We start from the raw sequence: 288,358 nt of genomic DNA, 5'->3' as shown, positions 1-288,358 counted from the left end.
CCATTTGAAAGCCAAATGATAGGCACAATGGGCAAGTCACACCAGAATTAGCAAATAATAGTTGCACAATAAACCCAGTCTATATGTTCACAGCACAAAATGGGTCATTGATTAAAACCAATTTCTTTTGAACCATATGCTCAATTTATCATCATCCCTTATTTTTCCATATGGAGGTCAATATTCTGCAAGAAATATTGAAATTATAGAATAGATAACCTTCAGTGTTCTAGTCCTCAATCTACATGTCTTTTAATAAATGATTATTTATTAAGCACCTATTATATAGTATACATTGTTGTAGAATAGAAACAAAGAACAGATGTAAGCAATTGTTTTCTCCAAGGAACTTTACATTTAAAAGTGATACATAAATGCATATAAATAAGTGTAAGCAGCCAAGTTACACAGTGGATAGAGCACTAGGACAGCTGTCAGGAAAATGTGAGTTCAAATACAGCCATAACTATTTAATAGGTATGGGATCCTAGGTAAGTCACAACCTCTGGTGTTTCAGCTTCAAGAATTGTAAAATGAAGATAATAATAGTACCTATATCCCAGGGCTGCTATGAGAATCAAATGTGATAATTATTGCACAAGTGCATGGCAAATTGCCTTTTGTGTGGCAGATAATATGAAAAATCTAGCTATTATTAAAAATAAATAAGCATATACAAGATAAATCCAAGACATTGTAGAAGGAAATTCAAAATATAGAAGGTAGAATTTAAGCTGAACTTGGAAAAAAAAATAAGGATGCTTAGAGGAAGGGATGAGAAGGTATGTTCTAAACATGGAGAACAGGTTATTTAAAGACCTAGAGAAAGGAGATTGATAGGAGTGTGTGAGGAATAATAAGATGGTCAGTTTGACAAGACTAAAGAGTGCATTAAAGGGAATAATGTATAATTGATGTGAAAAGATAGGTTGTAACCAAGTTACGAAAGGCCTTAATTGACAAACAGAATTCTGAGGTAATAAGGACTTACTAAAAATTATTGAGCAAAGCAGAGCTACAGCTACAACTGTACTTTAAGAACATCTCTTTGGCAGCTGAAAGGAGATGGACAGGAGAGGGAAGAGATAAGTCAGGGAGCTCAATGAAGAGGCTATTGAAATAATCATTAGGTAGTGAGCCTAAACTAGAATGTTTACCTTGTGAATAGAGAAAAGGTGACAAATATGAATGACAGATATAGGGTTAATATTGACAAAATTCTTATAACTGATGAGATATTTGACATGAGGAAATGGGAATAGTGAAGGATAAGTACAAAAGAAAAAAAAAGTCTTAGAGTTTGATAATATTTAGGACAGAAAAGAAATTTCAATAATAAGGATGCTGTAAGAATGAGAATGAAGTTTTTGTATATCCAGAGGTTAAAAGGACTGTGGAACATACAATTCAGGCAGTTAGTGACCACAGGTCTAAAATGTAGGGGAGATATTGGATCTTATTAGCTATGTCTCCATGTCATCTATTCAGATTCAATAACAGAAACTATGTGAATCTGAGATAGTCTCCAAAACAGAGTGATGTCCTGTGGTAGAACTAGCATTGTTTGGGTAGAGTGACAATATAATTGATGACCTAGTGAAACTGCCTAAGGAGAGGAAAGATTAAACAGGAAAAAGGACATAAAGTAGCATCTTAAAAAAAAAAAAGAAAAGAAGATCTGATTCTAAAAGTATTAATATCTAAAAGGAGATGATCAAATCTTTTTGAGAGGTTAAGAAGGATGAAATTTGAGAAAAGGCTATCAGTTTTATTTTTTTAATATTTTATTTTATTTTATTTGATAATAACTTTATATTGACAGAATCCATGCCAGGGTAATTTTTTTACAACATTATCCCTTGCACTCGTTTCTGTTCCGATTTTTCCCCTCCTTCCCTCCAGCCTCTCCCCTAGATGGCAAACAGTCCTATATATGTTAGATATGTTGCAGTATATCCTAGATACAATATATATTTGCAGACTTGAAGAGTTCTCTTGTTGCACAGGGAGAATTGCATTCAGAAGGTAAAAATAACCCGGGAAGAAAAACAAAAATGCAGATAGTTCACATTCGTTTCCCAGTGTTCTTTCTTTGGGTGTAGCTACTTCTGTCCATCATTTATCAATTGAAACTCAGTTAGGTCTCTTTGTCAAAGAAATCCACTTCCATCAGAATACATCCTCATACAATATCATTGTCAAAGTGTATAATGATCTCCTGATTCTGCTCATTTCACTTAGCATCAGTTCATGTACGTCTCGAAAAGGCCATCAGTTTTAGCAAATAAAGTCACAGGATGTCAGAATTTGATAGTTGAAAGGGGATTCAGCATGCTGTCCTATCCATATATAAAAGGAATTTCCCCATAACATATTTACCAAGTAGTCATTAAGAAGACCCCCCCAAGGAATATGGCCTGCACACACATGCATGCACACCATACATACATACATGCACACACACATACCTGCCAAGGCAGTTAGTTACATTCTTGGCCAACTCTAATTGTTAAAAAGTTATATGTGATATCTGGTTTAAACTTGCTTCTTCTACTCACTGCTGGTTCTGTTCTCTTGAGTTCAACATAATAAGTCTAGTCCTTCTTCCACATGATAGTCTTTTAAATTTTTGAAGACAGATGCTATATTCACACTGCATCTTCTCGTCTTCATATAAAATGTGCCTACATTCTTCCATTGATTCATCTATAATCTAAACTCAAAAGTCTGGGTGCCCTTCATAATTCTAGTTACTTTTTTCTGCATATTTTACAATTTGCTAATGTCCTTTTGAAGCAATGACACCTAAAATTAGCACAACATCCCTAAATATGTTCTGTGAACTTCAGAGTGTGGAAGGACTAGGATATCTCTTATTCCTAGCAGCTTAATGCATCAGGATTTTTTTGTTTGCTTGCTTATTTTTAACCTGTCAAGAAATTTGGGGATGGGGAGCCTAAGGAAGGGTAAAGAGGACAGAAGAAGAAAAATGGAAAAAAAATATAAAGAAATTACATAACTTTATTATATGTCTTAACAAAATAGCAACTTGTACATCATAAATATGCAATTTCATATGCAATAATATTTTTATAAAATTATACTGTTATGGAAACACTTGTTTTATTACATAAATTAAAAATAAGATAAACACATTTTTAGAAATGGTACACTATTGAGTCGTCAAGGTTTATAAGAAAAAAAAAAGAGGGGTAAGCTATTTAATTAATACAAAAATAAAAGGAGAAACTTTGAAGAGACTTTTTCTAAGGCATTAATGACTGATATTTAAAGCATTTTAAATTTAAATAAAAAGTAGTTTTTTTTTTTTATTAATTGGCTTATATGATCTCCAGAACTAGTTTGTAAAGTAACTGTAGGAAACTTGTAATGGGCTGAGGCTTGAGTTGATGCACTGAGGTCCCAAGCACATGAGGCTAAATAGTAATTGGACCATACTCTATTAATATGTAAGCTTGGAGAAAGAATGGCCCCCACCCACTCTTTGTGCAAGTCCTAATGTGTTGTATAGGAAATGACGATTTTGGTGGGTGGAGGCAGGGGAGTGGAAAAGGAAGGGGAGGAGAGACCTTTGGGACGGCCATTGCCACGGTTGCCTCCATGGTTGGCTCGGCTCGCGTCGCTCTCTCTTAGCTGGCTTCCTGTCGCAACTGCCTATATTTGCTATCGCAATCTTTCTTGCTTATATTTGCTATAGGAATCTTTATTCACCTCTTCACTTCAATAAATATTGAAGATTTTTCCCTTAACCTGAATTCCTGACTCCGGCTGACTTTAAATACGTGGTCATTACATTTGGCGCCCAACGTGGGGCTCGAACCCACGACCCTGAGATTAAGAGTCTCATGCTCTACCGACATCCAATGGATGCGACCAGTGTTAGGCTTGACTACCTATCAGTTACAACCATTATATGATATTTTAAGGGGAGACAGTGCTTTAAATTCACCACGCCAGCTTACAAAAGAAGCTCAAGAGGCTTTGAGAGAAGTTGAACTGGCTTTATCCAATGTGGTTGAGAGAGTCACTCAAAAACCCTTGGAAATAACAGTTTTTGCCACACAAGAGGCACCCACAGCAGTCCTTCATCAAGGAGACAGTGTGATAGAGTGGGTGAACCTCCCGGCACAACCAGAACAAAGCCTTACTCCTTACCCCGTGCTTGTGGCTAGAATTTTGTTAAAGGCCATTAAGCGAGCAGTACAATTATCTGGGGCAAGACCTGATAAGATATACACCTTTTACACCAATACACAAATTAATGTGTGTTGTGAGACCATCCCAGAGTGGCAAATTTTATTAGCCATGGCTCCTAATTTTATACATGGGTCTCCATTAAAGATAACCAGACTTTTACATAATTGGCGATGGATTCTTGAAGAAAAAGTTTCTAAAGTTCCTCTTAAAGGACCAACTATCTTTACAGATGCATCCAAACACAATATTTGTGCTGTATACTCTCATGATTTAACCATAAAGAGAGTAGTCAGAACTCCTTTTCAGTCCACTCAGCAGAACGAATTGTATGCAATCATGTTAGCTCTCACTTATTACCCAGGAGACATAAATATAATATCTGATTCAGCCTATTCATTAGGTGTGGTACAAAGAATTGCCACAGCCCAAATAAAATTTGCAGCTTCTAATATATATCAGCTCTTTAAGGAACTTCAGGAGCAAGTGAGAAAACATCCAGGTAAGATTTATATCTTGCATGTCCACTCACATAGTGGACTCCCAGGCCCTATTTTTGATGGGAATTCAAAGGCAGATAGCCTTTTAACTATGTTAGCCAGTACACCTTTATTTCAGGAGGCCCAGGAATCCCATTCTAAGTACCATCAGGCTGCTCGAGCTTTGCATTTACAATTTGGGATTACAAAAGAGGAAGCTAGGAGCATAGTAAAAAGCTGTACAGCTTGCCTTCCTTTCCATGCTCCTACACTGCCTCCAGGGAAGAACCCTCGTGGTTTGAGACCCAATGAAATCTGGCAAATGGATGTGACCCATTATAAATCTTTCGGTCGTCTGTCTTTTATCCATGTTTATCCAAAAGACACCTTTTCAGGATTCACTTTTGCCATACCAGCAGCAAAAGAGACAGCCCGAGTGATCGCTGAATTCCTCATGCAAGCATTTGCCATTATGGGTGTGCCACAAGCAATAAAAACAAACAACGGTCCTGCATACACCTCCAAACATTTTGCACACTTTTGTGCATAGTATAAGATTTTACACACCACTGATATACCCTTTAATCCCCAAGGACAGGCAATAGTAGAGAGGAGAAACAAAGACATTAAGATGCTGCTCCAAAAACAAAAGAAAGGGGGAGCCATAGGTAACCCTAGGGAACATCTAAATCTAACCCTTTATACTATTCTTGATTTTTGACAAAGATGCACTGGCCCCAGCAGACAAGTTTTATAACCCACTGGAAGGGCAGTGTCCAGTGCCAGCAGTTCCACTATCTTTAGATAATCGCCAGGTGAAGAGGACAGACCCAGAAAGTGGTGAATGGAAGGGACCAGATAGGCTAATTGCTTGGGGGAGAGGGTTTGCTTTTATCTCTACAGGTGGAGAAGGAATCAGATGGGTGCCAACGAGCTATATTTGCCTTGTCCATTGCAGAGAGACGGAGCAGACTCTTGAAACAAAGGAGAAAACCCAAGAAATATCGGGTGGTTCTGTTGCTGATTGTGCTCACCATTGAAAGAGCGTGGCAGTTATGGCATTTGACTCATGGACATAGAAAATTGTTGGATTTCAAAACCCTCAGGAATCATTGGATTTTCTGAGACATAAGATTGTTGTAGGACTTGAAAGCCCTCAGGAATCACTGGATTTTCTGAGAAATGATAAGACTATTATAGGAATTCAAAATCTGCTAGAATCATTGGATTCCCTAACACATAAAAAAGACTTTTGCAGGACTTCAAAAACTTGGGGGTCAGGGGGGCTCTGACTGCCATGAGGAGTCAGGTATGGCATGACCACCTGTGTTTTAAAACAAAAGAAAGTGGGAGATGTAATGGGCTGAGGCTTGAGTTGATATACTGAGGTCCCAAGTACGTGAGGCTAAATAGTAATTGGACCATGATGTAATGGGCTGAGGCTTGAGTTGATGCACTGAGGTCCCAAGCACATGAGGCTAAATAGTAATTGGACCATACTCTATTAATAGATAAAGGGAGTGGAAGGGGAAGGGGGGGGGACTTTTGGGACGGCCGTTGCCACGGTTGCCTCCATGGTTGGCTCGGCTCGCGTCGCTCTCTCTTAGCTGGCTAAGGAAGGGGAGGAAAAGTCTGAACCCTTTGCTGACTTTGTGGGACGCTTGCAGACAGCTATCACAAGAACAAATGGAGAAAATCCAATAACAGACGTTTTGATAAGGCAACTTGCTAAGGAAAATGCTAATGAGGTTTGCAGAAGAATTATACTAGGACTGCGCAGGGATGCTCCTTTAGAGGAGATCATAAGACGCTGTGCCACAGTGGACACAGGTGCCTTTTATACCCAGGCTATGGTGCAGACTTCCCAAAATCCAAACATGGGAAGACAGAATCCCTCTTGGCAAGGGACTTCCAGAGAGACTAAGGGAGTGGAAGGGGAAGGGGGGGGGACTTTTGGGATGGCCGTTGCCACGGTTGCCTCCACAGTTGCCTCCATGGTTGGCTCGGCTCGCGTCGCTCTCTCTTAGCTGGCTTCCTGTCGCAACTGCCTATATTTGCTATCGCAATCTTTCTTGCCTATATTTGCTATAGCAATTTTTATTCACCTCTTCACTTCAATAAATATTGAAGATTTTCCCCTTAACCTGAATTCCTGACTCCGGCTGACTTTAAATACGCGGTCATTACACCATACTCTATTAATTAATTAAAACTTGGAATCATTGGATTCCCTGACATGTGAAGCAATGGACAATAGATTGGTTTTGGACTATCTCTTGGCTGCTGAAGAAGGCGAATGTGTGACTATTGTTTACATACTCTCCTTCTAGGACTTCTGGCAATCTTTTACAATACCATGTTGATTTATATTATTTGTTATACCATTACTTGTGTGTACAATTCATGTTTGTTACACCATATCAAGCCTGTACTGACTGTGGGGAAAGTCATCACTAATAGCCTCTGCATTATTGCTATGTGCTTGTGTAATACCTCCCACGCTGATGGGTTTGTGCATAATAAGACCCTTCAGCCCAGAAAGCAATCCCTACTTCCCTTTGGTGCTTTTCATCTCCCTTCCTGAGAAGTCAGGGAGGGTGTGATTATCTCTTTTTTAGTGCTTTCACCTCCCTTACTGAGAAGTCAGGGGAGGTCATGATCACCTCCTTTTTGGTGCTTTCACCTCCTTTCCTGAGAAGTCAGGGAGGGTGTGATCATCTCCCCTTGGGGGCTCTGACCTCCCTGAGGAGTCAGGGATGGCATGACCACCTGTGTTCTAAAACAAAAGAAAGTGGGAGATGTAATGGGCTGAGGCTTGAGTTGATACACTGAGGTCCCAAGCACGTGAGGCTAAATAGCAATTGGACCATACTCTATTAATATATATGCTTGGAGAAAGAATGACCCCCGGCCACTCTTTGTACAAGTCCTGATGTGTTGTATAGGAAATGACGTTTTTTGGTCGGTGGAGGCAAGGGACAGGAAAGGGAAGTAGAAAGAGAGACTGTGGGCTGGTGTCTTGACACAGCTGTTCGCATTGCTATCGCGATGGCCCTTCATCTCCATTCCCCCTCTGCTAGCTGGCTTCCTGTTGCAGCTGCCCATATTGTTATGGCAATCCTTTTCCACCTCTTCACTTCAATAAAGATTGAAGATTTTCCCCTTAACCTGAATTCCTGACTCCAGCTGATTTTAAATAGTCCATCATCACAACAAAGTACAATGGTTTTTATACAGTAGGTATTTAACAGATATTTGCTGAATTGAATCTAGCATTGGAAAGATTATTCCTTGGATTTGTCAAAATCACTAGGAGTTTTGTTTTAGTATTCTACAGGACTTTCAATATTACCTAACTTTTGCTTGCAAATTCTCTAAAATTTTCATATACATCAACTCATATTTTATATTTTCAGTTTTAACATACATTACATCCATATATCCATATTGGTATTTGCCTCAATTCTCTTTTCTAATATGAGCAAATGACCAATGGAAAATAATTAAGATTAGATTATTTTTTAAGCTAGTTAAACTTCTTAATGGTGAAGCTGAGATGTAGTTAGATGTGTGAGCTAAAGATTTATGAACTGAAGAAAAGACTAAAAAATGTTCCCAGAGGACAAGAAAAGGAAAAAGAAACAGTAAAAAACATAAGAAACAAAGAGGACCTTTTGTCAGTGTAGAACTCCTTCTGGACTCCCTCCCTCAAACTTCCACTTGATTCAGTCAAGAAATCTAGGCCTTCTGTGTTTATATTAATTGGGGGTGGGGGATTTGAGTCCTACCTTTATACCAATGAAAGAAGCCAGTCGTACTGGTCAATTGATATGGATGAGGACCTTTACAAAAATTCAGCTGAAATTGGGTTTTGTAAAACTGAACTAAGCAAGCTCTTCAGACATCAGTCCTGAATCAGCAACCCTGAAAGATTTATAATTGATTGTACTTGGCTTCTGTTCTCCTTTTCCTGCCATACAAATTCTATTAATGGAAATTGCTCATAAGTTTTCTTGTCTCTTATCTTACAGATTTATCTCTATAAGTCAATGTCTATAATGACAACTGTTTTTGAATCAAAGATAGCAAGAAGAAAACATAAGTATGTTCCAAAACTTCTACCAGAAATATAAGGTGATATTGAAAAAAATAAATGAATGAATAATCCACTGTTAGAAATAATGACCTGTGTCTAGAGAAAATAGACCCAAGGTTTGGGAGATTGTTGACTTTAGGAGATAGACTTCTTGGGGAAATTTAAATCATCTTGTCTCCTTCTTGTAGTTCTGCCTGTATTAACTGTAGTTGGGAGAGAGGGAATAATTTGAACAAAACAATCCAACAATTCAATGCAACTCATGTTTTTATTAAGTATCCCTACATAGCAAAATTAAAACTAGAACATATGACTGATAACTTCAAATCCAGCGATAAATGCCTTTCACTACATTGTATTATACAAGTTTCCAAAAACAGTGCCTTACAAACTGACTAAAATGTTTGGCCACCAAGAGTGGCAAAATCACTTCAATTTGGTTACTTTTCTACATTCCCCCTTCCCTAATGATCAAATAGTTAACAAAAAGGCAAGAAAAATGACTCAAAAAGTGAACATGTTCTTAAGAAAAATGAGAAACCAAGGATATAGCCACTAAGTCATTTGACATTTATTTATATTCACTTATCTGAGGCTCAATTTTGTCACCTATAAAATGGGATGGCATATTTCCTCCTATGGAAGGTTTAATTAAAAGATGAACAATCACTTGTAAAGAATGTTATGAAAGGATTCTTGTTGAAGTAAGGGTTGAATTAGAAAGCTTCTTCAGATATCTGCTAAGCCAAAAATTTTGATACTCTGAGAGTGTCATGGAGATATATAATACTATTTAAAAATTGAACATTGAAAATATAATGAATAAAAATAAACAATATATTCCATCTTAGAATTTTCAGCTTATATCTTAGAGATCATAGGGCTCAATCCTTTTATGCTATAAATGAAATTGAGGCCAAAAAACTATTCAGGAAGTAGCCCAACTCACACAGAAAGAAAGTGATAGTGCCAGACTTAGAACACAGCTCTTTTGATTCCAAATCTAGCATGTTTGCTACTATATCTCTATGATTTTATGTACTACCACAGGAAAAAAAAATATCAAAATCACTCTACACAATAAATCAGTTTAGTACCCACTCTACTAATGCTGAAGAAATAATATTACTAAAAGATACAGTGAATTAATATTTTGAATAAGTATAATATAATAATATTGCTTTGTATCATCATCATCATCATTATGAGAGCATGGTTCAATGGAAGAAACATATTTTTAAAGCTAGGACAATCTGGATTGAAATCCTATCTCTGACACACTATGTGAGCCTGTGAAAGTCATTTTACCTTTCCATGCCCTTGACAACTCTAGCATGCTAGGTTGCAGAAATAGTCCTGAGTTTCATTGGGAGAAGAAATTTCTTCACTCAAGAATACCATATATCAATGAAATCACAGGGTTTTTTTGTTTTGTTTTTTACTTGCTTTATTATGGCTAATTTTGGCATGGACAAAAGTGATGTTTTAAGGATGATGAAATAATTTAGGCTATTAGAAGTTTAAATATATGAATTTCCTGGAAGATGTTTTGTTGAATTTTGGAATAGGTTATTAACAGAAATCATAGAGTATTTTTTTCTGATGTAATTAGATGAAACATACTTTGTTCTAGTATAACTACAACCATTATATCCTTTCTCTTTTCCTGCAATTCAGAACTGAGGTCTAATATTTTAGATGCAAACTATGGAGATAGCAGATAAATTCCACATTCATAGTTCTTTCCCAGCCAGATAAGAGTTTAAGCCTAAAAAGCAGAAATGCTCACAACTATTCATTAGTATTTTTTGCAAAACATTCAAACAAATTGGGAGTTAGTTGATTCAAATTCTACTCAATTAATGAACCAATCAACAAATATTTAAATGCCTAATATGTGCCTTTTACTCTGTTCTGTATACTATGAGTCTAAACACAATGAATGAAACAATCTCCATTTGCAAGGATCTTATATTCTAATGGAGATGATAATAAAGATACAAACACACACATATGGATATGGATAGATGTGTTTTATATGCAAATATGGTTTATACAATACATATATATGTTATTAGATATATACATGGATAAAAAAATTCATTAAAATGTTAATGAATGCAAAACAGTTAAATGCAAGTTATTCTGTAGGGAAAGCACTAGTAATTGAAAAAAATCTGAAAAGATTTCCTGGAGAAGATATTACTTGAATTGCAAGTAATTCAAGTAAGAAAGAGATGGATTCTGTGAAGCGGATAGAAGAAATAAGTGCAGTCTAGGCAAGATGAGGACAAGGGAAAATGCAAAAAGATGAAGGATGGAGTGTTATGTGGGAGAAAAAAACAAGAGGACAAGTTTGTCTGGATCATAGACTGAAGTAGGGGAACACAATTTCAATGGGACAGCAAAGGTAGAATAGGGCAAATTGTATATACTTTTAAAAGATAAAAAAAAAAATATGTTTAATTCTTGATAACTTGGGAATCCAAGAGATTTATTTGGTAGGAGAATGACATGTTCTGAGATTTGCTTAAAGAAAGTCCCTTTAGGAAAGGGACCTTCATGTGCAAGAATGTTTGTGACAGCCTTCTTTGTAGTGGCCAAAAACTGGAAACTGAGTGGATGCCCATCAATTGGAGAATGGCTGAATAAATTGTGGTATATGAATATTATGGAATATTATTGTTTGGTAAGAAATGATCAGCAGGATGATTTCAGAAAGGCCTAGAGAGATTTACATGAACTGATGCTGAGTGAAATGAGCAGGACCAGGAGATCATTACATACTTCAACAACAATACTATATGATGATCAATTCTGATGGATGTTGCCCTCTTCAATGATGGGATGAACCAAATCAGTTCCAATAGAGTAGGAATGAATTGAACCAGCTACACCCAGTGAAAGAACTCTGGGTGATGACTATGAACCATTACATAAAAATCCTAATCCCTCTATTTTTGTCCGCCTGCATTTTTTATTTCCTTCACAGGCTAATAGTATACTATTTCAAAATCTGATTCTTTTTGTACAGCAAAATAACTGTTTGGACATTATACTTATATTGTATTTAATTTATATTTTAACATTTAACCTGTATTGGTCAACCTGCCATCTTGGGGAGGGGATGAGGGGAAGGAGAAGAAAAATTGGAACAAAAGGTTTGGCAATTGTCAATGATGTAAAATTACCCATGCATATAACTTGTAAATAAAAAGCTATAATAATAATAAAAAAAAGAAAGTCCCTTTAGTAGTGCTATCTATACAAGATGAGATGAAGTAGGAAGAAAGTTGAGGCAGGAAAACTAATTAGGAAGATCTTGCAATAATCGAGGTGAGGGCTGATGAAGTCTTTAGCTAATTTAATTAATTGATGTTTAAATAATATCTATTTGGGTAGAAAGAAGAAATTGGATGTGAGAGATGATGTAATGTTTGATAATAGATTGTATGTGTGGGGCAAAAGTGAATAAGGAGGTGACAATAATGCCAAAGTTTCAAACACAAAATAATAGTGACATCTTCAACCCAAATAAAGAAATTTAGAAGAGAATAGGGTTTAGGGAAAATATAACAAATTCTGTTTTTGAATATTTTGAGTTGGAGATTTTTCTGGGACATCCAGTTTGAAATTCCAAGAGGCATTTAGCAATGGCATGGAAGCTCAGGGAAAAGACTGAAATTGGATTTATAAATCTCCCATACAGACAGACAGATACTTCCAGGTCTGTCAGTACTTACTTGTATAACCTTGAGGCAGGCTGCTCTGGGCCACAACTACAAAAGATGGAGCCTGAACTACATGAATTCTTAGACCTTTTTATACTCTAAGTTTTGGATTCTCAGATTCAGAGATGTCAAAAACACATAAGAATACAAAAGAGTTGTTAATATATAGTTACATTTTCCTTCTCTAACAGTAGAGACTGACTTTGGGAAATGAGTTACACATTTCTTCAGACATAGACTATTTTAATATTATATTTCTGTTTCCTTCTTTCCCTCCTCACTTTCTCTCCCTCACTTTATGCTCCTGTGGCTGCTAAGGACTGAAACTCAATCTCAATGTAAAGTTTGCCCTCTAATCAAAGAATTGCTTTTCCTCAAAGTTCAGTTTTTCCTTTTCAAGATCAGAAAGGATTGGAGTCCTTTTTGCCTTTTAAGATAGCAACTGAGTATGCTGAAAAAGACATTCTTAAACACACATACACATGCACACACACACATTTACATTTTTAAAAATTCTAAGATACTATTTTCAAAAGCTGAAACTGCCAAAGCCCCAGGCCAATTCAGACATAGTGTGTAGGCCAGTCAGGCTGGCCAATGGGTATTCCTGTGGATGTTAAAGAAGGAATCACCTCAAGCCATGGTAGCTCTTAGAAGGGGTCTTGCCCTTCAAAATGTAAAGTCTTTGAAGGGAAATTTCCTTCAAGCAATGTGAAGTCTTTGTGGTGATGGAAAACATACATTTATAATTACAGAAGAACTTAGTGTACATCAGAAATGAGAAAAAAGAATTTAAGGCTTTGAAAGAAAGTCCTGATATGTGTGTATTTATATACACATATGTACATAGAGACACCTGTGTAGGCATATGATTGCATGGATACACATGTGCATGTATATGTATAACAACATACATGTGTATTATGTCTACACAAATATTTCTGTGTGTACACCACATTATATACATACATGTCTCTGTGTGTGTGTGTGTGTGTGTGTGTGTGTCTATCCCTCTTTCACCTAGAATCTTTACCTGCATCTTAGAAATTAAGCCTGTTCTGTCTGAAGTGGTAGAAAAGTAATACAAATCCATATTTTCTCTTTTCATGTTTCTCATCTCTTCCCAGCCTGTCCACAGTTAGCATTTCCTACAAGTTTATTGATGTTCTAGATCAGATGTTCTTAACTGAACTCCTTTGGCAGGCTGATGGAATAAGACAACTTCTCAGATTAATCTTTTCAAACACATAAAATAAGATTTCTATTATTACAAAGGGAAATCAATTATGTTGAAATTTAATCCATGGGATACTTATTAAAAGAGAATCAAGTTCATGAACCCCAAGTTAAAAGTCCCAAATCCAGTCAGCGATGAAATCTACAAAGTCTGTCATTTGAATTACCTGAGATACCCCAGAAAGCATATGTGAATAATCAAGCCATCAAAAATCAAAGTATAAACTGTGGAAGAAATAGTTTCATGCTTTTTACTTGATAGGTGTCTCACAAGAGGTCTTACAAATTCTCACTTATAGTAGAAGGAAATGGAAGAAAAGAAAAAAAGGAAGAGAAAAGAAGGCAAGATAAGGCCAAGCAAGGGAAAGGCTTCCATATTCTCTCTGTTCTTATTCCCCTATACCCAGCATTAGAATTATACTCTTTATTTGGCACAAATAGACAAGCTCTGACATGACAGCCAGCCCTCTAGCGCGTAATTTTAAATCTGATGGGTCAGTGTGGCAGGGAGGTAAGCTTAAAGAATCAAAAGATATGGCAGCAGAACACAAGTTTTTCCAATTCTGACTGAGCTGGGCTTGATGACTATTGTCTTGTCTAACCCTATGGGGAATAACTAAGTGTGATTTCATTTTCTGACATGAATAAATGATTCAGATTCCTAGCTGAAAGATAGGAAAAGACATCTAATTTCTGGTGGTCTTTAGATGTGTCAGATTAGCTGATTAAATCCTGGAAATTCATAGAAGACTTGTGGAATCTTAATAACAAGATAAAACCATTTCTGGTTTATAGAAAATAAATGAAAAAGCAAACCCCCAAACTTGAAGGATACAGGTCAATGAAAGGACACGAAGGAATGATATTTCCCTTTTAAAATATCTATTGAAACACCAAATGTATTATTTTAGTCATTTTATCTCTCTGGAATAATAATGAGCTAAGTACAGAGTTGAGTAGGAAGAAGAGATCATATTGAATGACATTGGAAAACCATTCAGTTCTTATGATAATTCCAAACTATTCACTATTAAACAAATCCATTTCTTTAAGCCAATACTTTTGGTTTTGCTATATAGAAACCAAACATAAAATACCCATGAAACTGGAAAAGCAAAACTTCAGGTAAACCAAAAGAAAATAGAAATATTCATGGTGGACATAATTAGACTTCAGTATGGGAGCAATGATGATTTGTACATCAGGAGTGTTGCAAAAGTATTTTAAGTTTATATAGGACTATCTTAGAAAGTGTGCTGGTCACATAGCAAAATAAACAAACAACATATGAATAGTCCATATGTAACATATTTGATGCCAATGAAATATTAAAAAGAGATGAAGGTCCTTAGAAAAATGGAAGATCTTTTATAGAAGAAATGTGGAAATATGTAGATAAAATTTTCACACAGAAAGAAGATAGTAAAATGTTGTTATCAGTAGAAGGAGCACCTACATGGATTGAATTATAGATCTTTATTAAGTAGAAGTGAGAAAAATGGATTACAGAGGCATTTGACTAAAAGTTATGATTGAATTTCTTTTTTTGTATATTCCATTGCTTGTGTACTTTTTTCAACTATTAGTTTCTTCATTTATAACATAGGAGTCATAATTGATCTATTATTTATACTATGCATAATCGTAGACAAATCATAGCTCTTTTCTAGATTTCAATTTGCTTATCTATAAAATGGGGCATCATACTACATCATCTCTAAGTTTCCTTGCAATTCTGCATTAGAGATCCTGTGAATATCTTGTGAGGACTTTTATTACTTATAGATTATTTATAATAATGCTTTAAATTCAGTGAAAGAAATAATGGATTTGCTATCATAAAACATCAATTCAAATCTTAATACTCTTGCAATCCGAGTGATCTTATAAAAGTTTTAAAACTTGGGTGACTCCCCCCATCCCATGTCTCAATTTCTTCCTGGATAAAATAACAAAGTTAGCACTGACCTAGATGAACTCTAAGTGTCCTTCTATTCTAGTTTCTATGAATCCTTTAAGAACACTTTCACTAATTCAAAATGGTCTTTAAAATGTCATAATAACCATCTTATTTATTGATAACATATGATTTTCTGTGTGGCCCTCATATGAATCTTAAATCCCTTTCCTGAGGGATCAATGACTGTTTCTATATTGGCACAAGAAAATGTATTCTTTTAGAAATATGCTGAATATGCCATCTCTGGAAAAAATGTAGAAATACAGCCAGAAGCCTAGGCAGTAAAGAGTGAGAAAACAGATTTTCTTTGATATATTTTGATTAAATCAGCACTGGATTGTGTTGCCAGGAGCCACTGTTAATAGCTGGTGCTGCCACATGGCATTTGGAAGAGGTGACAGCAAACCATCAATTTCAATATAATGGAAAAGGCCTGGTCATATTCTCTAGTGCAGTAAAGTCTACTTGGGGTCACAGCAGTGTTCAAATGACCCAAATTAGCTACATCTCACTATTTAGTTGTGTTCTAGCTGAGGTAATTCATATAGCAGCACTCTCAATTATCTGTGTATACTTTATCCACTTTGTAGATTCTCTTGGGCAACATTTTTTAGCCTGAAAGCCTTTTTATCCCTTTGATACTCAACAAACATTTGGACCACTTAATGCTGGCACCAGAGGATGTGCTTAATTTTTGAGCATCTGCTGCTTTAGGGGAGGAGTGGTAATGAAAAGGTTCAGAGAGGCAAGGACAGGTAGTCTATGGTCAATTGTTTTTTCTGTTTTTGATTATCTGTATTCTCTTGCTCTGGTTCAAAGAGGTAAGACTAATAATATAGGTGGTAAATATGACTTGAAAAAAAAGAACATTATCTTCATTCCATTTCCTAAGCAGCTAGTACTACCCATACCCCTATCCAAAATACATCAAATAGAATGCACCACTTTCACCAATTCATAAATTCGAAGAGATAAATGGAGAGAAGGAAAGAAGGCAGGAAGACAAGGAGTAAGGCAAGGAGATAAGTAGGAAAAAATAGAAACAGAAAGAAGGGGGAGAAAGAAGGGCAGAATGAAGGAAGGAAAGAGGGAAAAGAGAAAGGAAAGAGAAGGAATGGAAGAGTATGAAATGAAATAAATATATTTTAAAATAGTTAATTTAAACTATCTTGAAAAGAGACACTTGTGAAAAGAATTTTCATTTATATTTGTCAGTATAAACATCTTCAATTTCTATAGGTCACATTTCTTTAACATTCTTTTTTTTAATATTATATTTATATAGAATGTTCATCTTTTTAGCTCCAAGTAATCCTGTGGTAAGTTCTAAAACAGAATCTTCCAGGTCTAAGCAGTGTATTCCCTTTTTGTTCTGCCCCATCAAATAGCAAGTTTTTGCAAAAGCACAGCCAGAACCTCAGGCTGTAATAAGGAGGAGCTGTCCTCATACTCTACACTTATCCTGCTCCTTTCTGAAAGCTCAAAGCTGGCAGCATAAGCCTGGAGAATGTCCTTGTTTTCTTTAAGTCCAAACTTATCTGAACCTATCTGAACCTAAAAAAAGGCTGGGGTTGGGTTTTTGGTTTGAGGTTTGACTTAAAGCTGAGGTTATTCTTATTTTATCTGAACCAGTTTTCCATCACTAATTATACTGTTTCTCTATCTCTGTCTTTCAAAGGAGGGCATTATATGGGTTTAGACAAAATCAAGAATAAACTGCCCAAGCTTTTGGCTCATGTGTCAAAGTGAACCTGGACCAAAGACTTCTGCCTCCAGGTTTAGTTTGGGTGTGTTCATGATATTTTTCTTTATTTTTAATTCTGAGTTTCAGTAGGGCTATGTTTAGATACTAGGAATAAAGGCTGGTGTGATTCACAAACAAAGGAGAAAATATTGATTTTATCATTTTAGCAGCTTTTCAAGAATACATCATTCCAAAATCTACTGACACCTCATTGTGTGATCCAAATGACCTTGGTTCCTCCAGACAATTCTAGCAAAGCACAGACTTTAAATATATTCTACCAACATGGAAATGCTCATACCTCTTTTGAGACTCAATATAGCTAAATGGATTAATGAAATCCTTTCAGGGTATAATTAACCATGCTAAGTGTGACAATACAATTTAAAAAAAGAGGAGACATTTCCTCAAGGAATTAGCATGCTAATGGGGGAGACAATAACTATAGGGGATTTCAACCATAAGTCAAAGGAATAGGTTCCATATTCTTTAGATTGTGATAAGACATTGCTTTTCTGGATCTTCAGAAGCTATAGTTGTTGAGGTTGAGGCAATAGCACCTGCCGAAGTAGTTGTCAGATCATGTCTCCATGGAGGCTGCACTAAAAGAAATACTAGTGCTGGGGAGAGATGCAGCCTAATTTGGAGTTGTGGGACTTATTTTCTTGCCACCAGTGGCAAGTCAATTAGGGATTGGTGATGGTATTATAAGGTGAGGTGGACCACTTTTCAAAGATTTCTCCCTTTACTGGTTCTTGGCCAGGATGGATATAGGGGATATAGATAGAACATTGCTATTTCTGAAGCTGTTTTGATGAGACTCCTGGGCCACCTCCATCAGGATTTTAGAAGTGATATTTGTTATCATATTTGTTACCATGTGATTATTCTTATTTTATTTTTATTTTTCCTTCATAGCTTTTCCTGATATTTGAGGCAGCTAGGTGGTTCAGTGGATAGAGCCCTGGGCTGGAAGTTAGGAAAACCTAAATTCAAATCTGGTCTCAGATATGATTTGCTATGTAAATCTGGGAGGTCATTTAACCTCTATTTTTTTTTAAATTTTGTGTACAGTGAGATGACAAAATATTTTGGTATATTTGCCAAGAAATCCTATGGAAAGTATAGTCCATGGGGTCACAAAAGTCAAACATGTCTGAACAACCATACATGATAATTGTATTCAATTTGTGGAAGGGTTCCAATCTGCCTCAGGGAGAAGAGAACCCCAAAATATGAAATCTTTAATTTTTTGAGGAATTCAAGTCAAAATTGTGCTAAAGAGAATTAAGGTCATATCTGAGCTTGCATCAGAATAACATTCTCTGGGTTCTTCAATACATTCTCATTTCAAAAAGTTCTTTTTTTGGAGATAAGCCATAGATAATCCATCAGAAGTAAGATATATATATGTATGTATATATATGTATATATATATATATATATATATATATATATATATATATGTGTGTGTGTGTATATATATATATATTTCTACCATAGTTACCTTTTTAACTAAAAAGAAAAAGGAAAAAAAGGCAATGAAATTTGTTTTCCCCAAATTTATTTTTATTTTTTAACATTTCACTGTGTGTCTCTATTTGCTTTTACATTAGAGTATAGTAGAAATATGCAATTATTGATAATAAATCACAAATCAAAATTTTGGAAGAGGAAGAAAGATGAAAGATTATATAGTACCGCTCCTCCATTAGACAACATGATAAAAATAAGGTTTACAAAGATTAGGTTATTTGATCAAGATCGTCCAAGTAGTAAGAAGTAAAACCTGGCACTGCTAGATGTACAGTGAATAGAGCACTAGCCCTGGAGTCAAGGGGACCTGAGTCCAAATGTGGCCTTAGACTCTTAATATTTTATACTCCTGTCACCTTGGGCAGGTCACTTACCCCCAATTGCCTAGCCAAAAAAAAAAAAGAAAGAAAAGAAAAAGAAGTGAATTCTGAATTAGAATGCATTTAATGAAAATAACCAAACATAACATTTTTTCGGGGGGGGGGGTCATTAAGTAGAAGTCCAATATTTAAATTATACATTTAAATTTTCTTTCATCATAAACTATGGTTCTATAATTTATCAGACATTAAACTTAAGGACATTCAGGTCATTTATTGGAGAAAGTTACTTAAATATATCAAGATTTATGTTAATTTTATAGTTTTATTATAAACTGGATAATTATCAATGAAAATTAAACAAATATATACAGCATGAAACAAAATCTTACACAAATCCCTAGCTTTTAATGAAACAGATCAAAAGAACTAAAAAATGGTTTATTGAATAAACATTATTAAATTCTTAGTATGAGCACGATACTACTTAATGGTGAAATGGAAAACAGACCTCTCCCTCAAGAAATGTACAGTCTACTGGAAAAAAAAAGAAAACACAATTAGAGTGAATTAAGAATGGCTTCTCGGAGGAAATGACACTTCCTTGATTGCAGAGGTGTTTCAAATTTTGTTTGTTTTTAATCTCTAGTACCTAATAATGCCTGGTGCATAGTAGACACTTAATCATGGTTGTTGAATGATTGATAAGCGGGTGGAAACACTATGATAAGAAGCAGAATGACAAGTTCTTCTCCACAAATCTCCTCTGATTATGTCCAGAAAATGCATTAGACTAAATCCTGAATGGAAAATCTAGAAAAATTTTTACCGAGTCAATTATGCTACTCAACTCATCATAGAGAGAAGGATTAAAAAGGTCTAAAGATTCTGGAGACAGTGTGAGACAGGAGCTTTCTACACATCTGAGGACTTTAACATAAAAAGTTATGTACCAGGCAGCAGTATGTCCCAGACTCAAAGCAAGAACATATCAGAGCACTACAATGGAGAAAGGTGAAAACTAGCAACATTTTCACTTATCACCCAGTTTCAGGTTACACACCTAGGATGGACTGCAAATAGGGGTGATGGTGTTCCTTGGCAGGGAAGACTTGGATGGTATATGGAGAAAAGAGGAAGCTCAGATACCAGCAGAAAACATGAGTGTGCCTCAGGACTCAGAAATAGAACATCTACTCTATAATGCACAGGAATTGCTCCAGAAGAACCCCAGACCAAAAGGCAACCTACTATCCTGGCATTTTGAAATAAAAGAAATGGCTAAATCCAGTAGCATACTTTTGCTAAAATTGAAAACTAGCTAAAAAATTTGTAGAGTGCAAGGAAGAAGCAATAGATTTTGCTGCTGATCCAACTACTTGGGAAACACTGAAATCTGGCATTCCCCATCTTATCCTTGAAATATGGGAATATTTTCATATTTAATGCTCATAAAAACATGGACAAAGTAGCAGAATGTACCCTTTTTTCAAAGGAAACTGAGAACCCAGCTCTATATACTTTGAAGTCAGGCACTTCCAATAGACTTGTGATAGAAAGAACCATCTATATCCAGAGAGAGAGTATAAAGACTGAATGTAGATTACAGCATAGTATTTTCACCTTTTTGTTGTTTGTTTACTTGGTTTTTTTTTCTTTCTCATTTTCCCCCTTTTGATCTGATTTTTCTTGTGCAGCATGATAAATGTGAAAATATGTTTAGAAGAATTGCATTGGATTACTTGCTGTTCAGGGGAGAAGGGAGATGGAAAGTGAGGGGAAAAAATAGGAATACAAGGTTTTGCAAGGATATATGTTGAAAACTATCTTTGCATGTATTTTTAAAAATAAAAAGCTATTATTTTAAAAATAAATAATTGGAAGTCAGGAAGCAGACTGGAAGAATGAGCAAACAGAAGAGGAAACCCACCATAAATAACTATCATAAAGGCAGAGGAAATCAAGACACAAACTAAAAAGAATATAACTACACAACAGCAAGGTTTCAGAGAAAAATATAGCCTTAGTAAAAATTCCACTAAATTTCCTGGAAGAGATGAAGTAAGAAGATTTTTTTTGTCTTGTTTTGTTTTTCTTTTTTGAATTTAAAAAAAAATTAAATGAGAGCACTTGAAAAAATTGAAAAAGAAATGAGAATTATGGAAGAGAGAATCAGAAAGGGAATTAACAGTATAGTGGCAAAAAACTTTGTTTAAGCAACAAATTCCTTGAAAATCAGAATAAATCAAATAAAAGTCAATGGCATGGTGAGACAACAAGAAATATTAAAACACAATCAAAAGACTGAAAAAATAGAAAAAAAGGTAAAGTATCTCATAGTAAAAACAACTGACATAAAAGCAAAGAAAGAAGGGGGAAAAGAATCATTTGATAATCTGAATGCAATGATTGTAAAAATTATTTCATTCATCCTACTTCAAGAAATCTTAAGAGAAAAATGTCTGGATTCCTTAGAACCAGTTAAATTCTTTAAAATTAAGAATAAAAGAACCAGTCACAGTCACATATCATTTAGCAGCCAGGAGTAGAGAACTTGGAATACAATAATCCCAGAAGCAAAGAATATGAACTCATAGCCAAGAATGAGCAACCCAGCAAAATTTGGTATAAATCTATAGAAGAAAGAAATGATCTTTAATGAATTAAAGATCTCATGCATTCCTCATGAAAAATACTAGGGCTGTGTAAAAAGTGGAAGTTCAAACATATGAGTAAAGAGAAACATAAAAAAGATAAATATGAATGAATTGTGATAAATGACTAAACAAGGATAAACTGCTTACATTCCAGTATGGGGAGATGAGATATATATGTATGTATGGATGTGTGTGTGTGTGTGTGTGTGTGTGTGTGTGTGTGTATCCTTTCAAATCCTATCATCATCAGGGGTAATAGAAGGAGTCCAAGGCTTAGGAATGGCTTTCTTTATGTCATGATGATCTTAAAAAAATAATGGAAAGAGAAGGGAAGATAAATCCAACATGGGAGATGGGGAAAAGAAGGTTGGATAAAATCTTCTTACATAATTAAAGTGTGTGAGTAGAAATCTATACAAGCAAGAAGGTAGAAGTGGAGGGAAGTAACTAAAACTTGAAAGTAATGCTCATCTGAATTGGTCAAAAGCAGAAAGAACACAGGCATATTTGAGTACAAAAAATATATTTCACTCAATAGAAACATATAGGAGAACAAGAAAAGAGGGAGAAGGACTTTGAGGAGGAGTAGATTAAGAGAGAGATTTATCAGAAGCAAAACAAACTTTAAAAATGTTTATTGTTATTTGAATTGATAAAGAATTAGAATCTGAGGGATTGTCCATAAATTGAGACATGAATGAACAAGTTAAGGTATATAAATATGATGGAATACTATTGTGTTGATCTTTTATCATATCTTATCTCCAATTCCAGAGGACTAATGATAAAACATGCTTTTGACCCTGTGATAGAGATAGGAACTCAGAATGCAGAATAAGGAATATTTTTGGATCATGGCTAATATGGAAATGTGCTTTGATTACCTATTATTATAATGGATTTTTTCTTATGCTCTCAAAAAGCAGGGGATAGGAGGATAAAAGGATAGATTTAATTGATCAAAACAAATAAAATATGTTTTTAAAAAAAGATTAATAAGCAAATAAAATGCTTCTCTTTGGTGTTTGCCACCAAGCCATTATGAAAATCTGCTATGTTTAATTCTTCCTTGCTTGCTTGCTTGCTTTTCATATGTTTGTTATGTATGTCTATAGAAATCCATGTTGTTTTTTTATTTCTTTATTTTATTTTATTTTATTTTTTTTGCTGAGGCAATTGGGGTTAAATGACTTGCCCAGGGTCACACAGCTAGAAAATGTTAAGTATTTGAGGCCAGATTTGAACTGGTGCTGGTGCTCTATCCACTATGCCACCTACCTGCCCCATTTTCTTGTTTCTTTGCATTATACAATCAGCATCATATTCTGGACAAATAGTATTCTGTACTATGTACTCCGTATCACTTCATATATATCTTTTCACACATCATTATATATTTAATATCTTCCCATTTTTATCAACTTAACATTCTATGTTCAGAATTTTAATCTAGAAACTTGGTCTGTGTTCAAGTTATAAATTTGGGAATAGTCAAACAAGTTGTGATAATTTAGCATAAGAGACACTGATCATGGTAATGTTGATGGTGAATATTGGTATAGTAAACTAATAGTTATTTAATAGCTTGGGGTTTGTGAAAATGATTATATTGTGGATTAGAGAAAGGGCTCTGGATGCTTTTCAAAAACTGAAAGTCAGAGTGACCCTTGAATTCAGAAGTTTTATTTAGACACCCAAATTTTTAGGGCTATTTATCCAACATGAGCTAAGGGAATAATTTGAGGTCATCTCATCTCTGCTTATATTTGTGTTTATCTATTTTCCATGTGAATGCATAGTTGAGTGAGTGATAAGGCATCACTCATAAAGTAAACTTCTCAAGTCATTTTCATTAAAGAACACAAAGCTAATCTTACCACAGAATCTCACTTTGGCAGAATAGGGAAATACTGCAACTCACCACAATAAAGTAAATATTTCAAAAAGATAAATATCCATTTTAAAATGAAAACTGCTGAACTATGGCAAGTGGAAGCCACTAAACATTTTGGTACATGTTTCAGTCATTTTAGCCAAACCACTGCACTGTCCTGTCAAGTTATTGAGAGAGAAAAGCTGGGAAGAAGGAAGATAGAAAATAGGGTTGGAATCCAAAAGAGAACAGGAGCAGGTTTAGATTTCCAAAGTATTTAACCGATTAGCTTTGTGGTTCTTTGAATGATGCAATGACAACAAGGCACATTACAAAGTCACTTGGGTATGGTTGCATTCAATTATTTGGGGGAAGAGGAAATTTTCTTCTCCTCTATTTTCTTATCAATTTTGAAGCACCTCCCTTTCCACACCTATTTTTCTTCTTCCTTGTACCTCCATTTTCTTGAAGTTTCATCTCACACCCACTCTTATGATTAAGATGGATTGGAGGAAACGCCTCCTCTTGCAATAATTAGTCTTGTAAAGCTATTATTGAGGTAAAATTACATTAAGAAGAAAATGAGAGGGCAGTAAGAGTTCAGGAGTATACTAGGAAGCCCAAAAAGCCTGGACTTGAAAAAAGATACTATAACAACTGAATTTTAAGGTAAGACTTGTCTTCTTAATGCAATAGAATTTCATGAACTCAGGTGCCACTAATACTGAACTATTGATGTTAGAAGAACTTTTTGTTTCTGTTTTTATCTTTATATTCTTTTTGAAGGACACTGAAACAAAGGATATAGGCATATATATGCCAGGTTGCATCCATTTTCTTGGGAAACTGCCTTTTCCCAATAGAATGTAAGCACCTTGTTCACTTTTTGTCTCTATATCCTGAGGGATTAGCACAAGGTTGAGTTCAGGACAGATTCTGAATAAATATTTAGAGAATTAAATTGGATAAAATGGAATTGGATTTAATTGACTTGAATACCTTTCAGCTTTATTATACATTGAATTCCTTTACACTTGCTATCATCTAGCCAAATTGTTTTTTTTTTTACTCTTAGCTATGAGATACTCCTGGCTCTGTCTTTGCATTGCCTGCCCTGGTACCTGAATGCACTCCCACCTACCCTTTGATTCTTAAAATTCCTAGCTTCTAACAAAATTCAGTTTGAGCAATAACTTTAACATAAAGCACCCTGATGCTGAAATCCTTTTCTCCCAGATTATTTTCTAGTGGCTTGGGTGCAAAAAGCTAGATGGTAAGTGGATAGAGTATTGTGCCTGCAATCAGGAAGACTCATCATCATGAGGTCAAATCCAACCTTAGATACTTAATATACTTACTTAGATAACTTAGATACTTATATGACCCTGAAGAAGCTACTATCCTTATTTGCCTTAGTTGCTCGTTTATAAAATGAGCTGGAAAAGGAAATGACAAACCACTCCAGTTTCTTTACTACAAAAACTCCAAATGGCATCACAAAGAGTTGAAAATGACAGAAATAAGTGAATGACAGCAACAACATTGTTTTGGGATCTACATGAAGATTCATATCTTCTCATATACTTATTGCCTATGTGAATTTGGGGAAATGCTTTAACCTCATGGGGACTTCATTTCCTTCTCAATAAAATAAGATAATTATATTACCTTCATTCCTATTGATGTAGTGATGAAACATACTGCAGAAATCCATGAAATCTCATTACTTTGGGTCCCTTTCAAATATATTCTGTAAAATCTTAACTAGGCTCTCACACTAGCAAGGCAATATATCCCTAATTTGACTCCATTTACCATGGTAACTTTTCCAAATCATTTTTTCCCTCTTAACACATTTCATGTCATCCCTTTTTCAACCTCTCAGTTGAGGATCTTGTCTCATAGTACACTGAAAAAAACAGAAAAACAAGATTATTTGCTGAGGGCTTCCTCTGTTCCCCTCCACCTCATCATATATAATTCAGATATCTGCTTTCACTATCTCCTGCTTCATTCCTGTCTCATTAAAAAAAAAAAGTGACTCCTCTTCTCACAATAAATAAATAAAAATACAAACAAATAATAAAAACTTTTGCAAATACTCTCAATGCCTTTGCATCCTGTCTTTTTCAATTTATTGTTCCCTCTACCATCTTCACTCTCATTAAAGTTCAATTTCCTCTTGTGTGTTATTTGTTTTCCAGATTCCTACAAATACTCATGTTTCTCCTATCTTCCAAAATAACTCCCTTGACCTAGCCATCTTTACCAGCTATTGTCCCACTTTCTTTCCCAAATTCCTGAAGGAACTCTATTATCAAGACTTGTATTGTCTCATTTTTCACTCTCTTCTAAAAGTTCTACAGTTTGGTTTCTAACCTCAACATTTAATTGAAATTGTTCTTGCTAAAGTTGTCATTTATTTATTTATTTAAGTTGCCAAATATTCTTTTCTTAATCATCATTCTTTTTATCTTCTCTGTGTTCTTTGATTCTGCTGATCATCTTTTCCTGGATACTTTATTCTTCCTGGGGACTCATAGCATTCTTCTTTTGGTTATCTATTGAACTAATTTATTTATTTATTTTTATCCAGTTCATGATCAACACATATGGCTTTTGAATAATGGCTTGTCTTCAGCCCCCTTTTCTTCTTTCTCTATGCTATCTCATCAATTTCCATTAATTTAACACTGATTTTATGCAGAAAATACTCGTCTTCCCAATTAACCCTCACTTCTCTCCTGCATTCCAGTCTTGAATTATCAGCTACTATGAGCTATGTTTCCTACAGACACATTAAACATAACACATCCAAAATAGAATTCACACCCTACCTTGAAAACAAATAAACATTTTCCCTCTTCTTCTCCATTACTGTTAAGTGCACTACTACTTTCTCAGTCACCTGAGTTCATACCCTAAGTGTCATCTTTGACTCCTCTCTCTTTCATCCCTTTATCAAATAGCTCATATCCAATCAATTCATTGTGATTACATCTTAACATAATCTTTTGTATGTATTACAATCTCTCTATTTATATTTCTGCCATACCGATATATACCCTTATCTTTTCTAACTAAGATTATGACAACAACCCTCTCTTGTCTTCCTTTTCTACTTAAATCCATTTTCTTTCTTTTTTTAAAAATATTTTTGTTTATTCATTTATTTTTTTAATAGCTTTTTATTTACAAGTTATATGCATGAGTAATTTTACAGCATTGACAATTGCCAAACCTTTTGTTCCAATTTTCCCCCTCCTTCTCCCTACTGCCTTCCCCAGATGGCAGGATAACCAATAGATGTTAAATATATTAGAGCATAAATTAGATATACAATAAGTTTATATGACCAAACCGTTATTTTGCTGTACAAAGAGAATCGGACTTTGAAATAGTGTACTATTAGCCTGTGAAGGAAATAAAAAATGCAGGCAGGCAAAAATATAGGAATTGGGAATTCAATGTAATGGTTCTTAGTCATCTCCCAGAGTACTTTTACTGGGTGTAGCTGGTTCAGTTCATTACTGCTCCATTGGAACTGATTTGGTTCATCTCATTGCTGAAGATAGCCAAGTCCATCAGAATTGATAATCATATAGTATTGTTTTTGAAGTATATAATGATTTCCTGGCCCTGCTCATTTCACTCAGTTTGTGTAAGTCTCTCAGGCCTTTCTGAAATCATCTTGTTGGTCATTTCTTACTGAACAATAATATTCCATAATATTCATATACTACAATTTATTCAGCCATTCTCCAATTGATGGGCATCCACTCAGTTTCCAGTTTCTGGCTCCTACAAAGAGGGCTGCCACAAACATTCTTGCACATTCAGGTCCTTTTCCCTTCTTTATGATCTCTTTGGGATATAAGTCCAGTAGTAACACTGCTGGATCAAAGACTTTTTGAGCATAATTCCAAATTGCTCTCCAGAATGACTGGATGTATTCACAATTCCACCAACAATGTATCAGTGTCCCTGTTTTCCCACATCCCCTCCAACATTCCGCATTATCTTTCCCTGTCATTCTAGCCAGTCTGACAGGTGTGTAGTGGTATCTCAGAGTTGTCTTAATTTGCATTTCTCTGATTAAATATGACTTGGAGCATCTTTTCATATGGTTAGAAATAGTTTCAATTTCTTCATCTGAGAATTGTCTGTTCATATCCTTTGACCATTTATCAACTGGAGAATGGCTTGATTTCTTATAAATTAGAGTCAATTCTTTATATATTTTGGAAATGAGGCCTTTATCAGAACCTCTGACTCTAAAAATATTTTTCCCAGATTATTGCTTCCCTTCTAATCTTGTCTGCATTAGTTTTGTTTGTACAAAAACTTTTCAATTTGATATAATCAAAATTTTCTACTTTGTGGTCAATAGTGATCTCTAGTTCTTCTTTGGTCATAAATTACTTCTTCTTCCACAGGTCTGAGAGGTAAACTATCCTGTGTTCCTCTAATTTATTTATAATCTCATTTTTATGCCTAGGTCATGAACCCATTTTGACCTTATCTTGGTGTACGGTGTTAAGCGTGAGTCGATGCCTAGTTTCTGCCATACTAGTTTCCAATTTTCCCAGCAATTTTTTATCAAACAGTAAGTTCTTATCCCAAAAGCTGGGGTCTCTGGGTTTGTCAAACATTAGATTGCTATAATTGTTGACTGTTTTGTCCTTTGAACCTAACCTATTCCACTAATCAACTAATCTACTCCTTAGCCAATACCAAATGGTTTTGGTAACTGCTGCTCTATAATATAATTATAGATCTGGTACAGCTAGGTTACCTACATTTGATTTTTTTTTCATTAATTCCCTCGAAATTCTTGACCTTTTGTTTTTCTATATGAACTTTGTTGTTATTTTTTCTAGGACATTAAAATAGTTTTTGGGAGTCTGATTGGTAAAGCACTAAACAAAGATTAGTTTAGGTAGTATTGTCATCTTTATTATATTTGCTCACCCTGTCCAAGAGCATTTAATATTTTTCCAATTAGTTAGATCAGACTTAATTTGTGTGAAAAGTGTTTTATAGTTTTGCTCATAAAGTTTCTGATTTTCCCTTGGCAGATAGATTCCTAAGTATTTTACACTATCAGTAGTTACTTTAAATGGAATTTCTCTTTGTAACTCTGACTGTTGAATTTTGTTAGTAATATATAAGAATCCTGATGATTTATGTGGGTTCATTTTGTATCCTGCAATTTTGCTAAAGTTGTAGATTATTTCTAATAACTTTTTAGTAGAATCTCTGGAGTTCTCTAAGTATACCATCATATCATCAGCAAAGAGTGATAATTTGGTTTCCTCATTGCCTACTCTAATATTTTTAATCTCTTTCTCAACTCTTATTGCCAAAGCTAGCATTTCTAATACAATATTAAATAGTAACAGTGATAGTGGGCAACCTTGTTTCACTCCTGATCTTATTGGGAATGGTTTCAGTTTGTCCCCATTGCATATGATGCTTACTGCTGGTTTTAAATAGATGCTACTGATTATTTTAAGGAAAAGCCCATTTATTCCTATACTCTTAAGTGTTTTTAATAGGAATGGATGTTGGATTTTATCAAATGCTTTTTCTGCATCTATTGAGATGATCATATGGTTTTTGTTAATTTGATTATTAATATGGCCAATTATACTGATAGTTTTCCTAATATTGAACCAGCCCTGCATTCCTGGTATAAATCCTACTTGATCATAGTGTATTATCCTGGGGATGATTTTCTGGAGTCTTTTGGCTAATATCTTATTTAAGATTTTAGCATCAATATTCATTAGGGAGATTGGTCTATAATTTTCTTTCTCTGTTTTCAACCTACCTGGTTTAGGTATCAGTACTATGTCTGTGTCATAAAAGGAATTTGGTAGGACTCCTTCATTCCCTATTTTTTTCAAATAGTTTATAAAGAATTGGGGCTAATTGTTCTTTAAATGTTTGGTAGAATTCACATGTAAATCCATCAGGTCCTGGGGATTTTTTCTTAGGGAGTTGATTAATAGCTTGTTCTATTTCTTTTCCTGAAATGGGACTATTTAAGCAATTTACTTCCTCCTCTGTTAATCTGGGAAGCCTATATTTTTGGAGGTAGTCATCCATTTCACTTAGGCTATCAAATTTATTGGCATAAAGTTGGACAAAGTAACCCCTTATTATTTCTTTAATTTCCTCTTCATCAGTGAAAAGTTCTCCCTTTTCATTTTTAAGACTACTAATTTGATTTTCTTCCCTCCTTTTTCTAATCAGATTTACCAAAGGTTTATCTATTTTATTGGTTTTTTCATAGAACCAACTCTTAGTTTTATTTATTAGTTCAATAGTTTTTGTTTTTTTTTTTACTTTCAATATTATTCATTTCTCCTTTTAATTTTAGAATTTCAAATTTAGTATTTGATTGGGGGTTTTTAATTTGGTCTTTTTCTAGCTTTTTTAGTTGCAAGCCCAATTCATTGATCTTCCCTTTCTCTATTTTATTCAAGTAATCCCCTAAGGATATAAAATTTCCTCTTATTATCACTTTGGCTGCATCCCACAAATTTTGGTATGATGTCTCATCATTGTCATTATCTTGAGTGAAATTATTAATAGTGTCTATAATTTGCTGTTTCACCCAATCATTCTTTAAGATGAAATTATTTAGTTTCCAAATACTTTTTGGTCTATTTACCCCTAACTTTTTGTTGAATGTAGTTTTTATTGCACCATGATCTGAAAAGAATGCATTTACTGTTTCTGCCTTACTGCATTTAATTTTGAGGTCTTTATGTCCTAATATATGGTAAATTTTTGTATAGATTCCATGAACTGCTGAGAAGAAAGTATATTCCTTTCTGTCTCCATTCAGTTTTCTCCAAAGATCTATCATACCTAATTTTTCTAATGTTATATTTATCTCTTTAATTTCTTTCTTATTTGTTTTGTGGTTTGATTTGTCTAATTCTGAGAGTGCAAGGTTGAGATCTCCCACTATTACAATTTTGCTGTCTATTTCTTCTTCTTCTTCTTCTTCTTCTTCTTCTTCTTCTTCTTCTTCTTCTTCTTCTTCTTCTTCTTCTTCTTCTTCTTCTTTTTTTAATAATAACTTTTTATTGACAGAACCCATGCCAGGGTAATTTTTTTTTTACATTATCCCTTGCACTCACTTCTGTTCTGATGTTTCCCTTCCCTCCCTCCACCCCCTCCCTTTAGATGGCAAGCAGTCCTACATATGTTAAATATGTTGCAGTATATCTTAGATACAATATATGTTTGCAGAACCAAACAGTTCTCTTATTGCACAGGGAGAATTGGATACAGAAGGTAAAAATAACCCGGGAAGAAAAACAAAAATGCAAATAGTTTACATTCATTTCACAGTGTTCTTTCTTTTGGATGTAGCTGCTTCTGTCCATCATTTATCAATTGAAATGGAGTTAGGTCTCTTTGTCAAAGAAATCCACCTCCATCAGAATACATCCTCATACAATATCGTTGTTGAAGTATATAATGATCTCCTGGTTCTGCTAATTTCACTCAGCATCAGTTCATTTAAGTCTCTCCAAGCCTCTCTGTATTCATCCTGCTAGTCATTTCTTACAGAACAATAATTTCCATAACATTCATATATCACAATTTACCCAGCCATTCTCCAATTGATGGGCATCCATTCATTTTCCAGCTTCTAGTCACTACAAACAGGGCTACCACAAACATTTTGGCCCATAAAGGTCCCTTTTCCTTCTTTAGTATTTCTTTGGAGTCTAAGCCCAGTAAAAACACTGCTGGATCAAAGGGTATGCACAGTTTGATAACTTTTGGGGCATAATTCCAGATTGCTCTCCACAATGGTTGGATTCGTTCACAACTCCACCAACAATGCAATAGTGTCCCAGTTTTCCCGCATCCCCTCCAACATTCATCATTATTTTTTCCTGTCATCTTAGCCAATCTGACAGGTGGGTAGTGGTATCTTAGAGTTGTCTTAATTTTCATTTCTTTGATCAATAGTGATTTGGAACACTTTCATATGAGTGGTAATAGTTTCAATTTCATCATCTGAAAATTGTCTGTTCATATCATTTGACCATTTATCAATTGGAGAATGGCTTGATTTCTTATAAATTTGAGTCAGTTTTCTATATATTTTGGAAATGAGGCTTTTATCAGAACCTTTAACTGTGAAGATGTTTTCCCAGTTTGTTGCTTCTCTTCTAATCTTGTTTGCATTAGTTTTGTTTGTACAAAGGCTTTTTAATTTGATATAATCAAAATTTTCTATTTTGTGATCAGTAATGGTCTCTCATTCATCTTTGGTCACAAATTTCTTTCTCCTCCACAAGTCTGAGAGATAAACTATCCTATGTTCCTCTAATTTATTTATAATCTTGTTCTTTATGCGTAGATCATGGACCCATTTTGATCTTATCTTGGTATACAGTGTTAAGTGCGGGTCCATGCCTAATTTCTGCCATATTAATTTCCAGTTATCCCAGCAGTTTTTATCAAATAATGAATTCTTATCCCAAAAGTTAGGATCTTTGGGTTTGTCAAATACTAGATTGCTATAGTTGACTATTCTGTCTTGTAAACCTAACCTATTCCACTGATCAACTAATCTATTTCTTAGCCAATACCTGTCTATTTCTTCTTGCAAAAATCTTAACTTCTCCTTTAGGAAGTTAGATGCTATATACCACTTGGTGCATATATGTTTAGTATTGATATTGCTTCATTGTCTATGTTACCCTTCAGCAAGATATAGTTTCCTTCCTTATCTCTTTTGATTAGATCAATTTTTTCATTTGCTTGATCTAAGATAAGCATGGCTACCCCTGCTTTTTTTACTTCACCTGAAGCATAATAGATTCTACTCCAGCCTTTTACCTTTACTCTGTATATATCTCCCTGCTTTAAATGTGTTTCCTGTAAATAACATATTGTAGGGTTCTGACTTTTAATCCAGTCTACAATCTACCTCCACTTTATGGGAGAGTTCATTCCATTCACATTTACGGTTAAAATTACTAATTCTGTGTTTCCTGCCATCTTATTATCCCCAGAATATGCTTTTCTTTTACTTGCCCCCCCAGTCTATTTCCCAGTTTTAATCTTATGTGCCCCACTTGTATCATGCCATTCACCCTCTTTAGGATCCCTCCCTCCCCCCTTTGAACCTCTTCCCTTTTCTTGTACCCTTCCCTTCTTACTCTTTTCCTTTTCCCTTTTCCTCTCCTCCTTTTTAATGAGATGAGAGAAGATTTTCTGTAAAACAAGTACATCAGTTATTTTCTCTTTGAGCCAACTCAGATGAGAGTAAGATTCACACAATGTTTCTCCCACTCTCTAAATTGCCTCAAATATGATAAGTTTCCTTTGCCTCTTTGTGGGATGTAGTTTCCCTCTTTTATCTCCCCTTTCCCCCTTTTTTGACATTATTCCTTTTCATTTCTACTTCCCCTTTTTTATATCAGTAAAATCAGAATATATATCTAGTCTTTTTGTATATCCAAAACAGAAATACAATTCTCAAGAGTTCCTTTTACCTTTTCTGCTTCTCTTGAGTCCTGTGGTTGGAGATCAAATTTTTTGTTTACTTCTAGTTTTTTCCTTAGAAACAAATGGAATTCATCTGTTTCATTAAATATCCATCTTCTTCCCTGGAAGAAAATGCTCAGCTTGGCTGGGTAGTTTATTCTTGGCTGCATTCCAAGTTCTTTTGCCCTTTGGAAAATCAGCTTCCAGGCCCTTCGATCCTTTAATGTGGAGGAAGCCAGATCTTGGGTGATCCTTGTTGTGGCATCTCTGTATTTGAATTGTTTTTTTCTGGCTGCTTGTAATATTTTTTCCTTAACCTGATAGTTCTGAAATTTGGCCACAATATTCCTTGATGTTTTTATTTTAGGGTCTTTTTTAGAAGGTGTTCGATGAATTCTTTCAATGCCTATTTTACCTTCTGGTTCTATTACCTCTGGACAGTTCTCTTTGATGATTTCCTGTAGAATAGTATCTAGGCTCTTTTTTTTTTTCATCAGAAAGTCCAATGATCCTCAGATTATCTCTCCTAGATCTATTTTCCAGGTCTGTCATTTTTCCGAGTAGATATTTCATGTTTTTTTTTTTTTTTCCCAATTTGTCTTTTTTTTTTGTTTGTTTTGCTTGACTGATTCTTGCTGTCTCAATGAATCATTAATTGCTATTTGTTCAGTTCTAATTTTTAATTAATTATTTTCTTCATTAGCTTTTTTTAACTTCTTTTTGTATATGTCCAATTGAGTTTTTAAATGAGTTGTTTTGCTCTATGGGTTTTTTTTTCCATTTCACTAATTTTTTTTAATGAATTATTTTCTTTTTCCAATTCACAAATCCTACTTTCTTATGAATTCTTTGTCTTTTCCAATTCATAAGTCCTACTTTCTAGTGAATTCTTTATCTTTTCCAATTCACAATTCTTACTTTCCTGAACTTTTTTTACTTTTTCCAATTCACAAATTCTGTTTCCCGGCACTTCCTGGGAATTTTTTATTTTTTCCAATTCATATTTCAGCAAGTTGTTACCTTCTTGCAAAGTTTCTCTTTCCTTTCCCCATTTTTCTTCTAACTCTCTTTTGAGACTTTTAATGGTCTCTTCTAGGAAAGCGTTATATAAAAGGGGAACATTGCCCTTTAGGATATTGTCTGGAAACTGTTTGCTATTAGTCTCCTCGGGGCTGCAACCCTCCTCTTTTTCTGTGTAGAAGCTATCAATCTTCCTTTTAATTTTTTTACTCATTTTTAAAAGCCTTTAGGTTCTGCCTTTAGGGCAAGGGGATTACCAGCTTCCTCTGCAAAGCAGGGAAAGATGTAAACAGGCTTCAGGCAGCAAGATGTGGGAGTGCTCTGGGTAAAAGTCCCCTCCCCCCAACCAGAAGTGATTTAGCATGGCAGAGCTAGGGAAGTCCCCAGTGGAGAACCCTGCTGTGTGGTTTAGTGACTGCTCTAAGGCTAGAGACTAGGCAGTGAAAGTGTCACTACCCGGGGCCAAAGCTCCCTGTAGGGCTGTGGGTATTAGTGGCTGGCTAGCAAAGGGCCCCATTCAGACTGGAGGTGTCTCTAACCTGAAGCAAATTGCATTGTGAAACTTCTATTGCCCCAGGCTGAGCCCCCACTATGCAGATTAGAGGCTGCCCTCCCTGGCTGTGCCCCCCTGCCATGCAGGTTCGCAACTGCCCTAAGGAAAAGCCCCGTACTGTGGGTTGGGGCTGCAAGATTGCGCTGCAATCTGTGCTGTCTTTGCCAATTTTGGGTGTATACACACTCCTGTCCAGTCTGCACTATATGCTTGCCTCTAGTTCTCTCCTTGCTTGTGCTGATCTTCTCCCCGCCCCCTCAGGACAAACCTTTTCTGATGAAATTCCAGATTTTCTTTGGAAGGTGAGTTGTTGTATTTCTAGTCTTCCTGGGTTTTACCACTCCAGCGCTGTTTTTGAGGCTCAATTAAATGTTGGTCGTGAGGGTAAGATAGGTGCTTAGAAAGTCGTGTGTGCATTCTCTGCCATCTTCTACCCTTACTCCTTAAATCCATTTTCTACTAGACTGCCAATATAATATTTCTGTCAGTCTACCAATTAATAATCTCTGGTAATTTGGTAATCTCCTATTAATTAATATTAAAAATCTTTTGTTTAACTTTTAAAGACTATCACAAATTAGTTTATTTCTATCTTTTCAGCCCTGTAAACTTTGTTTCCTTTTCCATATTCTACTACTTCCATCTACTACTACTTAGAAATCTTACTTTTCCTCACATGTGATGTTCCATTTCCCAACTCCATGACATCTCACCAGCTATACTCTATAACTTGAATACTCCACCTCCTCCCATATGCCCCTTAACTTCCCTTGCTTCCTTGAAGACTCAGTGCTAATTCTTGCCTTCAGCTTATCTTCTTGCCCCCACTCCACTTATGTTCCTTTTCTTTGGGTTTATTTCATATTTATATTGTATTCATTTTGTGTGTATGCACATTGTCATCTGGGCCATAAAAATGTAAGTTATCTTGAGGGCAGGATACATCTTTTTTGCCTTTCTTTATGTCCCAAGTGCTCATCGTAGTGCTTCATACTTAATAATAGTAATAAATACTTGATGACTGAACTTCACTAGCAAATTTGCTTAGATATTCATTGCTCTGAAAATATTTTTTTAATTAGAAGAGATAATGCGGTACAACAGAAAGAGGTCTAGAGTTAAAGTCAAGAATATGTGAGTTCAGATCCTGCCTTAGAAAGCAATGACACATCCTAGAGAATCAACTAAAATTAGTTGAAACAATTGACAACTTTAACAAAATTGCAAGATATAAAATAAAGCCACATAAATCATCATCATTTCTTTATGTTACCAACAAAGCCCAGCAACAAGAGAAGTTCCATTTAAAATAGCCATAGACAATATAAAATATCTGGAAGTCTATCTTTCAAGAGAAATCCAGGAACAAAATCAATAAAATTACAAAGCACTGTACACAAATAAAGTTATTTCTAAACAATTGGAAAAATCTCAATTTCTAATGGGTAAGTTCAGCTGCCAAAATCATTTATAGGGTTAGAAAAAATAATGACAAAATAAATCTGGTCAAGAAAATTCAGGTAATTAATGAAAAACTGCAAAGATTGGAAGCCTAACTATACAAGATGCAAAACTATATTATAAAGTAGCAATCATCAAAAGTAGTTGGTACAAGCTCAGAAATGAAGTGGTGGATCAGTGGAATAGGTAAGGTATAGAAGATCCCATCCCATTCCATCTTTACCCATCCCATAGATATCATTCTATACCAAATCTACTATTTGGTAAATCCAAATTCTCCAACTTTTGGGATAAGAAGCTACTATTTGACAAAAGTTGCTAGGAAAAATAAAAAGTTATATGGGAGAAACTAGGTATAGATAAATACCTCATGCTGTATATCAAAATAAAGTCAAAATGGCTTCATGTTTTGCATGTAAAGGGTAATACCAGAAGCAAATTAAAAGGGCAAAGAAGAGTTTACCTATCAGATTAATGGAGATGAATTTATGACCAAAGAGAAAAAAGAAAATGTTATGAAATGTAAGATGGAAAATTCGGTTATATTAAATTTTAAAAGTTTCTGCACAAACAAAGCCCATACAACCAATACTAGAATGGAAGCAGAAAGTTGATAAACATGTTCAGAGCCAGTGTTCTGATAAAAGCCTGTTTAAAAAACTGAATCAAATTTATTACAATATAAGTAATTCCCCAACTGATAAATGGTCAAAGGATATGAATAGTCTGTTTTCAGAAGAAGAAATTAAAGCCATATATAATCATATGAAACAAAGCTCTAAACCATATTAATTAGAGAAAAGTAAATTAAAACAATTAAAACAATATATTGTTGAAGTGTTGAGTTGATCCAGTCATTTTGGAGAAGAATTTAAATATACCCAAAAGACTATAACCTTTGATCTAGCAATATCACTACTAAGTCTAGAACCCAAAAAGATCCGTAAAAATGCAAAAGGACCCACATGTGCAAAAATCTTTACAGTACTTCTCTTTGTGGTTGGAGAGAATTAGAAATGGAAGAGATATCCATCAAATGAGGAATGGCTGAATAAATTGTGCTACATGAATGTAATGGAATACTATTATTCTATAAGAAATTATTAGCAGGCAAATATCAGAAAAACATTGAAAGACTTATATGAACTGATGCTGAGGGAAATGAGCAGAATCAGGGAAACACTGTACACAGTAATAGCAATATTGTATACTTATCAACTTTGACCAACTTTCTTTGTTCTTCTCAGCAATACAGTGATCTACAATGCTGAAAGACTCATGATGGAAAATGCTATCCAGATACAGAGGAAGATACAATTTTCTCTTTTCATAAAATGACCAATATAGAAATGTTCAATATGATTGTGTGTATATGTATGTATTTCTCCCATATCTGATGAATTGCCATTTTAAGGAAGAGAGGGAGGTAGAAAAATAGAAATCATTTTATAAAAGTAAATGTCAAAAACTAATAAATTAATTTTAAAAAGAAAAAGAAAACAGTCTTGCTGAGCAAGTCAATCTCTCTCAATCAATCTCTCTCAACCTCAGTTGAAGATAATACCATCTACCTCACATTATAATTAAGGATCAATCAAATATGCCAGATTGGAAATACTCTACAAACCCTAAAGTCCTACATATGTATCAGTCAAAATGAAGATTATCTTTTTTTTTATAGTTCCATAAAAACACAAGTTGGTCATTCACTGACGGGAAAATAAAAAGAAAAAAAAACTGAAAGGATCCCATTGTTGGAATGAACATCAGAAACCATTTGTTCCTACGTTCTGTAATGAAGAATATCCTCTATGCATTCCAAAAGTGATCATTCAACCTTTGCATATAGACTTCCAACAAAAAAGGAGTGCACTACTACTCAAGGCAACATATTCTGTTTTGTAATATCTGTAATTATTGGAAAGGGTGTTTTCCTCATGTATCAAGTCTATATTTGCTTCTTTGAAATTTTTATCTATTGCTCCTGTTTCTGACTTTGACAACAAAAAATCAGAAATCTAATCTTCAATTTGACTACTATTCTAATATATGAAAAAAAATCATATAACCACTTTCATCCCCCCAGAATGTTCAAATCTTCTCATCTTTAAAATAAATAAATCCAATTATTTTATCCTATCCTAAAATGAAATCATTTTAAGTCTTTCATCACTACCACTGGGTGGGTCATACTGGCATTTTGGAGTTTTTTTTTTTTTTAACTCAATAAGAAACAGATGGGAAACTATTTTTCTCTCCAGTTTTTCTCAATAGATCATTGTTGAAAATGCAAACTTAAGATAATGAGATAGGAGGAGTGGGGGTATATTTGTGTGGATGGTAGAAAATTTATTTAAATCCCTTAGGATGTTCCTTTAAATGAACTTTTCCTATATATCCGCTAACCTGGCACAAACATTATATAAAATTTCACATGTTTAGCTTTGGAGCTAAAATAGTAAATGTGGCCTTATTCTTTGGTACAATAATTTTATATAAAATTGGATTAGCTGTTTTACTAGGACAAATATATTCTACAACTGAACATTTAGTTTTCACCTTTAGTACTTAGAATAGTATTTTCATACAATGTGAACAATGAGATTCAATGGAGCATATTAAACTTGTATTTGTATTTGTTATATTAATTACCCACTGTCATATCCTAGTAGAAAACTGCGTAGCACAGTAGATAGAGTGTTAAGCCTGGAGTCATGAAGACTCATTCCTGAGTTCAAATCTGAACCTCAGACATATTAGTTGTGTGACCCTGGGCAAATTAAACAACTTTGCCTCAGTTTTCTCATCTTGAAGATGAGCTGGAGAAAGAAATGGTAAATCACTCCCGGATCTTTGTCAAGAAAACTATAAATGAGGTCCCAAAGAGTTGGACACAACTCAAACAATCCAACAACAACTATACTAAACCCTGGAGATAATTATAAAAAGAAAAATAAAATATATCCTACCCAATAGCTCCCATATGTGTAGCACCTTAAATATTTTACCAATGCATATTGATTTGGGGAATGAAGAAAAAGTGTAGGTTCCATATAGCATCAGAATCTGCTGGGAATTCTGTAGCCTTTAATGGTACTAGGAACTGCTAGGATTGTCAGATCAGCAATAGGGATTAATGATAGACTCATGTCTTTATCCACTTCTTCTTTGAGTATAACAATTCCCAGAGTTGATGCTTCTGCTTGCATTGGTGCTGTGCAAACTACCCATTTTGCTCAACATGAATAAATATCACACACACTATCTACAAATAAAAATAATAATGTAGTATCTTATAATTGAAAGAGACCATGAGTTTTATATAGCCCAACTTCAAGATCTCAAGCATGAATTTTGTTAACTAAATGATTATCTGCACTTTCCTTGAAACACAATGCCTCTCTAGGAAATCTATTTCATTTTTATAAAGCTCTGATTATTAGGAACTTCCTTCTTTAATAGTAAAACAACTGAAGTTCAACAATCTTTTCTAGAAATTGTGTTTCATGTTAATGCCAAGTGCTGTGTTGTAAAGTTTAACTGAACCCTTAAAAGTAGCCATGTATAATGCAGGCTTCAGAGTAATTTTCCCTAGTTTAGAAAATTCCTTAAGCCCAGGTATATGCTGGTAAATGTATAAAACTGAATCACCAAAAAAAAAAAAACAAATTAATGAAGCAACAACTATAAGATAAAACAAATCATGAAACAGCTTTCATTTAATCTGCATTTTTACATTTCTTAATTTTTCTTAAGTCTAGATACTTAATCAAACAATAAATTAAATTCTGATTTGTAATATTTACTGATTTCTTAGGTATAAAGAATCTACTGAAGATTTACCAATCACTTCTTACAAAGCTTTATGAATTTTGACTTCAGCACACTCCTTCAACTCTATGGTGATAATAACTTTTATATAGTGTTTAAAGTAGGAAAAGGAGTTCACATATCTTACCTTGTGGGCACCATAACAACTTTGGCAATAATACATGGGAAGTAGTAGACTGACAAGTTAAATACTTGGCAATGGTATCATAGCAAGTAATTTCTGAATCTCAGATTGGATTCAGGTCTTTCAGACCTCAGCTTCCCTGTTCTAGGAACTACCCCATGCAGCCTCTCCATATCATTGCACTTAATCAATGTTTTATACTTAATACTTGTTTATTATTATTTCTAGGATGTTAAATAAGCTCTTTTCTTTTGAGTCTTTATAGATTTTCTTGTCTAGAATTGGTCTTCCTTCTCTGGTCTTCCCCCCCAAAATTGTAAAGTTACAAAGATAAATAGAGAAAAAAAACAATAACAGGCTTAGTAATTCTAACTTACTTTCTGTGTGCAGTATGATATAATGGCTAAAGAGCCAATTTCAAAGTCAAAAAGAATTGGGTTCATGTATTACCTCTGACATATACCGCCTATATGCCCCTGGGCAGGTAATTTAACCATCTGAAAATGTAGTTCCTAGAACTAAACACAATATGACAGGTGTATAAAGCAGAAGAGACTAGAAATATGTCCTTTTCTTAGACAATATGACTTCCTTAAAGAGATAATATATGTAAAGCATTATAAAATAGAGTCAAATGATATATTAGCTTTCCTGGCAATCATATCAAAGTGCATAAGCTGTATGTGGGAAAGTGCATTACTCACTGAGATATAATTTTCTCTTAATTTTTTTTTCAGTCAGTGAAAATCCTCTTCAGTAACACTGTGTGTTAGCTTCTTCACCCGAACTCCTACTTATAGTGTGTATGGTGTATGTGTATTTTTGTACAGAGGCTTTTGTTGACTTCAATCATATTGAGGGCCTGAATGGAGAAGACTTACTGGCTTGGTATCATACATTTGATATGATATTTTATTTTTTGCTCAGGATCTATTGATTTCTTATACTAGTATTTTATTTAATCTTATAAATATTTTTTAGTAATAAAAGTTTTATGTTCCCAATTTGTAGTTTTCTTTAGCAATATGTATTTGGTAACAAGTTGATAGAATGTTTGTGTGTATATATGTGTGTGTGATTTGTGTGTATGTGTGTGTCTGTATATATATATACACAAATATACACATATATTATTTTATAATTTGCAATATATTACATGCACAATAAGCCCCGTGTCATATACATACACAATAATTGTTAGAATGCTTCTGTAAAGTCATGCACATTTCTGCATGCATGCATGTGAATATATTTATGTATCTTTTATAAACATGTGAACATGTATTATATAAAATATTACAACGTTGTTATGGAATATAACATTGTACACATTATTACACTGTTATAACATACACACACACACACACACACATTATATATATATATATATATATATATATTACTTATGGGCAGCTAGTTAGTAGAGTGAATAAAGTGCCAGGCCTAGAGTCAGGAAAAACTGAGTTCAGATCCAGCTTCAGACATTAATTGTGCCTGAGCAACTCATTTAAACTTGTTTGTCTCAGTTTCCTCATTTATAAAAATGAACTGAAGAAGAAAATGGCAAACCATTTTAGCATCTTTGCTAAGTAAAGCATCAATGGGGCCATGAAGATTTGGATAGAACTTAAATGATTCAACAATAAATTTTATGTATATACATAACTTAGACAATAAATTATATATTGCAATATATATTTACATATGTATATTTGTATATATAAATGCATAATTTTGCCATGACAAGTAGCACATACATTTTATCATGTAGTATACATAGTAATATATGGTAACAATGTTATTAAATTAGACCATGATATCATATATAAAATATAGCAAATATATAAAGTTATAAAATGGTTACTTCTGTTGTTATAAATTATAATAATTATTCCACAATAGAATAAATCCAAAGGAGTTGTGTCTTGCTTGAGGATACAAAATGAATTCATTTAATTTTATATTTGTCATAACATTGTTTTGATCATTTTGGAGTTATTTAAAGACCTACAGATTAAATGACCTGGAAAAAAAAAAAAACGTCTACTATATATAAGGTGTTCTGTCAGGTACTGAGGGAACAGAGATGACAAAAAGAGACTTCCTGACCTAATTAAGTTTACAATCTAGTAAACAGACAGGCTTTTGAATCTTCTGTTTATCAAATTCAATTCAACAAGCATTAATTAAATGCAAAATATTAGACCAGAATTTTTAAAAATTTTACTTAGGGCTTCATCATTATCAGAAATTCTCTCTATCAATCTAGAATAGGAAGTGCAAATGAGTATTTCACTGACAACATAATGTGTTCTGTAGTTAGTAGATAGTCTTTGAGGATAAGGTAGTAAAAATGTAACACCTTACATTCAACCTAGTGATGAATGAAACTCCAAATTTCATTAGAATTTCAGCTTTGAGTCTAGAAGCAATTGCAGTATCTTAGATCAAACCGTTCAACTAATAGATAAGGAAATGGAAACTAAGAGAAGTTGCTACTCATCACAGGTTGAACATACAATAATTATCTGAGGTGGGATTGGAATACAAGTCTTCTCATGTTAATTAAGTGTTTTTCTCAAAGTATTAAGCTGCTTAGTAGGACAAATGAGAGTACATATTCCATGAGCATAGTCTTGGAGAACCCAAGAGTTGCTTCCATGATGAAATGAAAAGCTGGATTATGGCTTCAGATGATTTTGAATCAAGAATTGGATAGTAGATAGAATACAAGACCTTAAGTCAGGAAGATTAGTTTGGAAATATTCCTTAGACAACTAAATTCGGTGAATTTGAACAGCCCATGTACTTTCTTACTTCCTTCAACTGTAAAATATGAGTAAAAATCAAGGACACATGACAACTTAATCTATGATCTTATGAACTTGAGACAATTTATTGTTTGATTGGAACCATGGAATGCTTGAAAGGCATCATTAAACCCAAATTCTTCACAACTAACAATAGAATAAATCCAAAGGAGTTGTGTCTTGCTTGAGGATACAGAATGAATTCATTTAATTATATATTTGTTAATACCTTCTTTTAATCATTCTGGAGTTATTTAAAGCCCAACAAATTGAATGACCTGAAAGATTAGTCACTTCATGCAGAACTTTTACCTTTATGACCATTCACAAAGAGAAAGTATGTGCCACATGTAGAACATTTACAGCTTGATTCATAAAGGTCAAGGAAAAAAAGAATTTTGAAGAGGTAAAATCGATATGAACTAACATGTAAATGTTAACCTCAAAATATTCACTTCACATTCTTTGTAATGACCGTGTATTTAAAATCAGCTGGAGTCAGGAATTCAGGTTAAGGGAAAAATCTTCAATATTTATTGAAGTGAAGAGGTGAATAAAGATTGCGATAGCAAATATAGGCAAGAAAGGTTGGGATAGCAATATGGACAGTTGCGACAGGAAGCCAGCTAACAGAGAGAGATGTGAGCTGAGCAAACCGTGGCAAGGCAATCCCAAAAGTCTCTCCTTCCCTTCCTTTTCCACTCCCCTGCTTCCACCCACCAAAATCGTCATTTCCTATACAACACATCAGGACTTGCACAAAGAGTGGGCGGGGGCCATTCTTTCTCCAAGCTTATATATTAATAGAGTATGGTCCAATCACTATTTAGCCTCATGTGCTTGGGACCTCAGTGCATCAACTCAAGCCTCAGCCCATTACAATTCTTCTTTTATCAACCCCTACCCAATTCATAGTTTAGGGGAAGAGATTCAGTCTGACTTATGGGTTGTACCTGATGCTCCTCTTTGGATCACTCGTTTGCAGATAATTAGCTAGCACACTCAACTTCCCTCTATATACCTATCTCATAACAAGCAATAGATACTAACTGTTCAACCAACTGAGCAGAAAAACAGAGTATTTTATGTTATGTATTCAGACTGGGAATTGGTTGTAAGTTAAGGACCCACAAATCTATCTATATAAAAAATGGTAGATCCTAATTTTGGCTATTCATGGAAAGGAAAGAGGGAAATGCAAATGCAGTATTGTATGAGGCTTAGTGGCTACAGAAGCCCTGATAGAAGGATGACAAATCCAGATGGTATTATGACTATTCCCAAAAGGGTAGTCATGGCAGAGACATATGCCAATGCATTCTAAATACCCCAATGGTTAAATATTGAGATATTCTTGTGGTCCATTCTCTGTACTATACTCAACAGCAAAGATGAATGAGTCAGAAATTGAATGACAGGCAATATAAAAATAATGCAAAAACCAATTTAAGATGAAAAACTTTATTCAAAGCCCAGGAAGTAGGGGGTGGGAATACATATAAATAAATAAAGTATATCTTAAAACCAGAATTGTGAATATCAAATCTTCAAAATTGTTACAAAGCTCTCATAAAAATATTACTGGACCAAGAAAAAAGTACCAATGCATAATCAAATATATCATAAGCTTCATTTACAAGGACATGTACTTACAAGAACAACTTCAGAATGGTTTGAGAGAAATGAAGTTTAATTTAAAAATTAAGAATGGATATATGTGTGAGGATATTGATAAATGTTTAAAAACAGTTCTCTAACAAACACAAACAGGTCAAAGTTTAATCTTCATGGTTAACAATTTTTCTATCACTTGCTTAAGACTAGAAATCAACAAAACACTATTTGCCTTGATTTATACTATTTTTTTTTTAATTTTCCAAGTGCCATACTTGCACAGAAAATGTAAAAATAGGCTCTCATGAATTGGCTATAGCAGATTTCTAAATATATCTATATCTATATCTATATCTATATCTATATATCTATATATATATATATATATATCTACATGTAATTAATTAAAACATATATGAATGCACATTCATGTGTGTGTGTATATTGTCAATATATTACATTCATATACATACACATATATGCACAAAGACATCATATGTGTGTATATTTCATGATTATAAGCTCTCAGTGCAGAACTTAAAACTCAGTTAATTTGTTTTAGAAAAAAGGAAACCATTCTCATTTCCCACCTGCCTTTCCCCACCCTGGGCTTTATTATGTTTTCTGGAAACTTTTCATTCTCCATGATCATATGAACAAAACCCCTACCTCCTCAATAGCATCTGCCTTGGTCCAGTTCTGCTTTCTGATCTGGGCACCCCTCCCAGAACTCCAACTGAAGAAATAAACCCAGGCAATTATATCATCATTTCCTGACTGTAGTTCCTGGTCCAAGTACCCTTTTTTACCCTCACCCGTCCAGCTTTTCAGCTTCTTCTTCTTATGTTCTGCATTCCTCCAATAGATTATAAGTTGTTTGAGAGCAAGGACAATCCTTTGCTTTTCTTGGGATCCCCAACTTTTAGCACCATCCCAAGCACAAAGGGGACCCTTAATAAATGTTTATTAACTAGTTTATTTGGTCAAAGGATATAAACAGACAATTCTCAGAGGAACAAATTGAACCTATTTCTAGCCATATGAAAAGATGCTCCAAGTCATTATTAATCAGAGAAATGCAAATTAAGACAACTCTGAGATACCCCTCTACTTACCTGTCAGATTGGCTAAAATGAAGGGAAAGATAATGCAAAATGTTGGAGGGGATGTGGGAAAACTGGAACACTGATACATTGTAGGTGGAATTGTGAATACATCCACCCCATTCTGGAGAGCAATTTGGAACTATGCTCATAAAGTTATCAAACTGTGCATACCCTTTGATCCAGCAGTGTTACTACTGGGCTTATATCCCAAAGAGATTTTAAAGAAGAGAAAGGGACCTGTGTGTACAAGAATGTTTGTGGCAGCCCTCTTTGTAGTGGCCAGAAACTAGAAACTGAGTGGATGCCCATCAATTGGAGAAGGGCTGAATAAATTGCGGTATATGAATATTATGGAATATATTGTTCTATAAGAAAAGACCAACAGTTTGATTTCAGAAGGGCCTGGAGAGACTTACAGGAACAGATGCTGAGTGAAATGAGCAGGACCAGGAGATCATGATATACTTCAACAACAATACTATATGATGATCAATTCTAATGGACGTGGCCCTCTTCAACGATGAGATGAATCAAATCAGTTCCAATAGAGCAGTAATGAATTGAACCAGCTACACCCAGTGAAAGAACTCTGGGAGATGACTATAAACCATTACATAGAATTCCCAATCCCTCTATTTTTGTCTGCCTGCATTTTTGATTTCCTTCACAGGCTAATTATACACTATTTCAAAGTCCGATTCTTTTTGTACAGTAAAATAACTGGACATGTATTTATTTATTTATTTAATAACTTTTTATTGATAGAACTCATGCCAGGGTAATTTTTTACAGCATTATCCCTTGCATTTACTTCTGTTCCGATTTTTCCCCTCCCTCTCTCTACCCCAGACTCCCCAAGTCCTTTATGTGTTGAATAGGTTACAGTATATCCTAGACACAATATATGTGTGCAGAACCGAACAGTTTTCTTGTTGCACAGGGAGAATTGAATTCAGAAGGTATAAATAACCCGGGAAGAAAAACAAAAATGCAAGTAGTTTATATTCATTTCCCAGTGTTCTTTCTTTGGGTATAGTTGCTTCTGTCCATCTTTGATCAATTGAAATTGAATTAGCTCTCTTTATCGAAGAGATCCACTTCCATCAGAATACATCTTCAAACAGTATCATTGGTGAGGTCTATAATGATCTCCTGGTTCTGCTCATTTCACTTAACATCAGTTCATGTAAGTCTCGCCAGTCCTCTCTGTATTCATTCCGCTGGTCATTCCTTACAGAACAATAATATTCCATCATGTTCATATACCACAATTTACTCAACCATTCTCCAATTGATGGGCATCCTTTCATTTTCCAGCTTCTAGCCACTACAAACAGGGCTGCTACAAACATTTTGGCACATACAGGTCCCTGTCCCTTCTTTGAGTATCTCTTTGGGGTATAAGCCCAGTAGAAACACTGCTGGATCAAAGGGTATGCACAGTTTGATAACTTTATGAGCATAGTTCCAAATTGCTTTCCAGAATAGCTAGATGTGTTCACAATTCCAGCAACAATGTATCAGTGTCCCTGTTTTCCCACATCCCCTCCAACATTCCACATTATCTTTCCCTGTCACTCTAGCCAATCTGACAGGTGTGTAGTGGTATCTCAGAGTTGTCTTAATTTGCATTTCTCTGATTAATAATGATTTGGAGTAAATTTTCATATGGCTAGAAATAGTTTCAATTTCTTCATCTGAGAATTGTCTGTCCATATCCTTTGACCATTTATCAATGGGAGAATGGTTTGATTTCTTATAAATTAGAGTTTATTCTCTATATATTTTGGAAATGAAGCCTTTATCAGAACCTTTGATTGTAAAAATGTTTTCCCAGTTTATTGTTTCCCTTCTAATCTTGTCTGCATTTGTTTTGTTTGTACAAAAACTTTTCAATTTGATATAATCAAAATTTTCTACTTTGTGGTCAATAGTGATCTCTAGTTCTTCTTTGGTCATAAATTCCTCCCTCTTCCACAGGTCTGAGAGGTAAACTATCCTATGCTCTTCCAATTTATTTATAATCTCATTCTTTATGCTTAGGTCATGAACCCATTTTGACCTGATCTTGGTGTATGGTGCTAAGTGTGGGTCAATGCCTAGTTTCTGCCATACTAATTTCCAATTTTCCCAGCAATTTTTGTCAAATAATGCATTCTTATCCCAGAAACTGGGGTCTTTGGGTTTGTCAAACACTATATTATTAAAGTTATTGGCTGCTTTGTCCTTTGAACCTAACCTATTCCATTGATCAACTAGTCTATTTCATAGCCAATACCAGATGGTTTTAGTAACTGCTGCTTTATAATATAATTTTAGATCTGGTACAGCTAGGCCACCTTCATTTGATTTTTTTTTTCCATTAATTCCCTCGAAATTCTTGACCTTTTGTTTTTCCATATGAACTTTGTTGTTATTTTTTCTAGTTCATCAAAGTAGTTTTTTTGGGAGTCTGATTGGTATAGCGCTAAATAAATAGATTAATTTAGGTAGTATTGTCATCTTTATTATATTTGCTCGCCCAATCCAAGAGCATTTAATATTTTTCCAGTTGCTTAGATAAGACTTAATTTGTGTGGAAAGTGTTTTGTAGTTTTGCTCATAAAGGTTCCAATTTTCCCTTGGTAGATAGATTCCTAAATATTTTATACAATCAGTAGTTACTTTAAATGGAATTTCTTTTTGTAACTCTAACTGTTGGGTTTTGTTAGTGATATATAAGAGTCCTGATGATTTATGTGGGTTTATTTTGTATCCTGCAACTTTGCTAAAGTTGTGGATTGTTTCTAATAACTTTTTAGTAGAGTCTCTGGGGTTCTCTAAGTATACCATCATATCACCAGCAAAGAGTGATAATTTGGTTTCCTCATTGCCTACTCTAATACCTTTAATCTCTTTCTCAACTCTTATTGCCAAAGCTAACATTTCTAATACAATATTAAATCATAATGGTGATAGTGGGCAACCTTGTTTCACTCCTGATCTTATTGAGAATGGTTTCAGTTTGTCCCCATTACATATGATGCTTACTGCTGGTTTTAAATAGATGCTACTGATTATTTTAAGGAAAAGTCTATTTATTCCTATGCTCTCGAGAGTTTTTAATAGGAATGGATGTTGGATTTTATCAAGTGCTTTTTCTGCATCTATTGAGATGATCATATGGTTTTTGTTAATTTGATTATTAATATGGCCAATTATACTGATAGTTTTCCTAATATTGAACCAGCCCTGCATTCCTGGTATAAATCCTACTTGATAGTGGTGTATTATCCTGGGGATGATTTTCTGGAGTCTTTTTGCTAATATCTTATTTAAGATTTTAGCATCAATATTCATTAGGGAGATTGGTCTATAATTTTCTTTCTCTGTTTTCAACCTACCTGGTTTAGGTATCAGTACCATGTCTGTGTCATAAAAGGAATTTGGTAGGACTCCTTCATTCCCTATTTTTTTTTCAAATAGTTTATAAAGAATTGGGGCTAATTGTTCTTTAAATGTTTGGTAGAATTCACATGTAAATCCATCTGGTCCTGGGGATTTTTTTTTAGGGAGTTGATTAATAGCTTATTCTATTTCTTTTTCTGAAATGGGACTATTTAAGCAATTTACTTCCTCCTCTGTTAATCGGGGAAGCCTATATTTTTGGAGGTAGTCATCCATTTCGCTTAGATTATCAAATTTTTTGGCATAAAGTTGGGCAAAGTAACCCCTTATTATTTCTTTAATTTCCTCTTCATCAGTGGAAAGTTCTCCTTTTTCATTTTTAAGACTACTAATTTGATTTCCCTCTCTCCTTTTTCTAATCAGATTTACCAAAGATTTATCAATTTTATTGTTTTTTTCATAGAACCAACTCTTAGTTTTATTTATTAGTTCAATAGTTTTTTTTTTTTTCTTTCTATATTATTAATTTCTCCTTTTAATTTTAGAATTTCAAGTTTAGTAATTGATTGGGGGTTTTTAATTTGGTCTTTTTCTAACTTTTTAAGTTGCAGGCCCAATTCATTGATCTTCTCTTTTTCTATTTTATTCAAGTAAGCCTCTAAGGATATAAAATTTCCCCTTATTACTGCTTTGGCTGCATCCCATAAATTTTGATATGATGTCTCATCATTGTCATTATCTTGAGTGAAATTATTATTTTTTTTTATTTTTATTTAATAATTACTTTATATTGACACTCGTTTCTGTTCCAATTTTTTTTCCCTCCCTCCCTCCACCCCCTCCCCTAGATGGCAAGCAGTCCTTTATATGTTGGATATGTTGCAGTATATCCTAGATACAATATATGTTTGTAGAACCGAACAGTTCTCTTGTTGCATAGGGAGAATTGGATTCAGAAGGTATAAATAACCGGGAAGAAAAACAAAAATGCAGATAGTTCACATTCGTTTCCCAGTGTTCTTTCTTTGGGTGTAGCTGCTTTTGTCCGTCATTTATCAATTGAAACTCAGGTCTCTTTGTCAAAGAAATCCACTTCCATCAAAATATGTCCTCATACAATATCGTTGTCGAAGTGTATAATGATCTCCTGGTTCTGCTCATTTCACTTAGCATCAGTTCATGTAAGTCTCGCCAGTCCTCTCTGTATTCATCCTGCTGGTCATTTCTTACAGAACAATAATATTCCATAACATTCATATACCACAATTTACCCAGCCATTCTCCAATTGATGGGCATCCATTCATTTTCCAGTTTCTAGCCACTACAAACAGGGCTGCTACAAACATTTTGGCACATACAGGTCCCTTTCCCTTCTTTAGTATTTCTTTGGGATATAAGCCCAATAGAAACACTGCTGGATCAAAGGGTATGCACCATTTAATAATTTTTTGGGCATAATTCCAGATTGCTCTCCAGAATGGTTGGATTCGTTCACAACTCCACCAACAATGCATTAGTGTCCCAGTTTTCCCGCATCCCCTCCAATATTCATCATTATTTTTTCCTGTCATCTTAGCCAATCTGACAGGTGTGTAGTGGTATCTCAGAGTTGTCTTAATTTGCATTTCTCTGATCAATAATGATTTGGATCACTCTTTCATATGAGTGGTAATAGTTTCAATTTCCTCCTCTGAAATTGAGTGAAATTATTAATTGTGTCTATAATTTGTTGTTTCACCCAATCATTCTTTAAGATGAGATTATTTAGTTTCCAATTACTTTTTTGGTCTATTTACACCAAACTTTTTGTTGAATGTAGTTTTTATTGCATTGTGATCTGAAAAGGAAGCATTTACTATTTCTGCCTTCCTGCATTTAATTTTGAGGTCTTTATGTCCTAATATATGGTCAATTTTTGTGTAGGTTCCATGAACTGTTGAGAAGAAAGCATACTCCTTTCTGTCACCATTCAGTTTTCTCCAGAGATCTATCATACCTAATTTTTCCAATATTCTATTTACCTCTTTAATTTCTTTCTTATTTGTTTTGTGATTTGATTTATCTAAATCTGAGAGTGCAAGATTGAGATCTCCCACTATTATAGTTTTGCTGTCTATTTCTTCTCGCAACTCTCTTCACTTCTTTTTAAGTAAGTTAGATGCTATACCACTTGGTGCATATATGTTTAATACTGATATTGCTTCATTGTCTATAGTACCTTTAGGCAAAATATAGTTTCCTTCCTTATCTCTTTTAATTAGATCAATCTTTGCTTTTGCTTGATCTGAGATAAGGATGGCTACCCCTGCTTTTTTTTTTACTTCACCTGAAGCATAATAGATTCTGCTCCAGCCTTTTACCTTTACTCTGTATGTATCTCCCTGTTTTAAATGTGTTTCTTGTAAACAACACATTGTAGGGTTCTGACTTTTGATCCAGTCTGCTATCCGCCTCCTCTTTATGGGAGAGTTCATCCCATTCACATTTGCGGTTAAAATAACCAATTCTGTATTTCCTGCCATCCTAATATCCCCAGATTATACTTTTCTTTTTCTTGCCCTCCTTCCCTTCTTCCCTAGTATTAAACTTATTGGTCCCCCTAACATCACGCAGCTCTCCCTCTTTAGGATTCCTCCCTCCTCCCTTTGAATCCCTTCCCCTTTCTTGTACTCTTCCCTTATTACTCTTTTTCCTTCTCCCTTTTCCTCTCCCACTTTTTAATGAAGTGAGAGAAGAATCTCTATAAAACAAATATGTCAATTGTTTCCTCTTTGAGCCAACTCTGTTGAGAGTAGGATTCACACAATGTTCCTCCCCCTCTCTAAGTTCCCTCATATATGATAGGTTTCCTTTGCCTCATTGCTTCATGTAGTTTCCCTCTTTTTATCTCCCCTTTTCCCTTTTTCTGACACTATCCCCTTTCCATTTCTACTTCCCTTTTTTATGTTATATCAGTAAAATCAAATTATACATATGGTTTTTATGTATATCCACAACAGAAATACAGTTCTCAAAAGTTGCTTTTACCTTTTTCTATTTCTCTTGATTCCTGTTGTTGGAGATCAAATTTTTTGTTTAAGTCTGGTTTTTTCCTTAGAAACAGATGGAATTCCTCTATTTCATTAAATATCCATCTTCTTCCGTGGAAAAAAATACTCAGCTTAGCTGGATAGTTTATTCTTGGCTGCATTCCAAGTTCTTTTGTCTTTTGGAATATCTGATTCCAGGCCCTCCGATCTTTTAATATTGAGGCAGCCAGATCTTGCGTGACCCTTATTGTGGCATCTTGGTATTTGAACTGTTTTTTCCTGGCTGTTTGTAAATTTTTTTCTTTAGTCTAAAAATTCTGAAGTTTGGCCATAATATTCCTCGGAGTCTTTATTTTAGGGTCTTTTTCAGAAGGTGTTCCATGAATTCTTTCAACGCCTATTTTCCCTTCCGGTTCTATTACTTTTGGGCAGTTCTCTTTGATGATTTCCTGTAAAATAGTATCTAGGCTCTTTTTTTCATCATAATTTTCTGGTAATCCAATGATCCTCAGGTTATCTCTCCTAGATCTATTTTCCAGGTCTGTTGTTTTTCCAAGTAAATATTTGACATTTTTTCCAATCTTTCATTTTTTTGGTTTTGCTTGACTGATTCTTGATGTCTCAATGAATCAGTCATTTCTATTTGTTTAGTTCTAATTTTTAGTGAGTTATTTTCTTCGTTAGCTTTTTTTACCTTTTTTTTTTTTTTTGTATATGTCCAATTGAGTTGTTTTGCTCTATGGAATTTTTTTCCATTTCACTAATTTTTTTTTTTTTTTTTAGTGAGTCATTTTCTTTTTCCAATTCGCAAACTCTGTTTTTTACCTTTTCCAATTCACATTTCAGGAAGTTGTTTTCTTTTTCCATTTTATCAAATTTTTCTTTTAGTGAGTTATGTGTCTTTCCCCATTTCTCTTCTAGCTCTCTTTTAAGGTTTTTAATAGTCTCTTCTAAGAGAGCCTTTTGTATTGGAGACCAACAATCATCTGGAGACTGTCTGCTATTAGTCTCTTCAGGGTTGAAAAGCTGTTCTCTTTCTGTGTAGAAACTATCAATCGTTCTTTTGATTTTTTTACTCATTTTGTTAAAGCCTGTAAGGTCTGCCTTCAGAGCCAGGAGGTTACTAGCTTCCTCTGCAGAGCAGTGAAAGGTGTATGGCTGGGTAGCTGTCCTGCCAACAGGCTACAAAAAGCAGCGAGGTACTGGAGTGCTCTGGGAAAGAGTTCCCCACCCAGGAGTAACTCAGGCCTGTAGCTTGGAGCTGGGAAAGTACCCTTCAAAGAACCCCAGCTATGTGGGATAATGACTGCCCTGGGGCTAGATGCTGAGCAGTGAGAGTTTCACTTCCCAAGCCAAAACCTGCCCTGGGGCTGTGAGTATTAGCAACTGAGCAGTGAATGGATTTGCAGGGACCGGAAGTGTCTGCCTGGGAAGTACTGTCTGCCGGGGAAGTTCTATTGCCCCAGGCTGAGCCCCCCACTCTGCTGATTAGAGGCTGCCCAGGCTGTGCCCCCTTGCCGTGCAGATTAGTAACTGCCCCTGCAAAAGCCCCAAACTGCAGGATGTGGCCGCAGGACTGCGGTAAAATCTGCCTGAGTCACTTCCAGGTTTGAGGGGTTACAGCCAGATCTCGTTAAGTTCTGGCGTTTTTTAAAGGACCCTCTGTTTTAGGCTTTCATTTCTCTGCCAGCTTATTGCTTTGTAATCAAGGTAGAGCAGTTAGCTTATAGCAGAGTGGTCCCTATAACTTCTCTAACCACAGAGATCACTCCCGCCCCTGGTCTGCTCAGGACGCTAGCCTTTTGCTGCCTGTGCTAGTCTGTTCCTGACCCCTCAGGACAAACCTTTCCTGGCGAGCTTCCAAATTGACTTCGGCTGGTAAATTGTAGTGCTTCTAATCTTTGTGAATTTAAGCAGTGAAGAGCTATTTTTGAGGCTGGATTAAATAGTTGGTTAAGAGGGTAATGAGAGGAGCTTAGAGAGTCTATGTGTCTGCTCTGCCATCTTGGCTCCGCCCTTAAATTACTAATCATGTGACCCTACAAAATCATTTAACCAATTTCTGCCTCTGTTTCCTCATTTTATAAAATGGGGGCAATTGTAGCACTATCTTTCATAGTTATGGTGAGCATAAATTGATGTAATGCTTAGAAAATATTTTGTGAGCCTTAATGTGTTTTATAAATGCTACTATGTCCTTCCATGCTCAGTTTTAGGTGTCTACTTCCTTATTGCGATTTGTGTCAAGTTTTTTGAAATATATCCAGGAGGTTATCAGTGATAGAGTACTAGTCTGTAGTCAAAGATTTCAATCTGAATGAAATTCTCAGACTCAAAAACTAAATGACCTTGAGCCAACAAATTTTATAACTTCCCTCATCTTCAGTTTTTTAGCTATAAAATGAAAGCATTAGATTAAGTAATATCCAAAATCCTCTTGAGTTCTTCATATTTTATGAATTTAAAGCTTAAAAGGTTTTTATTTCAATCTTTCATTCTTTCTAAAATGTCATATTTTAAGAAATGTTAGGAAATTCTATAGTATATACTTTGTGGGGAGGTATTATAATAGGTAGAGTAGGAATCAATTGGTGATAAGTAAGAAAAGAAAGAATAGTTTTTGGAGTTTTACTTCAACTGTTTTATGAATATGCTAATGTTTTCATACTACTTTGCCTTCAATGTTATAGAATGTGATAGAATAAGCAATTTAAATCAAACATTTTGTTTTTGTGTGAGAGAGACAGAGGGATTCAGAAAGAAAGAGAGAAGAAAACGATATTGAGAATAAAGGCAAAGACAAAAACAGAGGGACAAAGATAGAGACAAAGAGACTAGAAAAGAGAGACAAAAAAGACAAAGGATAGGAAAAAAAAGAAAAAGAGAAAAAAGAAAATGTGCAGGAAGTACTTTTATCTTTTGGGAGGTATCTTTCCAAGTATGCATCAGAAAAATGAAAACAAGAGGAAAGAATTAGATAAAACATCTGCCCTTCGCTGAACTGCAGCTGCAGGTGTATTCCTTGACTGGGAAACATCTGTGTAATAGTTTTATACTATAGCTGTAATGATTGAGGAATGGAATACTAGACTATGAACAAGGGTGTTCTGGTATGTTTAACAACCAATTGTTATGGGAAAAGTGTATTTTGGAGATTCTTTTAAATTTAATAGGCATTAATATTTTACTATCATTGTGTCTAAACAAACAACAAAACAATAAATCAAGCCCTAATTTCTAGCCTTTGCTGATTTCTGAGGACTGTTTTTCTTTATTTTCAAATTTAACATTTTTTTAATGGAGGTACAAAATTTCTCCTTTCTTAGGACCCATATGTGCAAAAATATTTATAACAGAACTTTTGGGGGGAATAAATTTGGTGAATGCCCATCAGTTGAGGAGTGGCTGACAAATTGTGGTATATGAATATGATGGAATACTGTTTTGCAGTATTAATACAGACTGCTCTAAGAAAAACCTAAAAAGACTGATGTAAAGTGAACTGTACTATGTACAAAGAGCAATGTTATAAGATGATCAACTATGAATGACTTAGCTATTCTCAGGAATACAATGATCCAAAACAATTCTGAAGGACTTATGATGAAAAAATGCTGTCCACTCCCAGAGAAAGAACTGATGGTGACTACATACAGATTGAAGCATACTTTTAAAAAAACTTTATTTTTCTTGAGGACATTTTTTGGTCTGTGTTTTCTTTAATAACCTGACTACCACAGAAAATTTTTGCATGACTATTCCTGTAAAACCTGTATTGGAATTGCTTGCCTTCTCAAAGGTGGGGGGTGGGGGTGGGAGAGTGAGAGTAAGGAAGGAAGGGAGAAAATCTGTTAAATGTTAAAATGTTAAAAAGTGTTTTTACATGTAACTGTGGGAAAATGAGATACTAAATAAATATTTATTAGAAAAAAACAACAAAACTTTCTTTTCTTTGTATTCTTCCTCTGCCCATTGCAAAATCATGCAATAAATATAAATTACACATGTGAAGTCATATAATATGCATTTACAAAATATATGTCGTAGAAAAGGCAAAAAACATTAAAAAGTGAAAATCATACTTTAATACGTACTCAGAACTCTTGTTCTCTCTCTAGAGATGCATAGCATTTTTCATCATGGGTTTTTTTTTTTAATTGTCTTGGATCATTGTCATCATCAAAGTAATAATATTTCACAATTGTCATTGCTATAATATTTTATTGCTGAACAATGTTCTCTTGGTTCTACTCCCTTCACTTTGCATTATTTCATCTAATTCTTCCCAATTTTTTTTCTGAAACCACACTGCTTGTCATTTTCCGTAGTATATTAGTGTAATATCAAAATTATATACCATAACTTGTTCAGTTTTTCATCAATTGATGCGCAATCCCTCAATTTTCAGTTCTTTGCCACCACAAAAAGAATTGCTATAAATATTTTTGCATATGTAGTTCTATTTCTTTTTTCTTTTGTTTTTTGGGGATACAGATCTAGTAGTACTGTTGCTAGATTAAAGGGAATGCATAGTTTCATGGCTTTTTGGGCATAGTTCTAAGTTCTTCTGAGTGATTATACTAGCTCACAATCCCAACAATACATTAACGTACCTATTTTTGCATATCTCTTCCAGCATTAATTATTTTCCTTTTCTGTCATGTTAGTCTATGATAGATAAGAGATAGTATTTCAGAGTATTTTTATTTTGCATTTCTCAAATCAAACATGATTTAGAACATTTATCAATAACTTCGATTTCTTCTCCTGAAATTGCCAATTCTAATCCTCTGGTGATTTATCAACTGGGAAATGGTTTTTGATTTTAAACATTTGACTCAGTTCTTTTTATATTTGAGAGATGATATCTTTATCAAAGAAATTTTATATTAAATATTTCTTCCAGTTTCATGTTTTCTTTCTATTTTGGTGGCATTAATTTTCATTAAATTAATTTGGTTGTGTTATTATTATGTAGAAATTCTGACAATTTATATGGCTTTATTTTATATTCTATAACTTTGGTAAAGTTGTTAATTGCTTCACCTACTTTTTAGTTGATTTTATTCTCCAAGTATACCTTATATCACTTATGAAACATGTTAGTTTTTTTTTTATCATTGTCTATTTTTATTCCTTTAATTTATTTTTTTCTTTTCTTATTGTTATTGATATTCTATTAAATATTAATTTAATTAATTAAATCATTAATGAATTAATTTAATAGTAGTGATAATGGACATCTTTGCTCTACTCATGATCCTATTAGTAAGTCTTCTAATTTATCTCCTATTACAGATGATGCTTACTTTTGACCTTATAAAGACACTACTTATCATATGAAGCACCAAGGTCTATGGTCAGTACTAACATGAGCACCTCTGTAATCTCTTTCTTTCCATTTGTCAGATCCCCTCATCATCTCTATCTTGAGAATTCCTGAAACTAGTGCTGTTATTCTTGTCACTTCCAACACCCAAAAATGGTGTTGGCAGCACATGAACTCCGGACCAGTACCAATCTTAACCCTAATAACACAATACTTTCCTTATGATCTATATACTTATATTGTATTTAATTTATACTTTAACATATTTAACATGTATTGGTCAACCTGCCATTGGGGGGAGAGGATGGGAGGAAGGAGGGGAAAAATTAGAACAAAAAGTTTGGCAATTGTCAATGCTGTAAAATTACCCATGCATATAACTTGTAAATAAAAAGCTATAATAAAAATAAATAAATAAATAAATAATAGTATCAGGTTACCCTTTTATTTTCAGTAATTCAACAAACATTTATTAGACACTTACTATTAGACCTCTTCCAGAATGAGAGATAACACTACATGATAAAAAGAGAGAGAATTTTTGTGTTAGAAATATCTGTTTAAATCCTATTTCTGATAAATATTAGCATAACAATATGTAAATAACCTAGCTTTTTAATGTACCCAGACAATTGTCTAAGATTATAGATTAAGAAGAATTAATCTGCATCAATGAGAGGGGCTTCCATATCAATGAATTTTCCAGATCGAGCAAAACCAGAAATCCAGGTAAAACAAACAAATGAAAATGTTGTTGGTGCTAAGCTGAGCTAAGAGTAATACAAAAAAAAAAGATATATATTCTACAGATGTCATTGATAAAATGAAAGGTTCTCTTTGTATTAATGGCAATACAATTAATATATATTTTGCAGTAGAGTTTGAACGTACTTTTTGTACGTTCTTACAAAGTAGAAATGACTAAACAAACTGGCACATTCATATAATAGAATGTGAATGAGCTGAAGAAATAATGAATATGAAGTACAGAAAAGCATGGAAATAATTTTACTTAAATTGTTGCATAATTTAAAGTATGAAGAACCTGGAAGACAATACATACAAAAATGATGATAAGGTAAATGAAAAGAAAAAAAAAAACAGAAGAAAATAAATACTATGAAATCCAGCTTGGCTCCAAAAAGAGTCATGAGAATGCTCCTTCCTTCATTTTTTATAGAGTTGTAGAACTGATTGTTGAATATAATTGTAATAAGTTTATTTATTTTTAATACACATTGCTTTATGAATCATGTTGGGAGAGAAAAATCAGAGCAAAAAGGGAAAAACCATGGAGAGATTAAAAAAAAAAACAGAAAAAAGAAGTGAACATACATGTTTTGATTTACATTCAGTCTCCTTAGATCTTTTTCTGGATTTAAGTGGTATTTTCTGTCCAAAGACAATTGGGATTGCTTTGGATCATTGAACTGTAGAAAAGAACCAAGCTTTTCATAGTTGATCATCATGCATTCTTGCTGTTATTGTGCACAATATATTCCTGGGTTTGCTTGTTTTGTTTAGCATCAGTTCATATAAATCTTCCCAGGCCTTTGTATAATCAGCTGGTTCATAATTTTTTTTATAGAACAATAATTTTACATTATCTTCATGTACCAGAGCTTGTTGAGCCATCCCCCCATTTGATGGAATCCACTCCTTTTCCAATTCTTTGCTACCACAAAAAGAACTGCTATAAACATTTTTGCACATGTGGATCCTTTTCCCTCCTTTATGATTTCCTTGGGAAACAGACCTAGTAATGGCACTTCTGGGTCAAAGGGTATGCATGGTTTTATAACCCTTAGGGCATAGTTCCACATTGCTCTCCAGAATGGTTGGGTCATTTTACAACTGCACCAACAATGCATTAGTGCCCCAGTTTGCCCACATCTCCTCCAACATTTGTCATTTATCACTTTCCTGCCATCTTAGTCAATCTGAGAGGTGTGAATTGTTTTAATTTGCATTTCTCTAATCAATATTTAGTTCATTTTTCCATATAACTATAACTAGCTTTAATTACATCATCTGAAAATTGTCTCTTCACATCCTTTGACCATTTATGATTTGGGGAATGACTTAAATTCTTATAATTTGACACTATTTTTATATATTTTAGAAATGAGACCTTTATCAGAAATGCTGGCTGAAAAGGTTTTTCCCAGATTTATATTTCCCTTTTAATCTTGTTTCTATTGGTTTTGTTTATGCAAAAGCTTTTAAATTTAATGTAATTAAAAGTCATCTGTTTTGCCTTTTGTAATTAAATAATTCTCTAGTTCATCTTTGGTCATAAATTTCTCCCTTCTCCAAAGATATGATAGGTAAATTATTCCCTAATTTGTTTATGGTATCACCCTTTAAGCCTAAATCATATATTCATTTTGACCTTATTTTGTTATAAGGTTTGATATTGTATATATTATTAGTTTGAGTCGATAGGTTGATTAGCTTTGTTGTAGTTTTTAATTCATTGTCATAAGGCTTAATTCAGCAAGAGAAGGATAAAGGGGAGGGATGCATTGGGAGATATAGGTGATATAAAAACAAAAAAAGACTATTAATAATAATTTTCAAAGTTTTAATAATGATAGGAGACCAGACAGTCTCTTGTGCTTCAAAAATATACTTCAACATAAAAATATTAATATACATGATCCCTGCTCCCAACTTTCTTATAGTCTAGAGAAAGAAAGAATAATGTAATCATACATGTGACTGTGGTATTTCAATGCTTCAAGAATCTGTGATTTCATTGGTCAGGACACTCCTCCAGTGGATACAGATCACAAACAATGACTTGATAGGTGGCCTTTGGTAGATACTCCACCTCCAAAAATATCCCAAAATTTCACAATGGAATGATTCAACAGGGAAAGTGACTCCAAAGCTAAGCTCATCCCAAGATGACAAATGCATTACTGATGACTTAACCCATATAAAGTCTTTTCATGTTGGTAACCTCTGTCAAGGCCATGCCAAACCATGATAAATCATTGAAGAAAGATTTTTATCCTACTCTCTTTTTTAAATTTTGGAATAAGATATTATGGCACAAAAAAGGATATAAGTATTTGAGAAAAGTTATGAATGAGGGAAAAATGCATTCATATAGTCTCTACTATGTTCTAGATCCTGTGCTATGCAGTTTATTATTATTACTACAATTAAACATTATTGAATAAATGATAAATAATTGAAATATCTCATTTCATTCTCATAATAACCTTTATGAGTTAGATGCTATTGTTATCTCTAGTTTATAATTGAGGAAACTGAGGGAAACAGGGATTGAGTGACTTGCCCAAGATCATGTGTGCTGTTAGTTCACAGCAGGGAATATTGTATCTGACTTTGGGATCAGGGTGGCTACAAGTAGGAAATGGCTTTTGAGCTTGTGTTGAAAGATGAATAGGATTTCAACACCTGAATCTGCCTCTCCTTTTGACATGTTTTCTGAAAAGCTTGAAGATTTATCACATGAAAAATCTAGGTTATTCATTTGTCCTTGCTCATCAATACCCAGGACAGGTTTATGTCAGACTAGAAATGCCTTTTCTAATCTTTACTTGTAGATGGATGACTGTAATAATAATGAGTATACTGGGCAATCCCCATGAAAACAATGTTTATAGGTCTCACTTCTAAGAATCTGATAAGAATAACTAGAATTGTTTAATGATAGAATGTGCTTGTTTACATTTCAAAGCTGATTAACTTAAATTTAATCTTTGTTTTCTTTCATTAAATGCTACAGAGGCTCTCAGTCATTACTTTAATTAGCTGCATTAATAAGGCTTTGGGAAACTAAAGTACAGAATAAAATTCAGAAAGAACAAGTAGTATAAACATTAGTTAGGATAATTTATTGCCTTTTCTATAGATTTTTAAAAATATATTTCTTAATCTTTGAGATGTTTTCTCCTTTTTTACCCCCTTCCCCATCCTTTTAAAGGATAAAGTGAGAATTTCTTTTCCATTTCATCCTCCTTTTGTACCACAGTATCATACTGAAGGTCGCTTGAAAACATTCAGCATGTCTATCTAGATTTTCTATAATTAACCTACACTGAGTGGTGTTGAGTGAAAGATTGATTATATTTACACCTGGGTGCATGGGGTTAAAGGAAAACATCCATATTTATGTTTTGAACTTCACTTTAAATGGATTTTCATTCCTTAATTATTTCAAGTAGAAATTGAAAGAGAACTTTATATAAATGTTTGAGCACACTGCCCTTTCCATTTCAATAAGGATAAAAATATAAAGTCCTACACTTGGGACTAGAGAAGAGAAGAATGGAAAAAGGTTTATCTAGACACTGGTTCTTCTAATAAAAACAAAGCTCGAACAAACAACTGGGAGTTTTAGTGGAATGCAAGCTTAATGTGAATTTCCTTATTGGAAAATGGGAATAATACCTCTCAAGATTGTCATGATAATAAAATGAGATAATATTTGTAAAGCCCTTAAAGCACTATATAAATTTTATTAGTAGCATTAATGGTATTATTATTATTCAACAGTGAATTGTGGTATCCTAAAAAAATCCATGAATATTTAAATTATATTTAAAAAGGCATAACATCCATAGAAAGGGAGATGTCAATTTTGTTATATTTTTGTATCAATGAATAAACAATCAACATTTATTAAGCACTTTCTATTTGCCAGGTACTATCTTAATCATTGAGAATACAAGAAGAAACAAAAGATAGTCCCTGACCTCAAAAAGCTTATAATTTAATGGTGGAGTCAATAATAAAATAAATATGTACAAACAAGCTAATAGAATAAATAGGAAATGATTAACAGGAGGCATTAGAATCAAGAGGGGTTGAGTATTGCTTCCTGTAGAATTTTGGATTTTATTTATATTTAAAGGAAGTCAGAGAAGCCAGGAGGCAGAAAAGAAGCAGAAGATTCGAGTCATGGCAGACAGTCATATATTATGTCTGGAGCTGAGAAATGGAGTTTCTTATTTGTAGAAGAGCAAGGAGGCTAGTGTCATTGGAATGAAGAGTATGTGTTGAGAAATAAGGTATAAGAAGTCTGTAAAATTAGGCTATGAACAGCTGATTTCCAAAAAGATATTCTGAGTGATCAGAAAAGACCTTGATATAATAGTGCTCAACTTCTACCCTCTCACTGTTGACTTTAAGCCCTGTTATATCAAGACTCTTTCTGATTTCTCTGGACAGATATGAAACTTGCAGCCTCTTGGCCTAAACTCTCCCAACCTGTGCATTAAATATTGCATTGTATCCATAGATGTTTCTTGTTATTATTTTTTCTTACAAATGCTGAAAGTTTTTATTAAACCCCATAGTCCTAAGACTCATACATATGATAAGGTCTTGTAAAAAGAAAAAGAAATGGCTATGCTGGTTCAGTTTGTATGGGAAAAGGGAGAAATCTCACCATGCTGGGACAAGAAGTTGTCTTACATAATGCATGTGGCAAAGAGGCCTAAAAAGGGGCAAAACAAAGCTGGTATAAAAATCATATCGGCATTGCTCCAAGACATTGGGCACATCCCTGGAAAATTTTGATGTGCCTGAATATAACAACATGTACTTTTTACAGAGCCAGGGTCATTGCAATCTTTGGCTGACCCTACTTTTGCCTGGAACATGAGACTGACTCTTATTTGTCACTGGTATTCAGCTAGTTCTTAGTAATCACATGCCATATTGGATCCCTATGAAATTTCTTTAATTTTAAAGATGGCTTACAATAACCATATAATAAAAAACCCTTTTTGTTCTTCAGAGTTTCCAACACTAAAGTCTGTGTACAATCCTTTATGAAGCTTTTCCTGATTCCTTCTTGCTCTTCTAGCCAGCTGCCAATGCTTATTCCTTAAAAAATGCATTTATTTATTTATTTATTTGCATTTTTGGGTAGATACTTATATTGTAAACATTGCCTTCCCTGATAGCCTGATCGAATGTATGCTCCTAGAGAAATAGAATTGTTTTATTTTTGTTTTTATTTCTCTGGAATTTAACACAAAGTGGATGCTAAGGAAATGTAGATTGACTAATTGCTTATGAGTACACATCCCTAAATTCCAAATTATTTACATTGTTAAATTGCTTATGAAAAGGTAAGGGGAGGAAATACTGTATTAAAATGGTTAACAGGTGGATAGTCCAAATGTTTCTTTGGGACCTAAGAAAAGAACTGAGTGTCTCAAATGGAATGGGTAGATATTCTATGGATGATGAATCAGAAAGTATAGACATTAACCATACAGGATGCATGAGAAGGCATAGCCAGATTTCAGTCTTTACAAATGGAGGGAACATGCACTTGACTTGACTGAAATCATATATCTATTTATTACTATAAATCAGTTCTCCCTTCTCAGCTCTTGTCTTTAATGGCATTATAATCCACTTTCCTAATTCTCCTTTTATCTTCTGGTACATTTCTCTTTCTCTCTTCTTGACTTGAATTTTATCTTTACATTAGATTCAACTCTTATGGAGAGAGGGAGGCTTATGATTTTGTGAAGCTCTGCTTCACTTAAATCCAATTATCATGCAAGTCAAAACTTTATCTTAGTGATATCTTTGCTTCATAAGAACAATCTATCTTCCCTTACTTATCTCATAATTAATATGTAGGCATTCTTCTAATTTCAATCATTATTTAAACCCTTGCTCATCTCTCACTATATTATTACCCTAATGGATATTCATCTAAATGCAAGATTTCAACAAGTACTTTGCCTAGATGATGCTAATATCAAAATTTCTCCCTCTTCCAGTTCCCCCTGTATCCATCCCCATTTCTCCAAGTAGCAGGTTGGTCCATCCACTTCCATGATTTGTCAGTGACTCAAGCATAAGGAAACTAATATTATCTTCAAATCTACTTAAAATTCTTTAGATTTTTAGGGCATAAAAACCTCAAAATCAAATGTTGAAAGGCAAAAATAACAAGTGCATCTTTTTTCAGGTCATAATACAATAAAAAATGTAATAAAGGGCCAGGGAAAAAAAGACTCAAAATTAAGTAGAAATCAATCCCAAAGAAAGACTGGGTGAAACAATAAATCATAGATACAATTGATAATTTTATCCAAAAGAATGACAATGAGACAACATACTAAAATTTAAGGGATGCAGCCAAAGCAGTTCTCAGAGAAAATTTTATATCTCTAAATGCTCACTTGCATAAAAGAGAAAAAGAAGATCAATGAATTGGGCATGCAATTTAAAAAGTTAGAAAAGAACAAATTAACCCCACCAATTAAATACCAAATTTGAAATTCTGAATATAAAAGGAGAGATTAATAAAATTAAAAATAAGAAAACTATTGAACTGATAAAACTAAGTGTTGATTTTATGAAAAAAATTAGATAAACTCTTAGTCAATTTGCTTAGAAAAAGGAAAGAAGAAAAATCAAATTGCTAGTATCAAAAATAAAAAGGGTGAACTTCTACCAATGAAGAGAAAATTAGAGCAAAATTTAGGAACTATTTTGCCCATTTGTATGCCAATAAGTCTGATAATATAAATGAAATAGATGAATACTTAGAAAAATATAGGTTGTCCTGATTAACAGAGGAAATAAATTACTTAAAAAGCTTCATTTTAGAAAAAGAAATTGAACAAGCTATTAATCAACTCCCTAAGAAAATTTTCCAAGATCAGAAAGATTCATAAGTGAATTCTACCAAACATTTAAAGAACAATTAATTCCAATACTATGCAAAGTAATTGGCAAAATAAGGGAAAAAAATTCCAAATTCCTTTTATGACACAAATGTAGTGCTGACAACTAAAACAGGTAGGAATAAAACAGAGAAAGAAAATTATAGACCAATATCCCTATTGAATATTGATGCAAAAATCTTTAATAAAATATTAGCAAAGAGATTACTGAACATTATCACCACGATAATATACCATGTCCAAGTAGGATTTATATCAGAAATGCAGGGCTGGTTCAATATCAGGAAAACTATTAGCATAATTGACTATATCAATAACCAAACTAATAGAAATCATATGCTTATATCAATAGATGCAGAAAAAGCATTTGAGAAAAATACAACACCCATTCTTATTAAAAACATTAGAGAGCACTGAAATAAATGGAGCTTTCCTTAAAATGATCTGTAGCATATGTTTAAAATCATCAGCAAGCATCATATGTAACAGGAATAAACTAGACCCATTCTCAGTAAATTCAGGGATAAAACAAGGTTGCCCAATATCACCATTACTATCCAATATTGTATTGGAAATGTTAGCTTTAGCAATAAGAGAAGAAAAACGTATATAGGAATTAAGAGTAGATAATGGGAAAACAAAGTTATCACTCTTTGCAGATGATATGATGGTATGCTTAGATAATCAACTAAAAATCTACTAGAAACAATTAACAACTCTAGCAGAGTTGCAGGATACATAATAGACCTACATAAATCATAAGCATTTCAGTATGGTACCAGCAAAGTCTAACAGCAAGAGAAACAAAGAGAAATTCCATTTAAAATAACTGTAGCTAATATAAAATATTTGAGAGTCTACCTACCAAGACAAAATTAGGAACTATATTTACACAATCACAAAGCATTTCCCATGCAAATAAAGTCAAATCTAAACAATTGGAAAAATATCAAATGATTGTGGGTAGGGTAAACTAATATAATAAATATGACAATTCTATCTAAATTAATCTACTTATTCAATGACATACCAATAAAATTGTCAAGAAATTACTTGATAGAACTACAAAAATAAAACTATATTATAAAGCAGTGGCTATCAAAACTATTTGGTACTGACCGAGAAATAGAGTAGATAATTAGTGGAATAGAGTGGGTTTATAAGACACAATAGTCAATGACTATAGTAATCTAGTGTTTGATAAATCCAAAGAACCCCAGATTCTGGAATAAGAAGTCACTATTTGACAAAAATTGCAGGGAAAATTGGAAAAAAGTATGGCAGAAACTAGGCAATGTCCAACACTTAACCCTCTATACCAAGATAAGGTATAACAAAGTCTTTTAGACATAAAGATTTATGATTTAGATACAAAGAGTGATGTTATAAACAAATTAGAACAAAGAATAATAAAAATTATAATAAGTTTAAAAAGTTTTGAACCAATGCAGACAAGATTAGAAGGGAAGCATAGAACCAGGAAAAAATTTTACATCCAGAAGTTCTGATAAAGATCTCATTTCTTAAATATATGGAGAATTGACTCAAATTTTTAAGAATATACGTCATCCTCCAAGTAATAAATGGTCAAAAGTTATGAATAGATAATTTCCAGATGAAGAAATTAAAACCATTTCTACTCATATAAAAAAATGCTTTAAATTTCTATTTGTCAGAGAAATGCCAATTAAGACAACTCCGAGGTACTATTATATACTTCTCAGATTGGCTAAGATGACAGGAAAAGATAATAATGAATATTGGAGGGGACGTGGGAAAACTGGACATTAATGTATTATTGAGGTAATTGTGAACTGATCAACTATTCTGAAGAATAAAATGGATTTATGCCCAAAGGCCTATCAAACTGTGCATACCCTTTGATCCAGCAGTGTCTCAACAGGGCCGGTATTTCAAAGAGATCATAAAAAGGGAAAATGACCTACATATGCAAAAAATATTTGTGGCAGTCCTTTTTGTAGTGGCAAGGAATTGGAATCTGAGTGGATTGGAGAATCAGTTGGGGAATATTTAAATAAATTATGGTATATAAATGTTATGGAATATTATTGTATAAGAAACAATCAATAGGATAATTTCAGAAAGGCCTGGAGAGCCCTGTATGAATAGATGTCCTCTACTTACTTAAATTACTTAAATAAAGTGAGTAGAATCAAGAGAATATTGTACACAGCAATAAGATGGTTATTTGGTGATCAATTCTGATGGACATAGCTCTTTTCAACAGCAAGGTGATTCAAGCCTGTTCCAATGTCTTGTGATGAAGAGAGCCTTCTGTGCCTAGAGAGAGGACTGTGGAGACTGAATGTGAATCACCACATAGCATTTCCATTTTTTTGTTGTTGTTTGCTTGCATTTTGTTTTCTTTTTCATTTTTCCCTTTTTAATCTGATTTTTCTTGGGCAGCATAATTGTGGAAATATGTATAGAAGAATTGCACATGTTTTATGTATATTGGATTATTTGCTGTCTGTGGGAGGGAATGGGGGAAAGAAGGGAGAAAAAATTGGAACACAAGATTTTGCAAGGGTGAATCTTGAAAACTACCTATGGAGTGAAACAAGTTTGCCCACTATCACCATTATTATTCAATATTGTATTAGAAATGCTAGCCTTGGCAATAAGAGTCGAGAAAGAAATTAAAGGAATTACATAGGTAATGAGGAAACCAAACTATCACTCTTTGCTGATGATATGATAGTATACTTAGAGAACCCAGAGACTCTACTAAAAAGCTATTAGAAATAATTAATAACTTTAGTAAAGTTGCAGGATACAAAATAAATTTCCATAAATCCTCAGCATTTTTATACATCACCAACAAAATCCAACAGCAAGAGATACAAAGAGAAATTCCATTCAAAATAACTGTCAATAGCATAAAATATTTGGGGATCTATCTACCAAAGGAAGATAGGAATTACCAAAGGAAAGTCAGGAATTATATGAGCAAAATTACAAAAAACAAACAAACAAACAAAACAAAACAAAACAAAACAAAAAACAAAAAACAAAAAACAAAAAACAAAAAACAAAAAAACTTTCCACACAAATAAAGTCAGTTTTAAATAATTGGAAAAGTATTAAGTGCTCTTGGATAGGGTGAGCAAATATAATAAAGATGACAATACTCTCTAAACTAATTTATTTATTTAGTGCTATATTAAACAGACTCCCAAGAAAATATTTTAATGATCTAGAAAAAATAACAACAAAATTCATATGGAAGAACAAAAGGTCAAGAATCTCAAGGGAATTAATGAAAAAAAAAATCAAATGAAGTACCTGATCTAAAACTATATTATAAAGCAGCAGTCACCAAAACCATTTGGTATTGGCTAAGAAATAAATTAGTGGATCAGTGGAATAGGTTAGGTTCACAAGACAAAATAGTCAACTAAAGCAATCTAGTGTTGACAAACTCCTAACTTTGGGATAGGAATTCATTATTTGACAAAAACTGCTGGGAAAACTGGAAATTAGTATGGCAGAAATTAGGCATGGACCCACACTTAACACTGTATATCAAAATAAGATCAAAATGGGTCCATGATTTAGGCATAAAGAATGAGATTATAAGTAATTTAGAGGAACATAGGATAGTTTACCTCTCAGACTTGTGGAAGAGGAAGAAATTTGTAACCAAAAATGAACTAGAGAGCAATATTGATCACAAAATAGAAAATTTTGATTATATCAAATTAAAAAGCCTTTGTACAAACAAAACTAATGCAAACAAGATTAGAAGGGAAGCAACAAACTGGGAAAACATCTTCACAGTTTAAGGTTCTGATAAAGGCCTCATTTCTAAAATATATAGAGAATTGACTCTAATTTATAAGAAATCAAGCCATTCTCCAATTGATAAATGGTCAAATGATATGAACAGACAATTTTCAGATGATGGAATTGAAACTATTACCACTCATATGAAAGAGTGTTTCAAATCATTATTGATCAGAGAAATGCAAATTAAGACAACTCTGAGATACCACTACACACCTGTCAGATTGGCTGACAGGAAAAAATAATGATGAATTGTTGGAATCCTTACTAAGTGCTAACTAATTAGAGTTGATCTAATCTTACAAGAAGATTTGGGCCAGAACCTGAAACAAGGTACTAAGTAGAACTAATTAATACAAGGCTTGTGTTCACACCTTTACTCATTGGAGTTCACAAGTATGCCAGCTTCACAAAGTAAACTTTCTAACTTCAAGGGAGTCCACACCTCCCTTAAAGCTCTTTGGGCCAGAGAGCACTAGGGGAGAAAACCCATAATCCCATTCTCTCAGAAGATTCACATATAAGGCGAGACAGCTATTCCAGAATACATTTTTTCCTCTTCGCTGGCTGGTCGCAGAAGAGAGTTCAGCTGGACTCGAGAGGAGCGACTCTGGTGGCAGACGAAGGGTTTTCAGAGGATAAAGCTACAAGTGGAGAGTTCAGTGGACAACCAGATTCATCTTCATCTCACACTACTGTAGTTGGTGGCTGGGCTCCCCAGAAGGAGACAAGAGAGACATTCCATCTCTGTGTTGGTTGGAGGCTGAAGGAAGCAGAGGCAGAGGCTGAAGGACAGAACCTTTGGATTTGGAGATATTCGGAGGGCTCTAAGCCTCTAAGCCCTGTGTTTTGAGAAGAACAAGAACTCCAACATTTGAACTCTAACAATGAATGTTGGAGGGGATGCGGGAAAACTGGGACACTGATACATTGTTGGAGTTGTGAACAAATCCAATCATTTTGGAGAACAATATGGAATTATGCCCCAAAAGTTATCAAACTGTGCATACTCTTTGATCCAGCAGTGCTACTACTGGGCTTATACCCCAAAGAGATACTAAAGAAAGGAAAGGGACCCACATGTGCCCAAATGTTTGTGGCAGCCCTGTTTGTAGTGGCTAGAAACTAGAAAATGAATGGATGTCCATCAATTGGGAAATGGTTGGGTAAATTGTGGTATATAATATTCCATATATTATGGAGTAATGGAATTATGGAATAATATGGAATATTATTGTTCTGTAAGAAATGACCAGCAGGATGAATACAGAAAGGCTTGGAGAGACTTACATGAACTGATGCTAAGTGAAGTGAGCAGAACCAGGAGATCATTATACACTTCAACAATGATACTGGATGAGGATGTATTCTGATGGAAATGGATTTCTTCGACAAAGAGAAGATCTAATTCAGTTTCAATTGATCAGTGCTGGACAGAAGCAGCAACACCCAAAGAAAGAACACTGGGAAATGAAAGTAAACTGTTTGCATTTTGTTTTTCTTCCCGGGTTATTTTTACCTTCTGAATCCAACTCTTTCTGTGCAACAAGAGAACTGTTTGGTTCTGCATACATATATTGTATCTAGGGTGGAGGGAGGGAGGGGAAAAGTTGGAACAGAAGTGAGTGCAAGGGATAATGTAAAAAAAAAATTACCCAGGCATGGGTTCTGTCAATAAAAAGTTATAATTATTTTTTAAAAAAGAAAACTACTTACGCATATATTTTGAAAATAAAATCTCATTTTTAAAAGTTCTTAATATTGAATAATGCAATGTTCCTTTGATCTTGGCATGACATTTTGATCATTCTTGGTATCTCCCATTTACCATACTGTCTTCTGTGAAATTTCCTCTTTCTGTCATCCCATTGTTCACTTGATTTTGTCATTTTCCTATTTTGAATTTTTCCACACTTCTTTAAGCTCACAAGATTGAGTCCAAACTCTCCACAGTCTACTCCATTTTACCCTTCCAGACTTACCTCTGGTGACTTTCCTATAAAAAGACTAAAGTCCAACCAATTGGATCCTTGTATATAATGTGTGCATTTTTTCCCTTGAATCTTTGTTTATATTTCCTCCTAAAAAGTCTATTCTCTTCCTGTTTAGCTAATTCTTTTTCATTCTTCCAAACTCATATCAAACACAATATTTTCTATGAATCCTTACTATTCTATTCTACATTTATCTTAATTATAAAATATTGTTTATTGTACTTCCATAAGAACATACATATTTTATATAATGTGCATGAGTATGTATAAATTTCATCTATCTACATTTGTCTATGTGTATATATGTATCTATCACCTATCTATATCTAAATTCATACTATATCTTTTATCTATCTCTGTCTACACATTAAAAGTTATATCTATATACCTTTATCTTTACTAGAATTATTTGTTTTACACACACACACACACACACAGAGAGAGAGAGAGAGAGAGAGAAAGAAAGGGAGAGAGAAAACAGGCATAATTCCTGAGCTTGGTACTACTTGGTGCTACTTTTTTATATGTATATGCTAGATCTCTGTATTGAAAATATAAGTTTATGTATGTTCAGTGACAGAACTACTAGAAAAATTTTTGTCTTTCACAGTCCTTCCAACAGTACCATGCACATAATACAGATGAAGTAAATATTTTGTGGCTTGATTAAAGATATGATTAATCCTGACCAGCCAAAAATAAAAGAAAGTATTTTATAACCTATATAACAGGTATAAATCTGTTGTTTACCAACAAAGTAAGAACCAGAAGTTTCTATTCAAATATAAAACAGCTCAAGAAAAATAAGCATATAATTTTTCAGGGTTTAATTTATGTATATATTGCAGAGATGCTGGTGCCTTTTTCTCCATTCTTATGAAATCCAAAGGTCACATGTTACCATTGAAAAGAGAGGCTCTGGGTCTAGTTTTAAATTTTGAATCTGTCATACACTGTCCATGTGACTTTAAGAAATCCACCTCATCTCCCTGGACTTGAAAGATAGAACTTTCCTCATCTACAAAGTTAAGATGTTGGCATAGGTGATAGTGAAGATCCCAATAGTTCTCAATGTATTTTGGTAGCTTCTGAAAAAATAAATAAATGAAAGGTTGCTGCTATTAATCTAGTTACAAAACTCCTACTAGAAGGTAAACTTAATCTCTAAACACCTAATTTTTCCACTAAAGAATTTTTCATTTTCACTAATACCTAAGACATAATCCCAAGTCCATCATTTATTCAGTCTGATCTTTTGTGGACCATAGTATGCCCATACTGTCCATGAGAGTTCTTGGCAAAGATACTGGAGTGAGTTGTCATTTCCTAAAGCAATGGATTAAGGCAAGCTTCAATGACCTGCCCAGGATCACACAGCTAGAGTTTGTGGTCAGATTTTTATTCAAATCTTCCTTGACTACTTCACAGTATTATATGAACATTGAACTATCTACCTGTCCCTGACACATGATAAGCATTTAAAAAATACTTGTTGATGGATTGCTTCTATGATCAACTTATTTATATTTGGTGGGATTCCCCTTTAATATTAAATAAAATTTTGTGGGTTATTTTTCAGGTCAAATAATTTAGTGGGGGGATGTCAACTGATATCTATCTCCCTGCAGTTTAATAATATTTCAATAGTTACTCTGTTCTAAAGAGGCATAAATTCCATGATAGTTTCTATAGGACTGCAGATATTAATCCTAATGTGATGGTCTTACTCCAGGTTAGGTAATTGCATTTTACCTCTGTGGCTATCTTTATTTTCTATTTTATGAGGTAACCCTTATTGTCCTTAAATGCACATATGCACACATCTGGAATATATGTTCAGTTTTGTTTGGCTCTTTTTAAGAAGCTTAACAATAAGCAAGAAAGAATTTAGAAGGCCATCAAAATTGTTAAAGGCTTCAAATCCATATGATATGAGTATCAGAGAAAAGAAATGGGAATATATAGTCTGGAAAAAAAGAAGATTAAAGGGTCTAAGAGTACATGTATTCTGCTTTGAGCCAGAAGGCAGAGCAAGGGAATGATTGTTTGAAATTACAAGGTAGCAAATTTAAAATTAGTATAACAAACCAGCAATTAGAGATATATCAAAGTGGAATGGAGTGCCTCAGGAGATAACAAAGTGCTCCTCATTAGAGGTCACTCATTAGGTGTGTTACAAAGAAGTTTGTTGTGATATACTCTGGACTAGGTGAGTCCATTTCAGCTCTTTGATACTGTGGTCCTGGGAACAATCCTTACTTCACAATATCTAATAATTTCTTAATATATATTTTGTTGTTGTTGTTGTTGCTTTTGTTGTTTAATCACATCCTACTCTCCAGATCCTGAGCCATAGTGCCATAGTGGGGTTTTCTTGGCAAAGATACCTGAGGTTACCATTTTCTTCTTCAGTGGATTAAGCCAAAAAGAACTTAAGTGACTTGTCTAAAGTTGCCCAATCAGTGTCTAAGGTCAGATTTGAACTTGTACTTCCTGAGGACCAGCTCAACACTCTACCTAATGAGTCATTTAGCTTCCATGTATTATTTACTTTAAGGCTTCTGGTTAGTTCAAATTCAAAATATTTGACTTCCATTCAGAATGAATGGCATATTTCTTTATTTCATTCTAAAAATAATGTTTTTATATATCAAGGTTCAAGCCCACAAAGAGACTAGTAAAAAATATGGAAAGGGGAAAAAATTTGTCACTGGAAGTTCACAAAAATGAAATTTCAAATTCAAGAAATTGTGAAAATAATATTAATAAACATCTAAATACTTGGGATTATTGTGAAAATTAAATTAATGGCAATGAGTACTTCTGACATAGCTTTTGAACCTTATTTAATGTTACAAACTATAACTAGACTCTCTAGACATTGATTATCACAGCTTACTGTTTTTTTGTTACAATAATTTATGGGCATAGTCCCAGAGTAGTGAGTAAAACAATTCATATTTCACCTCTTTACACACTGTGTATTATAGTTCAGTAGTCCCTATACCCAGAATTTTATTTTCTCTTTCAGTGACTTGGTCTAAAGGTTCACCTATGTTTAAAAGTATTCTCTCCTTACCTATGACTTAAAGAAGCCCCAACTTCTTTTGGAGAACATTTTAGCTACTGCCTTCTTCATCAGTTTTTATTAGGTTTGGGGGGAATTTTTTTGTTTTTGTTTTTGTTTTGTTGTTGTTTTGTTTTCACCTATGTTTAAAAGTATTCTCTCCTTACCTATGACTTAAAGAAGCCCCAACTTCTTTTGGAGAACATTTTAGCTACTGCCTTCTTCATCAGTTTTTATTAGGTTTGGGGGGAATTTTTTTTGTTTTTGGTTTTGTTTTTGTAACATATTCTTACTATTCTCTTCCTCTTGAAATTCCTTTATATTTCTTTGCAAATGTCTTATATTTGTTTATCTATGAACACATTGTATTTCCTCAGTTGAGTGAGAGTTCCTCAAAGGCAGGCACTATTTCATTTTTGTCCTTGTAAGCCCAGTGCAAGCCACAATATCTAGCATTGTGCTTAATTTTTTTTTAATTGAACAAAATCATTGACATCAAATTGTTCAGATCTAAATCTGTTGCACATCCTAGACCAGAGAAAATTCTCACCTTTTGAATCTGAAATATGTTAAATGCTGTTTATAATAAAATTTTCTATAGAGATATTGATATTTCAATGATATTTAGAACCTTAGTGACCTTTTCTAGCACTTTCTTCATAAAGATGAGGAAACAGATCCAGAGTTAGTGTCTTTCCCAGTAACAAATAGGTAATAAATAACCAGATCTTTTGGTTCCTAATTCAGTTCTTTATCTTTGCTGCTATAAAATCTGTAATATCACTTTGAACATTTGCTTGATTAACATATTTAGCAACTTTTTCTAACTTCTCATCTTATGTAATTTTAGGAAGGTTTTTTTTTTTCCCTTACAAATCCTATACTAATGATGTATCTAAGGATTTGAAAGCCTTTTTCTGTTTTTGTTTGTTTTGTTTTGTTATTATAGTTTGCTGGTACTAGATAAGGATTAAAACACTCTATATGCTCTTCCTTTTCTCATTTTATGTTAGACTATTAGATCTTGTTTTCTAATTATAATTGTACTTAGCCTTTGTTCCAGCTCTCAAATGTAAATCATCATGGGCAAATGTAACATTCTCTGGTTCAGTTTTCTTGGGGTCTCTGGGTACAGCCTTCATTTCAGTTCAATAATCACCACAAGAATAGCCAGGTGTTAAAGTCTGAATCCTTTATTATCTCCTTCATGGGGCTGGGAAGCTTTCTGGAGAGCCTTTCAGGTCAGCCTTGGTCTCAATGGGGAAAATGCAGGAGGCCAGGCCAACCACCAGGAGCCTGACTGAAGGTGAAATGCTTTTCTGTGTCCTTGGCTCCAAGAGCTTCTATTGTACTTGTCTTCTCTAGCTCTCTGTGAATTGAACCTAGCTGAGGCTCCTAGTTTATATGCTCTACACTGAGTATAAACCAATCATTATATCATTAGGAAACCATTATAAGATTAATCTTAAGATTATAAGATTATATCAATCATACTGAATTTAGAGCACTATCAAGAATCATGCTAAACTAGATAACCATTGTGTCATCAATTCCACTTAGTACCTTGTAAGAATCCTTTGTTTCAAATTCAGAGTTCTAGCTCATAACAGGCAAACTGTTACTGACTACAAAGACCCACCATGAGCTTTCCATTATCCTTTAGAAAGCTTATACATGTGATTATTTTAAGACCATGGTGTTCCACCAAGAAAATATTCACATTACAGAGAATATTCACATTAACTACTCTCATAGCAGCAAGCAAACTGGATTACTGAAACACCATAATGTCCCAAATTTAAATATGTATGTTTGTATATAGATAGATACATACATACATACATATATGTACATATACACAAATATATTTCTTTGCATACAAATGTGTTTAAATCCATAAATTTGCATATATTAAAAACATACAATACTATATGTTACATGCACATATAATCTGAGTATAAATGTATAATTATGTGTGTATACATATAAATATATATGTAACTAAATACAGCTACATAGACACATCAATGGACTAATGATAGACTTCATTGATGGCCTACTCCTCCCACTATATGTCCTAATATGATAGTAAAAACATATGCTTTTTATTTACTTGGGAGTTTATTTGGAGATTTGGTTTTTAGTGTAGATTTTTAAAAATTAATTTTAGTCTAGGAAAAAGTACTTTGAATTTACTTGGAATATTTGTCCTCAAATCCAAGGTTTTACATTTGTCAAATCCATGGTTGTGAATGGATTGGGAACCCAAAGACCTGGTTACTTACTACCTATTTGCTTTTGAAAAGTCATTAAATGACTCTGGGTCTGTTTCCTCATCTTTAAGAAGAAAATGCTGGTAAAGATCACCAAAGCTCCAAATATCATTGAAATATCAAAGTTTACACAGAAAAATTTCTTATAAAGCCACAGAACTATTAATATCTACATTATATGCTTATTTGCTTACTAAAATGATTTAGACATCTCGTAGGTCTTTGTAGAAAGAGGAAAGTTAGACATAGATCAATGGTTACTTGTGTTTTCATGATCTCTTTTTTTTCATTTAAAGAATCATCTATGAGGCAGAAGGTAATTAAGTAAATAGAGTTCTAGGCCTGGAAGAGGGAGGACCTTAATTCAGTCTACAAATGCTTTCAGGATGATTTGGCTTAACTGGGTCTCATGTCAAGTTTTCTTCAAGTTTATTTTTCCCATTGCAGTTTGCTCTCTATTTAAGAAATATTACTTTAAAAAAAAAGAAATATTACTTTTGCTTTTCCATGATCATGCTCTGTGATATTTTATAAGAGCTTAAAGTAGATAACAATTTTGTCCTTGGCATTCGTAATTTCTTTATTTGGTAAAAAAAAAAAAAAAAAAAGATCATTTTTTTAGTGCCCTAGTCAGTTTCTCATCTCTTTGCCTCTTTGTTTTTATGGTTTTTAAAAATAATTATATTTCTTTAATAAGTATAATGTAGTATAAATGACACTTATCTTAAACAGTAGACAGATTTGCATCCTGGCTTCAACATTTATTACTATCATTATGACTGCAGGCAAGATGCAATTCTCTGCCTTTCAGATTCCATATATGTAAAATGTAAATTATAAAACACCTATTACTTATCACAAAAGATTGTAGTAAGGAATATGTTTAGTTAACCTTAAAGTTCAATTTAAATATACTTTGAAAAATAAGGAAAAGACTTTACATGTGTCCAACTCCCATAGTTATTAGTAAAGACTCACCGTATTGGATTGAATCTGTTATAATCACAAGCAATGTTTTCTTCTTTTCTTCTTTCATATATTTATTTTGACCTTTGTTTCATCCACTTAGTGATCTGACTGCTTATAGACAACTTACTCTGAAATGACTGATACATCTGTAATCAGACATTTCCTGTCTGATAGGCTAGAGTTGATTTCAGTTTTTGGTCATGTGTTTTTATAATCAGTTCCCTCTGAAACTCATCTTGAAGAAATTATTCACAGCTTACAGGTACAAGACTTCTGAATCATTTGCAAGCTGTTAACTGTTTTGATTTCTTAATCCCAAATTATGTTTTCCATTGTTGTTTTTGTCATCCTCTCCTATGCTCATATTCACACTGGAATCAAGTATAGTAATTTACAGCATCCTATTTTAGTTGCTTCTCTGTGTTTCCACTTATGTAAATAAACTTTGATATACTTTTATTTTTATATTTTTATATTCAAATTTCACCCTGTATTACTTCCATTCCTTATCACTGGGTGCTACCCCAGATCAAAATAAAAAAAATTTAAAGAAAAAAGAGGAAGAAAGAAATCACTGACGACAATCATTGTATATGTATAAATATATACTTTAACCTGAAAATTAATATGATGCTCTACACACATGGATCTCTTTTCTGCTTCTGGTAGGAAAACATTTTTGTCATAATTTCTTTGGGATATTTTTGTTGTTTTTATCAAGTTGTTCATTATTCTGCTGTTAAAGTGCCTAGAAACCCAGGTCTGACAATGTCACCTTGCTGTTAAATAAGGTTTTATTGTCACCAAGATAAAATAAAAATTCTATTGTTCGTTACTTAAAGGTCCTAAAAATCTGGTTCCAATCTACTTTTCTATTTGTCATATGTGACATCCTACACACCCTTCTAAACCCAGTCAAATGTCTTGCCTTCTTATCTTCTTGCTTTTCTTCACATATGACATTCTATGATATACAATATACTGAAATAATCTCATTAAAACTCATTATATAAACATAATATTATATAGCAATATTATTTATATTAATTATTTATATATAATTTATCAATATAATATCTACAATATGTATTTATTATATGTATTCTATGTTTATAAATAATTGTTATATTATTATATAGTAACTTTATTATATTTTTATAATTATAATATAATGATATTTCATTAAATATGATAATATTTGTAAGGAACTTAGCACAATGCCTGACACCTAATAGGTGCTATACAAATTCTTATTCCCTTCCCCTTTTTTATTCCCATTTCCATGACTTTGAACATGGTGTTTCTCATACCAGGAATTTACTCTATCTTCATGAATTCCTATCAATTCTTTCTGAATCTTTCCTAAATTCTCTTAGTTACAAGTGTCTCTCCACACAAATTATTTTGTATTACTTTAAAACATTTTATATTGCTCCTCTATGTACATTGTGTTTCCTTTAAGTAGAATGTAAGCTTTCTGAGAGTTTTTTGGTTGGTTGTTTTGTCTTTGAATCTATTATTATTGTCTGGTGCATAGAAGATACTTAAGAAATGTGTCATGTTTAATTGGTTGATATGATGTTTTATTGTAGGGCTCCTTTTTATCTCCTTCAAAAATTTAATTTGTCTGTAACCTTTTCATCTTCTAAAGAGACAATATATTAATGAGAAGAGCACTGAACTTGTTGTCAGAGAAGATGGGGATTTAGTTCCTGATCCTCAAATTTACTTTTTGTGGGACCTGATCACTTTCATTATCTGTATTATAGGTATGATCAAATACTTGCAGTTCTAATTTATAGTATGACTGCAAGAAAAGATCTTCAAAAAACACAAGTTATCATTTTTCTAACTTAATTAATGGAAAATTTAGAAAAATATATAGAAAAAAATTATATGAATGAAAAAGTAGATCTAGGTCATAATTTTTATCAGTGCTAGCACTAATAAAATATATATCCATTATTATATGGAAATGTCAATTCTTCCAGATACCATTTCAAGTTTTATGAAATCTTTTAAACATTTCTATGATCTAAGTATTGAAGTTACTTATGAAGTGCTACATGCATAATTATCCCTATTTTGCAGATGTAGGAGTTGAGAATCAGAGAACAGAAATGATTTGTCTATGCTCAGGATTTGTCCATGCATTGTCCATGCATTCAGAATTTGAAACTTGATCTCCTGACTATAAATTCACCACTATTCCATTATAGTATTCTGTTGCACTTGTTATTTTTCCACTTACTAACATTTCTTAAAATCAGATAATATTTACTAGTATTATTTTGAAGTCTGTTATAACCATTGATTCTTTTTCAGCTGAACTTATGAGGAAAGAGAAAGATATATTTTTAAACTCTCCATTACAAGGAACTACTTTCTTTTTATATATCTAAATTTTCACCTCATTAGGAACTTAGGGCATGGTTCTTTTATAATCTCAGAGATTAACAGGAGCTAGTGATTCTTGGGTACCCTTTCCTCTCTCTGTTACTAGTTAATTCTATTCAGAAAATCCTAAATAATATCATTCAATTTTTTTTTCTCAAATTTCACAGGATTGGCCCAAGACTGTATTTAAATACTAAGTTTCTATATAAATTTTAAGAAGGAACTTTACATTAAAATTGCTTGGGAAAGGATTCAATTGACTTTTTTTAATCTTTAAAATGCTATGTAACATTTAAAAGGAAGTTAAAAAGATCTGTGTAACCAGTAAATTCTGACAGTGATAATATGTATATACAATTTTATCAGATGTAATTTGAAGAGCACAAATTTGACCCAGACTTTATTTTGAATGAGTTAACTTAATCTGAGCCCATATTATAGCTACTGATGATGCCATAATTAAGTGCTAATCACATGGGTGTGCTGTTTTGAGAGGCAGTAAACCAGTTTCCTGAATGGATAAACAAGGGGGTTGAAGACTAAAAATCTTGGCCCATCAAGGAACTCCATTTTTGGTAGAGAAAAATAGCAGATCTCACCTGTTATTGCAATTAGGGTAAAAGCACACACATATTTCTTTAAAGCAATAAAATAGATCAGTCTCCAAGTCGGTAAAGGGGTAAACACTATATACAATATATGGAAAAGTGTTTCATACACTTTTGGTCTCTGGTGAATATCTCTTACAGGCCTTAACAATGAAACTCGGTAGAATTTAGAGGCAGCATCATTTAGTGGAAAGTGAATTAAACTTGTGGTGATCTTTTTCTTCTCAAAACACAGCCAGGTGATAAAAGTTCAGATCTTTTATTATCCCAATATAGCCCGGTTAGCTTAGAGGCCTATCTCTCTGCTTGGTTCCAAGAGCTCTCTCCGAATGTCTTTAAATCCAAAGGTCTGGTCCTTCAGCCTCTGCCTCTGCTTTCTTCAGCCTCCAGCCAGCTCCAACTCTTCATGTCATTCCGCTGAAATCTCGACTTGTAGCGTCTTCACTCTCCAGAACTCTCCGACTGGCCCATTGGCCTATTTATGCTCCTTCCAGAGAGAGGGATTATGGGTAGTTCTACTTTGTACCTTGTTTCAGGTTCTGCCCAAAACATCTTCTTGTAAGATTAGATCAACTCTAATTAGTTAGCAGTTAGTAAGGATTCCAACATCTCCCCCTTTCTTTTGTTTTAAAACATAGGGGGTTTCTGAGGGGGTACACATAAATCCATCAATATGGGCCAGAACTTTGTAACAGATATACATGGTATACATAAATCCATCAATATGGGAGGCATTATACATAATTTACATAAGTACATAGCAATATAACACAGGCTAGTAGTAATGTAACAACATGAATCAACCTAAAAATTTACACATGTCCATAAGTCCTAGAAACAGTCCAATAGGATTCCATTGTCCATTAGTTCATGTGCCAGGAATCCAATAGTTCCTGTAAGCCCTGAAGTACTGCAAAAGTCTCATCAACAATTTTTCATCTCAGGGAACCCAATGATTCTTGCTGGTTTTTCAAGAAGTAAAACAGTTTCATCTTGTGTTAGGAAATCCAATGATTCCTGAAGCTTTTAAAAGTCTTTTTAACAGTTTCATAGTCAGCCATCTGATTCTTTCTCCATCTGTGGAAATATAAGCAGATCCTCTTCCCCAAGCAGTTAATCTAATTCCTTTCTATTTACCAAATTTGGGATTTCTCCTCATCATCTGGTAATTACATTGGAGTCATTTGCATTGGATATTGTCTTGTTTTCTTAAAAGGCCTGTATTCTCCCCAACTGTAATCCTGATTGCTTTTCTGTTGGTTGATGACATCAGAGTTCTGAATTTCTGAAGTCTCTCTGGGTGTAACCTCAGCTGCTATCATGCCCCACCTGTCCTTTGATTGATACTTTAGAGCTGGGCCCTGCCTCTCTTTCCTCTGGGTCACTATACATTTAGAGGCCCAGTGAAAGCCTCCGTTACATTTTGGACATGGGGTTTTGGGTTTTCTCTCACCCTGTCTTCTCACTCTATCTCCATATCTACAATGAGCTCTCAAATGTCCAATTTTTCCGCACTGAAAACATCGACGAGTTTCTCTAGAATTCCTCTGCCAAGAAGGACCTTGTCTTTCCATGTTCATCATAGTCTGGGCATAATAAGCATTTGTGCCCACTGTGGCACAGCGTCTAATGATTTCTTCTAAAGGAGCATTTTTGTCTAGCCCCATATAATTCTCTTGCAAATCTCATTGGCATTTTCCTTAGCCAAATGTCTAGTCATTATTTCTGTTGCTGCATTGTCTCCAATGGTTCTTATTACAGCTGTTTGTAAACGTCCCACAAAATCTGCAAAAGGTTCATTGGGACCTTGCTCTATTTTTGTGAAAACATTATTTCCATCTTTCTGTCCAGGGAGAGAATTCCAAGCTTTTATTGCAGCCTTAGAAATTTGCTCATACACTGTTAGGGGATAATAAATCTGTTCTGAACTCTCTGCATACTGACCTTCACCAGCTAGTTGGTCAAAAGCAACTTGTACAATAGCTCCTGTTTGCCTATTGCGTTGGGCTTGAATCCTACATAATTCATGAAACTCCAAAAGCCACAATAAATTTTGTCCCGGTTCTAGACAAGTTTTCGTTATGGATTTCCAGTCATTCGGGGTTAGGATTTCATAAGACAAATTATCTAGTAACATCTTCACATAAGATGATGTAGCCCCATAAAGAGTGCAACCCTTTTTCAAATCTTTAATTTTTCCCAAATTAAAAGCAGTGTATTTTCTCTCTTTTTGACCTGAGAAGTTGAACTCTTCAATCACAGGATATGCATTTATAAAATCAGATATATCTTCTCCTTCATTTTTTGCCTTAATTAATGCTTTTTCTAATCTTGTTAAATTCTGCTTTATAGGAGAAGCTGACTGTGTTTCTGTCTCTCTCCCTCCCCCTTGTTCCACCCATGAAGGGTTCATTGTGGGGGGAGGGTCATGAGATGTGGAATCACCTAATTCCTCCTGCTGTGAAGTATCATACTCAGAATTGTAATTAACTCCATTCTCATCTAATTTGTCCTCCTTTTCACCTAGTAAAGTTGGCATTTCTTCCTCCTGTACTTTCCTTTTCATCATTCTATCACTTAAATAACTTCTTATAGCCAATTGTATTACATTATATGTATTAATTATTGAGTTAGGCCCATTTTTATCATAGAATTGACAAAGATGCTCTCCAACTAATTTCCATTCATTTAGATCTAATTCCTTATCAAGAGAGAAACAAGGACATATATCCTTTACAGTTTGTAAAAGTTCAGTGATTTGCTGTAAACTTATAATTAAACCTTGGCTTTCCATAACTTTGACAATGCTCTCTAAACATTTTCCTTGAACAGAAACAGACTGTTTTCTAAATATCTGTCCCATCTTAGCTGAAATTATACTTTGACTCTTCTAACAAAATTTCTTTGTTGCACTCACCCTAATTTCTGGGTTGAAGTTTTTTCCACTGGATCAGGATCAGAGGCTTTTCCACTTGAATCAGGATCGGAGCTTTTCCACTGAAATCCACTGAGGGGTCTGTTTGTCCCACGTTCAGGGCGCCAAAATGTGGTGATCTTTTTCTTCTCAAAACACAGCCAGGTGATAAAAGTTCAGATCTTTTATTGTCCCAATATAGCCCGGTTAGCTTAGAGGCCTATCTCTCTGCTTGGTTCCAAGAGCTCTCTCCAAATGTCTTTAAATCCAAAGGTCTGGTCCTTCAGCCTCTGCCTCTGCTTTCTTCAGCCTCCAGCCAGCTCCAACTCTTCATGTCATTCCGCTGAAATCTCGACTTGTAGCGTCTTCACTCTCCAGAACTCTCCGACTGGCCCATTGGCCTATTTATGCTCCTTCCAGAGAGAGGGATTATGGGTAGTTCTACTTTGTACCTTGTTTCAGGTTCTGCCCAAAACATCTTCTTGTAAGATTAGATCAACTCTAATTAGTTAGCAGTTAGTAAGGATTCCAACATAAACTAGCATTAGGTTCTAGTCTCAGTTCTGTCAAAATGAGACTGCCATTTATTAGCCAGGAGAATCAGCAACTTAGTAGCTCAAAAAGTAGTCCTGGACTGGGATTTTTTTGAGAGCAAGAATTCTACTGCCTCCCCAACACAAATCCTTTCTTTTTATTCTGACACTTTGTATTTTGACATAGTGTCTGGCACATAAAAAGCATTTAATAAATGCTTGCTGACAGTCTTAGTTCAAAACTTCACTCAGATACCAGTTGTATTATTTCAGACAATTCACTTGACCTTTCTCAGGCTCAGTTTCCTAATAGGTAATAAGAAGGTGTTGGGTTTCATGTCCATTAAAGTCCCTTCCAATTCTCAATATGTGATTTTATAAATCTGAAAAAGTTATTTTACCTATCTAAACATCACTTCCCTTATTTATAAATATAAGACATTTTATTCATTTCTTCACAAAGACTCAAATATTTCCTGTACAAAATATATATATATATATAGTACTAGACAATGGAGAAGGATCCCTAAAGATTATTGAGACAATATTATCCTTATAGATTTCTCAATAGAGTGAAGTTTCTCAACAGGGGTCACACAACAGGCCCACATGTGTAAGAATTATTAAAGACTCATTAACTAGAAAAAGAAAATTAATAGCTCTAAGTTAGGTACAAAGTGTGAGTTAGGCTTTTAAATGGATTTCTAATTGGGAAAAATGAGAGAGACTGAGGATTGAAGGAGGAATAGAATTTCAAAAAGTAAATGGAAGAAGTTGTCGTGACAGATGTAAAGAATGATTTGTTGATCACGGAAAGGACAATAATTAATCTATCCACGTATTATCCTATTCAAAATATATCTGAAGTATTGTTTTCTATTCTGGACACCAGATTTTAGAAAGGACACTGCAAAATTCAGTTTATACAGGAAAGGGTAGTTGGAATTCTAAGACAACTAGGGACCATTCCAGGCCTTTTTAAAGAAGAGTACTTAGAGGAACTGAGAATGCTTAGCCTGGACAGAAAAAGATTGAGAGGTGAAATGATAAATGGCATAAACTATTTGAAGGATTATCATGGAGAAGAATTAAATTAGTTCTACCTGGTCCCAGCAGTAAGAAGACTAGGTAAAGATTGCTGAAAGATTTAGGCTTAATGTAAGGGAAATTTCCAATAATTAGAGGTGTCCAAAAGTAGGACAACCATCTCAGGATACAATGGGATCCCCTGATTACTAGTGATCTTCAAGTAGACACTAGAAGACAACTAATCATGATGTTTTGCTAGCTATGTAACCACAGATAAATTATTTAAAATCTTCATGAGTCAGTTTCTTTTATACTATTTATATATCCATATCATTCATATACATGTAGGTTAGAGTTTGCCATTAATGCAAGTTATATACATATACTCTCTATACACAAAAACCTACATATTATATATATATATATATATATATATATATATATATATATATATATATATATATATATACACACACACATACAAATACATATGAGACAAAAAATGAGACAGAGAGAAAGACACATACACATACACAGAGAGAGAGAGAGAGAGAGAGAGACAGACAGACAGACAGACAGACAGAAATAGAGACACAGAGACAGAAACAGAGACAGAGAAAGACACAGAGAGAATCCAGAATCTAAAATTCTATATAAGTGTTGGTTGTTAATTTCTATTTAGGATGAGATCAAATTAGAAGAACACTTAAAACATCTTAAAGTCTGAGATTCAATGATTCTTTAATTTGACTGGAATCTAACATATGTAGAACATAGTGGGATGATTTAAGTTTGGAAAAATAGGGAGGTACCAGACTGTGAAGAGTCTATGGTTAAAAAGTTTGGCTTTATTCATTATGCAATAAATAGCCATTAAAAGATTTAAAGCAGAAAAGTAACATGCTTCATTTTTTACATGAAGAAGGTTAACCAGGCAACTGAGTGAAAAATGATTTCGGACTAGGGAAACATTAGAGTTAGGAGGACAATTTACATGGGTGTTATGAGGTAGTAATAATTAGAAAGGTGGGGAAAGATTCAAGAAATCACATGATCAATAAAGGGCTTGGGATCTTATTGGATATGAGGAGAAAAGGAGAGAGATAAAAAAAAAAAATTTCTGCTTTCCAGAATGGAGGATTAGGTGAAATATGTTATTAGCAAAAATATAAAAGAAAGGCAGAATACATGGTTTTGGAAAAGAGGTATATTCTGTTTAAAATTTTTTGACTATATATATCATCAAAACTTTAAAATGGAGCAGTTTAACCAGTTGTAATTAGGAGGCTAGAGTGTGAAAGTTCAAACCTGGAGATTAACACTTGGAAAACATCTTCATCCATGTTGATGTGTTAATTGATATTATGGTAGTAAGAAAGATCACTAAAAGAAAAAGGTGAAAGATGTGAAAGATGGGGGGGCAGACAGATAGACAGACAGACAGACAGACACAGAGACAGAGACAGAGAGACAGAGAGAAGAAGGAGGAAGAAAAAGAGGAGGAAGAGGAGAGAGAGGGATAGATAAAAGCAGAATAATTCTGGAGAACATGAAATGAATGAGGACAGAAAAGATAAGAATTACTGAATTGAAAAAGGTCCAAGGAGAACTATTAGAATACAATTGCATAAATTCAAAAAATATATAATATATCTTTTAAGAACATGGTCAACTATATGAAAGGCTGTTAAGACACAAAGGAGAATATTGGTTGTGATGAACCTCTTAGATTTGGTAATACAGTTATTATTTAAGTTTGAGAGAATTGATTCTTGAGAGAACAGTTTCTACTGAGCGGTATAGGAAAGGAAATATTATTGCAAAGAATTGAAGAAGAAATGGACAATAATGAAAAAAATGTTATCAGTGACAAGCTTTTTCCTAGAAGTTTAGCCAAGAAAAAAAGAGGAGATAAATTGAATATTATTTTACTGTTGTATAAGGACCAAGGTAAGGTTTATTGTTTATTTTGGAACAGAAAGAACTATATTTTGAAGACAAGTGAAAAGGAACCATTAGAAAGGAAATGAATGAAAATGAATGAAGATGAAGGAATGATTGACAAAAAGACAAAGCAATCAAAGGGAAGGGAATGAGAGGCACAGCTATGAGGGTTAACAAATACCTTGTGGATAAGTATTGTTCTGCTCTTTGTTCTTGTATTCTCAGAGTCTCAGTGCCTGGAACACAGTTAAGTGTTTAATAAAGAATCATACTAAATAATATTTAATATCTCCTCCAGCTATATATTTCTATAATCTACTTGCTTCTTCTCAAATACTTTTAACTTGTAAATATTTCTCCATTAAAATACTTCAGAAATATCTATAGTGGCCACCTTTCTTCCTTTTCTCTTAATGAAAATATGACACGTTCTTTAGACATTTTAGGGTTCATCAGTGAATTTTACAAAATCATAGATTTACCAAATTATAAACAACTTCAAAGATCTTTAAGCCCCCTTCTTTCTCAAATAAGAATTCCTTCTACATCCTGAAGAATGACCGCCCAGACCTTGTTTGGTCTGGTCACAGTTTACCTCACTATTGGTATGGAAGACCATAACAATTTAAAATTGTTCTATATATTTTTTTCAAAACAGGATTAAACCATCATACTTTTGATGAAATATCTACCTCCCTACGCCTCTTACCATACTTCATTTCTATTTTTCCTATTAAAATGTAAATTCCTTCAGGCTAAAGACTCTCTGCATGCTTGTATTTGTATTCCCAGCTCTTATCATAGAATATTCCCAATTTGAGCAATACTAAGTGCTTACTAAATGTTCTATCCATTCTTCTAGCTAGCTAGCTAACTAGCTAGTTACCTGTCAGCCTGTTGGTTTGCAAATCTGTCTCTTTTTTAAATTGATGTCCAGAACTGAACACAATATTCCATATAAATGTGGTTTCTCCAAAGCAGAGTGTATTTCACACAACTGACTCCCTCATTATGATTACCATTCCTCTTTCAATGCATCCTAAGATTGTGTTAGCTCTTTTTTTTTTTTTTTTTTTTGGCTGCCATATCACATTTCATATTGAGCTTATAGTCTAGTGAAACTGCCAGACGTTTTTCCCTATACAAGCTGTTGTCTAAGACAAGTTTCTCCTATCTTTCATTTGTGAAGTTGACTAATTGAAGCCAAGCCTAGAATTTTACACTTAAGGCTATTAAATTTGATCTTCCTAGATCTTTGTTGGATAATAATAGCTAGGATTTATATAACAATTTAAAATCTGCAAAGAACTGAATATATTTTCTCATTTGAAGCTCAGAACAACCTTGAGGTTGCTATTATTAACCCTATTTTACAAATAATTGAGGTATATAGAAATTAATCAACTCTCCCAAAACAACATAGCTAGTAAATGTCTGAGATAAATGCAGGATTCAAACTCAGATATTTCTCATTTCCCCATTGTTCCACCTTTCTATTAATAATTTCCCTTGGAAGTTACATTGCTTTTTTTAGACATCTCAGATTTTACCTTCCTAACAAGATCATTTCTCTTTACACTTCTATAATGTCAGTATGGAGAGCCATCCAACTTTGTTGGGGCAGCTTCTTTGAAAAATTTTAAATTATTGGTAACTCTCTATTTTTTTTCATTGAACCTTTTAAAATTTCTACTAACATTATCTTCTATAAATTCTATGTGGATTCAGAGTTTCCACCATCTTTAGTTCAGTAACTTGTTTCTCCTTATTGGTCCTTAGGCATCAAAATGCCTTTTCCCTTTTTGTTTCTTTTATCTTTTGAAGAATGAAATCATCATTATAAGTCAAATCATGAATTCATTAGCTATGTTTTTCCTTTGTGGCAATATATGATAGAGCTCCCACATATGTCTGGATAAAGGGAGTCCCACATAACTACTACTATATCATGCTTCTATACTTGCTTTGTGATTTGTTTCACAGACTAATTATTTTATTCTTTTCAGACCAGTTATCCTTTATTCTCTGATCTTTGCCATCGTGATGCAGCTTCTTCTACTCTGATAGTGCTTTCCTTCCATTGGTAAGTTTTTTTCCAGAATCTGCTTTTTGAGGAAGGGCCCAGGTCACTCATCCTTCATTTTCTAAACTTTGCTTTCATTTCACTATGTAGAAACCTTTTCCCTCTCTAATCTCAGTTTCTCAATCGTCTTTTATGTCTTCCCTCATTAAAAGGCAAGCTCTCTGGAGACAGGGACTATCTTTCATTTTGATAATGTTTTATCTTTAAGACTTAGTACAGTTCCTGGTACATAATAAATAATTGATGAATGCCTGTTACCTTCATGGGATCTGTCTTATGACAATGTTATTATGCCTGGTATTATCTATGATATCTAGTGCCTATTATATATACAGTTTTTATCCTTATAATTTCAGTATAAAATTATCTTGATTATATTCATAAGATTCTAGGCAAATGGCAGAATTAGAAAAACTAAGATTTGGAAAGGTTTTCAAAGATTATAAATATCTTCATATTTTTATCTAGCTTTGGCTTTTTATATTTCCACCAAGGTATAATCCTTAACCTCCTGAAGCAGTCTATTATGCTTCAGAACAGTTCTAAGTATGAATAATATTTTTCCCTCATAACATTAAGTTTATATCAATCATTCTATCTATGGTCTATCTATTCCATTTATGAGCCTACATTCTACTATCTGGTGCCGAACAGGAAAGGTTTAATCTGTCTCCCATACTTTAGTATTTCAAATACTTAGCAATAGATATTATGTTCTTCCTAAGGTTTGTCTTCTATAAACTAAATAACCCCAGTTACTTCAATCTATTCTCATATGACATATTCTCCCTTCAATTTATCTTTTCAGTTACCTTTTGTGGGAAATACTAAAGCTGGTCTATGTCTTTTTCTAAGATGTGGTTCTCAGAACAAAGCATAACACTAAAAGATATAGTCTCACCAAGACATTGAAAAAGAGGTAATAATTTGAAATTATAATTATTTCCTCAACTGTTACCTCCCACATTTTACATATTCTGCTTCTCAAAGCACCATAGAAATATATATGTATGTATGGATATATATATATGTGTGTGTGTGTGTGTGTGTGTGTGTGTGTGTGCATTTGTGTTTGTATTACCATCATGAAGCACTCTACACTGAAGGCCAAGAGCCTATAATTTCTATATTTTATCCATGTTCCATAAATCCTGTTCTCAGACAATGCTTTTTAGCCAGTTTTTTACTTCCTAAACTTGTCTTTCTCTTCTAAAGCCCACATTGTCATGTGGCAACAGTCATAGAAATATCGCTAGTGGTTCCAAGGTCTTGAGTTTCTTGTCAATAAATTAATATTCTTGGCTATTTTTTCTAGATTCCTTATAGCATTTTGTCCCCAAATGAAGCATTAAGAATGAGTAAGGGTTAAGAGTAACCTCTTTTTTGGAGGCTTTATAGCAGATCCTAGACATTTCCTGAGTTAAGAAACAGACTACTGATGAATTTTTATTGTCAGAACTCAATTTGATATTCCCCCAATAGTCAATCAATCAATAAGCATTTATTAAACATTTATTATATACAAGTAGCATACCAAATGATGGGTATACACATACACAAACATGCACATGCACAAATACACACACAACAGAAGGACAAAACATGATTCTTTCCCTCAAGTAACTCATATTCTAATCGAGAAAATAGTATACACTTTAATAAACATACAAGATAAAAAAAATATCAATGGAAAGTAATCTCAGAAGAAAGGTACTAGCTGTGAGAGGATAAGGAAGTAGGTAGATCTACATGATCCCATGTGTAAATGGTGAAATTTGAGCTCAGGCTTGGAGATAGTTGAGAAATCAAAGAGGCATAAATAAAAAGGAGTATTCCAGGTATGGAAGATAGCCAATACAAAGTCATGTAATAGAGAGATATAGTAGAGGATACAAGGAATAGTAAGTGGTCTAGGAACAGTAAGTGACTAGATTGTAGAATATGTAGAGGGCAAGAAAATATCCTCTATTACAAGTGGATATCACAGTTGACAAAATATTGGATTATACAATCACTTTAGCAAACAAGGATATCTGAAAGAGTACAACTCTTAAGTGTCTCTCATAAATTACTTTATATATATTATATCTAACAAATATCATATACATTAATTATATATATATATATATATATATATATTATACATCAGTAGCAAATATGCTCCTTAAAGGTGATTGTTACTTTTATTTGTCTTTGTCTATGGCTCTTTTCACATAGTAGGCACTTAATAAGTGTTTAGTGATTGAATTTGGTCTAGTAAATAATTATTCGGTGCTAATGTTTTTCCATTCTTTCTATGTGTCACATTCTTTCACCCTCTGAATTCCTCTCTTGATTCTTCATCTCTTGGGGGACTGACTTTTTTTTTTTTGCTTGTTTTGCTTTGGTTTTGTTTTGTATTTGTTTACATATAGACCACAAATCTGAATATCACAAAACTAGAGTGCAAGTGAGGAAGAAAAGGGTATGATGTTACATAAGCATTAAAACTCAAAGACTAGATTTAAACCTTATTCTTCTGACTCCAGAACTAGTTCTGTATTAAAACTCTCTCCACTTGCAAAGAAATCCTAATCCTTCCTAATAACTGAATAGGGATGTGTTTCTCCAATCCTACCTTTTCCCCAAGGATAGAGACCAGTCTCTGCTCTTTTTGCACAAGTCTGGTTTCCATATTCCCATTTCTCACAGCTTCCTTTTCAAATTTACAAAAAAAAAAAAAAAAAACAGACGATGGTTCACATGTACTTAAATACACAATCCTACACATAAAGAATATAGCCATTTAGATAAGGATTGAATGCAAATACTATGTACACTAGTCTACCCATTTGCAATGTGTTAAATATAGTTTTACAGTTTAAATTACCAGTCATTTCTAGACTTTTTATAGGCTGCATCTGGGTAAAGGAGAATGAGGTACATATAATAGCAATGCATATATTTATTCATTCCATTTCTTATATCTAAAATTGGTGTTCAGGTTTTTCCCACTAGATGTGTAAAAGACTCATGCAATTAAAGTTTTTTTTAAACAAATGTGAAATTATAAAATGTTATATAATTGACATATGAAAGCACTTGCATGTGTTGAGTTTAGGTTTCTTTTTTCTCTCCTTCTATCGCTAGTAAAATTCACTAGAGTGATATGCTAATGAACAGAGTAATAACTAATAATAATTCTGCAAAAACTTGGAGCAAGTAGATGGAAGATCAGTAGTGACATAAGTGTAGTGAGCAACTCAAATCAGGGGTTTGGGGAGGAAATGGCTAAGGCAGAACACAGCTACAGGATGAGAGGGAGACCTTTACTTCAGAAACTCCCATCTATCCCTTCAGTGAATGCAGGAAAGAAAGAAGAATTTATATCTGGCAGCCCTGGACTGGAAAAGGGATCAGTATTAGGAAGTATGTCACAGAAAAGAAGAGGAAGATGAGGGTAAATCACAGGAACAGGAAAATGTTGACATCCTGGGGCAAAACCCCAGTTAGGTTAATGATTCAACTAATATAGTATAATCTTGAGTTCTATCCATCAGTGAGCATTGCTTTGTACCATAATTACATTCTATATCCTGAATTCAGGACCACTATTCCTGAAATACAAATCATTACCTAAAATGGGAACCATTTGATTTTTCATCATATATCTGTTCTTATTACTATAAAAATTTCAAATCATATGCCTCATGAGAATGGTTGTGGCAAATTGAAATTCAATGTTTCCATGAAGCTTGAATCCAAGTTCTGGTTCTGACATTGACTATCCATGTGATCTTAGATAAATCTTTTCAATTCTCTGGGTCTCTATTCATTCATCTTTAAAATAGTAATAATGATGTTTACATTAATTATCTCATGGGGTTTTGTAACAAAAAAGGGGCTTTCTATACTTGAAAGTAATACATAAATTATCACTCATTTCAAATTAATCCTCTAAAAAGTCCTATTCTAATGTTTCATTGTAATATAGAGTTTATCTAGAGGTCTTGAAAGCTCCCTTCCAGCAGGGCATAAACTTTGAAAGTTTCTATCAACCTGGGAAGGCATCAAATGTGGTCCTAGTTATTCAAACTGTGTAAGTACATAGAGAAGAACTATGAGCAGTAGCTTGGCCATGAAGTAATGAATTCTTTTGTCCATGACAACTCACAAATTCCAGAAAAATAAAAACTATTCCTCAATGCAGGGAAATCCCTATAGGTTTCCATAGCAACTGTGGCAGAATTCTAGAAAAGAAAGCAGAGTGTACTGAAAGTCATCATTTTTTAAAGTATCTAAAAATAAAGGCAGAGTCAAGATGACAGATTCAGGAAGTAACTCAGCTGAACTCTCAATATTCTCCTCTAAACAACTTTAAAATAATACCTCAAACCAAATCTTGGCCCAGTAGATCCAACAAAAGATCAAGATGAGAATTTTTTCCATTCTAAAACAAGTAAGGAACTGGAAGGAAAGGTCTATGGCCATAGGATGAAAACTGGTCCAGAGTACATACAGCAGTATAACACCAGCAGCTTCTCGGAAGATCTCAGTCCACAGATTGTAAGGGGTTCAGACAATGTTAGAAAGAAATTGCAAGGGAATCTTTACTGGTTCTGTGTTTACCTGGAATTGTTGGCAAATCTATTGTCCATATGCAGTTCTGGATCCCAAGTCTAGAGTAAAGAGAACGATTTTGTAATGATCACAAGAGAGTAGGGGCTCTGGTCACAATCCCAAAGCAGAAAAGAAAATTAGAACTTATGGTGCAAGGGAGGAGGAGAACTGGTCACAATTTGAGGGCCAAGAAAAATGTTAGTGCTTTTGGCTGGAGGAGATAAGGGACTTCCTTCCTGGGTAAAGACTATAAAGATAACTCAGGGTAAAGACCTTGAGAACAGTGATCAAACCTTGATAACACTGAAAACTTGCAAAATCCCACAACTAGCTCTGAAAAGAGCAGCATAAAAAAGTGAGAGGCTTGGGGAGAGCTTTCCCACTACCAGATAAACAAATATCAACTTTAATATGTCAAGAAATAGACTAGAAAAAAATTGCAAACAACAATAACAACAAAAAATTGAGTATTAAAAGATACCACAGTGGTAGGGAAAATCAAGATACAAACTCAGAAGAAGGCGATAAGATAAGGTAGGTTCAAAGAAAAAAATGCTAATTGGATACAAGTTCAACAATAATTCTTAGAAGAGTTAAAGAAAGAGAAGATTGAAGAAAAATTAAGAGTGGGGTGGGAAATGAAAGCAATACAAAGAAATTATGAAAAGATATTTAGCAGCTTGGTAAAAGATATATAGAAAAGAATGAAGAAAATAACACCCTAAAAACTGGACTAATAATAAAAGAGACAAACATTTACTGAGGAAAAGAACTCCTTAAAAAGCAAATTAGATTAAGTGCAAAAAGAAGAACATAACTTGCTAAAGAAAATCATTCCCTTAAAATCTTAATTGGACAAGTAGAAACCTATGAGACATTAAAAAAATCAAAAGAATGAAAGAAATAGAAGGAAAGGAGAAATAATTCATAAGACAAACAACTGACTTGAAAAATATATGAAGAAAAGATAATTTTAAAATTATTGTACTACTTGAAAGCTATGATTACAAAAATTTTATAGAAATGCTATCCTATTATCTTAGATTCAGAGTATAATGGAAATTTCTACTCTCCTCTTGAAAGAAATTCCAAAATGGAAACTCTAGTGAATGCTATATAGAGCTCACAGATCAAGAAGAAAATATTGTAAGTAGCTAAAAAGAAGTCATATATTGTGAAATTATAGTTAGAATTACACAAGACTTACTGGCTCCCACATTAAAGAAGTAGAGGGCTTGGAATATGATATCCCAGAAGGCAAAGGAACTAGGATTACAATAAAAAAAATTTACCCAACAAAATTTAATTTTATCATTTTTATAGCCATTAGAAAGAGTCTACATAGATAGAGGGCATAGGTATGAGTCAATTAAATTATTTTGGGATTATTTTTTAAAATAGGTGAAAATGGGGATGCACTAGGATAAGGAGAGAAAGCATAGAGAAAGATTTTTATCAAATAAAAGGTCCATAATAAAGATCTTTCAGAGTGGAGGGAGAAATAATGTCGGTGAGGTGGACAATGCTTGAATCTCACTGTCATCAGAATTGGTTCAAAGATGAAAGAAGGGGACAAGTAGTTGGTGTAGTGGATAGAACACCAGCCCTGAAGTCAGGAGGACCTGAGTTCAAATGTGATCTCAAATACTTAACACTTTCTGGCTGTATGACCCTTGGCAAGTCACTTAGTCCCAATTGCCTCAGGGGGAAAAAAAGATGAAAAGATACATATGCACATTCATTTGGATAGAGAAATTATGTTTATCAACAGAAGAATAGGAAGGGATAGGGATAAGAGAAAGCAAAAAGGATACCAAAAGGGAGGGTCAATTAAAGAAAGCAGTGGTCACAATTAAAACAGACTTTTGAAAAGGGATAGGGGAAAAAGAGAGAAAAACATAAATAAAAGAAAATGTCACAGAAAGAAAGAAATAGTCATCATAACTTTGAATGTGAGTGGAATGAACTCACCCATAAAACTGATGGAGATAGCAAAATGGATTTGAAACCAGAATCCAACAATAGATTGTTTACAAGATACATATTTGAAATACAAACACACACAGAGTTAAAGTAAGGGGTGGAAGTAGAATTTATTATGCTTCAGCTGAAGTAAACTAAAGGGAGATTTATCAGTCAAATTCAGACAAAGCAAAAACAAAAATAGGTCTGAGTAAAGAGATAATCTGGGAAACTATATTTTGCTAAAAAGTACCATATATAATGAAATAATATCAAAAATGTTTATAAAAAGTTTTTTCTGATAAAAGTCTCATTTTCCAAATATACAGGGAACAGAGACAAAGTTTTAAAAAATAATTAACCTGCAATTAACAAATGATTGAAAGATACAAAGAAGCAATTTTTTAGGAAATGAATCAAAGCTATCTGTGCAAAAAAAAAAAAAATTCCCCGGATCATTTTTGATTAGAAATACAAAAATTAAAGCAACTTTGAGGTACTACCTAATGCCTATCAGAAATGACAAGTGTTGAAAGGTGTGGAGGGAAATAGGTACCCTAATGCATTATTGGTAATGTTGTTAACTGATCCAACCATTCGGTAGAACAATTTGGAACTATGCCCAAATGGCCATAAATGTGCATATCATTTCATTGATCAAGGCAGAGAGCTCAAAGAATAAGGAAAAAGACTTATAAGTACAAAATACTTATAGCAGCTAACTTTTTGAAGTGGCAAATAATTACAAATAGAGAGGTTGATCATTAATTGGAGAATGACTGAACAATATTTGGCCTATGATTGTGATGAAGTAGTATTATGTCAGAAGGAATGAGTAGGGGGATGATTTCAGAAAAAATCATGGATATATATATATATATATATGTACACACATATAGAGAGAGAATTTTATTTTTAGCCATTTATTATAATAATAAGGTTTTAATCCCAAGTTGTGAGTAATATTGCCCCAGATCTTGGGTCTTCTTCCTAATATTTTCTGAATTCTGTCCACAAGCTTAACTTCAAGAACTCCTTTCCATTCCAGCCACAGTGTTCCAAATATACATATTTTCAGTGTAGCACTCACTGGGGATGTATTTGTTCCTCTTTGCCCACAGACACAGTTTAGAATCACATCTGGTCAATACAGCTAATCAAGGTCTAGAAATAGTGGGTTTCCTTCCAATTTCCCTCACTACTGGGTTTAAAATATCTAATCTGAGAAAGAAAATAAGGTCAGGAAAGAGAGAAGGCAATAAGTATTTATTATGTAGCTACTAGGCACAAAAGACTGTGCTAAGTGATTTACCAATATCATCTCATTTGATCCTTATAACAACTCTATGAGGTTGATGCTATCCCTGCTTTTTAAGTGAGGTAGATAAAAGTTAACTGATTTTCCCAGAGAATAGGAGTGAACAACCTGAGTTAACCATGGATTTTAAGTCAGTTTGAAAAAGAATAGGAAGAACTGAGGTCTAAGATGTAAAGCAGTTGTATCACTAAAGGACATAAAAGAGAAGAGATTACTCAAAATTGTACTTAAAAGCTGGAAAATTTGACAAAGCTCAAGTATTAGTATAAGTTACAAAATGCTCAGAAGAAAGTCATATTCATCAGAAAATGCTTCAATCTTAAACAGTATTAGAAAATTCATTAGGGTCATATGTTTCAGAAAAATCCTTAGAAATAAATGAATAATTTCCATGATTTTAAGGATGAGGAAACAGAACTAGATAGATGAATCAATAGTAGTAAAAGTAATAGATTATATTTTTAGGTTTGCAAAATACAAATAAGTTAAGTTATTTGATCTTAATTAGTAAGCTTGAGATGAAGGCTATCATTATTTCCATTTGACATCACTAGAAATCAAAGATGTACCCCCACACAGAACTATTAAGTGTCTGAGGAGGATTCTGAATCCATTTTTTTCTGATTGAAAGTCTAATACTCTCTGCTATTCCACACTATGTTTCTGAAGTGACTAAATTATAGAGTTAGGATTTGAAATCAAGTCATTTAACTGGAACTAAATTCAAATCTAGTGCGGAATTATTAAAATTAACAAAAACAAAATAAACTGTGTCTTTTTCCCAAATTTGAAGAAAATAATTATGTTTAAATCTTGGAAAATATTTAGCTATATAAACAAAATTTTCAAAAGCAAATACATACACATAATACATAGAGATATACACATATACATATACATTATATGTATATGCAGACACACACACACACACACACACACACACACACATATATATATATATGGAATAATTTGCACTTTTATAGAACTTTAGGTTTTACAAAGTTTACCCAGAACACTAATTTGGCTAGATAAGTAATATAAGTAATATTCATCCTTTTTTTACAGATGAAGTAACTGAGTGTTATAAAAGTTAACTGACCTGCTCAGTCATGATGAAAACTAAGAGGAGTCCAAATCCTATTTCCTTAATGCTTTCATTTTCCTATCACATCACACTCTTCTTAGAAAGCCAATATCTCCTTAACTTTCCCATGTTAATCATGTAATTAGTGATCTACACTCCTATCTATAAGAGATCTAATTAGAGGATCATAGGATTTGGATTTGGAAAGGAATTTAGAGATTTATTAATTCTAACTTCTTATAGATTAAGGACCCAATAATAACCTACTCTCTATTTAAGATTGAAAAGAAAACCGATAGGCAAATAATTCATAGTGCTAGTTACAAACAACATGTGCTTGATGATAATGCCAGTGTGACCTGGAGCTGAGTCACTTATATGCTCTGAGTCCCAGTGTTCTAATCTGTATAAGGATGGGGTTAGCATAGATATTTTCTTGTATCCTAGGTTTAGATGTACAGAATCTTACAAGCTGAAAGTTGTCATTTGCTCCAAACTTCTCATTTACAGATAAGGAAAACAAAGCAGACACAAGTCAGTGACCTGACCACACTCACTTAGCAAGTTAGTTGTCAGGCCAGAACTAGAATTCAATTCACCAGAATTGAACCAGGATTATGTTTCTTCTAGTCAGCTTGTCCATTATACTTATTTTCCTTCCGCATTTCTTTTATCAACTAAACCAAATTCAGTAGAACACAGGCCATCTGTCTCTCCAGCTCTCTCTCTGTCTCTCTGTTTTTCTCTCCTTCTCTCCCTCTCTCTCTCTCTCTCTCTCTCTCTCTCTCTCTCGCTCGCTCTCTCGCGCTCTCTCTCTCTCTCTCTCTCTCTCTCTCACTCTCTCACTGTAGCACAGTTAAAAGGGAATTCAAATATTCGAATTATCATTTTTATTTTATTACCCAATTCTCCCAGCTTACCTTTAAATATGTCAGGAAGCTAAATATATCGATGGCAGCTCTGCCTGGGGGAGATTCAGTTCAGCCTAATTGGCCAAACACTTTCAATTTATTTCCACTAACCAGGTCTTTGATATGGAGAGATTTATGGTTCTTCTTTTTTCCATCTAGAAAATAAATACTGTCTTAGATCAGAAGGCATTTTTGTAAACAAAAAAGCAAAAAAAGAAAGAAAAAAATGGAAAATATTTTGCATATTGGTGGCTTCATGTTTGTCCTAACCTGTTCTAGCTTTAACTTTGACCCTTGTTGATTCTTTTAGAAACATTTTATTTTTACAACATTTATGGGATATTATATGTGTATGTGTGTGTGATTTGTTAATCTGTAAAAAAACATATTTTTTTCAAGGAATTAACTGTTAAAGTTGAATTGCTTACTAAGATTGCCAGAAATTGGACAGGACTGGTTCTCTTCTGTTCATAAAAAGCAAGAGACAAGCGTCTCAAGAGAACCTATTCCGACAATCTTAAGAAGCATTCTCCTCACCCTACCCCTAAAAAGAAAGGAATTAGTTGTCATTTTTTTCTTAATTTAAGAATGAATGATCAAAAGAGAGCCTAGAAGAATATTTCAAAGAATTTCCAAGCATGACTAGAAGCAGTTCTAGGGTAAGACTGTTTATATACATATGATAAATTTGGTAATAGTCTCATGATAATCCCTTTCTCATTATTTCTCTGGATATTTTTTATATAGATGAATTGCTACATCATTTTTAGGACTAATTATAATTTTATTTCACAATAGGGGGTAGATCCTTGGAAGGCTTTAAAGAATTATTTAATTTGAAACTGGTCCTACATAGCTCCTTAGCCCTCCATTGAAATAGTATTCGATCATAGTATATCCTATTCTAAATTAGTGTGTGTTCTGAGAACCAATTTCACATAAAACCACTAATTTTGTAAGAACCACTCTTGGAGTCTTGAACAGTAAGCAACAGGAATGGCATTGGTAGAAAGAGGAGTACTAATTCTAATTGACTTTACTTCTTTCCTCCCTCATGAAGAAGAAATTGTCAGAAATGAAGGACATGATTCTAGGATTGGGTTTGGGGAGATTAATATTTTTGGTTCAGATCTGCTATTTTCTTTCTAGGCTGTGAAACCAAATCCCTTAACCTCTCTAAATTTTGGGTCTCATATTGTAATGCCAGAGAAACTGAGGCAGGAGAGAGATTAGAGAGTTTTTAATATTTTATTGATTGGAGAGTATAATCTACTGGACAGGACTCTTGTCTCAAAATATCCAGCGATGAATGGGAGAATCCCAAATCCTTAAATACCCTTTTTACAAACAAAGAAAGGGGACAGAAGCGGGAAATTTCTTCACAGACCCATTTGGTTCTGTCAGGATGGGGGGAGGCCATAAATGCTTACTAAAAGCCAGAGTCAGGATGTCTGAATAAACAGAAGTAAAGATGTCAATGAGGTATCTGAGATAGTCTTATTTAGTGTCGTAAATTCTTGAGGGCAAGAGGAGTTAGGAGTCAGGAAGTCTGAACTCCCCCTTATTTTGAGTTTTACATTAGCAATTTATAACCTTAGAACAAATGCTCCTCAGTCTTAATGGACCAGAAGGGGGTTTTACAACTAAGGGGATGAGGCAGAACAGTTACGGAAAGAACAATTCAGGGAAACTCAGTAAGGACAATAAGGGGAACTAGTACAGGGAAACTGAGGTAGAATAGTTCGAAGAGACTGTGACATAACAATATCTCTAAAATGAAAGTGATAGAACATATGGGTTCTAAGTTCTCTTCTAATTTTAACATTTTATGATTTATGGGAATAAGAGTAGAACCTGGAAACAAATTATTAATAAAGTGAGATATTGAACCCTGTAACCTCTCACCAAGGAATTTTGTAGAACCTCCAATGAAAGAGACAATATAACATGGAGGATGGGATGTCTGACTTGAAGTCTGGAAAGTTTATGTTAAAATTCCACATTTTGAGATGTAAGGGACCTTAAAAATTTTTAAAAAAAAATCGAATTCTCTCATTTTACAGATGTGGAATAAAAAAATCTGGAAACAAGAATAAGCTTGCTATAGACTACACATTCTATAAATGACAGAGCTAAGTTTGAACTCAGCTGACTCCAAATCAGGTACTTTTTGTTGCACTCAATCCCTGAAAAAAAAGACAACTACCAAAAAAGCAAAAGCTAGAGTCTTTTGACCAAAGCAAGGGAAATGCAATTGAAGCACTAAGCAACACCAAAACACTTGAGTGCTCAAGATAGGAAAAGGAAGGGTGGAGTTAAATACATTTGAACTGGGAGCGAGACTCAGGGAGGCATAGCTTTGAGAAGCTGTTACATAAGTAGTTTTATTTAAGAGCAAAAAGTCCATAGAGAAGGCTGAAGGAGATTGGGGGGAGGCGGGACATGACATCTGGTCTCAACAGCAGACTCAGAGTCCAGGAACAGCAACAGAGAAATCAAAGTGGATCTGCTTGAGGATCATTTGGGATCAAAGTAATATAGTCCCTTCTAATGTCTGCATTCAACATTCTTTTTTTTTAATTGGTTTTCATCAGACAAGGTCAGCAGCTACATTCAACACCCTTATTTAATCTAAACAACTAAATTTCATATTACCTTCTTGATCTTCAGCCAGCTTAATGAGATAGAAAAAACCTACTGTAGTGTCTGTTGTGATTGTTAGATTTAGGGAAAGTTGGATTCAGAAAATAACTGAAATAGCTGGATGACTATGGTAAGTCACATGACTGAATTGAATCTCTGTTCCCTCATATGTGAGATGAATATAATAAAAGGTGTCGTAACTATATCACAGAACAGTTATGGATCTCAAGAGAGATAATCCATATAAAGAACTTTGCAAATCTTAAAGCACTATATAAATGTCACTTATTAATTAATTGTTACAGACCTGAAGGTTTTGACATGGCTTGGTGGTGGTGGTGGGGTGGGGGTGGGGACCCTTCCTACTGTATTCTCTGACAGAGTCATCACATACTACTCCCATATTCCTTTACCAGCATATTCCCTACGGAAACTAAAGTTTATCCTTCTGAATTGCTTTCTTCTGTAAAAATACAGGACTCCTCTTTCCAAGATAATTGTTCATGTTACAAAACCTCAGGGTATACTTTAGAGAAAGGGGCTCTTCTGGCAAAACCTCTCCTCTTTATTTTCTTCTGCACCTCTTTAAGCCCAGCTCTGGGCAACAGTATTTTAGAAGAAGGAAGACTGGCAGAAGTCTCAGAGCACCTAGTTCCAGCTTCTTCCTCTACCTTCTCTTCAATCTACCCTCTGGCATTTCTCTCCCTGAGGCATCTCCTGTTCTAGGGGCACGATGACTGCAGATTGATTTTTTACAATCCCAATCAAGACCCCAGCCAACCAAAGCCTTTAGTAAATCCTTTCAAACAATTTAAATCTTTTCAAGTGTGAAAAACAGTCTATTGTGTTTTCAAAAGGAAGTATGATAGTTGTCCTGGCACCGTTGAAGTGACAAATAAAATTGATTCTCAATCAATTCAGTTTCCTGAATTCTTTTAAAATTAAGATTCCTGTTTTCTAAATCACTCATTAGAATAAAATAGCAAAATGTTCCCTGGACTGCTCACAATTCTATAAGCACTGAAGAACATTAGTGTCATACAGTTTACATATACTAGAAACTCCACTGTGAAGATAAAGCTTAAAAATATTCAGGCCATGAACCTAAAGTCAACTGGGAGACATACTAAATGATACCGGATAAATTTCCTAAATTCTATATAGACTTGGAAACAAGACAGAGTTCATCAAAAGTATTAATCTGGATACAAAGATTATCTTTTCTAAGACTTCATTACTGTTGAACATTAAAGGAAGGTAAAGATTTCTGATTGAGTCCAGTATCTTTCCATTATTTTTTCCTGCTTCTCTTGTGAATTCCCTTCATTTCAATCCTCTTTTGAATATTCTTGGTATTGTCCAGTACTGCCTAACACTTAAAGTCCTATTTAGGGTTTTTATGGCAAAGATACTAAAGTGATTTGCCATTTCCTTTTGCAGCTCATTTAACAGATTAGGTACTCAGGCAAACAGAGTTAAGGGACTTGTCCAGGTTCACACAGCTAGTAAATGTTTGAGTTCTGGTGTGAACTCAAGAAAATAAATCTTCCTTGCTCTAGGTCAGGCCCTCTATTCATTGTACCACCTAGTTGCCCCAATTACCACTAGGCCATTTTATTTTAAATACTTTTTATTTACCCCTATCCTTTTTTAATGTCAATGGCCGAAGATTTATGAGAGAAGTTGTTGGCCTGAGGAAGAAACTTCCTTTCTTCTCTTTCTCACTTTAATGGCTTTCATTTAAAACAAACAAAAACTTGGCACTATTGACTTTGGGGTTCAGGGTTGATTGTATGATAGTCCCAGTGCTTGAGAGGCAGTTGTAATAAGCCTCAAAGGAACTTAATGTACTTATTCACCTTAGAATAGATTGTATCTCAGATGTCTTAGGCAGATTGATAAGTGTCCTAATCTTAAAGAGTTTGAGAAAACAAAATTATACCACTTTCCCTATGAAAATGTTTTAACATGCTACTGCTTCCTGGTTGCATTTTTGTTTTGTCAGAAATAGCCACCTGGTTGATGAAGACTCAAAACATGAATTTAACAAATCACCTTCTTCCAAAAACCTCCTGAGTGAAGGGTTTGCCTTTGATCCAGTAACTGGTGGGAAGAAGGGCTTTTTGACAATTTATATCTTTTATCTGAATTCTTTATCACTTCAAAGGATCCTCTATTTTTTGAAGCACTAGTACTTCTTTGGCTCTATTATTAACTTACATATTATGTGGTTTTATAACATTAAACAAAAATCTAAGTCTCAAATGAAAACTAAAAATGTGGATTTCAAAAGACAAATTTACCCAGAAATGTGTGCTATATTAAACTTGTGACTAGCCTGGTTAGGGCCGTCTGAGACTCATGTAATTGTTTTCATAAGGGAAACATTTTGCATTAATAAGAACAAGGTAAAATACGTAAAGAGCACAAACAAGAATAGGACAAAAGGTTAGTTTTAGGCACATACATGGTTAAAATCATCCCCTATTCACCTTTCTCCCCCAACAACTAGATATATATCACTTTGTTTTTTGATTTGTCTGTTTTTTAATCTTATAGTCCCTTACTAATTGTTGGATCTTGAATTTAGCATCCCCAAGACTCCCTTTTTTATGGAGAATAAAGCATCAGCTACTTTACATGAGCAAACCAATGAGTCAATACTAGATACATGTGAATTTAGATTTGTTGATTATCCAAGAGCAAGATTTCTCAACCTAGACTCTATAAGTTTTAAAAAGTGATAATTGTATTTTAATATAACATTGTTTCTCTGCAATCCTATGTATTTTACTTAATGTATTTAGAAACCTTATTTTGAGAAAGCAACTATGCACTTCATCAGTTTTCAAATAGGATCCATAACACACACAAAAAAGTTAAGAATTGTACTAGATTAAATGATTTTATCATTTCTTTTCTCATTTTTAAGTGATTGATGGGGTCAATACATAGGACCCATAGTAACTGACCAGATAGTGTGGTGCTGGGTGGGGGGGGGGAGAGAGAGTGATGAAATATACACCCAAATCTTAAGTCACTAGTATAGGGCTACTTGACAGTTTGAGGATAGAGGCTGGGGAGAAAACAGGGGACAAAGCAATTCTCTGAACAGTGACTCAGCTCTGTTCACCTACAGCAAAGTTAAGTGCTTGAAAATGATCCCTCCCAAAGGCTATGGGCAGGTATCCCTGAATGAACTCTTTTCAACTTCTGTGTGTGTGTGTGTGTGTGTGTGTGTGTGTGTGTACCTTTCTGAGCAGAGAAGTTCCTCCCAAAAAGAGACCTTGTTTTTACTTTTCTGTTTTGAGGGAATGGGACTTATTTTTTTTTTTTGTTATTTTTGATACTGTATTCCTAGCATCCCTACCCTATTGCCAAGCTCTGAACCCAGAGAAAGATTAGAAAATGTTTATGGAAGCTTCCTAGAATGAATTTTGTCTTTGACAGCCTCAAAAATTCCTAAAATTTCCTCAGTCGATACCAAAGTCACCTTCCCACAATTCAATTCTTTGGTTCCACTTTATATAAATGTATAAGTACTCTCACAATTTCCAACAGGTGACTAACCTTGGACAAACAGAGGCTGTACAATCTCCATGCCCCAGTGCTTCTAGTTTCTCTTTAACTCTTTCTGAATCTATATCCTGGCTTTGCCCTTGGATTTTCTATTTGCTCAGGTAATAAATATTCCTAATGACTATAGTTAGCAGTCTTTGGTGCTCTGGGTTTGGAAAGGATAAACTTGTGTAGGGGGAGGGGTAAGAGAGAGGGTAGGGAGCAGTGAAAAGGAAGGCACTAATACTCTATACAGCTCTTTGATCTTCCAATAGTCAAAGAATGTCTGCACTCTCCACCCTGCACATTTTAAGCACAGTGCCCAGGTGTGTGGGTTGCCTCAGGCACTATATATAATGGTAAAAGCTCAATTGAAAGTGCAGAGCTAAATTAACTAGGAATTCAGAACTATATTCTGGGAGGTTGTTAGGTGAAAGACCTTCCCAGCCCCTCTTCAAAAGATTGAAATGGTAAATGAAAAATATTTATTGGGTGTTTAATACACACACACACACACACACACACACACACACACACACACACTAAACCATTGGTACTAAATACTGAGGAAATGATACAACAACAAGTCATCCCCTGCCCTCAAAGATCTTAAATTCTTATAGGAGAAGACAAAAAAGAAAGTTTTGTTTTAGCAGTTTCAGAGTTGAGTAGTAGAAGTATAGGAGAGCTGCAGGTTTTTCTGTAGCAATTGCCAACAATTCCAGAGCTGGAAACTAGGGGAAGGAGTTATATGTATCACGGCAGATGGAGCAGTCCAGTGGTCCAATGTATAATGCAGGAAGGAAAAATGGTAAGAAGGTGCCTGGAGTAAGATATTTTTAGGACTGGCTAAGTAAAGTGGGCCATCTGATATTTACTCATCGATTAGGAATCCTAGAGCAGGCTCATAGCCCCAGTGATGAGAGGATGAATTTCCCTAGGAGGGTGAAGGGAAGACCAAAGAAGGAAGTTTGGTATTCCTTGTGAGGAGAGAGTTAACACACTGATTACACAGGTGCAAACAGGAGTTGATCTGACCTAGAACCGATTGCCAGCTTTGATTGGTATTTTAAGGCATTGTTGGGTAGTTGCCGAGATGCAATCTTTGTAAAAGCTTCTCCACATTGTGGAATTTCATACCAGGCATATTGGAAGGGATGTCAGGTAACCTAGTTCTCTTACAAATTAGAACTGATGGTATTGATAAAGTTATGTGTAATTTCACCATGGCACAAATACTGGAAATCCTTGAACACAATTTATCCTAACAACTTCAGTACTTCTAAGAATCTGTGATCTCATCAATATGAGTCTTTTTTTCCAGTGATACACAGTTCAACCATGTATGCATGCCAATCTTGGAGAATCTTGATAATGTTCTCATAAATCAAACACTGGCCCATTTATGGAAAGCTACCCCTCTTCATTGCTATTCCTGACTTCCTTGGTATCCTTCAAATCTCAGTGGAAGGCATGCCTTCCACAAGAAACTTTTCTCAGTCCTAACTAATCTTAGTTCCTCCCCTCTGAGATTATCTCCTATTTGGTTTATATTGACTTTATTTGTATACAGTTATTTGCCCATCTTCCCCATTAGACTGTGAATTCCTTTCTTTGTATTCCCAGAGCCTAGCACAAAGCAGGTAGTTAAAATATACTAGTTACCTAACTCACCAAAAACCTTGAAGTTTGTCTCCTAGAGTGTCATTCACTGGATATACTGATGGAGATCCATTCCTTCTTCTTTATAAATGAATGCACTATGTTTTATTCTGGATATGCATTTAGGCATTTCTGTTATAATCCCCTAATTTTTTAAATGTTTAAAGTTTTAGTATTTAAGGGAATGCATTTCAATTATCTGGAAAATTCACTATAGTATCACAGTGTTTAGTATCTGAAGTTCTTAAGATAATAATAAGAATAAGCATGAAAGATTGGAAATAGTCCAAGATTCAAATCCTACCCCCTGGACTTATTAGCTGTTTGTGCAAGTCAAATGCTATGTAATGTCTCAAAGTCACAATTCCCTCATTTGTAAACTGAAAATAGTAACACTGGTAACTCAAAGAATTGTCCTAAGAAGAGCATTGTTAGCTTTAAAGCACAATATAAATGTGATTTATCATCATTTAGTCCAACTACCTCATTATAGAAATTGAACAACTGAGATATAAAGAGGAGAAATGACTTGTACAAGATCACCTAATTAATAAATAAAAGAACCATGCATCTATTCCAGATACTTGCATACTTAATCACTGTTCCTTCTCATAATACTTAATATAAACTATAATCAAGATAAACTATAATCAAGATCATAATCATAACCACCTTGGATATAATTTATCTCAACTCTTTCATTTTACTGATAAGGAAGCCAAGGCCAATAGAGATTAAGCAATTAGCCTAAGGTCATACATGTAGTAAATATAAAAATTTGGAATCAAATCCAAGTCTTCCAACTCTAAATTCAGGACTTTCCCCATCAAACTACATTATCTCTCATCTTTAAAACTGAATTAATGTCAAAGTAAGTTGTTTGGTTTTTGTTTTTGTTGTTGTTTTTATTTTTGTTTTTGTTTTGATAGCACACTATCTCTTTAACAAAGTCCTCCAACAGAAGTCTGTATCAAGGAAATTCTATATCAAAACTAAAGCCTCTCTTCATATCTATTTTGTGATTTGTTTCAAGAACTCATCATCCTTTCCTTTCTATTTGCTCAGCCAGTCTGTAGTTCATCCTATAAATATTCCTTTTGTTTCTGATTTTCTTGATCCTCATACAAATGCTTTATACTAATGGTTTTCAAACTTTTGGTCTCAGAACTTCATTATACTCTTTAAAATAATTGACAGTTCCCCAATGAGTTTTTGTTTGTGGAGATTATGTGACATAATATTTACCATATCAAAAATTAAAATAACTATCTATTAGTATAATAATTAGTATTAGTAGGAAAATAGTTTTAACCTCATAGACTCACTGAACATATTTCAAGGGATTTCCATGGATAGAAAGATTACACCTTGAGAACCACTGACTACTCCATCTTTTTTTCCCCAGGTTCATTTATTTCCACTGAGGTATGTTTTCTTAACATAAAAATTCCTCAGACAACTTTCTAATCTCTTTCCTTTGAACAAATTAGACAAATTCATTGCCACATTCCAATCATGAGTCTTGTCTTAACCAAATGTAGTGATACCTATGTTGTATCTATTTTTTCCTCCTAGTAATATAAGAAACACACCATGCATATCATGTTAACTTTCTTCCCAATTATTTTCTTTCGAAAAATGTCCATGCTATTTTTCTTTTCATAGGCTACCTATTGTTCTCTACTTTTGTCTGTTTTAGCTGTTAAATTTGGGCATTTTTATCTCTCCCCTCCAATTTTGGGAAAAAATAACACTTATAAGATCAGCAAATTTTAAAGCAAATTCCTTATTCCATTTCCTTGTTAGATAAAAGTTATCCCTGGCTAAGAATCCATCTTTCCTATGTCTTAAATCATAGTACTGAAAGCCAAATTTCATATTCTGAAACCATCTTTTTAACCAGATGTTTGTATCCTGCATCTTCTTTTCTTCATCTACGTTCAGTGGAAAATAGCAGTGAAAACATACCTATACCTAGAAATTTATACTCCCTACAATTTCTTTCCGAGTTTCAAAGCAATCTAAAAAACATTTATTGTGTGTTCCTACTATGTGCATGAAACTATGCTAAACATTGGGGATAAAAAAAAATAAAGATGCATATTGCTGCTTACATAACTTCAGTAATCAGGAATTAATAAAGTAGAATTTCTCCAGTAAAATGAGAGATTTAACAGCCTTACTGAACCTATTAATATACACCAAGGATTGCTACACATTGCTACCAGGCTTGTGCTTTCTACACCATGGGGGCATTGCCAACTGCCATGATGATGAATTGTCCTATATGTGTTTTTGTCCCCTAATTAGAATTTATTCCTTGAAAGAGGGGAAAAACTCACTTTTATGCCTAGAGATTAATACAGTGATTGGCCCAGAGTAAGCACTTATTTTCCACCATTCATTCCATTCCTTCTTTCATTCAGAAAATTAATTTCTACACCAAGGATATAATGTGTAAACAAGTATAAGTAAAATATGTTGAGGAGAAAGACAGCATTAAAAAACTGTAATTTTTTTCCCTCATAGATACTGCACATAAGCAAGCCCCTAAAGAAAGGACAATGATTCTAAGAAGTAAAAGTTAATAAATAATATGTATATTGGAAGATGATTTTGTGGAAGACCAGATACTTGGTTCAAAGATCTTCAAATAGTCCTTTGCATCTGAATACAGTATATAAAAGACAATAATGTGAAATAAAACATGAAAGGTAGAGTGGAATTAGTTAACAATGGTCTTTAAATGCCAAGTAGATGGATATTTTATCATAGAGGTAACAGGGTACAATGAACCTTTCATGAACAGGGAGCAATTTATAGATGGACCTGTGTTTCACAAAGATCATTAGCATTTGTGTGGAGAATGGATCTGGAGACAGAAGAGACTAGTAGGTAGGAGCCCAGTTAGGAGGTAATTTCAGTAGCCCAACCAAGAAGTAATTGAAGCTTGAAATGTGGCAATAGTGGTATTTGCAGAGATGAGGAGGACAGGTGAAATAATGAATCAGTGAATTACTGAATGAATAATGAAATTGACTGAAAAAATCTATTCATTGTTTAAGAAATGTCAAAAATTGGAAAAAAAAAACTGAGGATACAAATGTAAAAGAGACAACCCTTTCTCTCAAGAAGTTTGCATTCTAATAGTACAAAATAACACATTGATAGCAGTGGTGGCCTAGGAGGCAGTAAGTCACAGGGAAAGTGAACATTACCATAAGGAGATCAATTAACAGACAGTCAATTTCCAGTAGCTAGAGTAGTGTTGTTCTGATCTCTGTTCCCAAAACAAAAGGTGAAGTGTAAGGGGAATATGTTTTTGCAGTATGACAAGAAGATGGCAGAGAAACCAAGGCAGATCACTGAAATCACTTAGAAATATCAGGAACTCACCAATCAGCATGATTCCATAACCAACTCTAGAGAACCACAAGCAGAATGACAGAGTGACAGAAATAAAGTAGTATTGTGGCCATTTTTATTTTCCTGCCATGAGTTTTCTCTGTTATAGAAATAGAATCTACAGTGTTCTTATCCTAATAAAGAACTGCTTTGCCCTTTTTTCTGGCTAAATCAGATTTTTTTTTAATCTATCCTGGGTCATGAACTCTATTGGAAGTATAGAGAATCCTATAGAACCATTTTCAGAATAATGCTTTTAAATTCATATATAATTTTTAAAAAGCTAAATTTCTGTTAAATGCTAGTGTAAATATACATATAAGTTTATGGGCCTCCTGCAATCTCTTCACATATCTTGAAGAACTCTCTCAAATAACATTTTGGTAACTAGAGGATGAGGGGAAGAAAACAGAAATCTTCTAGAGCTATCATTTATATATAGTAGTGTATGCCTGAAGCCGGATATCAAAAGCATCAAAACCTTAGGTGTAAAATTGTCAAAAAGTCAATTGTAACTTCTTATCTTACTTGTGAATCCCATTAAAAATGAATATGGTATAGGAATGGGCAAAATGTAATTTCCAGTGGTTCATAAAAATATAAGATATGCTCCTACTCATCTTACAAGTTACACTGCTTTCAAAAGCTGTTGAAATCCATTTTTTTCTAAAGTAATTTTTTCTGATCCTGAGGAAAAAATTGACTATACTGATTTTATTGCTGTTATTCAGTTGTTTTTACTCACCTTCAACTCTGTGATCCCATTTAAGTTTGTCTTGGAAAAAAAAGAAGAGTGTTTGCCATTTCCTTCTTCAATTCATTTTAAAGATAAGAAAATTGCTGCAAAAAGGTTAAGTGACTTGCCAAGGACCACACAGCTAGTAAGTGTCTGAGGCTATATTTGAACTCAGAAAGATGAGCCCCTTTTAACTTCTTGCCCAGTGCTCTATCTATCGTACTACATACATATACAATACATATACCTAATGTAAAAAATATTTCTCCCTAAGGAAAAAAAAATTAGCCCAAATAATTGCTTAATTTGATGAACCAGATTTGTAGGGATGGAAGCAAGATAGCAGAGTAAAGTCAGAAAGCTGCTTCAGCTTTCCTGGGTCCCTCTGAAACCACATGAATCCAAGCCTCTGCACAGACTTGAGGGGATGAAACCACTCTCCAGTTTCAGCTAGACTAAAACATTTCAAGAAAGATCAGTTTCATTGAAGTGTAAAGGATATTCAGCCCAACTCATACAGACACTTTGGAAAGCTGTTAAGAAGGTCTTAATGACAGCAAATAGTAATGAACACCCTCAGTGCTGGCTCGGTAGAGGAGCAAATCAATGGGGCAACCTGAAGTTCCAACTCAGAAGGCAAGCTCTGGGAAACCAAGCTGTTTCCTGAAAAGAGCAGATAAAACTACCCCTTGAAAACACAAGGAACCCCTGTGCTCAAAACCAAAGGTCAGAGTTTCACAGGAAGCTTAAGATAGCACCCCCTTTACCCCAGGAGCAGAGCTCAACAATGAAAATTTTAAAAAGAGTAAATAGAAAAAGGAAAGAAAATGAGCAGGAAACAGAAAAGAATCTTGACCACAGAAAGCTACGATGGTGACAGGGAAGACCAAAACACCAACTCAGATGAGGACAAAACATCCACAGAAGAAACCTCAAAGATTGATATGAATTAGCCTCAAGCACAAAGAAGCTTCTTGGAAGTGCTCATAAAAGACTTTAAAAGGCAATTAAGAGAGGGAGAAGGAAAAAAAGAAGTGATAAAAGAAGTGAAAGGTATATAGGAATAATAGCTTGGAAAAGGAAGGAAAAAATTGACTGAAGAAAACAACTTTTAAAAAATAAAATTGGCCAAATGCAAAAAAAAAAAAAAAAAAAAAAAAAAGAATCCAATGAATAACACCTTCAAAAGTCAAATTAACAAAATGGAAAAAGAGATACAAAAGATAATTGAAGAAAATAATATATTGAAAACTAGAATGGGGCAAATGGAAACTAATGACTCTATGAGACAACAAAAATAAATTAAAACACACAAAAAATAATTTTTAAAATGGAATAATTTTTGAAATGCCTCATTGAAAAACTAGCCAACCTGGAAAATAAATTCAGAAGTGACAATTTAAAAATTATTAGCCTACTTAAAGCCCATGAAAACACACACACACACACACACACACACAAAAAGGAGCCTGGGTAGCATTCTTCAAGAGATCATTAAGAAAAACTGCCCCAATAGTCTAGAAATAGAGAGGGAGATAGTCATTGAAAGAATCCACCAATCACCTTCAGAAAGAGATCCTATAAGGAAAACTGCAAGGAACATTCTTATAAAACTCCAGAACTACAATTTCAAGGAAGGAATACTGTAAGCTGCCATGCAAAAACAATCCAAATATCAAGGAGTAACTGTCAGGATTACTTAGGATCTGGAAGCTGCTACAATAAAGGCTTGGAGGGCATGGAATATTCTTGAAGGCAAAGACCTAGGATTACCACTAAAAATTAACTCCCCAGCAAGACTCAACATCAACTTTCAGGAGAGGCAATGGAACTTCAATGAAGAGACTTTCAATCATTTCTACTGAAAAAAAAAAAAAAACGGAACTAAACAGAAAATTTAATATACAAATGCAGGACTCAAGAGAAACATAGAAAGGAAAACAGGGGAAAAACACATATTATTTTTAGGTTAAACTGTTTGCATCCCTAAATGGGAAAATGATATCTGTAATTCTTGAGAACTGTATCTGTCACTGGGGCAGAGAGAGAGGGGCATCGCATGAACAGAGGATATAGTTGTGAATGGACTCTGATGTGATTACATCAAAGAAAAAGTTATTAAGGGGCAGAAAAATTCTGTACTGGAAAAAGAGGGAAGGGGAAATATAATGAATTAAATTAGATAACATGAAGAGGTACAGAAGACCTATGACAATGGAGAAACTAAAGGGAGGGTGAAGAGCATTGTCTGACACTTGATCTCATCAATTTTTCTCAAAGAGAGAATGACATAATCATTCAGTTGAGTATAGAAATTTATCTAACTCTATAAAGAAGTAGGAGGAGAAAGAAGAAAGAAAAGGGAGGGACTGGATAGAAGGGATGTCAGAAACATTAGGGGAAAAGGGAGCAGGGGAGGGGAGAGAGAAGGTGATAATAGATGATTAAGATAGTGGGTGGGATGGGTTAAAAACCACTACTAAGAGAAGGGGGAAGGGTAATAGGAGATACCTTGCTGAGTGGGTAAAACAAACACTACTAAGGACAGGGTAATAAGAGAGAACAAATGCATATACAAGGGAGAAAATAAAATGGAGGAAGATACAGAGCTGGTAATCATAACTGTGAATGTGAAGGAAAGTATGTCTTGATAAAGGGTACCATAAACAATAAAGTAGTAATGATACTAAATGTATATGTACCAAGTGGTGCAACAGCTAAATTCCTAGAGAAGATTTTAAACCAATTACAAAAAGAAACAGACAGTATAACTATACTAGTGTGGGACTTCAACTTTCCTTCTCAGAATTAGACAAATCTAACTACAAAATAACAAGAAACTAGGGAGGTTAATAGAATTGTAGAAAACTTAGATATGATACACCTCTGGAAAAAAATGAATAGAGACAGAAAGGAATATACTTTTTTTTCCTCTGGAGTACATGGTACCTACACAAAAACTGGCTTTGTATTAGGGCACAAAAACCACACGATCAAATGCAGAAAGGCAAACATAATAAATGCTTCTTTTCAGACTGCAATGCAAGAAAAATTACATTCAATGAAGAGGCAGGGAAAAATAGACTAAAAACCAACTGGAAATTAAATAATCTAATTCTAAAAAACAAAGGAGTCAAACAACAAATCATAGAAAAAAATCCATAATTTCATCCAAACAAATGACAATAATGAGACAACATGCCAAAATCTATGGGATGCAGTCAAAACAGTTCGTAGGAGAAATTTTATATCTCTAAAAAGTTACATGAATAAAATAGAGAGAGGAAATCAATGAATTGGCATGCAACTAAAAAAGCTAGAAAAATAAGATTAAAAACCCCCATTTAAATACCAAATTAGAAATTCTGAAACTCAAATGGAGAAATTAATAAAATTGAAATAATGAATAAAACGAGTTTTTTTTTATAAAAAAATAAATAAAACAGATAAACCTTTGTTTAATTTGATTAGAAAAAGGAAAGAAAAAACCCAAATCACCAGCATCAAAAATGAAAAGGGTGAACTTACCACCAAGGAAAAAGAAATTAAAGCAATAATTAAAAGCTATTTTGCCCAACTGTATGGCAGAAAAATCTAACATTCTAACCAAAATGGATGAACATTTATAAAAATATAAATTGCCTAGATTAACAGAAGAGGAAATAAACTGCTTAAATAGTCCTATTTTGGAAAAAAGAAATTTAACAAGCCATTAATGAATTCCCTAAGAAAAAAATCTCCAGGGCCAGATGGATTCACAAGTGAATTCTACCAGACATTTAAAGAACAATTAAATCCAATACTATGTAAACTATCTGGAAAAAAATAGGTAAAGAAGAACTCCTGCCAAATTTCTTCTATGATACAAATATGGTACTGATATTTAAACAAGGGCCAAAATAGAGAAAGACAATTACAGACCAATCTCCCTAATGAATAATGATGCAAAAAATTTAAATAAAATATTAGTAAAGAGATTACAGAAACTTATCAGCAGAATAATACAATATGCCTAAATGGGATTTATACCAGGAATGAAGGACTGGTAATATCAGAAAAACTATTATCATAATTGACCATATCAATAACAAAACCAACAAAAATCCTATGATAATCTCAGTTGGTGCAAAAAAAGCTTTTGGTAAAATGTAGTACCCATTACTATTAAACAAAACAAAACAAAACAAAAGGATAAAGAGAGCTTTCCTTAAAATAATAAGCAGTATCCATCTACCAACAGCAAGCATTATTTGTAATGGAAAGAAGCTGGATGCATTTGCATTCCCAATAAGATCAGGGATGAAACAAGGATGGTCATTATCACTACTATTATTCAACATTGTACTAGAAATGTTGGCTCTAGCAATGAGAAAAGAAAAAGAAATGAAAGAAATTAGAATAGGCAATGAAGAAATAAAACTATTACTCTTTGCAGATTATATGATGATATACTTAAAGAATCTTAGAAAATCATCCAAAAATCTATTGGAAACAATTCACAGCTTTAGCAAAGTTGCAGAGTATAAAATAATAAATCCATACAAATCATCAGCATTTCTATATATTACTAATAACGTCCATCAGTAAGAGATAGTAAAAGAAATTCCATTTAAAATAAAATAAAAAATATAATATTTGGGTGTTTATTTGCCAACACAAACCCAAGAACTATATGAACACAATTATAAAACACTTCTCACATAAATGAAGTCAGATCTAAACAATTGGAAAAATATCAATTGCTCATGGGTAGCCAAACTAATATAATAAAAATAACAATTCTATCTAAATTGGTCTATTTGTTCAGTGTCATAACAATCAAATTGCCCAAAAATTATTTTATAGAACTAGAAAAAGTAATACAATTCATCTGGAAGAAAAAAGGTCAAGAATATCAAGAGAATTAATGGGGAAAAATACAAAGGAATTTGATGAACCACAAAATTTCATTGAGTACCTATTCGCAAGGTTCTGCACTTAATTCCAAAGAGACTAAATTGAAATATTTCTTTTATAACCTTAAGTTACATGCCTTCTAACATAAAATCAACATGCCTTGCCACAAACATGAAAGAAACAACTTTAGGAATAGTAAGCTTCCCTATGTATTTTGCCTTCATGAAACTCCAAATGGGATTTAAATCATGATGAACCCTGATTGTAGATTTTCACTAACCTTTTCTTCTAGCTAAACTGTTTTTCCCTCCATCCTTTAAATATATGTATTTCTGGGATGCCTTAACATTTCTTCTCAGCCTATTTAAAATCCTTCAAAGTCACTTCAAGGTCTCTGCTAATAACTAGCCTTCCTAAACTACTTCAGGCAATAGTCATATCTCCCTTCTCGATAGCACTTTATTCACTTTAGTTTGTGGCCTCTTCTTTATAATTGCTTATTTGTGTTGTATTGTAACCACCCTCACTCTTCGAATGTATGTCTCCAGGCTTTGGGAAATTGCAAAGTTATATTTAGTTATTTTAATTATCCACAAGTCTTTTCCTGAAACAAAGGACCAATCTTTTGCAATACAATTATACCTCTAATGGTGTATACCTACAAGTCCTGGACTAGTATAATTTCTGAAGAATTAAATTGAGACTACCCCAAAGGACCTTGTTTACCAGTAGTCAATAAATACAGGATTTTATCCTACTTGGTCACTGCAAAGATTGTTTTGAATTAGATGGCATTTGCTAAAGAAGAAAGAAATATATTTTCAAATTATAAAATAATTTACATGAGATGTCTCATAAAATATACATTAAGGGTAAGGCCAATATCCAGGACATGGTAAGTGTTTTTTAAATTCTTGTTGAATGACTTAAAAGGTGGTGTTTCTGTTATATAGCCAGTAAGGTAAAATCAGGCTGAATTCTACAAGAATATAGACAGAATATCAATGAAGGTATTGATAATAGGTAATACCAAGTGGCAGAAACTTCTATGGCAATTTGTGGCAAATCTATTTGTCCTGGGTCAGTGTTCCAATGGACTGTCCATATTTTTCCTAGACAAGTGTAATCAGATCCAAGTCTTTGAAAATCATCAAATTGGTCAAAAACCTCCTCAAAGCAATATACTATGAATGAGTGAGAGGAACACACACATACCCATACAGACAGACACAGAGACAGAGGCATATTAAGAGAAAGAGATACAGAGACAGAGAGAGATACAGAGAGAGACCAAAAGGAGAAGGAGAAGGAAGGAAAGGAGGAAGAAAAGGAGGAAGGAAGGAAGGAAAGAAGGAAAGAAGGAAAGAAGGAAGGAAGGAAAAGTTTAAGAAAGTCATGGCTAAGTATTACAGAAGAGGGGAAGATGTAGGTAGCTTCTAATATCAATAGAGAGAATACCTATACAGATAAAATCATGGATCAATTGAAATATAACATTTTTGAAAATATATTTTTTAAATTGCTTATAGGTGTTTCTAAAATTATAGGTACTTTATGAAAAGGCCTTTGTGATGTTCAAACTCTGAAATTTAAAATCTGCTAATGTTGCACAATCAGCTTGTTCCATGAAAGCAAGTCTACATTTCTAAATTCCATTCAAACCACAAAGACTCCTCCTCAAGACTGAAATAGGACATTTAAAAATATTTAAAAAACACCCAGGGTAAGACTTTTCTATCACTCCATTCTTACGAGCTTTTCTAATCAGTTATATTCCCAGACATTATGAGACTGACAAAAAGGAACCGATCACTATCTTTTTCTTCCCTCCTCCCCCCTTACTTTATGGCAACAAATATGGGACCTTATCACATATTTTGTTTATAACAAATTAATTAAAACACCCTGAGAGAGAGGAACTTTTGGGAAACTTTTACATGGCTCTGTCAAAGTGATGACAAGTACCTCCATTATTAGTGTCTTATTTACTAATAAAATATTGACTACTTCAGAAGGAGCAACAACAAGCTGTAACTTCTAAAGAACTTTCTCAGGCTCCTGCTGGTCTTCACAGCTATTGATTTGTGGAGACATCAATGCCACCTAAAGAAATATAAGAAGCTTAGAAATTCTTAATCAAGAAATCTTTTCATGCTTCAAAACAAACAGATAGATAAATCAATGAGTAAATAGATGAAAAAATGAGTGGATGAATAAATGTCTGAACAGAGGGATGGATAAATAGTTATCTAAAGAGATGAATGAATGAATGAATGAATAAGGTCCAGGTGTTTCTAAACTCCTTAAATATTTGGATTCCATTAAGCTTGCAAAGGAATGAACAAGTCTCTTGGAACCGATCTTTTTCAGTGGTATTAATGTCATCTACCTGAAGCATCTGATTTCCTGAAAAGTGGGCTAGGTTGAACAGGTGTCTTTCTTTTTTTTCCCATTAAATGTGACTAATATTTGATCACTGTGACTGGTGCAGTCTCAACTGCAACTACACACAAAAAAAGACACATTTCATGTAATTTCAATGTGCTGAAAAAGAAATTGCATTCTGGAAAACAAACAAAAAAAAAGGTATTGAAATCTCTTTCATCCATGATAATAAATGCTTGCATTTCTTTTTCTCCAAGTATTATACTATATTTCAAATCCTTTTATACTTGTAACTAACAAACAAAATGATTTGATCATGTCAACCCATCTGATTAGAATTCCTTAATGGCTCCTAATTTTCCCTGGAATAAAATAAAATACAAACTCTCAAATCTGGGATTTTAATTTTTCCACATTTTTTCCCATTGAACTTTGAAAGCTTCATTTATACTACATCCTTCCACATTCTCTTTATTTGTTGAACTGTCCTGTCAAATTATATTTTATCTCCTGCCTCCCACACTGGCACAAATTATCCTACATATCAGGAATATATTCCTTCATTTCCTTTAAAGCAAAACTCAGGTACAACCTGAGAGGCAGCAAGGTAATGCAATACATAAAACACTGGACTCATATTCATAAACCTGAGTTCTAATCTAGCCTCAGATACAAACTAACTATGTGATCCTGGATAAGCCATTTAAACTCTGTTTTAGTTTCCTCAAATATCAAATAGTGATGATGCTAGCACGTATCTCCCAGGATTATTGTGAGAATTAAATAAAATAATAATTTTGTAAAGCTCTTAGTGCAATACCTGAAACATAGTAGGTACTTACTGAATATACATTTCTTTTCATGAAGAGTGATCATCATTAATTTATCTCTTGAAAGGATTTTGTACAAACTTTGTACCTCTTCTATGCCCTCATTAGAAAGTTGGTTCTTTGAGTATAAAGATTATTTCATGTTTACTTTTGCATTCCTAGAGCCCAATAGAGTGCCTTTACATATAGTTTTATAATAAATATTTATGAAATATAATTGAATCAAACTAAAGATATATTCTTTTTTAGAAGGATAAAACAGAGGTACTGGCCTCATCTTCTTGGAAACACTAACATTATATCAGAATATCATTTTAAACAATGTGCTTTTGAGACAATTTCTATAACATACAAATATTCTTTTGAAATAATAAGGGATTAAAAATAAGTTTATGAGTCAAAGCTACATGTTACATGTTAGGGTCATTTCAAAAATTTATATCAAAACAGCACAATGTAGATAATTGTGAAAAATGATTGGAGTAGAAACTTCAAATAAACTATTGTAAACTCTAAAAATCAAAATATGAGAATCTCGGTTGTTCAATAAAAATATAATAATCTTTAGGAATTATTTTTAAAGCCATTCCAATCCATAGTATTATTTTTAAGTAAGGAAAACATTTCTCATTCTCTCACTACAAATATATTTGATTTCACACTGACATTGCAGTGTTTGTAACTAAGTAATGATGTCTCTAAGCTGATTTTGTCCAACTCCACCTCCCCTCACATCTTACCTCACAAAATCATAATGATTTTAGTGCTATCTTTTATGAAGCAAACCATGAAGAGATTCCTAAATGAAACAGGTTTAAAAAAAAAAAAAAAGACTGGCAAAAACAAAACGATTTGCATTCCATTCCTTAATTTATCACATCCTAGAAAGGAGTACTGGTATCTGCTCACTTTGTTAATCTCATCTCTTCCACAAGGGTACATTTACAACTAGTTTGTAGTTACAGATAAAATGTACACACCAGAGTTGGAGTGAGAACAAACAAACAAATAAAAAGAATCTCTGGCTGTCATTTTTCAGCGCATCATTCTCATTGGTGTCATCAGAGATTATATCTTTGCTAATATGGAGGAAAAATAAGTTTACAAACAGAGTAGATCCATTAAAGTCCTTTAATAACTGTCATTTAGGTTGACAGAAATTGAAATAGAATTGGATGGGGTCTGTTCACTTGCGTTCTCAATGACATTGTTTTGAAATGAGCTCTTTGGCAGTGGGAGTTTTCTGTCTTTTGTTATAACCTCATCTATTTGAGACTCTTTTAAATTCATGAATCTCAAGTTCACTTTTTTTAAGACAAGGGATTGTAGTCATATGATGCTAAGTACAACTTAATAAATAAAAATAAATAGTAAATAAAAATTTAAGTATATCATTTCATGACTGGCAGATTTGCCATCCACATAATCATTTCTTATTGTTGGCTTTTTACCATTGGTATCAGGGTTTAAATGACATACACAAATCATATTTGGAAATATATTCTCAGCACTTAGCCTAATATCTAGCACATAGTAGGTGCTTAGTAAATGTTTATTGACTGACTGAATGAAAATGGATGTGACACATGTCTTCATGTTTTTGATTAATCATCTTGAAGAAGAGACCCCAAAACTCTCTAAAACTCTTTGAAGGACAGGTATTCCTTGAATCCTGGCCTCCATAAAAGATCCTGAGAAGCAGGCATCACCCCTATTGATAACACTCACTACTGTTTAAGCTTCCTATTGAATTAAAGAGATTCATTCAATTCTATTTAAATTCAGCTCAAGCTGGACCCAGCCCCATCAAGAGCAACCCCCAGCTTGTACCCAAGGTTTATAAAAGAGTCAGTCTAAAACCCTCTCTTCACAGAGGTCTTAACATGCCATGCCATGCTATGCCAAGGAAGCCTCTGCCCACTGGAATAATATTATCTTCCAGTGCTACGTTCTCTTTATCCTCACCTATTTCCCTAACAAGATTTTATGCCTCTTTGTCAGGATTGCGCTATGCCTCTGTCAGGATTTCTCTACTAGAACTTTTACTTCCCAATGCCTATAATAAACCTCTTTTTTTCAGTCTAGCTTTTTCGGATTTGTAAATTCTTTTACAAAGAATCTCTGTACCACCAGAAGGGGGTTCCCCCAAACTCCCTAACCATGCCCCAAATCCCAAGGGACTGTAAGGGAGCCAAACCTCTCCATTTGGTTCCCTGAACCCCGAACCTGCCACTAGACTTCATCATTTAACTCTATGACTGTGGTGTTCTTCTTTTTTTCTAAAATATCATTCTCTGGTGAAGGTTTCTTGGGGAGCTTCTGGAGGCAGCCTTAGTTTCAGTTCAAATCAATAATCACTTCAGATGCAGCCAGCTGTTAAAGTAGTTCTTTATTGTCTCTTCCAAAATAGCCCAGTTAGCTTTCTTTGGTTCCGAGAGCTCTCGTTGCTAGTCTTTTGCCTCTGCCAGCTTCTGCCTCTAGCTCAACTCTGACTCCTGGCTTCTCAATCCTCTCAACTGACTGACTTTCTGACTGAAGCTCTAAGAGCTTTTTATATATGATCTCTTAAAGATGTGAACCCAAAGGTTGACTCCTCCTTTGAGAGAGTGGGATTATGGGAAGTGTAACTTGTAAATCTCCCAGACTTGTGAGCTCTAATGTGTAAACTCTCTTAAAGGTGTGAGCTCTAATGTGTGAACCAATTACATAAGCATTGTTTCTATCAATACCAGTGAGTTATCACCTTGTTTCAAGTTCTGGCCCATAACATCTAATGACCAGGAACCCTAATCTAATTTTGTTTCCCTAAATCTAGATGTCATCATTTGGTTCCCTGACAGAAGGGAACCCTAAAACCTAAACCTCATCAATCTCAGTGTGAATGTGCTCTTTATGCCTCATTTATATAAATCAGGATCACTAAGATAAAAACAAAAATATAAAATGCCAGAAGAGAAGCAATACTTGAGCTGTCTTTCTTTGTATAAGAATGATAATAATGATTATCTAAAAGTTATCCTTGTGGGATTCTTTATCTTTTTATTTTATATAAATCTGCTTAGCTGTTCCAGTGCAATTCTGTGCAAGTCACTTAATCTTTTTTCACTCTCCCTTTTCTCAACTGTAAAATAAGGGGATTGGACTTGAGATACTATCTAGTTCCTTCCATTTCTAAATCTATGATCCTAGTGTTTACTTGTAGCTACTTGAAACTTTTAGGGACATTTTTAACAACACTAGCCACCATCTCATGAGAAAATGAGAGATTTGAGAAGCATCAAGCAGATTGAGGATTTGTGGGAAGAAAATTGTGTTTTGGCTTCAAGGACATATAATATATCAAGATGACTAGCTTAGCCTTAGATAATCAGGCCATATGTAGAGAAGTCAAGTGGCAAATTTGTCCTCATTTAGTGCTCTCACAGCAACTTTTCCACCAGGTGTTTGGACTAAAAATGAGTTAATGCACACAACCTGAATCCTTCATATGTGGCATTACCTAGAGAGAGCAAGTCCTAGTAGGTCGAGATGGTTGTAGGTTGATTTGTAGGAGAGAGGTTGATTTGAGCTTTGGGGTATTTAAAATTAGGGGCATTCACAGGCTTCATTGTAAGGATGTGTATGGGCAGCATTTGTCCTATGGTTCTTATTTTGCCTGTCACTGTTATAAACCAAGCTATCAATTTTTTGGAGATAACTATTTTGGGGAAACCTACCACCTTTTAGAACTGAAGAGTTTTCTAATCACTGAGTCACACATGAAATATTTTTTTCTTTTAATTGTTTTATTGATGCTTTTTATTTTTTATATTGTAGTCCTTTCCTAATAACCAGTTCCCTAACTCCCAATAAAATCCCTCCATTATAACAAAACAAAAACAGTTAATCAAAACCAGCCTATACTGTGACCATGCCCAACAAGACCATTCATTTAGAGTTGAGGGGATTTTAGAGGGCATGTAGTCCAATTGCATCAGTTTACAGGTGAGAGGACTGAGTCCCAGAAAAAAAGTTTTACCTATGTATCACACATTGGTAGTAAGTAGAAGAAGTGGGATTTTAACTCCTATCCTACAATTCCAAATCCCCTACACAATAGTGATGTTCTGTACCCATAGTGTGCCACCCCCTGTCAGGAGGAGGGAAGGATCACACAGATTATAATGTGGTTTCTTTTCTTGGAATTGAAGACCAACTCTTAATTATGATAGCTAATTATAATTACTCTGAATGAATTGTATCTGTGATAAATGAGTACTGCCAGCTAGCAAATTAACTTCTTTAACAGAAGAATTGTGTCCTTTAAAGTGATGGTATTTCCTGCAAGAATGCTTATGTTGTAAAAACGAGAGAGTCAGTCTTGCAATTTTCCAGGGGCAAATATTACTGTTCTTCTTGGCAGAGACATTTCTTACAAACAAAAGGCATGTACAGTTTTGAATTTCACTTTTTCCTTCACATATCACTCCTAAGCAATTAAATGATCATAAATTTAATGATGCTGAAAATAATAACCCAAATTTGTACTATTTTGAATATTAATCTAATGGAACTTGGTTTTATCTGGACTTGTGACCTGTCTTCTCCTTTGTTTCTGTATTTTATAGACCATAGGTTCAAATGCAAGAATCACTTTGAAGCCACTTTCTCACATTTAATTAAACTAAAGATATATATATATATATATATATATATATATATATATATATATATATATATATATATATATAGGTAGTAGGGGGAAGTAGTTATATTTCCCAGTATTCCAGGCTCTTCCTGGTTCTATTTGACCCCTGGTACCAGTTTCAAATATTTACGGGGTATTCTTTCAGTTATTGTTCTTACATGCGGTTATTGTTCTTACATGTGGTATATCATAAGTATTATATTGTATAATAATAGGAACATTAAAGGGAAGAGAATGGTTTCTTAATAGATTTCTGTCCTATATACAATGAAATTATACATATATTTTTCACTTTGGAATATTTTTGTATTGCATTATACTTGCAATCCATTTAAACATCAAGTGATCTTCCTTATGAGATTGAGTTGGATTTGATTTTCTAAATATAAAAGACCCCAAAAAATAAACACCTCTCTAGCCTCAATCAGATTCCAATTCAGGTTTGCCAAAACTTCCCCATGTTTTGAAAGATTACTTGCATTTGTTTTTTTTTTTTTTTTTTTTTTTCCTCCCCCTTCCACTTCAATGTGTATGATTAGAATAACAGAATATTCTATCTGGAAGGAGGCAACTAGTCTAAACTCTTCATTTGGGAGGAGATAAGTAAACTGAGTTCTGTAGAACTGAAATCAATTGTCCAAAATTACACTGTAACTAGAACTCAGTACCATGTTACTTCTACTATGCTGTGCTGCTTCTAAAAGAATGTCTGTGGTTTTTACCACTTCAGGTGTCCTTTGCACTCCAAAATATTTTAGCTTTGTAATAGCACTTATTGTCATCACATAATACAGGAGAAAAAAATGTTTAAGCCAGTCTGGCTCTAGTATAATCATAACATAAAATATATTTTTACATTTAATAAAGGTAAATTATGTGTCGAAAGGTAAAACAACCTATAATTAATAGTAAACTTGGCTTACGATAGCCAAAACACATCAAAGAAGTATGTTTCTTATTGACTAATAGATGTGCTCTGGGCAAGTCTTTTTCCCCCCTCACTCTGGGTTAGGATCTTTTAAGTTTAATAGTGTAAGATGCTGGTTGAAAGGTTTATTCATTTAATAAGATGGCTGCTTGTCATTAAATGCTGTAGCTGCCATGGGATTATTCCAATGGGATTTATACAAAACGTGTGTGTGTATGTGTGTGTGTGTGTGTGTGTGTGTGTGATATTTACCCACTTTGACCCTCGTTATTTGCAAAATGCATCAGGACAGAGATGCCTTCTTTTATCAGAGAAAGGGGAAAACACACCATCTCTGTTTGCAGAAGAATTTTATGTTTTTTGAAAGAAGCTTACCTACTTTAAAGTATACATAATTGACACTTTTCTAGCAAAAGAAAAAAAATCATCATTCAACAAAGTATGATAAATAGATGACATCTTCTTTCATTGGTGCTGATTATCCATTAAAATTAAGTGTTCTTTGCTACTGAGCATTTCCTTTCTATTAAAATTCTAAATTTCTAAAAATACTCTGAAGTTTTTTGCATGAAGAACAAGATATTTGAAATTTACAAATACTAGAAGACAGTTGTTCACTAGATTCTCTATGTGAAAAATAAAGAATAATTGAGAAAGATATTTTGTCTAACTTCAAAATATTTCAAAAAGTATAAAGATAGTAGAGAGTACTTGAAATTAAATTGCTAGCTATATTTTGTTTTGGTTTAAAAAGTAGAATATTTTTATAGATAGCCTCTGTTTTGGGTGCCAGGACCAACATAACCTTTATAGATTAACTGGGCTTTTTTAGTATTTTTCTACCATGAGTACTTTGTTACAAGGACAAAAATTAGACAAATTATTTTACTTTAGGGGTTCGCTTTATTTTGGAAGGAGTGATTGCTTTCCTGCATTTAGGAAATCAGACTGGTTTTTGAGTAAGATGCCCTGGAAGTTCCTATGAAGACTCACCCTCCCTTATAAATCTATTACTGTTATTTTGATCCCTTCTGGTTAATTAGCTGGTATATGTGAGTACATACATGTACATGTTACATACATAGAGATTTAGAAAGACCTTTGTGATGATCTACTGCATGTCTCCCATCTTAAAGAAAAGTAAATTGAAGCCTGCAAAAGGGACAAGTGAACAATTTCCATAACCTATGTTAAAGTCAAGATTTGAATGCAGATCTTCTAGTTCCAAATTCAAGCCTCTTTCAAATGAGTAGATTGGTGAACTATAAGTGGTAGAAAATTTATGAACAATAACTCTCTTACTAAATATTTCATTTCCCTTCTCCCCCAGCTGTTTTGCTCTTCCCCAAATGATAAACCTGCAGGACATCCATGAATAATAGTGCATTGTTTATTAAAGGGATTCAAAAAGCATTTAAGAAATGTTTCATTGTCTATGTGCTATTATGAAGCAAGGAATTATTATAATCCTCATTTTATAGGTGAGCCATTTGAGGTTTAAGTGACTTGGCCAATTCCCTGAAGTAAAGTGGTGACAAAGTTGAAGTAAAACTCCTACCTCCTGGTTTGGGGCCCAGTTGAATCTTTTCTGCCTTTCAATAAATGAACTTGTTTTCCAACTTGCTAACATCAAAGCACTTAGCTATTTGGTGTGTCTTGGACTGGAGTCCAAGGTGGAACAGGGAACAGATAATGCTTGACTCATTTTCTGACCCAATTCATCTTTATATAGTCACTGAAGTAATCAACAATCATTCAACATTAACTGGAGAGAAAATCAGGCTGGTTTGTGCATTAATTTTCCAACCATTTGTTAGTTAGAGAATTGCTTTCATCAGAAATAATGCCTTAATGCTATTTTTTTCCATGGAGTAGAAGAAAGACAAATATGCTTCAATGTTGAATTTTTAATGGAATAGAAAAGAGACCAAGAAAATGAACAGCCATTATTATTTAAGAACATACTGTGACAAGAGATAACCACTACATTTTAGCATACATATATTTATTTAATATTTCCTTTAAGGTGAAATGAATGGTTTCATCATTTTGGGCTGGTACTGGTGAAAATATTGCCAAGGTTAAACACCTCATCTCTATTTTGGTAAAATAGAGTTACTAATGTTTATTTCTGAAAATCTGCCATATTTGCTACATAATGCTATAAACATGGCATTCGAGTCCTGTTGAGCGATTAAAAAAACTGTGCCTTCGGTTTTAATTTCCTTTGATCATTATAAAATTCTACTAAATTAATTCAATTAATAAAAACATAATGTAGGAAAATAAGTTGGTGATCTCTCAGGTGAGTTACATTTCACATTCCTAAAATTATCACTCACATGTTAGATACTCATGAAGAATAAAGGCAACATGATTCTTAAAATAATAAATTTTCCTAATTTTAAACCACCATGAAAATTTAACTCAGGCTTTAAAAGGATCTGAGAGCTGAGATGCCTTGCAGCTAACTTGAAGATCCCTTCTTAGAACTATTTTTGCTTGCCTATAACCTTCTAATTAATTTTCCTTTCAGTCTAAAACTTTCCACATATAATCCCAGGCCAATGGTAAGTTTTTCATTTTAAAAATATTTAAGGAAAAATTAGTATAACTATTTGGGCTTGCATGAACAGGGGTCGATACATTTTTTTTTATCCTTAAAACATTCTTAGGATAATGCACTTTGAAAATTTCAAATTTTTCACAAAAATTCCAGAAAATCATTTTAGAATTATTGCTTTACAAAACTAAAAACACAGAATCAAACCAGATTTATTTATTAAAAATTTACTCTTGTCCATGCACTTTATAGTATTTCTACAAATATTTGAATCTATGGAGAAGTGCTTTTTACTCACATATATCTGAGCAATGAATATCCCACAGCTTCAAAGATTATAAAATAATTAAGAATTTCTTAAATCAAGAAGAAAAACAAAGTGGCTTACAGAAATTAAATTGATGAAAGTCATAAATTTATTTCTTTTCATTTTGTATTTTTAACTTCCCCCAGCACAAATAAACCAATTTTAATAGATTATTTTGTATTGATAGTCAGTTTTTCTATGAAAAAATAAAATGTTTTACAGGCTTAATATCCAATTAATCTCCATAATAATACTATGAGTAGGTATTGCATCTATTTTACAGATAGGGAGGGTAAAGCACAAAGAAGTTAAATTATTTACCCAATTAATTTACTAAAGGGCAGGATGATTCAGAATCTGTTTCCCAGCTCCCAGCCCAATATTCAATTTGAATTGTGTCAAGAAGTCTTTTACCAAAAGTGTCATTAAACAAAGTATCAAGAGTAGTGCAGTATGCAAGTGAAGTCTTTCTAGTGATACCATCAAGGTTATAAAAACAAAATGATAACCAGAGGCAAGGAGGCCCATAAACATACAGCTCCCAGGTCCCTTTCTCCCAAGCTACTGTCTCTAGTCGACTTCTAAACACAAGATTTATAAGACAGGCACCATGTGACTCAAGAATAGGAGTTTATATAGGAGGGCTACTTAAATTTTTTCTACTCCTGACCCCTTTTTGCCCGAGAAATTTTTACACAACCCTATAAAAATAAATATATAATTCAAGCATTTACTGATAATAAATCAGAAAGAAATTTATTTTAAAACAAATTTTGGTATACATACATTTTTAATGTTTATAGAAAGACAAAAAGCAAATTTGTCTACTGAGATGGATGTGCTTGTTTATTTTCATATAATCAAATCTTGATGAAATATTTGATACTCTTCAGTATTGTCAGATTTTTAGAGAGCCCCACATTCAGTTATACAAACCCAGATGGGGTAGTGACTCACAATTTTAAAGGATTTATTATGTAGGATACTCAGCCTTTAAAACTATTTCATAGAAATTTTTGCTAGAATATACAAAATGTGGGTCTGTTAACCTACTGAACATTTATATAGTTACAAAGCAAAATCAGCCACCATTTAGAACTTAAGACAATCTTTCCCATTCTTATCTTAAATACAATCAACCAAGCAACTTTATAATGCTTTCTATATTGGTAATTTTTCTTGCTTACCATATTCTTTTCTTCTCTTCCCCAACAATTTAAAAAATAAAACTATAGTTTCTGACATCAACTTCGACTTTTTACTTAGCTTCAATTGCATTAGAAGCAAAAAGTAAATTTAGAACTATCACTCCTACAACCCCTACCCCCACAAATCATTTTATGAAATATAGTGTAGATGTTGTGAAGAAACAGAAAAAAAAATTGTGTGACTATCACTAAACTCAATAAAAATTCTGCAACTTGTTAAAAGTATGAAATATAACCTTGTCTTTTAATACATTTTAAATGTAAAATGTGTTAGCAACTAACATGACATTATGCAAAGGACTTTTTTCTTTCTAACACATATTGTGGCATGACCCATGAAATAAGACAATTTGGCCTTCACCTTCTTTTTTCCCCTGTATACAGAGAGGGAGAGAGATATAGAAATACAGCTCTAAATTCCAAAATAATTTGGGATAAGCGATTTTAATAAAAATATCATTTACTTCCATTTTCATGACTTTTTCTCACATGCTTGGTTTTTCTTTCTTTTTTTAAAATTCTCTCTGCAACGTTTATAGGTTAGGCAGGCTATGTAGAATTTGTGCTAAAAATTCTAGCCAAGGTAAGACATTAGAAATTTTGCATCTTAAAAAGAAATTTGTTGAAAAATAACTCTATTTTCTTCCTGCACATTTGTTTAGATAGCCCAGTTAGGTGTTACCCTGTTAGAGATCCGTTTAGCTGAACAAATAGGTGAAGTCTTTCACTGAGCTAAAAGCAAGTGCTAATTATAGCAGCAAATAAAACATTTGGTTTTTTTTTTTTCATATTTTAAAAGTATTAATAAAAAACTTTTGAAAATTACAGTAAAGCAAAAATAAATTACTCTCTGAATGGGGTGACAAAGAACATTCAAAATCTGATTGCTATTATTTGGAATATATATTCAATTATTTTTTCTATTAAGTTGCATTTAGTCAATGTCAGACAACATAGTGATACATGGAAGAGTGTGAATTTTATTGGTTTGCATATATTTAACATTACACATTATCTTGTGCTGCCATAATTTAAATAAGTATCTAAAATTATTTTTTTTAAAATTCTAAACAGAAAATCTTATTCAAACAAAAAATTAATTTCTGAAAATTCTTTCTAGCATTATTTGCTAAATTGCAAAAATGCTGGCTTTATTTTCTTGAATTTCTAGATTGCTCAAAAAACATTTCATATTGAAAGGCTTGCTCTGAGCTAATCACCCAGAATGGATTATTTCTCAAGGAAAAAAAATGACATTCTGAAATTATCATAATATATAATGGCAGGTTTTCCAAGAACATCCACAATGTGAAGAGTTAGTACATTTAAGGATTGTAAAGAATAATATCACCATTGTACTAGTTTTTCTTTATGATCCACACTTATTTTATCATTCCAACAACTGTAAGAAAAAATTCAGAGCTTTAAAAAATCTCATCCAAGTTGAATAGAACAAATGACTTAAAAATTAAAATGAAAGGAAAAATTACTTACAGATATCAGTTGCTCCTGGGAAAGAAAATTTACCTCTCCTCATAAAATGTTTCTTAGATATCTTAATTGATTTTAAATAGAATTTAAATTTATCATTCAAAATAGAAAATTAAAAACTTAAAAGGGTGTTACTGATTAAAGCTAATAAAAGCATCCTTAAATTTATTGATAAAATCATGGACAATCCATACAATTCTTAGACAAATATGTCAAATAAATAAGAATAAACTATAATTACAGAACCAATCTGTCCCCTTGGGAAACAAAAAGCCAGTTTTGACCAATTGTTCACTGTATATACCTATACTGCATATTAGTAGAAGCTTCTTCAGAGAAGCAAAACATAGTTGCTTCCCTGACACTGAAGTTTATCATGTTAATCTGATATGTCAAGAAGGCAACTACAAGTGTTGAGCCTAAGAATATTTCAGATTTCCTCATGAAAAACCTTTAGATATGCTCTCTAAACTGAACACAGGCTAATTTATACAGTGTTTTCAATATCTTCTTTTAAAAAAATAAAATCCAGCACAAGTCCCTGTTCTTTCTAATGCAAACTCAAAGACTTTCAAATTTATGGATGCAAATGACAAAGCAAAAAATGCATGCAAATTCCTGGAAGGCTACTCTGACAAGAAGAGCTGTATCTCTGATGTCAAATTATTTCCTCATCAAAGTATAGAGATAGCATTATTCCTGAGCAAATAAATCAACCATCACAATATGAAGGACTTCTTAATCCATAGTCTACATGCTATATGCAAAGTACACTACTGCCCCCTGAGCTCCCTACAATTCAATTTTCTTGAAAAATTTTGATCCTTTCCGAAATAACCAAAGAAATGAGACAGAAAGTGTTTCTTTTTAATAGTTACCATTCAGTCCTGAAACTGATAGACTGGAATATAATCAGACTCAGAGTTCTTCAAGACATTTGATATCAACCCATAGAATTCAATAACTTATATATGTATTTTCTCTATAATGCCATCTTCAAATGATAACCAAAAGTCATGATTCCTAACTATTGCAATAAAATGGCCTCAGTTAGAACAGTTTTCACAGTAAGCCACAAGAGCAACAAAATAATACATTCTTTGAGGATTGGTGGCATCTTGGGAAGTATTAAATCAAAGTTCTAAAGAAAAATTTCCTGATAAGAAAGTTTTGTGTCTTAGTGAAGCTGCTCAATATATTAAAATCTCTTCAAGTGCACTGCCAAAATCCTGGGCAGTTTTTGTTGTTACTTTGGGGTTTTTGTTTTCATCTATGTGCTTCCTGTTTGCTATGATATTTGCATTCACAGTTTCCGTGTTGCTAAAACCCCACAAACAGTGAGGAATCTATGTGTTTAGCTCCATATCAAAAGAAAGATCTAAAAAAAAAAAAAAAATTCACAAATAAGACACATCCAGTTTCATTGGTTAACATTCCCTGAAAGATGTCATGAACCCAAATTGAGTTTAGTGTACTGTTATTATTTTCACTCTTAATATTATCATTAGGGAGACAATCATTTTGCTTTTCCTGCTTTCTCTCATGAAATATCAGTAATTTTGTCTAGTAGGCAAATCAAAAACTCATGGCATCTTTGCATGTAGTTGTCAAAAAATTCGTTTTCTTTTTGTAGCACTGTTATGAACTTCTTAGGAAGTATAATCCAACCTTTGTCTTCTGGTAACTATACTGTGAAAGACATCTGCTAAATACATAAGATTTGCTTTCTTCCTAGGTTGACTCTTGTAATCTAGAACATTTCTTCCCTGAAATGGATGGCAAAAATAAAGTGCTTGAAGAACTGAGTTCCCAAATATGGTACAGATGGAAGCAAATTGGCAATGATCATAATATTTCCATCCGCCCAATGCCATCTTCCCCCAATTACAATAGCAGTTGCTGGTGGTACTTCACTTTGAGGGCTGTTGCCCAATAGCCCATCCTGGCTGGCTGACTGAAGGACTAGTGTTTTTTTGTTGTTTGTTTGTTTTGTTTTGTTTTGTTTTGTTCTACCCTGATAAAATAATATTTAGGTTTTAATATAAAATAAATACTTTTAAAAACATCTTTTAAATTAGTAATGTGGAAGTTAAAACTTATTTTAATTATCATTTAATCCATGCACATGTATTGAAATTCCACTTAGTTTTAAAATGGCTAAGTTAAATACAGAAGTTAATAGTTACTACTCTTTTTAAAATCACATTAGTTATTCATATTGACACTTTATATGTAATCATATACATGTTATATCTAAAGTTCAATAAAGCATCTGATATATTAACTTGGAAGAAAGTAAAAATAAAATGAACAACTGAAATAAAATATTATTAAGGAAAATACTTTTTTTTTTAAAATTTTTGTTTCAGTGGAAAAGGCACTAGACTTGGAGTCAGGAATATTCAACTACCAATTATGACACCTTTTTAGCTGGGTGATCCTAGACTGTCACTTAACTTTTTTATATCTCAATTTACTCATCTCTCTAATGAAGTTGTTAGACTTAGTAGTCTCAAAGATCCCTGACAAAACTAAATCAATTATCCTATGATCCTATGAACTGATTTTTAAAAAGAACAAAAAATGCCAGGTTATTATAAGGCTCCTAATTGTCACTTGTTAGTACATTAGGGAATACAATATTCTATATCACTACCTTCCATCCAGCTTTGAGTGAAAGGCAATCATTTAATTATAACTTGAAAGAAATAAATTTTTGTCTCAATTTTAATGGCCAAAACAAAACATTAATTTTTTCTCCTCTCCTGTGCTTCATGAATTTATTCAATCCATGTCTGTTCTTGTATGTCCAAATAAAAGGCAAACATTAGAAAATATATCATGTGGATGCTTTATAATCAGGACCACAACTATACTGAGACATTTGGGGGTGTTGGACTATTTGAGGACATAGAAGCCTGGATACAAGGTCCCCCTTCACCATTAATCATATTTTTGTTTTCCATAACTTCTGAGGCCCCATTAATACAAAACTCAGTGGGTGGTCATTTAGAATAAATTGTTGGTGACTGTGACTTCACACTTAGCTGTCTATTGTTCTATGCCTTTACTCTGCTTCAAGTTTCTACCATTGATTAGCTTAGAACAGGCAATTAAAGTTAGCAGAGGTCACCTTGTTCATGCAGAAATTAAGGGATAAGCATCAAAATCTCTATTTGAATGTTTAAATAAGAAATTTCAATATACTTGCCAGGAGTTTTATAGTAACTGTTAGAGAGATTAAAAAGTACATAATCCTTATTCTTAGACTCTTGTTTCATGATTTGATTTTTCCCCCAAGATATTTTTTTTTAAATCTTTATTTTATTCTTCACATCTTCCAAAAGCTGTACATAAGAGAAGGAATTATGTTCAACATATTCTCTACATTGTCAGAAATATTCTGTTGTGTAGATTCACTCTTCACCACCAAAAAAAAAAAAAAATGGTGACTATTTTGCCTATCAGAATAAATTTCTATCAAACATTTGTTCTTGACCAATTCTAATTTTTTCATTAAATTTAAACAAACAACCAAATACAAAAAGTAATGTGCCTTCCCTATTGTCTGAGAGTTTTAGAAGTATATGCTAGAGTAATTGCAGCATATTAATTACCTTACATAAATTAATTTGTTCAAAATTTTAGTGAGTAGCTTACACATATTACGCAGTATTATACTAGATCCATTGAGTAGTCTGTCCTCTGGGAGTTATAGTTTACTTAAATAAATGAGATAGTTTATACACATAAAGCCCAAACAAGTTATTATTGCCTTAGGAATGACAAAGACAATAGGAGTCCATAATGAGGAGCTCATTTTTAGGGTAAAAGAAGTTTAAAACTTTATGGCAAGGGTACAATTTCAGCTGATTTTTTTCTCTATCAACAAAACTTTAGTGCTTGGGATACAAAGAAGGGCCAAATTGCACTCTTCTACCTCAAAAGGCTCACATTCTAATAAATAAGTAAAAAACTATGTACATACATAAGATGTACATGGCTGACAGAAGGTTATCTCAGAAGAAAGGCAGTATTTCAATAAGTGTACATTGAAATGATGGACTAGAAAGGATTTTAGACTGGTAGGGAGTAAGGTATTATTTTGTTATACTTCTTTTCCTGTTTCGGTCACTACCTGCATGACTTTGGCAAAACACATTGATCTCTCTGGATTTAACATTTTTCATCTAAAGAATCAGGGTGTTGGACTAGAGATGACTACTAAGATTCCTTCCAGATTTAATTCCATGATTGTCTGATTCCATGGCTTGTGTGGTGTGGACAATTTTGATAAAGTATTCATATTCCCTCCTTAAATGAAAGGGCGGGGACTCCACAATGAATCTGAAGTGATTGCTAATCATTTGGAGGCTAGTTTTCCATCTGTCTTCCTTTGAGTACAACTTACATTGATAGGGCCCCTTTCCCAAATGCAGGTCCCTAGTATCATGCGACCTCCCCACCCCCAATTAGTGAAGAGGATCTGGATCCACAAACTTTTGAAGTGGCTTACAGGTATTGTGAATCATTAGAAGCATATGTCATAAAAACTAAAGACATTTTTCAAATCATTTAAATTATAATAATTAATTTAATATGCTTCATATGTTTAAACTATATTTAGTTGCATGCCATATGTTTTCTGACATGAAATGGCATTCCAGATTTTTCTATTGCTTTTAAAAGACATTAGACAATCTGGAATTCAGCCAGGACACCAAGAGTTAATCTGCTCACATTAGAGAAGCATGTCATCACAATATCTTTAATAAGTATTAAGAGGTATGGTCCTTGATTTTTCTTTCTTGTGATTCAATTAAAGGACCATCAGCTTATGTGTTTAGGCCCATATCCTCTGGATCAGTGAAGACTTTCTAATGCTTGACATATTTATATTACTTAAGTTCATAAAACACTTTTACTGATGAAGAAACTGAGACTTACAAAGGGGAAGTTACTTTTCCATTGCTTCCAAATGATACAAACAGGATTTGAACCCACATCTTTCCTGATTTTAAATCTGGTATTCCCAAATCCAACACTATAAGAACTCTGCTTTGTGCTTTCTTGCTAAATTATAGTCAGACTGCTTCCAGTCTTAAATAATATATCACTACCAAATTATATTTAGTATATATCTCTGATCAATTCACTCCAGTGCTCTAGTAGCTCATTTACTGCTAACCAAATAAAATCTACATTTCTTATCTTGCCTTGACCTCCTTCAATTTGGCTATGACACATTTCTCTAGTTTTAGCTCACGCTATTCCTATTGTCTTCCATATAAATTGGATTATTTGTTCTCCCCAAACATATCTCTCACTTTCTTATTCCCATATTTATCTTTTGATTACTATATTCCCCTATATCCAGAGTGCCTTTTTCCTCCTTCTCTTGTAATCCTGCCTTTAACTATTGAAATTTTACTCATGGTGGGTAGATGGATCACTGTCCAACTCAAATTCCATCTTCTACAAGAAAATTTTTGTTTTCTTTCACTTTTACTTCCAGATACTCCATCAGTATAGATATCTCACCCTCCTACAAATTTCCATAGCAATTTGTGCTTCTCTCTTATACTTGTCATAATCTATTTTAGAATATAGCCTTTTATAGCTGGAAGGGAACTTAAATATATTATTGCTCCCTTTCATTTTTACAGAGGAAATAGAGGCCCCCTCTCAGGTATTTTTGATATGTTCATTAATCAATTATAAGTTCCTTAAAATTAAGAACTATGTGTTATTTATCTTTGTATAAATAATTACCCACGTCTCAATCGGTGCCTTTGCCCTAGAAGGTAGCACATTAGTGAAAAAAAGCTAAAATCAGGTAGTATCATTGGATTCTTTCAGCTAGCATTTACAGTTGTAAGGAACCTTAGAAAAATGAGGAATTGAAGAATTTGAGACCAACCCAAAATAAACAAGTGCTAATGATCATTTAATTCATTTCAAGTCAATTTAATAATTAAAAGAGTACCTTTATTTAGTGCAAAGTTTCAGGGGGAACCATAAGGATAATGAATAGTCAGCATCAAAGACAGGAAGATTTGGGTTTATTTTTTTCTCTAATAAATACCTGCTTCATAGTCCTGACCAAGTCATTTACCCTTTTAACTCCTTAAAATGATCATTTTCAGAGAAGGTGCCATAGTAAACTAAGTGATAGAAGGAGTTTTCTATGCTACTAGGTTCCAATGAAACTACAGCCAAATTATTTTTCTATGTCCAAGGCAGTGGTCTGGTTGCTAGTTATATAAGTAGAAGAGTTGATATTTGAACTGAAATTCTTTGGCTGTAAATCCCAAGTTCTTTCCTCTATTTTTCACAAATCGCTTCCTTCAAGGAAGGTAGATTTGGAAACATTTTGATATTAAAGCCTTAGGCTGTCCTTTTAAGTTTTGCCAGTTCCTTCATTTTTTTTTCCTAAAGAGAGGGAGCAACTTCACTTTACAATTGCCTCTTTTCTATCTTCTTTTCTATTGTTGCAGAATACAGGTAAAGAACAGTGAGTTAGGCCATTGAGGAAGTCAGTGTTTAATGAAAAGATGTTCAAAAATCTGGAGAAATGCCAGTGTGGCAACGGCAAATAAAATATTTTATGACTCAAATATCAAGTCATAAGTGGAAATATTAATCAACAATCAGTGGTATGCCTTTTAATACCCCAGAGTTAGCAACTACTTTTTTTCAAAAGACATTCAATTTTCAGCTTTATTTGTGATATATTCTGGCAAGAATTTCTTTTTAGTTCATATGACCACTTCTAGCTTGCCCATTTTCCACTTTCCTTCCCCAGTGATATTTTGCACAAAAAGGATCATACTTTGGCTTGAAATAAGTCATGATTAAGAAACTTCTGTGTGATTCCATTGACCAGGGCTGCCTTGAAGATATTGGTGATTGAGGGTGATATGAAAGGGACTTTTATCAGTAAACCTTGACCTAATTCTTGGTTGTCAATCATTTTCAACTTGTATATCATAAAGGCCTTTACAAATGTTAGTTATTTTTATCCTTACCTGAATTATTGAAATAGCTGCCTAACTGGTCTTCCTGCTTCTAGTCTTTCCCGTGTCTAAGCCATTCATTTTTACTACAGCCTGAAGAAACATACTAAAATCCTTTTATCACATCACTCCCCTACTCAAAAACCTTACATAGATTTTTATGGTCTAACTTAAGGTTCTTTATAATTTAGTTATAAACATTTCATTGTAAATATTGATGTATTCTAGGTTTAAGCCAAATAGGACTATTCTCCTTTGGCCATTCTTGATTCACCTCAAATTTCCATGTTTTTGTTTATAATGCTCCACCTTTATTAAAATAGATACTTCCTTTCTCCACAAAGTTTGTGCCTCTTCTCCCAGGGGTGAATTCTTCTTGGAGTGTCCAATTTGTGAAGAGACTCAGACTTGCCTTTATTCCTTTCCTGAACTTATCCCTTACTTTCTGGACTTCAAAACTATGCTTTTACTGCTGTCTCATTCTGGAATCTTCTTTATTGAGTAGGCTTTCTTCCCCTGGAACAGACACCCATTTATTTAGTGTGACCTTAGGTAATTTGATTACTATCTAAGATTCAGTTACCTCATATATAAAATAAAAAGCTTTACATGTTATTATTTGGCCATTTCAGATTTTTTGTGATCCCCTTTGTATTTTTCTTAGCAAAAATATTAGAAAGGTTTGCATTTCCTTCTCCCATTCATTTTATAGATGAGAAAACTGAGGCAAACAGAGTTAAGTGACTTGACCATTACCACATAGCTAATAAATGTCTGACACTAGATTTGAACTCTCTTTTTCCTGATTCTAGCCCACCACTCTATCCACTGTGCCTCCTGGCTGCCCCAGCACTACACCTTAGCAGGCAACTAATTAATTTGTATTGAATTGAATGTTCATTCCCCTGTATATGAACAAATTTCTCCTGCATCATATCTTACATAGTAACTCCTTGTCCTCTGCTTGAAAAAGTAAAATGGCATGAAAGTTCCTCTTTCATGAGGATATCCATTTTGCAATAAGAAAATCCTCACTATTAACTTGTTCTTGTTTATATTGAGACAAAACCTTGCTCCTAGTTCTGTTCTCTGGAAGCACAAAGAATACGTTTAATTTCTTTGACATATGACTTTGCGCATACCTTTCCAATGTCACTTTCTTCCAAGTTTTCTGACCTCCAAGTTAAAACATTTCTACTTTGGTATCTTTCTCACCCCTCCCCCTCCTATCCTTCTTGGCTCACTCCAATCCATATTGATCATTACTCTTAAGGTAATATGGATTTGCTCTATTATTCTAGTTCATTGAGGGTTTTTTTTGGTTTCAGCTCTATAAATAAACATAGGGAGCTCGCTCTCAGTTATGTATCAACTACTTTTCCCTTCCTCCAAATGATTTGTAAAAACATAGAAGAAATCAAAGTACAGAACTCACTAAAATTTTATTTTGAGCACTTAAATTCATCATTTCAATTAAATTTTGACCTGGAACTTTCATTATTATTTTGATGACTTCTTTCTCTAGTAAGAAAGTTGTGAAGAGGCTCAGACCTACACTGGTGGGTAGGGCAAGTCAATCTAGCCCTTTCTCTTTCCTCTTTAGCTATAATTTGTAGTACTAGAAATGTAGCAAGGCACATTCCATGATCAGTATTACATTTTTGGTGCATAATATCTCTCTTCAGTCATTGATAATCAACTGAACTGAACTGAACTGAACTGAACTGAAAAGTTCTTGTTCAGGTGGCATAGTGAACAGCATGCATAATTGCAGTCTACAAGACCTAAGTTTAAATCTGCCCTCAGATACTTACTTGTTGAGAGAATCCGAGCAAGATATTTAATTTCTATCTGCCTCAGATTCCTTATATATAAAATGGGAATAGCAATAGAACCTATCTTCCAGAGTTTTATGAATAAAATGAATTAATACTTGTAAAGTTCTTTAGAAACTTTAGAAAGTGCCATATGAATGTGGATATTATTATCATCATCCTCATCATCAGAAAACAATGAATACATTTCTTAAATTTTCAAGTAATTTTTTCCATGTGTAAATTCTCAAGAATAGTTTCTCAAGAATAATTTATCTCAAGATATTTCCTATTTAAGGTTATAACCTCAACATAGTTATAGGAATCATAATTTGGACACCAATGGATAACTAAATGTTAAAAGCTATAAGAACAGGGTACCTCTATTTATTATATCTAATAATCACTGTAACATCAGGATAAATATAAACTTTTTCTGGTTTCAAAAAACCTATTTCATTATTATAATTTAATAAGTAAACCTTAATGTCCAACAACTGTAAATATGCGACATGCATTTGACCAAAAGCAGAGAAGAATTTTAAATGTACTAAAGTTTTTGAAAACTGCAAAATTGTTTGTTGGAAGGATGCATTATTGTTTGAAATCATAGATGCTTTAGAATAGAATGTTCAAATAAATGGTTTATACAAAAAAAGTTACTTGCCATTTAAAATCTAATAATAATTTCTGATTCAATTCTATGAATTAGTCTTTAATATTTATTTACACTAGTAACTATAAGATAGCATTTTGTCTTCATTTTATATATTGACCCTACCAACTTATCTCAATATTATGAATGCATGACCAAACAAAATTGTATATTTAAGGTATAGAATTTTCAGAGATTGAAATGGTTGGTGGACCCACAGTACCCAATCTATAGCAGGACTTAAATATGAATCATACAGGATGGGCAGAAAGAAATGGGTTGCCTTCTTTTTTCATTAAGAAGGAGTGCATATTTTGTACCCTTTTATGTTGTTTCTCCCTTTAAGCTTTTTGAGGAAAGAAACTGATTTTCATTTTTCTTTGTATTCCCAAAGTTTAGGATGGTGCCTGGCACATAATAAATAATTAAAATGTGTTTGTAAATTGATTTTTACAGTGTTTTTAGTTTTACAAAATTCTAAAGATAATTTTAATAATATCTTTTTTGTTACTCTCCTAAATTTTCTTCTGTATTGTTTATTCTTAACTTTCCAGAGAATAATCATGAATAATAAAGTATAGTGTCTTTAAAAAGAGAGAAGAAAAAAGAAGAAAAATATTAATACATGGAAAAGAAATCTGAAATTAAATAAATTGCTCTATACATGTTGATCTCTTGCCTCCAAAAAGAGTGTGGGAAGTATCTTCTTGGTTTATTATTGACAGAGATCACAAATTAATTGATAGAGGGTTTAGCCATTTGGGAAAGAATAGTCATACTTTATTATCTTATAAAATATCTATTAAATATTAGTCTATATAGTTATCAAGCATAGTTTGCTTATTCACCAACTTCTGAATCAGATAAATTAAAGATTGGTTTATCTATGATTTAAAAATTCTCACTTCACTCCAAAAATCCTGATATCTTAAATGTGTTCTTCACTAAAATCCAATCTGATAGTATGTGGGTGATCTGGGATTCCCAAGAGCTAAGCCCACAGAGGACAAGCTGAGGCAGGTCCTCCAAAGCTGGAAATACCTTTGAGTTTGGGCCCAGTGACAGATTGTGTGTCTTTTGTGGAAGGACCAGCTTAGCCACATCAGGGCAGGCTTTTTAAACAGACGAGCTATAGAGTAATGATTGAGTTTTATCCATAAGAAATTGGAGAGGTGTGTGTGTGTGGGGGGGAGCATATATCAAAGTAGAAGTAGAGAGAAACCCTGGTCTGATATAATCATAGACCTACTGAAATAGTTTTAATTGGGAAAAAAATAACAAAAATCTTAAAGAAAATCTCTTTCTTTTTGGCATAAATAGATTTTAGTAAGTTTAATCTAAGATAAAACTTAATTTTGATGAAAAAAATATATGTACACACACACGTACAACTCCAAACAGGTTGTTAGAGCAGACTATATGGCTGTCTCTTTTTCCATTGATGGTGTTAATTACAGCATTCTACAAAGTGCTTAGTGCCAATAAACATCATTCTTTTACCTACTCATTTGAATTAGATTCATCTTTATAGTCCAGAATTTTTTTCAATCTTTTTTCCTAACCAATATTTATAGTGAAATAAATGAAAAGGACTTGTACTTGCTATACAATTAAGGCACTTGAAAGAAAACATCCATTGCTTTTCCCCCCTTCTGGTCCCCTATCCCTTTCTTAACTCATAAGGACAGATGTGTCTATATTATTATTAGACTTATAATATCCTCCTTGTTCTTGCTATTAAAATAGTTTACAATTCATAGTGAAAAAATAACTAAATAAAATTAGTTAAGGCCTCTGGCAAATGCATAGAGTCAATCAGCCCTGCCAGTCCAGAAGTTTTAATTTGCATGCCTGTGTCTCTGGAAACATTCTGAAGTCTTCTAAGAAAACATTCCAATGTCTGCCTTTATGTGAGTACATATGGTAAATGCTTTTTGGAGCACAGAAATCTTCTCATTTTAGACCAAACATACCCCTTGTTTATGTAGAGTGTATTTAGTGGGACCCAATCAATGATTCTGGATATTATAGAATATATAACTAAGAAAGTCTAGTGGATGAAGGAGAGAAAATTAAAAGAAGCAAGGGTAAATTTAATGATTAAGTCTCACTAGAGTAATAGTGGATTGATCAACAAGTTCACTCTTTGTGATCACATATAGAGTCATTGGCTCATATCATCCTTCATGTTGAAAAGGTAAGAGAGCCTGCTTCTGGAGAGTCATAATGATTTGTGATTGAAAAGTCTTAGGGAAACTTCAGAAAATGTATGGTCATTCTATAATTGGTTCCAATCTACTAACTACATAGTAAATAGGAATGTCTCTGATTGACCACAGCTCTGTAACCAATACTGGAGTATGTTCTAAAGGCACTAGCTGACCTCATGTATTCATTACAAACCTCAGGTCTGTAAAATAATGATTCTGTTCTACATTTGGGAAGACCTAGACATGAGCTACACCTGCATATATTTTCTATACAATATTGTGATATGAAATACCAAGTCACTAGAAAGTAATAATTAGGCCTATTTATAATATAATAATAAATGGATGTATAATAAAAGATGGAGTAGCAAGTATCACTCCTTCATTTTTTAATAACACAGAAAGGCAATATATACCAAAAGACGTCAGAAAAACTAATAAACTACCAATTGAAAATGTTTTAGTATGGTTGGGACTGACCACTAATGTGGTAGATAAAATAAATTGAATATATGAATAAAAATATTCATTGCACATGACTTTCATTCACTGAACAAGTACAATAACATAACAAAAATTGGAAGCAGATACAATTGATTATTGCAAAGAACTTTATACAGCTTTTATCAAAGGTACTCTGAGTTCCAAGTCATACAATAGCAAGTTACAAGCATGCTGTGCCATTTCATTATATATCAGTCTCCAACTTTTGGAGGAAGGATACAAAATTACATTCTAGCTATCCAAGTCTTCTGTCTGATCTCCAGCCTTCTGCTGGAAAAGAAGGAACATCATTCTTTTGAATACTTTATTCCTTCCAAAGGAAGAGAAGAGCATTCCATCAAGTCTCCAACCTAGTATCCTGCCTCTGGGTAAAGGAAGTAGATTTCCTTCCGGTCCAAGGAAGTGAATTGCCTAAGGCCTTTAGAAGACTCCACCTTAAAATCAAATCCCAATGAACAGTGAAAATGTACTAAATAATTATATTCTTTCCATTCCATATTTTGTTTTTTTCCTTGAAGTAGTAGGGGTTGAGTGACTTGCCTAAGGTCATACCAACTAAAAAGTATTAATTGTCTGAGAATGGTTTTGAATTCAGATCCTTCTGAATTCATGGCTGATGTTTCATCTATTGCACCATCTAGCTACCCCTTCCCATTCTCTTGATTTTGATCTTGAAAGTGACATCATTCAAACTCCTTTCACCTTCACCCACTGTCTGATCTCTTAGTCACATTCCTCTTAACCCAACAAATGTTCCACTTAAAGCTACTCATCCCTTGGGTGGAGGAGTATCCAATGTGCTCCCTGGAATGCCTATTCTATAATTAATAGACTTGTTTTTTTGTCTTACACCTTTTCCATTTTCACTCTTTTCATCTTCTGGCTTTTAGAGAGTTTGGTTCCTTCCTGATGACTCAGCTTTTCTTAATTTCCTTTCTATCACTGACCTCATTTTCACTCTTCCCCTTACTCTGAAATTATGAACATTGTGCTTGTGTTTTTTGGAAGATGATAAATTCAAAAATATGATCATCTTTGTGTGTGGTTGAAGTGAATTGGAGGAGTGGATTGTATGAAATGAATCAGTTAAGGAATTGCAATATTGGGGAGTATGAGAGAATATTAATATGTACATTTCTACTATGTCCAACTTCTCTTGAAGGCCTTTAGAAAATTTGCTTTGCAAAACCTTAGTCTTAAATCATTTTCATCATCTCTTCCCTCCACTCCTATATACATGCTACTGCTCAATATACCTGAAAAAATTAGGAAATTGTGATCATTAGGTCCATTACAAATTTATATTATATAACCTGAACTGATCCCTTAATGTTGAAAGTCATTCTTTGACACTTTCTAATTAACTCATTATCTTATTTTAATGGTTCTACCAAAATACGATCCCTATTCAAATATCACATGAAGCTTGTCTCATATTTTATTAAGAAAATAAATGTGATCATTTTCTCTCATGGTATTTCATTTTTGTCCTAATTTTTTTCTTCCAACATGATTCATAAAGAAATGTGTCTTAAAAATTAATATATGTCTAATTAGAAAAGACAATAATTTTAATAAATAAATAAATGAATGAATGATATCATGTGTAAAGCTCTCCCTCTTTACTTCTCATCTCATATCACATAGAAGTCCTCTGCTACTATCTCCTTTTTTTCACTCGTCTCACATAAGAAGATGGTCCTTATCCTTGCCAAGGCAAATCACTTTATGTGTTCATTCTCATTCCATCCTGGCTTCTCTAGCAAATTGCTCCTCTATTATCTCTACTCTTTCATTTATCTTCAATCTCTCTCTGTCTACTGACTTCTTTCCTGTTGCCTAAAAACATTCTCCTGTCTTCCCCATCCTCAAAAAAAAAAAAAAAACACAAAACAAAAATAAAACCGAAAAAAACTATTTGAACCATCAAACTCTGCTATCAGACAATGTTTCTCATTCCATTAAAGGCAAAACTGCTTGAGAGTGCCTTACTTCCTTTCCTTTTACTCTCATCACGACTAATAAAGTTGAATTCCAACTTTATTATTTAACTAAAGCTGCTTTCTTCAAAGTTACTAATAATACTTGCCAAATATAATGGCTTTTCTCAATTCTCTTTTTCTTAACTTATGTCACAAAATTATTGTGGGAACCAAATGAAATAGTTATTAAGTTCTTAGTACACTGCCTGGAATATTGTAGACTCACATCAACTTCTGTTCTCTCTCTTCTTCAGCCTTTGACCCTGCCAATCATCCTCTTCTTCCTGATATATTCATTTCTCTAGATTTTTGTGACATTGCTCTTCTAGTTCTCCTTCTATCTATCTGGCCTCTCTTAAGTCTCTTTTTTTTTGTGTCTCCATTCAGATCATTCTTGGTAAACATAAGTACCCTATAGGGCTCTGTTTTCAACCTCTTCTCTTCCTCTATTTCACTTGATGATCTCAACAACTCCTAAGAACATTCTATATCAATGATTTTCAAGCCTACTTAACCAGTGCTAATCTCTCTGATGACCTCTGTTCTTGTATCTTCAATGATCTATTGCAAAGCTTCTTAAAACTGTGGATCAGGGGCAGCTATATGGTGCAGTGGATAGAGCACTAGCCCTGAAGTCAGGAGGACCTGAGTTCAAATCTAGTCTCAGACACTTAACACTTCCTAGCTCTGTGACCCTGGGCAAGTCACTTAACCCCAATTCCCTCAGTAAAAACAAACAAACAAATAAATAAAGTGGATGAAATGAAAGAGAAAAATTTATTAAATTTTAAATTTAATAAAAACAAAACTTTTTTTTTAAAAAGTTACAAACAACACAAAAACTGTGGCTGAGAAATGGAATTTTGGGGGTCATGAAAATTTGGCAAAAGCAAAAGGTTTCTGAATGCAACAATCAAAAATTAATTCAAAATCAAAACATGTAATGAGTCTGAGATATTTCTGGCAGCACTTGCCCATGTGGTCTTCCACATCTTCATTGCAGCCTTGGTTTTGAACACATATCAAGCACACTTTGCACTGTGCATGCACAACCACTTTCAGAAATACCTTGGCTCAGATTCAAGATGGGGTCATATAAAAATTTCTCAGGCAAAAAGGGTTAATGTGTGAAAAAATTTTTAAGAAGTCCTGGTCTATTGGATACCTTAAATTGTATGTCGCATGGATATGTTTGGTTCTCATGGATTTAATTGACATGTGTATGTAGATGAACTATACTATCTTAAACTCTGCAGATTATTAATCTCACATATTTTACTACCTTTCAGAATTTCAAACTGGGATGTCCAGTAGACAACTTAAAAATTTACAATGTCTAAAATGAACTACTTATATTTCTTCCTAAGGCTTCTTCTTTCCTATATTTCTTATTACTTTCCTTTTCCAAGGAAATGCCCTGTCTTGTGTGAAGGGGGTGGCAGAATTGGTAAGAGGCAGAAGAGCTTCAGTTCTCATTCAGTTTCCCTTTTGATACTCTTCAAAGCCAGATCCACTTTGAGGGTTCCTTCAGAACTTTTCAGGGACAATTCTCCTTAGGATTTCAGATTCAGTGTACTTTGGGGACTAAACTCCAAATCAAGTTGCTTCTATAATTGTTGGCTTTTAGCTTTGAGAAAAATTTCTCATAACCTAAAAATCAACCTGGACTCCTCACTCTTTCACTACCAATATCCAATCTATTATCAAAGCTTTTTGATTTCACTTTTGCAACACTTCTCAATTCACCTCCTCTTCTCTGACACTGCCACCACTCTTGTGCAGATTCTCATGTCTGAATTATTGTAATAGGTTTCTGGTGGGTGTGACTGGCTCAGGTCTCTCCCTGTTCCAATCTCTGATGCATTCAGTCACCAAAGAAATTTTTTAAAGTATAATTCCCTATAAGGCTTAAGCTATTCATGTTCAACCCACTCCTACATTTCTAAGCTTGTTATACCTCATTTCCCCACATGCACTGTTCAATACAATGATTTTGGCCTCCTGGCTATTACACAAACAAGACACTCCATCACTGGACTCTGGGCATTTTCTTGGCTTGTCCCTGATGCCTGGAATGCTTTCCCTCATCTGATCTACCTACTAATCTTTCTGGATTCTTTTATATCCCAATTTCTGAAAATAAAGGTAGTGCCTTTTAAATTTTTTTTTTATTATAGCTTTTTATTTACAAGACATATGCATGGGTAATTTTTCAGCATTGACAATTGCAAAATCTTTTGTTCCAATTTTTCCCCTCCTTTCCCCACCCTAGGTACGCCTTTAGTGCTTTTCCTCTGTTATTGTTTTCCTATTTATTTTATACAAAGCTTGCTTTGTATATATTTGCTTGCATATTGTTTCTCCCATTAAATTCACAAGCTCTTTGAGAGCAAGAGCTGTCTTTAGTTTCTTTGCATTTCCAGCACTTAGTATACTACTTGGAACATGGTAAACATTGAATAAATGCTTATATCTTGATTCATCTTAAATGTCCAAAATTATTCTCCTTCCCCATGCCCTCCATTCTTTCTATTTTTTCTATTGCTAGGAGACCACCATTTTCAAATTCCCCCAGACCCATGACTATATGTCATGGTTCTGCACTCTCTTAATTCTAGTTTTTTCTCTATTTATTATTTCTAATTCATCCTATTAAGGTTTGTATTGAGTTTAGGAGTTCTAAACTTCATTGGTCTAAACAAAATGGATGTCTGCATTATACTAATATAGTGAACCTTTGGTAGCAGGGTGCCACCAGGCTGCCTAAGGAAGGACAAAATGATACAGGTCAATAGGGGAGAAGATGAAAATTTTTATGATAAGCTATAGTGGGGCCAAGAGTATGAGTTTTTGCTACACTTTCAGTTTTAGTGAAATAAGGCAGAGAAGAGGAGGAAGGAATGAAGAGGAATACGAAATAAGAGTTTGTGATGGAAATATGGTAAGGAGGATTTCCAACAATTCTTCCACAATAATCTTACTATGATTATTCATTCTGAGATGATTCTGAGTTCCTGAAAGCTATGCCAGAAATACATAAATTTTGGATAGTTTGGCTAAGTTGGAAAGGTTTCAAATTCAAGCCCACAAAATGGTGTTGTAAATTATATAAGGATCATCCTAGCTCAGTTCTGTGACCACAAAGATGGTCAACAGGTGAATTGTTCTGATCTATGAAATGAACAAATGTAGTAAATAGCCTTCATTCTTATGGCCTCCTTATGTTTCTGAATTAATAATATCTGATATGATAGAAAAAAGGGAGAAGCTAAGAATTATCATTTTAAGTCATATACCTACAAGAATCATTTGTATTCTTAATATGCAAATTTTGTTAAGCAACCAACAAGTTTGCATACTATTCAAGGAAATGAACTGTGATCATATTGACATTCTCACTATAAATAAATTCAAAGACAAAAAACTTGCAGTTACACTGAGCGATGGCTCTCCTCAAAGAAGAGGAATTGGCTAAAGTGTAATCCATCAAGTGTCCTAAAGCAATAAAAAACATCTTCTGATCACAATTTGCCTTATCAGTAGAAATAAGCAAACAGAAATCCATAAAGGTAATTACAGCTTATATACCTACATCAGTGCACAAATACCTTTTCATGTAAAAAAAATTGATGCACTGGACATAATGTGCACAAAATAACACCACAAAATTATAATAGATTATATTTTCAAATATAGGGAAAGACATAATTGATATAGAAATTATTCAGTAATTAACTTATATTTATACAATTACACCACCAATTTGTCAGGTTGTCAGAACAAAAAAATCAGAATTATTTTTCCTTATATTTGATTTTGTTTAATTTTCAGATTCTTTCTCTGCCCAGAATTCCTCCCTCACCACCAAGACAAGAAGAAATATATTCCCTTATAAATATGAAGTCATACAAATCAAATTTTTGCAATAGCGATGTTCTTAAAGAGAGTTCTTAAGGTAAAAAAAGAGAAAGAGAAAGAATATACTCGGATCTTCACTCTGCATCCATCCATTCTCAATATGGAGGCAGATAATATTTTTCATGGTAGGTTTTTAAAAACTGAGTTAAAAAGTCTTTCACAGTTGATTAGCTTTACAATATTACTATTACTGTCTAAATTGTTCTCCTGATTCTGCTCACTTTACTCTCCCCAGGTCTTTCTGAATCCATTCCTTTCATCATTTCTTATAAGACAATATAAACCTATCACATCATATACCATAACTTGTGCATCCATTTTCCAACTGATCTGAATTATTAAAAAAGCAAAAAGAAAGAATAATAATGATTATATGACATTCAATTGAAATAAAGCAATTCTGAATTATTTAACCATGTATTTAAGCAAGGAAAATGGAAAATGAATAATAGGAATTATATCAGCATCAATTATTATAATTTTATACAAAAGTTTAACTAATGAAAGTCTATTGCTAAAAGACACTCCCCTCCCCATTTCAAGAAAAAAAAAGGGGGGGGGGCCTTAGAGGAAAAAAATTGTCTTACTTTCCAGACAAAGCCAGATGATATACAAAGGCAATCACTATTTTTTTTTTTAATATCTGTAATATCCCATGAGAAAGAGAAAGGGAGGGAGGGAAAGAGAGACACACAGAGAGAGGGAAACACACAGAGAGATAGAACAGAAACATAGGGACAGAGACAGAGACAGAGACAAAATAGAGACACACAGAGAGAAAGTAGAATGGGCCCAGGTTATGAAGGTATTTATAAGACAAATAGAATGTTTTCTGTTTGAACCTGGAAGTAACAGGAACCACTGAAGTTTAAGTCAGAAGTGACATGGACAAACTTGAACTTTAGAGTGATGTCTGAGTGGTAGATAAATTAGAATGTGGAAAGAATTGAGACTAAGAGACCAACTAATAGGTTTTTACAGTAGCACAGGAATGAAGTTATGAGCGTCTACACCAGGATGGTGGTAAGTATCACAGAAGTGAATGAGACCCCTATGAAAAATGTGGCAAAGGAAGACTCACATTGGAATATCCTGTGTTGCCTTTCCTAGCTAGAAACTGTCCCCACTCTCCAGAGATCTTTCTGTCTGATTCCCTAGGATGACTGTACTTTTTCCATCATGTTTCCCAAACAAGGGTCAATCTGATATATCTTCTTTATTTTTATGGGATAAATAATAAAGGAGAGTTGAACTATTCTTCATCCTTCTATTCCACCAATTTTGTTAGAGTATAGACAATTTTTAGAAGATATTTATCTGAAAAAAGGGAGGAACAATACATGATGATAACTTCAGGAAGTGGTATACTGAAGGCTTTTTTAAGAATGGTGTAATTTTAAGAATGTTTGGAAGCAGAAAGGAAGGAGTTAGTTGATTAGTAATAACAAACTATAAAAATAGCTATTATATAGCAACATTATATATACTATTTTATATAATATAGAGTTATATATTATATTGCTATAGCATTTGCAAAATAATTTTCTCAAGTTATCTAATAGCTTGAGATTAATCATTTGAGGGAAGGTGATTGAGAATGTGATATGATGGAAAAGATGAGATGATAGGGAACAAAGGCACATGCAGAGTTCACATTTATCACATATGGGAAAAAAGAGGGAAAAACAACATGAATTTCTACTATAAAATTATTCTTACAATAACATGGAAATCATTATCAATGATTATGAGCAATATTGTCTCATTAAACAGAGTAAAGCCATGGCATATAAAAATCTAGTTTTAGAACTGTCTTCTAAGAGACTCAATTAAAATCATCCCAAGATATTTCAAATAAAAATCGAAGAACAAGTAGGAAAAAAAAAATAGGAAAGATAAGTATTTCAGATAAAAACTTTTCACCATTATGGATAAATCTGTACTAAATTTTGACTTTAACATAACAATTCCAGGTGTGCATCTAGATAGAAATTACACCAAAGAGAATAAGAATAGAAATATGTTGGACCAAGTTTATATGTACTAAAAATACAAGATTTTTAGATGAACTTTATTAAAACCAAATAAGATGACCTAGAAAACCTCAGCAACTACCTACACATATGTTTACTCTCCCATTTATATAAACTTTTAATGCAAGATTTCTCTTCATTTATATAATAATTGAGGATGTCCTTGATGAAGGGAACAATAACTATTATCATTCAATATTGAATATTATTCATTAATAAAACACATTTTGGATATTTTGCAATTCTCTGAAAGATATAGTCTGTAAGACCTCGTTGTGCTTTTTGTTTTTATTTATGAGAAAGCATTTGATTTGTATGAACAAATGTATAGGGACACAGAATATACATGGACAAGGAGTTGGCCTGGACTTTAACAGGAAAAGGAAAGGCTACTAGAATACCTTAAAGAAATTTCCCTCCAATTATTTTTTCTTTTATTGATATCAAACTACCAATATAAATAAAGGTCTAACTTCCTTTCTTCCTTCTTTTCTTTCTTCCCTCTCCCTCCCTTCTCTTCCTTTCCCTCCCTTCTCCTAACTCCTATTTCCCCTCCCCTTCCTTGTCCTTCCCTCCTCCTCCCTCTATCTTTCCCTCTCCCTCTTCTTCTATCTCCTCCTCTTCCTCTTTCTTTATCCCCTCTCCTTCTCCTCCCCCTCCCCACATAGCCCAGCAGCAGAATTCCTAGGTCAAAGAGTATAAACAGTTGAGTCATATATCTTGCATAATTACACATTGTTTCTCAGAATAGTTGGAACAAAGTACACAGCTAAACCAACAATGCATTAATGCACTTATCTTCTCATAGCCCTTTCAACATGGAATAGTAACATTTATTTTGGCATCTTTGACAGTTTTTGCTAGTTATAAGGTAAAACTTCACAATTATTTTAATTTGGACTCTTCTTGTTAGTGATTTAGAATATTCTTTCATATGTCTATGAATTGTCTCTAATTCTTTTTTTGAGAACTATTTGATTCATATTAACTTGGCAACCATTCCTAGTTGCATGCTTATAATATCATGAGTACTTTCTTTAAGGAGTGAATATGAAAGAGCTGAATTTAGTTAACACCTAACACCATAGAAAAATGAAATTGAATGTCCTAAAGGCAAGAAAACAACTGCTTATAAACATAGTGCTCAAATCAGTGTGAACACCAATTAATTATGAAAATTGTAGTGAGTTCAAAAAAGATGAGTTATGATTGTTAAATAATTTTATGAATGGAAATACTAACAAAGGAATATGTGTGGTCTTTGTGAAGTAACAGCACCCACCCATAACATGCTTAGAGCGAAGATTAGAACAAAAACTAAATTAGAAGATAAAGATGAAAATATATTTAATTACAGCAGCTGAAACAACTTCTTCAAATAAATTATTCAGATTAAAAATGATATTTTTTATAACATTTCCATTGATGCGAAACAGTCCTCCTATTTAAAAGACCAAAAAATCCCAGAAATCATTTCAGCAAGCAGAATCCTTTCTCACTAGGCAAGAGGTAGAAACAAAGGACATCACCAATCTGGAGCATAAGTTTTGTTGTAATTCTAGTCATGTGTAAAACTAATTATTGTCAAATCACTCTCTAAGCCTCAGTTTCTTCATCTTTATAATGAGAATAATAACACTTATTATTTTATTGATACTCTACAGACTTAGCTGGGAGAAAATTATGTTGTTAAATATCAAAGTATCTCATATATGTAAGCTTCTTTTCCTATCAGAAAAAAAAATGATTGAAGAAATTATACAACATAAACTCACAAAATAGGAAAAAAAAAGAGGAAGAAATTCAGAGATCTTGGCTTGAGATCTAGTTAAATTAGACAGTTAATCCTGAGATTATATATATATATATATATATATATATATATAAATCTAAATGAACAACTACAAAACAGAAAAATGAAAAATCTGCTCATGTGTTTATTGTGACTTTTTCTTACGAATAATAAGAGTAAAACCATTCATTTGGAATCTACCACCTCAGTACTGGGTTATACTATGTGAAGAAAAAGCAATACCATGTAACAAATGAAAACTGGGTAAAGGTTCCTGAACATGATCAAATAAGTGCAAAGAAATGATCTGGTATAGCTGACACAATGTTAAAGAGTCTTAGTATCTGAGTTGCAAGATACTTTAAAGAAAAGATACAAGAATTAAATAGATCATTGATGATGTTTTATTTTTAATTTAAAAAGATAATCCAGAAGGGATAAACAACTTTTATCCTAGATGCCCAATTTCTCATCTCCAGAAAATCTTTAAATGATTAGAATATGCTTATTGACAATATCCATGATAAAACAAAACAAAACAAAACAAAAATACAAAACAAACCCCCCCCCAAAAAAAAAACCCATGAGAAGAGAAAAAGTTGATTTTTGCAGATAATTTTCTACAGATTTGACTTAGAGGAATAAAGAACAGAAGTTCCCATTACATTAATTTTATAAAAGCTTTTAACTTTTATAAGAATATTTTAGAACATAATATCACCTTAAAACCTTACTTTTAACATCTGTATGGTGTCTCCCATGCATCCTTTAAAATCATTAAAATTCTCTAAGTTCTGCAACACAGGGGATAATTCTGTTTCAATGGCCTGCTTAATATTAACATCAAATGATGCATAGAGCAGGGAGACATTTCTCAAATAAAGCGTTTGCCACTGTCATAAAGGATGCATTTTTCGACATCAGAAAAGATGATTCCCCTATTGATTTCAGCTTCATATTTTCAGATGGCATGGCACTAATTGCATCAAGGCCTGGAAAAATCATACAAACTCTTCAGCAAAATTTATAATTATTCAAACCACCCACAGTGAAAAAATAAGATGGATATAAAACAGGTTTTCTCAAGATCATGACTTTCAGCTGGATGGAAGTTAAGTTAGTACATCAGAATTTTAGACAGGCCTAACAGATGGATAAAGAATTATGTCCAGAATATAGTAGGAAAAGATCTGCCTGGATTGCATTTGAGATTATAGAAGATTTTCAGTGGTCCTAAACTGGTTGCTCCTATAAAAGTCAACCTATAACAAGTATTTCTTTAGTGCCTAGTATGTGCCATGCACTATATAAGGTATTGGCTACAAAAATACAATGACTAAAATAATCCATATAACCAATGAACTTATATTCTAATGAGGAAAATGAATACACATAAAATATACCTACAACATAAAATCAATTTCTAACACTAATATTTGCCTAATGGTGTATTATGTAGCACCTATCTCCCCAGGATTGCTGGGAAGATCAATGTTTGGCACATAATGGGCTCTATGTTGTTGTCCCATCATTCAATCATTTCCAACTCGTTGTAACCTCATTTGGGCTTTTCTTAGCAAAGATAATGTAGTGGTTTACCATTCCCACCTGTAGCTCATTTTACAAATGAGAAATTGAAGCAAACAGGGTTAAGTGACTTGCCCAAGGTCATCTGTTAAGTCTCAGAGGCTAGATCTAAATTCAAGAAGATGAATCTTCCTGACTTCTGACCCACCCTCTATCTCGTGAACCACCTATTCGCCCCAGGCTCTCTATAAGTGCTAGCTATTATATTGTAGCTGCAAACTACAGAGTAGCAAATTCTTAGGTGATTCTAGGGGCTATCTAAAGAAGGAAGGCTGAAGCATAGTGTCCCCTATTTCCTGTGTTCAAGAAGAGAGATGTAAAACATCAATATGACTAGCCCTTCACTTAAAATGACAGTGCAAAATTATAACTTTAAGATATTTAAAGAAGAAAGATTCGGGACTCATCAACTCTGAGCAATTTGCTGAAATCCCTAGAACAGAATTGGACAGAATGAAAAGCTTGGAGGATGGTGATGCCTATAAAGATGAACTGAATAAAAACACTGTGCCATCAAAGTACTGAAAAACTGAAGATTAGCCATGTTATGTGGTGATCCACTGGAAGGATTTTGATACTTAACATGAGAGAAGAGCCAGGTAGGGTATGTGAGATAATTTCACAATTGTCATCTAGGAATAGAGGTGTCAAATGTGCAGTTCACAAGTGGTATGTAGTCCACAACATTCCAGAGTGTGGTCTGAACCAAATTAAAATGTAATTGGGAAATATTTTACAAAATAAATATAAATATAATAAATTATGTCATATTATATTTTTAAAATAAGTTAATATGGATCCCAGAAAGCTCTTTATGCATGATTTAGTGATCTGCATTTCTATGTGAGTTTGACACCATTGATCTAAAAATTATACTAAACACTCTACATTAAATCAAATTATAGTAAATTTTGGAATGGCCATGAGGTATCATGAGGTAATAAGTGCCCCATTACTGAAGATCATCAAACAGAGATCATTTAAGCACTTTCCAGGAATGGAAAGGTATTGGCTACAAAAATACAATGATAAAATAACCCATATAACCAATGAGAATTCATAAGGAATGTATTTGGAGCAGGTCACTTTTAAGTTTCCTTGTAACTCTGATTCTCGGTAGTAGCTTTCTTTTCATTGACTCCTTAATTATTTGAAAAAGATAAAAAAAAAAATCAGAGGGATTGTTTTTATAAAAGTTTGTGTTCTATGACAGGCATGGTTGAATAGCAATGTTACAAGTATTCCTAGATTTACTTTTGCTTAATGTTCAACCTGTTAAGCTTGCTTAATTTCTCATTGCTCATTTCCTCTCAGTTCCTACTTGAAGTGCAATCACACAATCTTTATTATCTTTGGAAATAAAGAAATTCTCTCCTAGTGTCCTTAGCATCTAAAAAAGCTCCTTTGCCCCTTGAGATTTTTGTTTTCCAAATCCAATTTTAAACCATGAGGCTGCTTTAAGTTTAGTTGCTTTTCACAAATTGAATTTAATAAAATTCTTGATGTTGAGCACAAAAGCCATTAGGTGAAAAGGTAGAGGCAATGCTTTCAGTTATAAGAGAGTGTTGGAATTGTTTTCTTTATTTCACCTGGAGAAGCAAAGGAGATAGTTACAAGATTTAACCTTGTTCTGAGAATCTTTCCAAAACTGTATTAGGGTGATTGCAAATCTTTCTGAAGAGAAATAATACTAGCTTCCTATCAAAGTTTGTTTAGATAATACTGATAATATGGTACATGGGTAAGGTGATTGAAAACTAGTGGCTCACAGAGAAAGATTTCAGCATTGTTAGCACCTAAAGGATTCCAAGACTGAAACAACTGAACAACTAAGCTCCTCCATTAGTCCAGGATTATACAAAAGACAACCAGAATTAAGGAGAAACAAAATAGGGTACTAGAACTACTGCTATAGCAGAAGATGGGATAAAGATCAGTCCCCAATGCAGATCTCAGGCAGCTCATACCCAGATTCCTCAGGAGGCAAGGACAGAAAAATGCCCACTACAGGGCCCAGGCAACCTACTGTGGGTCTTTCTTTGAGCCAGACCGGCACATACACATGCCAGACCTCACCCAGCCTCCAGGAAGAACCTATTTGACCCAGAATCTGAACAAATACAGGAAATAAGACCAGACCAGCAACTGGGCAGCCAGTTCTCAGGAAGCCTAAGCCCAAGCCACAAAGGTGTCACAACAGGAGAAAGTCCAGGAAAGACTCCTAGAAGTAAAGAATCTGATCTTTTAAGAAATCTCCTACCTGCAATCAACAACATTTGATTGTGTGTGTATGTGTGTATGTGTTTGTGTATGTGTGTGTGTGTGTGTGTGTGTGTGTGTGTGTGTGTGTGTATACACTAGGGAGAAAAGCAGATTTAAAATAGAAAATATATATCATCAAAAGTAATTGACCCAGAAAACAGGACAAGGATAGATTATCTAAACATCGTCAGTTTACCTGAATATTGTGGACTAGGATCATATCAATATCTAACCCGCCTCATTGTCTGTCTAAAAGTAAGTGGTGTAACTACAGATGTGGTTCTTGTTGCTAGTCTCAAAAAGCTGAAAATGAATCTTAATAATTTCTAGCATTCTTCAAGTCAACTAACAAGCATTTATTAAAGACTGACTATATATCAAGAATTGTGGTGGGTACCATAGACACAAAGATGAAAGCAACACGAAAGACCTTTAGAAGCTAGACACAAAGATGAAAGCAACACAAAAGACCTTTAGAAGCTTATAATTTACTGGATAGAAATCACACAGACACACAGGTATATGTGTTTATGTGTATATATTCATACATATGTAGACAATGCCATATGAATGCATATACAAATTTATATATGCACATGTATAAATACATATACATTGTAAATAAACATATGTGTAGCTAAATATGCACATGTACATATACATATGTATATAATCTAAAGTACATACAAATTAAGAAGTTGATTTTTAAAATTTTTAAATAATAGCTCTATTTCTAAAATACATGTAAATAATTTTCAACATTCACTCTGGCAAAACCTTGTATTTTAAATGTTTCTCCCTCCCTTTCCCTCTCCCTCTACCCTCAACAGCAAATAACCCAATATAGGTTTGAAATTTACAATTCAAGAAGTTAATTTTAGAGAGGGGGATTCTGGGAAGATGGTGGAATAAGTCCAAAAATTAAAAGCTCTTTCTATTTCCCCCACAAACAAAACAAAATGGAGTCTCAGGGTGAACATAGACCAATGAAAAACAAATAAGATTTGGGGCAGAACAGGGGTCTTTCTGAGAAAACCCAGAAGAACAGAAGAAAGACTCAGGTTTAACCTCTGAGAAGTATAAACAACTCCAAACTAGCTTAACAGAAATACCAGGCAAGAGTCCTGAGGCTACCTGGGTTCTGAGATTCCTCAGTCTGGACCACAGGAACTTCATCTCCTGGACGGGTGGGAAGTTGGGGGTCTGAACCCAGAAAACTGAGGTTACCTCTGCTCATTAGGAACACCAGACCCAGCTGTGCTGCAGAGAAGTAGCCCAGAGGGAGAAGAAACCAGAACACCTGATGACTGCAGAAGCAGTTAGGTAGAGATGCTGCTGGCTGTGGACCCATCAGGAGGATGGGCTTTTTGATTGGGGATTCCAGGTCAGAGGGGAGAGCTGAAATGTAGCATTCTTCCTCACCCTCATCACCTCATGCATTAGAGGTGCACGAATTTATAGTTCTCATTTTAAAAAATGAACAGGTAAAGAAGACAGAGCCCAACCACAATAATGCTTTTAAAATTAGAATTGGGCAAGGGAAAGCCAGTAAGTCTATAAAAGACCAAGAATTAGAAAACAAAATATAAAGAATGAAAAAATAGAACAGAAGTTGAAACATCCTATATGAAAAACAACAGATATGGTTAACAGATCAAAAAGAGAAAATGTAAGAATAATTGGACTACCTGAAAGCTGTGACAAAAACAACAACAAGATGAATAAAAAACCTTGATACAATAATGGAAGAAATAATCAAAGAAAACTGTCCTGGAGCAATAGAATATAAGGGGAAAATAGAAAGAGCAAAAACCCACCAATCACCACCTCAAAGAGATTCTGTATAGAAAACACATAGGAATATCATTACTAAAATTTGAAAATCCTTGATGAAAGAGAAAATTCTACAAGAAACAAAAAAAAATTAAATATGTTGCAGATACTATTTTATTTATCAGCGGCTACAATAAAAGATCTTAGGTTCAAGAATACTATATATATCGACAATCAGAAGAATTAGGCCTGCAATCAAAAATATATTCAGCAAAACTAACTATAATATTGAATGACAAAAACAAAGGACATTCAATGAAGTTCCAGATTTTCAGGACTTTGTCTCAACCAAAACTGAATTCATTGGAAAATTTAACATATAAGAGCCAACATCAAAGATCAATTTCAAGGGCCCCAATAAGGAAAGATTATTTATGTGTTTTATATGGAAATGTATACCATATGTTTAAGATTGACAATTGGGTAGCTCAAAAGAAAAATTGGGGCAGAGCCAAGTATCATCTTACTCTAAAAAGAAAACCTGTCTAGGAATAGTAATTATACTCTATGAATGAGATTCAGAAGAAGAACCAAGACAGAGGCATTAGAGGGGGGAGGAGTGTTCAGGGTTCTGAAAACATACTACATCAAGAACGGGTTAAATAAGTAACAACACATGCATACACATATATACAACATGAAGGTTGTAGCACTCTCCAAAATCTATAAAGAAATAAGGGGGGAGGGAATTGAATAAGGTAGGATATAGAAGATGTGTAGATTTATAGCAGAGGGACAAGATATATAGATCAATAAGAAAAGGATAAAGAGAGAGGGAAAGGATAGCATTGGATAAGATAGGGCAAAGAATGTTGTGTAGATTAATGGGAATGGGATAAAGAGGGAGAGAAAACGAGGGGAGAGAAGATAAGGAAAGGATTCACCAGTGTGGAGAAGTTAAGTAATAGCAAGGCAAGTTAAGGAGTAGAATTAAAACAGAAGATTCAGCAGGGATAAGAAACAGATATAAACAATATAACAAGGATCTGGAAGAAAATTCATTTTAAAAAATGTAGGAATAGAAATCATTGATCAGAAAAAATCAAAGTTGCACTCAAGAGAGAAATGTATTTTACATACCAGCTATATTAATATTGTCTTAGATGCATGTCTACATAGCCATAACTGCACATGTATGTATACATATAGATGGATATATATGCATACATTACATATACACACATACATAAATCTATCTATCTATCTCTGTATATACCTGTGCTTAACTATAGACTGCTTTGAGGGATAATGAAAGAAAAAAAAAGAATAAAATTAAAAGTGCACAGCAAAGAACAAAAGAATAACCTACAAGGAATCAAAGAAAAGATGAACAATCATGAATACATAATTGCTTCTATTATTATATATGCTTTCTTGAAATGGAAATTTATTGTTATATATTTTGAAACATTCCTCATGTGCTGATGGGCACATGGAAAAGTTTTGTTTTGTTTTTCTTTTTTAATTTTCCTTTTCTGTCTCTCTTTTTCTATTTTTTAAATTTTATATTTAATTTTAAATAAATAAAAAATTTGAGAAAAAAAAACATGAATAACAAGAGAGAGACAGAGACAGACTGAGACAGAGACAGAGAGATAGAGGGGAGGAGTAGGGAGAGGAGAAGAAGAGAGAGAGGAAGGGAGAACTAACAATTAGGAATACAAATTAAGGCTTCTAGGAGGAAGAATAAAACTTACAAGCAGGAAATTTAAGTATCAGATGATTAGCCAAAAAATCTTCTGGGAATTCAAATGGAAGGATAATATTTTGCTATAGAAGAATGAAGGAGAAAGAAAACAATTTTATGGTTATAGTAAATGATCTCATCTGAATATTTCTTTTTAAAATCTGAGTGGATTGGTGAGTACCCTATGCATCCACACTAGAATCTTCAGGCAAATACTGTTTTTCAAATTCATGGAAATTATTTTTCTTTTTGTCTTTAGAATTTTGTTGTTGGCCATCCCTCCTCGTTTAACTTCCTCTATTCCATTTTAATTGATATGATCTTATCTAGTATTCCTCTTAATGTTTTAAAATATGCTTTCCCAAAATCTTGATTATAAGAATCACATCTGCCTGGTAAGTGGAAATAACATAAGAAAATTCAAAGAAGGCTTCACTTAAGAGGTGACTTTTGATTCTTGGGGCCTGTATTGATGATGTTTTGATATTTCATCAATAAGCCATATTCAATTTTCTGACTCCATTAGGGTTTTCATAGCAAAGATATAAAGATATATGAGGATACTAAGGCAAATAGGATTAAATGATTTGCCCAGTCATACAGCTAATGTCTGAGGCAAAACTTGAACTCAGTTCCTAAAGCAGAATTCAAAGTCTTTAGAAGTTTACTATCAGTGTAACCCTAAACAAATTATTAAGTCAGAATTTATTCATTTCTAATGTAAACATAATATAGAACTTGTCTCACAGGGTTATTGTGAACCTAGTATGAGAGAAAGCTTTAAAAATACTTGGTAAATCTTAAAACTCTGATGAAATGTGACCTTTTATTAAAATATTCAATTTTCTAGGCTATAAGATTCAATCCTTTTTTTTTTTTTTTTTTTTTTTTTTTTTTTTTTTTTTTTGCTGGCCTAGGGAGAAGGAAGTGGAAAAAACATTAAATTAAGAGGCAGCACAGTGTCTAGAGAACTGGACTTGAAGTGAGGAAGATGACTCTAAATCCTGGTTCAGATTCTTACTAGCTGAGTGATACTGAGCAAGTCACAACTCTCAGCCTCCGTTTTTCCAACTATAAAATGGAAGGATTTGATTTGTTGGCCTATAAAGTCCCTTCCAAGTTCTCAGTCTATTATTCTATGACTGTAATATTTTTAAAATGCTTCTATTCTGTGAAAGCATACAGGTTAGCTGATATAATTGGTTAAATAAAATGTATGAGGATTATAATATAAATTATATATTAATATAAATTTATGGTTGTTGATAGAATAAGGATCACATAACTCTGGTGAATATTATTAAAATGACTTTTATCTATATAAAAGTTAAATACTATCCTAGAATATGTACAGTCAACTGCTGGTTTAACAACATCTTGGTTGTTTGACTTTGGACATGTTATTTAAAATCTGTAAACCTCAGTTACCGTAGGTAACAGATTGGGAGGAGCTGGTTGAGTTAGATGGCTTTTAGGTCCCTTTCAGTTCTAAATTTATGGTTCTGGTCCCTTATGTAACACTTAAATAGAACTCCTTATGTCAATATATTGAATATTTTTTTGCTCTTTCATATACCAACAAGATACTCCAGTTCAAGTAGCATACTGATGATGGTAAAGAAGTGATAATTGAGACTGTCAGAACAATCTCTCCCTTCCTATCTTCTTCCTTTTTTAAATTTTCTAATAAGGAAATAGTTCTAGTTACATATAATTAACATTCAGTTATAGCACACAAGGGAATGCCACACAGGGATCTCACAAGTCCATGAATATGGAAATCATAACAAGATGCAGATAAGGGAACAGTAACACATTCAAGGTTTCTAGGGCAAGTCATTTCTCTTTCCACCACTGGGTGTATTCCAGCATAAACCAGGGTCTCCTAATCCATAGGGAAATATGAACTTGGTTTCATCTGGTGCTTTGTTGCATAAATGTCTGCTGCTTGCTCCAATTTCGTGATTGAGATTTTGTTCAAAAGTTTGGCCCCAAGGAATCTATGCAACTTTGTAAAGGAGGGAATCCATGTGAAGACAAAACTTCTTAGCTTATTACTCACACTGATGTTCATACATTCTCATAGCAAAAATCCCATTATATTCATTCTCATTTTCTTTTTAAAAAGCATGAATCTAGCTATATCTTGACTTGTTAAAAATCTATATTTATTTCTATACAAACACTTTAGATTAGAGAAAATCCCAAATATATTTTTGCCAAAATCATTCCCCCTCCTCACCCCACCCTATAGTTTTTCTTTTTTAAACCCATGTGTATTTTGAGGGGAAATGCAAGCCATGTGTTTCCAACTCATCAAAATACTATTTTATAAGAATTATTTGATGCACAAAAAGTCTTCTGAGACTTAAAAAAAGCTCTTCTCCTTTGAAACAGGAAGTTCTATTTTGCCAAGAGTGGACAAATTTTTGAGTCGAATCAAAAAAAAAAAAAAAAAAAAAAAGAAAAGAAAAAAAAGAAAGAAAGAAAGAAAGAAAGAAACCATATTAATGGCAACACTTGAAAACCCCTTTTCCCCCCATTCCTAATTTCTGACCCAAATCATAGTCACATAGCCATTTTGCACACCAAGAACCTTTTTTTTCAGTGAAATTGTATATGTTCAAATAGCCTGGCAAGACTCCAGCCTGGGATCTCTGAAGTTTAAGATCACTTCATTTTTCTGCATTTGGGGATCAGAAGTAATTGTTCCTGAATGCATTTTAGTAGGAAACTTTCCATAATATATTTTAAAATGTATACTGTCTCATGTTGTAATGGTCCCAAAGAAGTTTTCCAGTCCAGATTTCCTTTGGCTCTTTCGGGTTTGTCATTTTTTTCCTTTTCCTTTCCCTTTCTTCTAGACCCATGTTCTCACCCCTAATTTTTCACCCCAATACACTAATGTTTTTTTTTTCTTTTTTCAAGATATTAAAGAACATTTTTGCCATTCAGTCATCTGTCATATACAACTCTTCATGACCCCATTTTGGGTTTTCTTGGCAAAGATGCTCAAATGGTTTAATATTTCTCTTTCCAGCTCATTTTAAAGATGAGGAAACTGAGGCAAACAGGATTAAGTGACTTGTCCAGGATCATGTAGCTAGGCAGTGATTTGAATTCAGGTCTTCCTGATTCTGGGACTGGCACTGTCCCACTAAGTTACTATTCTGAATTATTAAGTTTTAAAGCCTGTTCTTATTCCTAGCCTTATTCCTAATATGTAGTCTCAGGTCAGTACAGCATAAAGGATTAGAGAATCTCTGTACTAAAAAGAAGTGAAGATCTGCATAAAGTAGGGAAAGCTTTCTGGTTTACACACATAAGAAAAAAAAAAAAGACAAAATGACCTTTTTTCCCCTACAACTTCATTCCCCTCCATGGTTCCAAGCAAACCAAGAAGGGTTATTTTACTTGGCTTTTACACTAACCTGTATAATTCTAACTCTACCCTTCCACCGTTTGTAGGTAAGAGTATTTGATTTTTTTTAAGTTAGGTATCACACTTAGTGAGCCAAAGTTCAACTTTGCTAGTCATCCTGATTCATTTACTGAATCCAATATGATCCAAGAAGCTTCCGTTAAGGACCTACAAATTGCTGGATACCATAGTAGTGATATTGAGCTAGCAACACTATAGCAAACCAGTTCCTGCCCTTTAAGGCCTTACTTCTTTTTTTTATTGTGTGGATAAACATGTAAAGGATAATCCAAGAAGAAAGAATGAGCACTAAAAACCAGAAGGATCAGGAAAGGTTTCTCATAGGAGGTGGCAAATAAGTAGATAGGGGAGGGAACAGAGCAAATAACCATATATTAAAAGCCTACTATTACTATATGTCACTTCATCAGATTGGATTAGACAAACAAATCAGGCTTAGTGTATAAATAATATCTCATTTCATCTGACAGCAATCCTATAATGTAAGTGTTGTTGTGAGATAGGTGCTAGTTACAGATGAGGAAACTGAGGTAGGAAAAGGTTAATTGACTTGCCCAGGATCACACAACTAGTAAATTTCTGAGGTCAGATTTGAATTTAGTTACTACCTGACCAAAGGCTGAAGGTTCTAGCCACTGAACCACCTAGTATGCCATTATACTTAGATAACATAATTTGTTCCCCCATTTTTCATTTGATGGTCACCTCTGCCCTGATTTCCATTTTATTGTTACCACCAAAAGAGAACCTACAAATATTTTTGCAATTATAATACCTTCCTCTTTTGATCCACATAGATTTATTAATGCTATGTTGCTAGATCAAACAACTGATATAATTTTGCAATTTTTGTGCCATAATTGAAAATTATTTTCCATAATTGTACCAATTTACAAATTCTCCAACAATGTGCCTGTTTTTCCAAAGTCCCTTCAACATTTGTCATTTTCCTAAGCAACTTATGTTCTAAGGAGATACACAAAACATAAAAGGGAACTGGAAGGCAATGTGGTGGGGATTGAAAAGAAGGAGGAAGGAGAGAAAAGGAAGTGAGTCAAGCTAGAAGTTGAGCCTTGAAGAATTTTGGGAAAAAAAAAAAAACAGCATCAAGAAACCCCCAACTTCTTTTACAATATGACCTGGGAACCAGGAGTTGCTCTTGAACTATCATTTATTCTGTGGCAGTTATGCTACAATAATTAAGACCCTTACTTGCATGCCAATAATAGAGTTTCAGTGACAAGGGCTAGTAGAACCAGTGAATAAAGACTGAACTCTTTGACTATGAGGGAGTGGCTTCCCCAGAGGAAACACGGAATCCACTTAGTTATTGGTAACTTTGTGCAATTTTATGATCTACTGTACTTGGCATCTGCTCTGGCATTGGTAGTTCTATTTTAGGATCAGCTATATATTCCCAGATTACTATTTTTCCCTATATTTCTTTCTGTGAAATATTCTACAGGATATTATCACTTCATTTTACTTTCAATCATTTCCATTGACATAGGGACAGACTAGACTTTAGAATTAGAATCATTTCCTTTCTCATGCTCAAGCTGTCTGAATAGAGAGAGAGGGAGGGAGTGAGGGAGAAAAGAGAGGGAAGAATTTCTTTGCAATTAATAGGCACAAAGTCTCCTAAGTATTATTAGTCAAGGGAGTTGTGGGAAGGAGAGGAAGGAGGTGATCTGACCCCTATCCTTTATATTGCAGAACCCAGCAATGATAGTAAATGGATTGTCCAAGTGCTTAGCAAGGTACCTAATGCTGATCAGGTTTTTGTTTGGTTTTATGTTCCTCAAGACAGTGCAGTTCACAAATCTGAGCAAAGTCTGATATCAGCATAGATCTAGCACATCTGATAAGCAGAGGAAGGTGGAGAGAATATTTGGTCACAGCCTTAGTGGAAATTAATGGAGGTCAAAGGTTATCTCCTCTTTTTCTGTTCCTCACATTTTCTTCCCCCTTCACTCTCCTGCTTCCTGGTGCAGGATTTCCAAAAAGCTCTTTAGGAGATAAAAGAACAAATCTCCAAAAAGCCCTCTGCCTTGTGAGGATTAGTACTGGCACAGATTATGTTCAGGCTATTTTAGACAATCCTAATTATAGACTATCAGGGATAAAATTAAGGATGGCTTAACTGGGTCAACAAAATTGGGTGATAACCTATAATGCCATTGCAGGAGTATCTGGGATTAATGAAGTATTTTACTAAAAAAAACAAAAAAACAAACAAAAAATAAACCTTTTTATTTAGGACTATGCCAGTTTCCTCTGTGGTTGGAAACAGAGATGTAAGTAGTAATAATGCTGATTAATTCCCTACTATAAAGAAACAGGATGTGTCTGTTGCTCCCTCAATTTCATAATCTTTTTTTTTTTAATTCAGTGTACTCTTTTAATCTTTTCTTGCTGAAGTCTGAACCGAATAGCATGTGAAACTATAGTTTTGTTATGGCAGTGCATGAGAGCTTCACCAATTAGTTAAATAACAATTTCATGTCACATAGGACCTCGGGCCATTGAGTCCAGTCCATATTTGAAAAAGAATTCTCAGTGCCAAATATTGAGTAAGAGTTCATAAAGCTTTTGCATTATATACCTCTGACAAGACAACTGTGTTTCCCAAAATTGTCTGTTTAGAAAATTAATAATCAATGATGAATTTAAACATAAATTTGTCCCTTTGCAACTTAACTTCCTGATTTAGCTCCTGGACCTAAATAAAATGAATTTAATTTTTCTTCTACATTATAAATAGCTGTTCAAATATTAAAACACAGATACTTTTTCATGCCTTCCTTCCCTTCTTTAGTTTATAGATTCATATCTAGAGCAAAAAAACAAACAAAAAAAAGAGATCTCAAAGGCCCTTTCTCAGAAGCCAAGTCTCTAATGTTACCAAAGGGAGAGGTTAAGTGACTTGACTATTATCACATTGTCCCCATTTCTTAAACTATGGATCATGATACCATATGGAACCTTGTAATTTAATGTAGCAGTCACAAAATTATGACTTTTTAATTAGTAAATATTTAATTTGTATACCTAGTTTATATACCGAAATACACAGAAGTATAAAAAGAAGTATTGACATTGATAAGAATCTTAATTCTGAGAAGGGAGTAATAAGGAGAAAATATAGGCTGAGATAAAGAAGTTTAAAAGTGTAGATATAGGAGAGATGATAGCATTAACTAGAGATGCAAGCACAAAGTGAGTTGATAATGGGGTAGACATTATTTTTCTTTGAATTTGGTTCATTGAATATGTCCAGGCAATTAAGTAGTAGAGTTGATTGAGCACCAGGCCTAGAATCAGAAAGATTTGAATTCAGAATTATTAATTGTGTGACCCTAGGCAAATCACTTAACCTTTTTGCCTTAGTTACCTCATTTATAAAATGAGCTGTAGAAGGAAATGACCAACCACTCTAGTATTTTTGCCAAGAAAGCCTCAGATGGAGTAATAATGAGTCATTAGATAAGACTGAAATGACTAAACAGCCACAACAAATTGACTTTCATCTAACATGGTGCCTAATAGGCTTAGTTTTGTTAAAGATCAATGAAATTTCAAGAATATATACTTCTGTATATATTTTGTGTCTATTTGTACATGTTAAGATACTGTATATTTTCAAGTTTGGGGATAGTTCTAATTCATTTCTCACACTTTATTCTAGGTTAATTAATTAAATTAAACCAACATTTACCAATACCTCCTAAAAAGGCTGATATGAATTCTGCCTCTGAAAAATACTTTTGGTCAGCCTGGGAAAATAGATAAATTAGTTTCCCATTTCAAACATTTAGAGGATGTCATTTCTTTATTTCACCAGGAGCAAGCATATGCATACATAAGGAGATTTAGGGCTATAAGAAGTGACATTACACAGTCTAACCCTATTATTTTATGGTTAATGAAACTGGGTAGAGAAGTTACATGGAGAGGGGTGGGGAGCTGTTATTAGAAAAGCCAGAATTTAAAGCTCTATTACATTCCTGTTATACCTTAAGTCTTTGGTGACAGGATTCTGGATACATAAAGTTCATTTATTCCTCCATATTTGAAGCTACTTCTTTGCACTGTATGCCAAGTTCCATTGTGCTCCTTAACTATCTTGTCTTCTTGATGTCAGATGTCATCTCCTGTGATTTCATTCTACATCTGCCCAAATCTGGGCTTTTGGGTGAAAACCAGCACAATCAGCTCAAAATGGGGCAGCTTCCTATCCATTTTATTCAAATCGATACTGAAATCATAATGTCAGGAACATTGGACTAAGCTATCCAAGAAATAAGCAATTTCTTTTGCTTGTTTTGTTTGACTTGGACATATTTGTTTCATTTTTTTGTTTGTTTTTTTCTTCTTTTAAATAGGAAAAGAGGAGTGGGAGGGGAAATAAATATGTATTAATTCAAACATAAAATAAAAGATTAAAAAATAAAGACTAACCAAAGGAGAAAATAGAATTATGCAGAAGAAAAAAATAAATCTAATGATACCAAATAGAAGTACTGTTTTACCACCTTGTTATCTTTAATATATACTTTAAAATAATATCTAATGTAAGTTCACAGTTACTCATTCAATATTTTCTTATTCCACATATATTGAAAGATTTGTGTTGACTAATAATTATTAATATAAACTTTTAAGAAAGCAAAAGGTGAAGGTTGATGAAGAAATCTGCCCTTTTGCTTTCTCTTTGGCAGAAAGATTAATTTTGTTTCCCATCTCACTGACTTCAACCTGTGCTCCCATGAGAAGTAACTTCTAATATCTCTAACTAGCCTTTTTCAAGTTTGGAGGAATAAAAAAATTTATGAAACCAATAGAAAAAAGAAAAACCCTTAGGCTTCTACCGAAATAATTACTGGATGACAATGGTAACAATAAAACTCTCCATTATTACAATTTCTAAGTCTATACAGAGTCAAGGGTGGGGGTCAGCTGGGATTGGGGGATGGGAATAACTGCTGTCAGAAATGCTTTGCCTTGACTGAATTTTCATTCAGAAAATGTGGCAGTGGTGTGTTACCCATGATCCTGGCCTGGAAATGAGTTATATACAGTGGAATATAAAATAAAGATGATTGCATACATGTGCATTTATATATCTGTGTTTGTATACACATGCACAGAAGAGGGATTTCACAGGTATCCTATGATGGCTTTGTATCATTGGGAGTTGGAGAAGTTTGGACAGTTGGGATTTTTAGAAAGCAGGAACAAATAAAAATGAGTTTCATGTATATTAATCTCTTTTTCTAGTCCAATACAACCTACAATTCTTATTGGCACAAAATATTATAGGATTTTGCTTTTGTTATTCCTTCAAAGTAAAACTTCCACTATGGAGGCTTTCATAATTTCATCCCAGTCATTTGTGCTCTGTCTTTCTTCTGAATTAATTTTATTGCTTTTCAGGTCTCCTAGTAGAATGTAAGTTTCTCTGGGACAGGGATGGATGTGTATACATGTATGTGTGTGTGTGTAGGTGGGGGTGTGTGGATGAATGTGTATGTAGGGATGAGTATGTTTGTAGGCAGTCAATAAATTTTGGAAATCCAAAAATAAGATTTAATTGATAGAGTATGCCTGTAATTATGAAAGTCTCCATAATTCTGAATATCCAAAAGTGAGATTTAATTAGTATAGAGAAACTTTAGTTTTGAAATTCCATTAATACTGTTCAGTAATTTTTTGCAACTTTTTATTCATTGCATGTGAATCTGAAAAGTTTAGTAAATATATATCTCACAGTCAATATATGTCAGTGGTAGAACTCAAATCCAGGACATTCTTGATCCTGAAGTCAGCCCTCTATCCATCAAATTATGCTGTTTTCCTCAGGACATGGTATTAAAAATACTGTAGATTCTTTTTTTTTTTTTAGCTTTTTATTTTCAAAATATATGCATAGATAGTTTTTAATATTCACCCCTGCAAACCTTGTATTTCATATTTTTTCTCACTCTCCCCTGCTCTTTCCTTTAGACATGAAGCAATCCAATATATGTTAAATAGATGCAATTCTTTTATACATATTTCCATAATTATCACGCTGCAAAAGAAAGGTCAGATCTAAAAGGAAAAAACTGAGAAAGAAAACAAAAAGCAAAAAGCAACAGAAAAAAAAGGTTAAGATACTATGTTGTGATCCACATGTAGTCCCCAAAATCTTCTCTCTGGAGACAGATGGCTCTCTCCATCACGAATCTATTGTACCTGGCTTCAATCACCTCATTGTTGAAAAGGGCCACATCCATCAGAATTGACCATCATATAATCCCGTTGTTGTATACAATGTTCTCTTGTTTTTATTCACTTTATTTAGCATCAGTTCATTTAAGTCTCTCCCGGTTTAATGCAAATTAAGACAACTCTGAGATACCACTACACACCTGTCAGATTGGCTAAAATGATAGGAAAAGATAATGATCAATGTTGGAGGGGATGTGGGAAAACTGGGACACTGATAACATTGTTGGTGGAACTGTGAATGGATCCAACCATTCTGTAAAGCAGTGTGGAACTATGCTCAAAAAGTTATCAAACCGTGAATACCCTTTAATCCAGCAGTGTTTCTACTGGGATTATATCTCCAAGAGATCTTAAAGGATGGAAAGAGACCGCATGTGTGAAAACGTTTGTGGCAGCCCTCTTTGTAGTGGCAAGAAACTGCCCATCAGTTGGAGAATGGCTGAATAAATTATGGCATATGAATGCTATGGAATATTATTGTTCTGTAAGAAATGACCAGCAGGATGATTTCAGAAAGGCTTGGAGAGACTTATATGAACTGATCCTAAGTGAAATGAGCAGAACCAGGAGACCATTATACACTGCAATAAGAAGACTATACAACAATCAATTTTGATGAATGTGGCTCTCTTCAACATTGAGATGATTCAAACTAGTTCCTCTTGTTTAGTGATGAAGAGAGCCATCTATACCCAGACAGAGAATCATGGGAACATAGTGTGGAATGCAATATAGCCTTCTTACTTTCTCTGTTGTTATTTGCTTGCATTTTGTTTTCTTTCTCAATTTTTCTTTTTCTTCATTCTTGATCTGATTTTTCGTATGCAACAAGATAACTATAAATATGTATACATATATTGGATCTAACATGTATTTCAACATATTTTAACATGTATTAGACTATCTGCTAGCTAGGCGAGGAGGTAGGGGGAAGGAGGAGAAAATTTGGAACAACAGGTTTTGCAAGAGTCAATGTTGGAAAGATTACCCATGCATATGCTTTGTAAATAAAAAGCTTTAATAAAAAAAAAGTCTCTCCAGGCCTTTTTGAAATCAACCTGCTGATTATTTCTTATAGAATAATAATATTCCATAACATTCATATATCATAACTTATTCGGTCATTGCCCAACTGATGGGCATCCACTCAGTTTCCAGTTCCTTGACATTACAAAAAGAATTGCCATAAACATTTTTGCAAATGTGGATCCTTTTCTCTTTTAAAAATACAGTAGATTACATATAACATGAACTATTCTCAGCAGAAATGTCATGTTTGGAAATAGCTTTTATGTACATTACTTCATCTCTTTTAAACAACCTCCCTTGAAGATGAGTGCTCCTATTGTCTCCTTTTTAGAGATGAAGATAAAGATTTAGAGACTTAAAGCGATTTGATCAGCGCCAACAGACAATTAGAACATATGTAAGTATTTGAATCTAGCTCTTCCTGGTTCTAGGTTCTAATATCAAATTGACTATGCTATCTAGATAACAAAGTACATGATTTCTTTCTTTCTAGCTAAATCAGAGTCTCATCAGAAAAATAAAATCATTGAATATCTTTGAAGGAAATAGTAGAGGAAACAGAAATTCCTATTTTATGTTTGAGTCTGAGAAGACATTATAATCACATTAATAAACACTCTTCACTTCTTTAAGGTGTATTTAGAGAATACATACTCTTCATTTACAAGTATTTTCTTCTTTACATATCTTGTATTTGGAGATGAAGAGGTCAAATTTTGCTTTCAGATTTGTGAAGCCATTGGCTCAAGTTAATCATTTAATGAAAGAAAAATACTGATTCCAAATATGAAATGGGCTATTCTGTAATATATCAATAGGAATTAAAAAGTATGGAGACAAGCTTTTAAGTGCCTACTAGGTGCTAAATGCTTAAAAGTACTATCTTATTTGATTCCACTAACAACCCTGAGAGATATGTGTTAGTTTTATTCCCATTTTGCAGAAAAGCAATCTGGTGCAGACAAAGGTTAAATGATTTGCTGAAAGTTTGCATAGCTAGTAAGTGTCTGAGACTGGATTTAAATTTGGATCTTGCTGACTTTAGGCACAGTGTTTTATCTACTATCACTTAGTTGCCTAACTGGAAAAGTGATAATTTTACTGTACTTTATCTTGGCAAGAAAATGTGAGTGGGGATTGCTGTTGGATAGGATCTTCAAGTATTTGAAAGGCTCTAAATGTGGAAGGAAGATTTAACTTCTTTGTTCCAGAGGAAAGAATAAGGAATAATAGGTGGGATTTGTAAAAAAAAAAAAAAAAAAAAAAAAAAAAAGCCAATTTAGTCTCAATACAAGGAGGTTAAAATTGCTAATAGTTAACATATACAAAAGAAAAAGGAAACAGCCTCATCTACAGAAGTCATTAAGCAAAGTCTGGATGGACAATTAATCAATCAGCTTATCTTAGGTCCTATGTTATGTACTCAGGATGCAAAGACAAAAAAGAAGTGGTCTTTGCCTTCAAGAAGCTTACCTTCTTTTGGAGGAGACAATATGTTTATCAGTCATTTAGTCAATAAGCATTTTATACTCACCTATTGAATGGCAGGTATTCTGCAGATTCCAAGTGATATGAAGACCAGCAAAAGACAGGACATGATCTAAAGCATCTTCCAATCTAATGAGACAAATAGTAAAATACACATGTACAAACAAGTTATATGCAAGATTAAAAGGTATCAACAAAGTAAATATATAGTAACTATTGGTAGGAGAGAACAATTCTAAGGATCAGGAGAGCCTTTATCTATAAGATGATTTTAGAACTTAGTTTATAGCAAAGCTTCTTAAACTGTGTGTTGTTATTCCATTATGGGGTTATGAATGAGAGGTCGCAAAAAATTAGCAATAGTAAAGGATATCAAATAGTTCACCAAGATTTAATTCTTTATGTAAAAATAAACAGGTACATCCATCCCATTAGTATATACATTTTTTTAATAAATGGTAAAATTATATGCATATGTACATATATATATACACACTAAAGAATTGTTTTAAAATAAAATTCTTTATGATTTATTACCAATTAGTGTTTGATTTATATACCAGTTTTTATACTTATATATCTGGGACTGTGTAAAAATTTCTCAGGCAAAAGAGAGTTACCAGTGGAAAACATTTAAGAAGTCCAGTTTAAAGGAACCAATAGATCCTAAAAGACAGAAATGAAGAGGCAGTATGTTCTAATAATGAAAAAAAGAAAGAAAGAAAGAAAGCAGGGATGGGAAGATTCTTGTGTCAGTTACTTAAAAAGACAAAAAAAAAAAAAAAAGAGTTTATATTTGACCCTAAAGGCAATAGGAGCCATTGAAATTTATTGAGCAGGAAAATAAAATGGTGAGATTTCCATTTTAAGAAAATCACTTTTTCAGCTTTATAGAGAATGGATTGCAGTGGGGAAATAGTTGGGGTAAGGATGATGAAACTAATACAGTAGTAAGAGTGAGAGATAACAAAGATCTGAACAAGAATACTATCCATGTATATAAAGAGAAGGCATGTGAGATGCTGTGGGAAAAAAATATTTTTGTTGTTCAGTCTTTTTCAGTTCTGTATGAACATACTTGACCATATTTGAGATTTGGTGGCAGTGATATTGGGGTAGTTTGCCATTTTCTTCTCCAAGTCTCCTTAACTTAAAAATAATAAGATTTGACAAATAATTGATTGTATGAAGAAATGAATTGAGATAACACAGTAGTTGTTTGGGGAATCAGAAGGTACCAGTACCCTCAAGAGAAACTGGCAAGTTAAAAAAAAAAAAAGAGAGAGAGAGAGAGAATTGTTGAGGATTCCCCTCATATAATGAGTTCTGTTTTGGGGCATGTTAATTCTATATGTCAACATATTTGTTGTTGAGAGATTTTTATCTGGTAATGGGCTTTATTAGATGGCCTCTTCAATACTCTGATCTTGTGGAAAATTGATTTTGCCTATTAGGTGACATTTCTATGCAGAGTGAAGTTGCAATTAAGTTTATGCAGTTAAAATAACATCTAGACCAGCACACATGCAAAGACAAGCTACCACAAAAGCTTGGTATAATAATTGATGAAAAAATCCAAACATAAATTAATGAATGATTGATCAAGTGAACAAATGAGAGAATTCATACATGAATGAAGGCAAAAAGCATTTATAAAATATTATTTACCAGGTAAAAGGCTGAAACTGGATATACAACTATATGTAATCAAAATAAAATAAAGTAAAATCCTTGCTCCCAAGAAGTGACCATTTTATCAGAGAAGAAAAACACATATAAAAGAGCTAGAATTGAAAAAAGTGAAGGTTGATTGGCCAATTGTATGGTTTAGATATGATTGTATAGTCTTAGGATATCATGGTTCTGACCAAATTGTCTTGTCTGTGCTTGCCTATGCAAGCCCAGGGTACCAGCAACAGGAACCTACGTTCCATTGGGGAAGCAGAGGAGGATCAGAATAGCTGCACTACAATTTGATATTAAGTGGAAAATTTTGTGGTTTCCTGGTTGTAGGCAAGCTTATCCTGGGATATGAAACAAACTTTGTCCAATTGATGACTACTTGAGCAATAGAGTAGTAGCATAAAAAAAAAAAAAAAAAAAAAAAAAACAAAGAAAATGCATCCGATCACTTGTGATTGGACAATATTCATCATCAATACTACATAGTATGAGAATCGGAGCAGACAGAAAGACAGTGGGAGTAGGTTATTGAGGTTGGAGGGAGGTGTAGGATAAAAAGGAACTTCATTTGGTAAGCAATAAACCTGTATCTGCTATTGGCCATATTTAAAGCTATTGTATTGAACAAATTTGGGCATGTAATAAACAGAAATCCAGATGAAACTATGAAGTTCAGAATTTTCACTACCAGAATGAAAGGGACAAGCTCTCCCCAGGAAATGATTTCATGTGCTTCCAAAGGAATGGGGGCATTTTCCTTTTGCTACAATGATGTCCTTTTTAAAATTTTGTTTTGTTTTTGTTTTCAGTGAGGGGGGTTGTTTTTCTTTTACTAAATTTCTTTGTTAGACCTGTTGAGATATTTAACTCTGACAGCATTTACTTCCTCAATAAACATTTAACAATTACTTTTTAAATGTCTATTAGGTGGCAGGCATTAAGCTAGATGCTGGCTATATAAGAACAAAAATGAAATGGCCTTGCCCTCAAGGGAAATATATTCTTTAGGGGGAAATAACATGTACACAGATAATTAAATGCAAAAGATTTACAAAGCAAATAATATATAATAGTTTCTAGTTAGAGCATTCATGCCTAAAGGATCTTTATCAAGGATTTAGCACAGTGCCTGGCAGAGAGCAGCTGCTCTATAAATTTTTTTTCCTTCACTCACCTCTATCAGGATCAGCTTTGGAGTTATAGGATATGAGTTTGAAATAAATGATGATAGACTGAAAGCTAGAAAAGACGTTAGTTGCTATCTAGTCTAGTCCCTCATTTGTTAATTTATATAATAAAGAGGCCCAAAGTCATTGAATCAGCTAGTATTTATTAAACACTTACTATATATGAGGCACTTTGCTAAGTATTAAGGATACAAATGTCAAAAAATAGTTGATACTCTCAAGGAGCTCACTAAGTCATAGGAGAGACAATATACATACATCTATGTGCAAATAAGATGTACACATGATGGAAGGTAATCTCATAGGGAAGGCAATAAGCCTGAGGCCTGGGAAAGGTTTTTTTGGTAAAAGTTGGCATTTTAATTTAGGCTTAAAGAAAGCCAGTGGAGATGAGAAGGAACACTATCGGTCAATGAATAGGCTTGGAGATTAAATAGCTTGCCCAATATCACTTAGATAGTAATTGAAAGAGGTAGCATTTGAACCTGTGTCTTCTGACTTAAATATTTTTTCCTACTTAGTCTACGGTACTCTTTTCCACTGAAATACATAGAATTCCAACTGATTCAGTTCCCACTCCCTCAGTTTCCTCATCTTTAATATGGGAATAAACATTATCCAAGTCTTCACCTTTAAAAGGTAGGGAGGTAGGTGGTACAGTGTATTGAATACCAAGTCTAGAGTTGGGAATACCAAAATTCAAATCTGGTGTTAGACACTTACTAGCTATGTGACTGTAGCACTTAATTCTGTTGGCCTTTCTTCCTCATCTATTTTTTTAAAATGCTGAAGGAAATTCAGACTACTCCAGTATTTTTGCCAAGAAAACCTCAAATGGGATCACAGCTAATATGAGGAAACAACTACACCACAAAAGAAGTGGAATGGTAAAGTAGATAGCATTAGATTTGGAGAACTGAATGCCTGGCACAAAATCTCACCTCTGACTTTTAATTGTGTTATTATGCACTTGATCCTTATGTGAAATTCCCTTCCCTATTAAGAGGACTAGCTGTCTTGATAAAGGGAATTCCCATCTTGGAAGTTCCTTACACTGATGAAATCACAAGACATTTACCTCAAAAGGTTTTGAGGAAATCACTTTGTACTCAATAAAACACTCTATAGATATGAATTTCTCTTTTATGATTATAATCAAATCCCTATAGTCATATATATCTTGTGATCACTGGATAATTCTGTCAAAATGGATCCTGAGATTTTGTTATAATTAAACAGAGAAACTTCTGAATTACATTGAAAGGGTTCTCTTTTCTTATTGAACTTCCAATTTTGTTGTCCTCCAAGGGAACATCATTGACTCATCTTTAACTATTTCTTTCTTGTTTTGAGAAGTGGAAGGAGGACATATCCTACTCAAAAATGCTTCAGGCATGGAAGGAAAAAAAGACATTTTTGGCAGTAGGTCACAGATATAAATATTTCTCTCATTATTACTGGCTGCCTGAGCATAGCTTGGAAATTTAAATTATGTCATTTTGGTGTCTCACATTAATTATTTGAACAGGAATAGAGAAATCTATTCTGGAATCTAAATATTGTACTTCTCTGAGAAATGATTTCAAAAGGAAAACTCAGGGAAATTTCACTGTCAGAGAAGGATAATACAGTTATAGATTAGAGGAAAAAGACCCAGGTGAGCATCCTCATTTTTCAACTACAAGTGATCTTAATTACCCAGAGGGTGGGAATGAATAGCTGACCTCTTGCAACTTCTCTTCCCTGAGTGTGGTTTCCTTATTTAAAATTCTGAGCTATCAAAGGAGTTCATGTCCTCTTTCATCTCAGCTCCATTCTTTCTCTTTTTTAAACTCTCTACCTAAAGACCTGGGAAGTGACTTAGAAAGTTAGAGCTGACAGCTCCTTAAAGGCCACAGAGTCTGAGCCCTTCTTTCACAGAGACCCAGAAAGCTTGTGATTTAGCCAAAATAAAAAAAAGTTAGTTGGAACTAGAACCCAACTTCATCATACTAGGTCAGTGCTCATTCTACCACACAAATTATTAATGTCTTAAGGTAAGATCACACAGCATGACTATGAGAAATCTGCTCAGATTACTTTTTTAATATTTAAAGTTATAAGGTATCAAAATATCATAGATTTGGAGCTGGAAGATATTTTTAAAGTCTTTCCCATCCAGAAACCCCTGACTTTTTACATGAAGCAACCGAGACTGAGAAAACTAATGTACCCAAGTTTATATAACTGTGAGTGGCAGAGCTGATTTTTGAACCTACTCAGGTCCTCTATCTCCAAAGTATTCTGGTGCTTCCTCTATTAAATTAATCCAGGACTCTATACTCCAGATCCGACCTTTTGATTCTTGTGTGTGCGTGTGTGTATGTGTGTGTATGTATGTATGTGTGTGTGTATGAGAGAGAGCTTTCTAGTCTTAATAATTATTAATTTAGTTATTCTAATTGAATCTTCCCAGATCTCAGACCTTGTGAAGAACCATCACTTAGTAAATCTGAGTGTTTTGTATGTTGAAAGAAATGATGTTAGAAATCAAATGCTCAAGACAATATAAGTTCCTTAAGGGCAGGGATATTGTTTGTCATTATATCTCTGATACCTCCATGTATGGAGGAAGGGAATAGTGCCAATGATGGTCCATCATTCAGACATTTAATTAAAGTTTAAATCAGCTTCATAACCATTAAGGATAGATACCCATGACTAAAGGTGAGAAAGCAATGGTATAGTAGACTCCTGCCCATTTTCTGCCTTGTTCTTCAATTATTCTACATTCAAATCTACAAGTTTTTACTGAGGGTTGATTTCAAGTTCTATGCTGACAGCATCTTATGAGAGATATCTTCACAAAACTTAAAAGTCTACTGAAGGAGGAAAAAACCATCAAACATATACATATGTACTTGAAACAAATACAGATGTAAAATTTCAAAATGTTTGGGCCTGATTATATGTACAGCTGTTATATTAGATAAAAATAAAGAAGGCTTTTTAAAATTCTTTAAAAAATACATTATAGTGTCAAAGGAGATTGCCCTGAAGTATGAATAATAGAAATATCTACTCACATAACAGTTTAAGGATTACGAAATATTTTCTTCACAACAATCTTGTGAGGTAAACAGTATTTCAAAGAAGGAAGTTAAGTCCCCAAGAAGTTAGATGACTTCTCCAAAGTCACACAACTAGAGACTTTAGAAGAAGGATTCAAACAAGAATCTTTGGATAACAAGTCCAATTTCCCATTAGTTATGTTAAAGTTATAATGAAGAGAAGATAATATGGATATTGAGATAAAAAATATGTAAAGGAAAATTGCTTATTATGAATATGGTACATGGAGCTAATGGTGAGTAAACTGATTTCTTTGAATAGAGACTGTAGTTTAATAAAAAATAAAATTAGCAAGGCAGGGTCAAATCAGATTTTGGAGGATCAAGGAGATGAATCTGGACTTGACATAAGAAATAGTGAGGAATTATTGGTTATTGAGAGAGAAAATTGTAACAAAAATTATGTTTAAGGAATGTAGCAATGTAGGGTATAGATATATGATGTAAACTATGAATAATTATTTTCAGGTGTACTCAGGGACAACTATGCCTACCCATAACCCTTTTAACTATTGGTTCATCTTCTTCATAATTCTCTTTCTTTTATTGAGTTCAACGACATCATAGTGAATATGTTCTAGAATATTTTCAGTAAATATCCAGAATTGCAGAAACTCTAATTACCTCATTGTCATCTTGGAATAAAACTAAAGAAATCTTTTCTCATATAGGTGAACTTTCCTTTTCTCAATCTCCAATGTATAGGTTTAAACAAACTCACTGTTAATAGTCATATGATTTATTAGCAATAGCAAGTATCATAGAAATAAAGCCAAACATTAACACAAGATATAGAAGATTGTGATAAGACTCAAAGGTAAGATCATATTTTTTCTTTTATCATTTGCTTTACTCTCAGCTGTTAGGAAGCAGTAGGAAAAGTATTGCTGAATAAAAGGATTGAAATTTGTACTCTGGGAGGAATTTTTCAAATACTTTATTCTGGTAAAGAATGGAGGAAAAGACACAGTTGACTGGACATCAATCTCACCAATTCTTATAACTTCTTTAAGTGGTCCTAGTCTCTTCTTCATTTCATTCTTGTCATGCACCCATTTTCTCTCCTATCACTTTCTCATTCACATGCTCATCTGATCACATTTGTTTCTCTGGAGACAATATCTGAAATCCCAACACTTGGACAGAATTTCTTTCCTTATGGTCATGAATATATAAAAATAAACTTAAATCTTCTGAATGCCTTCAAGGAACCCAAACATTTTCTAACTTCCAGAAAAAGTCTTCCAAAGTCCTTATTATTCTGAAGACATTTTAACCTAAATGGTTTCCTATAGCTCCTATGAAACCTAAGGCTATAAGAAAATTAGTCTGACAGTGGTGTATAGGAGGAGAGATATTGAAGGTAGGGTGATTTATTTATGCTAGTTAAAATACTAGTGAATATTCAGGAATAAAAAAAGTTAACAAGATTTTAGAAATAGGAATTTCAATTTTTTTAATTAATTAAGAAATATTTATTTTCCCTTTCATACCTACTCCTAATTAAAAAAAATTCTGGTAAAAATCTTTGCAATTAATGTGCATAATCAAGCAAAACCAAATCCCACAATGTCTATGTCCAAAAATTTTTATCCCATTCTGCAACTTAGATAGATTACTTGTCATTGCATTGATTGGGTTTGAAGAAAAATATCATGACTTGGTGACAGATGAGTTAAAGGGAAAGAGTTAAAGATGATTCCAAGCTTTCTGGCCAAAAGACAGGAAACATGGTCTTCTTAGTAGAAATGAAATGGTGAGTTGTAATAGAAGTTAAAAGTACAGGTTATAGTATATATTCACATCAACTATACGTAATTCCAGAAAACATTTCATAAGCAACTTCTTCTGTAATACATTGTGATAGATTTTAAGGATACAAAGTTGAAAGACCCTAATCCTCAAAAAGTTTAAAATCAAAGACAACCTAAATCTTTCCCCTCCCTTTTCCCCACTCCCTTCTTAGATAGCAAGCAATCAGATACATGTTAAACATGCAATTCTTCCACAAATATTTCTACAAGTATTATGCTGCACAAGAAAAATAAATCAAAAAAGAAAAAATGAGAACGACAACAAAATGCAAGCAAACAACAAAAAAGTGATAATACTATGCTGTGACTTACATTCAGTCCCCACAGTCCTTTCTCTAGGTGCAGATGGCTCTCTTCATCACAAGACCATTGGAATTGACTTGAATCACCTTGCTATTGAAAAGAGTCACATCATATAATCTTCATCATATAATCTTGCTGTTGCTATGTATAATGTTCTCTTGGTTCTACTCACTTCATTTAGCATCAGTTCATGTCAATCTCTCCAAGCCTCTCTGAAATCATACTGCTGATCATTTCTTATACAACAATAATATTTCATAACATTCATACACCATAACTTATTAAGCCATTCTCTAATTGATGGGTGTCCACTCAGCTTCGAGTTTCTTGCTACTACAAAAAGGATTGCTACAAACATTTTTGCACACATAGATCCTTTTCCTTTTTTTATCATCTTTTGGGGAAACAGGCCTAGTAGAGATACTGCTGAATCAAAAGGTATGCACACTTTGATATTCCTTTGGGCATAGTTCCAAATTGCTTTCCAGAAGAGTTGGATCAGTTCACAATTCCACTAATAATGTATTAGTATCCCAATTTTCCCATATTCTCTCCAGTGTTCATTATTATTTTTTTTCTGTCATCTTAGCTACTCTGAGAGGTATGTAATGGTATCTCAGAATTGTCTTATTTTATGCAAAATCTAATTGGAAAATTTGAAAAGGGAGATAACTTTTTGAAAACTTACATGGAGGAGATTGTCTTATCCTTGAAGGTGAAAAACAATTTCAAAAGATTGAGATGAAAGGGAAGATGTTACAGACATCTTGGGCTAATCAGTGAATGTACTGATCAATGCCTACAAAGAACTGAAAATAACTTAGCTTTATTCTGTCATAATTTGTCCACTTAAGCCATCAAGTATCTTAAAATTATGAAGATGAATTCTAAAGCTAGCACTTTTTTTTGATACAAAAATTTCCTTTTTAATTATTAAGTTTTTTTTCAAAACATATGCAAGATAATTTTCAACATTCACCCTAGTAATACCGTGTGTAACAATTTTTTTCTCCCTTCCTTCTCCCCACTCTCTCCTCTAGATGACAAATAATCTAATATATATTAAACATGTGCAGTTATTCTATACATATTTCCACAATTATCATGATACACATGAAAAATCAGATCAAAAAGGAAAAAATGAGAAAGAAAACATAATTCAAGCAAGCAACAACAACAAAAAAAATAAAAATACTATGTTGTCATCCACTTAGTCCCCAAAGTCCTCTCTCTGAGTGTAGATGGCACTCTTTATCACAAGACCATTGAAACTGGTCTGAATCATCTCATTGTTGCAAAGAACCTCATCCATCAGAATTGATCATCATCATATAATCTTGTTGTTGCTGTGTACAATGATCACCTGGTTCTTTTTATGTCACTTAGCATCAATTCATGTAAGTCTCTCCAAGCCTCTGTGAAACATCTTACTAATCATTTCTTTTAGAACAGTAGTATTTCATAACATTTATATGCCATGACTTATTTAGGCATTCTCCAATTGATATGGTCATTGACTCAAAATGGCACTTTCTTGCTGTGAATTTTGGCTTTTTCTTATATGGACCACAATTTATTTATTTGTATAAGTAAGAGTCTGGATTGTAAGGTATCTTCCCACTCTCAAGTTCTTTCATTCAAAATACACTGGGTTTTAATCTAGGGAACCTAAGTTTGAGTGTCGGCTTGATTCTTTCTCCTGTCTACCTATATATTTGTAGATATGTCATTTAATCTCTGTGCAAATCATTTTTCTAATGTCTATAATAATAAATTGGCCTAAATGACCTCTAAGCTCCCTTCTGGCTTCAAATCTATGATTCTACTTTTTCTCCAGCTGGAGAATGGAGAGAATAATGTGTGCTTGTATAACCTGATAGGCTTGATGTAAGAATTGTGTTTGTATAGCTGTTTGAGTCTCTCATTTAGAAAGCTTTCTGTTTATTATTTTTACCATTATAATATACACTGAAACCTCATTAGTTGCTATAAAGAATAATTTCCTATAAGGCAAGGTTGGCTAGAGCCCCATCCATCAGGGTTCAGTTACCAGAGTACCAAAGGGATCTTTGTTATGAAATGGTCCTTCCTCTTAGGTAGTTCCATAACATGGACCCCGAGGCATTGCAGCAAAGTTCTAGTGCACTTTCACAAGGGAAACAGGGGCAACAGGAAAAGAATATCTTGAAAAAGATGCTTTAATGGAGAAATCTAATTGAAAGAGTAATATATTCCATATTCTGAGTTTTTTTCAGCCAGAAGTTTACCTCTGGATTTAAAGTACAACAGAAAAAAACATCTGACTTACAGAGAAGGTCAGCATGTACATGCTACCCAGATTTCTTGATAGCACTATCAGACAAAATCACAGTTCTGGATAGAACACCTGACATTCTTAAATCTGGATATATCTTTTGCAAAGTGAGTGAAAAGGCAATCATGTATATCAGCCTCAGGCTAGAATGGGGGACTAACCATTGCCAGGATTTTAAGAGTGGGTTGTTTGGGAAATGACAAGGTAGGAAGGCAATTCCTGGTACAGGACATCTTGATGTGCTTATTGTTATGTTATTAATTTTTTCCATTCTAATCCTTCAGCTAAGACAAACAAGCAGACATAAAGACACATGTACATACATCCATACAATCCCAAAGTCTCCTTTTCCTTAGCTAAGAGACAACATAGTATAGTTTCTTTGAATCAGAAAGCACTGGGTTTGAATTTTACCCCTAGTACTTCCTCAATATGACATTTAACTTTTCTTACCTCTAGTTATTTTATCTACAAAACAGAGCTAATATCAACTCCACAAGGTTATTGTGAAGTTCAAGTAAGGTAGAGGATTAAAGCCCTCTGCAAATCATAAAATTTTGTTTAAATGTCAATATAATGGCTGTCATATATTCTATGAACCAGAACACTCCCTTCTTGTTCACCTACAAAGGTTATCAGAAAATAATTCTCTCTGACAGTCTAGTTATATTAGGTATTCCAAGAATAATTTTCATACATATTTCATACTTAGGTGAGGAAGAAATCACTAGTTTTGTCTGTAACCTATCTCCAATATGCTGCCTTCTCATTTCTGATACTGCCATCATCCTCACCCAGGCCTTCATCTTGTCATATTTGGATTAATGCAGAAACCAGCTAGTTGATATCTCTGACTCAAATCTCTCAACTCCAGTCCATTTATTCATTCATCTGTAAATTGACCTTTCTAAAGCACAACTCTGGCTATATAACTCCTATTTTCAAAAATTCTTGTATCTGCCTATCATTTCCAAAATTGAATATACAATATTATTTGGCATTCAGACCTTTCATCACCTGACCTTTTTGTATTTTCAAATCTTCTTAGACCTTATTCAGTTTGTAATCCAGTGACATTAGCCTACTTGAAATTCCTGAAAGAAAACATTCTATCTTCCAGCTTCAGGTATTTTCCTAGCTGTTCCTCATGACTGGAATGCTCATCCTACTCATCTCCATCTCCTAGCTTTCTTCAAATCCCAGCTAAAATTCCACATCTACAAAGGTTTTTCCCTATTCCGCTTAATCCTAGTGATTTTTCTCCCATTATATCTTGTTTTTATATGGCTATTTGCCTCTCATCTTCTTTTTAGACTGAAAGCTTCTCTAGAGTATGGACTGCCTTTTGCCTTTTGTCATATTCCTAGAGCTTAACACAATGCCTGATAATAGATATTTTATAAATGTATATTGAACAATTGAATGGCTTTATGTGGAGATAAATAGGATATAGGGGGAGATGTTTAAGTCATATCAAATGTATTATTCCTTATTAAATAGTCTTTTTTGCACGTTCCTGTTAAGGCCCTGAAAAGAAGAAAGTAACAGGGTTTGAGAGCCTACCATTACCTACTTCTATTTCCATAATAGCACTCAGGAGCACTTTGTCATCACAAGTTCACAGAATTGAATGTAGTCATGGCAAAAAGTACAGCAAGTAAAAAAGTGTTTCTTATGTTAAGAAAAGAAAGATAGATAGGAGATTTAAAAAGAGAATGAAAACTTGGGGGCATGTTTCAATAAATCACAAAGGGATGGTTTAGACCTATCCATGATAAGTCTATTGACACAATTTTCAGGGGTGATAAAACTTGAATTTTCCAATTTATTATAGTTTCCAGGCTATTTCCTTTTAAAATAGATGGTTATAACTCTTAACCAAAAGTCATATGTACAACCTATTAGCCTGTATTTTGTCAGCAGATTTTAGTAAGATGATATAAGAGCTGACAGAAATGTCTTCTCACATTGTGCTCCTACTCCTAGGAAATAAATCTAAAGAGTCCTTGACCCCAAGAAAACACTTTTAGCAATTCTTATCCACAATGCTCATTCTGAACTAAAATGGAGATACAGGAAATGATACTGAAAGCTTATGATTTAGAGTCAAAATGCAGCTTTGAACAAAGCTCTCATTTTACCAAACAGCAAATTAAGTTATAGATATGCTAAGTGACTTTCCCAAGGTTACATTAGTAGTCAATAATTGAGAAAGGATTCAAACTCAGGATTTCAAACTCTGAACCCTGTGGTCTGTCCTTGGCTACGTCAAGGAATGAAACTTATCTAGACAGTTATTTGAATGCTTATAAACACACTAAATTAAAGGAAACCTCTTCTGAGATTTGTAGCAATGACTCCTCATCTCATTGCCTAGATACATCCTTAAATTCAGTCCCTGAACAACTGAATATTTTTTTTAATATTTAACTTTAATAAACATTGCTTTATGAGTCATCTAGGGAGAGAAAATCAGAGCAAAAAGGAAAAACCAAGGAAGAGATAAAAAAAGAAGTGAACATAGCATGTTTTGATTTACATTGTTTCCATAGTTCTTTTTCTGGTTACAGATGGCATTTTTTATCCAAAGCTTATTAGGATTGATTTGAATCATTGAACCACTGAGAAGAACCAAGTCTTTCACAGATGATCATCACACATTCCTGGATCTGCTTGTTTCACTTAGCATCAGTTCATGTAAATATTTCTAGGCCTTACTACAATCAGCTTGCCCATCAATTTTATAGAACAATAATATTCTGTTATCTTCATATATTACAATTTGTTCAGCCATTTCCCACTTGATCTTTGATACCACAAAAAAATCTGCTACAAACACTTTTGCACATCTAGATCCTTTTGCCTCCTTTATGATTTCCTCAGAATACAGACTCAATAACGAAGCAGAAGATATGCAGTTTTATAGCTCTTTGCTCATAGTTCCAAATTGCTCTCCAGAATGGTTGGATCATTTCACAACTCCACCAACAATGCATTAGTGTCCCAGTTTTCCCTCATTCCCTTTAACAATTATCATTATCTTTTCTTATCATATTAGCCAATCTGAGAGGTGTAAGGTGGTATCTAAGAGTTGTATTAATTTGCATTTTTTCTAATCAATAGTTATTTAGAGTATTTTTTCATATGACTATAGATGGCTTTAATTTCATCATCTGAAAGTTGTTTGTTCATATCCTTGTCCAAGTCCATATTACCATTTATCAATAGGGAATGACTGATATTCTTATAAATTTGACACAATTCTTCATATATTTTAGAAATGAGACCTTTATCAGAAACACTGACTGTAAAGATTTTTCCCAGCTTTGTATTTCCCTTTTAATCTTGGTTCTGTTGGTTTTGTTTGTGCAAAAACTTTTTAATGTAATGTAATCAAAGTTGTCCATTTCACCTTTCATAATGTTCTCTAGTTCTTCTTTGGTCATAAATTCTTCCCTTCTTCAGTCTTTCTGATAAGTGAATTATCCCTTACTTTCCTAATTTGTTTATGGAAGTGAATAGTTTCTATGTGTACACTGTACATGGTATACCTGCAGTGTATATGGTATATACTTGTTATATGGTATATACTTATTATATGGTATATACCTATTATATGAATCTATGCACTTATTGTATATATCCATGAAATAAAACACACAGCTAGATAGAGATAGTGCTTGTATCAAAGTCAGGAAGACTCATCTTCTTGAGTTCAAATATGACCTCAGGCAAGGACTAGCTGTGTGACCTGGGCAAGCCATTTAATCCTGGTTGTCTCATTTTCCTCCTCTGTAAAATGAGCTGGAAAAAGAGCTAGCAAACAATTCCAGCATCTATGCCAAGAAAACTCCAAAATGGGCTAACAAAGAAACCAGCGATAACTGAAAATACTGAGCAATAACAACGAGATACAATGTATTTCAGGGAAAAATCAGATTTAAGAGACTTCAGCATATGAAACAGCAAAAACTCAAATGTTGTGCCAAAGTATTGGATCCTGATTGAATGAGATTGAATGTAAAGAGCAATCATTTCTGCTTTGACTAGAAACCCTGAGGACCTTCCCATGCCAGATGCATTCATTCATTTATTTATTTGGACTAGGTGAAAGAAGAGATTCTTCATCTCAGTTGCTACCTAGCTTTAATCACTGAATAGGTGCAGACTTAGTCAAACTGAAACCTATTGAAGACCTTATCTTAAATGGCCAAGGTCTCCCATTTTATTCAGTGCCATTTCCAGCCATACTGATCAATATCTTGCCACTTGGTCCAGATGGCTCTTTCCAGAGGGAAAGTCAGATAAATGACCTTGCATAGCTTTTCCTCACATAAATCCAATTCACTTTCACGTCATGATATCACCTTCCTGATGTTATGGTTCTTTTCAAGAATGAAGGACAAAAAACAGGATGATTCATAGTTTTGAGTTTAAATATGAACTCAGACAAGGACTAGTTGTGTGACCCCATGTAATCCATTTAACCCTGTTTGCCTCAGTTTCCTTATCTGTAAAATAAGCAAGAAAAAAAATGACAACTCTAGTATCTCTGCCAAGAAAATCCCAAATGGGCTCATAAAGAATCAGATATAACTGAAAAGACTAAACAATAACAATAATGAGATACTAGATATTTCAGGAAAAATCAGATTCAAGGGAATTCAGTATATAAAACAGTGAAAACTCAAATATTATGTCAAAATAGATGTTAACATCAAAGTACAATTCCATTCCCATTTCTGTTCCTGACATCAAAACTATGCATTTGCTCTCATACTGGAATTTTCTTCAGTACTTACTCAACATCACTTATCCTTGGAGCATCCAGTAAGCCTGTGACCTTCTCAACCTTCAACATTTCTCTGCAATGCCTATCCCCTTTACTTCCATTGTTAAGGTCTTCCTCAGACCTCCATTGTGTGGAGAAGCTTAATATGTTCTCTTGATCCCATTTTTGACTTCTAAAGTATAAAACCATTTCTCCCACCCTTTTCAGCATCCTCTTGTCAGAATGTAAAACTCCTTGAGGTAAAGGGCTATCTTTTCTATTTTTGTTATTACTTGTAATAGTGTCCTAAGAACTTAACACAATCCCTAACACATAATAAACATGCAATAAATGCTTGTTTCCTTCTTTCCTTTCTTGACATTTTAGAAGGAAAAAAAGTGTTATTAATGAGAAATCAAAATAGCAGAAAAAAAAACTAACTAACAAACTCTTGCAATATTGTCCATTACTCAGATTTGACTAATGAATGCACTGCTTTCCTATGATTTAGGGAACATACTATATTTTAGAGTGTCAGGGTCAAGTGATACACAAATGAATATCCAAACAATACCAATAATAATATGGCATTTTATTTTACAAATCAATCTTTAGATATTTTCATTGGCCTGGTGAGGTAACGAGTAGCATCTCTATTTCACAAACAAAGAAAATTTGAGGGAAATTAAGTGACTTGCCCAGGATAATACAGCTAACCTGAATGGGATACAAACTCAGAACTTCCTGACTACAAGCCACCATCCTATCCTCTATCCTGCAATATTTAGCTATGTTGTGTCCAGGTCAAAGTCTCTCTCTCTCTCTTTCTCTCTCCCTCTCTTTCTCCCTCTTTCTTTCTCTCGCTTTCTCTCTCTCTCTCTCTCTCTCTCTCCTCTCTCTCTTCTTCTCTCTCTCTTTTTATCTCTCTCTTCTTCTCTCTTTCTCCTCTTTTCTCTCTTTCTCCTTCTCTCTCTCTCTCTCTCTCTCTCTCTCTCTCTCTCTCTCTCTCTCTCTCCCCCCTCCCTCCGTGTGTGTGTATGTGTGTGTATGTGTGCATACATGACATTTTTTTCAAAATTTTCAGCAGGTTTTGCTTTATATTCATTTCACCAAACATTTAAGTGCCTCCAATATGCTAAGCACTGGTGATACCAGGAATTTTTTTAATGGCATTTTGTTCTAAAAGGAATAATGGCTTTGTTGATGAAATTGCCATCACTCTCAATAGGAAATCTTTCCATAGAGACTGGATGCTCACTTATTACGTCTTTTTCCATTAGGCGGGTCATTTCTGTTTTCTAGGTGCTCTCAAGACTCCTATTATACCATTGACTATTCTTTTTTAGCTGATAAAATTCAATCACCACCACTCCACCTTTTATAAATCATGATGGCTCTGTGGTCATATCCCATTGACATCCATCTAGTACCATTTATCATTTGAATGCACTTCCTCCCATTGCTCAGAGTCCCCATGCTTCAGCTCATCACATAGCAAGTGCTGGAGATGTCTGTTGTCACCTATTCTTAGCATGTGCATGGTCTACTGGGGTTCTGTTGGAGCAAGCATTGCTGGGAGCCTGGATGGGTTCCAGGACCTTGTTATTAGTAATCCTTCTTACCATTTAACATTAAACGTGGGCTTAAGATGGTGCTGATGTGATCATTCAGGAAGCTGAATGTAGTGTCTGTTGCATGTGCAGGTCCCATAGTCATTAAAAGGCCCAGACCTATGAAAACATGCATGGCTGCTCTAGGGGCTGACCTATTCCTAAATGTATGTAAAACAAGTCTTGTTACAACAAGCTGCAAGAGGCTGCTCAAATCCATTAATTGTATTGGAATCCTGTGGCTCTGAATATTACTTGAAACTGGGCTATCAGTCAGAGCTCAGAAGCCTTTTTCTGTTAAATGAAATTCTAATGGCCCTAATCCTTGTTACATTGTAATTTAGCCTGCATGTGTACTGGAGTCTGACACTTTCTGAGATGAGTGCCTGATAAAAATTTCCATGGGAGATGGAATCATAGCTAGTAGGGTCTTAAAGGACCATGTGGTCTATCTTGCCTTCTTCATTTTCTTTTTTTTTAAAGTTGTGTAAATTTCCACACTGTAACTATGCACCAGATTTTGAAACAGTGATAGGCCATTAGTGTTTGGATACAATCTGCTGATATAACATAAAGGTCTCAGAACAATAAACAAGATCTATAATACTAAGAACTGATGGCATCAGGATAATTAGATCCATCAGGACATTTAGTAACAACCAAATGAAAGAAAACCACAGACCGACAAGCTAGAAGGCATTTTGCAGGGGCCCTTTTGCTAAGTAATTCCAAGGAGATAATATTCAGTGATAATGAAAATAATCAGTAAAGTTTACTGAGTAAATAACTGAGGCAAATTATACCCATAATAATTTCAGAAAAACAAAACCCAGCAGGCAGCCTGAAGACAAAGAAACAACCCAAGTTCCTCCCTCCCATGGAACATTATGGGAGTTGTAGCCATCAGGAATGTAAACACCTAAATGGAAAAGCTAGAGCAGAGAAGTACCAACGTGCTTGCTACATATTTCCCACTGTCATCAGTCATTCAGAAATTGAATTCTGGAAACTCATTATTTTTTTTCAAAAATCCATTCAATATTTGCTGAACTTTCTTCATAACTTTTCCCCATCTTTCTATTCCAGCTTTATATCTTATACATCCTCCAAGATCACTTTGATCTAGGGACTGGTCTCCTTGTTCTTTCCCCAACAAGAGAGTCTCCTGACTTTCAAGCGTTTTCATTGGTTCTCCCTCATCCATCAGCTTCTTTCTCTTTCTCTCACCTCCATTTCTAAGTTCCCTGGCTTCCTTCAATTTACAGCTAAAATGCCACATTCTGCAAGAAGACTTTTCCAATCTCCTTTCATGTTAGTTCCTTTCCTTTGTGGCTCAAGATTTGATAATTTGCTTTCTCATTTAAAACAGGCAGTATAAATTGGGAGAAAAGGAATGGAAGCCACTACTACAGAAATCCAAAAGTGGTTAAGAACCAAACCAAGTGTAAGTCTTATAGTTCTGATTTGGTGCAATTTTATCTAAAACTAGCAATACCTAGAAAACCAAGGGACTATGAATTGAAATATGTGGTTTGATTCTGATTCTTCTTCTAGAGGAGGAATGAGTAAGGAGGTATATCAGTGAATAACCCATCCAACAGCTTTTCTTTCCTTAGTTGCTTCATTTTGTTACTATGTAGAAATAGTGTATAAAGAGATGTAATAGTATTCCAAAAGAGGTATAAAATAATTTAGGTAAATTCAAAATAATATACATACTCCAAAAGAAAACCTCCATCTAACCCCAAAGCAGGAAATAATATCAATTTCCCTCACTCTCCAAATAAAATCAATAATGAAGAAGCATATGGTAGAATGGGCAAACTTTTCAAATCTGCCCAACATTTCTGCCTGTAACTTTTTGAATGGCATTACTATCCAGATTTCATGTCATGGCAGTACACCCTAATCATAATGATACACATAAACAACTGCTGGGCAATTTAGCTATAAGCTATGGTTCAAAGGATCACAGATCATAGAATTGCAGAATTGTATAGTATGGCAGACATCTTCTATTTTCACCTATAGCTAACTAAAAATCAATATTATAAAACCACTCACTAGTATTCATTTGGCCTTCACTTGGATGGTAAAAGGGACCTGACTATGTTCCAAAGCCCATGACACTTGTGGACCATCTACATTTTAGGAAGTTTTTTTTTGTTTTGTTTTGTTTTGTTTTGTTTTGTTTTGTTTTGTTTTTTTTTGTAGAAAAGTGACTGGAACTGTCACTTCAGTTGAATAGGGCAATTTTGGATGAGGAAAGTCCCTCAATATAGACTCTTAGAGACTTCCCTCATAAGGTTGAGTGATTTATCCAGAGTCATAGTCAATATATTTCAGAAGAGGAAATGAAAGAAGTCCTGGTTTGGTGGTCAGTTCTCCATCTGCTATGCCAAGTTGTTGTTATTCATCTTACCAAGCTGCAATCTGCTAACTTGGAAATATTTCTGCCACTGTCCAGACAGAAAGTAAAAAGTTACATTTCTGTTTGCTCTTAATGACTTATGTAACTGAGCACACCCTGCTGTACTTCACTTTTCACAGCTTCCTTCTTTTAAAAATTAAAATACTGGAGGTAAGTGTGGTCCACAACAACAACAACAAAAAAAATGCTACTTCCAAGGATATATAAACCCTTTATGTGAAAAAGAAAAAAAAGTGAAGTAAAGAGTTTGGGGGACTGTTTTTCTATTGATTTATAAAGTAAAGCCCCTGTGAATAGTAAATAATTGTACAGCAGTTTTAAGACAAAGTGTTTTGCATATGGTATCTCACTTAATCCTCATAGGAATCCCTGGAGGAAAGTTCTAACTCCATTTTACAGATGAGAAAATAAAGGTTCCAAGAGGTTAAGTGAGTTAGCTCAAGACACAGAGCTACTGTCAAACTCTAGTCTTTTGACTTCTGAAAAATAGTTCTTTACCTAGTACATCATCTAGTCCATTGATCTGTTTTGTGTCCTAATCTTCTGATCCCACCTTTCACAAAGAAGACACCCAGATATCCCATACTGACCACCAAAGTATATTCTGAGACATCAGGCATTTTATTTTAGAATGGAATTTGAGAGCACCAGACAAAAAGGCTTGTATATATCTGCAGCATTATTATTGTTTGGATGTTGTTGTCAATAAGGGAGCAGCCAGCATCAGATACATTGAGCAGATGTTGGGGACTCCGGAGGGAAAAGAACTGTCCCTCAGGGCTTTCTAAACTTCCTTCAGTATGACCCTCACAAAAGCTATTTTCTTCTCTACCACCTTGAAGACTATCATATTCCCATCAGAATCTTTTTTTTTCCACCTTACCCTTTCAGTTTTTATGAATGAAATATGCTGACTTGAGCTGCCCCTTCCTAATTGCTGTGTGTCTAAGGAAAGAAGTCTCCTTTTTAATGCCTCTCAAATTCTCCAGATTGTTTCTATCTTTGAATTATTTCCTTGTGCACTGGGTGCACATCTGTAGTTATAACATTAGTCCAAGGGCTGTTTCTAGGACCTACAACCAGTCCTGGCTTCACAATGGAGCTGTGGCAGACAGGCATTACGGGCCCCAGCATGTGATGCTCCATCTTGAGTCAAGGCCAAGGGCTCAGCCCAGGATGGGGCGCCCCAACACATGCTGGAACCCGCAGTCCCTGAGGGCCACAGCTCCCGAGTACACAGGAAGGACGTCTGCAATCTGCTTGGGTTTATGCAAATGAGTGTCAGTCTTCAGCCTCAGCTAAGACTCTGAGGTGTCTCTCTTGGGCAGACTTAGCTTTGGAAAAATGATACATGCGCATTTAGGCTTTATGGTTTTAAAATTCTAGAATAGAAATGAAAAATGGAAGATAGGTGTTTGCCTTGAGAGGAAAGCTATCAAATTAAGATGTGCCATGCTATCCTTGATTATTTAGGAGTGAACATAATATAGAAAAAACAAAGAAATATTTTAAATGGATGAAAATGTAAATAATCAGAGTGGAGACTTTGTACCCTGACTATGTTCTTTGTACCCAGCTTCCGTTCTTTCTTTTTATGGCATGTAGAATTCTCATTAACTGGGATTTGAATTAATTTCCATAGATATTTTCCCTGCCCTCTTCCAAAAATCAGAAGGGAAAAGAAGTCTTCTTCCAGAAACAATTTAATTTGAGGGCCCATAGAGTTCTCGTAGTGAAAATTTTTCTAAGTTCTTGGCATTTCATAACCCTCAGAGAACTCAAGATTGCTCTTGGGCTCTGGATCGGGTTTTGCCCCCTTGTGTCGACTGCTCTGCACACTGAGATCATGAAATGAACATCGCTTTGGGAAGGAAAAGTAAATACTGGGCTGTTCTCACTGATGTCATAGTTTCTCCTCGTCTAGACATCACTGGTAACTGCTGCCTTTTCTGTTGCTTCCCTGGGTTCCCTGTATTCAGATGGGTGGGAATTTTTTGCATTTAGTTGTATCAAGTGTGAGCATTTCCAGATGAGCTTCCAAGAATGGCTTTCCATTTTAGAGATTTCCAAAAAAGTCCCTGCACGTATGATTCTCCCCCTCTCGCTGCAGGAGTGGATGGCCCTGGTTGATGAATCAATGAAGCTAATTTGATTACTGATTTCCATAACGACCAGTTTGTCAGGCAAATGCCAGTGGGTTTTAGCAAATAAGCCTGCCTTCTCATTTCCATGCGTCATATCACACTTGCACCTTTTGAGGTTACTCATTATGCAAAAACAATTTAGAAAAATTCACTGAAATAGCATGATGAAGAAAAGCAACCGCTCCTTATGGAAACAGCAGAAAGGGTCCTACTGGCTTTTTCATTCTATATTTCTCATTGTAAGTCTTTTATTTTTCATTCACTGTATGAGGGTGAGCAACAAAACGTAATGTGTGGCAAAGTATGTGCTTGTGTGCACAAAGACCCTTAAAGATAGTCCAGGGAAATAAAGTTTTATTAGTAGGACTGAACATTTATATCAACTATGTTATTATTGAATGCCTTAGAGTGTTTGTTTTAATTCTCCAAATAATACCTACTGATGTACTTTACATAATCTTCTTTAGTCCAGACACCAGTTTTATGTTAACATTTGACCTAGAAAGTAATGCTGTGCTTTTGTGTGGAATAGAGACAAACAGAGACAGAAACAGAAAGAGGGGAGAGATGAGCAAAGAGAACAAGAACATATCTATTGTCTAGAAAAGAATATTATGGACTTCTGTCACTATTTGAGGACCATTCTGGAAGTAAGATTGTCAGACACTTCTAAAGCTTGTTCAGGAGTCCCCCATAGTGGCATTTAAGGAATCACATCCTAATTTATTCTCAGAAGCAGAATTCCCAGTGGTTCTTCAACAAAGCCCTGATTTAAATAGAAAATAAAATCCTGGGTGCCTGCAAGAATAGGCAAAAATATTGAGTCCCCACAAAACAAGAATGTTACTTCTTGTGGTTGGTAGCAATCCCTCTTCTGCTGCATTGACTTGCCTTAAATTATAGAAATCTGGTGTTCTGTTGAGGAGGGTAATGTTTTGTTTCATTTGCAGCCAATTTACGGCCTCTTTTTATTACTTGTTCCCTTAAAATTTGAAGGATATTTTAGTAGTGCATTTGTATTTTTTTATACAGACAGTGCCATGAAGTACAGATGTAGAATAATGATAATAGGAGTTCACATTAATGTAGTGAATTACAAAGAACATTCCTCCCCATCATAGTGCAAAGATGTAGAAAGCATGGAAAGCACCGTCTCTTTTTATATGTGAACAGGCTAAGGCTCAAAGAGGTTGAGACTTAGCAATGATCATTTGCTGTGAAGTGTTAGAGATAGGACTCAAATCCAAACCTTATCCAGTACCCTAGAATATTACTCATGTTACTCACCTCCTATTCAATTGAAAATGAGTTTCATAATTTAACAAGTTAAGATGGCAAAAATAAGCCTGAATTCAATTCTCTGAAATATAGTTTGTGAACCATGTTCTTTTCTCCGTGTGCTTCAAATATCTATAGCTTACAAAGGTTCTTTGGCTTTAAAATGAGTTTTTCTCATAGAATGCAATAATAACTGACATATAATATTTTAAAGTTTTAAAGACACTTTAATGTATCACTCATTTAATTTTTGTTTCATTAAATAAATCATCAATATTTAAATCTTCCCCAAATTTATGATTTTATAGATATGGGAAATACTAATGCCAATGTGTATCACAGCCCCTTTATGACTTGAATACATGATCTTTGAAATTCACTGTGGCTAATATTTTTTTTTACCATAAAACAAAACAAGTGATAAGATTCTTCAAATAAAAACACCATTAAAAGGTTTATGTTGAAATCCTTTTCAGTATGTTAAAGCTGGGTCTTTAATGACTAAGCCTTTGAGAACACAGGATCACCATTATATCACAAGGAAACATCAGAATAGGATCTTAGTTAAGAAAATAACAAACATTTGTATTGTTTTCGTAGTCTGTGCAAATATATCTATTTAGAAACATAAAGATTTTATTATATTCTATTTCACATGAAATTATCTAGCAAGCATTTAAGATGTTCAAAACACCTTAAAAGTAACTCATTTGTTACTCAGAAGAATAGAATCCCATTAGATGGGTATTATGAATCTTGTTATTCTGATTTTCCTTGTGAGAGATCTAAGGCTTATAAAAGTGAAGTAACTTGCCCAGACCCACCTCACAAAACTTTCAAATAGCAAAAGTTGCAAACTAAACCATTCCCCCAGATTCTAGCTCTGCATTCTTTCTATAACATCATGATACTTCTCAGGAAAAGAAAATCGCTAGTATCTGAACGTCCTCATCATCGCAATGTGGCCAAAACAAGATCCATTACCGTGAGCTGAACTTCTTGCAGACATAAAAAAAAATTTGCTTTATTTTAAAATGGAAACATATCCTATTTTCCTGAATTTTAATGGGGCATATTTCATGTTACCCATTGACAATTCTACTAAACTAGTTTAGTTTAATTCAGCAACACCTCTGAAAGCAGAACTGGTGAAATTTTAGAAGCAGTTACCTCATAAGGACAGGGAGAAAATTACCAGTAACAACTGCTTTTGTCATCTGAAGCAATGGATGTTATTGAGATATAATGTGCATCCCTTCCCCCACTCCCTCTGCAATTTTTATATCAATCTGCTTTCCCATGCAGGTGCCAGTTATTTTCTTTGTTTAATGTGACTTTGACCATAGCTTAAAAGTCAATATTCTGCTGTCAGATGCAAGCTTACATGTGAAGAATAGAAAAGAAACTTTACTGAGAAGCATGGAATTCAGGGAATTGATTTTGCATCTAATTCACTAAGCACACATGTTTACACGACCTTTAAAAAAGGAATTAAACCAGTTTTATCACTAGCTCTAGGCAGTGAGCATTACAGGGCCATTGACTCGAAAAACTGAAATACTTTTTTTTTTCTTCCAGAGAATCTTACAAGACTGAAGGAAAATCACTTTAATTTCAATATCATTCTCTTCCAAATTCAGAGTGACATTAGCACAGTAAATTAAAGCTAGCAATGGACAGGAAAATTGTGAGGGTACAGTTGAAGATGGAGGATCTTATTCATATTTCTAAATTATTATGTCACCCTTGTAAAATAGGAAAAAAACATTTTAGTAGATCATGGGGAAAGATACAACCATGATACAGTTTTTGAAAATGAAAATTCCTTGAATGGTACCAGATTCAATAATAATATAAAATAACTGCTTCAGTTCAAGTCAAAAGACATTTTTTTTAAATGTCCATTCTCTGCCAGGCATTCTGTTAGGATACAAAGGAAAAAAAAATTAATCCCAACCCTTAAGTAATTTTTAATCTACTAGGTTTCAGCATGACAGTAGGCAGGAAAAAAGAAAAGATGAAAATAATGAAAGAAATCTGATAATAATTTTCTGTTCTTTCTTAAAAGATTCCCAAGTATTACTATGAGACTGCACATAGCTGATGCATAACAAGGAATAAAGGAAAGACAGAATGGAATTACTTTTAACTTTTTCAATTGCAATCCTTAATTTAAAAAAAAATCATTTTCTTTACATATGGAACTGTCATTAAAATATACAACTATAAGAGCAGGGGGAAAAAAGCCCCATTGCATTTGGAGTTAGACTACCCAGTTTTGAGTCACTTTCATCTGCTGCTTATTAGCGATGTCACATTGAGCAAATATTTAACTTTTCTGTGGATCAGTTCCCTTATCTTTAAAATGGGAATAACAATAATAATACCACCCATCAGTAATGCTTCACTGGTTGAAGTGAGGCTCAAATGAGATAATGTATAGGAAGCGCTTCATAAGCTATAAAATATTATATGAATTTCAACTACTATTATTTTTATGTAGTAGGTTAAGTAGAGTCTCTGTATATGAAATAAGAAAAAATGATATTATCTATTACTCTTTTAGGGGTTGCATAAATTTAACCAAACTTATCATAAATGTATTAGTTTTATCTGATTATGTATATATCATTAAATTTACAATTTTTTTTTAATTTTTAAAAGGAACTTGACCAATTGCTTGTTAGAAGGAAGCATAAGGAAAGACAGAATAATCAGATGTTAAAAACTGCATTATTGTATTGCATTGTTTTTTCGTATGATATTTTCTTTAAAACAATATAAAAGTTTCACAAAAAAAGTAACAAGTTCTTTTGAATTGGACAAACTAGAGGTTGGGAGAAAATGTTTCATGAAAGGGGAGGAGTCTGCCAGTTGGAAAGAAGTAAGAAAAGATGAGGAAAAACAATTTTAAAAGCTTCAGGGAACTATTCAGAAAAGCTCTGGCACTATTCAGAATTACATGAAGTTCAGTGAAGTAGAGACTAAAGTGGAATTGTCTATCTGAATCTGAATACTTTCAAAACTTTAGTCTGCTTCAAGAGAGTTAACAGAAGTTCCATTCAATACTATGCCAATTTAGAAGTTGTACAGATTGTGGAAAATAAAACAAATATCAAGAACATTTCCTAATGCTAATGTATTATGGTTATACAAAAAAAAGTCTATCACTTCAGTTATTTATGATGGAATTTTCTGGACATTCAGCTGTTCTTAAATTCCTTCATGTAGGTAGAAATGAATTTACCATCTTTGTTTGGTGTTTCTTTATACTCTTATGTCTTTACCATAATGAGTGAAGGTTTCTTAAATCCTATACCAGACTACTGGCAGTTGGGATCATTTTGCAGTTTTTTTTGAAAACTCAGCTAGCCATCATTCAGTAATCATGACACATCAAGATAGATCAGATGGAACAGATATTGAATAAATGCTGGACAATTTGAATGTTGCCAAAGTTTCACCTATATTCTATTTAGTCAGTGGCCCAAATCAATTTGATCTTAAATGATAAAGTGTTATGTGATTTCAGCTACATTTTTTAAATTAAAAAAATGAGAAATCATCTCTTTTTTTATTTACAATGATAGCTTTCAAGATCAATGGGAGCATTCCGGTTAATAGTTGCCAAATTGGGATCATGAGGGACTGTGGTCAAAGAACTTTCCATTGAGAGAAGCCAACCATGGAAATGTTTCCATGCTAAGTCTTTTTTTCACTGAAGCTCCCCTGTGTCTTAAGACCACTAGGATCAAATTTTATTTCCCTTCATCATATAATAAAAAAAATACAGTTATTCTGTTGAAATCTTTTGTTTTCTTCCTTTCCTCTTTAGAACAGCATCTATTCTTTTCAGACACAGGAGAAAAGCATAGGGGGTAATCAGCACATTTTTAATGGATTGAACTGATGACCAGTATTACTAAATCAGGGAGGTAAAATCTGATTAGAAATATGAACCAAATCTCTCCTCGTTTCATATTCTAACAAAATCCAATGAAGAACAGGAAGTGTCACCCATCTGGAAGAATCTGACCTATGACAGTGATTTTTTGTGACATTTTTAGTTAAGCAGATTTTTCTTTCTTTTGTTAAAGGATCAGGCCTGAATCTAGAGAGAAGATTGTGCAGTTACAAAGAAAATAATACAATTATAATAAAACAGTGATTTTCTTGGAATTTTCAATGAAGCATTCGTCCCTCTCTCATAGATTCATGTCACTTATCAGTTGTCTATTGTTTTATTCAGCTTAATTTATTTCCTTAATTTATTAATTTATTCCTTGGAGAAAAGAAAAAAGAAAAAAAGACATTACAGATTTGAGGACTCAGGTTATAGCCTATTCTAGGATCAATGACTCACCTTTGTTTCCTTATACATTAACCCTGACATAGAAAAAAAGTTATCATGGAATTTCAACTTTAGAAAGGATTTTAAAGGCCATATGATGTGATTTGTACTTAAGCAGGAATCCTCATTATAATCTACCAGACAAATGGAAATCCGACCTTTGCTTAAAGATTTCCAATGAGAGGGAACCCACAAACTCCCAAGATATTTTTTTCTACTTTTGGATAGAAACTTTCTACTTTGGGGTAGAAACTTTTCTCCCCCATAACTAAATATACCTCTATGTAGCTTCCACCCATTATTCTTAGTTCTTCTCTCTAAAGCCAAGCAGACAAATATAACTTTCTTCCAAATGACAGTTCTTATAAATTAGTACATAACTATTTGATAACCTTGTATATTTGTTCTTCTCTAGGCAAAACATAGCCATTTTTAAAAACTAATCTTCATGAAATATTAATGAGACACTTCACCATCCTAGATGTTCAACTCTACATAGCTTATCAGTGTCTTTCCAAATATAACAGAACTGATCCCAATATTCCAGATATTTTCTTTTTTATTGTAGTAAGTTTATTTTTAATACATATTGCTTTGTGAATCATATTGGGAGAGAAAAATCAGAGCAAAAGGGAAAAGCCTTGGGAGAGAGAAAAAAAATACAGAAAAAAGAAGTGAGCATAGCATGTATTGATTTACATTCAGTCTCCTTAGATCTTTTTCTGGTATTTTTTGTCCAAAACAGATTGGGATTGCTTTGTATCACTGAACCACTGAGAAGAATCAAGTCTTTCATAGTTGATTATCTCACATTCTTGTTACTGTGTATAATGCATTCCTAGTTCTACTTGTTTCATTCAGCATCAATTCATGTAAATCTTTCCAGGTCTTTCTATAATCACCTTGTTCTTGATTTTTATAGTAAAATAATATTCAATTACCTTCATGTACCACAACTTTCTCAGCCATTCCCCAATTGATGGGTATCTACTCCTTTCCCAATTCTTTGCTACCACAAAAAGAGCTGCTATAAACATTTTTTATACATGTGGGTACTTTTCCCTCCTTTATGATTTCCTTGCGATACAGACCCAGTAATGGCACTGCTGGGTCAAAGGGTATGCACAATTTCATATCCCTTTGGGCATAGTTCCAAATTGCTCTCCAGAGTGGTTGGATCCATTCACAATTCCACCAACAATGCATTAGTGTACCATTTTTCCTACATCTCCTCCAACATTTATCATTATCTTTTCCTGTCATTTTAGCTAATCTGAGAGGTGTAAGGTAATACCTCAGAGTTGTTTTAATTTGTATTCTCTAATCAATAGTGATTTAGAGCATTTTTTTTTCATATCAGATATTTTCTTAATCAGGACCTACACAGTAATAGCCCTTCTTTCTTGATCCTGGCAATATGCTTTCTTGAATGCATATTGAGTGCAGCCTGAGTTTTTTTCTTTTTTGTTTTTTTAGTTTATTACTCTTGCTTAAACAGTTCATTAAAGATTTCTTCAGATTAACTGATGTCTAGTCAAGTCTTCCTCAGTCTTCTAGTTATTAAGATAATTTTTGAAACCAAGAGAAATATTTATATTTAGCAAGATTTCAGAATATTAGACTTAGTCCTAAGCTCTATTTATATTTAGAGTTCTTTTTAGTTTTATTTTACTATCCAGTACCTTAAATGTCCTTCCTATTTTTGTTATCTGCAGAACTAAGAAGTAGGCCTCCTATGGTATTATCTATGATTAAACTGTTAAATAATATAAACCAAGCAGAAATTTCCGGGACACTTCCTTCTAAGTCAACATAAAAACTATTAATGTGCTTTTCTTTGTAATCAGCTATCTATTCAATTTTGAATCATATGCTTGCAGTATTATCTAGCTCATAGCACTCCATCTTTTTTCACAAGAATAACATGAGAGATAAAAACTGCTGGGATAACTGGAAATTAGTATGGCAGAAATTAGACATGGACCCACACTTAATACCATATACCAAGATAAGATCGAAATGGGTCCATGACTTAGGCATAAAGAACGAAATTATAAGTAAATCGGAGGAACATAGGATAGTTTATCTCTCAGACTTGTGAAGGAGAAAGAAATTTGTGACCAAAGATGAACTAGAGACTATTACCGATCACAAAATAGAAAATTTTGATTATATCAAATTAAAAAGCCTTTGTACAAACAAAACTAATGCAAACAAGATTAGAAGGGAAGCAACAAACTGGGAAAACATCTTCACAGTCAAAGGTTCTGATAAAGGCCTCATTTCCAAAATATATAGAGAACTGACTCAAATTTATAAGAAATCAAGCCATTCTCCAATTGATAAATGGTCAAAGGATATGAACAGACAATTTTCAGATGATTAAATTGAAACTATTACCACTCATATGAAAGAGTGTTCCAAATCATTATTGATCAGAGAAATGCAAATTAAGACAACTCTGAGATACCACTACCCACCTGTCAGATTGGCTAAGATGACAGGAAAAAATAATGATGAATGTTGGAAGGGATGCGGGAAAACTGGGACACCGATGCATTGTTGGTGGAGTTGTGAACGAATCCAACCATTCTGGAGAGCAATCTGGAATTATGCCCAAAAAGTTACCAAATTGTGCATATCCTTTGATCCAGCAGTGTTTCTATTGGGCTTATATCCCAAAGAAATACTAAAGGGAAAGGGACCTGTATGTGCCAAAATGTTTGTGGCAGCCCTATTTGTAGTGGCTAGAAACTGGAAATTGAATGGATGCCCATCAATTGGAGAATGGCTGGGTAAATTGTGGTATATGAATGTTATGGAATACTATTGTTCTGTAAGAAATGACCAGCAGGATGAATACAGAGAGGCTTGGAGAGACTTACATGAACTGATGCTAAGTGAAATGAGCAGAACCAGGAGATCACTTTAAACTTCGACAACGTTATTGTATGAGGATGTATTCTGATGGAAGTGGATTTCTTTGACAAAGACTCAATTTCAATTGATAAATGATGGACAGAAGCAGCTACACCCAAAGAAAGAACACTGGGAAACTAATGTGAACTATTTGCATTTTTGTTTTTCTTTCCGAGTTGTTTTTACCTTCTGAATCCAATTCTCCCTGTGCAACAAGAAAACTGCTCGGTTCTGCACGCATATATTGTATCTAGGATATACTGCAACATATTTAACATATATAGGACTGCTTGCCATCTAGGGGAGGGAGTGGAGGGAGGGAGGGGAAAAATCGGAACAGAAGCGAGTGCAAGGGATAATGTTGTAAAAAAAATTACCCTGGCATGGATTCTGTCAATATAAAGTTATTATAAAAAAAAAAAAGAATAACATGAGAGATTGCCATGTTTTGCTAAAATCCAAGTAAGCACTATCCATATCATTCCATTAAGTAAACTCAATAGCCCTGTCAAAAAGGGAAATGACATATACTCCTGATGAAGCTATGCTGGTTCTTTGTGATTACTGCTTCCTTTTCTAAGGAACTGCTAACAATTCTTTCAATAAAATGTTCTAAAATTTTCTAGGTATCAAGTTCAAGTTCATTGATCTGTAGTTTGAAGACTCCTAGCTTTTCCCTCAAAAAAACAAACAAAAAATATTTCTACAACCAAGATTGCCATATCCAGTGTTAAAGTTCCTTTTCCATTCTATATCCAAGTATTGTCTTCTGCCTTACTTCTTCTGATCACTAAGGACTCTATATCTCACTTCTCTATATATATATATATATTTGTGTGTGTGTATATGCACACACACACACACACACACACACACACATATAGCTCTGATATTCTCCCCCTGATTGGCACATGAGCTTCTAGAGAATAGGGGTCAGCTAAAATTCCTCTTCTGAAATAATATCTCTTTAATCTTAATGCCTCCTCTCTGAGATTATCTCCAAATTTATGTTTATGTCTTGTTCCTACACATATGTCTGCATGCTATTTTTTCCATATGACTATGGACTCTTTGAAAGCAGAAATTATTTTTTATTTTTCCACTTTCTTTGTATCTGTAGTCCAGGGCATATAGTAAATGCTTAATAAGTGCTAAGTGATTGACTGAAGGAATTATAGCTTAAAGTGTCAGAGATGGGGTTTGAACTTGTGCCTCTCCTGAATCAATATCCACTATTCTTTCCACTATACCATAATCTTTATGATAATTTTGATATAGATATAACCTAGAACAGTGGGAAAAGAACTGGACTTCCAGTGACATCAGTTATGATGCTGGATAATTCATGTCACTTTTCTGTGCCTCAGTTTTTCATCTATAAAATGACTCTGGCCCATATCAGGTATTTAATAAATGCTTGTTGATTAATTAAAATGGCATAATATTTATACTATCTAACTTAGAATATTATAGTGAGGAAAATATTATAAAAACCTCTCATTATTAGACCTTGTGAATCAGTCAGTAGTCAAATCAACAAATATTTATTTATGTGCCATTCTCTTTCTGAGAATACTGGGGATATTCATGTGCACTAGGGATAACTAATGGGGAAAAAACAGTCATTGATTGCCAGGATCTCACTTCCTAATTGGAGCAGGGCTAAAAATGTAAATTAATGTTCACATCCAATATACATCCAATCTAAGTGAAAGTAATCTCTGGGTGAAGGTAATATAAGAAGGGAGAAAAGGTATTACCCAAATCCATCCATATTTTAAATGCACTAGGAATCATATAGAGGAACTTTATAGTGAAATATTTTGTTTTATGTTATAAAACTAAGAATACTTTGAAAAATCTCAAATGATCAGTTCAAGGTGGTGCTGTGGAAAGAACTTTGGAGCCAGTAGACTTGTCCCTTCTCTAAAACACAGTCCCAAGGAACAAATGATTTGTCTCCATATATAACCTACTAGTGTCTGAGACAGAATTCAAATACAGATTTCCTAACTTGAAACTTAGCACCTTATCTATTATACTATATTCTGATTCTTCCTTTCCACAGTGGAAAGTCCTTTAGAGTTTTGGTTTTATGCTGTCTAAAAAAAAGTATGGACAAAAGTTCACATTATACAGATAAAACTCTATAGTATGTTGTTTCCATTCAAGTAGAATGGGGAGATAATTTAATTTTGGGCATCTCTATAAAAAATAAAACAAAACAAAGCAAAACTGATTATAATTCCTTCCGGCTCTTGAGGGATTATTTTAAATGAGATATTTGAAGTCTATTGAAATAAAAAGTTGTTGTTTATTAATTTTTGGAGAGAACCAATGACATCTTTGTGTGATGTCTTGACTCTTATGTAAATTGAATTTGTGAGGCAGGGTTGCTTAAAGTCCTCAGCATTATTCACTCTTCCATAGTAATTAAAACACAGTGGGGAGACAAAAATATGGACTGGTAATGGCCTAGGATGTGGTGGATGACCCTGATATCTTTAATGTCTAACCATACTCTAAGTGCTCCACAATGTCTTCTTCAGTCACCTTTGTGGCTTTTGGAATAAATTGTTCTCATCTGCCCAATCCCACCAATAGGAGGTCTTCGTGTGCTTGGCATAGACATGCCCCTAACTCACCAACAAGTTTGAGGCTGTTGGCTGTCCTCAACCTGATTTAGCCTGTCTGCCAGGACAGTTTTACCAGGGTGTGGCCACTGTCTATGCTATAGCCTTTTTTTAGCCACAGGTCAGAGTTGAATGATTGGATGGAAAATAAAGTAGGATGAGCAACCTTGTAAAGAACTTGACAAGCCCTCATACCAGAAATGCTAATCATCCCTTTATAACCCATACATCCCAAAATATGAAATGGTATAACTGTCTTACTTGGTAGTCAGATTTTTCTTCCTAATTTTATTTGTGGAAAACTTAACAGAAGCCATATATTTTCTAAGCCATTCTCTTGCCCCTCCATATTTTCAAATGTGTCTGAAATCAATTTGAGTACAGGGCCCAAGTCAAATCTACAAAGGGTACATTGCAGCATCCTCATTCTTTACTGAGGAAATTGATGATTTCTTCCTGTACAAGGATCCAGATTCATGTTCCACCTGATCTGTACACCTCCTACATGTATTCAGTTGATTCTCCACCCCATTCCCCTTAATGATACACCCACTCATGCTCCTTTTCCCCAGTAGTCAATCTTTTCCCTGCCTTTATGCAAGTGGATATTCTATTACCAGTATTTTAAAAGAGATAACTTAATCCAGCTGCCTGGATGACATGAAGGGAGACATAAAAGTTATTGCTTTGGGTGCTGCTGCTGGCGGCCTTCTTTCATCTTTCTTTACTGTCTCACTATCTGTTGGAAAGGAAAAAAAAAATCTTTGTTGTTCCCTGAGCTCCTACACTGCCACACACAACTACCCAAGAAATAATATTTTTCTAGCTAATCTACTTTCATGTTTGATTTGATGGAATTTCATGAAATCTTAAAGTTGTTTTGAAGTTGCTTTAAAAAAAGGGCACATCCTCTTTTGCATTCCCTGCATTTTCCTGTACCAAAATGTATTCCCACCAAACCCAGGGTGAGGGGCAGGGAGGGTGTTGTTGTTTGTTAGGGATCTGAATATGATTAGTTAGCTCATTTCTTAAAACTAGATAGACTGATATAGCCTTACCTATTTTTAAATTTCCTTTGTGGCTATGTTATAGTACTTTGTTTAGTAGAATAAGTGTCTTCCTGAAAAATTGCTAAATGCTAGCTACTCTCACCAGATCTATGCATATTTTTAACTAGGAATCATATAAAGAATCATAAATTTGGATGTGATCTTAGTAAATTTTTTCTTATCTTTAGGCCTAATTTTTATCCTTTAGGTTTTAACTCAATAAGGAACTGGATCCCCATGACTTTAAGGTTTCTTTGGACTCCAAATCAATGATTCTAATAAAGACTTATTAAGTACTTAGGACATTTAAGACACTATGCTAAACACTGGAGTTATAAAGATAAATATAAACTAGACCCCCAACCTCAAGGAATTTATTTTCCATTGGAGTAAGACATGCATACACACATAAGTAAAAGTTGACTATTTTCAAATTAATAAAAAGAAGTTTCGAGGACAAAAGTTCTGATAATTGGTGATTAGGAAAAAGCTACCCTTAAAGGGACATCTCTAAACCATCCTTGAAGAAAGCAGGTTATTCCAAAAAACCCTACTCAGAAGGGTAGTCCCAATGTGGAAAATTACTGTTAGTTGCTTAAACTGTTTAATTTGTTAGTGTGACTATTCATGTCCTGGGTTTCATTGGGAGATGGTACACTGGTATAGTACATTGGTATCATTACTCCTAGATAACTAGCCTTTGCATCAATTAAATTCTCTCCTGTAATAGGCAGGCTCTGTTGGCACTTAGACATGAATTTTATAAGCAATATTCCTCCTTCTAAAAGTTGAATTACTTTCTATCCTAAATGTTCTGGACAAATAGCAAGTGTCCTTAGTAATTTAGCAAGGGTGAAAAAAGTATATGTGTATATGCATACATATTAATACATGTATATATGTATAGGTATATATTTATTTATATACATATAGCCATTAATTAAAATCTGGTTTGCACATCAATTGTCAAGAATAATAATTTATTTTTAACTGCTCTTGTTCTGCTTGGTATGTCCAATGATAATAAACAAAGCAATTTCACTTGCATTTTAATGAATAAATTTTGAATTTCATTGGTCCTGCATTTCGTAGCAAGAGTCTAGTGCTTGTTAATACTAACTTACATAGGAAACCAAATTTAAGGATTTGGATCTTTTTTAAGGTAATGAATTAGAAAAATAAGTCCCAAAAGTATATGGTTTCCTTAAGGTCATACAACCAACAAGTGTTAGAAATAGGACCTGAATTCTTGCCTTCTGGTTTCAAATCTAATGTCTTTTCTACTCTATCATTTCTGTGCACAAAACCCTTCAATGGCTCTTTCTTACAGACTAAAGTTTATACTTCTTAGTGTGGTATTCAAGGTTTTATTATATCTATCCCTATCATACCTTTTCATTTTTATATTATACTACTCATTGGGAAAGAAGATTTAAAACTAGATAGAACCTTAGTGACCATGCGGGCAAATTCCATCATGACTTATATATTGAGGCCAGAAAAATTAAATAATTTCCCCAAGATAACACAGAGAGGTTGGATTCAGTGCCCTTTTACCACACCTTGCTAAATTTACACTATGTAGCCTACTTTAGCAAAATTGAGCTGTTTTATTCCCTGATAGTATACCATGTTCCTATACTGTTATTCCAACTATTTCCTAATCAGAATTTTCTTTTTGTAGTACCTTCAATTTCATTTCTACCTATTAAAATACCTTCAATTATAGCTAGAAATTTATACAGCAATTTAAATTTGCAAATAACTTTACATATATTTTCTCATTTTATTTTCTAGGAGGTACATGTTATTTTTAATCCTCATATATATGTATGGGAAAAGTGAAACAGACAGAGGTTAAGTACCTTACTTAATCACATAACTATAAAATATCTGAAGCATATTGTGTATCTTAGGTTGTCCTGGTTCCTAGACCAGGGCACTATCCACCAGGCCAGCTACCTTCTTATAAACAAAGTCATCCTTCTCTTTTGAGACTTTTCATGTTTTAAGTACTCCTTTGTAAATTAATAATATTTTGTTGTTTATATTATATCTTATTAACAGACAATGAGTTCTATCCCTCTTAACTAACTTTTCATCTTTTCCATGACCTCATAAAGATTTCTACACACAAGTACTTTATAAATTATTGTTGGATTGAATTAGAGACTGAAACATCTAAAAAATGTCAAATAGTTGCATTAGTTAGAGGAAAATTTAGAGATCACCAAGTCATTTCCCTTACCTCATCCAAGAAATATCTAAAAAATGCCAAATAGTAGCATTAGAGGAAAATTTAGAGATCACCAAGTCATTTCCCTCACCTCATCCCTTACCTTTTATATGCTTCCATTGTGTTGGAAATCATGAAAACTACATGACCTTCTTCTGACATGTATTTATTGTATGATCATTAAAAGTGACTTTCTTAGCAGCCCCATGAAACACTAAAACTGTAAGTTGCAGAATTGCTGATATGCATCAATAGATGGTATTTCTACAGTGTGATTTCTCTACACTGATAAAAAGCATTGATCTGAATTGAAGATATAAAATCACACATATAAACAATTAATTAACATGCTTAGCTATTAAACCAATCCCTGTAAGTCTTATTGATTTTACTTTCTAAAGATTATATAGCTCTTAAGTTTTGAAATACAAATTTTTGCCTAATTGAATTTTTTTAAACTACTAAACAGCAACTTAACATGCTTTGTACTTGGACATGTATGTATTTTATTTGTATATTTGTGTATAGGTGTGTGCATTCCCCAAATATCAGCTCATATTAAATATAAGATATAGTCTATGGAGAGACATGCTGCCACCTAACAAAATGATATGTGTTGAAAGGGATAATTGTTAATTTCTAAATTATTCTTAGGGCAGTGGCAAAATGTTCTTCTCCCAAACATCTCTTAATGCAGAAGGACTCATTAGTTAGAACTCAAGAAAAGACATTAAAAAAAAACTTTAAAATTTTAAACTAGTAACATTTTACTGAAATGAAGCATGCTGTCATGGATAGAGAGTAAGCTTCCAAGTCCCAAGTCTCTCACTTTCTAGTTATATGACTTTGGACAAGTTATTTAACATTTTAATGTTCTTCATTCTAAATCTCTAACACTGTAAGTCATAGAACAGCTGTTGTTCTGCTTTGTTAAACCTAGCTCTCCTAGGGAAGAGCCAAGATGGCAGAGAGGATACACACATCTATCTAAGCTCTTCCTTGCCCTCAGACTACTTCTTTTATGAAAGGCCTCAGAATTAATGCTTGACTGAAAAAAAAAAAACACGAATATTGGAGTTCCACACATTACTAACAGAAGATATCCTTGAAATTTGCTCGTGAATGGGGACAATTAGACCAAGTGCAGCATCAGGCAAATTGGCAATGAGAGCACAGAAGGCAGCTCATGCTGAGCAGACCGGAGGTGGGATGGGATGTGGTCTCAGCTGGCAGAAAATTTGCCAGGAGAACTTTACCACAGGGTGAGCTGCTTTGATCTGGCAGCATGTCAGTAGATCAGCAGAGAAGCTATAAACACAGGGATAAAAACTATCACCCCAAAATGCTAGAATCTCTTAGGAACTGGCCATACCCACCTAGCACTGGGAGGGACTCAGCACAATCTCAGCACAGGCATTGCTGTGCCACTGCCATTTCCTATTGTCTGTAGAGGAAGCTTGGTAATACCATACTGCTCCCAAAGCAGATCACATTTTTTTTTTTTTGTTGTTGTTGTTGTTCTTTATTTGTTTGTTTGTTTTCTTTGTTTCTTTTTTGTCAAAATGAGTAAAAATTTAAAGCAGGCTCTAACAATACATAGCTTCTATATGGATAAAGAGAACACTTTAAACCCTGAGAAGACTAAAAAAAGACTGTCTCTAGATGAAACTCCAAAGAGGGATATGATCTGGTCCCCACCACACAAGACTCTAATAGAAGAAAATAAAAGACTCTTATAAGAGGGCTAAAAGAAAAATGGGGAAAGGAAAGGGAAGCTTGGCAAGAGGGTCTGGAAAAGGCATCCCACTCATTAAAAGATACAGTAGATAAAGAACTCAACTCCCTGAAAAACAGAATTAGTGAATTGCAAATATATATATATATATATATATATATAATTGGTGAAATGGGAAAAAAAAATTCCATAGAACAAAACAACTCATTTAAAAACACAATTGGACAATTACAAAAAGAAATAAAAAAGTGAAGAAAATAATTCATTGGAAATCAGAATTGAACAAATGGAAATGATTGACTCAAGGAGACACCAAAAATCAGTCAAGCAAAACCAAAAAAAAATGAAAAAATTGAAAAAAATGTTAAATACCTATTTGGGAAAACAACAGATCTAAAAAATAGATCTAGCAGAGATAATCTGAGGATTATTGGACTTCCTGAAAATTATGATGAAAAAAAAGAGCCTAGAAATTATTATTATTTTTTTCTTTTTAGGAAATCATCAAAGAGAACTGCCCATATGTTATAGAAACAGAGGATAAAATAGACATTGAAATAATTCATTGATCACCTACTGAAAGAGATCCCAAAATAAAAACTCCAAGAAATATTGTGGATAAATTCCAGAACTATCAGACCAAGGAAAACATATTACAAGCAGCTAGGGAAAAAAAAATTCAAATACAGAGGAGCCACAATAAGGATTACTCAGGATCTAGCAGCATCCACATTAAAGGATTGAAGGATCTGGAATCTGATATTCCGAAAGGCTAAGGAACGTGGTATGCAGCCAAGAATAACTTACCCAGACAAAAAAAAAAAATTTTTTTTTCTCCCAGGGAAGAAGATGGACATTCAGTGAAATAGGTGAATTCCATCTATTTATGATGAAAAAAATGGAACTAAAGAAAAAGTTTGATCTCCAAATACTCGAGAAATATAAAAAGGTAAAAAGAAATCTTGGGAACTATATTTCTGTTATGAGTACACATAAAGAATCATGTATAATTTGGTTTTACTGTTATAAGGTTAAAAAAAAACTAAAAGTGAAAAGGAAATTGTACCAGAAAAAGGGAAAAGGGGAAGTACTACATCTCAAGAATAGGCAAAGGAAACCTATTATATCTGAGGGAAAGAAGAGAGGGGGATGAATATAGTGTGTATCTTACCCTCATCAGAATTGGCTTAAAGAGAAAAGCATTAGACATTTTCAATTTACAGAGAAACTTCTTCCACCTCATTGAAAAGTGGGAGGGGAAAAGTGAAAAGGGAAGAAGTAAGACAAATAGAAGGGAATACAGAAATTGTGAGGAAAAGAGTTAAGAAAAGAGGAGGAACTCTAAAGGGGGGAGGGGATCCTAAAGAGGGAGAGCTGTATGAGGCAAGTGATGCTCACAAATTTAACGGGGGGTAAGAGGGAAGGAAGGGAGAAAAGCATAAGTTGGGGTTAACAAGCTGGCAGGAAATACATAATTAGTAATTTTAGCCATAAATGTGAATGGAGTAAGCTCCCCCATAAAGCCGAGGTGAATAGCAGACTACATTAAAAGTCAGAATCCTACAATATGTTGTTTACAGGAAACACACTTGAAGCAAGGCAATACATACATAATAGGTAAAAGGCTGGAGCAGAATCTCCTATGCTTCAGGTGAAGTAAAAAAAGCAGGGCTAGCCATCCTGATCTCAGAGCAAGCAAAAGCAAAAATTGATCTAATTAAAAGAGATAAGGAAGGGCACTATATCTTGCTATAGATACCATACATAATGAAGCAATATCAATATTAAACATATATGCACCAAGTAGTGTAGCATCTAAATTCTTAAAGGAGAAGTTAAGAAAGCTGCAAGAAGAAATAGACAGCAATACTATAATAGTGGGAGATTTCAAACTTGCACTCTCAGAATTAGATAAATCAAACCACAAAATAAATAAGAAAGAAATTAAAGAGGTAAGTAGAATACTAGAAAAGTTAGGTATCCTAGATCTTTGGAGAAAACTAAATGGATACATAAAGGAGTACACTTTCTTTTAAACAGTTCATGGAACCTATACAAAATTTGACCATATATAAGGACATAAAGACCTTAAATTTAAATGAAGAAAGGCAGAAATAGTAAATGCATCCTTTTCAGATCATGATGCACTCAAAATTACATTCAATAAAAATCCAGGAAAAAATAGACCAAAAAAAATTGGAAACTAAATAATCTCATCCTAAAGAATAATTGGGTAAAACAGCAAATCATAGACACACTTACACATCCAAGATAATGACAATAATGAGATGTCATACCAAAATTTGTGGGATGCAGCCAAAGCATTAAGGGGAAATTTTATATCTCTAGAGGCCCACTTGCATAAAATAGAGAAAGAAAAGGTCAATGAATTGGGCTTGCAATTAAAAAAGCTCAAAAAGGAGCAAATTTAAAACCCCCAATCAAACACTAAACTTGAAATTCTAAAAATAAAAGGAGAGATTAATAAAATTGAAAGAAAAAACTAATGAATTAATAAATAAAACTGAGTTGGTTCTATGAAAAAAACAACAACAAAGTAGATAAACCCTTGGTAAATTTGATTAGAAATAGGAAAGAGGAAGATCAAAGTGTTAGTCTTAAAAATGAAAAGGGAGAACTTGCCACAAATGAAGAGGAAATTAGAGCAATAATTAGGAGTTACTTTGCTCAACTTATCCCAATAAACATAATTTAAATGAAATGGATAAATACCTTCAAAAATATAGGTTGCCCAGATTAATGGAGGAAAAAGTAAATTGGTTAAATATTCCCATTTTAGAAAAAGAAAAAAAAAGTTATTAATCAACTCCCTAAGAAAAAATCCCCAGGATCAGATGGTTTTACATGTAAATTCTACCAAACATTTAAAGAACAATTAACTCAAATGCTATATAAATTATTTGAAAAAATAGAAAATGAAAGACTGCTATCAAATTCCTTTTATGACACAGACATGGTACTGATACCTAACCCAGGTATGTTGAAAACAGAGAAAGAAAATTATAGACCAATCTCCCTAATGAATATTGATGCTAAAATCTTAAATAAAATATTAGCAAAAAGATTACAGAAAATCATCCCCAGGATAACACACCATGACCAAGTAGAATTTATACCAAGAATGCAGGGATGGTTCAATATTAGGAAAACTATTAGCATAATTGACTATATCAATAACCAAACTAACAAAAACCATATGATCATCTCAATAGATGCAGAAAAAAGCATTTGATAAAATTCAACATCCATTCCTATTAAAAACACTTGAGAGTACAGGAATAAATGGACTTTTCCCTAAAATAGTTAGAAATATCTATTTAAAACCATCAATAAGCATTATATATTATGGGGATAAACTGGAACCATTCCCAATAAAATCAGGAGTAAAACAAAGTTGCCTACTATCACCATTACTCTTCAACATTGTGTTAAAAATGCTAGTTTTGGCAATAAGAGTTGAGAAAGAGATTAAAGGAATTAGAGTAGATAAGGAGGAAACCAAACTATCACTCGTGCAGATGATATAATGGTATACTTATAAAACCCCAGAGATTCTACTAAAAAGCTATTGGAAATAATCTACAATTTTAGCAAACTTGCAGGATATCAAATAAATCCACATAAATGCTCAGCATTTTCATACATCATCAACAAAATCCAACAACAAGAGATACAAAGAGAAATTCCATTTAAAATAGCATGAACTGATGTTAAGTGAAATGAGTAGCACCAGGAGATCATTATAAACTTCAACAACAATACTATATGAGGATCAATTCTGATGGAAGTGGATATTGTCAGCAATGAGAAGATCCAATTCAGTTCCAATTGATCAATGATGAACCACCTACACCCAGAGAAAGAACACTGAGAAATGAATGTGACTGCTTGCATTTTTGTTTTTCTTCCCAGGTTATTTTTACCTTTTTGACTCTGATTTTTCTTATGCAATAAGAAAACTGCACAAATATGTAAACATATTGTATTTAAGATATACTTTAATATGTTTAACATGTATGAGACTGCCTGCCATGTAGGAAAGAGGGTGGAGGGAAGGAAGGGAAATGTTATAACAGAAGTGATTGGAAGGGACAATGTTGAAAAATTACCTATGCATATGTTCTGTCAATAAAAAGCTATAATTTTAAAAAAGGGGGAAAAAAAGCTAGATCTCCCACCAAGAGTTCCCTACTACAATTAAATCACACAGGTATATATCAACAAGAAAAAAAATCTGGCCATAATATTGTTGGTATCAAAAATACATCAAAGTCTTCAGATGTGAATAGACAGGAAGTGAAAGACTGATGCTTACTCTCAGGAATCTAGAGGGCATTTTGTCTATTTTGTCTAAACATAGGAAACATTTCTAAGGGGAAAAAAGTGAGATTTATCTCAAAAGAATGAGGAAGGAAGGAGAAAGAAATTATAAGGATCAAAAGAATATTATACAAGCAGACATGTATTGAGGTAGTTAATAAAACTGAAATGTTTGTTCAGTTGAATTGAGAAAATTAACAAATGGTATTAATTTCCATTTCCTCAAAGGGTAAAAAGGTCCATGAGTATATTATTACTTTTGCAAAAACCTTAATACTATTACAGTGGCCCACAAGATTTACTTTTTTATTTTGTCGTAAGAAAAAAGAGGAAGCTGACTGGCTAAAATCTTTTTTATGAACAGATCATTTAAATTGGCATTTTCCTGTAGCACCTTGGGTTCCAGATAAATATATATATGCTATTAGCTTTCATTAATGTTGTCTTAATTTGATCAATGTCTTCCTTAACCCAAAAGGATAATGCTTCCTTACCAATTGTCCTTCTTTGAAATCCCCCTAACTTTTTCAAAGTTGTCACCTGCTTTTATATCCAGAAAACATTTCCCTGAGCTTCCATTTATTACACTTATTCAAACCTATCTGATTAATATTTGTTTCATATATGTTGAGTGTGTAAGTCAGATCCATACAGAATTACATTTTACAATAATAATAGTTTGGCTGGAGGCTAAGCATGATTGTTGTTTTCATATATTTGAAGAGCTGAGCCAAGATAGCAGACAGAAGCCAGAAAGTTACCTGAGCTCTTACCCATTTCCCTCAGAAACAACATTAAATCAAGGCTCTAAGTAGATTCTGGAGTGACAGAAAGTACAAAAAAAATAATAAAGTGAAACAATTTTCCAGTGTAAGATAATTTAGAAGGACTCCAAGAAACATTTCTCTCACTTGGGTAGAACGAAGATCAGCCCAGGGCTAAAATCCCAGGCAAGCCAAGGGGAGTTTCTTAGCCATAGCACAGATCAGCAATTAAGTGAGTTCAGGAGGCTAGTGGCAGAGCAGGTCAGCTCTGAGGCCTCCAGCACCAGCACAGAAAACAAACATGTTGTGCTTGAATCTCAGCACAACATGTATTACTAGGCTGGGCCACCCCACTATAATAGGCAAGTCATAAGTACCTGAGGTGCCCTGCTTGTACAATCAGTGATCAAATACTTGATCCTTAAACAAGAAGCTTGCGGCAGTGATTCTTGTGCCCCAGGAGCAAGGCTCAACTTTAAAAAATGAACAAAAGCAACCAAATAAACAACAACAAAAAAAGCCCTCGCTAAGAAAACTACTATGGAGATAATGGAAATAAAAACAAACTAAGAAAAGGACAACAAGTCAAAATACCTACATGTGGATTCACAAAGTAGAATATGAATTGGTCTTAAGCCTCAAAAGTCCTTTTAGAAGACTTAAAAAAAAGTATTTTAAAAATCAAATAAGAGAGATAGAAGGAAAAATTAGGAAAAGAAATGGAAGCTATGCAGGAGAATTATGAAAAAGGAATCAACAGTTTAGAAGAGGAAACATAGAACTTGACTGATAAAATCAACTTAAAAAACAAAATTACCCAAACTGGCACTAGGGAAAGACCTAAATAGGACAATTCCTTAAAATTTAGAATTAGTCAAATGGAAAAGGAGCTATGAAAGCTAACTCAAGAAAATAATTTCTAAAAAAAATTAGAATTGGGCAAGTCAAAGTGAATGACTCTATGAGAGATCAAGAATCAGTCAAACAAAATCAAAATAATGAAAAATATAGGAGAAATAAAATAAAATACCTCACTGGAAAAACAATGGACTTGAAAAAATAGATCCAGGAAAGATAATTTAAGAGTATTGTACTTCCTGAAATTTATGATAAAAAAATAGCCTGAACAATATCTTTCAAGAAATTATTAAGGAAAACAGTCCTGATATTTTAGAATTAGAGGGTAAAATAGTCCCTGAAAGAATCTACCAATTACCTCCCAAAATTGATCCCAAAATAAAAACATCAAGGAATATTGCAGCTGAATTGCACAATTATCAGGTTAATGATAAAAATATTGCAAGCAGCCAAAAAGAAAAAAAAATCAATTATCAAGAAGCTACAGTTCATACTACACTGAATTTAGCAACTTAGGATCCATGGATTTGAAATATGACATTCCATAAGACAAAGGAGCTTGGTTTACAATCAAGAAACAACAAACAAAGTAAGGAAGAAAGGAAGGGAAAGAATGAGGGAAGAGAGGAAGGAAACTAGTTGTGTTGCCTGATTTCAGTGGGACAACTCATCCTTTGTTTTTGAAGACCACCATGACCTCAGGGAGTTGATGCCATGACATTCATGTGAAGTGAATTTCAGTGAGGGAAGTCTGTGCAAAGTCACTAGCCTCTTTTTCTCCTCTGGAAGAATGACTGAAAATGCATCTCAGATTATTGAGAAAATGCAATACTCAGAAAAGTAATTTTTCTTCTCAGCAATATATGATACCTACACAAAATGTGACCATGTCTTAGGGCATAAAAATATCACAATCAAATACAAAAAAGTAGAAATATTAAATGCATTCTTTTCAGCAAAAATTGAAGTTAACATTATGTTAATAATACCTATGGGAAACTAAATAATAAAATCCTAAAGAATGAGTGGGTCAAACAAAAATATCATTAAAAACAATAAATAAGATAATCTAAAGAAAACTATAATGAGACTACACCCCGGATTTTATGGGATAGAACCAATGGAGTTCTCAAGAATTTTTTTTTTAATAATAACTTTTTATTGACAGAATCCATGCCAGGCTAATTTTTTTTTACATTATCCCTTGCACTCACTTCTGTTCCGATTTTTCCCCTCCCTCCCTCCACCCCCTCCCCTAGATGGCAAGCAGTCCTATATATGTTAAATATGTTGCAGTATATCCTAGATACAATATATGTTTGCAGAACCGAACAGTTCTCTTGTTGCACAGGGAGAATTGGATTCAGAAGGTAAAAATAACCCGGGAAGAAAAACAAAAATGTAAATAGTTCACATTCATTTCCCAGTGTTCTTTCTTTGGATGTAGCTGCTTCTGTCCATCATTTATCAATTGAAACTGAGTTATGTCTCTTTGTCAAAGAAATCCACTTCCATCAAAATACATCCTCATACAATATCGTTGTTGAAGTGTATAATGATCTCCTGGTTCTGCTCATTTCACTTAGCATCAGTTCATGTAAGTCTCTCCAAGCCTCTCTGTATTCATCCTGCTGGTCATTTCTTACAGAACAATAATATTCCATAACATTCATATACCACAATTTACCCAGCCATTCTCCAATTGATGGGCATCCATTCAATTTCTAGTTTCTAGCCACTACAAACAGGACTGTCACAAACATTTTGGCACATACAGGTCCCTTTCCCTTCTTTAATATTTCTTTGGGATATAAGCTCAGAAGTAACACTGCTGGATCAAAGGGTATGCATAGTTTGATAACTTTTTGGGCATAATTCCAGATTGCTCTCCAGAATGGTTGGATTCATACACAACTCCACCAACAATGCATCAGTGTCCCAGTTTTCCTGCATCTCTCAAGAAAATTTGTATATCAAAATGTTTACATGAATAAAATAGATGAGGGAGAGAGAAAACAATAAATTGGGCACACAAATTAAAAGGCTAGTAATCCCAAATTAAATAGAAAACTAGGAGTTCTGAAAATCAAAGGAGAGATTAATAAGATTGAAAGTGAGAAAATTATTGAACTAATAAAAAAAACTAAAAACTGGTTTTATGAGAAAAAACAATACAACAGATAAATCTTTGATTCGTTTGATTTAAAAAAAAAGATGAAAACTAAATTAACAGAATCAAAAATGAAAAAGATAAATTCATCACCAATGAAGAGGAAATTAAAATAATAATTAGGAACTATTTTTTCCAGCTGCATGCCAACAGATCTGAAACTCTAAGTGAAATCAAAGAATATTTACAAAAATATAAAATGCCCAGATTAAGCAAAGAGGAAACAAAATGATTAAATAAATGTATTTTAGAAAAAGAAATTGAAAAAAAAATCCTTAAGAAAAAAATTGCTAAGGCCAGATGGATTTACAAGAGAATTCTACCAAACAATTAAAGAGCAACTATATAAATTATTTGGAAAAACAGGTGTAGTTTTATCAAATTCCCTTTATGACACAAATAACATGGTGATACCTACATTAGGAAGAGCCAAAACAGAAAAAAATATGAATCAATTTCCCTAATAACCCCAAAATTTTAAATAAACTATTAACAAAGAGATTACAGCATTTTATCAAGAAGATAATATATTATGACCCAGTGAGATTTATATCAGTATTGCAAGAGGGATTCAATGTTAGGAAAACTATCAACATAATTGATGATACTGATAACAAAACTAACAGAAATCATACAATTATCTCAATGAATGCAGAAAACGTTTTTTGATAAAATATATACCTATCCCTATTTAAACAACAACAACAACAACAACACTGGAGAGCATAGAAATAAATTGAGTTTTCCTTAAAATGATAAACAATATCTATCTAATATCAACCAGCCTTAAATATAGTAGAGATAAGCTAAAAGCCTTCCCATTAAGATCATGGGTGAAGCAAAGATGCTAATCATCACTATTATTATTCAATATTACACTAGAAATGTTAGCTTTAGCAATAAGAGAAGAAAATGAAATTAAAGGAATTAGAGTAGGCAAGGAGGAAATAAAATTTATTTCTTGTAACATCTCCCTTCAAGGCTACTGATTGTCAGGGCCACACATACCAATCTTCCCTGGATAGACATGAAGACAAAACCGAAGTTAAGGTGTCAAACAGCCTTTTTTGTATGGATAATCTCAGCAGGTTTTAGCAGGAAGCAAGAGAAAGTGCATGTATGTTTCTGTCTCTCTGCTTTTCTGAATCTCTTTACATCTGTAACTCTCTCTCTTTCTCTCTCTCTCTCTCTTTCTCCACATCCTTCTTTTTCACCTATGGCAAAGCTGGCCATTTATATTAACTCTCCTCTGGGATTACCCTGTGCCTAGCCCACTCAGCATTGCATAAGTGGATCTGCAGAAGAGAGATACCTGGAGTTAGTGCTGCATCCTAAGAAAAGATCTAACAAGAGGACACATCCCTCACTTTCTCAAGGAAACACCTGAAAGACAACCTCCTGCCTCAGAAGCTAAGCCCCGTTCTACCTCCTGGGTCCACCCTACCAGCTGACATTGTATACATGGCAATTCTCATAAGGAAAATCTCTAACAATATCTCTTCTCAGTTGATTTGATCATACACTTAGAGAATCCTAAAGAATCAATTAAAATAACTTTATATAAAAATATAAACAACATTTTGCAAAGTTGCAGGATATAAAATAAACCTACATAAATCATCAGCTTGTCTATCTATTCTATATTCTATATGTTACTAACAAAGCCCAGCGTCAAGAGAGATCAGGAAAGACAAATTTCATTTAAAATAAGTGTAGACAATATAAAATATTGGGAGTCTACCTGCCAAGGCAAACTCATGAACTATATGAATAAAATCCTTGGTTTTTTTACACTGTTCATACAAATAAAATCAGATATAAACAATTGGAAAAACATCAATTGCTCATGGGCAAGCTAAGCTAATATAATAAAAAAAAAAAAACACAGTTATCTAACAACTAGTGTTGTATCAATCAAATTACCAAAAATTATTTTATAGAGCTTGAAAAAGAACAACAAAATCATCAAGGAGAACAAAATTTGTCATGAAAATCAGTGGAATGAATGAAAACATGCGAAGGAAGGGGGCTTTGCCATATCAGCTCTAAAACAATATTATAATGCAACAGTCAACAAAATTTTATAGTGCTGCCTAAGAATAATATGGTAGATTGGTGGAATAGGTTAGCTATACAAGCCACAATAGTCAAAGACTATAGTAATCTACTGTTTGATAAACCCAAGTCTCAAGCTTCAGAGATAAGAATTTACTATTTGACAAAAACTCCTGGGAAAACTGTAAAATAGTATGGCAGAAATTAGATATAGACAAACATTTCATGCCAAGATGAGGTCAAAATGGATACACAATTTAGACACCCAGAGTGATATCATAACAAGTAGGAAGAGCAAGCAATAATTTACCTGTAAGATCTATGGAGAAGGAAAAAAATTATAACCAAATAAGAAATAAAGAACATGAAACACAAAATTGATCATTATTATTACATAAAATTAAAAAGGTTTTGTACAAACAAAACCAGTGCAACAAGATTAGAAAGAAAGCAGAAAGTTGAGGAAGAATTTTATAGCTAGTGTTTCTGATAAAAGCCTCATTTCTAAAAATATTGAGACATCTGAGCCAATTTTGTAAGAATACAAGTCATTTCTCAATTGACAAATAATCCAAGAATGTGAACATGGTTCAGATGAAGAAATTAAAGCTATTTATAGTTACATGAAAAAAAATGATCTAAATCACTATTGATTAGAGAAATGAAAATTAAAACAACTCAAGTACCACTTCATACCTATCAGATTGCTAATAGAACAGACATGGAAAAGGATAAATGTTGGAGAAGATGTGGCAGAATTGTAACTGATGCATTTTGGTAAAGTTGTGACCTGATATGATCATTCTGGTAAGCCATTTGGAAACATGCCCAATGGGTAATTAAACTGTGCATAATGTTTGATCCAGCAATATAGTTGCAAGGTCTATATTTGAAAGAGATCATAAAAAGGGGAAAATGACCCACATGTATAAAAAGATTTATGGTAGTTCTTTTTATTGTAAAAAAGAATTGGAAATCGTGGGGATGCTTATCATTTGGCAAATTGCTGAACAAGTTGTGGTAGATGAATATAATGGAAAGCTATCATTCTATAAGAAATAATAAGCAGGCTGATTTCAGAAAAACCTGGAAAGATTTACATAAACTGATACAAAGGGAAATGAGCAGAAATGCAAATAAAGATAACTCTGAGGTATCACTACACACCTTTCAGTTTGGCTAAAATGACAGAAAAATAATTATGAATGTTGGAGGAGATGTGGGAAAACTGGGACACTGATACATTGTTGGTAGAGTTATGAACTGATCCAACTGTTCTGGAGAGCAATATGGAACTATGCCCCAAAGCCTATCAAATTACATACCCTTTGATCCAGCAGTGTCTCTACTGAGCCTATATCCCAAAGAGATCTTAAGAAAGGGGAAAAAACCTACATGTGCAAAAATGTTTATAGCAGCCCTTTTTGTAATGGCAAGAAACTGGAAACAATGGATACCCATCAGTTGGAGGATCGCTGAATAAGTTATGGTACATGAATGTAGTGGAACATTATTATTCTATAAGAAATAATCAGCAGAATGATTTCAGATAGGCCTGGAGAGACTTATATGAACTGACATGTGTAGAAGTGAGTAGAACCAAGAGAACATTGTATACAGCAACAAGAAGATTATATGATGATCAATTCTGATTGACATGGCTCATTTCAACAGTGAGGTGATTCAGGCCAGTTCCAATGGATTTTTAATGAGGAGAGAGCCATCTGCACCCAGAGAGAGGACTGTGGGGACTGAGTGTGTATCACAACATAGTATTTTCACCTTTTTGTGATTGGTTGTTTCCTTTTTTTTCTTTCTCATTTTTTTTTCCTTTTTGATCTGATTTTTCTTGTACAAGATAATAATTGTAGAAATAGATATAAAAGAATTGCACATATTTAACATATATTGGATTATTTGCCCTCTAGGCAAGTTGGTGGGGGGAAGGAAGGGGGAAAATAGAACACAAGTTTTGCAAGAGTGAATGTTGAAAGTGTCTATGCATATATTTTAAAATAAAAAGCTTTACTTACAAAAAATATAAGGAAACAAAAGGAGACAAGTCATCAATTTGTGAAACTTAAGCTCTGGCCTTTGGATAAAATAAATTGATAACACACAGGAAAAAAAAGAACTAAAAATTGATAGTTCATAAACCATAGTAAGTGATTGATAAATGCTTGTTGGATTGGAAAAATAAAAATTGAAGGGCTGATAGGGGGAGAGAGGATTGAATCTGTTCCATTTGGTCCTAGTTAGAGAGACAGAGAATTATTTTCTTCCCTGTGTAAAAATAAAAATGTGAGAAATTCAAGTTGTCTGAAATGATTTAGAGAGTTATGTTAGATCCCTGGAACTTATCAGGCTAAAGGTGGAAGACTATTTGTTGAATATGATAAAAAAGGATTTCAAGTACAGGTTAGAGTCCATGATTTTGACTTTTCTCCCAACTCTGATTCAGTGACTCTGTGAAAATTACATTATTTGTTAAATGTACCTGCATTCAAAGAAAAATTAAGTGATAATGATAATACTTTTCATTTGTCTTGCACTATGGGTCTACACCTATAAGGCTAGACATCTTCTGGAAAATTTTTTCACTGATTCATGAGACAAAAATGACTTCTCTTTACATGAACATCATTTGAATTTACTGACACTTCTTCATTGCATTTTTTAAGCAATCTACATCAACTAATCTCAATTATTTTGGGGATGGAGACTACTCCTGGAAATATGAAAGTTGTTATTAAATTATTGTGCATTGAATAATATGCACTTTTTTTGGTCCTTAGAAGAGAAAACACAACTGTTCAATCAAATTTTCATTTATTTTTGAAGACAACTTCTATTTGAGGAAAAAAAATTGGTTTTAGGTAAGATAAATTTAAAGGTAAGCATTATAGTATATTTTCCTTTGATAGTAGAGAAATGCTAATTTGGAGGTTATTATATGCATCATTGTATCTGATATCCATATTACAGGAAGACTCTTAAAAAAATTTTAGCAGAGACATAAAACAATCATAAAAGTGAAAATAAGATATTTAAATAATGACATGATCCAATATTGAACTTATTAAAAATAATGTATACTTGTTATCGCATGTGGAAAACAGGAACAAGGGATTAATATTTCCACAAGCCAGATGATACAAAATTGTGTATCTATTCTTTATTATTTGTGCATTTATTAGTCATAAAAGACCAATGATTAAAGTATTATGGATTATAGCTTTACTTGTGTCTATTGTGTTTCCATTTTTTTCCAAGAATTTATATGGTCATTTATAAAATCAGGATGTAAGAAAAGAGCACAAGACATGTATCTATCCAAGTAGACTGATATATTTACACATGATCTCTGTCTTTTTCTCTTTCCATCTCCCCCTCTCCCCTTCTCTCCATGTATGTAAATATATAAATGATATTTAAATATCATTTATTTATATGAATATACACAGATGTATATATGTACTTATACATTATGTTCACATATCATGTACACATATACATGAATACATGTGTATATTGTATAATATATAACATTTAGGTGTGCATATACAAACACATACACACACACACACACACACACACACACACACACACATATATATGATAGGCCAAAATAAATTGTAACTGAATAGTGACAGATTTTCTTAATTGTGCCTTATATTAATTATTAGAAATATATTAACATATATTATGTGTATATCTGCATATACACACAGATATCTCAAGGGAAGATAGCAGCATTTGCCTTAGAATTTTTCTTAAGATTTCATTCTCAGAAAAAATTGGGAAAATTTTCAAAGTTAAACAATGCTCTTCTCTTGTGATTGAGAGGTAGGGTTACTCTTCAAACAGAATATCATACCCAATACATGGTCAATGTATGCTATGTTTTTGGTTAATTAATTTTTCTTGTCACAAGGAAAGCTTCAATCTAAAGGTACCTGGGAAATTTTATCATGCAAAGCACATGTCACACTTGACTCTTGTGAAGCACACACTTGTGCTTCACAGTGTCATCAAGATTTTCTACAAATTATCCCTTCTTTTTAGAAAAACTTTCCCCATACATATTTTCTTCCAGCTTAGAAACAACATTTAATTGGATTACTACAGAATCTTTGATCTTATTGTGTATGACATATAAATTGTTTCTCACCACTTTATACTAACATAACTCTTGATAAAATCATAATATCATTTCTTTACCACATTTGTGAGATGTCATTGAGTAACTGTGGTCCTGATTAAAACTTCTGATTCACTAATTCTATCTAGAAAATACTTTACTTGCCTTGGGTCCAGTGACCTCCTGAAGGAGTTTCAAAGCTTCAGAGGCACCCTAATAGAATGTTGTCATGCTAACTCCTACTGCCCTCTGAGGAGAAACAATTTTAAAATAAACATCAGCTCCCTCTCCCAGACATCTGACACATTGCATACAAAGTACCATAAGTCTTGGAGGCTGTTTTGTCAGACCAAATCTTTAATAAATATAGCATAATGATTTAAAAGATCCAGCTCTATCAGGCCATGGGCATGCCTCAACCTTCCCTTGGCTACCTTTCAAAGGACTTGGATTGACTATCCAAGGAGATGTTTCATGTTCTTTCATTGAAAGGTAAATCCTCCAAAAAGGACAATTGACTAGACTAGGAAGTGTTTAGGCCTTTAAAATGTCCTATCACTGTGCCCACACATTAATCACTCCTCCTTTTGAAGCATGTCAGAGGCTATCAGAAAGTTATAGTCACTTTATCATTGCAGCAACAACTGTCAACAAATTTTCAAATGGGATCATGTTTTAAAAACCCCATGTTTCTGTATTAATCGTTTGAAATATTATGACTGATTTATATACAGTAATAAGAAGAAGAGTGGTGATGGAGGTCCACATAAGTTTGACAGATAGGCTTTATTAGATGACAAAATTTAGCTAACTACCCAAGAAAAGTTGTTGGTCCTCAGAGCCCTGATAATTGAAAGGGTGGAGCAAGCCCTGACATGTGTGACTCCAAATAGCTACTGTGAGACTGTGGCTCAGGGTGGGGCTCCGTATCTGTCCTGCTACCATTAATAGGTGGGTGGGGTCTAGTTTTACAGAGATGTCTTTAGGCAAATGACAAAGTAGGCAAAGTTTATCTTTGATGCTCCTCCCTACCCAATACTTTACCTGCCTTTTTTCTGTTCTCTTTGTCCTCATTTTAATTTTTTTCCATCCCTTTAAAAAGAGAAAGGCAGGGATGAGGGAGGGAGAAGAAAGAAAGAGAAAGAGGGAAAGAAAAAGAGAAAGAAGAGAGAGAGAGAGAGAGAGAGAGAGAGAGAGAGAGAGACAGAGAGAGAGAGACAGAGAGAGAAAGAAGAAGAGAGGGAAGGAGGGAAGGAGGAAGGAAGGAAATAAGAAAAGAAAGAAAAGAAGGAAGGAAAAAAGAAAGAGAGAGAGAGGAAGGAAGAAAATGACATATTGATAAGTTTCATGTATACTCTTATTCTTTTTAAAACAAATGTAATAGTATTATTCAAAGTCTATTGCCTATACATACCCCATCATTCTCTCAGTTTCTTCTTTCCTTTATATCTCTATAATATCTCTCCTCCACTAGGCCATTCTGCTTTTTTATATCTTGCAATTTCTCAGCCCCTTCTATCTCTTCCTACCTCTTTTCTCATTCTCTCTCTCTATTCATCTCTCTTGGGCTGATGATGTTGCCAGCATGAGAAATAGATTCTCTAAATATAAAGAAAGTATTAATGACATCATAGAAGAATTAGACTATCAGAGCATTATGCTAATACTGCCCTGGCCTGATCCTGGAATATCTCTCCAAGTTTGAAAAATACTTTTCTGTAAAAATTATTTTGTAGTTATGTTAAATGGGAGGTTCCTAAATTATTGGATAAAGTCCCCAGTGTTTTTTTGCATTTTATGGTTATTTTGAATCGATTTTCTTTTTCTGAAATTACAGAAAAAAGTAAAGAGAACTTTACCCTCATTTAAGAGCACAGCATTTTTCCTGGCTCCCTTTAGAAATTTAACAATAAATATTTCATTCCATTTGACAGATATTTTAAAAGCATCTATGTATAAGAAACCATAAACTATTTCAAATTTTGAATACTGTACATATGCTATAATTACATACTCTATTTTATCTTTTTTCTAACTGTACCATAGAATCATAGATCTATATATGAAAGGGACTTTGAGATCATCTGGTCCAAAGTCCTTCCTCATTTTCCAGATGAAGAAACAGCCCAGGGAGGCCCAGTGACGTGCCTTAAGTCATATAACCAGTAAATGAGAGACACAGGGTTTAAACTCAGGTCATGTCATTCTAGAGCCAGCATTTTTTGTTTTTAATTTTATCTTGGCATCTATAAAAGCAAAAACTGATGAAAGCAAAAGATGGACATCTTACTTATGGAGTTAAGCAGAAGCTCTTTACATCCAAATGCTTTTAGAAGAGCTATTGCATTTTTGGTTTTATAAATCTATGTAGACTGTGAAGGAGGTCCTAGAGAAAAAGGAACGAAGCATAAAATTTATGCTTCTTGGATTTTTAGGTGTTAGCAAGGCCCTGCTACTCTATAGCTGGACTCCTTTCACAATCTGTGTCTACCAGACTTGGTACTTTCTTGCTGATCCATGATCCTCAGGCAATGTGTGCTACACTATCTGGTTTATCCTCATGAGTCTGTACTTAAGACCGATCATAATACTTAGTATTTGTCATTCTATTTTGTGGTTGTCTTATCCAGGTTCTGCTACAGACTCCACCAAGACACAACTACTACTTATAGATTGAGAATGAGAAAGTACCCCAATAATTGGCACTACTTGGGACAGGAAAACTAAAAGGATGATATAGGAGAAAAATATAGTAACACAAAGGGGGAAGGAATACAGTCCAGAGATTAGCTCTAAATTATTTAGTCCTGAAAAACAAGTTCTATAGCATAAAACATGTTACAGGGAGGGCAGTTAATACTCCTCTGATCTGATCAGATCCTCACCATGCCTGGTCTGCTGATAGCAGGACATGGGACTATCTTTCCTCTGGGCAATAGGGAGAGGCAAGAATCGTCCTTCCATTCATGGCAAATGCTATTAGGGCCTTTATCCTTTCATAATCTTCAGGAAGAAGAAATATTACCATTATGGTCTAATGATGTCCATTCTGAGCCAAATTTGGAATTTGGAATCTGGAATCTGGATCACCTCAGGTCTCCTCCCTCTCCATTATACTTCAGCTGAATCACAATGACGTTTCATTTCTCAAGAGTTAAGTAAAAGTAAGGTAGGATGCTTAATATGGAGTCAAGAAGACCTGATTCTAAATTCCCTCAGACAATTAATAATTATGTGACTTTGGACAAGTCATTTAACATCTCCTAGTGATATTTGCTCATTTGTAAACTGGGGAGAGGGGCTGGATTCAATGACCTCCAAGGTCCCTTCAACTCTGATATGATTCCTTTCAGATTGGCAGTTAACTAATCTAACAAACAAATTTGTCCTGATGTGTTCATAGGAAAGATCTAGAATTTTTTTCACTTTTTGCTTTTCACTGAAGTATATACTTCTGAAAATCCAGCTGTCTCCTCTCTTACTTCAGAGTAGGATTAATACTTATAATGCCTGACATTTATATAGTATTTCAAAGTTTTCAAAGCATTTTACAGACATTATTTTATTTGAGCCTTTCTATAGCTTTGTGAGGCAAGTTCTGCAGGTATTATGAGCAATTCTGCAGGTAAGAGTTTCAGGACAATGAAGCAACACTTCCTGTTTCATTGCTAGGCTTGCAGAAGGCTATGATAGGCTTTAGACCCTGCTTGCACAAAGGTGATATTTAAGACATCATGGGATACAGCAACATCAAATACTGCCAGACATATCTAAACTTACTGCTGGCCTTGAGAGGAGTTGAATGAAAACCCTCAACTTTTTTCAGTTATCTGGCTTCTGTCATCCATTGCTACTGTGTCTTGACTCATTCTCCAATGGTTAGTATATTCCAACCTCCTCTTACTGCCACTAGTCCAATGGCATTGAAATCCAAATGACTCTTCAAACCACACAAAGCTAAAAAGTGAAATCCCATTCTGAATAATTACAAATTTTATTAAATATTTGGGAATAAAATGTTGCATTCATTCTGTTTGATATTATTGCTGTTGTTATTATCTACTTGTTCCTTTCCTGTTAACACTCCTATATTTCTCTCATCCTCAGATCCAATCATCCCCATTAGCTCTGATTCTGTATTTCTTTTCTTACTTCTTTTCTTACTGTATTACTTTTAACCTCCTATAATCTGACTTTTAACCTCATCATTCAAATGAGGCTCCTCTCTCCAAAGTTATCAATTATCTCTTAAAAGACCAAATCAGATGGCTTTTTGGGTGTATCTGAAACACATTGACCACCTTCTACTTCTGGATATTATTTTCTATGGAGTGTGTGTGTCTGTGTGCAAGAAAGAAAAGGAGAGGGAGAGAGACAGAGAGTAAGAGAGATACAGAGACAGATAGTCAGACAGACTAAAAGCCAGAGAGTGAGAGTGAGAGTTGAGAGTGAGGGCAAGAGGGAGAGAGGGATGAAAGAAAAGAGTGAGGGAGAGAAGAAGGGGAAGGGACAGAGAGAGGGAGGAAGGAAGTTATTTCACTTAGTTTTCTTTCCACTTATCTGGTCAGTCCTTGCTAATATCTTTTGCTGAATCTTCAAAGTAACAGGTCAAATTCAATAACTGTTGTTCAGTTTTTTCACTTATGTCCTATTTCATGCCCCATTTGGAATTTTCTTGACAGAGATACAGGAATGGTTTGTCATTTCCTTCTCCAGTTTATGTTACAGATAAGGAAACTGAAGCAAATTTATGTTTTAAGTGACTTGTGTAGGGTCACACAGCTAGTAAGTATCTGATGTCAGATTTAAACTTACTGAAACCAGTCTTCCTGACTCCAAACCTGACACTCTATCCCCTGCACTACTTAGCTGCCCTCAGTAACTGTGAGTATACCCAAAGACAAAGTTTTAAGTTCTTTTCTTTTTGTTCTTTATATGATATTTGATTTTATCACTTCCCATGAATTGAATTATAATCTCTAAGTGGATAATTCTTACATCTATATTTCTTATTCTCATCTCCAGACCTCATCATAATTTGAGTTTCAGACATTCCGAAAATAATTTTCCTAAAATTCAAGACCAAACATATTTGTCCATACTCATTAAACCTCAATGTTTCATCTATTATCTTCATTATAAATTAAAACTTCTGTATTAAGAGTTTACAATTCCCTATGACCTAGTCCTTTTCTACCTCTCCTGTTTTCTTGCATATTACTCTATATAATTTATAGATCAATAATATTGGCTTATTGTTATTTCTCATATATGACATTCCATATCTCATTTCTGTTATTTCATTAGTTGTCCTCCATGTCCATTATATTCTTCCATCTCATGTCAGCCTCTTAGAATCAGTTCAAGGATAATGTTCAGCTGCTGGCCTTTCCTGATTCCTTTCATTTGGAAAGCCTATTCTTCTACCATTACCTTGTATCTCTTTTAAGTGTAACTTTTTTATATATACATGCATGCATATATTCATATGTTCATACATATATCGTTAGTATATCTATCTATATAATTATATTATTTAAAAATGTCCATTAAATATAAGGTCCTTGAGGTCAAGAATTGTGTGTCTGTATGGGCGTGTGTGACACACACATATACTTATTTACTGGTTAATTGATTATTGCTTGGCAAGAGATGACAGGAGCAGGTTGGTGGCAAAGATATTTTGTGTCAAGTAGGAAGCTTCTGAAAAAATGGCATATTTGTTTCTGGCATATAAAAGGATGATTAGATTTATACTGCTTGAAATCAAACTAAGACCAATGCATGGATGTAAGAGGGAGCTGGATTTCAGTTCAATATATTTTTTTAAAAGGACTTCCTAAAAATGCATATCATTTTAAAAATAGAATGGATCTGCCAATAAGGTTTTGCTTTCTCCAACAAGGGAAGATTTCAATGAAACAATTAATACATTTCAGGGATGAAAATATGTATGGAATTCATTCATTGCATGTAATCTACAGAGTTGAATGAGGTAGGTCAGTGGATAAAGCATGGGATGTAGAATTGGGAAGATATGAGTTAGAATCTTGTCTCAGATAGACACTTATAAGTCATATAACTTATAATCCTGGATATGTAACTTAACATCTCTTTATCTAAGTTTCTTCATTTGTAAAATGGAATAATTACTCCATAGGATTTGTTACAATGATCAAATAATTTAATATGTATAAAACAGTTTGCAATCCTAAAGTATATACAGGGTGTTTCAAAAGTCTTAGTGTAGTCTTAAATTATTTAAAACTACACTAAGACCTTTGGACTACTCTTTATTAATGCTATCATATCCTCATCTTCATTATCATGAATTTTATGACTATAATTTATTTATTCAAAAGACTGATTTTAATTGTTGCCACTCTGGCTAACTCGGGGCTTTTATTCAAGGGATAGATGTTATTTAATGAAAAAAGTAGAAAAGTAGAAAATCAAGAGCAGTAACAACTGAGATCATAGACTACCATTTTTAGTTAATGTTTCTTTGGAGGTTATTAACATGTCTATTCTACTGCTTAGTTTGGGAACTTGCCCATAACCACAAGTTAAGCAATCCTTCTATGGAGCTGGCCGCATAGTAGGCACTCAGTAAATACCTGTTGACTGACTGTCTACAGTAGCAGAAGCATCATGAGATTGGTAAAACTTCACAGAGAGAAGATTGGCACCTCTTTCTGTACAAGAATAGAATATGACACATCAACTTGATTCTGAATCATATGCGTAGTTTTATTTAATACAGCTTCATTTAGATTCTCAATATTTAAACTTTTAAAGTAGTCAATATATTATACTTAAATGTATTTTGTAAATATAAAAATATAGAATAAAGGGTAGTGGGCACTTTGATGCGCTCTGTGTTATTCTCATAATAGAAGTGATGTGTTTTCCAGTTATCAAACCTATTTTACTGTCCATTATCCAAGAATAATTATTAGGTACTTTTCATGATCATTCTAAGTTCAATATTCCATCCCCTCTCTAAAAATCTATATAATGCTAAATTTTATCTTTTTTATGAGATGAGTATTCTTTTATATTGAAAGTTTTTCTAATCCCCTGAATTGTTAGTTTCCTTCCTCCCCACACTATTAATAAAACTATTTTTTATGTATAATATTATATCCTTACTTATTCCAGAAAAATGTGAATATTGTGGGGGCAGAGGGTCTAATTTTAATGTCTTAGCATCCCCAATACTTTGTCGCATTTTTTGCATGAAATAAGAATTTAATAGCTGCCCATTAAGGTCAAATGTACCACAACCAGAGTTCTCTCTCTCTCTCTCTCTCTCTCTCTCTCTCTCTCTCTCTCTCTCTCTCTCTCTCTTTCTCTCTCTCCATATAAAAGAAATTACAAAAAACAATAATTCATTGTATCAATTCTGCTTGGTTCCAGAAGTAAGAATTAAGGAAAGTTTATAAAAGTTCTTTAGAAATTTTAGCTCAATGCAAAGAAAATCTTTCTAATAATTAATGTGTTCTTACAATAAAACGAGCTTCATTCTTGAGATGAAGAAACATGTGACAATTTGTAAGGAACGTTCTCTAAAGCAAAACTTCTTAAACTTGGGTTGTAATCCATATGGAATCACATAACTGAATGTAGGAATCACAAAATTATGATTTATTATATGTTTGATGTGTACACCTATTTTATATACCTATATGCCCACAGTTATGTAAAAATTTCTCAGGTAAAAAGGGTTCTTGGTGGGGGGCAACTAGGTGGCACAGTGGATAAAGCACTAGACTTGAAGTCAGGAGGACCTAAGTTCAAATCTGGTTTCAGACATAACACTTCCTAGCTGTGACCCTAAGCAAGTCAAAACCCCAATTGCCTCAGCAAATAAATAAATAAAAAAATAAAAAATAAGGAGGAAGGGGAGGATCTCAAAATGGAAAAAAAACTTTAAGAAGCCTTTCTTTAAAGTATTCATTTCTTAGGGCTGGAATATGCAGTTTTAAAGTGTGTCTTAATTATGAGTATATTTATTACAGCATCTGGTATCGAAAACCAAACATAGGAAGGTTTCCTGCAGCCTTCTCCTATGATCCTATGACATCATTTGTCATAAATTATCTCTAAATCTTCTAAGTTCTTCAAATTTCTGAAGAGAGGTAGGTCAATATAGAAGATCTGATAATCCTCACATTCCAGTACTTTCATGAATTCATGACAAATGTGAATGGAATATTCCCTACTTACCAACAATATAGACCATTCACTATATCTGCAAATAGGTCAACATGATGCAGCATTGTTATGGTTTACAGGCTATATGATGAGATATCCAAGCAATTCCTGAGCAGAATGACATGTCAGGAAAACAGTCTTTCTTCATTTATGACCTTAGGTCCTATAATTATTTTAAATTCCATTTTCTGCAGGGAATCTTTTCAGATCACTCCCAGTACTAGTGTTTTCTTTCTGATACAACTTTCTATTTATTTGCATTGTTTATATCTTGAGTATATAAAGTTTATTTCATGTGTTATTCTTATTGGAAATCAAGAGCCTTGAAATAGATGACATTTTTTTGTCTTTCCTTGCAACTTTGGTGCTGAACACAGTGCCTGGAAAATTATAAACTTTTAATAAATTATTAATGAATTAATAACATTAGCTAGGTGGTGCAGTAAATAGAGCACCAGCTTGAAGTCAGGAGAATCTAAGTTCAAATCTGATCTCAGACACTTAACACTTCCCAGCTGTGTGATCCTGGGCAAGTCACTTAACTCAAATTGCTTCAGCAAAAATATACATATACATACATATATACATATATATATATATATATACACACACACACACACACACATACACATACATACACATGCATACATACATATACATACAGAATTGCATAGAGGTAATTGCATGCATATATACATAAATGTGTTGTTGCTTAAAACTTTCCAGTCGTATCTGACTCTTCATGACCCCATTGATATAAGGATGTTTTTTTGGGGGGTAGGGTAAAGATGATGGAGGATTCATCATTATGTTCTTCAGTTCATTTTATAGATGAGGAAACTGGGACAAAGAAGGTGAAGTGACTTGCCCAGAGCCACAGAACTGGTAAGTCTATAAATCAGATTTCATTTCCAGAATATGTGTCTTCAAGATTCCAGATCTGGAATTCTATCTGCCACATCACCTAATTTTTCCTAGTTGTTTCTTAAGACAGAAGAAAGATGAGGGAGAAAAACAGAGAGAGACAGAGACAGACAGAAATAGACACAGACACAGAGAGAGAGACAGAGACGAAGAGAGATAGACAGAGACAGAGAGAGATAAAAAGAGACAGATAGAAAGACAGAGACACACAGAGACACACAGACAAAAGAGAGACAGTCAGAGAAACACACATAGAAAGACAGAAACAGAGAGATACTCACATACATGTACACACATACTCCAAAATAATTAAAGCAGCTAGGTGATAGAATAGATTGAGTGCTGGACCTGAAATCAGAAAGACTGAGTTCAAATCAGTCCTCAGACACTTACTAGCTGTGAGCCCATCTGGGTAAGTCATTTAACCTTATTTGTCTCAATTGCCTTCTTTGTAAAATGTACTAGAGAAGGAAATGACACATCACTCCATTATCATTACAACTAAAAATGATGGAACAAAAATAACGACAACAGCAAAAATAAAAATAGGTAGAACAAATTGAAATATCTGAACCTTCCCTAGCCAGCCAGATCTCAGGAAACTCCTTAGCATGATTATCAGACAGGATTAGAGACTTGTCATATTCTATACTGTCTCTCTCTTTCTATATAAGACACCAAAATCCTACACAGGATCCAAAAGAGCTTCCTGAATTTCCCTTATCTTGGGAGAAATAATCCACTTAACATTGAATAAACTTCAGTAGCAAAACTAACTAGGCTAAGGATTAGAGGATAAGCTTTTCCAGCATAGCTCATCTCTCTAAATCAAAACTGACCCAAGAATTCTACTACAACTAGCTTCTTTGGTCAACAGCTAGGACCAAAGGCTGATTGCTTATTCATCTTCCTCCAACAAATGGTCTACTTCTTGCTCAGGAATTGGTAATCAAATAAATCAACATTAGCAACAGCAACAAAATCAGTAGCAATAATTATCATCTATATCTATCTATCTATTCATCTATCCTTCTATCTATCTATCATCTACTGATCTACTTATCTGCAAAGTACTTTATGTATGCCATCTCATTGGATCCTGCTGTCAAAAGTGAAAAAAAAAATCTAATGCTCTACTAATTATAGGATGCCTAGAATTAAAGTCTTTCTCTAGTCATCACAGCCCTTTACATCATACTTACTTATTTCAATACCATTGATTTTTTGCCTGTATTCTCCTTCCAATCTAATCTTTTATTGCCTTTTGAAATTTCCATTATATTATTAATAAACTATTTTGCAGAGTAGATCTATGCCTCTTCTCTGGAAATTTTGTCTATACTGTGCAGATAATTTTTATTTATATATTGTTCTCCATCCTTAGTCACCATCATTCCTTCACACCCAGCAACAGGAAAAAGCTCCTTGAAGTAAGGGGCTGATTATTTCTGTTTATATCTCCTATGTCTGTCCATAGTAGGCACTTAACAATACGTGCCACTGAATTTTAATGAACAAAAATGCACTGTTACATTCATCCACAGCTCTAAGGAAGATAAAAAGAGATTCAATTTCATATTCATAATATAAGCTGACACTAGAAAAATTATTGTATTTTTTACTTTTTGTAAATATATTGTTCAGAAACCCAGAAAACTAAAGATTTAAGTTTCACTCTGTAAAGTTGATTCTGTGTAGATGATTTGTAGATTTATGAATGTGAAATAGCCAAAATATGTATGTGTGCTATTTGTGTATACATTTGGGCATGTGTGAAGTACAGTGACGCATTGCACATTTTTAGCCATAGTTGAAGGCAAGGAGCTATCATTCTTTTAGTACCCTTTAGAATATGAAGAGGAAGATCCTGTCTATTCAGAATAGAATAATAAATGTTGGACCACAAAAAGATAAAATGAAAAGAACTTTCATGTAGCATTGGCAGCTATGTTACTAGATTTGCAATTAATGGTGTTGGACTTAGATTGAGAAAATCCTGATTTCATATATGGCCTCATACATTTAGCTACTTTAACCGTAAAGCATTTAAGTGAATGTTAATATTAATTAGCATTAATGGTGATAATAATACAATAAATAATATCATTAAATATGTCCAGGGGAAAAAGCTAAGATATATTAGAATTAGAAGGCAACTTAGAAACCATCTAATGCAATTTTTCATTTTAAAGAAACCATCTTTTTCATTCTATAATTTGCTCAAAGATGTAGAACTGTTGAGTTTCACCCAAAAGACTAGAATTCAGATCACTAAAACTTCTTGGAGAACAATGTCCTTTTCAATGAAGTATTCATTCAACTTCCAACTCCTCCTAAGCTTGACTAAGATAGATATTTTCTCGTCTGTAAAAAAAAAAAATGCTTAATACCTTTTAAAATCACATAGTAAATTCTTCCCTCCCCCCATACAATCCCTAGACTCTTTCTTTAAAAATAAAAAAGAACATTTGAACAAAGCCAATTGATCCAATGACTGTGTTTTGGATTTAAAATAAGTTAAAACATTTACACTCTTTCTGTTACTGTTTTCTTGCATTTTTGTTTTTCTTCCCAGATTATTTTTACCTTCTTTCTAAATTACCTATTCATATGTTTTGTCAATAAAAATCTATAATAAAAAAATAAAATAAGCTAAAAGAGATGTACAAAATATAATGACATCAAATGAAAGAAAAATTACCACTAATTTGAGGAAAACTTTCTAGTTCATCTTTTCTAAGATGAATTAAGAAGGTAACTTTTGAAGTGGCTCTTAAGAACTAATAAATTGTTAATAGGTGACAATTTGCCTGAAAGTAAGTCTATTCAAGGCATAAAATGTGGTTTGAGCTAAGGGACCAAGGTAGGAAAATAATAGAAAATGTGAATTCAGTGTAAGTTACAATTAATGTGAGAAAAAAGTTGAAAAAACAGGTAAATAAAAGATCATAGAGTAGTTTGCAAATCAGACTAAATTGGCTAGACTTTTATTCAGATTGCAAAAAAGACTCATTGCAGGTTTTTTGAAGACTATATTGATGTTATCAAAGTTGTACACCAGGAAAATTGTACTGACACATGCTTGAATTGGATTGAACCACGAAGAGACTAGAAGCTAGGAGACTGGTTGGCAAACTATTGCAATAGTTTAGGGGAAAAAAATTGTAACGAAGGTATATAGTAGGGTAGTAGGGTAGTGGCACTGGAAATGACAAGGAGTGTTGAGATGGAAGAGATAAGGTAATATAGAATTTATGGGACTCAAACAAGATATATGAGTGAATCAAAGGTGACTTTAAGATTTAATATTTGGAGGAATAGTAAATAGTTTTGCCATTGACAGGAATAGGGAAATAAGGAATAAGTAAATGAGTCAAGGAAATGCATTTATTAAGTACTGTTCTAAGTGTTAAAGATATAAATAGAATAGTGAGACAATCTTTGCTCTTAAGCTTATTTTCTCATTGGAACAGACTATATCTATTATAGAAGAAGATTCTACAGTAGGGAAGCCAGGAAAGCTTAAAAGTCCAAAAGATGCTGAGAGATTCTTATGGTAAATCAGCAGAACAGATGTCAGTGCTCCCAGGTATGGGAACAGAGCAGTTAATAAGACATGGTGGCCATCTATTTTTTTTTGTCTTCTTAAAATTTATTTTAATTTTTTTAGGTTATACATGTATATTCACTTTTACATATTTCTATATGAGATGTTAGGAGAGTAAAATCAGAACAAAAAAGAAATACCACAAGAAAAAAAAAAAAGATGAAAATTCTATGCTGTAATTGCATTTGGTCTCCATAGTTCTCTCTCTGGATACAGATGGCATTTTCCATCCAAAATTTATTGGAATTGATTTGGATCACTGAAATGCTGAAAACAGCCAAGTCTATCACAGATGAACATTATACAATCTTGTTGCTGTGTAAAAATTTTTTTTAATTCAAGGCAACTGGAAGTAAGTGACTTCCCCAGATTCACACAACTAGTATAAAATAGCTGAAGCTGGTTTTGAACTCAGGTCCTCCTGACTCCCAGGCTGGTGCTCTATCCACTGCCTCTATGTGTATAATGTTTTCCTTGTTCTGTTGTAATTCTCTTGCTTTTGCTTACTTCATTCAGCATCAGTGCATGTAAATCTTTCCAGGTTTTTCTAAAATCAGCCTGTTCGTCACTTTTTATGGAACAATAATATCCCATTACTTTCTATACCATAACTTATTTATCCATTCCATTATTTATGGTAATCCAATCATTTTCCAATTCTTTGTTACCATAAAAAGAACTTCTATAAACATGTTTGCACATGTGAGTCCTCTTTTTATGATATCTTTAGGATATAGATCCAATAGTGCTACTATTAGATCAAAGGGTATGCAGGGTTGATATCTCTTTGGCCATAGTTCCAAATTGTTCTTCAGAATGGTTGGATCAGTTCATAATTCCACTGACAATGCATTAGTGTCCCAGTTTTCCTACATATCCTCCAGTATTTATTATATCTGTTTCTGTCATTTTACCTCAGAGTTGTTTTAATTTGCATTTCTCTAATCAATAGTGATTTTTATATGACTATAGATGACTTTAATTTCTTCATCTAAAATATTTTGTTTATATCCTTTGATACAATTGACTATTTATCAACTGGGTAATTACTTGTATTCCTCTAAATTCAAGTCAGTTCTCTATATATTTTAGATATGAGGTCTTTATCAAAAACACTGACTATAAAAATTGTTTCCCATCTTCTTCTAATCTTGGCTGCATTGATTTTGCTTGTGCAAAACCTTTTTGATTTGGTATAACTAAAATGATACATTTTGCATTTCATAATATTTTCTAGTTCTTCTTTGGTCATAAATGCTTTCCTTTCCCAAAGATCTGACAAGGAAACTATCCCTTACATAACTTGCTTATAGTGTCATTCTTTATGCCTAAATCCTGTAGCAATTTTGACCTTATTTTGATATGGGTATGAGTTGGTATTTGACTGGTTTTTGACATACTATTTTCCAGTTGTCAAATAGTCAAAGAGTTCTTTCCCAGAAGCTTAAGTCCCTGGGTTTATCAAACAGTACATTACTGTTGTCATTGATTACTAGTATATTGTGTGCCTAACCTATTCCACTGATGATGGCCATCTATCTTATTGGGAGATTCTATTTAGTGACATGTAACACATCCAAACAGTGTAAGCAGCCATGTTTGTTCTATAGAGTAGGGATACTGTAATCCTGCAGCTTTCTGCCATTGGGAAATAGGGAATTGGCCTGAAAATCAAAATAGAATGGAAAATTGAGGCTCCTTCCTGAAGAGTTGGAAAAGAAGTATATTTCAGGGTCCATTCAAGAAGAGAGAAAAAAGCATTGGCAGAAAATAAGAAAAAGGGGATGGCAGCTTTTCCTGATTGCCACTCCCGAGAGCCTAGGAAATATGGAGCAAGCCATCCTTTAACCATAAGTATCTCACAGGAATCTGTCAATAGATTTTCTTCTCTTTTCCCTCTATACTTTACTTGGTAATCTTATCATCTCCTATGGAATTGATTATCATCTATATGTTGAAGACTGTCAAATTTACCTATCCTGTTCTAACTTCTCCAATGTCCTCCAATTTTACATTTCCGCTTTCTTTTTAGACATGTCAAACCAGATTGCAGTAGATATCTTAAATTCAATACTCCCAAAATTATCTCATTATCTTTATTCCTAAATTCCTTGCCACCTTTTCTATTCTTATAGAATGCATGAAACTCTTTCTACCATCTCAGTCTAGGACAACATAGGAGTCATTCTCAATTCCTCCCTATGTCACCTACCCTCCCTCATTCCTTATCTAATTTGTTTCCAAGGCTTGTCAATGTTACCTTTGTAATAAGATATTCCTTTCTCTTCTCTGATACTGCCACCACTCTGGTGCTGGATCTCCTCACCTCAGACTTGAACTATTGTAATAATTTGCAGGTAGATCTGCCTGTCTCAAATCTTTGCCCACTTTAATCTATCCAAGATTGAGCAATCAAAGTGATTTTCCTAAAGGACAAGCCTGATCATGCTTTTGATGTTTGGTTAATTGTTTTTAGTAATATTCAGTTCTTTGTGGCTCCATTTAGGGTTCCTGGCAAAGATATTGGAGTGGTTTGCCATTTTCTTCTCAGTTCATTCTACTGATTAGGAAACTGAGGCAAACAAGGTTAATTTACTTGGCCAGGGTGACACAGCTAGTAAGTGTGTGAGACTGGATTTGAACTCAGAAAGATGTGTCTTTCTGGTTCCAAGCCCACTGTACCACCTAGCTACCCTCAATCATACTACCCAATACTCTGTAAACTCCAGTGGCTTCCTATTGCCTCCTGAAGCAAATACAAAATGTTCTGTTTGTCATTCCAAACCCTCAACACTGTAATCCCCTCTTTTCTTTCCAATTTTCTTCCACTTTATTCCTTGATATCTATCCTCCAAACCAGTAGTATTGGCCTCCTAGCTATCAAAGAAGATATTCTATCTCTCCATTCTGGGCATTATTTCTGGATATATTTAATGCCTGGATTGCTCTCCCTCCTTATCTTTGCTTACTACTATCCCCAACTTCCTTTAGGTCCCTATTAAAATCCCATTTTTTACAAACAGTCTTTTGTTGGGAGTCTTTATTCTCCCTTCTCTTATTTACTTACTTTTTATTTTATGTTTATTTGTGCATATTTGCTTGCCTTTCCTTTTAGATTGTGAATTCCTTGAGGGCAGGGAATATCCTTTGCCTCTTTTTCTTTCCCCAGTACTTTACATTGTTCTTGGCACATAGTAGGTATTTAATAAATTTGGAAAGAAACTATGGAATCTGCTTCTGGGGGAGTTATGATGACGTATAATAAAAATTTCTTGGAGAGACTTTGGAGAACATGTAGTCATTCCATAACTGATTTAGTGGGTGACTTTAAAAAGTACTAGGATAGCTATATGGCAAGCTAGATAGAATGTTGGACTAGAGTCAGGAAGACTTAAAGTCAAATCTGTCATAAGGCGTTTACTAACTATAACCCTGGACAAGTCACTTAACCCTATTTGCCCCCCCCCCTTTTTTTTTGTCAAATGAGCTGGAAAAGGAAATGGCAAATAATATTGCCTAAATACAATGCCCAAAAACATCCAAAAAGTATCGAAAGACACTAGCTAACTAACTGGAGCCTCTGGATTTCTCTGTATTTGCTTTGTTTTATTGGACCCCTACTCTTAGTTTTACTTCTTCACCAATAATGTCAAGCAAGAGCCAATGTTTTCAGTGGAGAGGCCTTGGATCTTCTCTCTCAGAAACCCATATGTCCATAATAATCCAATCCAGACCTTGGAATTTTTGCATATCTTGATATTTGTGAACTACCTGGGTTATAATATTCATGCCTTTGAGATTGAAAATTGAGAATTAAATTTCAGGCTCAGCTTTGTAATAGTTGAGACAAGAACTCACCTAGGAATAATACCAAGTTTGGATGTGAACTTGGTGGTATTGGTATTATTTTTAATTTATAATCTATTTTCTCCTAAAGACTAAAGATGGTAAATAGAAGAATATTCTCCCAGTATTGAAGGAAAATGTTCTTGCCATATATTTTAAATAAATATCCCTAATGAATATTAAGTAGTTAAATAAAACCTAAAAGTGGAGAGAATACAACCGGAAATGGGGTTTGAGCCAATAGCATTATAGAAAAGATACCCCAAACCTACCCTTGTACCCATGGAACTCTAGGGCATATAAAGCTACCTGATTCTGGCTAACTGAACTAGAGAATACTAGTTATACTAAACAGTTCTTAACTCTTCCTTTTGCTTTACTCATTCACCTTAAAGAATTCCAGATCTTTTTTATCTGACTTGAAGTTGAATTTTAATCTATGTAGTCTTTCCACTGATTAAAGTATGATTTCCTTGAAAGTAAGGAAAATCTAATTTTTTGGGTAAAATTTATATCTATAAAGCTTTGCAGAATATTTAACACATAATAAGCATTTAATAAATTCTTTTTCTTTCTACATTAATAGTTGGCCACCTTTGAACTTTAATGTGAGGAGAATGAATTCCTTTTATCTTTGGTTCAATATACTTAGTAAAAGATGACATAACACTCCTGAAGATTTGGGATTAAGAGTGGTGATGAGAAACCAAATAGAGGAGAGGAGATTTTTAATAGAAACTATAGAGAGTACAACATGGAGCCTATGCATATTGATGATAAAAATTTGATTACAAAAGTGTTGCTAAAGATCCAGTGGAAGTGATCCATATTTTGTAATGAAAAAAAATGTCACAATTTTTGAAGCATGAGAGCAACTATATAGAAAGTAAATAATAATTGCCACAAAGAAAGAGAACAGGGGCTTCTATAAATGATGGAAAGAGCATATGTTGAAACATCTAAAAGCAACATCCTGAGTAAGAGCAACAATAAATGATAATGAATAGTGACAATAAAGATCAACTGAGAGATCAAAGGTCAGGATGCATGAAAGAAATAAATATCTTTCTGATATGAAAATTCCATTGTATTGGTCTTTTTAGTAATATTCTTCATTCTTCATTCATAGTAGGCATGTAAATTGTCATATTTAAGTTGGCACACCAAAACATGATCGTGACATCGTGAACTGTACCTATAATTCTGGAAAATAATTTGAAAATATTTTTAAAATTACTAAAATATGTCTAGTATTAGATTCAACATTATCACTATCAGACATGGATAATCCCAAGGATGTTAAAAGACAAAGCAAAAATTCTAAAAACAAAACAAAACAAACAAACAAACAAAAAAACCCAGTGAATTTATTTATAGAATTTTTTGTGCTAACAAAAAAATAGAAGTGGATAATCATTATCTAGGGAATGTAGACTATAAATATTATGAAATAACATTGCAATTTAAGAAATGACGATCATGAGGAATGCAAAGAAGTTGGGAAATCTGTGAAATAGCATGACGTGAAAAAAAGCAAAAGTAAGGAAATAATATAACTACTGATCATAATTGTGCAAAAGAAAATGCATCTTTAGACTTTAATGACAAATTTTGATTACCAAAGAATGATGATGAAACCTATATCCTTCTTCTTAGTGGTAAACATGGTTGTTGTTTCTATTTTGCTTAACTGTTTCTCTTACAAAGGAGGATTCCTTTGGAAAAGGAAAAATGACTTGAACATCTAAAAAGAGCAAACTTTTAAAACATATTTTTGTTTGATAAATACATTATTTTCAACTAAAGACCTATCCTGATACTTCCTGATGACATCAACTGAGGTGATTGAAGATGGTGTCATCAAAACAAAAGCTCTGGCAAGAAAGGCTTTGAGACAACCTGATGATATATGACATAAGCAGTCTGAGTCAGTCAATAAGATTCATCATCAGGCTGGAATAAGAGTGATGACTGTATTTTTTAAATGGGAATCTCTTGAATTCCATACATGAAGTCATAGATTATTTCTGATCTCCACTGGTGCAAGAAGCTACTCTCACAGAGCTGAAAACTTGAAATACTGAAATAGGAACTCTGAATTTTCTGTTGAACAGAACAAAATACCAGGGTATACTGAAATCAAGCTCAACAACACCAAATTGTTGAGATTGATCTTGCAGAAGAGTCCTAAGATAGATAGATAGATAGATAGATAGATAGATACACACACACACATATATATGCACATATATATGTATGTATGTATGTCTTTTGTAGTCTCATATACTATATGATTAGGATATGTACTGAGACCTGAATAATTAGCATTAAATACTGCAAAGATGTAAGTGGTTTACCTATGCTATAATTTTTATGTTAAAACAAAATGAAAGTAATTCATTAGAATTGAATCTATGACAGAAAGAGAGGATCCTCTGGAAATTTTAACAGCTTCTCTAAGATTAAAAAAAATCATTTTGTACATGAAACAATAGATGGGAGACATGGGCATTTGGATAATAATTTCTTTTTTTTTTAATGAAAATAATATCTTTATAAAACTTTTACACCCAAGAATTTCTGTGACTTTTCTCAACTTGTAACTCCATTTCTTGAGAATGATCTGTGCACTTTCCTATTAAACAAATTCAATGGCCAAGCATACATGGAACCCCTACAATTTCCTCTGTGTTCATCACTAGCTATGTATGCAAAGAGAGTCCTTGACTTCAAAAAGTCTTATTGTCATCTCTAGAGTGTCATTTAAATTAGAACAAGTCAAGGAGAAGAGAAATTTAAATTCATTCCTAATGATACAACCCTGGTGGAGATGTAATATGGCAAGTATATACTACAATTTTATAGTTTTCACTTTGGAAGACCTAGCAAAGAATTATCTCACAATACAAGATCTTGACACTATCAAATGGTTCAACATCAGAAGCTGATGTGATTTTTATTAATTACGCTAACTTAAAAAAAATTATGAACATCTATTTTGTCATTACATTCTAAAAACCAAGGGACCTTTCCATCTGTCTATGATGAAATGTTCTACCATATCATTCCCACCCTCACTTTTTTAGCTCCTTGTAAGCTATTAGCTTGTAATTAGCAAAAGGTAAGCTCCTTGAGATCAGAGAAGTCTCATCCTGCTGTTTGTAACCCCAGGATCTAACTTTTCCCCTAGTAAGAATTTCTTCCTTCCTTCTTTCCTTCCTTCCTTCCTTCCTTCTTCCTTCCTTCCTTCCTTCCTTCCTTCCTTCCTTCCTTCCTTCTTTCCTTCTTCCTTCCTTCCTTCCTTCCTTCCTTTCTTTCATTTTCTTTTGTCTTCCTTGCTTCCTTCTTTTCATTTATTCTTTTTTTTCTTTTTTCTTCCTTCCTTTCTTTTTTCCTTCTTTCCTTTGTAATCTACACCAGAAGACACTTAAAAGATCAATCACATAAAGAAAAAATTTAGTATAAATAGCTTACATTCCCTCATATAATACAAAAAGAGAGCAAGCCATTGTCATTTGTCCTTGAAAAAAAGATATTAATGGCTTCACATCACCACCTCCAGAATAAACTCTCTTTCTTTAGTCTCCTAAACAAAATAAATATATGCAAATGTACATGAAAGTTAAAGTCTTCCAAACAAGCCCTTTAAAAAATCTTTAAGGAAATGAAAAAAAAAGTTAAGTAGTTTAATTTTTGTTCTTTCTGTACTTGATGCCAAAGGCATGATGATTCCTGCCTCCACTTTCTTACAGGTTGAGGCAAATTGAATCAGCTAATGGCTGTTGTCAGGAAAGCTTGAGAGAAATCATATATCTGAAATGTCACTTTGGAAAGAGATTTGGACTACAACTAGTAATGAGATCTTTTGCAATTGTAAGAATACTGAGCTTCTGTGTTCTCTCATCTCTTTTTGCAGTGGCACGAGGCTGGAATATCATTGTAGGTAGGCAGACTACTGAACTATTGGAGAACTCTGAGATTTCTCCCAGCTTTCTTATCCAGTTGAGTATATGTCTTTGTTCTTAGAAGTCAGCTTTGTGCTCTTTCATGATAATAGGTATGCAGATGTTTATTATTTTTTTAAAAAAAGATGTTTATATAAAAAATCTCAACTACTTCAGGGAAACATTCACCTCTTTAGCTATGTTTTGGGTGGCAGGTAGGTATTTGTTCCACTTTAAATAGTCCAAGGTTTACCTACAAAGCAATATCTATAGAATTGCAGATATGGAAAATAGAGAAATATAGAGATTGTTTGATGAAATGGGAATTTCCAGTACTTAATGGGGTGAAACATGGCATTGTTTCAAAAAGCTTGCACCCCACTGAAAAACAGACAAGAATAAATGACAAAGGCACATAGCAACATATGGACTAAGCTTAGTATAGAACAAATGTAAACACACGCAAGGAAAAATGCTATCACATTGAGTACCTGGAACATAGTTGGCAATTAATAAATGTTTGTTGATTGATTAGGTATGAGCCATAGCCAGAGTTTCTATTCCTGGAAAAGAGGTTTCTTTTCCACAGAAAAGAAAGTTGACCTATTTTTTCCTAGTTTAGAAATATTTGCTAAAAGAAAAGTTATTAGAACTTTCTATAAATTCCCCAGGCTGGGATAGTCTGACTGTTCACAATGATCTGCACATATTTTGGGGATTCTTCCATCATGATTTTGTAATGGATTTGTGTCTTAGCTATTGTGATCAGATGTGGGAATAGTATATTCCCTGTCTTTCAAATGTCATGTTTCTCTTTGAGCAGAATGAAATGTTCATTTTTTTTTATCTAATAGCCAACACAAAAGTAGATAAATTTCCCTCATTTACTGACATCAAAACTGCCACTATTCTCTTATTATTAATTTAGAATGATTATCAAATACTGCTGGATATGTGTATTTCTTAAAGCCATCTAGTCTGTAGGTGTGGTTGGCATTCATCAGGCTAAGTTTTACAGTAGATGACATTCCAGCCTCTTAAGACTAAAAGTAATTATATTTAATGTTATTTATTATTTGCAAGCTAAAATTATATCTTTTCAAAGAAAGATTTGAATATGTATCCAGATACACTATTTCAAAAACAAAAGTTCAAGATGACAAAGCCATAGCAAAGTTATTACTGTATTTTGAAACAACATAAAGTAAAATCAGAAAGCATTCTAAAATGCTAAGAGAGCATCTCATGAGGATTTTTATATGTTCTCTATTAAGGTAAGTAGTTATGAGATTAAAATACTATACTCAGAATCTAGAATATTTCAGTTCAAAACTGTATTTTCAAAACTCATATTTTCTAGCAGTATAACTGGTGATATCACTTAATTTCTGTATACTTCAATTTCCTCATTTGTAAATTAGCACCTGTCTCACAAAGTTTTCGTGAAGATAAAATGAGATAATATTTATGGAAACATTCTGCAAAACTTAAAGCACTATATAAACTCAATTTATTATTAGCCATTAAAAAAATCTGCATTATTCCATTGGGTATAAATGAATGAACAAGAAATTAAAAGAGCTAAATATGACTGAAGAAAGTCATCATACCTCTCTGGGCCTTTAGGTCATAGAATGCTTTATTGATTTCATTTTGTGTTTCAAAATTAGACAATCAGTTCACTTGTGCTTTTTAAATCTAGAACTTACATAAAATTCGGGCCATGTTATTTCTAGTCATTGGATTATAGATTAGCTTTCAAAGGAGCCATAGAAATCATCAAGTCCTATGTTATTTTTCTGGTGATATAGCTGGGGCCCAGGAAGTTTATTCAATCAAGGTAAGACAGTGGCAAATCCAACATTCAAAACCATGTCTTTTGATTCCAAATCCAATATTCTTTCTACTGTACTTTTGCTAAAACACTATTATTTCATTAATTCATATAATCAATGTATGTGAAATGTATTGTAAACTTTTAAGTATAAATGCTATTATTGTATATTTAATCTTCATTGTAGTAACAAAAAAAAAAGAATCTCACAATGTGGTAAGAAGTGATTTTAGTAGATGTTTATCAAATTGATTTATGTGAGAAAAACTCAATATTACCTAGGGACTTATTAATGATGAAGATTAGGTAATAATTAAAAGGGAATTGACAGATTCCTAAAGCTCATTTTGAAAAGCTAAGGCAGTTTCCCTCCTCCCCCTTCTCCAGACATTTCTTTAGCACCATTTCATTTGGTTTCATTTGAAACCATAAAGAGTAGGTAAGTATAGCATATCCCAAATTATTCATTTTTATATAAGAATTTACTTTTTTATAAGAATGACTGACATTTTCAAACAATTTGTTTTAATTTAACTTTAAGAGATTAAACAATGTTTCTTTGGCATTCTTTTGTTAAGCCTGGCTCTATTCATTTGTCCTTCCATTTATTTTGCTTTGACTTTTCTTTTTTAAATTACTTAAAACTATCTCTGATCTTTTCTCTAAATTCTTAGAATTTATGCAACAGTATATTTATTATGCCCTTAATGTGACACAATTATCACTAATTAGATGTGGATGAAAAATGTCTTATAGTCTTTTTCTCTCTGTGTTAAATTTAGTTTAATTTACACCTTCTGCTATACTCCCACCCACTATATAAAACAATATTATATATTTGCACATATATTTATATAAGTTCTTTTGGCTGTGAATTCCAATCTCAGTACTATAACAAAATTGTATAAAATCCTCCAAATTGTTATAAAATTGTAAATGGTCATCACAATCTACATTTTCTTCATTTTTTTCTGGTGTCCAGGGCTACTTAACACCCCTCCCTCCTTTGTGTTCACACCCTTCAGAGATTTACAGGCAGTTACCATGTTCCCACTTAGTCACTGTTGAGCCAAGTTTTACATACTCTTTTAATCTTTCCTCATACAATAAGTCAAGCCCTTCTTCATGTTCTCTGAACTCTCTCCAACATGTTATACCTATTTTTAAAATAGTGTTCTAGTTCACCATTAACATATAAAGTTGGCTTGGTTGACAATAGGCTCTTTGTTTACTTCTTAGAAAGCTTTTTGACAGAGGCAAAAAGGATACTATATGCTTTAGAAGTTTAGATTATATTAAAGGGAGGGAGACTACACACACACACACACACACACACACACCATATATATATATATATATATATATATATATATATATATATATATATATATAACATATATAACATATATATGTATATATAAATTCTCTTTCTAACAAATCACTATTTTTCCAGTGTTGATTATGATGCAAGAGAAGCAAAGAATTCTCACTTTGTTCCGTGATATCTTTATGCTGTAAAGGTAGATTAAACACTTTCTTTGACTGTCTTTATAAGAAGTCTCTAAGATGAGATAGCAGGTTTTAAAAAAAAATCATTCAGATATTTTATTGATCTCTTCCAACCTATCTCCTCCATTCCATTTCCATGCAATCATTAATTGAGCCCTTTCTATGTAGATGAATCTCTGCTTAATATTGGAATGGATAAGTGATTAGAAATCATAAGTTTGAATTCTGGTTTGGGGATATATTTGTATGATCATGAAAATATCAAATGTTTGTTTACTTGATATTAAATCTATAAGTCCCACTTCCCTATATCTAAAATAAAAGATGTGAGCTACATCATTCCTCTATTTCAATTCCTATTATTGAATTCCAAGACAACTAGTGGACAGTGCAGAGAGCACGAGACTTGGAGTCAGAAAGACCTGAGTTCAAACCTGCTTCAGTCATTTGCTAGCTGCCTGATCTTGAGACAAGCTCTTATTTTTTTTTTTCAACCTCAGTTTCCTCACCTATAAAATGCAGGTAATAACACAGTTTACTTATAGGTTATTTGTAAAGATTCAACAAGATAGCCTATATAAAGTACTTTTTAAACTGTAAAACATTATTATAAATGTTAGTTATTATCTCTAATATCCCTATTAATTCTATATTATGCTCATATACTATGATCTTTTGATATCTCTCCCCAGTCACTCTCCTGAACAATTCATTTTTCCCACAGCCATTGTATTATTCTGATTATATCATTCCACTCTTCACAAACTTGCCTTCTTCATATTCTGACTACCCTTCTAATTCTGTCTTATGCTATTCCTTCCATAAACCCTGAGTTCTATCCAAGTTGGCCTCCTTGCTACCCACTAATTGATGTCCCATTTTTGCATTCATGCCTTTAGTCATGTAATTGGTCATTACTAACATGGATCTCTCCCTCTCTACTGAATAAAATCCATTCCTTTCTCTGTCATTTCTTCATTGAAAACTTCCCTAATCCATCCATCTGAAAAGGATTTCGTCCACTCTCAACTTTCCCACTGAACTTTGCCTGAACATCTTTTGCAACAATTAAGTTCTTCCTTTTACTGTAACTGTTTATATACCTAGCTTTCTTAGGAGATGCTAAGTTCCCTGAAGGTAGGGATTATGGTTTATTTCATCGTAATATCCCAAATGCCTAGCACTCATAAAGGAGACACTTATATTAATGTCTAAATTTGAATGAATGTGAATTTTAGCACTCTAAAATATGATTTACAATTTGAATTAATGACAGGACTCATATAAACATATTTATCTAAACATTTACTGCCTTCCTCTTCTGACTGATATATTCATGGATATAAACCTTTGCACTGATACAAACCTTTGCACTGAAAATGATTCATTACTCCCCATTACTAGTTCATCAATTAGCTTAGCATCTTTCAACTTTGTTAGCAACAGAACATAGACAAAACTTTGATTTGGAGCATTTAAGAATTTAGGGATTAGGAATCAAGATTATTTTTATTCTCTTCCCTCTGTCCCCAAAGAATTCATTGATATGCATACACATACATATAGACATACATAAATACCTACATGTGTATATATGCATGCATACATATATTTTTTTAAAAATATGAGCAACTATAGAGAATCTTCATCTTTTTTCTATTATGGATCTTCTAGCAGTCTGATGAAGTATATGGATATTCTGTAAGAATAATATCTGTAACACATTGGATTAAAAAGGAAACTAAATCAAAATAATTATCAATTTAAAAAAAATGTTCACTTCTCCACTTAAAAACCTCAGTTTTGGAATCATTTTCAAAGATAAAGATATTTTCTGATTTGTGCTATTGTCTACTAATAATACTTAGCATCGACTCAATAATTTGGTATGTAGATGTGACTGAAGATAACAATCAGCTCAGAGTAGACTGTTCTATTGGGATTCATGATATTACCAAGTGGGAGGTAAGGACTTTCCCATTTCCATCAGAAGTTTCTTCGGGAACACTGGGAAACGAATGTGAACTATTTGCATTTTTGTTTTTCTTCCCGGGTTATTTTTACCTTCTGAATCCAATTCTCCCTGTGCAACAAGAGAACTGTTCAGTTCTGCAAACATATATTATATCTAGGATATACTGTAACATATCTAACATATATAGGACTGCTTGCCATCTAAGGGAGGGGATGGAGAGAGGGAGGGGAAAAATCGGAACAGAAATGAGTGCAAGGGATAATGTTGTAAAAAAAATTATCCTGGCATGGATTCTGTCAATATAAAGTTATTATTAAATAAAATAAAACAAAATATTAAAAAAAAGAAGTTTCTTTGGAGCATTTAAAAAGTAGTGGACCTATATATTGAATACTTAAAATATGTAATTACTATCATCATCATTATTACCACCAATGTATTTGCATTTATAAAGAGAGTTATATCAAAGGGTTAATCCACTTGTTATGAAAGTAGCCACTACTCACAATGAGCAGAAATACATTTGAGTTTAAAACATTGACTGATTTTTCCCTCTTTTACTTTTCTAGGAACTCAGAAATAAGCAGAGTTTAACGCCATCAATAAAACACTTACTCTGCTCAGTACCAGTAATTAACACAGGTAATCCAAAGAAAGACAAAATAACAAAAGGCAAGATCTATAGAGGATAAGAGTAAAAAGGAAAGGGAAATATATGCATAGGCAGAGAAAGGGGGAAACACTATATGATAACAATTTAATTTGATTTCAAATAATACATTTCTATGCAAAGGAAACCAAACTTATTGGCATTTCCCTAAGTGTTGTAATTTTCTTCAGAATGTTTTGGTTGCATAGACACAGAGGCACTCGTTTTGATTTCTATTTTAACATGCTCAAGATTACCTCATAAGCTTGTATCTTGTGCTTTTGTGTGAACAAATGAACATACATTTAATGAGATGACTCAATAATCACGTATGGTATCATCTCACTAATCAATTATAAGGTGTTTTACAACTGGGTAAAATGTGATTGTGAATCAACAATTATTCTCCTTGCTTGTTTTTCTTAATAGAATTTTTTGAGTGAAATTATAAAGAGAAAAGTAAGAATCTTACAATATATCATAGTGAATCCACCAGGTACACTAAAAATAGATTTCAAGCATATTCAAAAGGATGCAAGTTCAAAAGGTAAAAGAAAAACAACACTAAAAACTGAGGGAAATCAAGAAAGACCTTGTATACAATATGGCATCTGATCTGTTCTTTGAAAGAAGCTAGGAACTACAAGAGGCCAAGGTGAGATCATTGTGCATTCCAAGCATAGTAGATCACTTCCAAGTATAAGAGAGGGTTTCATGGCCAATTGCAACCCATGGACCCTACTCCACAGGGAATATCTGTGATAATGATATAAACATGAACAATAATGTACTGCCCAACTTTCAAAATGAATAAATAAAATGAAGCTACAAGGTTTGGAAGGCAGAGTATGGATTTAGAAAAAAAAAACAATCAAGTGGGTCAAGAAAGCAAATGCTTTATGAATTGAGAAGCTATTCTAACTTGTACTTGAAATATCAATCAAAAGGTTTTTTTTTTTCCCTTTGTTGGCTAATTGCTATTTTCCCTCACTCTTACCCAGTCCAAAAGTGATCTCTGATTTTTGGTTCAATTGGAAACCAGAGCATCACTGCTAAAATGCAAGCTCATATTGTATTCTGACCCAGCTAGATTTGGAAAAGATCTGCTACTCTGGTTGTGAGAACTTGTTCAGTGAGTTTGATTTCCTTCCTGATTTGGAAGAGTAAAACTATCCAAAAACAACTGGGGAGTTGAATTTTATCTCTAGATCTTCTCTTTTTTACCCAAAGACACTGATAAGAGTAAGTTTTATTCTCATTTTCCACCTTGGCAGTGTCAAACAATGCACCTATCTGAGTCTTGGAAAAGAGCATTTTCTTCTATTCCCTTCCCAGGTTCTCTGAGGCAATACAACTTGTGGCTCAAAGAATTGTTTGATTACCATTGAAGATCAGCTGACAGAACTCTTTTTTTATACACTAGACATCAGTGCCTAAAGAAAGATTTCAAGTCATCTCAGTAGGTAGAGGAGATGATATGGGAGAATTTGTCATCACATATTCTTCATCTGAAGTGAAGAATAGGATCTGTAACAATTTCAAATTAAATTGTTTTTCCCATGTCTGCTAAGGAAAGGGTTAACAACTGGGAAACCTTAATTAAATAATTCCATCAAGGACATCCCTCTGGGAATTTTATTGCTTGTCATTCCACCAATCCAAGGACAAATTGAGCTAAATAATTTCTTACAAGTCAATATATTTTAAGCAATTAGCATGACACCATAAATAAAATGTATACAATCTTTAGTCATATATGCAAAAAAGTAGAATATAAATTATTTCTAAAATAAGTGTTTCTATACTATCTAAGAAAAATAGATGATAGCTAGATAGACAGACAGACAGACTGCTTTTACACTGTCCCAGAAATTAGGAATAAAGATACAAACCAGTATTGAGGAAGAAAACATATTAAAGGAAGTAAGAATGTTGGAGAAGAAATGAGCAAGTCTCAGTTCACCTTCAAAATAAGATGAAATTTCATCTATCAGAGACTAGTATCTTGGGGCAAAGTCTAAGGTTCATGTGGAGTGTGATAAGAATGATGAATAGAGTGCAATTATACTAGCATTAATAGTAACCTTGTTGCTTTCTGATGAAAAGATAGCATAAATAGTTGGAAAATATTAATAACATCTTAATACTATACATAGTTGTAATGACTGCGTATTTAAAGTCAGCCGGAGTCAGGAATTCAGGTGAAGGGAAAAATCTTCAATATTTATTGAAGTGAAGAGGTGAATAAAGATTGCGATAGCAAATATAGGCAAGAAAGATTGCGATAGCAAATATAGGCAGTTGCGACAGGAAGCCAGCTAAGAGAGAGCGACATGAGCCGAGCCAACCGTGGCAATGGCAATCCCAAAAGTCTCTCCTCCCACTCAGTCCTGAAGTCAGGAGGAGAAACAAATCAGCTAGCAGAGAGAGACGCCAGCCGAGCCAACCATGGCAATGGCAGTCCCAAAAGTCTCTCCTCCCCTTCCTTTTCCACTCCCCTGCCTCCACCCACCAAAATCATCATTTCCTATACAACACATCAGGACTTGCACAAAGAGTGGGTGGGGGCCATTCTTTCTCCAAGCTTATATATTAATAGAGTATGGTCCAATTACTATTTAGCCTCATGTGCTTGGGACCTCAGTGCATCAACTCAAGCCTCAGCCCATTACACATAGTAAATAAGTTCAAAGTATAAAAAGGAAATGTTATAGCAACTTAAAGATGAAGCTTTTTCCTTCAAAAGAAAATTCTAAGGAAACTTTTTTGAAGTGATTCTTTTTCAAAGCCCCCAAATAGCAAATATTGTACTTATTTAAATGAAAATTTTCAAGGCACAAAATAGCTTTTAAAATCAAAGGTATAAAATGATATTGGGTAGCCATTGGTTCTTTATAGTTAAAAAAAAAACTGTAATAGACTCAGGTTAAGAGTACTTTTAATCTTTTTTTGTTGTTATTTTTATTTTCTTACTCATTTTTTCTTTCCCCCTTTTCCCCATTTGATTTGATTTTTCTTTTGCATGCCAAAGATGGAAATGTGTTTAGAAGAAAAAAAAAAGGCATCTTTTCTTAGGGTCATTTTTATAGTAATAATTCACATTAAAGTTTGCAAAGAGCTTGGCATAGTAGGACATGCTTCTGGTCCCCACTCCTATGGAAATGAAGGCTGATGGATCACTTGAGTTTAAAAACTCTGAGCTGCAGTAGAGTTCATGATGTATCTGAACTAAGTCCACCACCAAGATTGTGAACATCTCTCAGCCACTAATGGAAGTTCATTAGGCTTTTGACAAGGAAGGGAACCTTGTTGTTACTGTGTACAATATATTCTTGGTTCTGCTTGTTTCACAGTATCATTTTCTAATATCAGCTTGATCATTATTTTTTGTAGAAAAATAATATTCCATTATCTTCATATACTTTAATCTATTCATTCATTCCACAATTGATGAGTATCTACTTATTTTCCTATTCTATGCTACCACAAAAAGAGCTGTTATAAATACTTCTGCCTATGTGGGTCCTTTTCCCTCCTTTATGATTTCTTGAGATACAGACAGTAGTGGCATGCTGGGTCAAAGGGTATGCAGTTTTACAGCCCTTTGGGAATGGTTCCAAATTGTTCTCTAGAGTGGTTAGATCATTTCACAACTCCACCAATAATGCATTAGTGGCCTAGTTTTCTCACATTCCCACTAATATTTATCATTATATTTTCCTATCATCTTAACCAATCTAAGAGGTGTGAGGTAGTACCTCAGAGTTCTTTTAATTAGCATTTTTCTAATGAATAGTAAGTTAGAGCATTTTTCGCATGATTATACATGACTTTAATTTCATCATCAGAAAATTATGTTCATATCCTTTGACCAATTATCAATCAGAGAATGGCTTCTATTCTTATAAATTTGACACAGTTCTTTATGTATTTTAGAAGTGAGGCCTTTATCAGAAAGACTGGCTATATATTTTTTTTTCCCAATGTTGTACTTCCCTTTTAATTTTGGTTTTGTTAGTTTTGTTTATGAAAAAAAATTAACTCAATGTATTTAAAGTTGTCCATTTTGCATTTCATAATGTTTTCTAGTTCTTCTTTGGTCATAAATCCTTCTCCAGAGGCCTGATAGTCTTGTTGTCTCATTATTATCATTCTCTTGGATGAAATTATTGATTGTTTCTGTAATTTGTGTATGACCCCTTCATTTTTTAAGAATTAGTTTTTTATTTATTATTTATTTTTCCAAAAATTTCCAATTTTTAATCTATCTATTCCTGCCCTTTATAAAATATAATTTTTATTGCATTGTGGTCTGAAGAGGAAGCATTTACTATTTATACCTTTCTGCATTTAATTGTGAAGTTTTTATGCCCCAACACAATTTTTTTTTGTAGGTGCCATAACTGCTGAGAAAAAGGTGTATTTCTTTTTTGTTTATATTCACTTTTCTTCAGAAATCTATCATGTGTAAGTATGCTAGCATTCTACCAACTTCAGTAGTTTGTTTCTTGTTTATTTTGTGGGTAGATTTGTCTAATTCTGAGAGGGGAAGATTAAGATTCCCCCAGTAATATAGTTTTGCTGTCTATTTCTTCCTATAATTGACTTAATATATTCTCTAGGAATGTGGATGCTCTACTACTTGGTGCATATACATTTAGTATCAATATTATTTCATTGTTTATAGTATCCTTTAGCAAAAGTAGTTTCCTTCCTTATCTCTTACTTCAGCTGAAGGATAATAAATTCTGCTCCAGCCTCTTACCCTTATTCTGTATATAGCTCTCGGTTTCAAATGCATTTTTGGTAAATAATATATTACAGATTCTGTTTTTTAAACCACTCTCCTTTATGCTTCCATTTTATGGGAGAGTTCATCCCATTCCCATTTACAGTTATGATTACTAGCTCTGTATTTTCCTCCATTCTATTTTTTCCCATGTATATACTTCTGTTCTCTCTTTCTACCCTCTCCCTCCTTAGTAGTGTTTTCTTTATAATTCCCCTGTACCTGCCCTACCTTCTGTCACCCCCTTCTCCCTTCTCTTACTCCATTTCCCAGGTGCTTCTACCCTTCCTTCTAGCCAGCCCCCTCACTTTTCTTTCCACTTTCTCCTCCTACTTCTTTATAGGATAAGCTAAATTTCTGTATCCAACTGAGTGATTAAGTTATTCCCTCTTTGAGCCAAAAATGATAAGATTAAACTTTAGATAATGCTCATTCTCCTTCTTTTCCCCCTCTATTGAAATAGATTTTTTTTGCCTCTTCATGTGATCTGATTTGAACCATTTTACATCCCCTTTCATCTTCTCTCTGTACAATCTTTTTTCTACCTTTTAATGTCTTTTTTTTTCTTGATACCATTACACCAGAGTCCCTTCACAACCACACACTTTGTCTATGTTCTCTCTAACCACCCCAATATAGTTCTTAAGAGTTACAGATATCATTTTCCCATGTAGGGTTGTAAACAACTTAATCTTTAAATAATATCTACCCCCCCATTTACATGTTTATGCTTCTCTTAAACTTTTTTTGTGTGAAGATCAAATTTTCTGTTTAGTTCTGTTTTGTTTTTTTCAGTAGAAATGATTGAAAACCTCTTAATTATTAAGATCCATATCTTCCCCTGAAAGATCATGCTTTCTCTCATTGCATAGTTAATTCTTGGTTGTTTCCCCAGGTCCTTTGCTTTCTGGAATATAATATTCCAGGCCCTCTGATTCTTTATGATAGATGCTGCCAAATACTGAGAAATCCTCACTGTTGCTCCTTGATAGATGAATTGTTTTTGTCTGGCAACTTGCAGTATTTCTTTCTTTCTTTCTTTTTTTTTTTTTTGAGATTATATTTCTGGAATTTTACAATAATGTTCTGTGGGGTTTTCTTTATGGAATCTCTTTCTGGTAGTGTCTGATGGATTTTTTCAATGCCTACTTCTAGTTTTAGTAGAACAAGGCAGTTTTCCTTAATGATCTCTTGAAGAATACTATCCAGGCTCTTTTTTTATAGTTATGGTTTTCAGGTAGACTTATATTTTTAAATTGTCTCTCCTGGAGCTATTTTCCAGGTCCACTGTTTTTCTAGTAAGATATTTTACATTTTCTTCTATTTTTTCATGCTTTTTCATTTGTTTGATTCTTGATGTCTTAGTCAATAGCTTCCATTTGTCCCATTATAATTTTTGATATGTGATTTTCTTCAGTTAGTTCTTTTTGTTTGATTGATTCTACTTTTCAAAATGTTTTCTTTAGTGATTTTTTTTTTTTTTTGCATTTGGCCTATTGTGTTTTTTAAGGAATTGTCTTCAGTAATTTTTTTTCCTTCCTTTTTCAAGCTGTTGACTCTCTTTCATGCTTCTCGTTTCTTTTCTTGTTTTTTTTTTCCTCTCCCTCTCTCATTTGCCTTGTAAAATCTTTTATGACCACTTCCAAAAAGACTCTTTGGGCTTGAGACCAATTCATATTGCTCTTTGAGATTTTCTGTGTGAACATTTTGTCCTCATCTGAGTTGGTGTTTTGGTCTTCTCTGTCACCATAGTAACTTTCAATGATCAAAATTCTTTTCTGTTTCTTGCTTCCTTTCTTTCCTTCTCTTTTTCTATTTCCTCTTTTGTGACTTTTATGGTAGACCTCTGATTCTGGGATGAAAGGGGTGCTCTGTAACTTTGGGCCTTAACATTGAGTACAGAAGCCCCTTGTGTTTAGTGTTTTGTTCACAGCAAGGAGTACCTTACTGCTCTTTCCAGGAAACAGTCTGGTTTCCCAGATTTTGCCTTCTGAGCTGGTCTGCTGCACTACTGGGCCAGGACCAAAGGTCAGAGGCTAATCTACTATATTTTAAGATCCACTCATTGGCTTTCCCAGACTCTGAGGTGGGCTGAACACCGTTTTTACTCCATTGAAACTGACTTTCCTTTAAGTCCTTCCAATCTATCTTGAGCTGGAGAGTGGTTTAATTTCATCAGACTCTGTCTGGAGGCTTAGTTTCATTTGGTTTTTGAGGGAATCTGGGAAAGTTTGAGTAGCTTCCTGGCTTCACCCTGCCATCCTGGTTCCACCCCCCTGGAGAATCCAGGGATAATAAATTTACATCTTTCCTTCCATGCAGTACTTTTTAAAAATAGTCCTAAAAAACCAAAGCAATCTTAAATTTCCACAGGGAATTATTCTTAGAAAGAACTTTGATTTGTATATAGTAACATCAATATTGTACTATGATCATTTGTAAATGACTTAGCTATTCTCAGCAATACATGGGATTCAAGACAATTCCAAAGGAGTTATGGTGAAAAATGTTATCCACATCCAGAGAAAGAATTGATTGGGTCTGAATGCATACTGAAACATATTATTTTTCATTTTTTAAATTTTTTTTGGTCCTTGTTTTCTATCACATATATGTCTAATATAAATATATATATATATTTTTTGTATGATTGCATATATATGATCTATATCAAATTTCTGTCTGATTGGGGGAGAGAATTTGGAACTCAAAGTTTTTAAAAATAAATGTTTAAAAACCATATTAAAATAGGAAAAATAAAATATTATTTTAAAAAAGATATTCCATGAGTCAGAGTTTTAATAGGCTTCTAAAGAAAGTTCTCTTTTAAGTTATTTGTTTCATATATATGTATATATATGCATATATATACATATATATATACACACACACATACTTGTGTGCATATATATATATATATATATATATATATATGCACACAAGTATGCATAGGAGATAGAGATGGAGTATATGCCACAGGCAAATGTATGCATGTTCATATACTTCAATGACTTTTATAAAGTAATAGCATGAACAGATTTAAAATGATCTTGATAAGCAACAACACTAGGTCAATTCAAATGACATGATTTTTAAATCCCTTCATTTTTAATCAACTGAGTTTTTAAATATATCTCTCCTAATACCTCACTCATAAAGCTAGTTCTTGTATAAAAAAAGGAAGGAATTTAGGAAGGAAGGAAGGAATTTAGGAAGGGAGGAAGGAAAGCATGTAGGAAGGAAGGAAGAAAAAAATGTAGGTAGGTAGGAAGGAAGGAAGGAATTTAGGAAGGAAGGAAGGAATTTAGGAAGGGAGGAAGGAAAGAATGTAGGAAGGAAGGAAGGAAAGAATGTAGGAAGGAAGGAAGAAAAGAATGTAGGTAGGTAGGAAGGAAAGAAGGAAGGAAGGAAAGAAGGAAGGAAGGAAGGAAGGAAGGAAGGAAGGAAGGAAGGAAGGAATTTAGGAAGGAAGGAAGGAAGGAAGGAAGGAAGGAAGGAAGGAAGGAAGGAAGGAAGGAAGGAATTTAGGAAGGAAGGAAGGAAGGAAGGAAGGAAGGAAGGAAGGAAGGAAGGAAGGAAGGAAAGAAACCAAAACAAAAACCAGGACTTGCTTATTTCTCCTCCAACCCTTACACTTCCTTTTATGTTTTCTTCTGTTAGGTTGTAAACTCTTTATGGACAGGAATAATTGTACTGGTTTGCTATCTATATCCCTAATTTCTGGCACAGAGTAAATAGTAAATATTCAGTCTGTGTCTTTCTCATCTATCCATCTAGCTAGCTAGCTAGCTATCTTCCTGAGATAGTATAGAAACCATTCTTTTAGAAATAATTCAAATACTACACTTTTTGTATATCTGATTAAAGATTACATCTGCAGCAAAATAACTCAATCAATCAATAACACCTATTAAGTACCTCCTACATGCCAGACCCTGTACCAACTATGAAGAAAATCAGGATAGAGAACTCAGGAAGTAATGATATTGATATATTATATTTTAATTAGATCATATGATAAGAACTGCGTTAATTTCTGAATATCTTATTTTAGGAATGGATTGACAAGAGTCAAGAAAAAGTGATAGGATGATGAAGGACCTTGAAGTCATGCCAACCATGAAAGTTGATTAAATGAACTGGGACTGGTTAGTTCTGAAAAGAGAATTTTTTTTGAGGGAGGAACTTTCTTAAAATATTTGAAAACCTGTTGAGAATAGAGTTGATAGTGGAGAGCAGATGACTTTCTGTGACTTCCTCAGACCTTCTCTCAATCAACATCAGATTAAACCTCTAAATTGGTTCTGGAGTCAAAGAATCCACAAATATTTGGGGTAAACCCATTCCCAGAAGAAGATACCTTGGAAGAACTTCAGAACAAGTTTTTTTCAAGTGGGGAGGGGACAATTTGCCGAGCCCAGACTGCAGCACAGGAGGACTGGGGTAAGAAGCTAGGGCCAGGAGTCAGAGCACTGTAGCTTCCACATACCTGGTAATCTTCTGTGAGCCTCTTAGGCTACTCTGTCCTGGTTGCAAGCAGGTGGTTTGGCAGATTTGCTACAAAAACACAAGCTGTAAACCACTAAGTCCTGGAAGAACCCAGAACTAGCTGCCATTATCCAGCACTGGAAATCAATCAGCAGAACCATCCCAGGACAAATTAAAGCACTGTCACTCCTTTGCATCGAACTGACCTCAAGCCTTAAAAAAAAAAAATGAATTAAAAACAAAAAAGAACTCTCACCATGGACAACTTTTATGTAGAGAGAGAAGAACAGACCTCAAATCCTGGGCTTCCTAAAGGCAAAACAACTCCAGATGAAGCCCCAAAGGGAAACATGAGCTGGTCCCCATTTCACAAGGCTTTCATGGAAGATGGCATAAAGGATCTTAAAACAGAGTTAGAAGAAAAATGGAAAATGAAATGAGATCATTGCAAGAAGGAATGGAAAAAAGCATAATGCCTACAAAAGAGATATGAAAAAGACACCAATTCACAGAAAAACAAAATTTGTGAAATGGAAAAAGAATGCAATGAACAAAAAAAAATTCAATTGGCTAATTACAAAAAGAGCTAAAAAAAATCACTGAAGAAAATATTATACTAAAAATTAGAATTGAACAAAGGAAGCAAATGACTCAACAACACTCCAGGAATTAGTCAAACAAAAATAAAAAATGAAAAAAATAAAAGAAAATATGAAATATCTCCTAGGAAAAACAAGTGACCTGGAAAATAAATCTAGGAGAGACAATCTAAGGATAATTGGACTTCCTGAAAACCATGATGAAAAAAAGAACCGAGACATTATCTTACTAGAAATCATAAAAGAAAGCTGCCCTGATATTTTAGAATCAGAAGGTAAAATAGCCATCCACTCTTGAAAGAGACCCCAAAATTATATCCGCAAGGAATATATGTGGCTAAATTTCAGAACTATCACATCAAGGAAAAAATATTGCAAGCAGCCAGAAAGAAACAATTTAAATATTGAGGACACTACAATTAGGATTACCCAGGACCTAGCAGTTTCTACCTTAAAGGATCAAAGGGCCTGGAATCTGACAGTATGAAAGGCAAAGGGATTTCAGCCAAAAATAAGCTATCCAGCTAAAAGGAACATTATCTTTCAGGGAAGAAGATGGACATTCAATGATATAAGTGAATTAACCTATTTCTAATGAAAAGACCAGAATTGAACAAAAAATTTGATCTCCAAACACAGAACTCAAGAGAAGCATAAAAAGGTAAAAAGAAAAGAACTCTTGAGAACCATATTTCTGTTATAGGTATACTTAAAGAAGACAGGTATGATTTGATTTTATTATGATAATATAAAAAAGAAAATAGAAGTGAAAAGGGGATCATACTGGAAGATGAAGAAAAACAAGGTAAAATAAGGGAAATTACATCCCATGAAGAAGCAAAGAAAACTTATTATAATTTAGGGAAAGAAGAGAGGGGATTGAGCATTGTGTGAATGTTACTCTCATCAGATTTGGCTCAAAGAGAGAATATCAGACATATTTGGTTTCACAGAGAAACTTATCTCACCTTATAGGGAAGTGGAAGGGAAAGGGGGGAAAAAAGAGAAAGATCAATAGAAGGGAAAAGAGAAGAATTATGTTTTAAAAAGGGCCCTAAAGGGGAGAACTGTTTGAGGGAAGTGGTCAACAAAAGGAAATACTGGAGAGGGGAGAAGGGGGAAAGGAAAGAGAAAAGCATAACTTAGGGTAAATAAAATGGCAGGAAATACAGAATTAATTATTTTAACTGTGAATGTGAATATTATGGACTTTCCCATAAAGTGTAAGTGAGTATCAGACTGGATTAAAAACTAGAATCGTACTATATGTTGTTTACAAGAAACACATTTAAAGCACAGCAATACATATAGAGTAAAGGTAAAAGGCTGGAGCAGAATCTATTATGCTTCAGGTGAAGTAAAAAAAGCAGGGGTAGCCATCCTGATCTCAGATCAAGCAAAGGCAATAATTGATCTAATTAAAAGATAAGGAAGGAAACCATATCTTGCTAAAGATTACTATAGATTATGAGGCAATGTCAGTATTAAACATATATGCACCAAATGGTATAATATCTAAATTTGTAAAGGAGAAGTTAAGAGAGATGCAAGAAGAAATAGACAGCAAAACTGTAATAGTGGGCAATCTCAACCTTGCTCTCTCAGAACTAGATAAATCAAACCACAAAATAAGTAGGAAAGAAATTAAAGAGATAAATAGAATATTAGAAAAGTTAGATATGATAGATCTTTGGAGAAAATTGAATAGAGGTAGAAAGGAGTACACTTTCTTCTCAGCAGTTCATGGAACCTATACAAAAATTGACCATATATTAGGACATAAAGACCTCAAAATCAAATGCAAAAAGGCAGAAAGAGTAAATGCTTTTTTTTTTTTTTTTTTTTTTTTTAGGTCATGATGCAAGAAAAAATACATTCAATAAAAGGCCAGGGAAAAATAGACCAAAAAATAATTGGAAATTAAATAATCTCATCCTAAAGAACGAATGGATGAAACAGTAAATCATAGGCACAATCAATAATTTCACCCAAGAGAATGACAATAATGAGACGACATATGAAAATTTGTGGGATGCAGCCAAAGCAGTAATAAGGGGAAATTTTATATCTCTAGATGATTACTTGCATAAAATAGAGAAAGAGGAGATCAATGAATTGGGCTTGCCACTAAAAAAGCTAAAAAAAGAACAAATTTAAAACCCCCAATCAAATATCAAACTTGAAATTCTAAAAATAAAAGGAAAGAGTAATAAAATTTAAAGTAAAAACAATATTCTTGAATTAAATAAAACTAAAAGTTGGTTTTATGAAAAAAACAATAAAACAGATAAAACTTTAGTTAATTTGATTAGAAAAAGGAAAGTAGAAAATCAAATTATTAATCTTAAAAATGAAAAGCAAGAACTTTCCACCAATAAAAAGGAAATTAGAGCAATAATTAGGAATTATTTTGCTCAACTTTATGCCAATAAATTTGATAACCTAAGTGAAATTGAGGAATAGCTATAAAAATATAGATTGCCCAGATTAGCAGAAGAGGAAATAAAGTACTTAAATAGTCCCATTTTAGAAAAAGAAATAAAATAAGCTATTAAACAACGCCCTAAGAAAAAATCACCAGGATCAGATTAGAAAAGTTAGAAATTAGAGAATGAAGGATTTCTACCAAATTCCTTTTATGACACAGATATGGTACTGATACCTAAACAAGGTAGGACAGAAAACAGATAAAGAAAATAATACATCACTCTCTCTAATGACTATTGATGGAAAAATCTTAAATAAAATATTAGCAAAGAGATTACAGAAAATCATTCCTGGGATAATACACCATGACCAAGTAGGATTCATACCAGGAATGTAGGGTTGGTTCAATATTAGGGAAATTATTAGCATAATTGACTATATTAATCATCAAATTAACAAAAACCATATGATCATCTCAATAGATGCAGGAAAAGCATTTGATAAAATCCAACATCCATTCCTATTAAAGACACTAGAGAGTATAGGAATAAATGGACTTTTCCTTAAAATAGTTCCTAAAAATAGTAGCATCTATTTAAAATCATCAGCAAGCATCATATGTGATGGGGATAAACTGGAACCATTCGCAATAAGATTATGGGTGAAACAAGATTGCCCATTATCACCATTACTATTCAAAATTCTACTGTATTCAAATTCAAATTGTATTCAAATTTGGTAATAAGAGAAGAAATGAGAAGAAAAAAGATTAAAGGAATTTGAATAGGTAATGAGGAAACCTAATTATCACTCTTTGCAGATGATATGATGATATATTTAGAGAACCCTAGAGAATCAACTAAAATACTATTAGAAATAATACACAACTTTAGCAGAGTTGCAAGATACAAAATAAATGTTCATAAATTATCTTCATTTTTATACATCATTAACAAAATCCAACAGCAAGAAATACAAATAGAAATTCCACTCAAAATAACTACTAATGGTATAAAATATTCAGGAATCTATCTGCCAAGGGAAGGTCAAGAACTATATAAGCAAAACTACAAAACACTTCCCACACAAATAAAGTCAAATCTAAAAAAAAAACTGGAAAAAAAATCACGTCAAGTGAATATAATAAAGATGACAATATTACCTAAACTAAACTATTTATTTAGTGCTATACCAATCAAACTCCTAAGAAACTATTTTACTGACCTAGAAAAAATAACAACAAAATTCATCTGGAAGAACAAAAGGTCAAGAATTTCAAGGAAACTAATGAAAAAAAAAATCAAATGAAGGTGGCCTAGCTCTACCTGATCTAAAACTATATTATAACCATTTGGAATTGGCTAAGAAATAGAGTAGTTGATTAGTGGAATAGGTTAGATTCACAGGACAAAATAGTCAATAACTATAGCACTCTAGTGTTTGACAAACCCAAAGATCTCAACTTTTGGGATAAGAATTCACTATTTGACAAAAATGGCTGGGAAAATTGGAAGCTACTATGGTTAAAACTAGGCATTGACCCACACCTAATACCATATACCAAGATAAGGTCGAAATGAGTTCATGACCTAGACATAAAGAGTGATATTATAAAGAAATTAGAAGAACATAGGATAGTTTACCTCTCAGATCTGTGGAGGAGGAAAGAATGTGTGACCAAAGGAGAACTAGAAATCATTTTTGACCACAAAATAGATAATTTTGATTAAATTAAGTTTAAAAGTTTTGTATAAACAAAAATAATGCAGACAAGAATCGAGGAAGACAAGAAGAAAACTGGGAAAACATTTTTATATTCAAAGGTTCTGATAAAGGCCTCATTTCTACAATATAGTGATAATTAACTCAAATTTATAAGAATTCAAGCAATTCTCCAATTGATGAATGGTCAAAGGATATGAGCAGACAAGTTTCAGATGAAGAAATTGATACTATTTCTAGTTATATGAAAAGGCGCACCAAATCACTATCGATCAGAAAAATGCAAATTAAGACAACTCTGAGATATCACGCAAAAGATAATGACAAATGTAGGAGGGAATATGGGAAAATTGAGACACTGATATATTGTTGGTGGAACTGTGAATGGATGCAACCATTTTGGAGAGCAATTTGGAACTATGCTCAAAAAGTTATTAGACTGTGCATACCCTTTGACTCTGCAGTGTTTCTGCTGGGTTTATATCCCAAAGAGATCTTAAAGGGGGGAAAGGGACCCACATGTGTAAAAATATTTGTGACAGCTATTTCTGTAGTGAAAAGAAACTGGAAACTGACTGGATGCCCATCAATTAGAGAATGGTTGAATAAATTATGATATATGAATGTTAATGGAATATTATTGTGTTTTAAGAAAAGATAAACAGGATGATGTTGGAGAGGCCTGGAGAGACTTACATGAACTGATGTTTAGTGAAATGAGCAAAACCTTCTCTGGGACTTCCCGCCAAGATGGCGGAGAGGAGGCACACAGCTGTGTAAGTGCCCTGTTTTCTCTCAGAATCTATTTCATTACTAGTCTCTGAATTAATGCTTGACTGAAAAAAAAACCCACAAATAGTTACCAAGAGAAGACATCCTTGAAATTCGCCAGGAAAGGTCTATTTTTGCTTGAGGGTGGGGAAGGTTTTAGATCAGGCACAGGCTGAGGGCAGGCGGCAGCAGGAAGAACCTGGCAGGCAGCTCACAGCCGAGCAGACTGAAGCAGGGTGGGGTGTGATCTCAGCCATCTCTGCGCAGGGAGCATTGCTACAGGATTGGATACTTTGCCCTGGCAACCCCAAACAGCTGGAGTCTCTTGGGACCTGGCCATCCCTCCCCCACAATGTCTCAGCATTCTCTCAGAGTCTTAGAGCACAGGCGCAGCACAGTCCTGCTAATATGTCACTGCTCCCTCCCCACCAGCAGTCTGTAGAGGAAACTCGGTAACACCACCCAGCCCCTCCCCCCAAAAAGCAGGCTCCATTTAGGGTTTTTTTTTTTCCTTTTTTTCTTTGCGAGTTTGTCTTTGATTCTTCTCTGACAAAATGAGCAAAAAATTGAAAAGGACCTTAAACCTTGACAGCTTCTATATGGATAGAGAGCAGACTCTAAACCTTGGAGAGACTAAAAACAGACTGTCTCCAGGTGAATCCCCAAAGGAGAAGATCTTTTGTTCCTCAGCACAGATGAATCTCATAGAAGAAATTTTAAAGACTCTCACAAGAGAGCTAGAAGAAAAATGGGAAAAGGAGAGGGAGGCTTGGCAAGAGAGTCTGGAGTAGTCATCCCACTCATTTAAAGGCAGAGTGGATAAAGAAATCAAATCCTTGAAAAATAGGATTAGTGAACTGGAAACAGAAAATAGCTCTCTAAAAAATAAAATTGGCGAAATGGAAAAAATTCCGTAGAACAAAGAACTCAATTGGACAATTAGAAGAAATGGAATTGAATGACTCAAGGAGACAAGAAGAATCAGTCAAGCAAAACCAAAAGATCAAACAATGGAAAAGAATGTGAAATACCTTCTTGGGAAAACAACAGACCTGGAAAATAGATCCAGGAGAGACAATCTGAGAATTATTGGACTCCCAGAAAAGTATGCTGAAAAAAAGAACCTGGACACTATTTTCCAGGAAATTATTAAAGAAAAATGCCCAGAAGTCATAGAAACAGAGGGTAAAATAGACATTGAAAGAATTCATCGATCACCTACTGAAAGGGATCTTAAAATCAAAACACCAAGAAATATAGTGGCCAAATGCCAGAACCCTCAGATGAAGAAAAAAATAGTGCAAGCAGCTAGAAAAACTCAATTCAAATACAAAGGAGCCACAATAAGGATCACCCAGGAGCTAGCAGCATCCACATTAAAAGGGCCTGGAATATGGTATTCCGAAAGGCTAAGGAACTTGGTATGCAACAAAAAATAACTTACCCAGCCAGAATGAGCATCTTTTTCCAGGGAAGAAAATGGACATTCAATGAAAAAAGCGAATTTCACCTATTTTTGATGAAAAAAACAGAACTTAACAAAAAAATTTGATCTACAAATATAGAACTCAAGAGAAATCTAAAAAAGTAAAGATTAATCTTGGGAACTATATTTTGGCTATAAAGATGTATAAAGAATACATGTATACCTTGTTCTAGAAACTAGATGTGGAAAGGACATTGTACCAGAAAAAGGGTAAAGTGGGAGTAGTACATCTCATGAAGAGGCAAAGGAAACCTATTATATCTGAGAGAAAGAATGGAGGGGGATGAACATAGTGGGTACCTTACTGCCTTCAGAATTGACTTTAAGAGAAAAATTTTAGACATATTCAATTTATGGTGAAACTTCTCCCACCACATTGAAAAGTGAGAAGGGAAAAGTGAAAAGGGAAGGAATAAGCTAAGCAGAAGGGAATACGGAAACTGGGAGGGAAAGGGATAAGACGGGGGAGGAACTCTAAGGCAGTGGGAGGGATACTAAAAAGAGAGGGTTGTGAGAAGCAAGTGGTGCTCACAAGCTTAATACTGGGAAGAGGGAGGGAGAAGGGGGAAAGAAGGGAGAAAAGCATAAACAGGGGTTAACAAGATGGCAAGTAATATAGAATTGGTAAATGTGAACGGGGTAAACTCCCTCATGAAGAGGAAGTGGTTAGCAGAATGGATTAAAAGCCAGAATCCTACAATATGTTGTTTACAGGAAACACACCTGAAGCAGGGAGATACATGCAGAGTAAAGGTAAAAGGTTGGAGCAAAATCTACTATGCTTCAGGTGAAGTAAAAAAAGCAGGGTAGCCATCCTGATCTCAGATCAAGCTAAAGCAAAAATTGATCTAATTAAAAGAGATAAGGAAGGGCACTATATCTTGCTAAAGGGTAGCATAGATAATGAAGCAATATCAATATTAAACATATATGCATCAAGTGATGTAGCATCTAAATTCTTAAAAGAGAAATTAAGAGAGCTGCAAGAAGAAATGGACAGCAAAACTATAATAGTGGGAGATCTCAACCTTGCACTCTCAGATAAATCAAACCACAAAATAAATAAGAAATAAGTCAAAGAGGTAAATAGAAGTCTAGAAAAATTAGTTATGACAGCTCTCTGGAGAAAACGCAATGGAGACAGGAGGACACTTTCTTTTCAGCAGTTCATGGAATCTATACAAAAATTGACCATATATTAGGACATAAAAACCTCAAGCTCAAATGCAGTAAGGCAGAAACAGTAAATGCATCCTTTTCAGACCACAATGCAATGAAAATTATATTCAACAAAAAGCCAGGGGAAAGTAGACCAAAAAAAATAATTGGAAACTAAATAATCTCATACTAAAGAATGATTGGGTGAAACAACAAATCATAGACATAATTAATAACTTCACCCAAGAAAATGATAATAATGAGACATCATACCAAAATGTATGGGATTCAGCCAAAGCAGTAATAAGGAGAAATTTCATATCTCTAGAAGCCTGTTTGCATAAAATAGAGAAAGAGAAGGTCAATGAATTGGGCTTGCAACTAAAAATGCTAGAAAAGGAACAAATTAAAAACCCCCAGTCAAACACTAAACTTGAAATTATAAAAATAAAAGGAGAGATCAATAAAATTGAAAGTAAAAAAAAACTATTGAATTAATTAATAAAAGTAAGAGTTGGTTCTATGAAAAAACCAACAAAATAGACAAACCCTTAGTAAATCTGATTAAAAAAAGGAAAGAGGAAAATCAAATTGTTAGTCTTAAAAATGAAAAGGGAGAACTCGCCACTAACGAAGAGGAAATTAGAGCAATAATTAGGAGTTACTTTGCCCAACTTTATGCCAATAAATTTGTCAACTTAAATGAAATAGAAGAATACCTCCAAAAATATAGCTTGCCCAAACTAACAGAGGAAGAAGTAAATATCCTAAACAGTCCCATCTCAGAAAAAGACATAAAACAAGCTATTAACCAACTACCTAAGAAAAAATCCCCAGGACCAGATGGATTTACATGCGAATTCTACCAAACATTTAAAGAACAATTAACTCCAATGCTAAATAAACTATTTGAAAATATAGGGATTGAAGGAGTCCTACCAAACTCCTTTTACGACACAGACATGGTACTGATACCTATACCAGGTAGGTTGAAAACAGAAAAAGAAAATTATAGACCAATCTCCTTAATTAATATTGATGCTAAAATCTTAAATAAAATGTTAGCAAAAAGATTATAGAAAATCATCCCCAGGATAATACACTATGACCAAGTAGGATTTATACCAGGAATGCAGGGCTGGTTCAATATTAGGAAAACTATTAGCATAATCAACTATATCAATAACCAAACAAAAACCATATGATCATCTCAATAGATGAAGAAAAAGCATTTGATAAAATCTAACATCCATTCCTAATAACAACACTTGAGAGCACTTGAGAGAGAGATAAATGGACTTTTCCTTAAAATAGTGAGGAGCATATATTTAAAACCGTCAGTAAGCATCATATGCAATGGGGAAAAACTGGAACCTTTCCCAGTAAGATCTGGAGTGAAGCAAGCTTGCCCACTATCACCATTATTATTCAATATTGTATTAGAAACACTAGCCTCTGCAATAAGAGTCGAGAAAGAGATTAAAGGAATTAAAGTAGGCAATGAGGGAACCAAACTATCATTCTTTGCAGATGATATGATGGTATACCTAGAGAACCCTAGAGATTCTACTGAAAAGTTATTAGAAATAATTCATAACTTTAGAAAAGTAGCAGGATACAAAATAAATCCCCATAAATCCTCAGCATTTTTATACATCACCAACAAAATCCAACAGCAAGAGATACAAAGAGAAATTCCATTCAAAATAACTGTTGACAGCGTAAAATATTTGGGAATCTATCTACCAAAGGAAAGTCAGGAATTATATGAGCAAAATTACAAAAAAGTTTCCACACAAAGTCAGACTTAAATAATTGGGAAAATATTAAATGCTCTTGGATAGGCCGAGCAAATATAATAAAGATGACAATACTCCCTAAACTAATCTATTTATTTAGTGCTATACCAATCAGACTTCCAAGAAAATATTTTAATGATCTAGAAAAAATAACAACAAAATTCACATGGAACAATAAAAAGTCGAGAATCTCAAGGGAATTAGTGAAAAAAAAATCAAATGAAGGTGGCCTAGCTGTACCTGATCTAAAATTATATTATAAAGCAGCAGTCACCAAAACCATTTGGTATTGGCTAAGAAATAGATTAGTTGATCAGTGGAATAGATTAGGTTCACAAGACAGAATAGTCAACTATTGCAATCTAGTGTTTGACAAACCCAAAGATCCTAACTTTTGGGATAAGAATTCATTATTTGATAAAAACTGCTGGGATAACTGGAAATTAGTATGGCAGAAATTAGGCATGGACCCACACTTAACATCATATACCAAGATAAGATCAAAATGGGTCCATGATTTAGAAATAAAGAATGAAATTATAAATAAATTAGAGGAACATAGGATAGTTTATCTCTCAGACTTATAGAGGAGAACGAAATTTGTGACCAAAGATGAACTAGAGACCATTACTGATCACAAAATAGAAAATTTTGATTATATTAAATTAAAAAGCCTTTGTACAAACAAAACTAATGCAAACAAGATTAGAAGGGAAGCAACAAACTGGGAAAACATCTTCACAGTTAAAGGTTCTGATAAAGGCTTCATTTCCAAAATATATAGAGAATTGACTCAAATTTATAAGAAATCATTCCATTCTCCAATTGATAAATGGTCAAAGGATATGAACAGACAATTTTCAGATAATGAAATTGTAACTATTACCATTCATATGAAAGAGTGTTCCAAATCACTATTGATCAGAGAAATGCAAATTAAGACAACTCTGAGATACCACTACATATCTGTCAGATTGGCTAAGCTGACAGGAAAAAATAATGATGAATGTTGGAGGGGATGCGGGAAAACTGGGACACTGATGCATTGTTGGTGGAGTTGTGAATGAATCCAACCATTCTGGAGAGCAATCTGGAATTATGCTCCCAAAGTTATTAAACTGTGCATACCCTTTGATCCAGCAGTGTTATCTGGGCTTATATCCCAAAGAAATACTAAAGAAGGGAAAGGGACCTATGTGTGCCAAAATGTCTGTGGCGGCCCTGTTCGTAGTGACTAGAAACTGGAAATTGAATATATGCCCATCAATTGGAGAATGGCTGGGTAAATTGTGGTATATGAATGTTATGGAATATTATTGTTCTGTAAGAAATGACCAGCAGGATGAATACAGAGAGGCTTGGAGAGACTTACATGAACTGATGCTAAGTGAAATGAGCAGAACCAGGAGATCATTATACACTTCAACAACGATACTGTATGAGGATATATTCTGATGGAAGTGGATTTCTTTGACAAAGAGACCTAACTCAGTTTCAATTGATAAATGATGGACAGAAGCAGCTACACCCAAAGAAAGAACACTGGAAAATGAATGTAAACTATTTGCATTTTTGTTTTTCTTCCCGGGTTATTTTTTTACCTTCTGAATCCAATTCTCCCTGTGCAACAAGAGAACTGTTCAGTTCTGCAAACATATATTGTATTTAGGATATATTGCAACATATTTAACATATATAGGACTGCTTGCCATCTAGGGGAGGGGGTGGAGGGAGGGAGGGGAAAAATCGGAACAGAAGTGAGTTCAAGGGATAATGTTGTAAAAAAATTACCCTGGCATGGGTTCTGTCAATAAAAATTATTATAAAGTAAAATTTTAAAAAATAAAAAATAAAAAAAAAAGAAATGAGCAAAACCAGGAGATCATTATATACAGCAACAATAAGACTATACTATGATCAATTCTGATGGACATGACTCTCTTCAACAATGAGATGATTCAAACCAATTCCATTTGTTGAGTGATGAAGAGAGCTATATATACCTGGAGAGAGGACTGTGGGAACTGTGTGTGGACCACAACATAGTATTTTCACACTTTTTGTTAATGTTTGCTTGTATTTTGTTTTCTTTCTCAGGTTTATTTTTCCTTCTTGATTTGATTTTCTTATGTAGCAAGATAATTGTATAAATATGTATACATATATTGGATTTAACATATTTTAACATATTTGACATGTATTTGACTACCTGCCATCTAGGGGAGAGAGTGGGAAGAAGGAGGGAGAAATCTGTTTTGCAAGTTTTCCAAGGGTCAATGTTGAAAAATTACCCATGCATATGTTTTATAAATAAAAAGCTTTAATAAAATTTTTAAAAGGGGGAGTGAATAGAGTTGCATTCTTGATCCCAGAGAGCAAAGGAAGGAGTAAAGACACAATTTTAGATTTTATTTAAGAGATAACTTCCTAATGACAAGAACTTTCTAGAAGTGAAAAACTAGACTCAAAAGATAGGTGAAGTGTTGATCATTATTTGGCTTATTTAAACAAAATCTGCATAACTATTAGTTAAGCAGAGCAAATCCTTTTTCATCTGCAGATTGATTAAATTGTCTTTGGGCTTCCACTTTACCCTGAAATTCTGTGATAAAGTTTGTAGATATTGGTTGGGTAATATCTCAGAGCCTTCTTCTTCTTCTTCTTCTTCTTCTTCTTCTTCTTCTTCTTCTTCTTCTTCTTCTTCTTCTTCTTCTTCTTCTTCTTCTTCTTTTATAAATGAGAAAAGTAAGGCCTAAGTACTATAAATATTTTGTCCAAGATCATGCAAATTTTGTCAGATTTGAGATTTGGACTCACATTCTCTGACAAACAGCACTCATTTCACTCTACCACTGTTTTTTTATTGTTGTTGTTGTTGTTGTTGTTAGAAATCTCAAATTTTAGAAGTCCCAGTACCTGAATTTTCTTAAATGATTTCCCACAGATTTCTCTTTTGTAAAATACAAGAACATCAATACTTTAGTTATTTTTTTTCCTTTTATAGATTTCAGTTTTCCATAGTATGTTTCAACTGAGTGCTAGGACTGAAAAAAACTAATATGGTTAATTACTTTTCAACAGAAATCATAGGTTATTAATGGGTTTTTAGAATTAAGTTTCAAGTACAACCACATCTAGAGTATTGTGTCTATTTCTGGGCGCCACAGTTTAGGAAGGAAATTAACATCCTGGAGTGTATTCAAAGGAAGTCAACTAGGGTGGTGAAGGAATGAAACTGAAGGAAAATGAGATGTTTTGGCTTCAGAGGAAAAGAATCAGGAAGAAATGGGAGAGAAGAGGACATAGAGAAATGATCCTTTCAAATATTTGAAAGGTTGTTATGTGGAAAAGGGATTAGAATTGTTCTCCTTGGCTCCAAAGGGACAAGATCAATAAAAGGAAAATTTTAGCTCCATAAGGAAATAGTATCTAGCAATTAAATTGGCCCAAAAGCCAAATGATCAGTCTCAGGAGGTAAGCAATCCCTCAACACTGGAGGTCTTCAAGAAGAAGTTGGATCACCAATTCCCTGGAACATCATACACAGGACTGAGGATTAGAGGATGAGTTAAAATGAATTGCTGGATTCAAAGCACACATCTTAAAACTATAGCACCATTCTCAGTAATTTTTTTTTTTTATTCTCAGGGAAATAAATAGTTACTGACCTCTCCACACCACACACACACACACACACACACACACACACACACACACAAGCACACTTCTTCCTCTCTATTAATCCTGAGAAATAAGCCATTACTTAATGTAAATCTTATTAACTTATGAACTTCTAAGTGCCTGCTTTGCATTTACTACTCACAGTGAAAATATGGGACTTAAACATTTTTGGTAAAAGCCATTTTAGGTGCTGACAGTTTGCCAATGTTACTGGGTGGTATATTATAAATTTTCCACTGGAAACTCAGAAGCTGTTGCAAACCACTATATTGCATATAAATGCAAGATTCTTGATGGAAAAATTAGTTTGTATAAAAAATTTTACTGAATTTTCCCTCCCATTTTTGTCTCTTCCTTTGAGCTTTATCCTCAAATGTTTTCAAAGTGATGACTTAATTGGATTTTCTTCCATATTTTCTGAATTATCATTTTTCTCCCTTTCTCACCCATTATTGCTATATATGGGGTGATGTTATTCATAATCTACTACCATCATTCGCCATAGAATTTTGTAAATGTATTTATATTTTAAACCTATGCTATCCTTGGCTTTTGTATCTTCTTGGCAAAGTATTTTGCTGGCTGAGGAAGTTTCTAGGCTTTTCTGCTTTCTTTATTACACCAATTACTTTACAATGGTTGGACTTCCATGGGAAATGGTGATGTCCCAAATCAATTTCTATTCCTCTATATTACTCCTGTATAGGGGGTCTATAGTCCATTTCTATAAGTCAGTTTATAACTGACTTCATTTTTTAAAGTTTTTTTTTTTAATTTATGGAATAAAACAAGCATTTCTACAGCATAGTATGATTTTTTAAAAGTTGCATATGAAACTGCAAATCTATTATGCATAATTCTTTATTAAATTTAAATATGTAATAAAATTATTATGTATTTATTATTTATTGTTTTTTTCTTATCCCTACTCCCATCATAAAGATAGCTACCATTTCACAGAAATATATAAATATGTAAAATTATTGATGAATCAAAGGATACAGATAGTTTATTAATTCTTTGGGCATAATTCCAAAGTGCTCTTCAAAATGTCAAGTGCACAATTCTACAAACAACACATTATTATCCCAATTTTCCACATCTCTAATATTTGGTGCTTTCATTTTCGAGCATTTTTTCCCAATCTGATAGGTATAAAATGATATCTCAAGATCGTTTTCCATTGTATTTCTCTAATAAATAATGGTTTAGACCATTTTAAAAATATAGTTGTAAACTGTTTTGATTTTTTCATTGGAAAACTTTTTATATTCTTTAATCATTTGTCAATTGTGGAATGACTCATATTCTTATATATTCTCATATATAAAAACAAGTTCTTTTTAAAATTGAGATATACAAGATTTTTTTCTGAGTAATTGACTATAATTTTCTCCCCAATTTTGCTATCTTTATAATCTTGGCTACATGATGTTTTATTTGTACAAAAGCATTTTTTAATTTAATGTAATCAAAATTATACATTTTATATCTAATTTTGTTTTCTATCTCTTGTTTATTCATAAATTGCTCATCTTTCTACAAGTTTACATATTCTATGTTCTAATTCTATTGAAATATCTCTAATTGAGGTTATGTATCTATTTTTACCTTGGTAAATGGTGCAAGATATTTGTTTATACACAGTTTTGCTGATTTTATTACAAACTCCATCTTCTCACTTTTATTCTCTCTTCTAGTTTCATGTTGATTTTGATTTTTTTTATTCTAGGGTTAGTATTCTGATTATAGGTAAACAACCTAATCAAGCAATTGAGACTAGTTCATGCTAACAAGGAAATCAATCAAATTTAATAGATTCTATTTATAACTTTTTACTTAATACTACTCCTTATGACTCTTTATTGTATGACTTTTATTTGATATCGGAATGGGACACGATAGGAAAGTATTCATTAAGAACTTATTTATCAAACAGAGAGGCAACATTTTGTTAGAGCTAATAAGCCCTGGGTTCAAATACTGCCTCTGACAATTACTGATTATGTAAATCATCCTCAGTGTTTTTCCTATTCTCAGGGAGCATATATTTTACTATCAATTCATATACAGGCTAACTCACAACTCCCCAGCCAACTTCTTTACCTCTGTTCTGATATTCTTCACATACTGTTAGTGATTCTATCCCTATGGCCTTGTACTAGAATTAATAAATTATTCTACAAACATTTGTTTGAGAAAATACTCACACAAGTAAGGTTCACTTCAAACTAAGATCAGCCTTTGATTCCACAAATTATTCCAAATTGTCCCCAAGTAAATACCTCCTTCCCCTCCCCTCACAAGTTTGACCTGCTCCATTTTATGTATTATCTTCCCCTACCATAATGCAAGTTCCTTGAAAGCATAGGCAGTCAGGTTGTTTTGTTTTGTTGCTTTGATTCACATTCCCCAAATCCACCACAATAGCTACCTCCTAATAATTGATTAATAATTGTTTTTTCTCGATATTTTTCTAATTAAGAGAGATAATGCATTGAGAGTTTGGACTGAAGATCATATGATAATGCCCAGGAATGAATGGTGTCAGGGAATACAGTAAGACCTAGAGAGCATTAGAAAACAAAAGTAGAAGAATTAAGTAGTCTACTTTCTTTATCAGTAGGCATATTTAATTATTATTTGTTCATTCAAGTGGTATGAGAAATCATATTCCTGACAAACAGCTGTTGTGAAGAGAATGAAAGTCCTGAAGATCACAGTGAAATAAGCCACCAGATGAAATAAGGATGGAGAAGGTGGGCATCATTATCTAGCAAGAAGAGAACATCCAGCATGCTGTGGGAACTAGGCAAGGAGAATTAGGATGCAGATCAGGAGAAGAGATGGTATCTCCATGACTTGTTCCTGTTGGGCATTTCAAAAAATGTTGAGATCTAAACAATTACAGGCAGATTGAATGAGGGTAAAGAGGAAAAATGAAAGGGATAACTAAAATTCCTGTTGAGCCCTTGGGCTCCCATTAATGCACTGCAGCCTATTTACAACCAATATTAACCTTTCCACTATTAATTAAATTTGGGTAAACTCTCAACTATAATTCTTCAGAATCTATGATGTTTTGTGACTTGCAGGGACAAAAGAGTAAGAGAGTAATATTGTTTCAAAAAATCTTTTGTTCCAGAGAAACTTTGGATCATTAAAAATAGTATACATTTATAAATCCATTTATTCCATTTTCCTCTCTACATTTGATTCTAAGCCTGATTCATTATCCATGAGCATTTTTATTAACACACATTCATATATTAAAGTATTTATACTATAAATATTTATACTATCACTAGGAGATTCAGAGAGGACTAAGATTTTTATTTAAAAACCATCTAGTTGCATTATCCATTATAGGATGTCATTATAATCAGAATGCAACTAGGTCTTTGGTCTTTATATTCATATTGTTTTGCTGTGTAAAGTTACTGCTTCCAGTGAGTCTTTATTTTAGGGATCAATTACAGAGTCTGGCTGCCAATGAACTAATATTATTAGAATCTTATTAGAAAATGCCAATGTTTTCTGTCATGTTTGCAGCCAATTTCTCCTTTTACCTAATGCCATTTTCTTTTTGAGATATCAGATGGCAAGATGAGTCCTTGAAGTCATTCCCAAGTTAGGCATCAATTCCCACTGATGGAAGAGAGTACTAACTGACGGTGTTAATTGCATTCTATTACAGCAAGAGAGCTACATATGGTCCCCTCTTCCTTCTCCATTCTCTTTCCCTGCCTATAAGAGGCTGTTTGGTTATTTTGAAATTCACCTTCAGGAAACAACATTTACCATGGCTAATGTCCTAAAATTTGCACTGTTTTTGGTTCTGTGACTAACTCTTCCTTCTTTGCCACCTGACATTTGCCCATGAATTTATATTCATGACTAAAGCCTTAGACAAAGCCAGTACAGATTCTCAGCACAGCAGCTCCCTATCCTAAATAAAACAAGTGATTGTTTCCCATATGTTTTATGAAGCTGCACACAGGCTGTTTAATTACAGTATGTCTTTGTCAATGCTGGTGCAACTGAGGGAACCAAGACGCTGTTTTCCTTTTCTAGGGAATACAGTCCCTGGAAATATTACTGTAGTCCTCTAACAAGAAAATGTGAAACCTTTCCACATGCCTACTCTTATTGCTTCTTCACAGGTACACATGAGGAAAAAATAAAAGAAGTAGAAGCTTTGTAACCAAATTCAGAACTTGTGTATAAGGCAACACAATGGTACTAAGATGTCATGTTGCTAATCTTTGTGAATGTTGAACTTTGGACTGAACTCTTCCTCTTCCCTCTTTACTATGAGGGTAATACATAAATCTAATGTAGAAACCTTAATTCTGCAGAATTTTATAATTATTTGATGAGGAGGATATATATATATATATATATATATATATATATATTATATGATATCTTAGGAGTTTGCCAAATTTACATTATAACCAAAATGATTATAGCACCTGGGCAAAAATTCCTGTACATGGCAAAGTTTGTTGAATCTGAGTTCCCATTGTCATCAAAAGAGATGAAAAGGAATCCAGAGTGAGACAAGTTGCACAATCCTACCTTCTATTGATCCTCTCTCCCTATCTCCTGATCCAGGAGCTAGAAAACTCATGGAGATGGGGGAAATCTACCTTATAGTTGCTAATGCACTATTGGTAGGATAGGAGAAAAGAAAAATTTCTTTTCTTACATTTAGAACATACAAGATGTTCCAAAAGTCTTAGTGAAGTTTTAAGTTGTAGTAGCCAAGAAAGAAGTTTAAACTATTCTAAGACTCTGGGGACATCCTGTATAAGCAACATACAAAGAGAATAAAACGGGAATCTTATAGAAGTCAAGAACATTATTTGGGCTTTCTTTCATGGCCTTCAGGATTAAAATTGGCTTTAAAAAAAGTTCACTTGTCTTAAGTCCTTGATATCTGTACATTTCATAGCGTTATTTATGAAACACTTGAGTAAAATTAGATTTTGATAGAAAGGATCATGTCTGATATATTTATTTCCTTTTTGGTAGTCCCATTCCTAGTATTCTCTTTCTTTTTCTTTACGACTTCAAGTCACAACTAAAATCCTACCTTTTTCAAGAAATCCTTCTTAAACTTTCTTAATGTTAATGCATTTCTTCCAAGATTGGCTCTAATTTATCCTTTATATATCTTGCTTGAATATAGTTGTTTTATTTTTCATATTTTAGTTATTAGCTTGTTGAGAGGAAAGTGTTTTTCCCTTTCTTTGTATCTCTAGCACTTAGTACAATGAATGGCACGCAGTAGACATCTAATATGTTCTTGTTGACTTGAATGAATCCAGGAATAACATGCTATGTAGGATAAATAATTGTGTGAATACATATTAAGACCTGATGTGGGAAAAAAATCAGATAGTAAAGTATTAAAGCAAGAATAATAGTCTTGTCTTAACTTGGTTTCAGTAACCAGAATGAAACTATGCACGATCTCTCGGGTACGAGGATTTATACTACTGTTTCCATGGTCATCAGAATTCTACTTATATCTTTAGAGAAACTATTGCAGATTCACTCTTTGCCCCAGTCAAAAATATTTTCTGGGGTGATGAGAAGACAATGTTGCTACCATCATATTTCTCCTATAGCTCACATATTCTTCATTAGCCATCTTACCCAGTCTAATGCAATTCCAGGGTACAAGGGCAAATTTGACAATCTGACATTCACATGGCTTTTCGTAATCAGTGCCATGATTGTTGTTGAAGGCTAACAGCCATTTGTCTAAGGAATCAGATGTGCCCCTACCAAGTCAAGTTATTTTGATAATTATGATATGCTTGAAGTCCTGGGATAAGGGCCTCTGACCCGACAGCAGCAATCTAGTATTTCAGTCAATCAATCACCAACAGGTGTTTACTAAGGCCTTGCTATGTGCTAGGCATTGTTCCAGGTCCTGGGGATACAAGTAATTCTTATACACATGTATTTATTTGTTTAGATATTTAGAAAGATATCTTTGAATCATCTTGGAGATAACAATTAGACCCATTGCTTCTGAGGAGGCTGTCAAAAGACAGAATATGTAGAGAGAACACTTGCATTTAGGTAACATGATATGGATGATTAGTCAGCAAAAGAGCCTGAGAAATAAAAAGTCAGGCTAGTAGAATGAGAATCAGGAGAGAATAATGTCAGGAAAAAAATAAAGAGGAGAGATCATCCATGAAGAGAAGATAGTCAATGGTATGAAATGATGAACATTGAACAGGATGATGACTAGAAAGACTATCAAATTTGGAACTTAAGATATCACTGGTAGTTCACATAAGCAACAAGAGAGAGAACTAGACATGTTCTCTGATCTTTATAATCTGGCAAACTTCTTCAAAACAAAAATTATACACCAGAGATAAAATAGTTTCAATTGTTTTCATGGCCTAGGAAAACCCAGAACTAAAAAAAAAAAAAAAAAAAAAAAAAAAGATGTTTTTAAAAATATTAACTGAAGGTCACTGACCATGAACTCATTTAACACCCATTCTTACCTCCCGTGTTACCAAGTAGTGAAGCTACCTAATGGATCTAAACACCTGGGGGATTTCAACATAACCAACTTTCACATCTCATCTTTTCTCCCTTTTTCCTGTGCTATGGAGACCCTGGAACAAGACTGTAAAAAAACCCTACTAGCAAAGACATACTAGAGGCAGGGCTACAAATATATGAACTGCTGTTGCATAGAACATCCTTGTGGTAGCTCTCTGAACAGCCAGTATTAAGTTAAAGAATTTAGGAAAAGAGGCACTGGGGCAGAACACTAGATCAGGATTTTGTGTGTGTACCTGTATTTGTGTGTGTCTGTGTGTGCACATGCATGCACATACAAACATGAGTGTCTATGTCTGTATGTGTGCTATGCAGCACTTCAATAAGCCTAAGGGCAACTGAGAAATCCTGGGACCAGTTTTTACTCTTCTGTTCTCCTTGTCACTTATGGCAAAGACATACATTAGTTATCTATGAATTTCCCAGAATGGGAAGAAATTGGGATGCTTTGAGACCTATCCTCTATGAAATCCAACATCAGAATGGAGAGAGAACGAAATTGAGCAAAAAGGGTGGGGGAGGGGGAAATCGGAGAGAAAAAAGACCAAAGTTATCAAAGATCATAGGAAGAATAAAACTCAATTTGAACATAAAAAGATAGATCAACAGGGAAAACATTAACAACAAAAAACTTCTTGATCTAATAAGAAAGTTCAAGCATATAGTAATAAATTCTGCATAACAAAAGAAAATGATATAACATTTGATGAGGCAAAGAACCCAATGGAAGGTGAGAGGAATATGAGAAGACTGTTCAAAAGTTAAAGGAGGATTATGAGAGAAGAATTTGTGGCCCACATAGCAGAAATAATAGTCAAAATAGAAAAACTGAAATCTATGATGCAAATTTCATCAAAAAAAAAAGAAAAAAAAAAAAAAAGAATGAGCAACAGATTGTAAATACAAGAATGCAGAAGTGAAGAAAAATCCAGAGAAAGATAAGCAAAGAAGAAATATGCTCACAAACTAGGCACAAAACATACTGACTTCAAAGACAAGATGCCTCATGTTACACATATAACATTTTTATGTAAGGATCATAGATCTCCCAGAAGAACTTTAACATCAAAATGCAGAAAATAATAGGAACAAAATTGCATAAAACTTCTGAATATATAAAATTAAATAACATTTGAAAAAATTCATAGATCACCTCCAGAAAGTTCTCCAAAGCTGGAAACTCCAAAATACATAGTGCTTAAATTTAATAATTCAGTTCAGAAACAACAACTTCTGCAAATAATCAGGCGAGTTTCAACTATAATAGAAAGGAAATTAAATAAAACAAAACTATTCTGAAGCTACCAGAAAATGTAGAAGGAAAGGCAATAATGTGTTATGAAAAGTAATGAAACTCAGGAAATAATCCAGGATAACCTACTCTGCAAATATGAGGTTAGCTGTAAATGAAAAAAAAAAATGAACATTCAATAATACAGAAGCATGTGAAAAAAAATTAACAAAGAACACTATAAATGAACAGACTATTTGCTTCTTGAAGCCTACAAATAATAGAAATGCAGGAGGAATGAATAAATATAGTGACCAAGGAAAGCAACAATGGCAGCATAACAGTAGAGGGACAAATAATTGACTTCTTTCTAAATGTATACAAAGAAACAAAGATGAAGGTAACAGTGAAGATGTAGTTCTGGAACATTATGGGCAGAAACTGGCAATGTACTACCAATGGGTGAATTAATCTTTTTTTTTTAATGGGACTGTATTATAACATGGGAGGATACCTGAAGGGAAAGAAGAGAGGAATAAAGAAAAATGTATGATGTACCAGATTAAAATAAAAGGTTAGCCATGAAAGAAAGGTGATTCCTATGGTCTCAGAAAGAAAAGAATGTATAGGAGAATGGGAGAAGAGGAAAGAGGAAAAAAATATGGTGATTTGAGAGGGCTCCTCTGCTGAATCCTACTTTGGGAGAAAACAAATGGTCTATAAAGGAAGATGGTGACCTTGTATTGGGTATAATATGAAGGATTTTTGACCTCGAAGGGTGTACTTTCCTGAACTTGGAACAGGGAGGAATTGAAACTCTTGAGAGCAGCTAGAACCTGAGGAGGTGGGAGAACATAGACACAGAATTGAGATTTTGAGACAAATCAAAAACAAAGTAATAGTGAAGGAAGGTATAGATCAGTGATAGTTTGCTCCATATAAGGGAGGAACTTTATAGTATCCTCTCTGACATCTGCAATAATTAGCATTATTTTGGGAATGAGGCATAATGAAAAAGGGTAATCCATGGGACAAGTTTTAAAAAGAAAATGGTCAAATGACACACAAAGGAGAATCTATGATAGATGTATTAGACATTTTGATTTTATAAAGAATACAGAGAATAGAAAAAGAAATGAAAATTATAAGGACCATAAAACAGAAAATAGAGCTCTAGGAAAGACAGAGAGAGTCAGTAATGTAGAAAGTGAGAGAAATCCTTTTTTAAAAGGACTGCAAAAAATGAAATTTAAAAATTAATGGTCAATATTACTTGAAGGGAAGAGAGAAAGGGGGAAATCTGGCTAATTAAGAAGGGGGAAAGGGAGAACAATTGCATTACCAGATAAAAGCTAAAAAAAAAAAAGGAATTAATAAGCAAAACTTGAAAAGAAAAGAAGCAAAAAAAAAAAGCAGAGAAGGGGATTGTATGAAAAGAGAGTATGTAGAAACAAGGCCACTTTAAAAATAATTAAGGTACAGTAAAGGAATATGGTGCTGCCTTTAGAATAGAAGAGGGAGAAAATTTATAGTAACCCCCCACAATATTAGAAACAATTGAAGGAAAATATCAATCTAGTTCTCAGAGCTGTCTATTTCAACAAATTAATCTAATAATATTTAAAATAGTGACAGATCAGATAAGTAAACAAAACTCTAAAATATGTGGCTTAGTAGAAAAACATTTTAAAAAGAAACATGCAAAACAAACCTGGGGAAATCGAAGAAAAAGATAATAAGCATCAGGTAAATATAACAAAGCAAAAGTTGTAATAATGCTCTCTAATAAAACACAAAGAAGCATTCAAAAATTTAAAAAATAAAGAAGAAAACTATATTATGATGAAAGGAATAATGGAATAAAATCAATATCAGTAGTTCACTTATATGCTCCCAATGCCTTAGCATCCAAAATCCACAGAGGAAGCTTCTGAGCTACAAAGAAGACTTAGACAGTAACACAACAGTGACAAGACAATTCCATTATCTCAGTTTTATATAATTCTAACAAAAAAGTTAACAAAGGAAAAATTATAAAATATAACAAATTGCTTGAGAAACTGGATTTAAAAGACTGATGGTATTTCATCAACAGAACCATATATGTGTGTGTGCCATTGTGTGTGTATGTATATTTCTCAGAACTATATATGTAACTTTTATAGAAATTTACCATGAATTCAGGTGCAGAGACACTGTGAACAAGTATTTAAAAGGCAGAAATAAGTAATATAGCTTCATAACAAAAATAGTCATTGGTTTGGAGACAATAAACAGAAGAACAGATTAAAATGAAGATAATGAAATTTTAAATATTGATTTTTAAAATGGTCAAATAAATATATTGAAACAATATATTTGTTAAAAATGATAATTGTAAAACAAAATGTAGTCATTTCTGGGAGGCAGCTAAAGGAGTTTGCAGGTGGAAATTCATATGCTAAATATATATTAACAAAGTAGAAAAGGAGAGAATTAATGAAATAAATATGCATTAAAAAATAGAAAGCCAAGTAACCAAACTGAAAATAAGCATAGAAAAGATATTAAAATTATAGGGAAAATAGATAAATTGGAAACAAAAAGAAATGACTAAAATGTTTTTAAAGAGTAAGAAAAATAATAAACTTACTAATATGATTATAAAGAGCGAAGAGAAAATCACATCAATTAAAAAATTAACAAAATGAAATCAAGGCAAAACCTGAATAAATAAAAGAATAAATCAGAACACATTTTTACAGTTATATGCTAACAAAGTTTTAAACCCAAAAGGCATAGAGGTGTATCTTCAAAAATATAAAATATTCAACTTGTAGAAGATCAAAGAGAAATTTTAAATAACCCAACTCAGAAAAGGAAATAGATTTGAATGTAAAAGAGCTGTCAAAGGAAAAAAATAAAACCTAATATTATTGGATCCCCAAGTGGGTGCTATAAAAAATTTAAAGAATCAGTTAGTGCCCAATTGCACAAGTTATTCTTAAAAATTCGGGAAAAACACTCTCACAGAATTCTTTTATGAGATAAATATAGACTTACTACATAAATCAGAGATAGAAAACAGAAACACCTATGCCAATATCATTAAGAAACACTGATGTAATAATGATATTGCCTATAATTTCTTTCTGTGTTTTATCATTCTCTGTTTTAGGGAATAATTTGTTTTCACCAAGTGGGGTTTAATTATCAGGGATGAAAAGATGGTTCATTATTAGGAAAATAACAAACATAAATAATTATGTTAAAAACCAAAATTTCAAAACCATATGATCACCTCAATAAGCTTGGGAAAAAATTGCAATGCTAATTTGTGCCTAATACCCAACATTCCATGGGCAGAGAAAGTCTTCTTTATTATAAAAAAGCTAACACTAAAAGCAAATATTATATACAATGGATAATTATATGTAAATTTTTCTAAGAAATATGAGCATAAAGTAAGAATGTCCACTCTTCTCCCTATTATTTGATATATTTCTTGAAGTACTAATATCATCAATAAGAGAAAAAAATTAAATGTCAATAGATAAATAAGATGCAAAACTACCCTTATTTTCTGATGATCTGATTTTATACTTAGAAAATCCTAGAGAATCAGCAACAATACTAACTTTGACAGTTTGAGCCAGATCTATTTGAATTGATAAAATGTGAGCACAATGCAAAAAAAAAGAAAAAAACTATATACCAACATATTAAGAATAAGTATAACAAACCTATAAAGATTAAGAGAATTCAAATGAAAAGATAACAAGACACCATGAAATCCCCCTTTGTGAAGATGGGAAATCCACAGTCACTTTGGACATCTTTTGGGACTTCTTCAATGATTTATTTTATTCTCTCTAAAACATAAACACACACACACACACACACACACACACACACACACACAATTTGTTTAGGGATAGATCTCTGGGAGGAGAAAGGATACTATGATAATTTTTTAAAAATAGAAAATACTAATAAAAATTTGTTTTAAACAAACGATAAAAAAATTATCATTGGCAAATCAATTTGGAGAAAGCAGTTTCAATTGAATGATGAAACCAAAAACAAGAATAAAAAGGTTTGAAAATTAAATGAGAAGAAAGAAAGCAGAAACAATGGTTCTAGATAGGTTATTTTGGATGAAAAAGAAAGGAAACTTTATAATGAAGATTCTTTTTTAAGGAAAAGGAATGTTTGGTCATATTTGATTTATTATATGTCATTCTAAGTAGGGAATTGAGGAAAGAAAAAAAAAAACACAGTACTCCTTATGGTTTGCTTAGCAGCATATTTCTATTCACAGTGAAAAATGAGTTCATTTTGCAAATTCTTAATGGTATGGAAATTTGAAATCTCTTTACATTCTACAACTCACTCTTATGTCAAATAAAAGTAGTAGAGGCCATTTTGCTTTTTGTCCTTGACAGAAAGAAGTATTTGCTAACCTTTAATTCATTGCAAAACCATCTATGTCTACTGTTCAGTTACAATCACTGAAAAGAATGATTTTTGTGCTCTAATATGTAGCAATAAAATGCAATTGTACCCAAATTTTCCAAAATGCTCAGGAAATGGAAACTGCTAAATAATTTCATTTTTCTAGCTGACTCCATGTTGTTCAGAGAAATAAGTATGGTGAGGACCAGATAAATATGTTATTGGGAAACATTTAACAAAATAAATAAAGATAAAAGATAAGAAAGATGTTGTTAAAATGTGGTGGTTTTCTATGTAAATATGTCCAGAGCCCTTCATTTCTATCTGAATTTGATGCAACTGGTGTAACAATATTTTTTCCTTTCTTTTCTCTCTCAACTTTTTAAAAGTTGAAAACATTGCTAGAATTTCTTTTTCTATCCTGCCTTAGTAAATAGATCATTTTGAATGCAATCCAAGCTTTGACTTTTAAGATATTTCTATAAAAATTATTCTGAATATGAGTTCTCTCTTATGAATACAGTGTAGAATATGGTAAATATAAAAACATAAGAAGTTCTGATGCATATAAATTAATTCAATACTGTGGATTTTTGTTTTTAATTAAATGTTTTAGGTGTTTTGATGTCATGTACTTCTTCCTCCTAGAAGTCAAACACAAAGAAAATTTTGAAACACCTTTGAGACTTTGTCAATCATTTAAACTTAACACCTAAGGAAACTGATCATTTAATAGGGATGATAGACATATTTACAAAATATTTATAAGATAAAATAAACATAAAGTATATAAGAACTTACTTATTATCTTCCCTCTATAAACACACAAGTGCTTTGAAGGCGAAGACTGTCTTCCTTACTTATATTTGGATGCATGCACGAGCTCAAACACACACACACACAAAATCAATATTAAATCTTCTATTTTTTGTGAAGAGGAACACATTTTATATCAATGTTCAATGAGTCAAAAATTGTGCTAAACTTTCAACTATTACATAATGGATTGTGGTGCCATTAAAATTAAGGACTTTGTTTCTTTTTTGTTAATTTGTTTCTCACTCCTCTTTCCTTTTTTTCTTTTAATTTTAGGAGTGAATGTAAGATGACTCTTTGAGAGGAGGAGGGTTAGTAGGAGAAAATATATATAACACTGAATTTAAAAAAATAATTATAAAATTTTATTTTAAAAATGAGGAAATCAAAATGAGAAGCAAGTTTGGAGGTAATAACTAATCATGGAATATGCCTAATTTATTGTGGTGTGACAACATTTTGGTTGCAACCTCATGGTACAGTGAAAAGAAGCTAAGTTTGTAGTAAACAAACAAACAAACAAACAGAACTTGAGGCATACTTACTACCTATGCAACTTTGGGAAAGTCATTTAACTTTTCAGTCTCAGTTTCCTCATCTGTAAAATAAAATGTCTGGATACAGTTTTTACTGAGAAATTTTCTATATTCTAAATTGATGGTTCCACGATTCTATGTTAGTAGAAATTTGATACCCTTCCCAACTCCCCTCTGTCCTAGATAGCAAGTAATCCAATACATGTTAAACATGTGCAATTCTTCTAAACATGTTTCCACATATATCATGTTGCACAAGAAAAATCAGATCATAGGATAAAAAATGAGAAAAGAAACAAGAAAACAACAAAAAAGGTGAAAATAAAATGTTGTGCTCCACATGCTGTCTCCATAGCCCTCTCTTTGGATGCAGATGGCTTTCTCATCACGTCTATTGGAATTGACCTAAAACACTTTATTGTTGAAAAGAATCAGTTTCATCACAGTTGATCATCACATAATCTTGTTTTTTGTGTACAATGTTCTCTTGGTTCTACTCGCTTCACTTAGCATCAGTTCATGTAAGTCTTTCCAAACTTTTCTAAAATCAGCCTCTTGATCATTTCTTATGGAACAATAATATTCATTACATTCATAAACCATAATGTATATTATGTATATATTACATATATATATATATATATATATATATGTATATACACATATACATATGTCCACTCATATGGACACTCAGTTTTCAATTCTTCACAACTACAAAAAGAGCAGCTACAAAAATCTTTGCATAATATCTCTGTGGGAGACACTGCTGGTTCAAAGGATATACAGTGTGATAGGTCTTTGGGCATAGTTCCAAATAGATTTCCAGAACAGTTGGATCAGTTCACAACTCCACCAATAATATATTAGTATCCCAGTTTTCTCACATCCCTTCCAACATTTATCATTATCTTTTTCTGTCATCTTAGCCAATCTGAGAGGTATGGAGTTATCCTTGTTCTTTAAATAATAGTAGAAATTGTTCATATTGTCCGGTTAGTGCTGCTTTCATTACTCTATATGACTTTGTACAAACTTCCACATATTTCTTTAAATTCTTTATCACTATACTTTCTTACAGCCAGAAATATATTATTCTTATCATATACTACAGTTTGTTGACCCAGTTTCGTTCAATGGATACCTATTATTTTCAGTTTTCTGCTAATACAGAGAGTCTTCATGTGAATATTTTGTCATAACTAGAACTTTCTATCATTGCCTTATTAGTGTTATGTGCCTCATTGTGTAACTACCAAATGTAGTTACTTCTCTGAAAAATAATTAAACATTTTATTCTTCTGCAAAAATATATTAACACTCATCTTCAAAAATAGATTTTTTTATTTTTGTCAAATTTTTAAATATAAAAGAACAGAGCCGCTTTCATTATTATATTATTTGTATTTTAAGCAAACTTTCCTATTTCTATTGAACATTTGCATTTCTTTTTCTGAAAACTACTCATATCTTTTAACCAATTGGCTATTGGATAATGATTCTTAATCTTCTAAATTTGTGTCAAGTTTCTGCAACTTAGATAATAGGATTTTATCAGAGATATTTATTGCAAATATTTCTACCCTACTGAATCACTTTTCATCATAATTCTTTTTTATGTTATTAATACATGTTTTTGTTTTTGATTTCATGGAGTTGTGTTTGTTTTTATAATCAGTTCTATGTCTAGTTAGTTAATAATTTTCTTCCAGCTATAGTCTTGAAAATTATTTCCTTCTATTCTTTCATTTTATTTTACATTTAAGTCAAAAATCCATTTT

General features: G+C 33.5%; 1 pseudogene; it reads right to left on the bottom strand.

The window, feature by feature from the left end:
* Positions 1-131,000: 131,000 nt before the first annotated feature.
* On the bottom strand, positions 131,001-131,993 carry LOC127547646 (ubiquitin carboxyl-terminal hydrolase 12-like; annotated as a pseudogene).
* Positions 131,994-288,358: the final 156,365 nt, after the last annotated feature.

Source organism: Antechinus flavipes, chromosome 1, assembly GCF_016432865.1.
Source record: "Antechinus flavipes isolate AdamAnt ecotype Samford, QLD, Australia chromosome 1, AdamAnt_v2, whole genome shotgun sequence".
Lineage (NCBI taxonomy): Eukaryota > Metazoa > Chordata > Mammalia > Dasyuromorphia > Dasyuridae > Antechinus > Antechinus flavipes.
Note: the sequence above shows the minus strand (reverse complement) of the source record. Positions and strands in the feature narration are given on the sequence as shown.